The sequence below is a fragment of the Mauremys mutica genome, chromosome 1 (genome assembly GCF_020497125.1).
Source record: "Mauremys mutica isolate MM-2020 ecotype Southern chromosome 1, ASM2049712v1, whole genome shotgun sequence".
Classification (NCBI taxonomy): Eukaryota; Metazoa; Chordata; order Testudines; family Geoemydidae; genus Mauremys; species Mauremys mutica.
In genome coordinates, this window is record NC_059072.1 from 84,704,692 (window position 1) to 84,958,826 (window position 254,135).

A 254,135-nucleotide genomic window follows, 5' to 3' on the forward strand; every position below is an offset into this window, starting at 1 on the left:
CCAGTGGTATATATGCTTGGTGCTTTAAAAGGGCCAATTTCACAAATCTGAAAACACTTATGAGCCATATTAGATGGAGGGAGGAATTTAATCAGAAAAATGTGAAAAATAATTGGGAACTGTTTCAGAACACTTAACCAGATTTCCAAAGAGCCATACTCCCACAATCGAGGAAGAAGACTGTATTGGTTAAAATAAGATCTGGTTTAGAGGAGAAGTAAAGGTAGCTAAAAAAATAAATATATATATAACAAATGGAAGAAAAGGGAAGTTGATAGTAATGAATATAAATCAGAAGCTAGGAATGTAGAAAACTGATAAGGGAAGCAAAGGGACACTAGGAGAAATCTATGTCCAGCAGGGTTAAGGACAATAAGATGGAGTTTTTAACATATATTAGGAACAAACAGAATCCTAACAACAGTCCATTACTAGATGAAAATGGTAGAATTATGAAGAATAATGCAGAAAAGACAGAATATTCTGTGTTTGGAGAAATACAGATGATATATCATATGATAACACTCTTCAATCCACTTGTATCTTGGTAAAAAGGATAAACAACAGCTACTAAAATTAGACACTTTTAAATCAGCAAGTCTGGATAACTTGCATCCAAGAGTTTTAAAACAGCTGGCTGGGGAGCTTGCTGGACCATTAGTGTTGATTTTCTATAAGTCTTGGAACACTAGGGAAGTTCCAGAAGACTTTGAGAAAGCTAGTGCTGTGCCAATATTTAAAAAGAGTAAACAGGATGACCCAGGTAATTATAGATTTGTCAGTCTGACATCAATCCTGGGCAAGATAATGGAGCAGCTGATTTGGGACTTGATTAATAAAGAATTATAGAAGGATAATATAATTAAAGCCAATCAAAATAGGTTTATGGAAAAACAGATCATGTCAAGCAAACTTGATTTTTTTTATGAGATTATAAATTTGGTTGATAAAGTTAATAGGGTTGATCTAATATCATTGGCCTTCTGCAAGGCATTTCACTTGGTACTGCATGACATTTTGATTTAAAAAATTACAATGATATAAAATTAACGTGGCACACATTAAATGGATTAAAAGCTGGCTAATGGATAGATCTCAAAATGTAATTGTAAATGGGGAATCATCATTGAATGGGTGTTTTTCTAGTGGGGTCCCACAGGGATCCGTTTTTGGCCCTACACTATTTAACATTTTAGGAACAAAGAATCTAGGCTATACTTACATGATGGGGGACTCTATCCTGGGAAGTAGTGACTAAAATATGTGGAGGTCATGGTGAATAATCTGCTGAGAATGACCTCCCCATGTGATGCTGTGGCCAAAAGAGCTAATGCGATCATTGGATGCATAAACGCGAATCTTGAGAAGGAGGAGAGAGGTTATTTTACCTCTACATTTTGCACTGGTGCAACTGCTGTTGAATACTCTGTCCAGTTCTGGTGTCCACAATTTGAGAAGGATGTTGATAAATTGGAGTGGGTTCAGAGAAGAGCCACAAGTATGATTAAAGGATTAGAAAACATGCCTTATAGTGATAGACTCAATGAGCTCAATCTATTTAGCTTAACAAAGAAAAGGTTAAGGGATGATTTGATTACAGTCTATAAATACCTACTTGGGGAACAAATATTTAATAATGGGCTCTTCAATCTAACAGAGAAAGGTATAACTTGATCCAGGGGCTGGAAATTGAAGCGAGACAAAATTTACACCTTATTTACACCTTATTAACAGAGTAATTAACCACTAGAATAATTTACCAAGGGCCGTGATGGATTCTCCATCACTGACAATTTTTAAATCAAGTTGAAATGTTTTTCTAAAAGATATGCTCTAGGAACTATTTTGGGGAAGTTCTATGCCCTATGTTATGCATGAGGTCAGACTAGATGATCACAATTGTCCCTTCTGGCCTTGGAATGTATGAATCTATTTACATTCTGACAATATATAAAATTAGTTAAATTAAATGTTTCTTCGTTACATTCTTTGCTGACACTGACAGAGCTCTCAGTTTACACAAGGTCCCTTTTAGTGGTAGGGATCTAAGAATTTGTCAGTCCACCAACATATTGATAAAAAACAATTATTTGCCTCCTGGGGTTTTCTCGTATGTAATGGGAAAAGTTCCTTCTGCTGCATTGCACTCCCCACAGCTTCAGGATCTGTTGCCAATTGTTTAGCATACAGCATTCCAGGAGTGAAAAATAACTTGGGAGAGTTTCAACAGCATTTCACTCAGATTATGGCTCCCCTATAATTTTTTATACCTGGAGGAAAGTAGTATCGTAAGGGAATAATTACTTAGGCTTCATTAAAGTTATTTCTCCTGTACATGCTGTGCAGTGTTTTTAATTATTTGTAGCAATAGTATGGGATACTTCTGATTATTTTTAATTGTATCTATGACAAATGGAAGTAGCATGCTTGAAGGTATGTATAGTTTTCGGGAAACGTTGACCTAAAGGAATCCATATAAATTGGTATTTGGTAAGAAATGTTTGCTTTCATTTGGTTGTATGAAATTAAAATATTATCTCAAGGAGGTCTCCATCCTATTTATTCTTCCTCATCAAAGATCATACAGGAGATTATAAATACTATAGAATATAAAACACTATTTTATGTCACAGAATAAAAGTACTTATTGCAGATAAGCAGTGGACTGATGAAAATTATTCTATACAAAACTGCTTTAGCTGTTGACACCAAACTTCCAAGTAACACATTGGGCTACATACTAATTATGCACATCTATGTCTTCATGTTATTTTTTTTTGAGAAATGTATATGTGACACTGAGCCAGCAATGGTTAAGCAACCAGCAGGCTGGTTGAACTGAAAGCAGCCTTTAGGGACATATTCAAAAAGTATTGAAATGGTAAACAGGGCCATTCCTTGTAGATAGTTAGCAAAGCCATGTTACATAGACTAGAGTTCTTGAAATGTAGGCCTGTATTGTTAGAGAATCCGAAGAAGATACTAATTTTATTTGTCTATGTTTACCCTAATGTTGTTAGTAGTTTAACAATGTGATCTATTAGCTTGTAGATGCTAAACTTCTTTTCCTGTCTATAATACTTCATTACTATATTATATTGATTCAGAGATCAAAAGGTGATATCAACATTTAGATGGAACATATGTAGTAATATCATTGTCTTTATTTCTCCTATGAAGTGCTTGAATGGTTAATTGCTTTAATCTAATGAATGCAACTAGTTATCGGTGTATGCCTAAAAAAATAGAGATTTACTTCAAAGCATCAATGTACATTACCTATTCTTCATCTAATGAATGCCTGCTGTGATCATTTGCTGCCAAGAGGCTTATGAGATGAAATTCAGCTATAAAGGAACTTTAAGGCCTAATCCTTACTATTTCAGATCTGCTTTTGTCAGGGAAAGTCTAAATTGCAAGACTGAGGTCTCCAGGTTTGTTCTGGATTAACCCTGTAATTTCTCATGGAAGAATTTGAACAAACTCTACACATGGACTGGTTATTGGACTATAACTTTTAAAATTAATTCCAGAAGGATTTTTACAAATCAGCAGCCTCACCATCTCAGCTATGAAACTGACCTAAAAACTTTATTCATATCTGTATATATAATGACCTTTTAACCACAGTAACTCTTTTTCTTTTCTTTTTTTAATAAATCTTAAATTTAGTTAATAAGAATTGGTTGTAAGCATGTATTTGGGTAGGATATGAAATATTCATTGACCGGTAGATAATGTGTCTGATCTCTTGGGATTGATAGAACTTTATATAGGGTGAATAAGGTTAAGTAACCCTCATCATATAGGCTTGGCTGTCTGGGTGGGAGGAAAAGGCTGGGTTGCTTTAAGGGAACTGTATTTTGGTTTCTTGGCAATCAGTAAGGCATTACAGAAGCTGTTTGATTACTGGCTTGGTGAAATCTAATCATAGAATAAACCACCAGTTTTAAGAATCATGTGCCCTATTCTTTGGAGTTTGCCCTGACTGAGCATTCTCAGTGTCATTCCCCCCCGCCCCCCAACCATGGTCACAGTATGTAAAATGTATTTAAAATCCACATGCACTCAAAAAACCTCTCTTCTACAGTACTACAGTCAAGCACTTCTTATCTTAACTTACAGGGCCCTTTCCAACTCTGACCTTCTTACTTACTAACCCAAAACATCTTTGCCTCCCCCTAAACCTGGGGTTAGATGCCCACATCTAAGTTTTGTCTCATGTACCTGTCCCAATCTGGTAGCTCTGCTCAGAGCCCACCTACCAGATCATGTCCATTCAAACTCCAGCCACAGGAAGAGGAGGTGATAGTTCCCACCTTATAACGTTTAACGCAGTGGTCAGAGCACTCACATGGGATGTGGGAGACTCAGGTTCAATGTTGTCCTTTCTGCCAGAGGGGTAGAAAGGATTTGAACAAGGGTCTCTCACCTTTCAGGAGCATGCTCTAAATACTAAGCTATGGGGTATTCTGATGTGGGGCTCTGTTGAAGCTGTTTCACTGTGGATAAATAAAGAGTCATTAGAGCAGGAGGATTGCACTCTGGGCTTCCCATATAGGGCCCTACCCATTCCCATGCTCTTTCTCTGGTCCATCGACTTTTCCTCTGTGAATAAATACATAATTAGTTATTGGGCCTGTGACAGAGTGCTGGGATCAACCACTGATGCAGCACTCTGGTCTCTGCAATTACAAAGTAGTTGCTCTGGAGTAGTCCTGATTAGGAAGAGCTGTGCTTAATTAGTAGATTAGTATGGGCTGAGGAGAGCCTAGAAGGCTAATTAGTCCATTACCCAAGAGACAGACAAGGCACAGGAAAGAAGTAATCAGGGGGAAGAGAGAGAGGCTGGCAGGCTTTTTGGAGCAGGAACAGGAGCCATCTCTATCTCTCAGGGAGAAAATACCTTGTATACCCTCCCCTTAGCCAAATGAGCAAAGGATTGTATGATATTAGAATCCTTATATAGGCAGTAGGGAAACCTTTCATAGGTTTGTATAGGTAGTGGAGAGAACACAGTGAAGTAAATGATGAGGTGTTTGACCAGAGAAAGGCCTCTGAGTGGTCTGTTGCTTGAAAAGAGACAGGGGTGGGACCCCACTCTGTCATGAGACCAGAGAGAGTGACTGATCAGGCTCCCTTTAACCACCACCCACCCTCACTGAGACTTAGCACATGGCCCAGCAGCCCATTTACACACATATACACACACTCTTTCTCACTCTTCTATTTGTGAATTGCTAAATGGAGATAGGCACCTCCCTGAAGCCTGGACCTATCTCAGAGAGGAACAGGTATTGCACACACCCGACTCATCACCAGCTCTCATTGGCTAGCTTAGGTGGCTCCTAGCCTAGTGTGCTTGCTTTTGTGGATCCACTGCAAGGTGCCTATTTCTTCCCATTCACTGTATAGAAAGTCTAGGCATCTAACTCAAGCTTTGCAGATCGCAGTGTTGTTCCTGTGATTTTATAGGCAACTAGAAGTTAGTTGTTGCAACCCCGAACTTTGCTGGAATGTTCCCCTCAAGTGATCCATAATGTTACTACTGTGATGGAATAGGAGCTGCTCTGTAATAATTTATTAATATTGTATTTTGACCTGATTATTGGGAGTTTTATTGCATAAATATATTGGTTTAGTTTAATATGGGGCTGTAAGGAAAAACACGACAGGAAGAAGGATGTCTTTTCAGCAAACATTTGAGAGCTGTTAAGAGATAATGCCAGGATAGAAAAAGGCTTGGGAAACAGAAGATCAAAAGAATTGTAGCAGGTTTAAACAAGAAGAGTGTGAAGGTAGTTGTTCAGGGAAATGAAGCAGAGGCACTCCCGGGGGTGTCAGAAAAAGTTAGGCCTTCCTCAGTTACCTGGATGGTAACCCTTTAGGTAAGACAGATGTGCATGTAGACAGTTTGGGGTTTCTTAAATTCTTTTTCTCTAAATGCTTTGTTCCTACTGTTAGAATACAGATGCTCCCCAACTTTCGCAAGCATTCTGTTCTGGAAGAAGGGCAGAACTGTAGGCATCCAAACTCTGTTGGACCTGCAGGGTAAGCACGATTGATATACAAGGTACAGTAGCCCAGGGCCCTTGTCTGAGAGTGGGAAAACTGCAGAATTCCACACCAGGAGAGATAAAGGTACAATGGATGAATTCAGAGAAACCAGGGAGGGGAGAGAATCCAGCTAGCCTTGTAACTAAGACAACTGCTTTCTTCTCCTTCAAATGCTTTCTTAAGATACATTTTGCTATAAGGCCTACGATAAACCAGCCAATGTTTAAACAGCTATGATGTGTGGGAGTTATGTAAAGTCAACCTTCATTTATTTATTTGTGGATGCAATTACAAAGTTCCATAATGTAAGTAAAAACTGAAGATATCACATTGTCTTGCTCTCTTGCATTGTGGTAGGGTGTGCAAATCCCACACTGAAGAGAAATGGGTCAAGGAGCTGCTTTTGGCTCCATCCTTCCCTACACAGCCTGAACAGGCTGGAGGAGGAGGTTAAAAAGGAGAGCAGAGTAGCTCAATGGCATGTAGCTAATGGAGGTGAGCTAATCTACACTCTGAAGTCCTGGGAAGGAACACCACAGGAGCTCTTGGTGCCTGAGGCCTGGTGAGAATGACCTGATTAAGCCTGCAAAGAAGGACTGGTGACTCTTTATAGGTCAGAGACAATCTTTGTGTTTAGTTCTTTACTTTACCCTGTGGGAGGAGATGGGACTGGTAGGAAGTGATCCTGGGAGGCAGCCACATAACTCCTGAGGGTGCAGGACTTATCTGCCTACCATTGCACCCTGGATCAAAGCCCGGTGGAGAGGGTGGGCCTGGGCTCCCCTACCAACCCTTAAAGAGGAACAACTATGGAAGTCTATCCCTTGGCAGGCAACCTAATTTGGAATTAATTTACCTTCCTCGAACACACAGATTAGTGAGAAGTTCAGTTAGATGCTGAAGAAATTCATAGCATCAGAACATCACTGTGACCAGTTATTTCCACTGCTGTTATTTGCCATCAGAGAGGCTCTGCAAGCGTCTATGGCACTCTCTCCATTTGAGCTGCTATATGGGAAGACAACCTTGTGGGACTTTAGACCTCCTCCAAGAAACATGGGAGGAACAAGGCCCAAAGACAACATATGTGGCACAGTACATACTCCAACTGTGAGAAGAGCGTAAGACTCTAGGGGACTTTCTTGGTTTTGTTGGGCCTTCAATAAATGGCCTATAATAAAGGAGCCCATCTACAAGAATTTAGATCCATTGACCAGGTACTATTATTGCTGCTGGGTTAGGAATCAAATTGGCCTAGTGGCAGGGGCCATTTGAGATACAAAGAGGCTAATTGACTAATTGAAAGAGGCTAAATTCAACAGCTTGAGAAGAAAAAAGGAAACACAACTGTACCACATTAACCTTTTGGAGGCTTGTAATGATCAAGAAGGACTCCTCATAACACCTATCCACCTGAACCTGAACTAGGACCTCAAGCACTCAAGAGCCCCAATCCATGCCGATTGGAGAAGAGCATCAACCAGAACAGAAAGCCCAAATACCATAGTTGATTGAATCTTTCCCCGCAGTATTTTCGACCTTACCAGAGCAGGCTCACCTGGCCTACCATCACATAGACAGAACCAGGACACCAGATCTGTGAGAACCCACACCTGCTCCCCTGGAAGATGCGGGATACTGTCTGAAAGGTAAATGCAATAATGAAGTTTGATGCCTATCCTATGCCCAAAGATGGATGAGTTGATAGAAAAGCTGGAAGCTACCAAGTACATCTCCATCCTAGACCACACAAAAGGGTACTGGCAGATCCCGCTGACCTCTGAGTAGAAAACTGTTCCCCCGGGAGATGGCATACTCAGTGATTGGAAAACAAGCCTTGGTCATGAAATAGGTTGTGGATGCTCTATGATACTATTTGTGGAAATCCCTTTCTCACCCATAATGGATCACACCCCTCTCTGCTGGTTGAACACCATGAAGGGTGCCAACCCAAGAATTATATGGTGGTGCCTATCCTTACAACTATACAGTTTTCAGATACTACCCCAAGATGAGAAGGCTCACAAAATATGGATTTTTTTCTCTCAAAAGGGTGGGGAACTCAATGCTGATTACAAGATCCCGGATCCTGTTTGGAGGGGGAGGGTATGTGATGGTGTACACAAACTCCACACTGGAGAGGACTGGGTTAAGGAACTGCTCTGGGCCCAGACAGCCCCACCCTACTGGAAGTGTAAAGCCTGAATAGGCTGAAGGAGGAGCTTACAAAGGGGAGCAGAGTAGTTCAGTAGCAGGCAGATGGTGGAGGTGAGCTAATTTAGCTCCTGGGAAGGAACACTGCAGGGGCTCTTGCTACCTTGGGCCTGGTGAGAGTGACCTGATCAAGCTTGCAAAGAAGGACTGGTGACTCTTTATAGGTCAGAGACAATCTTTGTGTTTAGTTCTTTACTTTACCCTGTGGGAAGGAAGGGGACTGGTAGGAAGTGATCCAGGAAAGCAGCCACATAGCACCTGAGGGTGTAGTACTTATCTGCCTACCATTGTACCCTGGATCAGAGCCTGGTGGAGAAGGTGGGCCTGGGCTCCCCTACCAACCGCTAAAGAGGGACAACTACAGAAGTCTATCCCTTGGCAGGCAATCTAAATGGGAGAAGACACTGAAGATACATGGATCCAGACCACAAAACTCCGACCCAAGTGGGAAGCCCAGAATCTCTTACTTAATCCTGAAGACTTCTCCCATTATTGGACTCTTTGTGTATATACCAAAAGGGGTAGACTTGAAAAAGTGACCTGCCAGAGAGCGGAATCACTGAAAGGACAGACCACAGCAGTAGTAAGAAAGGGGAACACCTGGGATGAAGTCAACCTGCCACACCCTCAATTGACCACTAGGAAGCACTGGGGGGTGAGTGTTCCCCCTTACTTCCACCCTTGTTATGATGCTCATTTTCTTATATTGTGAGCTCCTGGGTCCAGGGTTCATATCTACCTCTAGGGGTTTGTACAGTAATTAACACAATGAGGGACCTCGTCCTGATTGGGATTTCTGTGTGCTCTGCACTGCCATAATATGTCACTTATTGTCGAAGTTCAGGCACAGCCTAAAGGCCATAATGTGCCCTCATTTTACACATGCAGCTCTGAATTGTAGGCATGTTCTGATCAAGTGTTCTGATGGGCATGCCATATTACAAAGACTCATTATTTGGTACAGATAAGCCAGCTCTCTTCTTGGCTCGCTGTAATTTTTACAGTTTCAGCCTCCCCCCCACTTTTACCTTGTCAGACAATCTTAGCTCATATTGAGAACGGAGAGAAATGGGGAGCCTCTGGAACATATTGCAACTGCCTGAAGCACTTAGCAACAGCGAGAGTGTGGGATGCTGTGACAGCAGCATGTGTGCAGAATCTAGTGAGCTCAAGAAGGCAATTTGGGAAAGAAGAGCTTTTAGTTTGTTTCTCTTTTTGTAAATTGTGAAGAGGTTTTGGAGTGTGAGCTCACTAAGGACTGAAGTTACTATCTCTGTGAAAACACTATTCTTGATGTGACTGTGTCTCAACCTCATGTGGTAACAGTTACTCAAGGGTATTGAATTTATTCTGAATTTTCCTTCCATACCTCTTGTTTTTCTGAAACCCTTTTGTTGTATGGGATGTAAGGTTAAGTTACTTTTTTTTGTCTATGTCCTGTAGCACAAACTAATAGGATAGGTTTTTTTTTTAATATAAAGAGATGCAATATACACAGTATTAAGATATGCAACTAACATTATTCTCTTTGAGAATACAGGGAAAACACAATAGGTGGGCAGGGTAACCACATGTACACTTAAGGGTGTTTTACCAAAGATTCCTACCACTGCTACCACAACTTCAGATGCACAGGTGGAAACCTTTGTGTAGGGGTCTGGTATTTTTATCACTACATCAGTTAAATGTGAGTAAGAGCACTGGTGGGAATTTTGTGCTACCATGCCCAAGTATAGCTAAGGCTAGTCTGACCTTTCAAGTATGACATTTTGGGGGACAAGAGAGAATAATTCTATTTAGGTCATCTCTTGAACATGAAATATGTAAAAAGCAGCCTTACACTATGGTGACAAGGACTTCAAAATGTAATTATCACCAGCAGTATTTTATAAAATGGCATTATAAAAATCACAGAGTTTGAAGAGTGGATGGGATTCTTTCTATAGGTCTTCACTGGGAGACAACTGCAGTGGTTGAGACCCTCCTTAGACAACTGAAAACCGAAGTCCATTTGCAAATCGATATAGTGAAGAAAGTTGTCCACTTAACAGCTGAAGGATAAAAACCGGGATTAGAATTTATTAGCTCATTGTACAAAAATGTGAAGAGCCATTTTATAATAGCAATAGCACACTTCAAATAGTACAATTTTATTTATACTCATACTAATCCGCTGATTGAAGATACTTGAGTCTTTGGACTCTTGCTTCACAGAAAACCTAAATCATGCAATTCTTCAGAATCACTGACTTCGGGTTTTTTTTGGGGGGGGGCCTATGCTTACTTCTATACTCGTATTCATTTATTGATTATATGCTCATGCTGTATCTAGATATAGATGCACATAAATGGGTTTATACACAAACTTGTTCCACTAAATTGGAAAATGAGTGAGAATTTAGTCCCCATTCTGCTCTTAGTACCTCTCTCTCTCTCTCTGAGTCAGGATCCAAATTCAGTCCTTTCTTGGAGTTTGCTTTTATTATTCATTTACCAACAAAACAGAACTCTCAGCCTAAACTTTCACCTCCATTTGGCTTGTTCATAGGGTATTTCTCTTCAGAAAACTCTGCCTCAATAAGATGCTTAAATACTTTTTGTACTCATGGGGTGAAGTTAATAGGACTCACCTAGTTTGGTGAGTCAGGAGAAATAAATCTACATTTCTGTACAGGGTCCTAGTGCCTAACAATCTTTTATCATAAATCAGATATTAGGAATGGCAATATACAAAAACCTGTAGGAGAACACTTCAACCTCCCTGGCCACACAATAGCAGATCTTAAGGTGGCCATCCTGCAGCAAAAAAACTTCAGGACCAGACTTCAAAGAGAAACTGCTGAGCTTCAGTTCATCTGCAAATTTGACACCATCAGCTCAGGATTAAACAAAGACTGTGAATGGCTTGCCAACTACAAAACCAGTTTCTCCTCTCTTGGTTTTCACACCTCAGCTTCTAGAAGAGGGCCTCATCCTTCCTGATTGAACCAACCTCGTTATCTCTAGCCTGCTTCTTGCTTGCTTATATATACCTGCCCCTGGAAATTTCCACTACATGCATCCGAATTTCCACTACATGTATTCCCCCACGAAAGCTCATGCTCCCAAACGTCTGTTAGTCTATAAGGTGCCACAAGACTCTTTGCTGCTTTAACAATCTTTTGTAACAATAAAATTGCATCAGTGGCAGTTCATAACAGGTGAGGCACAAATCTCAAAATAGTTATTTCCACTCATGGCAAATGTATAACTATTAAAAGTGTGCCTTATTTATAGTGAAGAAGTAGCCAGTACATGGGGGAGCTGGTGCCACCACTGCTGGTGCTGCTGCTACCTAGACCAGCACAGGGGTGGAGCATGAGGCAGGCCCAGGGCTTGGGAGTGGTTTCTTGTACACGTGCATGGGGCGTCACTTGGGACTGTCACCTGATGTGCTGGAATTACCTATAAGCCCATTTTCCCTGACAGTCTGGGACTCCAGAACCCTGCCTTGTTGAGCCAGACACACTAGCCTGCTGAAACACAGACCCAGGTCTGGTCCATGCCCCCGAAACTGCAGACTTTAACCAAAAACTGCTCAGCAGGTCATCTATCTCCAGCACCCGGACACCCAGTTCCCAATGGGATCCAAACCCCAAATAAATCCATTTGACTCTGTAGAAAGCTTATACAGGGTAAAACTCATAAATTGTCTGCCCTCTATATCACTGATAGAGAGATATGCACAGCTGTTTGCTCCCCCAGGTATTAATCACTTACTCTGAGTTTACTAATAAACAAGAGTGATTTTATTAAGTATAAAAAGTAGGATTTAAGTGGTTTCAAGTAATAAGAGATAGAACAAAGTAAGTCACCAAGAAAAATAAAGCAAAAACACGCAAGTCTAAGCCTAATACATTAAGAAACTGATTACAGGTAATATCTCACCCTCCGAGATGTTCCAATAAGCTTCTTTCACAGACTAGACTTCTTCCTAGTCTGGGCCCAATCCTTTCCCTGGTACAGTCCTTGTTAGTTCCAGCAGACATCTCAGTTGGTAAGCAGAGGTTTTCTCATGACTGGCAGCCCCTTTTGTCCTGTTCCATCCCCTTTTATAGCTTTGGCACAAGGCGGGAATCTTTTGTGTGTGCTTGTCCCCACCCCCCACCTCATCAATGGAAAAGTACAAAGATTAAGATGGATTCCAGTATCATGTGACATGGTCACATGTCACTGTCAGACCCCGTAGTCTCCATTCTTCTTGGGAATCTTTTTTGTCTCTCTGGGTCCCCACCCCTCCTTCTAAATGGAAAAGCACCAGATGTAAGATGGATTCCAGTTCAGGAGACATGATCACATGTCACTGTAAGGCCTCCTTCTTCATCACCTAGGAGCTGGCCAACAGGTACACAGGAAGGCTTGCAGGTAAACAAACCCATTCACAGTTCATTGATTCTGAAGCACCCTTAAATGATTTCCATTTAATATGTTTACATCAGTAATACAAGTTTATATCTTATTCTAACTCCTGACATAGAAATAATATATGCAAACAAATAGGATGAACACACTCAGTAGATCATAAGCTTTGTAATGATACCTTACAAGAGACCTTTTGCATGAAGCATATTCCAGTCAGCGGCGGCTCCAGGCTCCAGTGCTCCAAGCATGTGCCTGAGGTGGCAAGCCGCAAGGGGCACCCTGCCAGTCCCTGTGAGGGTGGCAATCAGGGAGCCTTCAGCGGCTTGCCTGTGGGAGGTCCGCTGGTCCCGCAGATTTGGCGGCAATTTGGCAGCAAGTACGTGGAAGCCGCGGGACTGGCGGACCTCCCATAGGCAAGCCGCCAAATCCGTGGGACCGGGGACCTCCCACAGGCACGTCACCAAAGGCAGCCTGCCTGCCATGCTTGGGGCGGCAAAAAAAACTAGAGCCGCCCCTGATTCCAGTTACATAGTATTTACACTCATAAGCATGTTTCCATAAAACATTATGGAGTGCAATGTCACAGCCCTTATAAACTGACTCCTGGGCATGGTAAATTGCCATGGTAACGAGGCAGCTTCTTGAGGCACTAATTGTCATACCAAGATTTGAGCCTCCCGCAGCGCTACATTCTTCAAACTTTTGGGTGTTTCATTTTGCTACCGGAAAGAGTGAGGTGTAACATTTAAATCAAATCATAGTTAGTACTTAAATCTGTATATATTTATCAACTAAATAAAGAATATTCAAAATGTATTTTGTAGCTTTTTGGAATTTTTGGTGCGGCTGTGCTTCCCTTGCTTGGGCTGATGAGCTGCCCCTGGATTGCATTCTTTCCTACTCATCTCAAGGGCAGTATCTCTAAGATAGTTAATCTATGATATTTTACAATTTATTAACAAGATGTCAGAGTAAAACAGAGGTTTTGAAACTGTGGGGTGCACTGCCCCAGGAGGGCACAGAGGAACATTTGGGGGGTGAGTGGCGATAGCAGGTGGCTCGGGCCAGTCTCCCCACTTGGGGTTAGGGAGGAAGCACCACCTCCACCTCCGACTCTTTTTTTTGTCTTGGTTGAGGGGGTACGATCAAAAATTGTAACTCAAAGTGGGGGCTCAGCTCAAAGTTTGAATATCACTGGAGTAGAAGAACGGGCATTAGAAGCATTCACTACCTCCCACACATCCCCCAGGAAAGAAAGTGTGATTCATCCCTGAGCCTTAGTGTTCTGAGCCTGATGACTCACACGGGCTAATTACCTGCAAGTCCTAAGGGTCCAACCAATCCACAAGCAAGGGTCTAAGCGGGTGATCCCAAGGCAAGTATATAGACTCCTAATGAAAGCAGCTACTCCAGTCTGGTCAACATTATTAGCTTGTTAGGGATACTCCTAGCTACCTGGTAGTTCTGACAGACTGCTCCAGCTCCAGTCTGTGCCTGCCATGGCTGCTAACCTAGCCGTCCTGAAAGCTAGAAAGAGAAATTCAACAAAATTATACTCTTCTGGTAGAATAAAATTAGATGAAAAAGAACTGTAGCAAAGGGAACTAGCACAGGAAAGGAAAAGGATATGTGTCAGCCTTCTGAAATGCATCGTATCAAGCAATGGAAACACAGTGTCATTTGCTGCATTAGTTTTGCACAGTGTATCAGACACTAAAAATAGTATTTGGTTAAAAAATGGGCTCAGCACACGTTGCATGAAGAATCTGGATGGTGGTGTTTTTCTTCAAAAACAGAAGTGGAAAGAATGTTATGCCACTTTCAGGACAAAGCATAAAGAAAGGCTTGCTTCAGCTATAGTTCTCAGATAACATTGGGGTTTAGAAAAAAGCTTGCCTCCACTATCTTAATGGCCAACCAGGTAACAAGACTACACAAAATCTCCCTCACAAGCTCAGTTTCTGGAGGCAGCAGGCTCATATATCAGGCACCTCAAGCAATCATCAGCTTGTTACAAAAAAGGGCTGTCAGCATTCCTGTGGGGGAACACCTGCACATCCGCCCATCCTTATTAAAAGTTGGCAGTTGAGTAGGGGTTTTAATCTCCTTCATGCTAGAAACTACCTTTCCTTCCTTCATGCCATTGCACTGCTTGATAATGGTCTCTTATTACATATATTGTAACAAAATAGACCATAATATATATAAATAATATACATACACAGAGAAAAGACTGTCCATGCGTAATGTAAGTGTGTGTGTGTGTGTGTGTGTATATCTATATATTTATCTATATAAGGGCTATCAAGTGATTAAAATTTGTGATTAATTGAGCAATTAAAAAAAGTATTAGTGATTAATGGTGTGATTAATCGTGCTATTAAACAATAATAGAATACCATTTGTTTAAATATTTTTGGATGTTTTCTACATTTTCAAATACAACACACAATACCACATGTACAGTGCTCACTTTGTATTTATTTTTATTACAAATATTTGTACTGCAAAAAACAAAAAGAATAGTTATTTTTCAATCCACTTAAGTACTGTAGTGCAATATCTTTATCATGAAAGTTGAACTTAAATGTAGAATTATGTACAGAAAATAACTGCATTCAAATCAAAATATGTAAAACTTGAGCCTACAAATCTACTCAGTCCTACTTCTTGTTCAGCCAATTGCTCAAATAAACTTGTTTACAGTGTCATGTGAAAGTGAGAACAGGTGTTTGCATGGCATTGTTATAGCTGGCATTGCAAGATATTTACATGCCAAATGTGCTAAAGATTCATATGTCCCTTCATGCTTCAATTACCATTCCAGAAAACATGCATCGATGCTGATGATGGGTTCTGCTCAATAATGATCCAAAGCTGTGCGGATGGACGCGTGTTCATTTTCATCATCCGAGTCAGATGCCACCAACCGAAGGCTGATTTTCTTTTTTGGTGGTTCAGGTTCTGTAGTTTCTGCATCGGAGTATTGCTCTTTTAAGACTTCTGAAAACATGCTCCACACCTCGTCCCTCTCAGATTTTGGAAACCTTGGGTTGAGTGCTATAGCTATCTTTAGAAATCTCACATTGGTACCTTCTTTGCGTTTTGTCAAATCTGCAGTGAAAGTGTTCTTTAAAGGAACAACATGTTCTGGGTAATCATCTGAGACTGCTATAACATGAAATATATGGCAGAATGTGGCTACAACAGAGCAGGAGACATACAATTCTCCCCCAGAGAATTGAGTCACAAATTTAACTAACATATTTTTAACAAGCATCATCAGCATGGAAGCATGTCCTCTGGAATGGTGGCTGAAGCATGAAAGGGCATATGAATGTTTAGCATATCTGGCAAGTAAATACCTTGCAGTGCTGGCTACAAAAGTCCCATGTCAATGACTGTTCTCACTTTCATGTGACATTGTAAATAAGAAACAGGCAGCATTATCTCCCATAAATGTAAACAAACTTGTTTGTCTTACCAATTGGCTTAACAAGAAGTAGATCTGAGTGGACTTGTAGGCTCTAAAGTTTTACATTGTTTGGTTTTTCAGTGCAGATATGTAACAAAAAACCTCTAAACTTGTAAGTTGAACTTTCATGATAAAGATATTGCACTACAGTATTTGTATCAGGTTAATTGCATGAGTGCAAATATTTGTAATAAAAATAATATAAAGTGAGCACTGTACACTTTGATTCTGTGTTGTAATTGAAATCAATATATTTGAAAATGTAGAAAAACATCCAAAAATATTTAATAAATTTCCATTGGTATTCTATTGTTTAACAGTGCGATTAAAACTGAGGTTAATAGTGATTAATTTTTTTCATTACAATTAATTTTTTGTTAATTGCATGAGTTAACTGCAATTAATCAACAGTGAGAGAGAGAGAGAGAGAGAGAGCTGTCCATAAATAAAGAGTGAAAATGTTATCCTTCAACATCAAATGGTATGAAAAGATGCAGAATTTATTATTTTTATTTGCACTGTGATAGTACCTACATTGTCCAGCTCCATTGTGCTAGGCACCACACACACATATGAACAGAATGTTAATCTACCATTATAAAAATATTCTAAAAAGGGCAGATAAAGCTCATACTGCTACAGATACAAACGATCAGAAAGAATGGCCCTGAAAATATAGTTAATCATACTAATGAGAAATCTATTATTAAAAATTATGAACTCACAAAATAAATGCTTGCAGATGAGGATGCTTAAACTTCTGTTCATGAAAAAGGCTCAGTAAAGCTACAAATATCTGTGGGTCCCAAGAGCAGCTTCTATGCCTGCAGTATAAAATGATGCAAGGATTCCTAGTCCAAGGTCAGGCTATTGCCCGAAACTATTTCCATCAGCTGCCGGAACAAACTTCAGTCTACAGATACCTTGACCTTGAAGTGAAGCATTCTGGCAAATGGGTGATAGAGTAATATTAAAGAAAAATAAAAGATGTTGCCATTTTTTTTTCAAAATTCAGAGTGTGAAAACAATCAAAAATAGTCTGAACTAAATTCATTAAACTAAAAATATTGCAGGTCATGAGCAATTTATTTTAGTTTTCTCTTTCCCTGCTGCCAATGATTAATTCATAGAGTCTATTTTGACTTTGTCATTGTCCCAAACCAAATGCATAATAGAGAAAGTGTTATGATGAAGATGCATTTGGATATGCAAAAGTTGTTTATACAAACATACTGATGGTTCATGCAAAAAAACCTTCGACTACCTACATTAAAAATATGATAGTTAATTCTCTGAAACATTTGGAATCTACAGTAATATGTAAGTAGCTGAACAGAATTATTTTATAGTGACAAAAGCTCTCTTGGAGAATTTGGACAAAATTGCACTGACATCTTTGGTAGCTGAGAGAAGACTTTAAGAAAGTCTCCAGGACTAATTTATTTCTAGAAATATGCTATGTTTTCCTGGGCTGAAAGTTTCTCTTTGAGTTCTTCATCAAATGAAGAAATTGCATGAATCCAACATTCATAACATTTTTCTGGTTGAGCAAAATATTTTGATCTAAACACTTGTTCTGGTTTTGACTTTTTTATTTTACATAGTATTATAATAAAATGAAAAAATAAAAAAGTTTAGAAACTAAGTAATTTCAAAATCAAAACACTAAAGTTTTAATTCCAAAGGTGTCAGAACAGGCAATTTTAACATTGTTGGAGCTTTTTTTCTAGTTCTCATCCACAATGAAATTTTGGCAAAATTGACCTGATTTTGTTATGTGTTTAGATTTTGACAGAATATTGTTCCCTCGCAGTTTCTCTGACCAGCTCTGTGTATAAAGTACCTTCACGGGGAGAAAATGCAGTGTATTAAAGACTTTAGTCTAAAGTGGCCTTTAATTTAATGGAGAAAGGCATAACCAGAACCAATGGCTGGGAGTTAAAGCCAGGTAAATGCAAATTAGAAATTAGGCACAGAAATCCTGGTGGAACAAACCACCAAGGGCAGTGATGGATGTGCCACCTCCGTCTGTCTTCAGCTCCATGCTGGCTGCCTTGTGGAGGACCTGCTGAACCAACCCCAGATGGCTGGGCTCAATGCAGGGCTGGCAATTGGCAGGGGTGCTGGAACAATTTGTACTGTGGGGGTTGAAGAGCCATTGAACCAAACTATAAACAAGGGGTTCTCAAACTGGGTATCGAGGCGCCTCAGGGGGTTGTGAGGTTATTACATGGGGGGCTATGAGCTGTCAACCTCCACCCCTGTCAGGGTTCCCTCCCCACTTTGAACTCTGGGGTACCGATGTGGGGATCCGCATGAAAGACCCCCTAAACTTATTTCTACCAGCTTAGGTTCCCCAAGGCACAAATCCTTTCCTTGTCCTTGGACAGTACTGCTGCCATCACCAGTGATTTAGATAAAAATTCAGGAAACGGACCACTTGGAGTCCCTATTTCTCCAAAATATTCCCCCAAGCCCCTTCACTCCCTTTCCTGGGAAGGCGTGAGAATAATATACTAACCAATTGGTTAGTATATGTGAGCACAAACCAAACCCCTTGGTTTTTAGGACACTGACAAGCGTCCTAAAGGCAGGAAGCGGCGCGAACCGGGGGATGTTCTGGCCGCGGCTTCCTGCCTCCCGCATTGGCCTGGGACCGCTTACCCTGGCGAGCCGCGAGCCACCGGTTGCCAACCCCTGGTCTATAAGGTGCCACAAGACTCTTTGCTGCCCCTGTAGCTAATGGAAACCACTTCAAGCCAGAGGGTGTTCAGCACCCCTAGTTCCAGCCCCTTCGGCCATTGGCCAAGGTCACACTGGCCGGGCTGGTCATCCCACCTGGCCGTATATTCTCCCCTCGGGCCAGTGGGGCTGTTTAAAACCCAGCTGAGCGCTCCCCGCTCCCTGCCAGGACGCGCTGGGCGCAAACACCAGCCAGAGCAGCAGCCTGCACACGCCGCCCCCGCCCCTTGATCCGGTTGCTAAGCAACCGCCGGTGTGTACAGGGCAGCGGGATGATGGCGCAGGCCGGGTCCCAGCCGCCGCCTCCCCGCCCGGGGCTGCAGCCGCCGCCGGCTACTTTCTTCGGGGCCCTGGAGCCGGGGAACCCGGTGATCGACAGCTTCGAGTCGGAGCTGCGGGACTTCCTGGGCTTCATGCGCCGGCTGCGGAGCGTGGGGGCGGCCGCGCCGCGGGGGCAGGAGCTGCACAGACGCGGGTACAGGCAGAGCGCGGGCGGGGCGGGGGCCGGTAAGGTGCTGCCGGGGGCGCCGCCTGCTCCGGGTGTCAGGCCCGGCCACTGGGGGCACTTCCCGCGACACATCGCCCCGGCACCCTCCACCCTCATCCGGACCCGGACCCTGCAGCCCCCCTGCACCATAACCCTCATCCGGATCCAGCCCCCCTGCACCAGGACCCTGCACCTCCCCAACCCATATCCAGACCCTGCCCCCCCACCCGCACTCTGCAGCCCCCCCACAATGTAACCCTCATTTGAACCCTGCCACCCAATCTCAGGGACCCTGCAGCAGCCCCCCCATAACCTCTATCCCCCGCATGCACCTTAACCCTCATTTGGACTCTGCCACCCCACCACGGGGACCCTGCAGCACCCCTGTAACTCCTATCCAGCCCCTGTCCCCAGCCTCTTGCACCGTAACCCTCTCTGATCCAGAGCCTGCCCCCCTGCACCTGGACCCTGCAGCACCCCTGCACCATAACTTATCTGGACCCAGGCCCCCATCCCACCCTGGGGATCATGCAGCCACCTTTCCTTTCCCCTCCTCCTCCCCCCCCCCGTTACTCTAATCCAGACCCTGCCCACCTTATCCCGCTCCTGGGATGCTGCAGCTTCCCTGCCCCCTGTAACCCCTATCTGGACCCTGCCCCCCATGCCGGGGACTCTGCAGCTGCCACCCTGTAACCACACAGTGTGCAGCAGCAGTCAAAAAAGCAAACAGGATGTTAGGAATCATTCAAAAAGGGATAGAGAATAAGACGGAGAATATCTTATTGCCCTTATATAAATCCATGGTAGGCCCACATTTTGAATACTGCATACAGATGTGGTCTCCTCATCTCAAAAAATATATACTGGCATTAGAAAAAGTTCAGAAAAGGGCAACTAAAATGATTAGGGGTTTGGAACGGGTCCCATATGAGGAGAGATTAAAGAGGCTAGGACTTCTCAGTTTGGAAAAGAGACTAAGGGGGATATGATAGAGATATATAAAATCATGAGTGGTGTGGAGAAAGTGAATAAGGAAAAGTTATTTACTTGTTCCCATAATATAAGAACTAGGGGCCACCAAATGAAATTAATGGGCAGCAGGTTTAAAACAAATAAAAGGAAAGTCTTCACACAGCGCACAGTCAACCTGTGGAAATCTTTGCCTGAGGAGGTTGTAAAGGCTAGGACTATAACAGGGTTTAAAAGAGAACTAGATACATTCATGGAGGTTAAGTCCATTAATGGCTATTAGCCAGGATGGGTAAGGAATGGTGTCCCTAGCCTCTGTTTGTCAGAGAGTGGAGATGGATGGCAGGAGAGAGATCACTTGATCATTACCTGTTAGGTTCACTCCCTTTGGGGCACCTGCATTAGCCACTGTCAGTAGACAGGATACTGGGCTGGACAGACCTTTGGTCTGACCCAGTATGGCTGTTCTTATATTCTTATGTTTTTAACCTCCATCCAGATCCTGCCCCTCCCCCCGGGGACCCTGCAGATCCCCTGTAGCCCTCACACTGGGGACTTTGTAGCCCCCCTCCCATAACTCCCATCCAGACCCTGCTCATCCTGTCCCGCCCCAGGGACCCCACAGGCCCTCTGTAACTCCCATCTGGACCCTGCTGTCTCTCCCATGTCCAGCCCTGGGGACCCTGTAGCTCCCCCCAACAAGCCCCATCTGAACCCTCCTCCCCACCACTTCCTGCAGTCCCACATTCGTACCCTGTGCCCTCCAACAGCCATCCAGCTCTTGCTCCCTCAACCTCCCACTGCTACCTGCAGACCTCCATCCGGACCTTGCTGCCTCCCTGTGTAACCCTCATCTGGATTCTGTCCCCACCTCCTTCCGCAACAGCCATCTGGACTCTGCCCCTCTACTGCCCCCTGTAACCACCATCTAGACTTTGCCCCCCATCCCCACTTTCCCCTGCAACAGCCATCTGGACCCTGACCCCCTGCAATCCCTCTCTGGCTCCTGATCCCACATATCTTCCTCCACAACAGTCCTCTTCCAACCACTGCTCCTCATCCCTCCCACTGTAATCCTCATCCAGCCCCTTGCCTCCCTCCTGCAATCCCCTTGAATCTACTGTCTCTTCCTGCTGCCCCCTTCCCTGGCAGTCTCCTCCAGCCACTGCCTCTTTCTGCTGGGTCTTCCTGAATTACCCTGTCAATTCCCATCCAGTTACTGTCAGCCCCTGCAGGCTCCCTTATCTGCTCTTTGTAGCTCTCATCCATCATGCCTCCCCCCCACTCTAATCTTCCTGTCCCCCAACCATCTACTCAGATTTTCTCTTCGGCTCAAATTTGGCACCCTCCTTTCCACTATGCTGGATTTCCATCTAGTGTCACATGCACTTTACAGTGTTCCCAATTCCAGGTGTTTAAAAACAAAAACCGAAATTTGCTTAAAAATTGAGATTTAAAAAAAAAATCTTACTTGTTGGGTTCTTATTTGCCTTCTGTTTTTTCAGCTGTTAGGGTTTGTGTTTTTCAGCTTTTCTGCACAATCATGAAGTCTAGAAACTTATGTTGAGTCTCATGTAGTCACATGACTTCAGATAATTGGGTGAGGGGGTTAAGAAAAACACTAGATATTGTGATAGTTGCAACCCTGCACTTGGCCACCTGGGAGTTGCCCTTGCTTTTCATTATGAAAATCAGGTCACCCTGCCCATGACAGTGACAAATCAGCAGTGAGTGGGTATGAATTAGAGGTCTGCTCGGGCCTAATTTTAAAAGCTGCCCGAATTCGAGGTGAGCACAGCTGACCCAAACCTGATGCAAGAATGTTGAATTGTTTTCAGAACTGACTGGATCCAAACCTGACACTTCCTCCTGAAATTGCATGAGCGCTGGTGCCTCCTCCTTGGGGCTTGGCCTGGTGGGGACTTTCTGCTCCCCATGCCTGCGATCTGTCTCTGGCTGCTTCCTGCTCATGGGGTCAGTGTGGCGGTGGCTGCGTGCCCCGCTTCTGCCTGCTGTCATTGCCTCACTGTCTGTGCTGTGAGTGCTGCAGAGTGCAAGGTACTGCAACTTAGCACACTCACTCCACAGTACACACAGAGCACAACAAGGTGGTGGTACCTGACAGGTTGGGGGCATGCAGCCACTGCCATGCAGACCCCACTGGCAGGAGGAGGTGATCAGAGATGACATGACCCAAGCCTAAGAAGGTCCGGTTGTTCTCACACCTGAACCCGACACTTCTAGTCCGGTCCTGTCAGGGTCAGGTTGCAAGGCTGTAGTGGGAATAACTTGGACACCTACACAGGTACACAAATGTAGACACATGTATCTGTCCATGTCTATTTACACACACAGTTTTATGCACATGGATGTAAGCATATCATATAGCTATGCATATTCATATGTATTTGTGCACCTTTATGTGTGTATATATGTGTGGGTGCACTTATGTGTGTGGATGCACAATCTCTAAAATTTTATAATGTACTGTGTATGCAGCAGCCAGGAAAAAAAATCTGATTCATGCTGTGCATTTGTGGGTGTCTGTCTCTTTATATGTGCTTATAATATATATTTGCATGGTGACCATCACTATAATATCTAGACTTTATGATATACACTTACTTTTTCCTTCAAGGAAAACAGGTAGTTCTGAAAAATACCACCTGAGCAGAAAGTATCAGGCGGTAGCATGTTAGTCTGTATCCACATGTAACCCTTCTGGCCATCTGAGTTGGCGCAACACGGGCCGGGTTCAATATCTAGGGGTTCCGTTTCAATAACGCAATGCAAAACTGGCTCGAGCCCCCACCCAGTGACCTGGGACAATTACATACCATCCCCCTGGGCACCTCTAAGAGGCAATACTTCCCCTCTTGCAAGCACGGAGTCTGAGTGTAGCAAAATCCTTTTAATAAAGGAGGGAAACAATGCAGCATATGTTGGGGAAACACCACAAACAGGATTCATAGCACAAGCCATGAGCAAAAGACCTGCCCCCAAGTAAGTTTGGCAGTATCCTTTTCCCCTCAGGGTCTTAAGTCCAGCAACCCAAAAGATCACCCAAAAGTCCAAAAACCCAAAAGTCTCTGTCCCTGGTCAGTGCAGCCCTAGAGTTCAAAAGTTTATCTGCAGAGTTTTACCTTCCAGCCCCGGGGGGAGGGCACAGCAATGTTAAGGGGCACCTTACGTGGTCTGAGGCTGACTGCCCCGCCTCTCCTGGGGGTTCTGCCGCAGTCTTCACCACAAGCCACTCCACCAGCCGCTCCGCTCCAGCCATTCCACGAACTGCTCTGCTCTGCCAGCTGCTCCGCTCCACCAGCTATCCCACAAGCTGCTCCACTCCGCCAGCCACTCAGCAACATAGCTTCAGGCCCCCCACCCAGCACTCAGTGATTTCAGCTCTTAGTGATTTTAGCTTGTAGTAGGGGAGCCTCAATGCTGGTGCACCATTAGCCCAACGTGAATTCAGCTCAGCAGCCTGTAACTAGACTCCTAATAGAATTAAAATTAGCTCTGATATTCTATATTAGAGAGAGTAGAAGGTACAATTGGCATTTCAAGCCCTTAAGAGGGGCCCACCCCATCAGGTACAAATACCTGTCCCCAACCTCTCTTAATTCACTAGGTTTTGGAACCCATGTCCCTTGTCTAGCGAGTGCTACTTAGTTGATGGCAAGTCCCTTTGGCATAAAACAGTTTCGTTGTCCTTATTCACATAATCAGGGTAACAACACTTTATTCTTCCTGCCCCAATAACAGAGAAACTAGGGATCCCACAGCAGCCAAAGTGACATTTGGGCTGCTGTGGGTTCATGCTAGGCGGAGTGGGTGTACCTATGCAAACAAGATTAGACCCTGAAGTTCTTTTCCACAACTCGCCACAATTCACCACCAGATGTCAGGATAGAGCTCATCCTGACTCTGCTTACACACAAAAACAACAAGGAGTCTGGTGGCACGTTAAAGACTAACATTTATTTGGGCATAAGCTTTTGTGGAAAAGTTTATGCCCAAATAAATCTGTTAGTCTTTAAGGTGCCACCGGACTCCTTGTTGTTCACCTGAGCAGAGTGGAACTTCCCAAGCCGTCAGCATTTTTCATCCCTCTGGACAGTGGTGGTGGTTTGTGTCATGAACCAACTTCCTATCACCCAACTCTAACTCTTGGAACTTTTCAGTTAACTGAAGCAATGAGCAGTTGAACCTTTCCATCTGGCACTCTGACTTTGCAACCCAGCAGTGATCAGCTTTGGGTGTCCGTTTCTGTTGTAGACCTTCCCAGTTTCTAATCAGCTAAGGTCATTTTTTTTGGTTTTTAATTGATACACTTGTTTTTCCATAATTCTTTCATCCAGGATGACTGTTAGGCTCAGGCGTACTATCAGGGTGCATCAGTTTCCAGGGGGTTGGGGATGTTCAGGTATATGACCAAGCTTTTATTTCGGCTTCTAGGTGCTTTGGCATCTTCACTTGGTGTTTTGGACTTTTTCCCTTGCGGAGTTCATAGATTCCAAGACCAGAAGGGACCATTGTGATCATCTAATCTGACTTCCTGTAGCAGGCCCTAGAACAGGTGTTGGCAACCTTTGGCACATGGCTTACCAGGGTAAGCACCCTGGCAGGCCGGGCCGGTTTGTTTACCTGCCGCGTTGGCAGGTTCGGGTGATCGCGGCTGCCACTGGCCGTGGTTTGCCCCTCCAGGTCAATGGGGGCTGCGGGAAGCAGTGTGGGATGTGCTGGCCGCCGCTTCCCGCCACTCCCATTGGGCTAGAGAGGCGAACCACGGCCAGTGGGAGTCGCGATCGGCCGAACTTGCAGACGCGGCAGGTAAACAAACCGGCCCAGCCCGCCAGAGTGCTTACCCTGGCAAGCTGCGCGCCAAAGGTTGCCTTTCCCTGCCCTAGAACTTCCCCAAAATAATTCTTAGAGCATATCTTCTAGGAAATACATCCGATCTTGATTTAAGAATCGTCAGTGATGGAGAACCCACCGTGACCCTTAGTAAATTGTTCCAATGTTTAATTACTCTCATAGTTAAAAAATTGTGCCTTATTTCCAGTCTGACTTTGTCTAGCTTCAATTTCCAGCCATAGGATCATGTTATATCTTTGGTGTCTCTGTTTGTAGAGCTTCATCATCTTTCACTTTGGTGCTTTGATATTTTTTAAGCCTTCATTTGTTGCCTCAGAAATTCATTCTTTCTTTCCTTTGGCTGTTCTTTATTCTTTTTTAAAATGTCAGTCTCCACCTAGACTCCTCAGAGGAAGGAAGACCACTCAGCAACTTCAAACATTGTTCCGCAGAAAAATGTGTACTGGATCTGATCTGCAAATGTCATCCCAAGTACTCAGTGATGAGGGGAATGCGTCAAAGGCATTCTTGAGGCACCCTTCTGCAATACCAGAAAGTCCAGCACTTCAGAATACTTTGAAGGAGAAATCCTTGAAGTGAAAACCTAAATCAGCTCTTCTGCTAAGAACTGGGATTCTGCAGGTGCTGCCTATATAAGCACAGACTCAGCTCACTTCAAGGCCCAGCAGGGCAGTTTCACATCCCAATTATTCTGCCCTGTCCACCTTGAAGCTAGGAACTGATGCCCTCTTAGTCTTTATCCTTGAAGTAAGTAGTACTGAGCAGTTCATCTGACATTTATCATCTCCAAATAAGAAATATCAGCAAGAAATGCAGGGAGAGAGAGCACTCACTTCCAAACTTCCAGCTCCAGGCAGCATTGCATGAAAACTTTCAGCATCCTCCCTTCAGATTCAGTATAGGAAGATGGAGGTAGGAATTCTGAGTGGCAATTTGTATTCAGGTACCTCACCAGATCACAGATATTCATCTCTGAGGTTGCTTAGAAAGCTGCTGTATTGCTTTCCTCTTTCCTTGTATCAGGCGTTGTTGGAACTCTCAACACAGTTGGACCATTTTTTGTGTTTGAAACACCAGTCCTGGCAAAGGTACTCCTGGTTTCTCTTGTAGTGAGGATCACAGCACCGTCAGTGTCAGTGCCTTCTAATGCATTTGTATATACTCGAGAATCCATTATAATTTTGTCAGTCCAGCTTTTTGTGAGGGTGTGGATTGATGTTCTGAGTGACAATAGTTACTATTTGAATTTAGAGAAGGATGAATACTCTTCTAACTCCAAATATATTTACACTGCAGAAGAGAAGTAAACTTCTCCATTACAAGTGCCAGGAAGTTGGAAAACTAGTGTATAAAGCTGTGAACTCGGTTTTGCATTAGTGCAGGGAGCCTTTGCATCTGATAGTTAAGTACTGAAACCTTAGATCAGTTATATTACAAATTTCTGGGTTCTAATGTAAGAACATAAGAACATAAGAATGGCCGTACCGGGTCAGACCAAGGTCCATCTAGCCCAGTATCTGTCTACCGACAGTGGCCAATGCCAGGTGCCCCAGAGGGAGTGAACCTAACAGGCAATGATCAAGTGATCTCTCTCCTACCATCCATCTCCATCCTCTGCCGAACAGAGGCTAGGGACACCATTCTTTACCCATCCTGGCTAATAGCCATTTATGGACTTAGCCACCATGAATTTATCCACTTCCCTTTTAAGGTCCAATAGAAGGCTGAGGGCCTACATTACACCAAGGTCACTCTTTTCCCCTTGGAATTTGAAGGTGATTTATACCTTTCTTCTTTGATATTTGTATTTTTGTATCTGAGCAGATTATTTCTTTTTCATGTGATTGGCCAATTTCTGTTTTGAGGAGCCTTCATTTCCTGCTAAAATCAGGGACTGACTGGAAGGTTACAAAGGTGGCTTTATGGGTCCCAAATGTCATTTGACCAATAGAGGAGGTGACTTGCACTGCAACCCACTCCTGCTGCCCTTGTAAGGGCCTTGGAGACTTCCATTTGTTTCATATTAGGGAGCACAAGACCCAGGAATAAGAATCCTGTGAAAAGGATGTCTTCAAAGTGTAGCTCCTCTGTCTCCTCTCTTCTTCCTTATTTATAAGTTGTTACTTCTGAGTAGCTCTGTTATGATTGCTTAGGGGATTACCTGCAAAAACAGATGTTTGGCATTGTGAAGATTCATAACTTAATTCTTTAATGGAGTCCTCCTCTGAAAACCCCCTGTGCTTGTTAGTATGAACCTGGTTTCCAACCAGCTATCCTGTCCCCATTTGAATGTGGCTTTCTCAATTAAGTACAAAGAGAAAGGTGGTCTGAGACAGCAAAGTCATATCTATTTAGAGTTTTAAAGAGAAGGACCCCATTATTCAATTACAGCCAGTATAGGAGTCAGAGTAGTGGCATGAAGTAGCCAGTCCACTCTACTTAGCTGGCAGGCTGCCCTTGAGGATCAATTACAGTTTACTGGAGACCTGTTGGATTAATCAGAGATGGAGTTTGTTACACGAAATCATCCTTGGTGATAGCAGTATAGATAATTGTAGTCTGGTCTGTGACTGAAACATAAGAGAGTAGTAACCTGGCACAGCAGAAGGTGACATTTTTGGCCACTGGTGATATCTGATTATGCCGGAGGTATGTCTACAAAGCAATTAAACACTCACGGCTGGCCCACGTCAGCTGACTTGGGCTCTTGGGATTCAGGCTATGGGGCTGTTTAACTGCAGTGTAGATGTTCAGGCTCGGGCTCCTGAATGTCTGCACCACAATTAAACAGCCTGCAGCCTGAATTCCACAAGCGCAAGTCAGCTGACATGGGCCAGCTGTGGGTGTTTAACTGCAGTGTATACCCTTAGAATACTTCTTTAGTAAGGCAGTTTTTCTTTTGCTTTTTCTCTCCCACCCCCAGTACATATGTCCTTATCTATTCCAACTATTGTAATTTTCTTGTACATTTCATGCTAGATCCATCTCATGCCAGAGGCTGTCTAGTCAGTTCTCTTCTTATTCCTGTGATATATGCCATAGTATGAAAAATATCTGTTTTTATTTCAGGATCCAGTAATTACTTAGTTTACGACTGCCTGACATGCTTTATTACTTTTGACATTTTTCTTTTCTGTCCTTTTCATTCATTTGTTCTAATCTAATGATTTTTCCACATTGTAATCCATTGAGTTTATTTAAAATACCAAATAGTTTTTTAAGACTGAACATCTTTCAACATCCAGTGATTTTCAACATTTTTCATATTAGCTGGAAAGTGGGACACATTTTACACCTCTTATGACCCTGTCAGAATACTTCAAAGGAATTCGTATGTTAGAACATTTTGATAAGTACTTATGTAGGAGGTAATTCATCCTAATGTAAATCCATTGTGATAAAAGCTTGAAACTTGATGGTTGACTTGTTTGCTCAAATCAATATTAATAATTACTTGGTTTTTAAATTCATAATGTTCATATTGTTTCAGGTGCATTTGAAAGAAAGAGCTCTTTAATGGCTAATGTAACTGGAATTTTTATTATTCATTTACTTGGTATAGCAGGTCTGTTGCCAGCTTTTAATGTGTAACTTTTGTCTCCTGCTGTTTGTTTAGAGCAAACACTTTGTTTAATATTTGGATCAAGTATAAGCCTCAACTGCCAGATTGGTATTACAGTGAAAAACTTCTGAAAGTTGGTGACCTCCTTATTCAGATCAAAGTAAGTCATATTAAATAGAAAAGATTCAACTCCCAAGTCTGTGTTTCATTGTGTGTTTCTATGTTGGGGTAATATTTAATTATACTTTACTGGAAGCTGTTTTGAATATGAGATAAATTAATAAAAATAACTCTAATTGCAGTTGGTGCATTGTGGCCACAGCTTATTACACTGAGCATAATTGTTTCACTGTTGCATTGTGCTCCCCCGTCTGTTTCTTGTGTCCACCTGTTGTCTTAAACATAAGATGCGAGACTAAAAACTCTTTAAGGCAGGGCCCATCTTTTCATTATGTATGTATAATGCTAGCACGGTGTGGCTGCAGTCTCTGACTGGGGCCTCTAGGCACTTTTTCAAAACAAATTAATAATAGTAAAAATAATGGACCTGTGTTAGTGAGTACATGTCTTTTGATGTCTGCTGAACAGGACCTCAAACCTTACCACATCCTTCCCCATGGGTGTCCTTAAGAGGAGGCCCTGCCAACCCAGTTTATTGCCTGGGATTTTGAGGGTTAATTCCTAGCCAAGTTTCAGAGACGGTTCAAGAATGACTACTTACTCCTGGGGGAATTCTGCACCACTGCGTGCATGCATAATTAATGTGCCACGTATAATCTTTTCCCACAGAAAATAACTTCTGCTGGAAAGTTGCTGCAGTTCCACCTTTTGCCCACCAGGGGCCACTGTGGCACTAAACTAGAGCAGCTGCTCCCAGGTGGGAGCAGCCCCAGCTGCCAATAGGGAAGGGAAGAGATTGCCTATCTGGTAGTGCTGTCCCTGTGGGGCCAGGTCAGGAAACAGGGGATATGGGGGGACAGAGAGTGTGGGGCTGGGGGGATGTCACAGACTGGGTTTCCTAAGGGCTATTGGGGAAGGACCGACTGGGGCAAGGGCTGAATGGGAGTGGAGGTGCTTGGCCACATGGGGACAGGGAAGGGGGTGCAGGGTCATATGTGGGAAGGGGAATGGCTGAGGGGGCACAGAGACACATGACAAAAACATTTTCTGAATCTTTTTCATTGTCTGTATTGTTACAGACATACTTGCTGACAGGTATTTTGAAATACATTACCAAAATAATTGATACTGGTGTGATTATAGTGTGTTTATGTTGAGAAATAATATATGCAGAATTTTAAAATATTGTGTGCAGATTTTTTAAATTTTTTGGTGCAGAATTCCCCCAGGAGTAAGGCTGGAAGGTAATTACTTGCAACTGAACTTATATAGGACTAGAGGGTTTCACACTTCCGAGGCTGAGCTTCTTGCACATACTTTGCCTCCTTGCATCCCTCCAGAACCTCTCACAAGCTCCCTGCATGCCATCCCCTCTATTTCAAGGACTCCCTGCAACTTCCCCAATCTCCCCCTGACAGGGGTTTTGTGTATTCCCTATTCCCCACTCCTCCCATACCCGGGTCTCCCATTCCAGCAGCTCTGTGTGCACCCCTGTTTTCACATCCCCCACATGCCCTCCATTCTTCTCTAATCCCCATGGAAAGGGCTTAGTGTGTACCCCATTCTGCCCTTCTTCCCATGGCAGTGGCTATGTGTGCCTCATGCGAGATTCCCCCATTCTCTCCCTCCAGTGGTTCTGCGTTCCCAATTTCTCCCTCCCACCTGTTCCAGGGTCTCTCTTTTTCTCCCCCATGGCAGAAGTTCTATCTATATCCATTGCCCCCAATTTTCCCTCCTCCCATAGCAGGATTCCCCATTTCCCCACCCCCCCATGCTAGGGAGTCTGTGTGAACCTTCATTACCACCCCTCCAGGGTTGATTAATCAAAGCAGTTTAAATAACTGATTTTAATCATGATTAAAATCAGCAAGCAAGAAACCTGGATTTAAATAATTATTTTTAATTATGTTTAGCATTTATACTTTAGTTATTTTCCTCAAGAAAGGTTGATATTAGTTGATTGGTAACTATTAAAATATGTTAACTTACAACAAATTTAACCTTTGCACTAAATGTGGTGCTTTTTTTGACTAACCAAGAGGATACACTGTATCTACATACATTTATTTAAATAATTATATAGCTTAACATACCTTTATTCAGATGCTTAATATTTACATTTTTGCTAAATTAGAAAATGGTGAATGATACATTTCTTATTAACTAGATGATGAGTAATTTTTTTTACTTGCAGTTTGTGCACAGCTCTGTTCAGCTGGAAATTCAATTTAAAATGCACAAAAGCAGCCTTTTAAAAATCGAATAAAACTACTTTATATGTTCTGGGTAAATAAGAAAATGTTTATCAAAACATGTCTTGCTTTTAAAACTAACTGATTTAATAAACAAAGGAAGTATTATCTGTAGTTAGTGAATTTAACTGATTGGGTCTGCTCACTATGTCCTTCAAGATTTTAGAACTAGTAGCATATATTCTCACATGTAGTTTTTATTCATAGATTGGAAAAGGGAAACAAGCTTTACTGCATTTTCAGTGCCTAATTGGTTTCTTAACTTTGAATGAACTAGTCATTGAACTGAACTAGTTGAATAAGCTGAAATTAAGAAAATATTAACAAGAAGCAACTACTGGCAAAAGCTGGTTTAGCACTTTAATAAACTCTTGTTCCATGTGCTTAGCCAGTGACTCAAAACACTTACCTGATGGAACTTTCTTTAAAACTTGGCAACAAACATGTAGAATGTAATATTTTTTGCATTTAAGTTGCATATTAAGTTTTAATAGAGTATAATAAGTTTAGACTTCAACATAGATTGGATTATAAATAGGTTTAATTTTAAAACGTAAACTTGTATTTAATTTAAATTTTAAAAAAATCTGATTTTTAATTTGTTTTTAAATTATTGATTTTAATCAACCCTGCCCTATTCCCCACCACCCATGCCAGGGGCTCTGTAGGCCACCTTTCCCACCATCCCCCCATGCTGGGGCTCTGTTCCCCGTTTCCCCCTCCTGCCATATGAGGTTCCCCCGATTTTCCCCATCATAACAGAGTCCTCTATTTTCTCCCCCATGCCAGGGGGCCAGCCATGCAGGTCAGCTGTGGATGCATCTCACTGGTCAAGAGAAGGAGCATTGCCATGAAATTGGCCCATGTCTATATTGTGGTGGATTTGGCCTCAACCTATTCAATAAGAATGCGGACACTTTATCTCCTCATCGGCCTTACTAATGTCCCATCAATCTCCAGCAAGGACCAAGATCCTGTTTGGGTGATTTACACCCTATTGGAACCAGAGCTCATGACTATTCTAACTATCTTGTGATGCCTTTTAGTCTTTCAAGAACACTAACCACTCTTCAGCATTTTGTTAAAGACGTTTTTAGGGACACTTCAGATCAATTCCTCTGTGACCAAAACATTTGCCTAGTGCTGAAACATCTCTGTGAGCATGGGTTATATGCAAAATTAGAAAAATGTGAGTTTGACCAGGAATTTCTAGGTTATATAGTCTCTCCAAGTGACACCAACATAGACTGTCAGAGTACTTGCAATCACGAACTGGGCAACCCCAAGAAATGTGCATGAAGTTCAACGTTTCCTTGGATTTTCAAATTTGTACTGATGTTTTATTAAGGATTTTGCAGAATTGGTGGTCCACTATGACTGCATTGCTCTGGGAGAATGTCTGATTTGCCTGGACACGGGAAGCTAAGTCTGTCTTTGACCTTTTAAAGGAGGCATTTATGTCAGCGTCTATTCTTTTGCACTCAGATCCTGCAAAACCTTGTATAGTTGAGGTGGACACACCAATGTGGCAGTTAGAGCAGTACTATCACCATGCCATGGACCCTGGAATCTACTCCATCCATGTGCATATTACTACCATAACTCACACTCGCATAGCAGAATTATGAGATGTGCAATACAAAGCTATTCACCAATAAAGCTGCCTTTGAAGATTGGCACCACCATCTCAAGGGCATGCAATTTACAGTCCTACAATTTACAGATCATAAAAATTTGGAATATCTGCAGACCACAAAAAACCTGATCCAATGCTCTTTTTTCATCTCCAGATTTAACTTCATTTTGACGTACTATCCGGGCATCGAGAACAGCAAGCCCAATAAACTCTCATAAGGGGGAATAACTAGGGGTATGTCTACACTACAAGAGTAGTTCGATTTAACTTAGGTCGAATTTGTGGATTCGACCTGATGAATTCGAATTTGTGTATCCACACTAAGGACACTAATTCGACTTTGTGAGTCCACACTAACGGGGCAAGCGTCGACATTGGAAGCGGTGCATTTTGGGCAGCTATCCCACAGTTCCCGCAGTCCCCGCTTCCCATTGGAATGCTGGGTAGAGCCCCCAATGCCTGCTGGGGGAAAAATGTGTCAAGGGTGGTTTTGGGTAACTGTCGTCATTCAACCGTCACTCCCGCCCTCTCTCCCTGAAAGCGCCGGCGGGAACTCTGTTCGCGCACTTTTCTGGTCAGTGACAGCGCGGACGCCACAGCACTGCGAGCATGGAGCCCGCTGCGATCATCGCTGCACTTATGGCCGTTGTCAACTCCTCGCACCTTATCGAACACCTCTTCCACAGTCAGCTGCTGAGAAATCGGGCGAGGAGGCTCCGGCAGCGCGGTGAGGACATGAAGTGTGAGAGTGGCACAGACCTCTCACAAAGCACGGGATCCCGCGCCGCGGAGATCATGGTGGCAATGGGTCACGTTCATGCTATGGGACGGCGATTCTGGGCCCGGGAAACAAGCACGGACTGGTGGGACCGCATAGTGCTGCAGGTCTGGGATGAATCACAGTGGCTGCGAAACTTCAGGATGCGTAAGGGCACTTTCCTTGAACTGTGTGACTTGCTGGCCCCTGCCCTGAAGCGCCAGGACACCCGGATGCGAGCAGCCCTGAGTGTGCAGAAGCGAGTGGCCATAGCCCTCTGGAAACTTGCAACGCCAGACAGCTACCGGTCAGTACTGAACCACTTTGGCGTGGGCAAATCTACCGTGGGGGTTGCTGTGATGCAAGTAGCCCACGCAATCGTTGACCTACTGCTCTCAAAGGTAGTGACCCTGGGAAACGTCCAGGTCGTCATAGATGGCTTCGCCGCGATGGGATTCCCAAACTGCGGTGGGGCTATAGATGGCACTCACATCCCTATCCTGGGACCGGCCCACCAGGCCAGCCAGTATATTAACCGAAAGGGCTACTTTTCAATGGTGCTGCAAGCACTGGTGGACCATAGGGGACGTTTTACCAACATCTACGTCGGGTGGCCGGGCAAGGTTCATGACGCGCGTGTGTTCAGGAACTCTGGTCTGTTTAGACGCCTGCAGGAAGGTAGTTTCTTCCCGGACCACAAAGTAAGTGTTGGGGATGTGGAGATGCCTACAGTGATCCTCGGGGACCCAGCCTACCCGCTAATGCCCTGGCTCATGAAGCCCTATACAGGCGCCCTGGACAGTGACAAGGAGCTCTTCAACTACCGGCTGAGCAAGTGCAGAATGGTGGTGGAGTGTGCTTTCGGACGTCTCAAGGGGAGATGGAGGAGCTTACTCACTCGCTCGGATCTCAGCGAAACCAATATCCCCATTGTTATTGCAGCTTGCTGTGTGCTCCACAATCTCTGTGAGAGCAAGGGGGAGACCTTTATGGTGGGATGGGAGGTTGAGGCAAATCGCCTGGCTGCTGATTACGCTCAGCCAGACACCCGTGCGATTAGAAGAGCCCAGCGGGAAGCGCTGTGCATCCGGGAGGCTTTGAAAGCTAGGTTCCTCAGAGAGCAGGGTAACCTGTGACTGTCCAGTCTCTTTACAGAGAAGCTGAACCTGCCGCTGTTTCAGTTACTATTGACTTTTTTCAGCGGTTACATACCCCATTCACCAGGTTTCCCCCCTTCCAACAGACGTTTAAAAATAAAGTTATTGGGACATTTTTAATTAACAAAGTTTTCTTTACTAACGAATTCTCGTTCAAGGGTTCCAACAGGGACGCAGACTGTGGTGGGTACGGTGTGCAGTGATGTACAGACCGCTTCTACACTCGAGGACTGACAGGCTCCTGCTCCTACAGCGGTCTCTGGGGGGAGGACGGTTACCGGAGGGTGTGCAGGAAGGGGTGGGTTTGCAGGAAGGGGTGAGGGGTGTGTGGGAAGGTTGAGTAGGTGTGGGGGGATGATGGCTCTGGCTGGGGCTCAGGGCATCGGAGAGGTTCATGGCTAGGGTGGAAGGGCATGGTAAGGGCAGCCTGCCTTGCCATTTGTGGATGCCAGGCGCTCGGACCCTGGGGCAACATACACCTCCCAGACTGACCTGGGGCAGCAGACACCTCGCAGAGTGACCCGGGTGCCTAGTGACTGCACTCTGTGTGTGACCTGCTGTTGATCCTGTCCCCATGTCTGTACCCTGTTAATGGTGGCTGTCCTATGCAATTAACAAACCCCTCCCCCTCTTCACACAAAGTCTTCTGCAAAGAAACATGACGGAAACAGTAATGAACAGCAAACTATTTTTAATACTCAACTACACAGTTGGGGGATGAAACTGGGATTTGGGATCGGGTGAACCAGGAAGGCAAGCAATTCTCATACTTTAGGGAATGAGAGCTGTTTGGTACATGAGCGCTTTGCTGGGGTGGAGTGACAGTTTTCACGGCCCCTAGCGCCCCTCCTTCTTGTGATTTTGGGTGAGGGGGGGGACAGGACTTTGTGGCGGTGTGACGGAGCGATTCTGGCGGGACCCAACTGAGAGTGCCAAATCAGGACCAATTGCTCAAACAGGGCAGTCACAGCCCTAGGCTGGGGTTTTTCCACCTCTAAGGCCAACCAAACCAGCCAGACAAAAAGGACTTTGGTCTCACCCCACTGGCTAACCACAAGTCACACAAGCAATTTCCTTAGACACTCCAGTCTCCCAGCATCACCACCAGTGCACTCGTCCTGGGGATGAATGGTTATGAAAACCAACACCCCAATAAAAGAAAACAGTTCCCTCGATCCCAAAGGATCAAGCCCCAGACCCAGGTCAATATACACATCAGATCTTACCCACAAATCACGCTGTTGCCAATCCTTTAGAATCTAAAATCTAAAGGTTTATTTACAAAGGGAAAAAGGTGGAAATGAGAGGTAGAATTGGTTAAATGGAATCAATTACATACAGTAATGGCAAAGTTCTTAGTTCAGGCTTGCAGCAGTGCTGGAGTAAACTGCAGGTTCAAATTGAGTCTCTGGAATGCATCCCCCACTGGGATGGGTCGTTCAGTCCCTTGTGTAAAGCTTCAGTTTGTAGCAAAGTCCTTCCAGAGGTCAGAAGCAGGATTGAAGACAAGATGGAGATGAAGCATCAGCCTTATATAGACTTTTCCAGGTGTAAGAACCTCTTTGTCTTCACTGTGGAAATTTACAGCAAAATGGAGCCTGGAGTCACATGGGCCAGTCCCTGCATACTTTGCTGAGTCACAAGGCGTGTCTGCCTTCTCTCCATGGGTCCATTGTGTAGCTGACGGTCCTTAATGGGCCATCAAACAGGCTAGGCAGAGCTAACACCAGCTTGTCTGGGAGGCTTCCCCCAGAAGCACAGCACAAACTTGAAATACAGACAGCATAGAGCCAACATTCATAACTTCAACTAAAAATGATACAGACATATAGACAGCATAATTATAATCAGCAACCCAGAACCTGGTCTTAGACACCTTATATGACCCCCTTTACTTAGGATTTGGAGCCACTACAGGACCTTGGTTGCAACCCATGTTCTATATGGTCCCCATTTATATCAATAACGTCACAGGCGGGGGAGGGCGGTTGCAGATACTGTTCAGGGGGGCTCTCTGCTCCTGCCTGCGGTCCTGCAGAACATCCACAAGGCGCCGGAGCGTGTCCGTTTGCTCCCTCATTAGTCCAAGCAGCGTTTGAGTCGTCTGCTGGTCTTCCTGCCGCCACCTGTCCTCCCGTTCACTGTGTGAGCGCTGCTGCTGAGAGAGGGTCTCCCTCCACTGGCTCTGCTGGGCCGCCTCGGCTCTGGAGCAGGCCATCAGTTCAGCGAACATCTCGTCCCGAGTCTTTTTCTTTCGCCGCCTAATCTGTGCCAGCCTCTGTGAGGGGGATGCCGGGGCAGTTCGGGAAAGAGCCGCAGCTGTGTGATGTGAAAAAGGAAGTGATTTCCTTGCAAAGATACATGTTTGCGAACACTGAACACAGTCTACTCAGTTTCTGTGAACAAGACCATACAGGGCACCTAATCTCATGTGCTCTCAGGACAAGTTCGAATTTTCGGCATTCGCTTTCATTGCCTGGGGTCTTGCACTGGAGATCGGACAAGCGGGGCAGGACAGCAGAATCCGTGTAGCAGCCAGGCCTGGTAAGCCGTAAACTTTAGGCTGCTTAACAGTTAATGGATAGCAGTGCCCTCCTGCTGCAGGCAATCTGGAAAGCATAAAGTCTGACCCTGTTCCAGCCCCTCGTGGCTGTCCCCGGGAAAGATCCATGTATGCTTTTCCTCTGCAGCCTCCAACACGTGGCTGTTAAACGACGGTCATTGTTATGCAAAGGAAAAGTCAAGCATTCACAATAGTAACATTAAAGTAATTCCCCTAATTAGATGCAGCAGTCGCCGAGCGAGATCACCCTGAGGCGGGTCTCCAGGAGAAACAGAGAGCGCATGCTGCGTGAATCCCTGCACAGACCAGGGCCCTATGCTGCCATGCTGGTCGAGGCAATGCTCCCACTATACCTCAGGATGGCCTGGCGCGGAAGAGTGTGCTTCCACGGAGCACCCAATAAGGCACCTCTCCCCAGGAACCTCCTGCGGAGGCTTTTCGAGTACCTCTCCGACAGCTTCGTGGAACTGTCCCAAGAGGATTTCTGTTCGATCCCTATATGCATTGACCTTCTTTTTATATAGTTTTTATTCCTGTTTTGTTAAAAAATAAATGTTTACATGTTTATAGCACTTACCGACTGATCCTTCCCCTGATTCGGAGTCCGGGTTAACGGCCGGGGAGGGTTGGTAGGGGATCTCTGTGAGGGTGATGAAGAGATCCTGGCTGTCGGGGAAAGCAGTATTGTAACCGCTGTCGCCTGCCTCGTCCTCCACAAACCCTTCCTCATCTTCCCCATCGGCGAACATCGCCGAGGAACTGCCCGTCAACACTATCCCATCCTCAGAGTCCACGGTCACTGGTGGGGCAGTGGTGGCATACCCACCGAGAATGGCATGCAGTGCCTCGTAGAAGCGGCATGTCTGGGGCTGGGCTCCGGAGCGTCCGTTTGCCGCTTTGATTTTTTGGTAGCCTTGTCTCAGGTCCTTGATTTTCACGTGGCACTGCGTTGCATCCCGGCTGTATCCTCTGAGTGCCATGGCTTTGGAGACCTTCTCGTAGGTCTTTGCATTCCGTTTTTTGGAGCGCAGCTCCGAAAGCACAGACTCATCGCCCCACACAGCGATCAGATCCAAGACTTCCCGGTCAGTCCATGCTGTGGCCCTCTTTCTACTCTGAGATTGCATGGACTCCTCTGCTGGAGAGCTCTGCATCACTGCCAGTGCTGCTGAGCTCGCCACGATGTCCAACCAGGAATTGAGATTCCAACTGGCCAGACAGGAAAAGGAATTCAAATTTTCCCGGGGCTTTTCCTGTATGGCTGATCAGAACAGCTGAGCTCGGACTGCTGTCCAGAGCGTCAACACAGTGGTGCACTGTGGGATAGCTCCCGGAGCTACTAAGTTCGATTTGCATCCACACCTAGCCTAATTCGACATAGCCATGTCGAATTTAGCGCTACTCCCCTCATCGGGGTGGAGTACCGAATTCGAACTAAAGAGCCCTGTAGGTCGAATTAAATGGCTTCCTGGTGTAGACGGGTGCGCGGTTAATTTGAATTAACACTGCTAAATTCGAATTAAAGTCCTAGTGTAGACCAGGCCTAGGAGAAAGAGCTTGTAATTTTGCCAACATCTTAATACATGGGGATTTGCTGTCCCTCATTTGATTCTCATTATCTATTGACCCATTTGCAGCAGTCATGGTGACTCAGAATGCTGCCAGTGACCACCATCTAACTCCAACTTCCTGATCAAAGATGAGATCCTTTATTTTAAGGGCTGTATCTATGGCCACCCATGGCTTTAAGTACTTAAACTTTGTCATGATTCTCCTCTGGCTGGCTACTTTGGTGACTTTGAAACATGAGGACTAGTTTCTTAACATTTTTGGTGGCCGAAGATGCAGCCCTTCATCATAAGAACGTAAGAATGGCCATGCCGGGTCAGACCAGTGGTCCATCTAAGCAAGTATCCTGTCTTCCCACAGTGGCCAGCTCCAGATGTTTCAGAGGGAATGTAGAGAACAGGGCAATTATCAAGTGATTTATCCACTATCATCCATCCCACAAACACCTTCTTTTCCTTTGCCTCCCCTCCCAGTTGCTGCCAACTCCCCATCCTAGACAAGCACCAATGCCTTCCCCTACCTTTATCATCTTCAAACCCTCATGCTATCCTTTTCCTCACAAATGCATGTTCTTGACTCTTTTCCATTGTCATCCACTGTGCTGCCACCAATAAACAAGTTCCAGTCTCTTAGCAGACACCTTGATTCCAGGTGTCATCTATTCAGAAATTACGTAGCATTCTTATTAAGAGTTAGGCATCTGGAATGAGACCACTGCTCATAATGCTGACCAGTATTGTCTCATTGTTTTCTTATGCTCTTTCTGTCTATATTTTAAATCCAGTGTCAGGTATTTGTCATGTTTCTGAATAAAAAAAACCCTGACTCATATTTGATTACTCCAAAGATTCTAATGCTTTCTGTGGATGACTTTATCATTGTAAACTACATTACAAAATGTTTTCCTGACTTTTCAGCATAGGCCTGAGTGAGTCTACTTCACCTCCAGTTATTGTTTTACATTGCCATTTGTTAAATGAGTGTAAAAAAGTATAATATACATTTTATAATTGCACAGAAAAATAAAATGCAAAATCTATGAATAACATATTCTTCACATTCCAGGAATATAAGCTAGCACTTTTACAGTGCTATGGACGGTATCTTCAGCAGTCCAGTTCAATAAACCTTGATGAGGTAATAGCAGATGTGAATCAATTTAAGTCCGTGTTTTTTCCAAATGGTTTTGGTGATAAAAGTGCTGCACTTACGGTAGGTATAAACAAGAAAGAGTTTTAACAAAAATGTTAATGATTTCAAAATAAGAGGCCTTTATTAAGCTTCAACAAATGTATATCAGAATGTTGCACTAACGAGAGGTAGATTTACTAATACCTGGAGTTCTTTAATCGGTCACATATCCAGAATAGGAAATAACACACATGTCTGCAGAGCTCCTTGCCACAAGATGTCATTGAGGTTAAAAAAGGATTCACAATTATATGAATGCTGAGAATATCCAGAGTTATATAATTAATGATTTAAAAAAAGTTTTGGAAGGGATATAACCCCTCATGCTTCAAGGCATAATCCAACCTCTAACTAATTGAGGTTAGGTAGACAATTTTCCTGTGGGCAGGTTATTCCATGACCAGGGTTTCTCCTCCAGAACAGCTGGTATAAACTACTGTCAAAGACAGGATATAGACCAAAGTTGATGACTGGTCGCTGATTGATTGTGTCAATTTTTGTGTTCCTACCTTATATGAAAACAAGGCAGTCAACACAATTAGAACTTTGTATTGTAATTTGTGCAGTATTTCTGTGTAAAAATACTACACATAAGCTGCTTGATGACAAAGCAGCATCACACTACTATCAATATATTATTTTCTGGGTATTAAATAAAATAGACTGATTAATAGATTTACATGGTCATTAGTTTCATCTGTAAATCATGAAAATTTGTAGGAAAGCCAAATGACCTCAGGGAAGGTGTAAACATTCCTTTGTGTTATCGCTACAAGAGACCAAGGGCTTGTGATAGGTCCTTTGGTATGAGTAAGGCAGGGCAAGGTGAGAGGAAGGCATCACAAAAATAATGCATTCTGTCCCAGCAGTGCCTCTGCTGCACCAGACACTAATGTGGGTATTTGAATTTCTCCCTGAGCTAGGATAACTGGGAAAGCACTTGTGATGATCAGGTACAGCTGACCTTAGTTATGGGTAAAGCCTTAAAAAGAGCCTTAGATTTTTTTTTTCTGGGAAGAGATGGAATGAGGTGATTTGCTTAGAATCCAGGACAGGGAGCTCTGGAAATATGAGAGCTATTGTTTGTTTTGGTATTTAAAGACTGTTCAGCCTCAAGAAGGGAATGTGGTCAGAGATTTCATTAGTCTGTTTTATTTTGCTTTTTCGAGATAATTTTTAAAATAAGTCTAAAGTTCCAGAAATGGTTTCCTTTACTTAACTTGCTACGTGTTGAGTTTGTCCATCATCATGGACCTTGGAAATGCCACAGGATCTAATTTCAAAATGGAAGGTGCCTAAATTAGAATGCTTAGTCCATATAATATTGATGTATACAGAATTAGACCTTAGGCACTAATCTACTTTTGTCCCAAGTCCCAGTCCAGTGCCTTATTTATCCTCCCTTCCTACCATTCTGTCTCGCAGGAGAATAGTGTATTAAACTTATTCTCTGCATGTGGATCTAATGGAAGCCATCTGCACAGCTTAATAACCCCTTCTCTATTCTCTAAGTCACTATCCCTGTAACTGTTATGGTATAACTCTGATATATGCTTTACTTTCGCATGTTTAATATTTTGTCGTGCTTTGCTAATGTGAAAACTGATAAATATAAATATTTTAAAAGACAGTATTTCTTATTTTACTTCTGTTCCCATACACCTTAGTTCCATGCTTTGCAAGGAAGGAATATTTGCATTTACCAGATGGTATGCATCAGTGATAGAAATCTCCAGAATCAAGAATCTCTGCAGATGTGTTTCAATATCTTGTCCTCCTTACGACTCATTATGCAGGTGGCTCTACCTCAGGAGCATTTGTGTTGGCTTATCTATAATGGTACGTTACATATTTCATTTATATTTTTCTGTCAAAGTATGCCTTGTAAAGGAAATCTCATACTTGTTCAGTAATGACAACAAAAAGACTGTGAGTGAAATTCTAGTTTCCTTTCAATCATAAGTATTTTTTCAACAATTAAATAATGATATTTTGAAATTCACAATGACTTTCAGTTTTCATTTTTCTACATGGTATTACTTTTTTGTGTTGGACATCTGTAAAAGAAATAACTTATTCATAGACCACAGTTGAGCAGTGTTTTGAGTGTACTCATATAATGAATTCTGACAGATCATAATGAAAGCATTTTTTAAATTAAATGCTGATATACGAACAAACTATAGAATTTTGTAGCTATAAAATGTACTTACAAATAGGGATTTTTTGTACAAAGAGAATTACATTTCTGAAGTGTAGGAAATAGGAAATAAACTTATGACTGTTTGAAACATAAAAACTTTGTGCTTTTAAAAAAAATAATATTCTGCAGCATTGGATTTAATGATAAAAATTCCTTTTAAAAATGGAAACTATTTTAGATTAAGAATTTGATTCCATCTGTATCTGATTAATATTGTCCACCATGTAAGTGTGTTGTTCATACTTGGCTTAATTTAGATCAGATGAACTGACTTGGGTATATAAAAAGAGACGTATCAAGAATTCTTAAAAGGTCATTCTGTTTTTTTCTCCCACCCAAAAGCATGGATTATTATTCTATGCGACTAGTGTAAGTTATTGTAATATAATATTGCATATGAGAGAAAAGGCGCTTTTGAATTGGCGGTGAAGTGCTGGTATTTTCTTTCCTGTTTAGAGCTTTAATGGGGCTGGAGATTCCAACCACTCTTATCTGCTGAGACCACTCTTGGTCTCACCTCTCCCTTTCTGCCAAAGAAACACAATAAAATAATTAAATTAAAATATACTAATTTTCCATTCTGGGATCCCATTGCCAGTTCTGTGGACCAAATCCCTGTCTTGAGCATGGTTTTGGCCAGCATTAGCTCCTTCCAACTGGCTGAAATGAGGTTAGGGTAGAATCGTAGAATCATAGACTTTAAGGTCAGAAGGGACGATTATGATCACCTAGTCTGACCTCCTGCACAATGCAGGCCACAGAATCTCACCCACCCACTCCTGTATCAAACCTGTGTCTGAGCCATTGAAGTCCTCAAATCATGGTTTAAAGACTTCAAGGTGCAGAGAACCTTCTGGCAAGTGACCCATGCCCTACGCTGCAGAAGAAGGCGAAAAACCCCCAGGGCGTCTGCCAATCTGCCCTGGAGGAAAATTCCTTCCCAACCCCAAATATGGCGATCAGCTAAACCCTGAGCATGTGGGCAAGACTCACCAGCCAGACACCCAGGAAAGAATTCTCTGTAGTAACTCAGATCCCACCCCATCTAACATCCCATCAGAAGCCATTGGGCATATTTACCGTTAGTAGTCAAAGACTAATTAATTGCCAAAATTAGGCTATCCCACTCTGGCATTTCTCCTCCCAGGACTCTGCCCCTTCTTCTGGGTAGAACATCTTTCTGTAGCTCCCTCAGCAACAGGAGGTTTGTGGCTCACTACACATCCGAGGCATATACCAATACCCTATTAATGGATGCTGTGGGGTGGCTTGTTGATAAAATGTCCTTCTAGTTGTGTTGATTGGCGTTTTGCTGCCTCTTTGCACTACAGGTGTCCTTTTCTACACAGAATATACACCCTGGAGTGTTTTATTGCTTGTCTAGCTTTTTGTGTACTCAGAACTTTGTTACATGTTACACTTCCACGGTGGGATTTTCAAAAGTACTTTAGTGATTGAAGAGCACAAGTCCCATGAATTTTCCCATGAAAATTCTATCTCTAATAGTCACATCCCTTGATTTGACCTGTAATATTAAATATTTCTATTGGACATTTAAGACTTCAGTAATATATAATTTTTATGAGGCTGTTTTTCTACTTATTTTACAATGGACATTAACATTACACAAGAATTTGAATGGCTTCAACTTCTCTCATTAAAAAATAATTATGTTAGAAGTTTTTTAATTTTTAAAACTATATTTTCAGTTGTTTTTCATCTTGAAATAAGAGACTTATTAACAATCCAAATACTAACAACAACATTTCAGTTAACTAGCATAACAGATCTGAAGTAGAAATGTTGGACTCATATCCATTTTTGTATAGATTTTAATGTATTTTTATTCTTCTAGGTACAATTTATATATACACCATATGCAGACGTTTGATGAGCCTAGGTCAGTCTGCTAAGGTATGGCAAGATAAACTGGAAGGTTTTTTATATTTGGTATTTCTAATATATTGTACAGCTATTAAGAATACTTTTAGCTTTACAGCAAACAGAATTTTACTGAAAAGAAGGAAATGCATTTGTATTTTGTCACATTGGGTAAATCTTATCTGACCAACTCCACTCTCCCTGGCAGTAGTAATGCTGACCATCCTGGACAGTGGGGTAAAAGAGTTTGGTGTCCAGAGAGGCTTGTGTAGAAGGGCAGGAAAACATGAGTTCCCCCCAGCCTTCATGGACCTCTGTGGCATTCAACTGTGAGCATATGTCCCCACCATACCAGGCTGCTGGTCTTTGGGATTAGTCAGGCCTCTGTCGAGTGTTGCAGTAAGAGTCATCCAAGCCCCTTGAAGTTGTATTTAGTTCATTTTTAATTTAATAAACTATTTATTTCAAAAGCGAAGCACACTTTAACTGCACAACATTTTAATGATTTATCACGCCAATTCTTGGCTCCTAATATCTCGACACAAGGCAGTGATTCTAAAGTAGTCAATTATCAAAAAAGGGCGGCACAAGATTTTTATACTGTCTTTGTGAGGAAGGCAGACGGTAGAGCTTAGGGTTCTCAAGTCCTTAATAAGATATCCCTGATGGATATATCATTATTGCTCCATTGAAGTCTGTTACATTGATTTACACCAGCTGAGAATGTGGCCTTTTGACTTCATTTTGATAAATAATCTTTTAAAAATATCCATCATATAATACTGCTTACTTGTAAATTTGAATAAAACAGAATGCTTTAGACAAATGTTTGTATCCACATGAGACAAATACTACACTGTAACTCTGTCATCACTATAAATGCTTAAGTAAAGCAATGACTCTTAATGGCAAGCTGTTGTTAACTGAGATTAGGATAATTTATTATACGTTGTTATAGTTCCACTATTTAAAATAGAGTATAAATCAGCAAGCTGAGACATATTGGGCTGTTTGTTTATATGAATGGAATTATCCTTTTGCTGGTTTTTTTTAGAGCTGTAGTGACACCCTGTGGCTGGGTTTTTTTAATCATGAAAGTTTCTTTCATGTGAGTATCTCAGCTGGTATGCCCTGGACTTTATTTTTGTCACTTATCTAGATTTGAATTGGATTTCAATTTTTCCCCCACCTGGAGTAAACAGACACTGGACAATCCTAGATCCAATATTTTTTGTTGTTGACAGATGGTTATTTCAAAAAAATAACAGGAGTACTTGTGGCACCTTAGAGACTAACAAATTTATTTGAGCATAAGCTTTCATGGGTTACAGCCCACTTCATCGGACGTGAAAGCTTACGCTCAAATAAATTTGTTAGTCTCTAAGGTGTCACAAGTACTCCTGTTATTTTTGCGGTTACAGACTAACATGGCTGCTACTCTGAAACCTATGGTTATTTCAAGAGCAAGTGTATCCCTGTCAGGGACTGGAGAGTTTCAAAGGAAATTTTCCATTTTAACATCTTAGCACTGAAACTGGAAGTGACTTTGTATCTTTTTTCTATATGCCAGTGTAGCTCATATTATTATACATATAATGTGCTTCATGGTTTCTGGAGGAAGCACTGTCAGCTACATTCAGGACATGTATTTTCAGTTCAGTAATTTACAGAAGGCCTGAATTTGTAAACTGACTTCATTTGGAAATGAGAGTGCTCAGCATCTCATAGAGCATCAGGCCCAAAGACAGTAAGAGAGGAAAATGCTGTTCAGTAGGGTGAAGTGTTGTTGTTCTGTAGAAATCAAGCTAGACCTGTCTTTTTAGCAAGGCTAATTATATCCAGAGGTCTTTGCTGTGAAGAGTAGGTTTGGAGAAGAGGATGAATTTCCCCAAACTGAAGGCCTGAACCTTCTACACCCACTGAGGACAGTGAAAGTAGAGTGTGCTCAGCACGTTATAAGAAGTGCTCAATGCTTTGCGGAATCAGAGCCTAAAGGGCTTGATCTTGCATCTTTCAAGTGAATAGGAGTTTTTCAATTGACTTGAATGAGAGCAGGATCAAGCCCCAAATGAGGAAACAATTCAGTAGTGAACTGGGATTGTTTTGATATCTCAGGTCATAAAATGTCAGGTGAAGATGAAGAGAGACAAGGTGGGTGATGTAATACCTTTTATTGGATTAACTTCTGTTGATGAAAGAGACAAGCTTTTGAACTATGTAGAGTTCTTCTTCAGGTCTACAGATGAAAATGAACACAATTCTAGGTGGAAAAATTCATAAATGACTGAAAGTAAAATGAATGAAATATTAACTCTCTTTCTGTGATTTCTTGTTCTAATTTGCTCCATTATGTAAGTCCATGTTTTTATGTGTATCTTTGAGCAATAGGAAATGCATGTCAATGCTTAATAATTTTCTCAGCCAACTGTTTCAAGTTTATACTGTTAATACATTTTGAGCAGTTCTTTATAATGTTTTGTTTATAATTGGTTTTTCCCATCACAGGTGCTGGAATACCTATTGTGGGCCAGCATATGTATGGAATCATCAGTCCCACTTTTAGCTGTACACTATTTGACATGGAGAACCACCCTTTACACTGCAGTTTGTTATTGTTATTATGATTGCCAAGCCAGCATCCATGGAGAGGTAGCCTTATGTATCACTCTTATAATTTTATTTGTAACAATAAATGGCAAGCTGCATATTTATTTAAATATTACATTTTATTATTATATTTGCTTTTTATCTGGATTCAGAAATGTAGTTAGGCTACTACAGTATGTGTCTCTGTATAAATTGAACTAATTAATTCAAATTAAAGCACAGTAATACATTTTTAATATGTACATAAACATTCTAAGTGTTCAGGGCTCGACTGTGGCCAGCCCCTCAGCGGTTGCACAAAAGGAGAGAGAGCAAGGAGTTTCTCTCCCCTTGCATCTGTTGTACAGGAGCTGGCTATGATCCAAGTCTTTATTGTTCTCTGAACACAAAGATGAGGAGGTGGTGTGGCTATTATACTCTCCCTCTCATAGCAAGCAAAGCACAGAACCATAATATCAAGATAGATAAATCAACTCTTTATCCAATTTTTATGCTATATAGGTATTCGCTCGCCGTGGTCTGAGTAAAATTGATGAACTAAAGCAATTGGAAAGCATGAGTTCTTCACCTCAAAATTCAGAAACAAAAAAAGTTTTTAGAGAGGCCACTATAAAGGTATAAACATGTCACAATTTATAAAAATTACAATACATACAGCAGAACAAGCAGAATACAGAATACAGTTTTTAATCACATGCTTCTCTTTGAGTCAGATGGCAGTAATGGTTTTCAAGAGAGCAGTATATGAATCCAGAAGAAAGCCCAAAGGATTTTTTCGACCAAAATTAAGGGTTAATCTTAAGGAAGCACAAAATGTAAGTTTAGAATTTTGTGTAAATCTTTTTCTTTTTGATCTGTTTATTATTTATTTTTAGTAACGATATGACATAGCTTTGCTTAGCACACATCTTATGTGGGCATACAGCATTATCTGCAAACAGAATGATTTGTTTTCCCTTTCCAGCCTTATAAATAACATATTCACTTTACCATTAAGACTCGGAACCAACTTAAGGGAGTAATTTTAATAGGCAATATGGTCTATATTAGATCATTCAGGGTTCGTTTTCTTTAGTGGCTGTGTGTTATTTGTGCAGGATAAATGTTCTTGGCTGTACACTGAAAATAGCCACAACTCTACATTATTTAAAGATAATATAATTTTAAAAAATCTTGTTCAAATTCATCCCTGGTGTATGGCCCCTTGAATTTTCCCTACTGTGTTTAATTACATTAAAGATTCAGGGCCAGCTTCAACAAATTTTCGGTGGATTTTTGTGTTGCAGTACTCATCTCAAACCTTGAAAGATATATTTTTCAGAGATTCCTCACTCCCTCTTAGGATTCTGTGACCTATATAAATGAGTGCAAAGTACAAAATAGCCTTTGATGGAAATAATTATTTTCCCCAACTCACATTCTATTGCCAACAATCTTAGCTGCCACAGCCAAGTGTTCTATTGGGAGAGGCCTTATACATTAGTATAGAGAAACATTTCATAATATTAAATATTTTTGCATACTTGCTTTCTTTGGACAACTTCCAGACCTACTTTATTAGCTTTAATAGCTGCATTTATTTTTATACTATTATGTGTATTCATAATAGTTCCCCCATATACCTCAGAGAGTATCACTCTTCCTTCTGAGTCAGGTTTAAAGTCATTGGGTTCAAGACCTTTCCTAGAGACAAGATTCATACATTCATAGATTCTAAGACCAGAAGGGATCCTGTGATCATGAAGTCTGACCCCCTGCATAACACAGGCTATAGAACTTCCACTAACGCTGGTGCAGGGAGGTGTGATTTACAGTTCCTGGAGCTAGAGAAGCCCTTTACACACGAGGGGTGATTCACCCCCAGAAAGGCAGATAGTAATTCTGCTTTTTCCCTTTTGGTTTCATCGGGAGTTGGGGCAACTTTAATTCTTGCTAGGGCTACATAGCCTCTCTGCCAAATGGGGGAGAGGCTTTAACCAGCACATTCTCCAGCTACTCTCTCTTGCTGGTCAGTACTTTCCACTTATTGGTCTGCACTGGCACCACACAGCCCTCACTCAGGTAGGAAGAAGGTTGCAGTCACTTTGTATCATTGCAGCCTCCGCTGCTGGAAGGCTTTATGCTGTGGACCTGCGTCAGAGTTTTTGGTGGGGTAAACCCTGTGGTTAATCTGGTCCTATGATTTCCATTCTTACTCATTACAAATATAGCAGTACCAAGAGGCGTAGGTAAGTGCTACACCATCATCCTCTGGGTGAGATGAGAGACAAGAGGTCTTTTCTGTCTGGGTTGAGAGGCTATCAAGGCAGAAGTTAGAAATCCTCTTGCATAACTCCCATTTCTGTCTCATCATTTATTCTGTCACTGTGTGAATTGTTGATGAGCTTTATTTACTTGCACAATCATTATCTAACTTATATATTCATAAAATACTTTTGAGATAGCCTGAGAATGAAAGCATTATATTTGGTAAACCCCAGTCATATTCAAAATCAGAAGAATGTAATTTTTGCTGGAAAATAATATGCTATTAAATATTAATATCATTTGTACATACTATGTTATTGTTTCTTTACTAATAGAAAAAAGTATGTTTATTAATCATTATTGGGGAAAACAGGTGTATAAATAAGTTCCATCAGAGATAACATTATGAATTCATGGGATTTCTCAACTGATATTGCTTATAGTTAAGGTTATGATTATGTCACGGAGGTCAAAGGGTCATGGATTGTGTGACTTCCTTTGACATCTGTGACATTTTCTGCCCGGGGCTGGAGCTCCCTGCCCTCACAGCTCTGAGCCCCCACTCTGGTGGGGGGACCCTGCAGCTGCCCAGCCCAGGGGAGCAGCGGGGGAACCCCCACAGCTGCCCAGCTGCAGGGGACCCTCCCCCCTGCAACTATCTAGACATGGTTGGCAGTAGGGGTCTTCCCGAAGCTGCCCAGCCATGGCAGGGGGACCCTGCAGCTGTCCAGCAGCATCAGTGTCCACTCCATAGCTCCCAGACACCTTGGAGGGAAGGAGACCTCGCAGCAGTCAACCCTTGTGAGCAGGGGGACCCCAGAGCTCCGACTCCCCAGAGCAGTAGGGACCCAGGAGCCCCAGCAAGAGTGGGTGCTGAACCCACCTCCCCATTTTTTCAGGGATATTTTTAGTCAGAGACAGAGACAGGTCACAGGCCTCTGTGAATTTTTATTTATTGCCAGTGACCTTTCCATGACTTTTTTTCAAAAAATATCCATGACAAAAACTTAGCCTTACTGTAGTTAATAGCAAAACTATAACATCATCATCCTGCCACATTTCAGATGTGACCTGATTGCCCTGATCAAACTTTGTATGATACATTGGTATAAAAGAGTATCAAGGGCTTCAGTATCAGGTCATATGTGATTTCAGTCATGTATACACCTCTACCTCGATATAACGCTGTCCTTGGGAGCCAAAAAATCTCACCTCCATATAGGTGAAACTGCATTATATCGAACTTGATTTGATCCGCAGGAGCGTGCAGCCCCGTTCCCCCGGAGTGCTGCTTTACTGTGTTATATCTGAATTCGTGTTATATCAGGTGGCATTATAATGGGGTAGAGGTGTACTTTCATATTAAACTTCTGAGTATATAGCACAATCCAGTTGATCCAAACCTCACTTATCTGAAACCTCAGGTTGTATAAAACCAGGTCATGCTACAATTTTTTTTCAGGAGGGTATGGTTTGCATGTGTAAAGACTACCAGATTTCTCAAAGATTTGGCTCAGTAAAACTTAGCTGGTTTTAGGTGATGTCCTTCAGCAGGACTTGGGGAAGCAGGTTTACAGTTCTAATGTGGGTGTTGTTTCTGCAGACTTTGAAGTCTATGGTACGGGTCAGGAAATAATTCAGTTTACAATGTAATTCCCAAAGATTTCACATAACACTGTATCAGTTTCTGACTTTACTTAATGCCTGGTTTTAGAAGTGACTGATTGTTAGGAAATAATTTCTTAATAATTGTTTTAAAATGTGATATTTTTGTCCACTACTTGCCATGCCTGTTTTCTTGGCCTTAGCAAACAGAGGTATTGAATTTTCATGTTGTTTGTTTTTACATGCTTTTATAGTTTGATTTTTTTTTCAATGTTGTGAACCCTAAATGTGATATCAGTGCCAAAAATATTTCTGCACATTTTGTAGATTTACTAATGTTCAGATAAATGGGAAAAATCTATAGGACTATATTTGCCTGCACTGGTTCACTTTTAAAGCCATTTTTGTGACATTTTAATATTATAAAACATGTACAGTGTAGTATTCATAGTATGATAAGACAGAGAGCTTGTATTCATAGTATGATAAGACTGCGCTCATGGCAAACTGGGGTGTAAATCTACCCTGCACTAGTATGCCCTGCACTCAGTGTCAGTGTGAACCCTGCTGCCATGAACTAAAAGTTTTCTAGTGCCCTTTGATTTATCCAGCTTTGAAACAGCCATAGATCAGAGTGCACTAGGGAACTTTTAGTGCGCAGCAGCAGGGTCCACATGGACACTTAAGTGCACGGCAGGCTTTTGCAGGTAGTTTTATACCTCAGCTTGCGCGAATGAAACATTTGTGTAGAAAAGCCAGAATGTAGGAATATTTAGACTGGAATGCCTGATAAGAGTTTGATCCTGCAAGGTGCTGAGTGATCTGGTCCTGATCCAGCAAAGTATATAAGCACATGCTTAACTTTTAGTATGTGTGTAGTTCCATGTACTTTTGCCTCTTAATTTAACTTGGAAAATGAAAATAGACTGGCTCATTTTCAGTAATTTTCATTTTCTCCTTCACCCCTACAATGCTTAATTGGATTGCAAACACCACAGGGAACAGTTTACAGCTAAAACAGTATTGCTATCACTGCTGTGTATAGTTACCTTCCTCACCTCAGGCATTTATTTATTTAAATAAAACCTGTGTTTTGTGCATAAACTGTCAAGGGCTATACATGGGGGCAGGGTTCTGTTGCATAGAGCCAGTTGCAGGTTTGGGACTGTAATTATTTCCCCCATGTTGTGGAAAGAAAGATTGGGGATATAATAACTTAGCAACAAATGTTGGGTTTTTAAAATCCAATATAGTGTACTTGGGAAATTTTAAACCTGCATATATAATTATAAGGAATTGTTTAAAAATATTTCCTGTCTTTGGTTTGGAATGAGGTTGCCAGTAACATGTGGATTTACCCTCCTCCCTATAGAAATGGTTGCTCTTTCTTTTGAAAAGATAAGTAGCTACCTCTAAAGAGGTGGCCTGTTTGAAAAGATGGGTGTATAATTTATTTTACAATAAAAATACAATCCATCAGCATATAAATAGCTGAAATGCTGCCAGATATGGCACAAATTATTCCCTTTTTATCGGGTATACATCTTAGCTTACTTGAATTAAAGTGCCTAATTTGAAAATTAAAATAAAGGATGTGGCTCCACCAATGCAGGAAGGAAATTCCCCAATATTAGAATGGTTAGATGGTCCTGGAAACCTCACTGAAAGCTTTTTATTTGATAAAATGTCAAATAAATTATTGTAACTGGAGTGATGATGAGATGGAGCAGTTGACCATTAAATACTGGGTCTCCACTTCAGTGTTCCATACCTGGTAATGATTTTGACAAGGAAAGAACAGTTATGTAAACAAAGCAACATTTGATCAGTTTTATTATTTTATTTTATAGATTTATCATTATTTAGCAGCCAACATAGTGCATATGGTTTTGTGTGTGTTGTCTTATGTTTTACATTATGTTGGTTGGAAAATGTACAGACCAAAGGAGCAACCTAATGGACTATAGCTTTAATCCTGTGGGGTGCTGATCACCGTCAATATTCACTGACTTCCTGTGAAGTGCTGAGAGTCCTCAGCGCCCAGTGATCAAGCCCATGTGATTACAGGACAAGATCTGGATAGCTTTGAACTACATGGACTTAATATATTGTTTTCCTTTCACAATTTTCATTGTGTTGTTTTCTAACTAGAATGGTGTGCAGCAGTGTATGTGGTTATTGTGAAATTCATGCCTTCCTTAGGTACCTTACAAATTTGGCCTGATACTTTGCTATACATCTGGATCATAGAATTCACAACCACGATGTATACTGCAGTGTTATTTCTTGTACTTGCACTCACTTTTTCACAGAGAACTGTTTTGAAAAAACTGTTGCTTTATTGTAACACATTTGAAATATTACAAAACCTTACAAAGATTTATCTCTTGTTTAGTTGCCATGGCCTCGTACTGTTACAGAACGGCTGCTGACAGAGATGTTTGATGGCACTGCAGCCCATTTCCTTGCCATCCTAGAAGCTCTTTCTGATAGTAATAGACAAGTGTTGCGCCCTGCCCCACCTGTTCCTGATGAAACTGAGATTCGTGATGTGGTTTCAGAGCTTTTTTTTGCAGGCATGGATATCCTGGCAGGTAATGGCATAAAAATGAAAATATATTGGTAAAGAACCTCAATGTTTCTTATGCCCATAAAAGAAAAAACTCACCTGCAGAAGTATGTGTTTCAGTTATAACCATAGCACTGATAAAATCAAACTTAATTTTATTTTTAATTTTGCCATCACAATATTTGATGTAAGTAAGTTTAAACTTTTGGCCAGATTCAGCTCTCAGTTTTACCAGTGTATATCTGGAGTAACTCCTTGTGCTTCACAGAAAGTCTGCACCTTTTCTGAATAGGTCACCATGGAAGAGGTCTTTGTGATGACCCAGGGTAGGACCCACTTGATATATGCTTGTTTGTATCTAGTCATTCCAGCATAGGGGATATGGAGAGCGACTGTGGTCGCTATTTTAGCACATGGGCTGGAATGCTGGCTTCCAATGGGCTGTGATGCAGTCCTATAGCCAGCCTGTATGTTGTGATGGTGGATTCCGTCCCTTGACATCCACTTCATTCCCTGAACAAAGTACATTTAATCAAGCTTTGTGTGGGGAGGAGTGAATTTCACCCTGAATGAATATGTTTTATTGCTGGTAAAACCATTTAAATAGCCTCTGTTTAAAAAAACATGCACAAATCAACTAATCATGTAATTAAAATCACAGCTGATGGCTGCACATTTCTCTTGGGATGTGCTGACAAGTCTCTTTTGTGCAAACTTCATGTGACAGTATGTCTTTGACAGCCAAATGCTTAGTTGCTCATTATTATGTGTATGCCTAGAATGTTTCAAATTATTAAACAAAGGTCTCTATTTCTTAGATTTTCCCTGGCACTGCTTAAAGCATTTTTAATCTCATGTGTTTGGGTATATAGAGCAGGTCATTTTCTGTCCTAAGTCACACCCATGCATCCCCACTAACTTTAATTTCAGTTGCATGAGTGTAATTTCGGAGAGAATCTATCTAATCCAGTTTATTTACCACGTAAAATAGTTGTTCAGAAGGACACTTCAGGAGCCAAATTTTGCACTGATTTTCACCCCAGGCCTCTCCATTTAAGTCAGTAGAGTTCTATGGAGGTATAAATAAAGACAGAATTAGAACCATGGAGTGGAAGATTTTTTGGTAATAAAATACATATATAAAGTAAATACATTTAATAATTGTATTTTACTTCCAAGATCATTATGACTAGAGCTGGTCAGAAGTTTTCTAACAAAATATTTTTCTGTCAGAAAATGCTGATAATCAAAATAAAAATATTGTGTGGGAATGTGTTGGCTTTATTGAATCTTCCAACAGAAACCAGGCAGGCTTCCTGACAGCTTGTCTGCCGGTATTGTGGGCTGCCACAGAGCTGGGATCCTGGAAGCTCTGGAAGCCCCGGTTTGAGCCAGAGTTGTGAGGGCTTCCTAGCTTCTGGGTAGTTAAATCCTAGTGAGGAAAATAAAAGGGAGCATAAACTCTGGCAAGGGAAGTGTAAAAATATAATTAGGAAGGCCAAAAAAGAATGTGAAGAACAGCTAGCCAAAGACTCAAAAGTAATAGCAATTTTTTTTAAATACATCAGAAGCAGGAAGCCTGCTTAACAACGGTGGGGCCACTGGACGATCAAGATACTAAAGGAGCATTCAAGAGTGATAAAGCCATTGCAGAGAAACTAAATACATTCTCTGCATCGGTCTTCATGGCTGAGGATTTGAAGGAGATTCCCCAATCTGAGCCATTCTTTTTAGGTGACAAATATGAGGAACCAACTGTCCCAGACTTGGATATCATTAGATGAGGTTTTGGAACAGATCGATAAACTAAACATTAATAAGTCACCAGGACCAGATGGTATTAACCTAAGAGTTCTGAAGGAACTCAAATGTGAAATTGCAGAACAACTAACTGTGGTTTGTAGCTTATCATTTAAATCAGCTTCTGTACCAAATGTCCGGAGGATTGCTAATGTGACACCAATTTTTAAAAAGGGTTCCACAGGTGATCCCAGCAATTACAGGCCAGTAAGCCTGACTCCAGTACCAGGCAAACTGGTTGAAACTATAGTAAAAAAACAGAATTGTCAGACACATAGATGAACACAGTCTGTTGGGGAAGAGTCTACATGGTTTTTGTAAAGGGAAATCATGCCTCACCAATCTACTGTAATTCTTTGAGTGGGTCAACAAGGGGGATCCAGTGGATATAGTGTACTTAGATTTTCAGAAACCCTTTGACAAAGTCCCTCACCAAAGGCTTTTAAGCAGAGTAATCTGTCATGGGATAAGAGGGAAGGTCCTCTCATGGATTTATATCTGGTTTAAAGATAGGAAACAAAGGGAAGGAATAAATGGTCAGTTTTCAGAATGGAGAGAGTGGTGTCCCACATGGGTTTGTACTGGGACTGGTACTATTCAAAATATTCATAAATGATCTGGAAAAAGGGATAAACATTGAGGTGGCAAAATTTGCGGATGATATAAAACTACTCAAGATAGTGAAGTCCCAAGCAGACCTCAAAGAGCTACAGAGGGATCTCTCACTCTCAAAACAGGGTGATTGGACAACAAAATGGCAGAAATTCAATGTTGATTAAATGCAAAGTAATGCACATTGGAAAACATAATCCTAACTCTACATATGAAATGATGGGGTCTAAATTAGCTGTTACCACTCAAGAGAGAGATCTTGGAGTCATTGCAGATAGTTCTCTGAAAACATCCACTCAATGTGCAGTGGCAGTCAAAAAAGCTAACAGAATGTTGGGAATCATTAGGAAACGAATAGAGAAGATAGAGGCAATATGATATTTTCTTTATAAATCCATGATATGCCCACATCTTGAATACTGCTTTCAGATGTGGTTGCCCCATCTCAAAAAAGATATATTGGAATTGGAAAAGGTTCTGAAAGAAATGATATGGGGTATGGAATGGATTCTGTATGAGGAGAGATTAATAAGACTGGGACTTTTCATCTTGGAAAAGTGACAACTAAGGGGAGATATGATAGAGGTCTATAAAATCATGAATGCTGTGGAGAAAGTAAATAAGGAAGTGTTATTTAATGCTTCTCATAACACAAGAACTAGGGGTCACCAAATGAAATTAATAGGCAGCATGTTTGAAACAAACAAAAGGAAGTATTTTCTTCACACAATGCACAGTCAAGCTGTGGAACTCTTTGCCAGAGGATGTTGTGAAGGTCAAGACTATAGCAGGGTTCAAAATAGAACTATATAAATTCATGGAGTATAGGTTCATCAATGGCTATTAGTCATAATGGACAGGGCTGGTGACCCTAGCCTCTGTTTGCCAGAAGCTGGGAATTGGGGACAGGGGATGGATCACTTGATGATTACCTGTTCTGTTCATTCTCTCTGGGGCACCTGGCATTGGCCACTGTTGGAAGACAGGATAGTGGGCTAGATGGAACTTTTGGCTCACGCAGCATGACTGTTCTTAAGTTCTTATGTTCTTATGTAGTCCAGAAAGTGGTCTCCCTGAGCTCTGGGCAGCTTGGGGAGACTCATTAATTTGTTGAGAAAAAGTCAAAACAGAACATTTTTTTTGATTTTTCATAACAAAAATTTTGGACTCCCTTTGTTCCATGTGAATTTTGAAGTTGCGAGTTTTCATTATGATGATTTTTTTTAATTTTAAAATTTCCTGCACAACAGGAGTTCTGGTTTCTGAGCAGTTCTGATTATGACTAAATAAAATATAACATCAAACAAATTGTATGATTATCTAATGAGTTACTTTTGTTATAGGTGGTGGCAGCTTTGCTAGTACACAAGGAAGTTATTGTATTGAGTCTTCTGGTGTAATAAGTGCATCATCGACACTTCTGCAGCTTATATTAACAGGTAAATTAGTTTGGATTTTCAAAGCATTTTGAATCTAGTCATGCAAACTCTCAGCATGCAAATTCTCAGCATGCCGAACTCCAATGGTAGTTCTATGCCTACAAAGTTTGCAAGATCCTACCTTCTATTAGTATTCACGCAATGAGAACTAATAATTAAATATTGTTTCCATTTTAATTACAAAGCTATTACAAGCTTTACTGAAGTAGCAAGTTGTAAACATACAGGTGTCATAATAAAATGCTACTACTTTGAACATACATAACACAGTTGGTCCAGAGATCTTCAAGTGCTTTACAAATATCAAAGGCTAACTTCTGATGTTATAATTGTGAAATGTGCTTAGGGAGGCGAGAGGGGTGGACGTGGCTGAGCAGAGGGTCCTAGAGTCATCGTTTCCGTGCAGAGCAGGATGACATGGCGTTGAAGCAGTGCTTAGTGCTCATTCAAAAAGATACCTGCTGCCAAACATTAATCTAACCCTCTTCCCAGCACCTTCAACCAAAGGAATACCCTTTGGAGCTCACTCACTAGAACACTGCCTTGGGACTGTGGAACACTGCTGAATGTACTACCTGGGGCCCTGGCCTATGGTAGAAAGGAGCAGGAGACTCCCTATTCTGTCCTGCACCTATCTGAATTGACTTGAAAGGGTAGGGAGAAGAGGCTCCCCAGTATGTATATGTATATTTGCAGATATAGCAATGAGAACTATTCAGCCATCTTTGCACAAGTTTTTCACATTCCTAAAAGTAATAATTGGAGGGAGGGACATATGTGGGGACTGTGGTTGCAACCATTCTGAGGTTATTTCTGGAGGCATGTAGAATTAGGTCCATGACTTCATCAAAAAGACTCATTAATGCAGCAGCAACATGGACTTTTGGAATTAACATGACAATGCAGGTATGTCAGTCCAGTCTTATAAACACTGAAAAATATCCAGCAATATAATACAAAAAGTCTATTTTGTGGAGTTATTGAGAAATCCCTCAAGATTGTTCAATGTTTGCAGAATTCTTTTGTGGAATTTTAGCTTTGTATTACACAGATGCTAAAAATAGCTTTAATTTTACTGAATGTTGTATTTTTAAAAATAATTGTATTTTTATTTACCATTGTTGTAGGGAAAAATGGTGTTTCTGGAGAAGCTGCTATGAAGTTTATAAAGTTAGCTTTCAGCTATGAAGAGTGGGATGTATTTGATTCTGCTATTGGACTGATTGCTAATTTTCTTCAGGTAATCCAAATTTACTGTACGGTATACATGAGGGTATTAAAACAGACTTAGGTTCATAAATTATTAAGGCAAATTTCCATTACCTATTTCTGTTTAAACTATTAGAATCAAGATGATCCAATATGGAAGAAAGCAGAAATGGAACTCAAGCTTATTATTGCGATGCAGCCTCTAGTGTCTACAAGAAGATCTAAACATGGCCTCTCTGTCCAGGAAAATATTTTCAAGGAAGCCACGATATCTCGCAGTTCTGGAAGAAGAACAACAGCACTTCAAGGTGTGTTGTAGACAGTTACAGCTATGAGTTGAAATAATTACATTTCAAATGTAATTTTTTCAGCAAGAAGTTTTATTTGTTATGAAGAAGTTCTTTAAAATACAGTATAAAATTTTCTGCCACTGTAACTAACAGTTGAGAAATTATGACCTCCTGAACTGTGTCTTATTTACTTTCACTTGTCAAAACATGACTTAATGACTTTCTAATAAATGGGAGACAATTCTAACTTCTGTTTTCAGACAGTTTTCCAGAAAAAAAAATGAGCCTGGGATGGAACAGACTTGTATGATTTTATTTTGCACTTTTTTATGGTTCATATATCTGAGATTTCTTTTAATTTAAAAAAGAAGAACTTGTTAAAGTGTGCTGTCATTTAAATCTGTATTCTGTCATCCACAAAATTACGTGCATTTTGAAAACATTTCCATGTACCAAAATGGTAATGTTCATTCTTCACAGAAGTGGGGAATGTGTAAAATGGGGAATGTGCTTCTCCTTCGTATTTACTATTTCCTGAACCATATTGCAGCTGGTGCAAGTTGGAGTAGCTGCATTGAAATTAGGCTGACCAGACAGCAAGTACGAAAAATCGGGACAAGGGGTGGGGGGTAATAGGAGCCTATATAAGAAAAAGACCCAAAAATAGGGACTGTCCCTATAAAATCGGGACATCTGGTCACCCTAATTGAAATGATCATGTTTTTATGAAATTTGTATGAGGAAATAATATCTTGATTTTACTTTTTCCTCCTTTATCAATTGTGACTCTAGAAGGATCCCTAAAGCCTGGAGACCCTTCTGATGATCTTGTCACTTTGGCAACCACAGTGTTTTCCTGCATATGTACATCTAAGCAGGTATAAAAGAATTATGCACATTTCTTCTATGCAGTACTTGCTATTGTATCTGTCAAATGACTAGGACTTGGGCAGTCTTGCCTAGTGATTGGAGCAGGAGTCAGGCCCAGTGATCAGAGTAGGCAGGGCCGGCTCCAGACCCCAGCGCGCCAAGCAGGCGCGTGGGACGGCATTGTCCTGGCAGGGCGGCATTTGGCTCCGGCGGACCTTCCGCAGTCATGCCTGCGGGAGGTCCAGCGGAACCCCGGGAGGAGCGGACCTGCCGCAGGCATGACTGCGGAGGGTCCCCTCTTCCCGTAGCTCCGCTTGAGCTCCCGCAGGCATGACTGCGGCGGGTGCGCTGGTCCCGCGGCTCGGACGGAGCTCCTGCAGGCATGCCTGCGGATGCTCCACCGGAGCCGCGGGACCACGGGACCGTCCACAGGCACTTCTGCCCCGGCTGCGGGACCGGGGAAGGGCGGCGCAAGCAGCGCGGTGCGCCGCCCTGCTTGTGGCGGCGGAATTTCTAGAGCCGCCTCTGAGAGTAGGAGTCATGCCTAGCAGTTAGAACAGGAGTTCGGGTAGCCAGGAGTCAGAATCCAGGGTCAGGGCTGGAGTCAAAGGCCAGGTGCCAGAGCCAAGAATCAGAGCCGAAGTCAGAGAGTCAGGAATCAGAGTCCAGGGTCAGAACTGGGTTATCTGGAGAGAACAAAGGCAGGAGCAGAAGCTAATAGAGGTGTTAGGAAGTGCTTTGAGCAGCCTATGAACTGCTGCAGGGCCTCAGAGACTCCTCCAACCAATTAGTTGGCACAGCCAATCAGGCAGCCTACTATAGGTCAGCTGCACTCATTAGGTTTCCTGGAGACTGGCTCTGCAGCAGGCTCTGATTCTTGACAGTACCGTTATATGTAATTCAAGGTCAGGGGAAGTTATGCATGGTTGACAAGCTTTACACATTACAACAAAAATGAAATTAATTAATGCATAAGAAATGTGATTGATTGCGATTTATTGTATTTGTTTTAATTTACTTTTTATTATGATTGGTCCTATGTAATTAAACTAGTTTCGTAAAATTATTAAAGCCATTTTAAAAAGCTACCAGGCTAACTGCAGCTTTCTAATAATCAAGGAAGGAGACCAAATTCCTTTTTGCTGTGTTGCACTCAGGGAAGCAAGTAAGTTCAAATATGGTGGAATGTATCTAGAGCCTTAGGGGGTATAGGCTAAAGCTCCAGTTAGCACAGCTTGTCGGCTGCTTACATGACCACTCTGTAGTGTAGATGCAGGTTAAATGCTGCTAGTTCTTCACTGCCTTCCCACAATTCCTCCTGTGTGCCCAGAAGGGATAGACAAGTTCTCCTACAATTCACTGGGAAAGAATTCATAGTCTGGTTGAGCTTACTGCAGTGCTAAGACTCCTGGGGTACAACTCCAGAAGTGTTAGGATCACACACAAGTGAGTGCAACACCACCATTGCAGTTCAAGTGTTATTTCTCAGTATGGCTGCTCTCATTCAACGTAAGCTAACTTCAGAGAAGTAACTCCATTGTAGATAACTTTATTTAACACTGCAATGAAGACATACCCATGTTTTATTTATATACTAACACATTTTTTAAACAGCAGTTAACTTAGACAGTTTTTAACACCTTTACAAATATGGGTGTAACCAGAGAAAATGTATTTCAAGGTGTTAAAATGCATCATTACTAGGAGATAATATGCTTTTAAACAACTCTTAATTAAGATGTGTTCGCTGGCATATTTCCCTAGTCTCCATAAGGCCATAATGATAGCACATAATGTTTGTGGCAAACTGGGAGCTTATACTGTACTGCAGCAATTCTAAGCAGAAAAGGAGAAAAGACACTTTCAACTTAAAAATCACACTTACATTTTTTACTTACTGTTGCTCAAGCAACTCCTAAGGTTAATATAACTAGTAAGCCGTATTATTTTTCATGTTTTTCCAGTTTGTTTACTTGTTGCAGCACTTTTCATATAGTCCATTTGCTGTTTCCCTGTGTAGTTACTTACTCTACCCTTTTCTTTGTGTGAATCTTTCACATAGCAACAAGAGAAAAGAAATTAATAAAAAATGATTATATTCCACACCCCTCCCCCCCAAATTGGCAGGTGGGGGCAGGGGACAGATTATATACCTGAAACGACTTTTAACTCTTCTTAAAAAAAATATTGGCTAGATTTCATGTTGATGGCATCCCTTATACGAACACTAAATGTGGCAAAGTATAAATTGGCTACTTTCTGTACTAAAAACTAATTTGTTTATGCAGCTAAGGTAACATCTTTTTTTTTCTCCAGACTCTCCAACCAGATAAAGAAATACTTGTTGATATAGTAATGTTTCTGTGGCAGAAGTGCAAAGTGGGAGTTCAGCGGATCCAAATGAGTGGAAGTGCCTGCTTAAAATATATCTACAAATTCAAAGCTTACAAAGTACTCCTTTTTTCTTATTCTATTTCCATTCACATGAATGCATTCTCTGATGGCTAACCCAAGTTAAAATTTAGGTCTCAAATCGCAGAATTCCAAACTGGTACATATACATTGTAAAGTATTAAAAATGCACTAATTTTAATGATAGTGTTTTTCATTTCTCCACTATTTTCTTCACATGTATACACATATTCTTAGTAATGTAATTATTGGGATGAGAACAACCCTCCTTCACTCCCACCTGAAAGCGCCTTGGAAAAAAAAAAGAGAGAGACAAGGCACACAACAGATCTCTGTTCCATTTCTTTGTGAAGTCCAGTCTGTTACTGGGGGATAATCAGATAAAATGAAAATAACAGATTGTTCAAGGTGGTTGGGTACACAGTGTTAGGGGAAACACTTCCCATACAAAGAACAGGAGTACTTGTGGCACCTTAAAGACTAACAAATTTATTTTAGCATGAGCTTTCGTGAGCTACAGCTCACTTCTTCGGATGCATAGAATGGAACATACAGACAGGAGATATTTATACATACAGAGAACATGAAAAGGTGGAAGTACGCATAACAACAGGAAAAGTCTAATCAATTGAGATGAGCTATCATCAGCAGGAGGAAAAAATATTCTTGTTATTATTGAAAGGAAGAAACATATGCTTCAAGGAAATCCCCCAAATACTGTGGGGTGAGGTTTTGTGATGTGCCTCTGCACAAAAATAACAATGTCTACACTTCAAAAAAAACCAAACCCAACCTCACAGCAGTGAGTCTCCGAGCCTAGGTCAGCTGACTTGGGCTTGCACTATGGGGCTAAAAATAGCAGTGTAGATGTTTCTGCTTGGACTGGAGCTTGCATTCTAAGACAAACCCATCTTGCTGATTTCCTGAGCCCTGGCTTCAGCCTGAGCAGGATTGTCTACACTGCTATTTTTAGCCCCATAGCACAAGCCCAAGTCAGCTGACCCAGGCTCGGAGACTTGCCGCTGTGGGTTTATTGTTTTTTTGCAGAGTAGATGTACCCTCTTGGTGCAGCAGAGAACTTGTAGCTCAAGAGAAAGGAGGTTGTGGAAAGGTGGGAGGGCAGAGATGGCTTTGAGCCAGCTTGATCTTGGGCTGCTCGAAAGGTTGAAGAGGCCCCTGCTGTAATTAAACACAGACTCCTGGGAGCCTTTATGTGTTATGACAGCTTCCTGGGGCTGACCTGTGGAGAGCAACACTGCCAAGAATATGTATAGCCTGTGACCCTGCCCCAGGCACCCTTCTCTCCCAGGTACATCAGGGCTTCAAAGGGGATCTTTGGACGGCAGCTTTATGGCTGTCGTTTTCTGTGCCCAGGCCAGGAGTATTGGGGTATTTAGAACCCCTTTATGCTACTTCATCCCTTTTACCTAGCATAAAGGAACTGGAGTGGGGTTAAGGATCTCATCCTATCTAAGGATCACTGTAGCGCACAAACAACATTGGATCATATGCTTCCATAGCTTCCATGCCTAAAAGGTGACAACCACTGTTTTCCTTACGACTGCTTCCAATTTCTATGCACCTGATGAAATCTGCTATGGGATTTGGCATCCTGTCATACCAACATATAGTACAATAGGTGTCCCATCCAGAACACCTGCAAAGTAAAAAAACAAAAGAAAACAAACAAACAAAAGAACTTGTGATCTGAAGGAATGTTGGAGGAATCATGGAGAAGTGAAAGTAATAAGTATCGTAACTTGGAAAAACAAAGCAAGTTACTACACATAACTGATAAATTAATGTTCCTATGAGGACTATTAAGGCCTATATTTTGCCTAACTCTTGTGCAGGTACATAGGGCTGGGGGAGATGCAAGGAATTTCCTCTCCCCTTTGTGCCCTTTTTTCACAAGGGCCGAGTACTATTATATTTCATGTGTTATAATCAATTTACAAGTGTCTCTAAACAATTTGGAGTGCAAAAAATCATCAGTGTTTGGAATACATAAATATGAATTTTTTTTATTCAGTTTTTCGAACAGCTTTAAGATTCTTGCTTTATATATTTTTCTTCTAGTGGGTTCACATACTTTGGATAATAAATGAAGTAATTCACAGCAGTAACATAGTAGATACTAATGTGGTAGTACTTGCAGAGGTCACATTACGTCTGACTGCAATATTGGAGAACATAGCTGACTGTGCAGATAAATCAGCAAAAACAGGTAAAATGTTCAACAAGGTAATAGGAGTGTTATTGGAAGTAGGTATGGAAGGAATATCTAAATATAATATATAATTTGCTAATCAGTTTTCTTTTTTGTTGGCCATTTTCTGAATTGAAGTTGAGAGAGGTTTTCAAATATGTTTATTTGTTTTGGTTGGTTGTTGATTTTATTTTAAGTAAATGCTATAAAATATAAATGTTTTAGTCCTAAGTTGGTGAGTGTAACAGATGCCCTTCATTCAGGATAAATGGAAGAAGCATTTAAGCTTCTTTAAGGAGTAAGATAGCTGGAGACAATATGAGCCACCACCCAAAACACAGGCCATATGCAAGGCCAGTCAGAAACTGAGCTATGTGGGCAGAAGAGTTTCTCTGGGTTTTGCTGGAGGGAGGTATGTCTGTTTGTGAGACAAAGCTCTGAGAAGTAGCCAGAGAATAGCCAGTGAGAAGGGGACAGAAAGCCAAAAAGATAGCCATTTCCCGCAGCTCCTATTGGCCGGGAACGGTAAACCGCGGCCACTGGGAGCTCTAGGGGGCCATGCTTGCAGATGGTCAATGTAAACAAAATGTGTCGCGGCCCACCAGAGGATTACCCTGATGGACTGCGTGCTGAAGGTTGCCGACCCCTGTTTAGAGCATTAAAAATGTGCAATAATCAAAACAATATGATTAATCTCACAGTCAAATGCTAGAAAACTACTATTTCCAAGGTCTTCAGTTATTAATAGAACTAGTCAATTATTATTAGTGTTATAAATTCAGTGCAGTTGATTTTCATTTTCATTTTACTTTTTTTTTTTATCCAGCAGGAGAAAGAAGTGAATCAGTATTACCTTCACAAACTCATATCTGTGACATTCCTGAAATACTGAAGGTAATATAAAATTCTTTGCCACTTGCATAACATTTTCAGAAAGCATAGCGCATGTCCCTTTCTAAAGATTTTAAAGTTAGAAACATTCCTATCAAATGTAGTATTTAATTTTCTGAAGTTGAAACATTTTGCACAGATATGCTAGAGCAGAGAAAAATTGTAGATACTTCAAATCTTCATCATGTAAACCCAGAGAAGTTATTTTTTTCTGACCTTGTACAGTCCTTTGTGATCTGAAAAATATTTTGTGCTAAAGCTCATTCTTTCTTTATACCATGTCCATACTTCTTTCCATTGTATTCTCTCTGTTGTGCTGCAGTCAGAGCAGGCCTTAGCATGTGGAATGGACTTGTGAAACAATTTCTCAGGTGCTCCTCCAAACATAGCTGCACATAGTGGTGTGTCAGGTGGGGATTCCCAGTGTTGGGATAGGGGTCCCAGGTCCCAACCACATATCTTTGCACAAAAATCAACCCTCTCTCCCAGGAGGTCAGAGTTAGCAAGCAATTAACAATAGAGCAACACTGTTATCTAACCCAGGCAGAGCCAGGAACAGACCCAGGCCAGGATCTTTAACAGGGGCTACACAGACTTCCTTGGTATAGCATACAGCAAAATGGTCCCCAGCCACACACAGACTCTGTCTCATGCCAACTACAAACCGGCCCCCATCAATACAACCTGCGTTAACACCTCTGTTGTGAGCGCAAACTGATTGGTCTTTTGGTGTGGTCTCAGCTATCCTGTCAGCTCCAGGCTGCATGTCTGTAAGATTCCCCTTCTGCAAACAGCTGGTTCCTCTCCTAGCAGCTCCTAGTTGTGACTCTGCACCCCAGCATTCTGGGGTTTCTCAGTCTCTGCCCCAGCTCAGTGCTGCTGCTTCTCCTTTGCCTACGGTTGGCAACTTTCTCATTGCTGAAAACTGGACATCCCTGACCTTCCTCTGTCCTGCCTCTTCCCATGAGGCCCCACCCCCACTCGCATAGGCGGCAGGTTTGTATAATTTTTGGTGGGGCCCAAAATGGTGGTGCCCCCCCGCTCCCGCCCTGTAAGCCGATATAAAATGAAGCTACAACGCGTCAGCGCCACAAGATTACAAGGGTCAATTAAAAGTGGAAAGTCAGAAGCAGCACTTGCCTACTTCAATATACAGTATTATATTTTGTTGTACCTGTTGTGATGAAGTGGGAATGTTCTTAATATTTTCTCTGAATACTGTGTGGGTGCCTCAGTTTCCCCTGCAAGATGCCAACTGAAGGTGTTGGGGACAAAGAGATCAGGTGGCCTCCTTGTCCGGAAGAGACACAGAGGCCAGAGGAGGGAGTGTCAGTTTGGAGCTGGCTGGGGAAATGGGGAGAGACTCAGAACTTGGTTCTGGGCTCCCCACCCCGCAAGATGGACCTGACCGAGGGGTTCTGTTTTCTGTACCAACAAGCTCTGTTTAAACTGTGTTCCCATCATCTAATAAACCTTCTGTTTTACAGTCTGGCTAAGAGTCACATCTGACTGCCGAGTTGGGGTGCAGGGACCTCTGGCTGCCCCAGGACCCCGCCTGGGCGGACTCACTGCGGAAAGTGCATGGTGTGGAAGGGCATGCTGAATGCTCTGAGGTCAGACCCAGGAAGGTGTAAGCTTCTTGCCCTGGAGACAGTCTGCTCAGAGAGGAGGCTCCCCCAGAGTCCTGACTGGCTTTGAAGGAGTGGTTCTAGAGCATCCCAGCATCACCTTCCACCCCATGCACTTCTCAGAAGTCCACACAGGCACTAACACTCCCTCCTCTGGCCTTTGTCAAGAAGGCTAAGATCATTTTGGGCTGTATAAGTAGGGGTATTGCCAGCAGATCGAGGGACATGATCATTCTCCTCTATTCAACACTGGTGAGGCCTCATCTAGAGTACTACGTGCAGTTTTGGGCCCCACATTGCAAGAAGGATGTGGAAAAATTGGAAAATCCAGTGGAGGGCAACAAAAATGATTAGGGGGCTGGAGCACATGACTTCTGAGGAGAGGCTGAGGGAACTGGGATGGTTTAGTCTGCAGAAGAGAAGAATAAGGGAGGATTTGATAGCTGCTTTCAACTACCTGATAGGGGGTTACAAAGCGGATGGATCTAGACTGTTCTCAGTGGTAGCAGACGACAGAACAAGGAGTAATGATCTCAAGTTGCAGTGGGGGAGGTTTAGGTTGGATATTAAGAGAAACTTTTTCACTAGGAGGGTGGTGAAACACTGGAATGGGTTACCTAGAGAGGTGGTGGAATCTCCTTCCTTAGAGGTTTTTAAGGCCCGGCTTGACAAAGCCCTGGCTGGGATGATTTAGTTGGGAATTGGTCCTGCTTTGAGCATGAGGTTGGACCTTATGACCTCCTGAGGCCCCTTCCGACCCTGATATTCTATGATACTCTAAACTGACCACCAAATTTAAGTTGCGTGTTTTTCCGGTCAGGTGAGGACTCTGGGGCAGGGCTGGGGATAAGGAACTTGGGGTGCAGACAGGCTGCCCCAGGGCTAGGGCCAAAGAGGACTCCCCTCCACCCTCCCTGGCAGCAGCAAGCTCCAGGGGAGGGACCCCTCCTCTCCCCCGCAGTTCACTGCACATGCTCCTAGGGTCCCTCTCAGGTCCAGAAAGCCCACTCGGCTCCCCTATGGTGGGTACCGAGGGGGGAGGCTGCCATCACGTATGGCCTCCCCTGCTGCCACCCCTCACCATAGCCTCACTGGGGATGGGGCTGCCCCTTGCCCAGCATGGTGCAGGAGTGGGGACTGCAGGGTGGTAGCTGGGAAGGGGCACAGTATCACAAAATTCACCTAAGCCCCAGCTGCACAGGTCTAGGAAGCTCCCCTCCCCAGTGGTGTAGCCAGGTTCTAACATCAGGGGGAGCAAACATATCCAATTACTAAAAAAGATGCCAGCCAACATATCCAATTACTAATCAGGTAGTTCTATAACAGGCTGCCCTGACCCCATCACCCCCTGAAGCACAAGGTAGGGGTAGGCACCACCATGTTGTGCAACAAACACTTGACAAAATTACTGGACTTAGTGACGGACAATGCAGGCAGGTGGGTATTATGTCATTCAATCATTCAACCCATAAAATTGCACACATTTTGCCTCAGTGAAATTAAATATCCAGAGAATTACTGGGCCTGTGATGATGATGATGACCAGGGCTTGCTCACCTGTGGCTCCCCCTCCCTGTGCTGTGGAGGCACAGCCAGGCAGGTCTACATCTGCAGGCAGGCACCCTGCCTCAGGTGCAGCTCCCATGGGCCCTGCTAGCTACTAGACTGGGAGCCTCCCGGCCAATGGAATGGGCTGGGCTGGGCTGGGGGGCGGAAGGCAAAGGGGGAGATTGTAGGGAGCTTTGGAGGAGGGGAGGCAGTGGGGGAGGGGAGTGGGCTGGCACAAAGGGGAGGGCTCTTTGGAGAGGAGTGACAGGGGCACAGGGGTCATTGGGAGTCTCTCGAGGGGGCAGAGGGTTGTGTGGGTCTCTGTGGGGCACGGGGCTGTGATGGGCGGAGCCAGCTGCAACCTGGGTCTGCTCTGCGGGGGGTGTTGCTATAGTCCCCTCAGGAACCCCCCACTCCCATCCTGTGTATTTTATACCAGCCCCGGGGTGCCCATTGCTGCTCCTTTCCCCACCCACGGCTCCATCTGTCTGTCCCCACAACTCCCCCAGCTGTGTCCGTCTGTCTGTCCCACAACCCCCTGGATGTGTCCTTGTGTCAGTCTGTCCCACAACCCCCGGCTGTGTGTGTCTGGCTGCCCCCACCACCCCCGGCTGTGTGTGTCTGTCCCCCTTCCCTCCCGCTGTGTGTGTCTGTCCCACAACCCCCTGGCTGTGTCCTTGTGTCTGTCTGTCCCACAACCCCCGGCTGTGTCTGTCTGTCTGGCTGCCCCCCACTGTGTGTGTCTGTCCCACAACCCCCAACCCCCTGGCTGTGTCTGTTTCTCCCCACCAACCCCCCCGGCTGTGTCTGTCTGTCTGTCTGACCCCCGCTGTGTGTGTCTGTCCCACAACCCCCAAGCTGTGGGAGTTTGTCCCCACCAACCCCCCCCTCCCCGGCTGTGTGTGTGTGTCTGGCTGCCCCCACAGCTCACAGGCTGTGTCTGTCTGTCCATCCCCCCCCCTGTGTGTGTCTGTCCCACAACCCCCTGGCTGTGTGTGTTTGTCCCCACCAACCCCCCCTCCCCGGCTGTGTGTGTGTGTCTGGCTGCCCCCACAGCTCACAGGCTGTGTCTGTCTGTCTGTCGTGTGTGTCTGTCCCACAACCCCCTGGCTGTGTGTGTTTGTCCCCACCAACCCCCCCCTCCCCGGCTGTGTGTGTGTGTCTGGCTGCCCCCGCAGCTCACAGGCTGTGTCTGTCTGTCCGTCCCCCCCTCCTGTGTGTGTCTGTCCCACAACCCCCTGGCTGTGTGTGTTTGTCCCCACCAACCCCTCCTCCCCGGCTGTGTGTGTCTGGCTGCCCACAGCTCACCGTCTGTGTCTGTCTGCTGCTCACAATGCCCAGGGCTCAGCCGCTGCCTGTGGCTCGCTCCCCCTCCCTGCTGTGGAGGTGCGGCCAGGCAGCTCCGGCACCGCCCCCGGCAGCTCCCATTGGCTGGGGTTCCCAGCCAATGGGCTGGGAGTCCAGTCGCTCCTGAGGCCCCTCCCGGGAGCTGCCGCTGCCGCTGCGGTGAGTGAGAGCGCCGGGTGTTACAACGCGGGGACCCCCAGCACAGGGCCTGGGGCCCAAACATTGGTGGGGCTGAGCCCAGCTCCTGGATTATTGGTGGGGCCTGGGCCCCACGGGCCCATATAACTCGCCGCCCCTGCCCACTCGCTCCTCTCCCCCACACTGTTGCTTGCTCTCCCCCACTCCGTAGCTTGCTCCCCCCACCCCTGGGACTCACCTGCCACCTGCAGAGCTAGGCTGGGAGGAACTGACGTGGAGTCTGCCTGCCCAATCGGGCTACAGCAGCAGGGCTCTGGCTCAGAGAAGGATCGAGGGGCTGGGGGCAATTGGGGCACGGGAGGGTGGACAGGGAGCAGTCCCCGGAGCGAGGGGCTGAGGTGGGGGCAATCAGAGCACAAGCTGAGGGGGGATGCAGAAGGGGAGGTGGACAGGATCTCCCCCGGTGGTGGCAGTGGCACTGCGCTAGTAACTACCTCTCTGCTGGAGCTGGAGCTGGAGCTGAAGCTAGCGGGCCGGGAGCCAGTTCTCTCCATCAGCAGCTGAGCAGCTCCTCCAGGCAACAGCAGCTGCTCTTCCCCCTCCCCCCCCTCAGCAGGGATGCTGATTGCAGTTAGTCCAGTAACTGGGTTTTTAATGTCCAGTCAGTACTGCAGTACTGACGGGACACTGCAAGGTCCCCTTTTTGACCATACTTTCTGGTCAAAAACTGGACACCTAGCAAACCTACCTCTGCCCTTTCTTTTGTTCTCTCTTTGAACCTTCTCAGGCTTGGTCCCTGTCCTGCCCTCCTGTCTGCTCATTGGCTCAAACCAACCCACGTGGGCCATAGTTAATTCTGTGTCCCTGTTTCGGAGTGGCACTGCTCCCTAGCCTCTTTCCCGTCCCACACCCGCCACCATATAAACACACCTGTCCCCATGTAGCATCCACAGCCTGTGGCTTGACACCCTCAGAACTGCTGTAACAGTCAGATGGGGGGCCCCTATTTGTTTTTTTAAAACATCAGGGTACTCCTTCCTCATTGCTCTTTTCTCCCCCCCACCCCCAACCACCCCAGGGACAGACTTGGGTGCCTCCTCCTTGGGTTCTCCTACTTCCCTGTTCTCTTCCCTTCCCCTGCCATGGGGCCAGAAATGCACACAAGCACAAGGATTACCCCAGGAACTGTGTACAATAGAAACCTCTCAGAGATAGCACTACACAATGGCTGAACCTGTGGACGTGGCAGGTAAACAAACCAGCCTGCTCGCCAGGGTGCTTACCCTGGCGAGCTGCGTGCCAAAGGTTGCCGATCCTTGTTCTAGGAGCTGACTGCAGCTGACTTGCAGCATGCCTGGGCCACTTTAATGGGGATGGCATCTCTAAGTCTAGTACTTCATGGTCAGGGCTTCCAATACATGGTCATCCAGTACTTCTGGTTCTGGTGTTGTCAGCAGTCTGGACAGGGCATCAGCAATGGTGTGTCTGGCCAGACCAGAATTCCAGAGAAATTGTAGTTGGCCAGTCTTAAAATCCAGCATTGTTCTAGTGCTCCCATCTTGACAAAGCCGATGTGTTCCAGTGGATTGTTATCCATGTATGTAGTGAAGCAGGTCACTACCAGGTAGCCCTTAAACTTTTTGGTGATTGCCCAGACCAGAGCCAGGAATTCTAATTTGAAGGAGCTGTAATTTTGCTCTTCCAATCTGATTGTTTTAATGCTTGACTGGCATATGTTTTCACCGTCTCCCACCTCTCCTGGTCCTGGAAGAGTACAGCCCCTAGTTGCTGGCATCTGTATACAGTTTGTAGTTCAGATAGACCAAGTGAGTGGATGGACGATACCAAGTGCGTCAACAAGTTTTTGGCCTGCTCTTTACCCATCCAGTCCTGATACATTGGTGGTCACAGCTGCTAATGAGAGGTCCCATGAGTCCCACCCTAAGGCCACTCCCAAGGATAAGGAATTTACGAGGCAGGGTTTATATGGCAGAAAGAATTTATTCCACCACCACTCTTCCAATAAGAGTGTCTCATTATCAGACTCTTTTGTCAAAATATAATTTTATTCATTTCTCTGCAATTTCTAAATTTGCTGACAAGTTGCCAGAGTAACATAAATAACAGTTTTTAGCTTTGGTTTCTGAGGGACATCTCACGGTTCATACATCCCTTCAGGCAGCAGTAAACACCAGTGATATGGCCTCACATTCTGTAGCCACTGCAGTCTCCATGCAGTGTTATTTGTGGCTATAGGCTACTGGTATTCTAAGGTAGCTGCAGAACACAATAGAGTACTTATCTTTTGAGAGTTCTAAACTGTTTTCTGCTAACCAGATGATGCTATTCACACACTGAAGGACTCTCATGCAACACTTCATTCATTAGGAGCATATATGCTGGTTACAAAGAGGAGTCAGTTTAGGCTGCAATCTTACTCCAGACCCTCATTCCAACAGAGGTCTAAGTGAAAGCCAAGACCTCTTTGATTTGCCAGTCTTCTCCATTGGGCAAGGAGGGTGGTGGGGTGGGGTCTTTCTCACCAAGCAGCTGCAGTTTCCAAGCAATCATTTTGACTTCTTGGTCAGACAGCACACCAACTATATCTCCTCTCTTTGGATCATGTCTGTCCCTTTTTCACTGTGCTTGGGAAAGCATCACGTCAGATAGGTGAGTGCTCAGCAGAGTAAAGGAGGGATATGTTATCCAATTTACTTCCCTCTCTTTTTTCAATCAGACTTCCCCATCCCTTTCAGGGACCTTTCTCATGAGTGTGTATTACTTCAAGAACTATGGTCTCTTCTAGAATTGGGAGGAAGGAAGAAGTTCCTTACCAACACAGAGGAAAAGGCTTCTGTTCCCAGTATTTCCTGGTCCCAAAAAAATCTGGTGGCCTCTGCCCCATTCTAGATCTAAGAATGCTGAACTATTTCATCAAGAAAATCAAGTTCAGGATTTTCGCCCTTGTTTCTATTATCCCTTCCCTAGATCTGGGAAATTGGTATGCTGTCTTTTGTTTACAGGATGCATACTTCCACATGGTGATACATTCTTGGCACAGGAAGTACCTTCAATTCATAGCAGCACCAACTGTTATTGGTACACAATGCTTCCCTTCAGATTGTCATCAGCCCCAACAGTCTTCACCAATTGCATGGCAATAATGATAGCCCATCACTGCTGTTTGGCCATTCAAATATTTCCTTACCTGGATGATTGGCTAGTTTGTGGAGCATCAAGTGACTAGGTGCAAAACAGCATCCTAGTCATAAGACAACTGTTCTCCCAGCTGGGCCTGAAACTAAATTTGGACAAATCACAATTACAACCAACACAGTGCATAACCTTCGTCGGTGCAGACCTCATTGCCAGGACCACCATAACTTACCTTCTAAAGGGTAGGTATCAGTTATAGCTTTCCTTTCTGGAAGCCTCAAGTCCAACCTTAAGACAACAGTGCATGTTAGCTTTCAGCTCTTGGGTTACATGCCAAACCTCAACTCCACTGTCTATAGGTCTGGATCTATTAGGTATGTTGTCTGTCCAACCACTCTTTGGACTTGTGGATTTGTGTTTCTGCATGAATGCTTCAGTCTCTTGATTTTGTGTCTGGATCCCCATTATGTGTGCCAAAAAGTTATGTTTTTGTCCCCAAAACTGAATATAACTCTGATAACAGATGCATACACCAAAGTTTGGGGAGCCCATTTTGGTCAACTCCAGAAACAAACTATTTGATCACGCCAGGGAGTTTCACTCTGTATGAATGTGCTAGAGGTCTGAGCTGTTCTTCAGGCCAGCAAGATGTTTGTCTACCATCGAGAACTATGTGATACAAATTCTTACAGTCAACACCTCCGCCATGTTTTATCTTAACAAGCAGAGAGGTGCAAGATCACCTCAGCTGTGCCAGGAGGCAACTGTCATGTGGAATTTGTTCATTCATTATGTTTCCCTGAAGGCTTTTCACCTTCCAGGAGTGAAAAACACACTTGCAGATTCCATCAGCAGGGTTTTTGTACATCAACATGAGTGTTCAATCAGGAAGGACATTCTCCTTCAGAACTCCCACCACTTAGGTAACCCTGCAATAGACTGGTTTGTGACCAACTTGAACAACAAGTGCACGAGATTTTGCTTAAGGCAGGCCACAGTCTGAGTTCCATCACGGATACCTTTCTTCTTCCATGATCCAGTCATCTCCTACATGCATTCCCTCCAGTTCCTCTCATTCTGTAGGGAAGTCAGGAAGCTGAAAAGAAACAGAAACATTGATTTTTATTGCATGGGTGTGGCTAAGACAATATTGGGTCCTGGCCCTACATCAGCCTTCTGTCCAGTTGCCAATAATTTTACCACTAGTTGAGGATCTTCTGTCCCAGAACCAAGGCAAGTCTCTACATCATAACCTCCAATCTCTCTATTTTATGCATGGATGATCTGTGGTTGAATTCTCCGGAGAAATTGTGCTCCCAAGTGGTTCAGACTATCTTGATGAGCAGCAGAAAAGAATACACTAGAGCCACGTATGTAGCAAAGTGGAAGAGTTTTTTGATTTGGACACAACCTCAACATTTATCGCTCTATCACATGAAAGTTATGTATATGCTAGACTGTATGTTGGCACCTGAAATCACCAGACCTTTCAGTTAGTTTTGTGAGATGTCACCTGGCTTCCATTTCTGTGTTACATCTGCAAGTAGATGGATTTTCCATTTTCTCTTACCCTCTCATTTCACAATTCTTGAAAGATTAACGATTACCATCCTGTATCTGGTCCTGTACCTATATGGGATCTTAGTGTAATCCTCACCAAACTCATAGGAACCACCCTGCCCTTCAAGCCTATGGCTACAACCTCACTATTGTTGTTTATGAAAACAGCTTTTCAGGTGGCAATCAATTCTGCTATGCGGGTTTCAGAACTTCATGCTCTCTTCGGTGATACTCCTTTCATAATTTTTGACAAAGACAAGATTTCCCTTAGGCTATCCCTTAAGTTTATGCCTAAGGTAGTGCCAGATTTCCAAATGAATCAAACTATTAATTTGCCAATGGTTTTTTTCTGAAACCTCATTTTTCTAAAGCTGAAGAAACACTTCATACCTTGGATGTTCATGGAGATTTGGCATTCTACTTGACTGCACTAGATCCTTCAGGACTTCTCCCAGGCTCTATGTAGTGTCAACTCAGTGAATCTCGCATTGGATTTCTGATTGCATTAAGCTCTACTACAATCTTGCTCAAGTTTCTCCTCCACTGAGCATAATGGTTCACTCCACCAGGGCTCAGTCAACTTCATCAGCCTTTCTGAGCAATGTTCCCATAGCTGATATCTGCAAGTCAGCAACATGGTTATCTGTACCTACTTTTTTAGCTCATTATGCCATCACTCAAACCTCTTGTAACAATGCCAATTTTGGCAAATTGGCATTACAATCTCTGATCAGATTATCCAAAGGCCCTCTACCTCTAAGGGGCTGATGAGTCACCTGTAGTGGAATGTATAGGTGCACAATGACTTAAAGGAGAAAAAATAATTACTTATTCATATAGTAACTGTTGTTCTTAGAGATGTGTAGTGCACCTATACATTCCACAATCCTTTCATCTTTCCCGCTACCTTGGACATGACATACAGTGGTGCAAAGGAAAAGAGAGGGAGGTGGCAGCCACACCCTTTTTCTGCCCTTGCCTGAGAGTGTGAGGAGAGATGGGGTACATGTGTCACTTAGTGTTACTGCTGGCAAAAGTCTCTGACTTGAGTGCCCTAGGTACACAAACACCATCAGCAGCGGAATACATATGTGCACAACAGCAGGTAAATAACCATTTTTTCCCTACCTGGGCAATGCTCCACCAGCTGCTGGAATGTTCCTGGGGTGTTGCAGAGGCTAAATGGCCTGTGCATGAATTCAGAGTCCTATGGGGGTAATGAAGGCCATTTTTTCCTGGTCCTCTGATGTCATTGATACCTGCCAATACCCACAAGCTAGCTCAATGGTGGAGAATAGGGAGGCATATTTAAGGGCAGTCAATGCTTCTACTGTGTAGGGGAGTGGTCCTTATACATAACTTGGTTGAGTTTCCATTAGTCCACACAGAAGTGGAGTTTCCCTCTCTTTTTTTTTCTTTACCAGAACAATGGGGGCAGCCCATGGACTGAAGCTTTCTCTGATAATACCTGCTTCCTTCATTTCATTGAGCATCTCTTTTATTGGTTGATATAAGGCAAGTGGGACCATCTGGAACCTCTCTCGGATCAGGGAGTGGTTTGTGGCAATCAGATGCTGGATATGAGTCTGTCACAGGGTGCTCTACTCACTGTGGAGCGCCTCCTTCTGGCCATGTTTGGGCATTAGCTCTGCCAGGCTGACATCCCTCCTGTAGTTGCTCCTTCTGTCAGTCTCACTGTCTTCAGACTTGACTACTTCTGGTCACTGTAGTCCATCCCTTCCAGGGTATCAAAGTTTCTTGGGACCCGCTGTTCCAGGTAGTCTTTCCCCTTACTGCCCCTTAATGACACCACTGCCCAGTGGCTGGTAGGGGAACCCAGGCCCGCCTTCTGCACTGGGTTCCAGCCCAGAGACCCTACCATATGCAGTCAAGGTCTGCACGGCCTTGAACCTTACTGCTGTATACCTGGGCTACTTCCTATCTTTCCTTCTCTCACCCTGAGAGTGACTGCAGCCTCTTTCTCTCTGCAGCTCCCTTCTAGTCCCAGCTGATGGGCTTTATACAGGCTCCTTGTGTTTCTATCCAGCTGAATTTTATCTCTAATTAATCCTTGTTCCCTGGCTCCTCTTCCAGGTGCAGCCTATGGAGTTAATTGGCCCACCTAGCCACCTAAACCCCTTAAGGCCTTGTGTAGGGTGGACAGCCCATCACAGGGTCACACACTCAAAGTTGGCCAGTGGCAGAATGTTTCCAAGTCAGATGCTTCCTCTGTTCTGTGGTAATCTCCTCATTGCCCATATCTATCTCCTGGAGCCAGACCTCCTGAACCTTCGCTAATGCTACCCTGCAAGGCAATAGGCACACTCCCAGCCTCTGGTGTCTTGTTGGGAATTGCCACAGCTGCCCAGTCAAGGCAGAGAACCGGTGCAATGACCTAATTCAGGTTCAGGACTCTCCTGGCAGCACCCCTTTCTTGACAGTGGCCAAGCTACAGGCCACCATGATCAGGTTTGCACTGGTGTCGGGGTAGGGCTCCACTGAGGTGGTATAATCTTTGCCTCTTCATCAGTCTTTGTCTTACACAGGAGGACGGTCTTGGTGCCTGGTCCTATTCTCAGAAGGCAAGTGTCCTGGATCTTAGCCTTTCCATGCATGTTGGGGAAGCATTGGTACTTCTGTATTTCTTTATTGGTGTTCTACCACACCCTTTTCCCTGCAGAGTATCCAGGGTTAATGACCCTGCAGTGCCTTTAGAAGTTCATTATAGCAGTAATGGAGCAGGTTCATGCATAGAACAACAGGGGTCAGGGTGTGGTTATGAGTTTCACTTACAGTGATCCCCTGTTGGCAAAAGCCCCATTCAGTGAGACCTTCTAAGGAGACTGTTGTTTTGTAAGTTGTGTGTGAATGAAACATAACTTAACTGAAGCCCTTATCTTGTTCAGAGTGCACCCTTGTGCAGTTCAGGGCATTGCAGTGCTGTCCAGGCAAATACTTCCAGATTATGGCATTTGTTCTTTTAAAGAAATCTAGGAAATTTCATATTAAAAAAAACCCTCTGTATCAAGAGACCATACAAGTTCTATTACTAAGCCCTATAGGACAAAAAGCTATATGGTATTATATTGTATTATTTGAGATATAATATGTCATTAGGTAATTTAAGGACCATGGGCCAGATTTTAAAAGGTATTTAGGCATGTAGTAGGCATTTTGATAAGCACCTAGGTGCCTAACATTCATTTAAATCAATGACTTTAGGCACATAGATGCTTTTGAAAATCCAAGTAAATGCCTAAATAAATTTATAAATCTGGCTCTATATCTTAATGCATACGCACAGGGAGCATCCTTAACACTGGAATATCGTAACTTTAGAATGCTTGCTTCTGAACCTTATTTTTTTTACAGTTTTTTAATAGAATATTGTAAAACTGCTGCTAGAGAATATTAAATTTATGGTTGAGATTTCACCTCTGTTGTAAACATATTTTGAGAAATTTGCCTTTGCGGATTTGAATGTTGTTTTAGAAAGTTTCAGGAGACTCTGTCCGTGTGTGTGTTTAGTTATATGTGAATGAGAATATACATATTTACCACTAACTGATAAATGGCTGAACTTTAAAATTTCAAAATTAGCATGTGAAACCAATGGGAATATTGTCTGTCTAAAGAGAATATGATTGGACCTTAATAGCAACAACAAAAAATGATTGCACTTTGCTTTCCATAGTATATAATGTAACTGTTAGCGCTACTCTCAGTTGATTTGTATGTGAATTTATTTCAGAAAAGCCCTGCAGAACAGTTACATTTTGCTTATGAAAATCTTGAAAAAGCAATTAATGGAATGAACACATCTCGCTTAATGACCATTTTACCAGATGGAAAATCAGTACTTGACACCTATTGTACAAAGGTAAAGTATTACAGACCAGTCAGCTTAACTTCTGTACCCAGAAAGATAATGGAGCAAATAATTAAGCAATCAGTTTGCAAACATCTAGAAGACAATAAGGTGATAAGTAACAGTCAACATGGATTTGTCAAAAACAAATAATGTCAAATCAACCTGATAGTTTTCTTTGACAGGGTAACAAGCCTTGTGGATTGGGGGAAGTGGTAGACATGGTATATCTTGACTCCAGTAAAGCTTTTGATACTGTCTCACATAACCTTCTCATAAACTAGGGAAATGCATCCTAGATGGAGCTACTATAAGGTAGGTGAAAAACTGGTTGGAAAACAGTTCCCAGAAATAGTTATCAGTGGTTCACAGTCATGCTGGAAGCGCATAATGAGTGGGGTCCCCCAGGGATCAGTTCTGGGTCTGGTTCTTTTCAATATCTTCATCGATGATTTAGATAATGGCATAGAGAGTACACTTTTAAAGTTTGCGGACGATACCAAGCTGAGAGGGGTTACAAGTGGTTTGGAGGACAGGATTAAACTTCAAAATGATCTGGACAAACCGGAGAAATGGTCTGAAGTAAATAGGATGAAATTCAATAAGGACAAATACAAAGTATTCCATTTAGGAACGAACAATCAGTTGCACACATACAAAATGAGAAATGACTGCCTAGGAAGGAGTACTGTGGAAAGGAGGGTCATAGTGGGCCACAAGCTAAATATGAGTCAGCAGCATAACACCATTGCAAAAAAAGCAAACAACATTCTGGGACGTATTAGCAGTAGTGTTGTAAGCAAGACACGAGAAGTAATTCTTCTGCACTACGCTGCGCTGATTAGGCCTCAGCTGGAGTATTGTATCCAGTTCTGGGCACCACATTTCAGGAAGGATGTGGACAAATCGCAGAGAGTTCAGAGAATAGTGAGAAAAATGATTAAAGGTCTAGAACACATGAACTATGAGGGAAGATTGAAAAAATTGGGTTTGCTTAGTCTGGAAAAGAGAAGACTGAGAGGAGACATAACAGTTTTCAAGTATGTAAAAGGTTGTTGCAGGGAGAAGGGAGAAATTCCCACCCTCCCCCCCGCAACCTTTGAGGATAGGACGAGAAGCAGTGGGCTTATACTGAAGCAAGGGAGGTTTAGGTTGGACATTAGGAAAAACTTCCTAACTGTCAGGGTGGTTAAACACTGTAATAAATTTCCTAGGGAGGTTGTGGAATCTCCATCATTGAAGATTTTTAAGAGCAGGTTAGACAAACACTTGTCAGGGATGGTCTAGATAATACTTAGTCCTGTCACGAGTGCAGGGAACTGGACTAGATGACCTCTCAAGGTCCCTTCTAGTTCTATGATTCTATTCAAAAAGACAAATTAGAACAAGATTTGTAGATAATATAATGGGGTTTGGTTAAATTAGAAACCCAGGCTGTGTTTACACTTGGAAATTGTGGCACCCATTTCACAGATTCATAGATTCCAAGGCCAGAAGGAACCATTGTGATCATCTAGTCCAGTGGTGGGCAACCTGCGGCCAGTCAGGGTAATCTGCTGGTGGGCTACGAGACAGTTTGTTTACATTGACGATCCGCAGGCATGGCCACCTACGGCTCCCAGTGGCCGTGGTTTGCCGTTCCTGGCCAATGGGAGCTGTGGGCAGTGGCGCAGGCCGCAGGGAAGTGCTGGCTGCCGCTTCCTGCAGCTTCCATTGGCCAGGAACGGCGAACCGCGACCACTGGGAGATGCAGACGGCCATGCCTGCAGATGGTCAATGTAAACAAACTGTCTTGTGGCCTGCCAAGAGATTACCCTGACAGGTCATGGGCCGCAGTTTGCCCAGCACTGGACTAGTCTGACCTCCTGTATAAAACAGACCATAGAACATCCCCAAAATAATTCCTACAGCAGATCTTTTAGAAGGACATCCCATTTTGATTTAAAAATTGTCAGTGATGGAGAATCTATCATGACCCTTGGTAAATTGTTCCAATGGTTAATTAATGGTTAATCCACAGTTAAAAAATTACACCTTATTTCCAGTCTAATGTGTCTTTAACTTCCAGCTATTGGATCATGTTATACCTTTCTCTGCTAGATTGAAGAGCCCATTATTAAATATTTGTTCCCCTATAGTGACTTATAGACTGTAATCAAGTCACCCCTTAACCTTCTCTTTGTTAAGATAAATAGATTGAGCTCCTTGAGTAAGGCATGTTTTCTAATCCTTTAATCATTCTTGTGGGCTCTTCTCTGAACCCCCTCTCCAATTTATCAACATCCTTTTTGAATTGTGGACACCAGAACTTGACACAGTATTCCAGATGTAGTCCTACCAGTGCCAAATATAGAGGTACAATTACCTCTCTACTCCTGTTTGAGTTTCCACTGTTTATGAATCCCTGGATCGCATTAGCTCTTCTAGTCACATTATCACATTAGGAGCTTATGTTCAGATGATTATCCACCACAATCCCCCGTTTTTTTTCAGAGACACTGCTTCCCGGGGTAGAGTCCCCCATTGTATAAGTATGGCCTACATGCTTTGTTCCTAGATGTATATATTTACATTTGGGCATATTAAAACTCATATTGTTTGCTTGTGCCCAGTTTACCAAGTGATGCACATTGCTCTGAATCAGGGACCTGTCTTCTTCATTATTTATCACTCCCCCCAATTTTTGTGTCATCTGCAAACTTTAACAGTGATGATTTTATGTTTTCTTCCAGATCATTGATAAAATGTTTTAAATAGCATAGGGCTAAGAACCAATCCCTGCAGGACCCCACTAGAAACACAAGCTCGATGATGATTCACCGTTTACAATTACATTTTGAGACCTATTAGTTAGCCAGTTTTTAATCCAATTAATGTGTGTCATGTTAATTTTATATCGTTTTAGTTTTTTAATCAAAATTTTGTATAGTACCAAATCAAACACCTTACAGAAGTCTATTATGTCAATATTATTACTTTTCTCAACCAAATCTCATCAAAAAGATATCTAGTTTGACAGGATCTGTTTTCCATAAACCCATGCTGATTTGCATTAATTATTTTTTTATTAATCAAGTCCTGTATCAGCCATTCCATTATCTTGCCTGGGATCCTTTTCAGGCTGACAGACCTATAATTACCCAGAGCATCCCATTTACCTTTTTTAAAAATTGGCACAACATTAGCTTTCTTCCATTCTTCTGGAACCTCTCTAGTGCTCCAAGACTTATTGAAAATCAATGTTAATGGTAGGGTGACCAGATGTCCGAATTGTATAGGGACAGTCCCGATTTTGGGGTCTTTTTCTTATATAGGCTCCTATTACCACCCATCCCTGTCCTGATTTTTCACACTTGCTGTCTGGTCACCCTAGTCCAGCGAGCTCCTCAGCCAGCTCTTTTAAAACTCTTGGATACAATTTATTTGGACCTGCTGATTTTAAAATGTTTGACTTTAGAAGCTTCTGCTTAACATCCTCCAGAGATACTAGTGGAATGGAAAGAGTGTTATCATCACCTTATGTAGAAACTATATAATCTGTTTCCCCCAAATTCAGAACAGAAATACCTATCAAACACTCTGCCTTTTCTGCATTATTATTGATTATTGTACCATTTCCATCTAGTAATGAATCAATACCATTGTTAGGATTCTTTTAATTCCTAATACATTTTAAAAAAATCCTGTTGTCCTTAACTCTGCTGGCCACATATTTCTCCTTATGTCTCTTTGCTTCCCTTAACAATTTTCCACAGTTCTTACCTTCTGATTCGTATTCATTACTATCCACTTCCCCCTTCCTCCATTTGTTTATATTTATTTATTTATTTATGTATTTATTTATTTAAAGCTGCCTTCACTTCTACTCTAAACCAGGTCAGTTTTTGTTAACCAGCATTGCATTCTTCCTCAGTTCTGGCTTTCTGGGCTTCTAGTAAGTTCTTAAATGATTCCAAATTATCATTCACGTTTTTCTGGTTAAATTTTTCCTCCAGCAGATTTGGCTCATACACATTGTAAAACTCATCATCTCCACCCATCTTACATAAAAGACATGTTGAAAACGATTATTTCCCTGATGTGAACAGCATCTATTATTTCCATAACCTATTGTGGGGTAGTTGACAACAGATACACTATTTCGTTTTTAATGTAGGTAGTTCATTTGAGTGTACTTTTGTGACTTCTGATTGTAAGATTCAGAAATCCTTGTTATATTTCTTACCTGTTTCTGTGTATTATACTTTACTATTGATTTTGCTTTTGACTATTGCAAAGAGAATGAATTTCTGAATATTTGTGATCTATATAGTTATGGCAAATTGCTGAAACTTCCTCAACATACTGAATTAGTAATTTTCTTATTAGTAATTTCAAAATAAATATATTAAAATAGTTTATTTTAAATCAGTATTTGCTTAATTAATGCTTCCTTTTAATCAGAAGAATTCAAATGGCCAAAATCTGAATGCTTCTTCAGCATATGGTGATGATAAGCCAGCCCCAGGAAACAATTTTGTGATGGATTTACACTTGGAGCTTATTCAGGCTCAACACAGAGTTGCTGTGAAACTTCTTAACATGAAGCAAGGTAAGGTTTAATAAAGCTAAGTAACTTTCACAGTTGGATTAATCTGTGCGTTAGTATATTTTTGTAATGTTATTTAAGTAATAAAAGCTTATCAATGCTTGTAAAATGCAGCAAATTTGGGGCAGTTTATATTTCACACACAATCAGAAATAACATGTTGAGATTCATGTCTGTTTATCAAACAATATCCTGCAGTCTTTAATCTGTACTCAGTTACATCAGTGGGAATTAAACCTTAACAAGGACTCCAGGATTTGGCTCCTAGACAGTGAGTTACATGATTTCAATTGTATTGCAAATTGCTGTAATGTCATTAAAAAGAAGGAAGAAGCTCTGTAGATGGATCATCTGTAGTATACACACACACTCTCTCTCTCTCTAGAAAAGTGGATTTGAATAATTTATTTTATACTATTTGTAGTCTCAATTTCTATGCTACCAATTTATCCTTATCTGCTCGATGTTAGCAAGCAATCTGCTCTCCCACTCTGGTATAGAAGGCCCCAAAGAACCACTTTGCTTGGTCCATTTTTTATATTTAAAAGCCACTATAAATCTTGCACTTCAGAATTTCTCATGAAATCCTAGTGTGGTAGGGTACCTCCTTCACCTTGTCGACCTCAGTGTTTCTCCCTTGGACAGTGTAGGGGCCTGGAGTAAATCAGTCTGACTTTGGAGGGGTTTTCTGTTCACTGTGGTTTATTTTTCCTTATTTACATGGTTGGCCGCAGGCTAGGCCCAAGAAGTTCTCTTAAGCAAAATGAGAACAAACCCAAACTCCCAACACAAACAGAAATATTTTCCCCTTTCCCTTCTCTGGGCTGTTACCGTAGGACACTGGCTCCTCTCTTTCACCAGAAGAGGGTTTTTTAAAGGTCACTAGCAGCCCTTAATTGGCCTCAGGTATCTCTAGTTAATCTGAGTCTCTCACACTTATATATATATACACAAACACACACATTCTCATGGGTCACAGTCCCCCAATACAGATTGTCCCCCCACCACACACACAGTCTCACACTCCCCAACACACACTCTGTCACACAGTCCCCCAACACTTAGTTTCTCTCTCTCTCTCTCTCACACACACACACACACACACACACACACACACACACACACACACACACACACACACACACACACACACACTTGTATTATTGTTGTTGTTATTACTTCTTGGTACTTCCTGTCAAAATGCTTGTGGTGAGCCAGGAGTGGCTAGGGGATGCAGGAGGGCCGTGGGCTCTGGCAAGGTGCAGCCCTCATGTGACAGCGCGAAGCCTGCCTTGAGCCACTGCCACTGTCACACATGAAGCTTGGTGTATGTCAGCAATCGGGAGGTTCTGGGGGTCCAGTAGTGGGAGTGGTGGCTGTGCCCCCTCAACACACTGGGGTCAGCAGCGCTGGCTGGGGACTGCCTTCAGTGGAATATAGGGCATCAGTTTAATAATACTGTGTAGGGCCTCATAAATCCTAAAGATGGCCCTGACCACACTCTTATATCTTTCAGGACTGACTTTGTCACACTAGATAACATAAGATCCCTCTTTCCCCATGAGCTAGCAGTGCTCCTAAGGATGGCAGGGATAGGAGGATGGAATATTTTTGCTTGTCAGCTCACTCCAAGAAATGTTGATGATCCAAACAAAAGAACAGAGAGGAGCAGCTATTGTCAGAGTAGGAATTCAGATACAGAACTACCTATAAACCCTCTTACAGTACTCTTCAATAGGGACAACATAATGAGCAAGATGATGAAGTGTTTTCTTTCCATATAGGTGTTCAAATGGATGGCAAAAATCTCAAGTCTACTAAGTCTCCTGGGAAAGATGTAAATTGCCTTCATCTCTTCACAGGTAATAACTATTAATGTATTGATTAAAAAGCTTAATGTATTATTGCTATAAAATATGTAAATATTTAAGAATTCTTATTATATCACTTGTTTAACAATATATTTGTTTTATAGAATCAGATATAATGAATAAAATCAAAAAGAATAAGTTATCCAAAGCTATCTTCCTGATGCAAAAGGCTGTATTGATGTTCCCTAAAGGCTCAGCCAGTTCTTCCCAAAAGCACCTCCTTGAGGTAATATAAATTAACTTTATTGTGAAATTTCTAAAGTACCCTTTAAAATATCAGTTTTTCACATTCCATGTAACTGAGGACTGGATTATTTCTTCTTGCAAAAACACCCAAAAGGAAGGGATCTGGGGAACTTGAAGTCCACATGAAAACCCTGTTGCAGAATTTTCCCTGAAGCATTCCATGAGGTGGGATGGAGGGAGGAATAGAAGGAAAGGGAAAGAAGTGTTTTTGACTCTTGTGGAATGGGCATTTGTTTCATCCCTAAATATCATGGATTGTCTGGAGTACAAGCCCTCCAGGCACAAATCTTGCAGTTCTGAGCCAGCTCTGCAGATCTCCCCAAATCCTTCTTGTCCCAAATGTAGGATTTTCTCCTAAAACTACATTGGATGGAGACTCAAGATGGGATATGTTCAGTCCTGGCCTAGATCAATGACAGGTGTACGTCTTGGTATTTTTCAACTCATGGGGGTGAGTGCATTGCATGCCTGATCCAGAGCCCATTGAAGTCATTGGGAATCTTTCCATTGACTGCAATGGCCTTTGCCCCAATTCCTATCCATTAGAATCCTCTCTTTGTCAGTGAAATAAAGTACTTGTTTCTATCCCTGGAGCAGGAAGATATTGGACTCTAAAACTTGTGACTATACAGTATTAGAAAATATATTTTCTGTCATTTTTAGAAGTTTCTAAAATGTTAGTTATTTTTCTCATCCTTTCAGTCCCAGACAGTTGGATCATGGTAACAAAAACACCTGGCTTTACAGATAAAAGAATACAAAAAGTGGTCCTAATAAGATTTTTAAAACACTCTAGAAATATTTTAAACTATTTTTTCTGTAAAATATGTGGTATATGGCAGAATACAAAATGGGGTGCGGTGATATGAAGATTTACCAGCAATTTGGCCATGAGGACCTATAGTTCCACTACTTTTGAGTAACATGGCCATCCCAAACAAATGCTGGTAAAGAGTTTATTTGGTACCACGCTATTGTATATTCTTTTCTCTTCCTGTGTATCTATCACACACCAAAAAGGTAGGTAAAAAGAATGTTACTTAGATTTGCAAGTTAGGTACTCAAGACTTAGGAATGCAAGAATTAAGTTTGCCTGTGCAATCTCCTAGCTAGCAGAAGGAGAAAGCTAGTGCATGTGGGTGGGTGAGGAAGTGGGCTGGCTGCTGGGGTGTAACAGGGCTATCTATTTCCTGAGCACCCACTCATGGCCAGAGGTGACTGTTTCCCTGCACTCAGTCCAAATGTAATTAAATTACTACCTTTCTAGGGATCCAATGTATTTAGTCTTCTGGGTACACATTGGTCATCCAGGCCCCAACCCCATTCAAAGTCTGTCTTCTCTTAAGTAGGGATTCCCAACCCTCCTTCCCAGAGCTGGGTCCTACCACAGTCACAGGCTTTATTTGGCTGGAGTTCATCCTTCTGGTTCTTACTACTCCACTTTTCTGGTATCAGGGTCTTCCCTGCAGGAGCCTTTCTCACTCCTTTCAGCTTCCTGAACTTTGCCTCTTCACTGTAGCTTTCAGCTGCTCTTTATAGGGGAAACACTAGATCGCTCTCAGGTTGGGCTCATCCTGTAATTAGGGTTGTTTTAGCCTCAGGCTCTCTGGCTCATGGGAAAAGCCACCCTGTTATATGGGGCCATGTGCTGAGATTGGGGGTGGTGGAAGGGAGACTGATCCCTCTCTCTCTCTCATCTTCCTCCTGCCAGTATGGGGTTTACCACAGTGCCACTGGCGCCATGGTGCTGGGCCCACACTCCAAAGGGGCCCCGGTCCAGCCCACTCTTCTCCGCCCCCCGCTCTCTCCTGCGGGGACAGCAGGCAGAAGCTTGGTCCTGCCAGCTCCTGCTGCAGGGCAGGCTTGGCCAGCAGCCAGGTCCCCACTCCCCCGCCTCTTCCCCGGAGCATACCACGTTCTTGCCCCTCCCCCTCCCAGCACTTCTCCCGCCACCGAACAGCTATTTGCCGGTGCAAGGGAGGGGGAAGAGTGGGGCCACAGCATGCTTGCCTCTCAGGGAGGAGGCAGAGAAGAGGCGGGGGCAGGGCCTTGGGGAAGGTGGAATTGGGGCATACCCCCCAGGTCGCTGCCATGACCCGCTCAGGGCAGGGGGCTAGGAGCACCCCCAGCCCTCTGCCCTGACTCCTGCACCCCCCTCACATACACACACACACACACGACCCCAGCCCTGACTCCTGCATCCCCCCCATCCCAACCCCCACCATGAGCACCAAACAGGAGCTCCTGAACACACACCCACATTCCCACCTGCAACTCTTGCACCAAACAGGAGCTACCCCAGGTAAGCGCTCCACACCCCAACCTCCTGCCCCAACCCTGAGGCTCCCTCACCCTAACTCTTGGCCAGACCCTGCACCCCTGTCAGCCATTCTCTGTGCAGACAGCATCACACCTGCCCAGGGCACTGCAACAATCACACACCCTTATCCCACTCCTAGATACTTAAGAAATGCATAGGGGAAACTGAGGCACCCACACAGTATTCAGAGAAAACATTAAGAACATTCCCACTTGTCACAATGGAGGAGGGGCAGCTCAGTGCAGAGAGAGACGAAGAAAATGGGCTAGAACCAGGGAAAAGGTAGGTATGTGCTCTATGTGGGCAGGGGTGGGGGGGATCCTGTTTACCCCCTCCCCAGCCCTGCTGCGCTTGCAGTTTACCCCAGCCCCTCCCTTGCTCCAGGGACCAACCCTAGCTCCCTCCCAGCTGTGCTTTTGCCCCCGGCCCCTGCCTTGTTCCAGTCAGCAGGGACTAATCCTCCCCCCATGCCCCACTGTGCTCATCTTGCCCCTGGCCCCTGCCTCGCTCCAGCTGGGGGACCAATCCTTCCCCCCCACCCCACCATGCCCCACTGTCAGGGTGGATAAAAATCAATGATTTAAAAAAAATCAAAAAATCGTTTTTCTATTTAAATCCGATTTTTTTGTTAAAATGCTTTTTGAGGAAAAAAGCTATCTAAAGATAGTTTTAATTAAGATACATTATATCTCATCATGGAATAGGGATTAAAAAATCTGATTCTATAGTATAAGACAATATATTCATGTAATGTTTAAGAAAAGTTTTGTAAATGAGTTCCAATAGTTCATGGATTAGGGACCCAATCTTATGGGGTTCCACAGGCTTCTCTATAGATTATTTAGGTTAATCTTTCTATTTACCCAATGGGACTCAGTGCTCAGTCTAGAAGATACCATCAGAGATGCTTAGTTTTGCAGTTCTCAAACTGTGGATTTGTGTCTCCAGAAGTAACATGCTTGTTAAAAGCAAAAATGTTTTTAAATAAATAAATAATGTTTAGAGGTGAGAAATAACAGACCTCAACTCTATTGTCCCTCTGCAAATTTGTGTACACAGAGTCAATCCTTTACCTCTCTAGAAGTGCAAAGTTTCAAAAAGTTCAATGAATAGAAGATTGTTGGGGGTGGAATAGATCTGGACAAGGAGAAGAAGTCTGGAGATAAATGTGAGAAGCGAGGGACATATGTTTTTTTGTTAAAATATTATGTTTGCTATTGAAGAAAAAAAATCCAGAATACGTAACATTGTTGTTTTAGTTAAATAAAACAATTTAAATGTCTGTCTGGTGATGTTCTCCTCCTAATACAGCATGGCAAGAAAATCCTTCAAATATTAATGATTAACCTGTTGAATTGGAGATAGTTCACCTCCCAATGACATCCTAAATATCTGCTCAATTACCTTTGGTAAATGAAATAACCAAAAATAATTCATTTTCTGATATAGCTGTAAAACTCACCTGAAAAGTTTTCAAAATAAATCACTGTTTAAAAATGTATAGTGTGTACCTTCTAAAAATGAAACCTACATCTATCTGTGAGTTGTGAAGAATATATATTAAGGTTATAACAACCAACAAGAATGCACTTTTATGTAGAAAACCATGATTAAATCGAGTCTTCCTGACTAGGAATTCTTCATGATTTAAATCAAATCCACCCTGCCCGCTGTGCTCTTTCCCCTGGTCCCTTCATTCCCCAGGGGGGCCCACAAATGTGTTTGGTGCCAGGCCCACAAAAAATTAATCCAGCAGCAATGTGGTCCTCGATGCACACATTTGCTGCTCATTACACTATAACCCAGCATGCTAAAGATGGTGCAGCCTTCAGCAGAGCAGTGCTCCAGTCTGTCATTCCATAACTCCAGCCCCACCTCCAAGGCAGGACTTGGTATTCACCTATCTGGAATCAATATGAGCAAGCACGCGAAGAAGAAAATATGGTTACTCACCTTCTCGTAGCTGTTGTTTCTTCTTCGAGTGATTGCTCCTATGCATTCAATTTAGGTGTGCGCGCCGCGCATGCACGGCTCTCCGGAACATTTTTACCCTAGCAACTCCGGCGGGCCGGCTGGGCGCCCCCTGGAGTGGCGCCGCTATGACGCTGGATATATACCCCAGCCGGCCCGTCCGCTCCTCAGTTCCTTCTTACCGCCCGTGACGGCCAGTTGGAACAGTGGAGTGCTCCCTTACCTCCACAGCCCTAGCGTTTCTCCATCTCTTCTTTTGTATATAGTTCATTACTTAGTTAGTGTAGTTGTATAGTTAGTCAAGTTTAGTAGTTATTAGTGTAAGTAGGGAATTAGAGGGGTTAGCCCTCTTCTTCCACTCCCGGTGCGGGCTTATGCCCGGGGCACCGGGATTCAAGCCCTGCGCGGCTTGCCAGCGGCACATGCCGGTGAGTGATCCACACGACTCCTGCCTTCGCTGCCTCGGGGAGTCACACAGGACTGACAAGTGCCCGATCTGCGTGGCCTTCAAGCCCCGAACAAGGAAGGAGCGGGACTCTCGCCTCAAGCAACTGCTAATGGAGGCTTCGCTCCAGCCTCCGGCGCCAACTCCACCGGCGCCGAAGCCTTCCTCGGCGAGCAGCGCACCGGCAGCACCGAGCCGCTCCGGTGCCGAAGCCCCTTGACACCCGGCACCGACGTCCTGGCACCGCTCCCTCTCCCCAGGAAGGAAGCATAAGGCACCGAAGACGGCCTCTGCAAAGCGTCCGCAGAGACTGTTAGCCCAGCCGCCTCCGACAAAAACGGTTCAGGCTGAGGCAGTGCACGGACAGTGCACGGTGCCGTCGACTCCGGCGCCGCAAGGGCCGTCGAGTCCGGCACCACCCAGCTCCCCGGTACCCACCGAGGATGAGCTGCGGATCCCGTCCACGCCTGAGGCGTTTGCGACGGCGAGGGAGCTAATCGAGCTCGCGGAAGCTCAAAGCCTCCGGCCCCCGGCACCGCTGGTGCGGGCCCTTAAGTCAGTGGGCAAACCGCTGATGATGCGGCCTCCTTCCCCTGACGAGCGAGACGGTCGGCGTTCCAGGATTCGGTCTCGATCCCGGTCCCACTCTCGGACACGGTCACTGCCGCGCCGATCCTGATCCGGAAGATGATCGACCTCGCGACGCTGTTCCCCGTCTCAGCACCGGTCGCAGTCCCGGCACCGCTCTCAATCGCGATACCGGTCGTACTCCCGGCAACGGTCCCGCTCCCGGTCACCCAGTCACCGGCACCGCAAGAGGTCCAGTTCCAAAGACTGCTTTCGGCACCGAGACTCCCGGAGCCACTCCCGACGCCGCCGCTCGCGGTCGAGGTCGAGCTCCAGGCACCGTCGATCGACCTCCCGGCACCGCCGGTCGACCTCCCGGCACCGCCGGTCGAGCTCCCGACGCCGCCGGTCGAGCTCCCGGTGCCGTCGGTCGAGCTCCCGGCACCACGCCACACGCAGGTCCCGCTCCCCGATTAGGTCACGCGATGACCGACACCGACCTTCGACACCGGCTAGACACTTGACGCCGGCATCGGTCGCACACCCGGGGATCGCCTCAGCTCCTCCCTGGCCCTCTCGTGAGCCCTCCATCGCTTCCCCTGAGGGCAGTGCAGTGGACTTCAGGGCAGAGTCGCAAGGTCGGGACCATGGACCCCAACACTGGGGATATTGGGTTCCCTGGGCCCAACATGAATGAGGGCCCCCCCTTCCGCCGAGGCAGGCGGGTACGGAGCGTTCGGTGCCGGAGGCCACAGTCAGCAGGCCCCCCCCCGTCTCCAACGGGAAAGACCAACTCGCCTCAAGGCCTGGCGGTGGGGCAGGAGGCCGTGGCGGCTGATCGCCCAAGGGCAGAGCAGACATCTGACGAGGTGCTGCCAGGCCACTCCTCGTCCTCCTCACCCGATGAGGCGGTGGCGGGGGCAACACCATCCGAACCCCCGCCTATTGACCTAAAGGCACACCAGGACCTTCTCCACCGTGTGGCAAAGGCTATTAACCTGCCCATTGAGGAGGTCAAAGCTCAAAGATGACCCAGTAACTGATGTCGTGGGAGCGGAGGCCCCCGTGAGAGTGGCACTGCCCTTTATCCGCACGATACAGCGGAATAATGCTACAATCTGGCAGTCGCCTTCCTCAGTCCCCCCCACGGCGCGAGGGGTGGAGAGGAAATATTCCGTCCCGCCCAAAGGGTACGAGTACTTGTACGTGCACCCAACCCCGGACTCTCTGGTGGTCCAATCGGTGAACGACCGGGAGAGGCACGGACAGCCGGCCGCTGCGCCAAAATCTAAGGAGTCGCGGCGCATGGACCTGTTGGGGCGAAAGATTTATTCAGCGGGTGGCCTTCAGCTCCGCATAGCGAATCAAATGGCGCTCCTTTCCCGGTACACTTTTAACATCTTGGGGTGCCTCGGTAAATTTTCAGAGCTGACCCCGCAAGACTCCCGCAGGGAATTCTCGGCGCTCCTGGACGAGGGCAGGACGGCCTCCCGGACCTTAATTCGAGCAGCCTTGGACTCCGCTGACTCAGGAGCCAGAACTATGGCTTCCAGGATAACCATGCGGCGCATTGCGTGGCTGCAATCCTCCACCTTGCCGCCGGAGGTACAATACACCCTCCAGGACCTCCCCTTTGATACACAGGGTCTCTTCTCAGAGAAGACGGACTCGAGAATTCAGACCCTGAAGGATGGGAGGATTGCTATTCGAACTTTGGGCATGCACACGCCGGCCACCCAGAGACGGCCGTTCGGGCAGCAGCCCTACCGACCCTTCACCTAAGCCAGGTCTAGGCCATTTAACAATCGCCGGACAGCCCCCTACCGCCGCAGGCCGTCGGGGGGTAGGCGTAACCAGAACCAAGGCCCCTCCAAAGCCCCTCAAGCCCCAAAACCGGCCTTTTGATGGGACGCCCGAGGACGGCCCGCCACTCTCCCCCCAGGATCCATCCCTATTATTTTCAAATCGCCTTTCCCGCTTCCTCCAGGCGTGGTGCTCTATAACATCGGACAGCTGGGTCCTCAACACGGTCCAGCACGGCTACCGCCTGCAGTTTGTTTCGTCCCCTCCCTCCCACCCACCTTCCCCGTCCCTCTTCAGGGACCCCTCTCACGAGCAAGTCCTCTTACAAGAGGTCCAGTCTCTGTTGAGCGTGGGTGCCATAGAGGAGGTGCCTCGCAGCAGGCGGAGCAGGGGATTCTATTCCAGATACTTTCTCATCCCCAAGACCAAAGGAGGCCTTCGTCCCATCTTAGACCTCCGGGAGCTCAACAGACACCTGTGCAAGCTCAGGTTTCGTATGGTGACCTTGGGGACCATTATTCCTTCCTTGGATCCGGGAGACTGGTTTGCCGCCCTCGACATGAAGGATGCATACTTTCATGTGGCGATTTACGCCCCCCACAGACGCTACCTGCGCTTCGTGGTCAACGAAGCTCACTACCAGTTTGCGGTACTACCCTTCGGCCTCTCCACCGCACCGAGAGTGTTCACCAAGTGTATGGCGGTCGTGGCCGCAGCCCTCCGCCGTCGTCGGATACATGTGTACCCGTATCTCGACGACTGGCTGATTCGCGGTCGGTCCCAAGAACTGGTGGCAGCTCAGGTGACCAAAATACTGTATCTCTTCCCTTCACTAGGCCTGCTCATCAATGCCGAGAAGTCCAGCTTAATTCCAGCACAAAGGGTGGAGTTCATAGGAGCGGTCCTCGACTCCAATTTAGCCAGAGCCTCCCTCCCTCGTCCTCGGCACGAGACGATGGTCTCGCTCATACGGGCACTGCAGGCCTTCCCTACAACGACGGTGCGATCCTGCCTGCGCCTACTGGGTCACATGGCAGCGTGCACGTTTGTGACCGCGCACGCAAGGCTGCGACTTCGCCCGTTCCAAATGGCATCGGTGTACCGCCCCCATCGCGACCCCATAGACATGGTGGTGACAGTTACAAAGCCCACTCTCCAGACGCTCACCTGGTGGCTGGATCCGGGGATTGTCTGCGCAGGGGTCCCGTTCCGCCCTCCTCGCCCGTCTGTCACCCTGACCACAGACGCCTCGGCGCTGGGATGGGGTGCTCACATAGGAGACCTGCATACCCAGGGTCTCTGGTCAGCTCGGGAGCTCTCCCTCCACATCAACGTCCGGGAGCTGAGAGCGATCCGCTTGGCGTGCCTCGCCTTTCGGGCCCACCTACAGGACCGCTGTGTAGCGGTGTACACAGACAACACCACAGCCATGTTCTATGTGAACAAGCAGGGCGGAGCCCGATCCTCCCCGCTTTGCAAGGAAGCGATGCTCCTATGGGATCTTTGCGTGACCCACTCGATTCGCCTAGAAGCGTTTTTTCTGCCGGGGGTGCAGAACACGTTGGCCGACCATCTCAGCAGGTCCTTCGCCTCCCACGAGTGGTCCCTTCGCCCAGATGTGGCTTACACAATCTTCCAGAGGTGGGGGTTTCCCCAGATAGACCTGTTTGCCTCCAGGGCCAACAGGAAGTGCCACAGGTTCTGCTCGTACCAGGGTCAAGCTCCGGGCTCCCTCTCAGATGCGTTCCTCCTGCCATGGACGGATCCCCTCCTCTACGCGTTCCCCCCATTTCCGCTCGTACACCGGGTGTTACTCAAGCTTCGGAGGGACAGGGCCCGCGTAATACTCGTCGCTCCGGCCTGGCCGAGGCAGCACTGGTACACCCTGCTGCTCGAGTTGTCAGTTCGGGATCCCATTCCCCTTCCCTTATGGCCGGACCTCATCACTCAGGACCTCGGCAGGCTTTGTCACCCGAACCTGCAGTCGCTGCATCTTACAGCTTGGTTCCTGAGTGGTTGACCAACGCAGAAAGGGGTTGTTCGTTGCCGGTGCAACAAGTACTGCTCGAAAGTAGGAAGCCTTCGACGCGGTCTACCTACCTCGCGAAGTGGAAACGCTTCGCGATTTGGTGTGACCAACGAGGTCTTAATCCATTCTTGGTCCCCATCCCGACCATCCTCGACTACCTTTGGTACCTGAAAGGTCAAGGTCTCGCGATCTCTTCCCTGAAGGTGCACCTGGCGGCTCTGGCGGCCTTTCGGCCCGCCATAGGCGGCCGGTCCGTCTTCTCTAACCCGATGGTTGCCCGCTTCCTTAAAGGTCTAGACCGTCTGTACCCGCCGGTACGTCATCCTACTCCAACTTGGGATTTGAACCTGGTTCTGGCTCAGATGATGAGACCACCCTTCGAGCCCCTGGCCACGTGCTCTCTGCTTCATCTCACCTGGAAGACGGCCTTCCTCGTGGCGATCACATCCGCCAGACGAGTCTCGGAACTCCGCACCCTGACGGCCGGTCCCCCGTATACCGTCTTCCATGGGGACAAGGTGCAGCTTCGACCGCACCCGGCCTTCCTCCCCAAGGTGGTGTCGGCCTTCCACCTCAACCAAGAGATCTTCCTCCCGGTCTTCTTCCCGAAGCCGCACGCCTCACCTCGTGAGCAGCAGCTCCACACTCTGGACGTCCGCAGGGCCCTCGCTTTTTACATCGACCGGACGAAGCCCTTCCGGCATTCGACCCAGCTATTTGTGGCGATTGCCGATCGCATGAAAGGCGAGCCAGTCTCCTCGCAGCGGATTTCATCCTGGGTGACGTCATGTATACGAACGTGCTACGAGCTTGCTCGCGTCCCCCCATGCCGACTCACCGCACACTCGACGAGGGCACATGCCTCGTTGGCCGCCTTCCTGGCCCATGTCCCCATCCAGGACATCTGTAGAGCGGCCACCTGGTCTTCTGTACACACCTTCGCTTCCCACTACGCGTTGGTGCAGCAGTCTCGAGACGATGCAGCCTTCGGCTCAGCAGTCCTACACTCGGCCACGTCTCACTCCGACCCCACCGCCTAGGTAAGGCTTGGGAATCACCTAAATGGAATGCATAGGAGCAATCACTCGAAGAAGAAAAGATGGTTACTCACCGTAGTAACTGTTGTTCTTCGAGATGTGTTGCTCCTATCCATTCCAGACCCGCCCTCCTTCCCCACTGTCGGAGTAGCCGGCAAGAAGGAACTGAGGAGCGGACGGGCCGGCTGGGGTATATATCCAGCGCCATAGCGGCGCCACTCCAGGGGGCGCCCAGCCGGCCCGCCGGAGTTGCTAGGGTAAAAATGTTCCGGAGAGCCGTGCACGCGCGGCGCGCACACCTAAATGGAATGGATAGGAGCAACACATCTCGAAGAACAACAGTTACTACGGTGAGTAACCGTCTTTTTTCGAGCTGTGTTGCTCATATCCATTCCAAACCCACCCACCTTCCCCTCTGTTGGAGTAGCTGGCAAGAAGGAACTGAGGAGATGCAGGGTTGGCAGGGTCATATTTGAGCGCCATGAAGGCGTGACTCCATGGGGCTTCACAGCTGACCCGACGGGTGCTGCTAGGGGAAAAAATTTCCGATGACTTTGTACACGATGCACGCACACCTAACTGGAATGGATATGAGCAACACATCTCGAAGAACAACAGTTACGAGAAGGTGAGTAACCATTTAAAAAAACACAACCCTACTATTGAATTTCCAAGACCTACTCCTTTTATCCTAACTGTGCCTCCATGTTGCTGTAAGGAAGATGAAAAATCCCACAGCACATCTGCCACTTTGGCCCAATGGGAAAAAATCCTTCCTAATCCCCAAACAGGCGCTAGGTTAGACCTGCAACATCCTTAAAACACAGCTTCTGTATTACATCTACAGGGAGGGAGGGTGAAGCAGCGAAAGTGGACAAAAGGCCCCCAAAACCCAAGAAGAGGTTTAAATTAATGGAGAAAAAGGGAAAGCAGGGCAGTCAGCTCTCAACCACCCTCCCTCCCCACTTCCTGGCCAATGGGAAGCAGAGGACCCATGGAAGAGGAGGAGGGGCTCAGTCCTGCATTCTCATGCATGTTCTCTTCCACTCTCTCATCTTTTTTCTGAGCTATTTCACTGCCAGTCCTATCAGTATCCCACTCAGGGAGATAAAGTGAGGAACAGGGGGCAACAACCTAAGCTTCCTTTCCAACCATGGCTGTTCCTAAAGTTTCCCTCCAGAAGCTTCTCCGAGTTAGCTCTCCACTTCTCTCAGAGAGCAGGACTTTGATCCCTTTTATGTCTTGACCGGAGCTAACAAGAGTTGCCTACCAGCATTAATTTTAATCAGCACCAATAGTAATTACTCACATCTTTCTCTACTGTTATAACACCTGAGTTTGGGTGATCCATCAAAGAGCCCTGCATTCCTGTTGTTGTATATTGTGAAATTCAGTTTAGCACAGAGGGTTTACACAATGTCCCATTCACCACTTACAGCTCTCTAATCCTAAACCCAGGTTATAACGAATGCATGGGGCACTATGCGGGGCCTCAGCATTGTGGAGCACTTTATCATACTATAATATTCATTTTGGAGATATTTTGCAAATATAAAATGTGTTTTGATTTTTCTTTTCTGTTTGGTTTTTCACCTTGATTTTCTCTTCTATTCATATTTTTCATCATAGGAAACATTAGCTTTAATTCAGAAGGTTGAAGCCGAACAAAATGCATTGTGCTCCAATCTGAAACAAGCTATGACTAGCAAGAAAAACAGAATCCCCCCTCCTCCTCTATTGCTTTCCAGATCACATTGCTCCATGACATTTAAACCAGCCCCATTCACCTCAGATGTTCAGGTAATACTCTTCATAATGACTCCATAAGAAAGATGTGAAACTATAAGTGGCAGTGAAGAAAGTTGCTTCAGCAATACCATATTTATCGCAGTGCTCTTTATCGTTCTTAGGTAGATTATGTTGTTTTAACTGAATACATTCTAAATTCTCATCCTTGTGAGTCACTGGTGACTCACTGTTGTGACCTTCACATTTACCTGCAACATTTCTTTTCCTGTGGTCTGTTCTCTTCTGTTACTGCTATATATCATCCGTTTATGCTACCTGTCAAAGACTAATCCTTCTGCTAAACAGACACTATGCACACTTCAATTTGGTGTACAAAATAGCCACTATCTGTAGTTTTCTCAAGAGATGAATTTTAATAGTAAATCTTTTCAAACATGTTCATGTTGTATATAGAAATGGTGAAGACTCAATTTCTGTTCAGAGTTATAAACAAAATTCTGGAAATAGTGTTTTCAGACTGTATAATTGACTGAATTGAAACCTTGAATTCACTATGGGACAATATCTTTCCATTTATGCCCTAAATAATATTTTTTAAAAGTTTTAAATCTAGTTAAAGTGTCCAATATTTAACATTTTGTAGTTGGTATGGGTATTTATTCCACTTTGTTTAATATATGGCATAGTAAATTTTTAACAGATCTTATAGGGTGTTCACCACTAGATGGTGCAATATGTTTATTTTTTTTTATCCTTTGTTCAAGAACAGATCTTTTCCAGGAGCCCTTTTTTCTCCCTGAAAGTACATGTATATGTTAAATTGACATCAGAGAGATTTTAAAAAAAATCTTTCTTAATTAAAATTACATACTCTCCTAAATTACATTTAAATAAAGGTGCATAAATTTCTTGCAGTGAAAGTCAAAACAACTCCAAATATATTCCCTTATTAATTAAAAAATGGTTTCATTCCATGAAAAAAACCCTGCCATATTTCACTATATATTTGTTTGTTTGAAAATGAACCGATTGTTTAATGATAATTAGTGAATTGTTAAGTCAAAAATACAAATTATAAGAACAGGTAAAATTATATCTATTGAGAATTTTAGTTTGGTGTGTTCAAGATTGTGCATATTTACAATGAAGATGTAGCCACTCATTTTGTTGGATTTTGTAAAGAAAGGTGCAACATAACCTAAAACAAAAGGTACATTCTTGTGTGAAACTTTAAAGGAAACTGTCACCAGTTGAATAAAGCTGTAATATTAAGAGACAGGTTCTGATACTCATGTCAAGTAGCATCTTACTTTACAAGTGGAATAATTGATTTCAGTGTGACCATGCATGAACTATTCAGCAGGAGTAAGGGTATCAGAATCTTGCCCTAAATTATTGTGAGTTTGACTATTTAGTACTGATATATTGAGTCATGTTCTTTCTTAAGTTCTATTATTTGTTTTTACAAAATAACATAGTGTCTCAAAATGTAGAGAAACAAAATAAGTCTGAGTCATGCCAATATAATTACATGATGTTTAGATTATGGATTTGAATTCGGTCTTATCTGTGGTCTATTCATAGGCCTACTGTATGTAAACTGAGGTGATCCATTTCTTAGTGGACAATGTCTTTATCCAGTAGAGCACTTAACCACAAGCTTAATTTTAAGGATGTAAATAACTGTATTGAAGTTAATGGGCCCATTTCAACCTCTGTTAAAGTCAATGTGAGTTTTTATATAGACTTCAGTGGGCTTTGGATAAGGTCCAGTCCTCACATGCTCACTTGTCTAAGTACTTTGCTGGGTCGGGGCCCAGGTGTCCACATATTAAAACCAACATCACAAATGGCACCTTTATTGGCAGTTTAATCAAAGGACTGAATGAGTGGGCATGAAAAGCTAACTCTTTGACCTATAGAGATGGTCCCCTTGGGTCATGTTTGAGCCTCATTGGAGATACAGTAGAGCAGCAGCGTACGTATTTTGCTATGTCTATACTTTGAGCTAAGGAGTCTGATTCCCCTGCTTGCATACACATACTCCTGTTAGCTCTTATCAAGCTAGCACGAATATAAATAACAGTACAGCCACAGTAGCATTGGAGTAGCAGCAGAGACACAGCTTAACCATGCCAAGTACATACCCATCGGTGTCAGGTGGGTTTGTATGTGGCACAGCTAAGTCAAGCCTCTGCTGTCACTGCCCATGCTGTTGCAGCTACACTACTAGTGCTTGCGCTAGCTCTCATTTAGCTAGTGCGAGTATGTGTGTATCAGCAGGGGAATCACACCACTTGCTTGTAGAGTAGACATAGCCTTAGTCACTGTGTCTTTTTGTACCTGCTTTCTGACTAAACTGTGGAATCATTTTCTAGTTCCATTAATCTAACAACTTTCATAATAACTACATTCACTTTAAAGCCCTTATTCTTATTCAGAAAATGTCATACATTCTTCATTAGACAATATTGCTTCTCACAGTAAATTTTAATAAATTTGAGATGATAGTAGATATCAAATATTTAAGTTGTCTTTTTCTCAAAAGGTTTCATGGTACAGTATTTTGGGCTGCGTAGCAGCAGGAAGCAATTTAAAAGTAAGATTAAATAATCATCATCTTCCAAATGCAGGAGAAGAGGTAAGACCAAGATAAAACCTGTGCAAGTCATTCTCCCTCACTGAATGACTCGCTGTAGAGCTTTCACTGGAGTATGTATCTATCACCTTCCCCCTTCCTCATCTATATCTAATCAGCTAGTTGGCCAAATCTTTGGTATACTTTTGATCTTTATTTCAAGTGTTTTAAGTTCTGCAGGTCTTAAGACACTCTACCTTCAACTCTTTTGGAATAATTAGTAGAATGCTTCCGAGATGGTTACATTAGAGTCCCTTTTTACTATAGTTGTTTTCTTAAAGGAAGTCTCTACAAAGTAAAGAATAAAACAGATGAAAGTGTAACATTTGTTTACAGTTTCTGCCACTAGCCGCTTACAAGAATATAGAAATAGAAAAAGAGAAATTTAAAACAGATTTGAGAAACTTTTATTAAGTAAAAATAGAGATGGAGCTATATTTCCATTTTTAAAGGATATTACCTTAGATTTATTTTCACCCCACTCTTGGAGATTTGAAGGTGTCATTCCTCTGTAGCTGTCACATTCAAACATGAAGGTCTCTATACTCTTTGGGAGAGAGAACTTGAACTCTTTTAGGCTGTATACTTAGCTCTTCTCTGTGTACTCAGCCACTCTCCAGAAGGGCCTAAGACTTTTTTCTTTCTGCTTTCAAGAAAGGAAGCTTGTAGATTATCTGCTTTACCAATCTCTCCAAGTACACTATCATAATCTGATCATAACATTCCGACACTTGCCTTGGAAATTTCACATATTTTATAGGCTAAGTACATTCCTTGATCAGTGAATTTGATGGGTTGTAACCTTGATTATATGAAAGAAGTGATTAATAAAGAAACAAAAGGTCTTACAATAAAGGTTTACTGTATTTTGTTTACTTTTTTGTTATATGCAATGCACATAATTAGAAATATTTTTGTTAACAGATACCAGCTGATGGAAAAAGCCTTTTGGAAATAAAAGGCTTAGATCCCAATGAAAAGTACATATTTGCAGTTGCAGCATATTCCTCGGATGGAAAGCTTATTGGTGATGCCATTGGGGAAACAACTAAACCAATCCTTGCTTATCCACCACTTTCTGCTACTACTGCTCGAGCATACCTGACTCAGGTAGATTGGATTTTTAATGAATAGATTAATGTTTTTAATTTGGTTCGAGATTTGTTTCTGTCCCTGTGAATGGTGGTTCCAAACATTATTTTAGACAGGTTCCAAGACAAAATTTCAGGACTTGCCTACAAACATAATTAGGACAAATCACAACTTTAAAACAACAAATGACAGACTTTAGCACTCTTACTAATTCTGACTTAAAAAATGATGTGGGACCATCTTAAGGAGGAAGATGTTTTTGGACTAGGTCTCTTGTCCTTTTCTTTCGTTTTTCTATGTCGGTCACTTCCTGTTTAATCTCTTTTTAGTCTCTTGTGTTTTTTTTCTTAGCATCCTCCTCTTTCCTTTTGCTTTTTGGGGTTCAGGCTTTTAGCAGGAGATCATCCTCATAGAGCTGGTGCAACCATTTAGGCGACCTAGGCGATTGCCTAGGGCACTAGGATTTGGGGGGCGGCATTTTTCTTCGGCATTTAGGCAGAGGGAGCTGGGGCAGGGGAGTGCAGGGAGGGCCGCCTGCAGCAAGTAAGGGGAGGGGCGGCACGCAGGGGAACTCCCCGCCCCAGCTCACCCCTGCCCCGCCTCCTCCCCGAGCATGCTGATTGGCGCCGCAAGCCTGGGAGGCAGGAGAAGTGAAGCAGCGACGGCGTGCTCGGGGTGCTCATGCTTCTGCGCGGAGCAGGGGTGAGCTGGGGCGGAGGGGCCTCAGGGCGGAGGGTGGGGGATGGGGAGCTGCCGCAGGGCGAGCGCCACAGGGCTGAAGGGGGGAGCTGCTGTGGGGGTGGGGAGGCGCCTCAGGGCGGAGGTTCGGGGACGGGGACGGCCCTGCATCCTCATGGGACTCTCTGAGGATTGGGGATTAAAGATTTGATTAAACTTTCCAGGAGCCAAATCCAACCCCTCCAAAGGAGAAACCAGCAATGGGTTTCAGGGTTTCAGGAAAACTCTGTGAGGCACCTTCGTTATACTTCTTATAAATTGTCTCATCAACAAGGAGGAATATGAGGGAGCTGTACATTGGACAAAGGGTGAAACCTTCCAGCCCTGTTGATTTTGGAAAGCTGTGAGAAAGATTACCCTAGATCTGTAGAGGCAGGCAAGAGCTGTGCACATGAATGGCTGCCCGTTTGTGTGGCTCCATTTGCATCCACTCATCCGTGGCAATGTGGCTGATGCAGTAGTAGCAATCGTAGAGGAAACCCAAAAGGAGTTAGTACAGCTACGCAAACTGTAGTAACACCTGGGATGATTTCCACACAGGGGAATGACCAAGGCCTTATTCCACCCTTTCTGATGCTAGTGCTGAAACTCAAGTCCTACAAATTCTAGCAGAATCAAATGGATGTTATATTTATTTTACTCAGATATGGTTCTGATAGTATTCTCACAAATGTTATAAACTTCCATGAAATGTAGGAAGGGGACAGCATTACAAGAGTTAAAACCTTCTTATTACTGTAGTCAGAATTGACTTGGTATGGCTATGTAAACAACAAGGAAAGTCAACAGCTTTATTTGAATGAACACGTTCATAACGATAATACTTGCTAACAACTTTTAGTATAAAAATCATGTTATTTCAAAACTATGCTTTTCTTATAGATTGCCTATCAGACAGATAACTATACATTAGCCAAAAAAGCATTTTCACCACTGTGGGACTATTTTGTCTTGCCTCCTTCAACACCATCTGCTGATCCAGCAGTTATTTCTGCAAGCAACAATTTGACTATATCTCAGAACAGGTAATTGGCAAAAATGATTTTTAAATAGCAGTCAGCTGTAAATGTGTACAATTTTATTTTGTAGAGTAACAAGCTGTGAAATTGTGCTGATATTCCTAGCATGAAAGATGCTCTAAAAATAAATCACGATTGTTAACTTTGTCATACAAAAATATATAGCATCATGAAATTAGCACAGAGTTTTCATCATAAATAGTATCTCTAGTATTTGCATGTTTTTCCTTTGTAAGGGTGTTTTCTCAGTCAAGACAGGTTAAATTTTTAGGAAATGTTCATTAATTTTGTTTGTCTCATTCTCTGATGCCAAGCACGAGGAACCTGGATCTAGACTTCTAGAGGTATGAATAAGGCTAAGATTTTGTCATGGATATTTTTAGTAAAAGTCAGGGGGCTTTATTGCCTGTGACCTGTCCATGACTTTTACTAAAAAATCCATGATAAAATGGGAAGGGGCTGGGCAGCTGCAGGAGTGGCTGGGAGCTCTGGGGCATCCAGCACCTGTGGGGGCTTAGAGATGCAGGGTCCCCCTGCCCTCTCCCTGGCAGCAAGGAGCTGCGGGGATCTCCCTCCCACCACTACGGTGGGAAGCTGCGGGGGTCCCCCTGCTCCTCGCAGTGGCTGGGGAGCTGTGGAGTATTCCTGCTGCCCACGGAGGCTTGGAGCTTGGGGGCCCGCCAGGGCTGAAGTCATGGAGGTCTTTGGAAGTCACCAATTCTGTGACCTCCATGACAAAATCGTAGCCTTAGGTATGAGCACCTACAATTCCAATTGAAATTAATGGGAGCAACAGGGGCTCAAGAAATGCTGAAAGCCAAGTCTCTGGTGTCAAATGGGGCACTCAAAATGAGTGGATATTTGCAAATTGTTTTTGATTAATTAAAAAATCTGCTAATATATTTTTAATGTACTAAGATATTTTAGAAGTAATCCTTTAAAAATTATGCTACCTAAAAATAAATAAAATTCCAACTATATAATTGTGATAAAGGAAAACACGGAAATAAGTATTTTAAGGTTTTCATAATTACAAAAGTTTTAACTCAACAGTCCATTAAAACACCATAGGTCACAAAAGCAAGCAAACCTGTAATGAAAAGATAAGCGGAAAAGACACGTTGCATTTTGATGTATAAAGTAATATACAAAAAAGAAATCAATATGCAATCAAATGTATGTTGACTGTTGATAGATGAACGAACATTTATCCAAAACATCTAGTATACATCCTCATCTTCTTTTAACTGAGCTTCTTTTTGACATTATTGCGTTAACTGGAAAACTTTGGCATCACTATTGAAATAAAATATTCATAAGTTTCAGTTTTGCCAGAAACAACCCAGAACATTAAAAGCCTAATGACAAGAATTCAGAGCATAGAGGTTATTAAGAAAAATAAAAATACCTTTTTCTAAAAACATATATTGCTCTTCCTTCTTCATACTGTAATCATAATACATTCCCACTTTCATAGCAAGACGAGAGTCACTGTACTATTGTAGTTGTTTCCTATAAAGGAGACAATGCTATAAATTAGGGAAATTAGAAAGGTATACAAAATATTATTTGAAAAAATAATTGGGGGTCACACATGGCAAGACTCCTTCCTTTCCAAAGATTCCAGAGTATCTAGTAGTCTCATATTAATACATATTATAAAGTCTTTCGTAAGCTTATTTTTGTGAAGTACAAAGCATTATTTAATTTAAATCCTTGTTACAGATTTTGGGACCTGAACAGGCCCATAGTGCTCTCATTTTGCACTGTTTTTTCATTATCTTTTTTCTAAATCTTACTTATTTTTTCCTAAACACTTAATGTTTTTTTGTTCCAAATCTAATAACTTTGGTGAAACTTTATCCAACTTTGAGTTATATGAATCAGCTGTAGAGTGTAGGTTTTGAATACCTGGTCAAATGCTTTCTAGATATTTGCTTCTCCCTCAGTTCCAGCTCCAGCTCCAATTTAAATTAATAGAAATTCACTCATTGATTTAAATGACTATAGGGTCCATCCCTTAAATCTTAAAGTCAGCCTGTTTCAATTTGTTTAGCCTTAGATCTCTGATTGGCTAATTCAACTATATTAAAAGCAGTAATGACTAGTGGAGACTGCAGAAGGGGCTGAAAGGAAAGAAAAACACCCAAGCCTTGCACCATTAATTCCCGTTGACATCAGGTAAAGTCAGCTATGTGAACAAGTCTACAGACCCTTCTTTTCTTTATTTTCATCCTTCTTATAGGGCAGTGGTTCTAAACCTTTCCAGACTACTGTATCCCTTTCAGGAGTCTGATTTGTCTTGTGTACCCCCAAGTTTCACCTCACTTAAAAACTGCTTGCTTACAAAATCAGACATAAAAATACAGACGTGTTACAGCGCACTGTTACTGAAAAAGTGCTTATGTTCTCATCTTTACCATATAATTATAAAATGAATCAAGTGGACTATAAATATTGTACTGTATAGGATATAGAGCAGCATAAACAAGTCATTGTCTGTATGAAATTTTAGTTTGTGTTGAATCTGCTAGGGCTTTTTATGTAGCCTGTTGTAAAACTTAGCAAATATCCAGATGAGTTGATGTACCCCCTGAAAGACCCGTGTGTACCCCTAGGGGTACACATACCCCTGGTTTAGAACCACTGTTATAGGAGACATAATCAGTGAAGGAAAGCATAGAATTTACTCTTTACAGCATAAAAATGCCGGTTAGAAGCTATCAGGCTAAGGATTTAAAAAAGAAGAAATCCTCTGGAAAAAACACAAAAATACCGTATTGAGAATTTTGCCCCAAAACATCAACAAGAAAAAGGAAAATACTCAATTAACTCTTTCGTGTAGGAACAGTGGTTTCATTGTGCATGTATGTACAATGGCTAGCACAGTGGGCCCCAATCCCTGAATAGAGCCTTTAGGCAAGGGGTGGGCAGACTATGGCCCACGGGCCACATCCAGCCCACCAGCCAATTTAATCTGGCCCTCAAACTCCTGCTGGTGAGTGGGGTCTGGCTTGCCCCACTCCTGCACTCCAGCATGGAGCACCCTCCTACACCCAATTCCTCATCCCCAGCCCCACCTCAGAGCCTGCACCTCCAGTCAGAGCCCTCTCCCCCTGCACTCCAACCCCCTTCCCCAGCCCAGAGCCGCCTCCTGACCCTGAACTCCTCTTTTCTGGCTCCACCCCATAGCCCGCACCCCCAACCAGAGCTCTCAGCCCCAATTTTGTGAGCATTCATGGCCTGCCATACAATTTCCATACCCAGATGTGGCCTTCGGACCAAAAAGTTTGCCCACTCCTGCTTTAGGCGCTACCACAACACAAAATAATAATAATAAACAGCCGTAGAATAAGAAACCAATTAAAAAGTAAATAGCCTGTTACATCCTTGAAATAACATCCAAGTTGTCAAAAGATGACAATACAGTAGGAGACTTTTCTCTCCTAGTCCAATGCTGACATCCCTGGTCAGCGTTAAGTGAAATTAATCTCCATTTGCATCATCATCAGCTGTATTAATCCTTTTGATTTATGATGTTATAATTAGAATTTGTATTTTCACAAATTATGCAGTTTATACACCTCTACCTCGATATAATGCTGTCCTCGGGAGCCAAAAAAATCTTACCGCGTTATAGGTGAAACCGAGTTATATTGAACTTGCTTTGATCCGCCAGAGCGCGCAGCCCGCCCACCCCAGAGTGCTGCTTTACTGCATTATATCTGGATTCGTATTATATCAGGTCGCATTATATCGGGGTAGAGGTGTACGTGGTATGTCTATATCGTAATTATGTACTTTTAACATTATTTTGCCTTTTTTCTATTTCGTAGATTATGTCTTGATGCTGTATCTCAGACTTCTCCAATCCTCTTGCACCTCTTTCTTAGGAGCATTTTTATTATTAATGAGATTAATGTTAAGGAAGGAGCCCTCTTCTGTGATTCCATTTGTTCCAAAGAGATACTGTACAATGGACAAGTATGTTTGGCTTAAAACTAATGTTGGGTTTGAGCTTACCTTTTTGATTTGACCAGTTGCATCTCAAAATTCCCCGGGTATATTTTACAATGTATTAACTGTAACTGTAGTGTATCTCATTCTTCATTAGCATGGTATCCATCAAAGTACAATCTTCTGTGTTTTTAAGGTCTGTTAACATTTGCTGATATTTTTGTATCTTTGGTAAAAGGGCTGTTTCTAGATCAATTATTCTGTCATTTAGGGGCAAAGCACATTGAAGCCAATGGAAGGACTTCCATTGACTGCAGTGGGGTCTGGATCAAGTCCTAAAAAAGAGGCAAAAATCATTTTTAATTTTGTGCTACTTTGATGTCGCTAGAATTTTTTCTTTATAAATGTTTTTGTGACTTGACCTGTATTTTTTCTTTAATATTAAACTTGTAATAGGATACCTTTGGCATACTAGCCTGAGTTCTTTCTTGCCTCTCTTACTCCCAAAAAGAGTGATATCATATTTCTTGAAGATAGCAATGCAAAGATATATCAACTCAACTTTCACTCCATTTCTGTGCCAGGTCCCATTGCACTTCTTTTGTCTAAGGACCCAATCCTGTAGCTCCTACTCATGGGAGGCATATCAACAGAGGTGAAAGTAACTTAAAGGACTTACTGGTACGCCAGAGTCCTGAGCAAGGGGTGGGGCCTCAACCGGAAGAAGCGGGGCCTTTAAATCCCAGGCCCTTTAAATTGAGATTTAAAGGGCCCAGGGCTCTGGCTGTGGTAGCAGCTGCTGGGAGCCATGGGCCCTTTAAATCACCGCTGGAGCACCATGGTAGTGGTAGCTGTGGAGGCGGCCGGAAGCTCCAGGGCTCGGGCGGCAATTTAAAGGGCCCGTGGCTCCTCTGAGGTAGCTCAGGCAGCAGGGGTTGGACTTTGGGCCCTTTAAATCACTGACAGAGCCCCGGGGCTCTGGCAGCAATTTAAAGGGTCTGGGGCTCCAGCCGTCGCTACCGCAGCAGAGCCCCGGGCCCTTTAAATCCCCGACGAAGCCCCAGGGGCTCCCAGCTGCTGTTGCTCCGGCAGCAGGGCTCTGGTGGTGATTTAAAGGGCCCGGGGCTCTGGCCACTGCCAGGAGTCCCAGGCCCTTTAAATTGCTGGCCTGGGGAAGCTGCCCCCTGCCGGTATGGTCGGTGGTGTACTGGCTCTTCCCGGTATGCCGTACCGTACCGGCTTACTTTCACCTCTGCATATCAATGACTTCACTGGACCTGCACACACAAGCAAGAACTGCAGAACTGGGACCTAAAATGTCAGGTCAAGAAATGACTTGATACCTTCCCATCAATTAAATGTGAGAGATTAGCATGTGAAATTTCTGCTTTGCTAAGTTTTTTTTGCTTTTTGGTGCCATAGCCTCTTTCCTTGCTCAGTAAAAAAGCAACTGAGGTTGAGTCCCAAGCTTTGTAGGCTTATAGTCAAAGGATACAATTAGTTCAAAATCACAGTCTGTCTTTGGAGTCATGAACAATGCTACTTTCCCTTATATACTTCTAGCAGGGATCACTGTAATGCTTATTCCAAATTCAGACATCTAGCAATTATACTGCTGCTTAAGACACAAAATATCTTTCTTCTTCCATCCTCTGAGATAAGTAATTTAAATAACAGAATTTACATCTGAATAAAAATGTTTGTTCATTTACAGGTTGCTAGACTAGCTGAATGTGAGAGAATGGTAGTGGCGATTGAACTCAGTAATTGGTTAAATGACGCAAATTATGCCCTGCAATCTGTTGTTCAATGTTATGGTCTCCTTGCTCCAATCATCTATCACAAGATTGCTTCAGTGCCAGTAGTTCAGGTAAGAATATTTAAAAGAGACGCAGCTTGCATACAAATCTTCTGAATTTAAAAATTAATATATAATGAAGTAGACAGAAGGTGAACCAAACTTGTTGGATGTGTTTTCTTAGGAGCTTATTGAGAGCAAAATTTGTAATGCTTTTGATAACTTCACAACAAACAAGGTATTTATTCTGTGCATGTCAAATACTGTCAGGCTTAAAATCCATGAATCTAGATTCTTTTCTCAGATATTCTAGTGTAAATTCAGAGTAATTCCATTGAGCTCATTGGGTACTATGGTGGATTTAAACCACTGGGCCATAACCTCTAACTATATTCCATTTACAAACAGTAGTGTTGAGGGAAACAAGAGAGTATTTGCCAGTTTTTTGAGTGCTTGACTCTGATATCCTAGTCATCATCTCTCTTTAAGCTAGAACTTTGTCCCATGGTGTCTTGATAATTCACTTTCTGTTTTCAATGGAGAGAGGTTTTCTTTTAAAAACAAAGCTCCTTTCTAAAAGTAAGCATCTTCCAAATGAAAACTGAATGACTACTTGAGCCCCTTACCTCCATTTCTGTGTTTGGCATAAAACTATTTAGTTTTCTCAAGGATTCAGTTAAACATATTGTTGGCAGCAAAGACTCTCTAACTCGTGATCAAGAAATAAAAGCAAAACTAGATTCCAGTTTATGGTTAGACTGAGCTAAATAACTTAAAACAGCTAGCATAATTGTTGTGTTAAAACCAGAGCGGGGATGAGAGCCACTGGGAAAAGGCAGAGGGATTCTGTTCACATACTGTATCTGTCTAATGATAATGTCTCAGTTGGGTAGTCATTGGCAGTGATATCATACAAAATGCACAACCAGCCTATTGAAACATGGCTTCCATGTTCAGATCCTTATTCTAATGGACAGCAATTTAGTAATATGCACTTTTCATATCTGTTAAACAAGGGCGGGGGGAATCCATCTCTTATGTTTAGAGCTGACTGGAAAACAAAAATAATTACGTGAAAATTTGTTTTTCCTTTAAATTTCTGACCAGCTCAAAACAATTTGCTACAGATCTATCTCTGAGTATGTTATCTCATACTACATCATAAATTATTTTATTTCTGACTAATTAAAACAGCAAAAATACCTATAATGTATCTATAACTTTTATATCTATTACCTTAGGCAGAGTTTGAGTGAAAGTTTGGTCACATTTACTATTGGTTTCAATGGGGCTAGGATCTCTGTATTCAGTAAACTATTTTTAAGTTTTACAGTCAAGTATAACAAGATGATATGTTGCTAGGCACTGACCCTGGAAAATCTTTTCAGATTTAGGGCTTCATATTGTAATCCTTGTACTTTCAGATCCTCATCAAGTGTCTAACAGTCCTGCAAGAAGTCCCAAGTTCTACCTTACAGAGGAAACAGACAGGTTGTTATGAGAGTATTCAGCATATGATAGCTTGCTCCTCCTTTTATACAGCACAGGTATTTACTTTATTGTGTTTAGGACTGTAGACTTAAGGCTCAGTAGATAACATGAAAAAATTAGACAAACCTTCATCTTACTAATCTGACCTTAAGAAAAGTTTGGCACACTTGAATAAAAGCCTAAAGTGAGAAATAGTGGTATAAAAACCATTTACGGGCACATTTTCTAAATACTGTTCATTGTGGTTTAAGTTTTAAAAATCAGAAACTTCATTAAGTAGTTTGTTCAGGGCATAGATTATTATTTATTTGTTACTTACTGGATGAAATCAGTGACCTCATTTTCATTTGTACTTTGCGATACGTAGATTTCACAAACTTTACATTTTATTCTTTATTGAACTATGTATTAGAAATAAAAAAATCTTAGTTGTGGTACAATAGGTCATAAAATGGAGTGTTTATTTTTATAGTGTGAAGTATCCCTATCTAGTCTAACAGAGATGACTTTTAGTGCCTTACTACTAACAGAAACATAGTTTTAGAGTGGTAGCCATGTTAGTCAGTATCAGCAAAAAGAATGAAGAGTACTTGTGGCACCTTAGAGACTAACAAATTTAATTGAGCATAAGCTTTTGTGGGCTAAAACCCACTTCATCAGATGCATGCAGTGGAAAATACAGTAGGAAGATATATAGACACAGAGAACATGAAAAAATAGGGGTTGCCATACCAACTCTAACGAGACTAATCAATTAAGATGGACTATTATCAGCAGAAGAAAAAAAATGTTTGTAGTGATAATCAGGATGCCTCATTTCAAGCAGTTGACAAGAAGGTGTGAGTAACAGTAAGGGAAAAACTAGCAAGGGGAAATAGTTTTTAGTTTGTGTAGTGACCCATTCACTCACCGTCTTTATTCAAGCCTAATTTAATGGTGTCCAGTTTGCATATTAATTCCAGATCTGCAGCTTCTCGTTGGAGTCTGTTTTTGAAGGTTTTTTTTTGTTGAAGAATTGCGACTTTTAGGTCTGTAATTGAGTGTCCAGGGAGATTGAAGTGTTCTCTGGCTGGTTTTTGAATGTTATAATTCTTGATGTCCCATTTGTGTCCATTTATTCTTTTGCATAGAGACTGTCCGGTTTGGCCAATGTACATTGCTGGCACATGATGGCATATATCACATTGGTAGATGTGCAGATGAACGAGCCCCTGATGGTGTGGCTGATGTGATTAGGTCCTATGATGGTGTCCCTTGAATAGATATGTGGTTAGAGTTGGCATCGGGCTTTGTTGCAAGGATAGGTTCCTGCATTAGTGTGTTTGTTGTGTGGTGTGTGGTTGCTGATGAGTATTTGCTTCAGGTTGGGGGGCTGTCTGTAAGCGAGGACTGGCCTGTCTCCCAAGATCTGTGAAAGTGAGGGATCGTCCTTCAGGATATGTTGTAGATCCTTGGTGATGCACTGGGGAGGTTTTAGTTGGGGGCTGAAGGTGACAGCTAGTGGCGTTCTGTTACTTTCTTTATTGGGCCTGTCCTGTAGTAGGTGACTTCTGGGTACCCTTCTTGCTCTGTCAATCTGTTTCTTCACTTCAGCAGGTAGGTATTATAGTTTTAAGAATGCTTGATAGAGATCTTATAGGTGTTCATTTCTGTCTGAGAGATTGGAGCAAATGTGGTTGTATCTTAGAGCTTGGCTGTAGTCAGTGGATCGTGTGATGTGGTCTGGATGAAAGCTGGAGGCATGTAGGTAAGTATAGCGGTCAGTAGGTTTCCGGTATAGGGTGGTGTTTATGTGACCGCTTATTAGCACTGTAGTGTCCAGGAAGTGGATCTCTTATGTGGATATATGCCATCATGTGCCAGCAATGCCCCTCTGCTATGTACATTGGCCAAACCAGACAGTCTCTATGCAAAAGAATAAATGGACACAAATCAGACGTCAAGAATTATAACGTTCAAAAACCAGTTGGAGAATATTTCAACCTCCCTGGACACTCAATTACAGACCTAAAAGTTGCAATTCTTCAACAAAAAAGCTTCAAAAAAGACTCCAATGAGAAATTGCAGAACTGGAATTAATTTGCAAAGTGGACACCATTAAATTAGGCTTGAATAAAGACTGGGAGTGGATGGTTCATTACACAAACTAAAAACTATTTCCCCTTGCTAATTTTTCCCCTACTATTACTCACATCTTCTTGTCAACTGTTTGAAATGGGTCATCCTGATTATCACTACAAACATTTTTTTCTTCTGCTGATAATAACCCACCTTAATTGATTAGTCTCATTAGAGTTGTTATGGCAACTCCCATTTTTTCATATTCTGTGTGTGTGTATATATATATATATATCTTCCTACTGTATTTTCCAGTGAATGCATCTGATGAAGTGGGCTTTAGCCCACGAAAGCTTATGCCTAAATACATTTTAGTCTTTAAGGTGCCACAAGTACTCCTCATTCTTTTAGAAAACTTAGTGTGGAAATTGCCACTAGTCTACCTTCTGGTCCCACTATGATGAAAGGTAAACAGTTTTACATACAAATAGCCCCCCGGGTGAATAAGTCATTTCTGACATTAAGTCTAACTCACCTTATTTTCTAATAAATCATAGCCCAGAATTTACAAATGTAAGAGCTTCCGGTCATTCACCTACATCCATATTCAGGAACATAAATAAGTGGCCTATTTTCAGAGTTGCTGTGCACCTGAAGTTCTTTATTTACTTCAGTGGAGCTGCAGCTGCTCAGCACATTTGAATATTAGGCCACTTACTTTATTTAGATTCCTATATAAGAGTTTAGGAGCCTAACTTTAGGTACCCTAGTTTGAAAGTGTTGGTTTAGTAAATAGAAACTGGAACTATGGCTGGAATTTTTAATGCATTTTATATGCCTTAATAGGGACAGAGGAGCCTAATTAAATCTTGAGGTGGAACATAGGCATACAACGAATTGTCAACATTTGATTCAAAGTGCCTGCAAGGCTGTTGAACATTTAGGGTGGATGGGTGATGCACCTCGTATTTTGAATTATGGGCCTGGTCAAGAGGTTAAGTGCACAGTAGAGTATTTTTAAAGTAGGTGGGAATGCACCTAGCCAGAGCACGTTGCTGAAAAGTTAGACTAATTCAGGGCATACCTAAGTTGTTAGGTACTTGTGAAGAAGAGACTGTCTCTGGGGAATGCAGACAACACCTGGTAATGGAAGAAAAGGGTTAGTGTGTAAATATCAAATCAGATTTTCAAAGTAGCAATGTGCCTACTACAGCTTTGAAAATCTACATGCAAAGGAGGGTGTATAAACTGAGATTCATAACTACAGATTTAGGCACTTGGACAGGAAGATTTGAAAATTCCAATCTAAACTATTCAAGCTTACAATTGCTCATCAATAAACTTTGATATTATTGCACTATACTTTATAATTACTTGCGGACTTTTAGTCATTGGCTAATATCGGTATAATATTCATATATTTCCCAGTTATAAACAATGAAGGAAAAATATAAATGTTATGTAAAAGAAAAAATTAATTAATAGATATTTAACAGGTACTGCGTTCATGGAAAGAATATGAACTAGCATTAATTATTATTAACTATGGGAAAAAGTTGTTGGATTCTTCACAAACATCCCATGGACAGTCTAAATTCAATAGTATTGAAGAAATGCAAGTTGACACAGAAACAGAAGATGAGGTAATCTTTTTTCATTTTCCCTTTCTTTTCTATAAGTAGGATGTTGCATAATAGCACCCTATCAAAACATTGCTGATATGAGATAGTGTAAGAAATTTAAAGACATGCAACATTCTTTAACATATCAGAGATCACACAGAAGATCACTTACATCCATGGAAAGTTGAAATTAATTTTAATCAAACAATTTTCCTAGTTGAATACTGCACTTCATATCATGTCTTCAGAAACACTATAAATGACAGAGAAATAAATAACTGGTGAAACTGCCGAGCTAAAGAAACTCTGAAAAAGTAGTATCCCAAGTATATTGAACTGGAGAAACTTAGCTTTCTCATTGCTGCTGCTGCACATCTTCAGAGGTGCTGTTAATGGCATCTTCCTTCCCCACAGACCACCTCATCCCTCTCAGGCTTGAGTGCATTTCTGCCTGGGGCTGCAAGAGGATAACACAGGAATTGGCTCTGGATATGTCCTCCCTTGAGGTTATCATGCAGTCTCGGTACTTCATAGGATCTGGAAGACTGGAGTGAGCCTTGCAATCATCAGTCATGTTCATGGTCCTCTGGAGGGGTGGGCTCCTATCAGCCTTCCTTAAAGAGACATAAAATATACCATTGTTCCTCCCTTTGTCTCTCACTCCTGAAGGTCATGATTTAAAGCCCTTCTCAGGAGGGAAGAAGATGGTGTCACAGTTAAATGGCTAGTTGCACCTATGTCCCATTTTTGGTCTCTCGGAGAGCACCTCTCAAGTCTTAGGCCTTGTGCCTTCATCTATTCCAGGGTGGGGAATTTTGCAATTCCACTTTCCCACTGGGCCCTTGGCTACAGTACCCTGTATATCAATCATGCTTACCCTACGGGACTGACTGAGTTTAGGTACTTGTTTTGCTCCCCTTCAGGAGTCTGTGACCAGACAGTACTTCGGATTTTAAAAATCTGTTTATTTATCAGTAGAAACAAAGGATTTAGAGAAAAGGATTTTAAAACAACAGTCTACATACGTCTTTCTTACCTACAGGCTTACTACCTCTGATAGTAGTGTAGGAAGGTCAAGCATCTTCAGAGATTCCAGTGGGTGCTTTTGTCTCTGCCTGGTTCCTGCAAACAGCTGCCCCCCGTTAAAGAGCATTCCGTTTGAAATCTGCCAGAAGTCTTTTGATCTCCTGTGTTTGAAGGCTTATTTTGCCCTGATACAAACCATTTTATAGCTGACTAAATAGGTGGCAAAATCTTCCAAGTTAATAATCCTGGCATTGCTCTTTAACAGCCCTCAATTGTTTGTGGAAAGGTGGCCTATTCTGAGCCATTCTTTCCCTTCCTGACAGCCTCATGTTGTATTAAACCATTATAGTCCTATAGAACTCCTCCCTGACAAGTAAGCATGTCAACATAGAGTATTCATAAGTTATGACAAAGCATCTCCAGGTCAGTCACAGATGGTATGAAAAGTGCTGACTCAAATCTGCGGACCACAGCTCTCTACCCTTGGACTGTGATATTTAAGAGCTAAGGAGAGAGGGCTTTTTGATTTTTATACTTACTGCCCACTGAAAAAAATCCTACTGAACGTAACAGCAGTTGGTACCATAAATGTTCAGGTCAGCCCGAATTAGCCTCTGCAATTGATGCTTCCTATTTGAGGGATATTCCCTCATTTTTAGCTACATCCTGTTAGTAGTAGTAGTATTGTAGAGCCTGGGGATCCCAGCAAAGATTATGCTTGGCACTGTACGAACATAGAATAAGAGACAGTCCCAGCTCTGAAGAGCTTACAACCTAAATAGAGAAGATAGTCAAAAGGTTGGAGGGAACAGATGCAATATAGAGGCAACTGTTCTGTTAGTTCCACAACTTTTTGTTTGTTTCTCTTTTATTTTTTTCCTGTTTAGTTTGGTGGTGGTGGTGGTGGGTGGGAAGAGGATTAGCTGAAAAGAGAGATAAGGAAAGTAGATGGGACATTAAAAGGAGGGGGAAGAATGAGGGTTATGGAGGGCAGGTGAAGTCAGGCTGAAATAAAGAGCCTGAAGGAGGAGGTTGGTGGAAGTGGGGGCAAACAGCCAGTCAGCATAGGGAGAAGAATGTCCAGAGAGAAAGCTGTACAAACCATTTGGACAAGGATGACATCAGAGTCACCAGGTCCTGATTCAGCTTTTTTCCCCCTGTGCTATTGCTGACTGAGTTTCTGGCAGGCTTCTCCCAGCAGTCCTCCCTTCCCCCCCACCAAGCATACAAAATGTATCCAGTTTCTGAAGATAATTAAGATTTTTTTGGTCAAAAAAATCAAATGTCCAGAATCCTAAAAGGTTCTGATTTTTGTCCAAAAAACAAAATATTATGTCTAAAATCTGAAGTATTTCTATTCAAATATAGTGTTGTGGTGCTTTGTGAGTTATAGTTTAATTGCCTTAGGTCCCCATTCTCCTCACTGGGCTCCCTAGCAGGACTACAGTTTCCATGATGCTCTGCAAACACAGACCTCTCTAATGCTCTGCCTCCCCTCACCAAGTGGTGAGTGCAAGGCATTTCATGGGAGATGTAATCTGACTAATATTTAGATTTCTCCCTTACTGGGAGTGGAGCAGTTAGCTCATTCCACCCAAATGAAATATGTCAATCAATCTTCTGGCCATGATACTGTGAGAATCATAGAACATGTCAGTTAGCCGCTTCAGTGCCCTAATTAAGGGAATAAGTTATTCCCGAGGTGACTGATTCAGACAGGAAAGAAACACACAACTCAAAGCAACTATTTTCTAATTGAGCTCTGAAGTGGATCTGTTAGCTAAGGAGAGAACTGGGGACAGCTAGTTCCAAAGGTCACACTCTCAGCCTTATAAAAACACTTCTCAGAAGTGGCAAAAGCCCATCTTCACAAACTATAGGGAACCACCTTGTAGCTGCAACAGACACATTGTAAGCAGCCTGCCACCCCCAGCAGAACTGACAGATGGGCAGAAAATTCTTTCTTGTTCACCCAAGTTGCCAAACAAATACAAACCAGTTATCTCCCCATGCAAATAAGTCACACTTTAGCCTTTAGACAGTAGTAATTGGTGCAGGATATATCCCCCCAATAGGTGAGGAAAATTAGAGGCCCATGAGAGAGCTCATCAGGGTTTGCAAGGGACAGGAAGCCACAAATATTTTTAAGTGGATTTCCCCCTAAATATGTTTTAAAAAATTACAGTTCTGGCAAGATCCTAAGCCATTTTAACTTTCTCTTTTGATTTCGTTTCATTATATCCAAATAATTCAATATACAGTAAGTTGATATCTGTAAATCACAATTTACGTGGAGTTTATTTCATATCTGAAGTTGTCACTGGAAAAAATTACATTAAAAACATAAATAACAAATATTGATTAGGACACCAAACAGGGAATTAAGAGACTTGGGATTTATTCCTGACTCTGCCATTGACCTGCTGTCTACAGCTACATAAATTTTCTAAGTATTAATAATTTATAACTTGATATTCTTAGAGTCCTTACAGTAAAAAGAAGTCACAAGCAGCTGCAGTTGAAAAAGCAGCTGAGAACCTAGCAGCTCTGGAATCAAACCTGCTCAAACTGACAAGACCAGGTAGATGTTTTAGCAAAGTATTTTTTACCTTCTTTCTCTACTGTTTCTCATGGTTTGCGTTCAAGAATGGTTTTGCCAAATAAGTACTCATGCGTTCTTTGGCCCTTTTTAAGAGGGAAAATGAGGCACACAATATAACCAGCCAAATATATGATTTCTGTTGCTTCATTTAGGTTGGCAGTACCATATGGCATTGTTTTCACCAAGTCTTTCCTTTCTTTCAATGGTAATATCTCATTCCTCATTAACAACCACGATTGCTGCATTCAAGCAAACACACTAACAAGCTTAAAAGCTCTATCAGTTGTATTGGGGCTCTATGCTATATCCTACCTCCTCAAGCTGTTCAGACTGCCTATATGATTTTTTTTCAGAGCAATCTAGTTTGAGAAGCCAATGATTTATGGCCATTCTGAGCTTAAGGTTCCTGCAGGAGTGCCTGCAGCAGTAAGTTTTAGTAAATATAATTGACCCAACCCATAAAAATACTAAATTTTAAAAGTCTAGTCTTTCAGAGTCTATTAGTCTACAGTCACTAATTATTAGTCACATGTGACTCTTTGGTCATTGTCTTTTTTTCTGTGTTTGTATATCACCTAGCAGAGTGGAGCCATACAAATACATAAATAATTCATAATAATAACAACTGAAATATTTAGCTGCTCCTTATGTTGGATCAGATAAGGAAGGGTTATTTGTCCGGCTATGCTGAAAGAAGGACAGGAGATATTTGACATGGGTTTAATCAGGCCGCAACTGTATTATTAGATGTCTGGGACTTCCCGGCAGATAAAAGTGTACAGTGCAGGTAACCCTATGTTTATTCTGTAATTACCAGAGGGACTTCTACCAGATCCCCCTCTTTTTCTAGCCAGGTCCCGCCAGCAAATCCATTGCCAGGACCTTACCATCCACCCTCCTTGTTACAGGGTTAAGGTGGACTATAAAAATAGGGGGTTGGCTCCCTGCTGTACCAATCATAGAAGTTCCCAACCGCCCCCCGTTTGTTCCTTTTAATGAACCGTCATTTTAAGTCCTTTTCTAAGCCATTTTCCTGGTCACTGTATACCTTTCCTATGGAGTACCTGCACTGGACATCCACCACAAGGAGGTGCCAGCAATTAGCTTGGCTGCCTCCCCCGCAGCCCAAACCCATCTCTTAGTGCCCCAGCCAAAACAAATGGGCTCCAACTTCATCTTTCCTGTATAATGTGGTGCCCTCAGAATGTCCAAAGTGGTGAGCTTTTTATGAACCCAAGGAATTTGACCAACCCTCTGTTCGTATCTGTCATGCCTTGTCCACAAGGTGGCGCCCTGTGCTCCCAGTCAGACCCTGTGTTAATGCATGTTCGCAACACAGGTCTGCATCAAGTCCCTTCTTGTTCTGGGCAGTAATTGAACCCCTTTACACATTCCCAAATAATGTTTTCCAAGGTGTGCCACATCATGTTGGTGACTGCTGATGGGCCCCTATGGCGCACAGCAGTGGTAGCTGGCCCAATAACATGCTTCTCCTTCCATGCCAATGTAGGCTCGCCCTGTCACTGGATCCTGGTCTGCCTATGTGCTTAAAAAAAACCCAAAAAACTGCCAATCCTGTGCCCACAGATCCACACCACTGCCTCCATGGCCGGTCTTCCAACATCTGGAATGAAATCACAACACGTTAATATCGACTCACCACCCAAAGTTGCACACACGTATTGTATGTGTCTGAATGCCAACGCCCAACTGCCAGAATTGCCTGTGTCTCCATACCCAGCTGTACCACTGCTGGGAAGAACCAAGCTTACAGCTTTTCTGGAAGATAACAGATGTTCCCCAGCCTTCTTGATCAGTTGTTGACCATCGCAAGTTTAATATTCCTGCTTGTACCTGACAGTGTACATCACACAATTCCAAGCCCCTCCTTCCCTCTCCCCCCGCAGTGCCCTACAGAACCCAGGGATTAGATCGCTGATCCCAAAAGCACCAAAATTGCTATTAAGAATGCTGCTTTGAGCAAGGCCGCTTAGATTCCTCAGAACGTTAACTGTTATGTACCTCAGCATGCTCTGGGTAAAGAGGAGGATTTAGGCACAGAGCTGCCCCTTTTAAACCCTTCATTCCCACGGGATGTATCAGTGACCACGCTCACCCTTTTTGCAGCAGTTTTCCTCTTCCCTCCCCCGCCAATCAAAGCAGAATTCTCTTCATTCGGCCAGCCAGCCAAATACCCACCCACCCACCCTGCTTAAAGGTGCGATGCGGTCATTCTCTTTCACAATCCTCAAATAGAATACATATTTCAGGCTTATTTGAAGATTTCTTTCTTCATCTCTCAATCCTTTTCTGTCGTTATGAATTCTAATGAGGTATGCAAGTTAAATTCAAATTAAATAGCTCATTTAATAAAATACTGTACAACATTACAGAAGACAACATTTTGATCAACAATTCGATGTGCAGTACTCACTAGCCAAAGTGCTACTAAAATGTGGTGCTTGATTATGCAGGTGTATCTGCAAAATTTAAATGAATAAACACAAAATCTAAATCTGAAATGTTTAAGATAAAGGAACATTTACAAATCTTTGGTTAGGAAAAAGGATATTCAGAATAAAAGACATAATACAAAGCAAAAGACAAGTCTCCTGTTGACTGCATTTATAACAAATGCTAGATGCCAGCTAACAGCTAGCCTAATGAATACAGTTAGATCATCTAGCACAGTGTGCTCTATGCTAGAGCACATTATTAACAAATATGGTAACAAAAACCACTCTGAGGGAAATTCTTGTAAGTGGATCTACACTGTGAAGCATCCCACTGATGACAATCTAAGAGGGAAATTGGGAAAAGAACTGAATGCGCCTTTTTCACTAGAAACCTGGAAACCATCTGCCTCAACACAAAGGGCAATTCAGGCTCTCCCTCTCTTGAAGATTTTCTCAAATTAAAATTTTAAGCAGACACTATTGGACCCCAAAATGCTTATTTAAAGCTGATCATGTCAAACACACCAAAGGGAAGCGGAGACAAGAGAGCGCCAGTTTTTCCTATGCCACTTTCTAAAACTACATAGTATATTACTGAAGCAGTATATTTAAAGCACTTTCATCAGTGCTGGGTATTAACGCTCCACGTTCACTCAGGTTGTGTGTATTGATTGTATTAGAAGAGATAGTGCTCATAATCAACATCAAGAAATTGTTGCATCCTCTTTTCTAATGTCTAAAAGGATCTTTTCCAGATGATTAAAATAGATGCTGCTGCCTCCTCGGCTGGCTTAAAGCAAGAAACTAACTTGAACTAACAGGAACAAATAGAAAAGATATAATATCTGATCTGATCTGAATGAAAGACATACATGCCATAGTAATTATGGCATCTAGGTCTTATGCCAGTTCTTTTCCCCACATTTGTATCTCTGTTTTATTTAATTTTTATCCGTTTTATCTCTAGGAAAGGGGTTGCCTTGTAGATCCTTTCTGGGTTTAGGTACATAATATATTCATGTAGACTACTGTCAAATGTGCGTACCTCAATAAGACAGAAAGTAGTCTATAGGTATTGGCAAGATATGTCTGAAAAATTGCACTCAGTCTTGCTATATAGCTATCTGCTTGTATTTGTGTATGGAAAATACAGGCAAAGTTTTAAAAAAAGAAAAGCAAAAATCTTCATTAATGCAATATGTAAAAAAAAAGAAGCCTGAAATATAACTTTGAATTATTGACCTGGGTATCTTAAATCAGCTAAGCATAAAATAAATAGATCTGAAAACTATTTACCTGAATCATGCTATTATAACAGCAAATTGCATAGCATAATCATTAATATAGTTGTATATAGGAGAGGAAGGATGTCCAGTGGTGGAGCACTGGCCTGGGAGTTTGGAGACCCATGTTCAGTTCCTTGCTCTGCTACAGACTTCCTGTGTGACCTTGGTCAAGTCACTTACTCTCTTTGTGCCTCAGGTCATCATTTATAAAGTGGGAATAATAGCACTGCTCTGCCTCACAAAAGTATTATGAAGATAAGTACATTGAAGATTGTGAGGTGCTCAGAGGTATTGCAATGGTGGCTACATAAGTACCTAAAATAGGTATTGTTGCTCATTTGGCTTGAGATGTTAGTACCTGTTCCATTAGGAGGAAAAATTGATGATACAAGCCAGGTATAGGCTTTGATGTATAATCCTGCTTTTCTGAACACAGTGAAAACAACAGCAGGGAGTTTCTTTTATCAAAACCCCCTCACAGTGCATCTCCCAGAAGCTTTGTCTTTCTGCTTCCCTTCAGGGTTCTTCTCGCAGCTGCTTCTCCAGCTTTCTGTGGACTTTCTGCTCTAACATACACACACACAAACAGACTACAAACACAAACTCTTAGCCCCTGTTTCTTCAATCCACAAACTCCTCAGCCCATACTCTCAACCCTGATCAGGTCTTGCTTGAGGTCTGGTGTTGCTCAACTGGGGTTGCTTTTGTCTAAGATGTTATTGAGGTGAAGTGGGGGGACCCCATCCAGTGCGGGGTGAGTTCATCCCGTCCTTTGGGTTACCCTCTGTCTCTGGACAGTGAGTCCTAGGGGTCAAAGTCAATAGAGTTGCCCTGATCCACAGGGCTGTAAGGCCTCCTGGCCAAAGTCTATATAATCACCCTTATCCACAGGGTAATAGGGCCTCATGCTGATTCAGTGAAGTAGCCCTTCTTCGCAGGGCAGTGAGGCCTAAGAGCTGGAGTCCATAGAGTTTCCCTGGTTCACAGGACAGTGAGGCCTATTGGCCAGTGTCACTAGAACTACTCTGGGCTGACAGGGCAGTGAGGCCTTGCGGCCAGAGTTAGAGATACCTTGGGTTCACAGGACAGGGAGGCCTAGCAACTAAAGTCAATAAAGATATCCTGAGTTTGCCTCCAGGTGGGGCTGTGTGGCCTCCTGGCCAATTGGGGTGTGTGGGCCACCATCCTCCATCTGTCAGTGGCAAGTGTGTCCACCGCTGCGTCAGCAGGGATCCATCCGCAACACGCTGACCATCATTGAGACAATGGCTAGTTCCTACCATGATATTTGTGGTGGTGGTGGTCTGTGCATTTTCAGGGTCTCTGGGTTCCTTGGCCAATGCAGCTCCCTGTAGCTCAGATCTCCCTGGGGTGTCCACAGGTAGCTGGACATCTGCTTGGGTCTCGGCACCTCTGGCTTCCACGGTCTGGGACTGCAGTTGTTCGTGGGCAGGAGCCAGCAAGGAGCATCCTTCCTCTCCAGCAGTCAGCCCAGACTGAGCTGCACTGCTCCTTCTTATACTGGTGCTACACTTGGAGTTTACCCAGTAGGCATGTGACCTCCACCCACAGTGAGGCGTTAACCCTTCCCCGTCCAGTGCGGGGTGAGTTCACCCTGTCATAGTGATATATAAAAGAGTTACAGTTGTTTGCCTTTATGAACTACCATGGGGTAACTCTCATATTCAAGAAATGTGACCAGTGTTGATCATTGAAAGACATTGCCTTCAAAATATTTAGCCTGTTTCATCTGTTTGTAGATAACTTCCCTTGCTTTTCCTGAAAAGGTTAGAAGAACAAGAATTCTAAAAGTAGTGATAGTAGTGAGAAATCTTTATAGCATACAGCAGATGTGGGCAAACTACGGCCCACCGGCCACATCCGGCCTGCGGGAACCGTCCTGCCTGGCCCCTGAGATCCCGGCTGGGGAGCCTAGTCCCCAGCCACTTCCCCGCTGTCCCCCTTCCCCTGCAGCCATGCCGCCGTGCAGGCCGCACTCTGGCCCGCCACTCCCGCTGGGCAGCTTGGGGAGTGCAGCTGGCTCTGGCCAGGTGTTGTGGCTGCGAGCTTCTGCTGCTGGTAAGGGGGTGGGGAGCGGGGTGGTTGGGTAAGGGAGCGGGGAGTCCTTGGGGACAGTCAGGGAGGAGGGGGCGGTTGGATGGGGTGGAAGTTCGGGGGGGGCGGTCAGGGAATGGGGAACAGGGAGGGTTGGGAGTAGGAGTCCTGGGGGGCCTGTCAGGGAGCGAGGATGTGGATATAGGTTGGGAGGGCAGTCAGGGGACAGGGAGCGGCGAGAGGGGGGTTGGATAAGGGGATGAGATCCTGGGTGGCAGTTAGGGGTGGGGGGTCCTGGGAGGTGGTGGTCAGGGGACAAGGAACAGAGGGCGGTTGGATAGGGGGTGGGAGTCCCGGAGGGGCTGTCAAGGGGCGGGGGTGTGGATAGGGGTCGAGGCAGTCAGGAGACATTGAGCAGGGGGATTGGATAGGAAGCAGGGGTCCTGGGGGTCAGGGGACAAGGAGTGGGGGGGTGGATGGGTCAGGGATTCTGAGGGGGACAGTCAGGGGCCAGGAAGTGGGAGGGGCGGATAGGGAACGGGGGGCAGGCTGTTTGGGGAGGAACAGCCTTCCCTACTTGGCCCTGCATACAGTTGCGCAACCCCAATGTGGCCCTTGGGCCAAAAAGTTTGCCCACCCCTGGCATACAGTATGGGCTAAAGGAGGGTGTTTTCTGGTCTTCAACTGCAGTTCAAGAAAAAATCATACCATTCTTGTGTTATTAGTTGTCCTATGGATTTTATTTAACTTGATCATCAATCTAGGTACTGGACCAGAGATTACAGGACAAGAAGATCCTTTTTTTCTCTACCCTATAATTTCATGTTGGACAACAAAGAATGCCTACAGGGAAGGTAGGAAAACTGGATTTTGCTTTTGTTGTCAATGTTTCTTTTCTTTAAAATCCAATACTGATAAAATAATAGGTATAATTAAGAAGTTATTTTTATTCTTCATTGTTTGTAATAAGCACTTTAAACTTGAAAACATTTTTTCCATTTTTATCCTTTTATCATTTGTAAGCAATATAGTTATTAATGTTTCTTATGGAGATGCATTTATATGTGCATGTAATATTTGTAACAAATTATGACTTTACAGAAAATGTGATGTTTTTTCACATTGGCTGATTTACTTGAAAATGGGCCTATTTTGAAAAAAGAAGTGCAATGTTTTGTTAATTTTTCTATAAAAAGCAATGCCATTTCTGCAATGGGAAACTCCTTTTTAACAAAGAGGAGTTTAAAATTTGAAGTTCAAGTTTGCTCATGTTTTCAAAGCAAAATATGAGGTATATGAAATCTGGTCTGTGCCTCCTCTTATTCTTAAAGCAATAGAATCCAAAATATCAATGGAGATAAAACTGTAAAACATAATTCACCATAATCTTAACACTGACTAAACTGGGACTAAAGGTATTTTTAATTTCTTGGTGACAAAGATGAGAGGGGCATGGCCAGATAGCACAGCGTGTAAACTAGAAATAATTAAAACAAATCTAGAATTGGCAAAATAAGACTTATATCCTGCAGCAAGAACTGTGTTTTACCTTTACTAACATGGTTTTCATTGCAGGATTGGAACCTAAATGATAGTAAAATGTTTTATGGATTATATTCTGTATACCATTGAACTATCTGATTTTAATATTAGCATATTGCTTGCCTTTGTCTATGTGGAACATAATATTAATATGCCTTGAAAAATCATCTAATAAAAAGTAGTAATATAAAGCAGAATTCAGAAAACAATTGAATATTAATACAAGAAAGCACATGATAATTCCATATTATTTTATTTTTAACATAGTAATGAAATTCAGGAAGAAACCTCGTTTCCTTGAGTTCTTTGTTCAAGTTTTGCACAAAGCACTGAATGAAGAGAAATTTCAACGACTAGTGGAATGGACAGGCAGTGTGAAAGATTTCTTAAGAAGGTAACTTGAAATTACAGTAGTACCAGAACCCAAAAAATAATTTTGGTTCCTGTCTTCAGAATTCCAGATACAGCAAAGGCTGTAAAGTATAAGGGCTCCATCCAAGGTAACACTGCTTCCATGGCTACTGGCCTGCTAAAGTTCCATGGACCTCGAAAGCTATACAGCCTCAGAGACTACGCACTATTGGGAGGGGATATTTCTCCCTTCCTAAGTCTGTGTAAAGACCATTTCTGTCATGAATAGCTGCCCAAGCCTCTCTTTTACAGGCTCTACTCAGCAATATGGCCATTGGGTGTGTCGCAGTGACATCAGGAGGATAGAGTTTTCCCTGGATCACTAGTATTAGCGAGCGACCAGCCCTGCTGATAATTAGGCTGGAGAGAGTGGCCTAAGATTTTTTAGTTAATGCAACTGGAAGAACAAAAATAATGTTTGACGTAATTAAGCTATCTAGAAAGCTTTATATATACTGTAGAGTCTGCAAAGACTTGTAAAGAATAATAACATTTAAGAAATTAGGACAAGGCTCCTGTGAGATTCTGAACACCCACAATTCTCATTGAAGTCCATAGGAATTCCAGGTACCCTAGCTCTTCCCGCAGACAGGTCCTTAATTATTATATTACTAACATTTAATGTTGTTGCTTGTTTTTTAGGAGGAATAACCACTTTCTTGGTATCAAGGGAACTTTGGCAAAGGAAGTAAGTGAGCTCAGTGTATCTGAAGATGCAAAGCGGCACACAACAGCAGTAGTGGAGTTCCAAAAAGTGAGTTGTATTTTTATTTAAAGCTGTATATCATTACCATATAGCAACAATATAAGCGCAATAATACAAACAAAATTAAATATCAGGAATGGAAACAGGCATAATTCCTAGTCTTTGGGATGGAAATTCCAAACCTCAATATGCCCCGGTCTAAAAGTCCAGGAAAAGAGATGGGCATTGCAGTATTCCCTAAAGGCCAACGGATATAAGCTATTTCAGACAAGGAAGGGTAATGTATTACAAAATTCATAGAGAATACCTTCTCAGCAGCTCCCTTTGAAACTTATGGGACTTTAGCATGAGTGCCTCCACTGATTACAACTGTGTTACCATCGCACTCGAAGAGAGGTGATGTCTCAAATAGACAGGTCTCAAGACATTTAGGGCTTTATGGATCAGTAACATCACTTTAGCCTCCACTTTCTTAGCTTTAGTTGTTGCAAGTCATCTGTAACCCGTGGTGACATGTAATGATGGAGCTGGAGAAAAAGATTACTAAGGGCCACTTTATTGATAGTTGAGAACAAAAGAAAATTATACAGTTCTATCAAACTATTGATAGAATAGTCTATTGGTGGAACAGTGTTCTCCCTCAGAGCCTTCTGGACATGCTTGGGTTCTATTAGATTCTGAAGGGAGATAATTGAAACAGGTTACTGGCACTGCTGAAAGAGATGTGCTCCTGCACAAAAATCAAGAGGTAATAATCAATCCATGAGATGTGTAAGATTGCCAGGGAATTACTTTAAAAAAAAAAAGAAATATATTAAAGCAAAATTAAAGCCTTTATCCTGCATTTTTTCAAGCAATTTGTGAAATATTTCTGTAGGGAGATTTTAAAGAAGTGCCCATGTACTAATATGTATAAAAAATTAAAACAAAAGTCTGTAATACCATTATCTTCTTGGAATTTGTAAAGGATAACAAAATTTCTCATTTGATAGCTTTCATACAACTCCTAAAATTCCTGCTTCTGTTGCATAATTAGTATCTCCTGGCATCTTTATTAGTGATTTATGTGATTGATTCTTTAGAAATGTCTTATCCCAGTACAGCTTCACTGAATCCAGCTAATAATAGTTCTCAGTGTAGTTCTGTTTTCATTCACTACAATTTATAATATATGGAAATAAGTCCAGTGATTTTGCAGTATCAGAATTTCTTTTAAAATGACAGGAAAAGAACTGTGATGATTCAGAGTTGAAAAATATTGATAAGTGAAATAGAATTATTCTGGATCCTGACCAGTACCCCAATTTGAAACATCTGAAGTATTCTCTCTTTTTGCAAAAAGAGTTTTCTGGGATAACCTTCTGGAATGCATAATATTTCCTTCAATGCCATATTTTGACATAATTCTGAAATTCCATATTTTCTCTTATTTCTCCATTTACATTTATACAGAAGTGAACTACAACATATTTTGAATGCAAATAGTGATGTAGATGCAATTAATGTGCCTAAAGAGCTAGATATGAAATATTTAATTAGTTTGTGACGTAGCAAATATTTTTTAAGTCCGTAGAGACATCAACTTTGAAGAAACCAAGAAAAGAAGTAATGTCCCCCTTTAGAGGAAGAGAGAGTCTTAGACAATATTTCCTGAGACACCCAAGTCTGGGGAAATCTCCAGAAGCACAAAGGTAAATTTACAGGGTTAGAATTCACTATTTATACTCACTATAAAAGTAGAATTAACTTTATTGGAAATTTACTTTATACCGATGTCTGTTTTATTTCTGAATTTATGCTAAAGGGAATGACCTCCAGGAGGGATTGATCATAACAGCAGGATCACAGATCACCCTCTTCTGTGCAACACTTTGGCATGGTATAACATGTGCTTCAAACCATGGTCACAAAATCTATCTCATAAGTAATCTAATTCAGGATCCTTTCAACCATGTCATAGTTTTCAGACACCATCTAGTAAAAGCTCTCTAAGGCCCTGTCTTGACGGGCCAGAGGGTTCTGTTTATCAATTGAGTTAGATCACTTGAGTTGGCTTACCACAATTGAAAAGCCCCTTCATGGAGGGAAAATACTGGGCATTAAAGGGCTCATTAATCTAGAGGACAAAGGAATAACAAGAACCAAAGGCTGGAAGCTGAAGCCAGGCGAATTCAAATTAGAAATAAAGTACAAATTTTTAACAGTGAGGGTGATTAACCACTGGAACAATCTACCAAGGGAAGTGGTGGATTCTCCATCTCTTGAGGTCTTCAAATAAAAAATGCATGCCTTTCTCGGAGGAATGTTTTAGTCACATATGTTATTAGGCACCATATAGAGCTAACAGTGTGAAATGTAATGGCCAGCAATATACAGGAGCTCAGACTAGATGATCTAATGGCTTTTTCTGGCCCTAAAACATATGAATTCATGAATCAGTAAGACGAATGTAAACCTTAGTACCTCTGACCAGGAGGTATCACTAGAGGACCACATAGACTTCATGGCATCCTGGATGTCCTTCCTCCATGTCCCAATAAGATACTGATATCAATGGTTCCTCTGTTTTGCTTTGGATGGTAGATGCTTCCAGTTCATATCAATAAGCTCCCAGAATATTGATCAAACTAGTGGTGATATCATCTTCAAACTAAGAAATGGGACATTCAAATACATTACTATTTGAACAGCCTACTGTAAAAAGCTCACTTGGAAAGGGAAACAACCTTCCATATTCTTCTAGTAATGAGATTTTTATATAAAAATACCTAAATAAATAAACAAACATGATCAGTTGGAGGAAGAGCTCTTTTAATCAATCCTAGTAGATCATTCATGTGGAAATTTAGAAGAAGATTTCCTACTCTGGGACCAATTTCAGAAGATTAGATTCTTGGTTCTTCTAGTGTTTCAGGCCCAACAAGTGTTGGGCTCTGAAGACCTTCACCTTTGGGTAATGGTGGTTGCCTGTGCAGATGCAATGTATTGAGTCAGTTGTGTATTTCAGATGCAAAATCAGTCAAGGAAATATGGGTTGAGAAAAATTTCATTCCAGCATACATATTCTGTAGTTTTAAAAAAATTTCTGCAAATATCAGTGCATGAATACTAAATAAAAAATTAGTTTCCTTTTTATTACTTCCCCAGCCCATTGATGAGAATTCCTGCAGTGAGTTTCAGCCTTGTATTTTGAAACTGCTATAGAAACTTATCCAGTTGTGATTTTTTTTGGTGTGGTGGATTCAACAAGTGGCAATAGAAGGCTAAATATTGTTTTATCAGATATAAAGGCTATAGAGTACCTTCTAGTGTCACATTTCATATAGTACTTGCTGCAATGTCCTATTTAAATGACAGAGTACAACACAGAGCCTAATTCTTCAGTCATTATTCAGAGAACACTCCCTTGGAAGTCAGTAATAAAAGAGAGAGTATCAGGATTTGACCTGCATGTTGTAGAATCTCTCTAAAATTAAATATATTTGAAAAAGAAAAATACATCCTGTCCTGGTTCAGTAAAATCACAGCTGTAGATGTCCTTTTTATAGAAATGTATAATGTGCTTATGAGCTAGTAGAAGTCTGTTGATGTATAATGGGATTATTCTGTTGTGTGCTCTTTATCATTCTTCCTCCATCATAGCTTTGGAAAGCACAACATCTGTTCTGCTAATGTACAAAATCATTAAAATGTTTTTGTTTAGGAAACAGCGAGATGATATAGAAAAAGTAGCTTTTCACACTCTGGTGGTACTGCTGAATCCAATTGTTAGTAATTACTTACAACGAAAAAGGTTCCATCAGGTGTGTCTTGAGGAGATGCCCTGGAGGTCTCAGATGAACATTTATCTGGCAATTAGTCACTTCAATTTGTTTAAAAAGAGGCTGGAAGAGCAATATAATATTGGAGTTTGCAGTTTACAACATTTGAACAGGTATGATGTACTGTAATACTTAAAACATTGAATTTATTATTAATGCTAATGCTTACATTTTTAATTAAAATCCCATTGGTCAATTTGGTTATATGACTAGCTCCCTTCATGAAGTTGCATGAAAAAATTTATAACTCCTATGCACAAGGGTAAAGCAAATCTTACATCGTACAACAGTTACCCTGTACTGTTTTGGGTGATGATTATAGTATTTTTGTTTTGTTAAGCCAGGAAAGCACTATTCCTGAGTCTACTGAATGTTTTGGAATTGTGCTATAGAGTATTCTTTTTGTCTTATTTTTTTCAGAATTTAAAACTTCTGATCATTATTTACGACTTATAAAAGTAATCAAAGAATAATCAAAATTCAGTGATGGTAGAATGAATATTATGAATGTGTTTTGAAGTCTTTTTTAATACAATATCTAGTTTTTGAATTATTTTTTTATTTCTTTCCCCCCTCCAGTTATGATGTTCTGGACCCTGAAATATTCTCATTAAATAATTCTGGCATCATAGTCGTGAGAGGAGGAACAGATGACAACATAGGAACCCTGAGTCACTTGCCGATTAAAGGAACACAATCAGGAAGTAGCAGAAAAATAACTGGTAATGGTTATGAATGTGTGAACAGACTAAATCTATTTAACCTAGCTTTCTCCATTACCTTATTTAACATTCTCAGAATTATGAACCACCTCTTACAGGCAAAACGCTGTAGGAGATGGTGAGGTTAGATTAGGACTGGGAATCAGGAGACCCCTTGATTCTACTCCCAGCTCCATCACTGGTTCATTTCGTGACCTTGGGCAAGTCATTTATACCTCCATTTGGGGAAGATTGGAAAAGGTCCCCTGGCTTTCCTAGATCCCAAAGGTCTCCTCTGTGTTTTCCTTCCCCTCACATACTACAAAAGGAGACTCATCTTGATATTGGGTGTTTATAGCAGCTGAGGCCAGTATTATCTTTTTTATAGCTTTCCTTAGGGGCTGTTGTTGCTATGGAGAGTTTTTAGTGGTGACCTTGACAGAAAAATGAGAGGGGAATACATAAGTACATAGCGATTGCCATACTGGCTAACACCAGATGTTTTGGGGAAGATGCAAGAAGCCCCACAGGGGCAGATGTAAGATAATATTCCCCTCAAGAAGGTCTCATCTTAAATACTCATAGTTAAAGATTGGCTTAAGCCCTGAAGCTGGAGGTCTTATCTGCCTTCTGATATTCTTTTTGCTACTTTGACTGTTACAACTTTGGATATCCTTGCTATACATTTACATGCCCTGTCCCTTTTGAATTGCTATATTTTTGGCTTTAGTGGCATCATGTTGACAGTGAGTTCCATAGTCTAATTATGTATTGTGTGAAGAAATGTTTCCTTTTATCATAGACCTGAAATCCAAAATGTGGCTTACATTTATTTTCTTTATTATGGGCGGGCTGAGTCCCACACTCCTGCACAAACTCCCTCTTAAATTCCTTAATATATATTATTACTGTCACCCACTAGCTTTCTTTTCAATGCTGCTTGAGTGGCGCTGTCTTTGAACTAGTGATGATTGTAAATTAAGTGATTCAAAAGGTTTGGTTAGTTAAAGGTACATGTTAAAAGTTTCAGTATATAAAGGTTAGGAGGGTAGATATGTTTCAGATAAAGAGCCTCTCTTTTCCAGTCCTCAGATAAGCTTCCAGTTTACTCCCTAGAAGTTAAACTACTTCTTCCAAACAGTTCTAGCTTCCTTGTCTTTGCAGATCCATTTCCAGGGTCTTTGGCTGAGGGCCAAGCACATGATCATTTCACTTGTCCCCTCAAGTAACATATACTGTCCATGTTAAGGAGAAGTAGTAACTAGATGCCAGCCCTCCCTGGGTTTCTCTGCAGCAGCTAACTTGAAACTAAGGCCTTGTCTACACTACAAGACTATTTCGAATCTACTTAAGTCGAATTTGTGGATTCGACCTTATGAAGTTGAATTTGTGTATCCACAGTAAATACACTAATTCGAATTTCTGAGTCCACAGTAACGGGGCTGGCGTCGACTTTGGAAGCGGTGCACTGTGGGAAGCTATCCCACAGTTCCCGCAGTCCCCGCTGCCCATTGGAATGCTGGGTAGAGCTCCCAATGCCTCCTGGGGGAAAAATGTGTCAAGGGTGCTTTTGGGTAACTGTTGTCATTGAACCGTCAATCACGCCCTCCCTCCCTGAAAGCTCCGGCAGGAAATCTGTTCACGCCCTTCTCTGGTCGGTTACAGCGCGGACGCCACAGCACTGCGAGCATGGAGCCCGCTGCGATCATCGCTGCACTTATGGCCTTTGTCAACTCCTCGCACCTTATCGTCCACCTCTTCCATAGTCAGCTGCTGAGAAATCGGGCGAGGAGGCTCCGGCAGCGCGGTGAGGACAGGAATTCACAGAGTGGCGCAGACCTCTCACAAAGCAGGGTACGCCGCGCCGTGGAGATCATGGTGGCAATGGGTCAAGTTCATGGTGTGGAACGGCGATTCTGGGCCCGGGAAACAAGCACGGACTGGTGGGACCGCATAGTGCTGCAGGTCTGGGATGAATCACAGTGGCTGCGAAACTTCAGGATGCGTAAGGGCACTTTCCTTGAACTCTGTGACTTGCTGTCCCCTGCCCTGAAGCGCCAGGACACCCGGATGCGAGCAGCCCTGAGTGTGCAGAAGCGAGTGGCCATAGCCCTCTGGAAACTTGCAACGCCAGACAGCTACCGGTCAGTAGCGAACCACTTTGGCGTGGGCAAATCTACCGTGGGGGTTGCTGTGATTGAAGTAGCCCACGCAATCGTTGAGCAACTTCTCTCAAAGGTAGTGACTCTCGGAAACGTCCAGGACATCATAGATGGCTTCGCCGCGATGGGATTCCCAAACTGCGGTGGGGCTATAGATGGGACTCACATCCCTATCCTGGCACCAGCCCACCAGGCCAGCGAGTACATTAACCGAAAGGGCTACTTTTCAATGGTGCTGCAAGCACTGGTAGACCATAGGGGACGTTTTACCAACATCTTCGTTGGGTGGGCGGGCAAGGTTCATGACGCGCGTGTGTTCAGGAACTCTGGTCTGTTTAAACGCCTCCAGGCAGGTACTTTCTTCCCGGACCACAAAATAACGGTTGGGGATGTGCAGATGCCTACAGTGATCCTCGGGGACCCAGCCTACCCGCTAATGCCCTGGCTCATGAAGCCCTATACAGGCGCCTTGGACAGAGAGAAGGAACTCTTCAACTACCGGCTGAGCAAGTGCAGAATGGTGGTGGAGTGTGCTTTCGGACGTCTCAAGGGGAGATGGTGGAGCTTACTGACTCGCTCGGACATCAGCGAAAAGAATATCCCCGTAGTTATTGCTGCTTGCTGTGTGCTACACAATCTCTGTGAGAGCAAGGGCGAGACCTTTTTGTCCGGATGGGAGGTTGAGGCAAATCGCCTGGCTGCAGTTTACGCTCAGCCAGACACCCGTGCCGATAGAAGATCCCAGCGGGAAGCGCTGTGTATCCGGGAGGCTTTTGAAAGCAAGTTTCCTCGGAGAGCAGGGTAACCTATGACTCTCCACTTGCTTTCAAGAGAAACTGACCCTGGGCCTGTGTCTGTATGTGTCGATTTCGATCTGCGGTTACATACCCCGTTCTCCAAGTTTCCCCCACTTCCAAAGCACGTTTTAAAGCAAATTAATTGTTACACTCATTATTAATAAATCTTTGTTTTACTTTGCATTTCTGTTCAGGTGTTGAAACATGGACGCATACTGTGCTGGGCACGGTGTGCACTGATGTACAGACCGCTTGTTCCATAGAGGAATGACATCCTCCTGCTCCTACATAGGTCTCTGGGGTGGGGGACGGTTGCAAGTGGTTGTGCATGAAGGGGAGGGATTGCAGGAAGGGGTGGGTTTGCAGGAAGGGGCGAGTGGTGCCTTCTTTGGATAGGGGTTTGGATGACGGCAGTGGGCTGCGGGTTTGGGCATAGGAAGGGGTGAGGGGTGTGGGGGAAGGGTGAGTATCTGTCCGTGGATGAGGGCTCTTGTTGGGGCTCAGGGCAGCGGAGAGGCTCGTTGCTACGGTGGAAGTGCATGGTAAGGGCAGCGTGCCTTAACATTAAGGGGGTGGCAGGCGCTAGGACTCTGGACAAGCATACACATCACAGAATGACCCGGGGCAGCATACACCACACAGAGTGACCCTGGTGCCTACTGACTGCAGTGTGTGTGTGCCCTGCAGTTGATCATGGCCCCAAGTCTGTACCCTGGTAATATAGGCTATACTGTGCAATTATAAATCCCCCCCCCCCATACACAAAAAAATCCTCTGACACGAAAGACGTGACTGAAACAGTGAATAACAGCAAACAGCTTTTAATAATCTAATACACAGTGGGGGGATGAAACTTGGATTTGGGACTGGGTGAGCCTGTAAGGGAAGCACTTCTACAAATTTATAGCGTGAGAGGTGTGTGGTACATTAGCGCTATGCAGTGGTGCAGTGACAGTTCTCACGGCCCCTACCGCCCCTCCGTCTTGTACTTTTGGGTGAGGGGGGGGCAGGACTTCTTGGCGGGGAAGGGCGGTTGCAGATACACTGCAGGGGGGCTCTGTCCTCCTGCCTGCGGTCCTGCAGAACATCAACAAGGCGCCGGAGCGTGTCCGTTTGCTCCCTCATTAGCCCAAGCAGCGTTTGAGTCGCCTGCTGGTCTTCCTGCCGCCACCTGTCCTCCCGTTCGATGTGTGTGCGATGCTGTTGACATAGGGTCTCCCTCCACTGTCTCTGCTCTGCCGCCTCGGCTCTGGAGCAGGCCATCAGTTCCGCGAACATCTCGTCCCTAGTCTTTTTCTTTCGCCGCCTAATCTGCGCCAGCCTCTGCGAGGGGGATGCCGGGGCAGTCCGGGAAAGAGCCGAAGCTGTGTGATGGGAAAAGTAACTGATTTCCTTGAACAGATACATGTTTGCGAACAGTGAACACAGTCTAGTCAGTTTCTCTGAACAAGACCATACAGGGCAACAAGTCTCACGAGATCTCAGGACAAGTTCGAGATTTCGGAATACGCTCTCATTGGCTGCGGCATTGCACAGGAGAGCGGACAAGTGGGGAGAGACAGCTGAATCCGTCTAGCAGACAGTCCTGGTAAGCCTTACAGTACATTCTGCTTATCAGTTAATGGATAGCTGTGCCCTCCCGCTAAAGGCAATCTGGAAATCATATACTCTGACCCTTTTCCAGCCACTCCCGCCAGTGCACGGGAAAGATCAATGTATGCTTTTCCTATGTGGCCTACAACACGTGGCTGTTAAGCGAGGGTCATTGTTATGCAAAGTAAAAGTCAACCATTCACAACAGTAACAATACACTAATTGCCCTAATTAGATGCAGCATTTCATGAACGAGATCACCCTGATGCGGGTCCCTCGGAGTCACAAAGAGCGGATGCTAAGGGAAGCCCTGCAGAGACCAGGACCATATGCGGCCATGCTTGTCGAGGCGATGATTCCCATCTACATAAGGATGTCCTGGCACGGAAGAGTGTGCTTCCACGGAGCACCCAACAAGGCACCTCTCCCCAGGAACCTCCTGCGGAGGCTTTTCGAGGACCTAAATGAGACCTTTCTTGAATTGTCCCTGGAGGATTATTGTTCAATCTCTATATGTGTGGACCTACTTTTCATATAGTTTTTCATTGAAAATTTTATATATAGTATTTCTATTTTTTTATACCTGTTTTATAAAAAATAAATGTTTACATGTTTCTAGCACTTACCGCCTGATCCTTCCCCTGATTCAGAGTCCGGGTTAACGGCCGGGGAGGGTTGGTAGGGGATCTCTGTGAGGGTGATGAAGAGATCCTGGCTGTCAGGGAAAGCGGTATTGTGTTCGCTGTCGCCTGTGCCGTCCTCCACAGACCCTTCCTCATCTTCCCCATCGGCGAACATCGAGGAGGAACTGTCCAGGTTCACTATGCCATCCACTGAGTCCACGGTCACTGGTGGGCAGTGGTGGCAGACCCACCTAGAATGGCATGCAGTGCCTCGTAGAAGCGGCATGTCTGGGGCAGGGCTCCGGAGCGTCCGTTTGCCGCTCTGACTTTTTGGTAGCCTTGTCTCAGGTCCTTGATTTTCACGCGGCACTGCATTGCATCCCAGCTGTATCCTTTCTCTATCATTGCTTTGGAGACCTTCTCGAAGGTCTTTGCATTCCGCTTGCTGGAGCGCAGCTCCAACAGCACAGACTCCTCGCCCCACACACCGATCAGATCCAGGACTTCCCGGTCTGTCCATGCTGGGGACCTCTTTCTATTCTTGGATTGGCCGGACTCCTCTGCTGGAGAGCTCTGCATCGTTGCAGGTGCTGCGGAGCTCGCCCCGATGTCCAGCCAGGATGTCAGATTCAAAGTGCCCAGACAGGAAAATGAATTCAAATTTTCCCGGGTCATTTCCTGTGTGGCTGGTCAGAGAATCCAAGCTCCGACTGCTGTCCAGAGCGTCAACAGAGTGGTGCACTGTGGGATAGCTCCCGGAGCTACTAAGTTCGATTTGCATCCACACCTAGCCTAATTCGAGCTAGCCATGTCGAATTTAGCGTTACTCCACCTGTCGGGGTGGAGTACCGAATTCGAACTAAAGAGCCCTCTAGTTCGAATTAAATGGCTTCCTGGTGTGGACGGTTGAGCGGTTAGTTCGAATTAATGCTGCTAAATTCGAATTAAAGTCCTAGTGTAGACCAGGCCTAAGCAAGTCTTTCTTGTTATTTACAACTCAGAGCTCATTGTGAATTTATGAAACCCTAGAGCCATTTATATTTCTGTGTTCTAGAATTCTGGAAGTACATATTATTTTCTAGGGCTCAAGTACTAGAGAAGCTTCACTTCAACCTGAACGAAGCATTTGCAGTAAGACTTATCTGTAACTCAAAGGCTACTAGATTTTGTAATTCCCTGTGAAGGAGACCTACCACTAAAGAGCTAATTGCAGTGATGTTGTAGCCATGTAGGTCCCAGGATATTAGAATGACAAGGTGGGTGAGGTAATATCCTTTATTGGACCAACTTCTACAGGTGAAAGAGGTAAGCTTTTGAGCTTTCACAGAGCTCTTCTTAAAGACTTGGAAAGGTACCTGAAAAAGAGCAGGTCTAAAAAGATCTCTGTGTAAGCTGGTCTCTTTCAGAAACAGAAGTTGGTCCCATAAAAGATATTTCATCACTCACCTTGTCTCATTATAGAGCTAAGTAATTTTCACCATCAACAAACATTGTCACAAAAAGAGAGTGTGATTCATTTCTCCCACCACTTTCCCTCCAAAGAGGGCTTTGCCACCAGCGGGATTTTGGGGAACTTGCTGAATGGCCACTTCCCCTAAAAATTGAATGGCTTCAGGGAGGAAGACTCCTTAATAGAAAAGAGGTTCTGGTTTAGTTTGGAGGATGGACAAAATATTAGGCACACTATTTTGGTTCAACCAATTTTCCCATCACTACTTTGACCTCCACTTCACTAAAAATATATTATGATATTATAAATATAACTTATTTATAAAAATAATTGTTTATAAAATAATTATAAATTATAATGTTAGCTTTGGCATTTCCTGACTTTTGAATATTTAAGTGCAGGTTTAAAATCTTAAGTCAAGTGGTGTGATTTTTCTTATGTTTTTTGAGAATGTTAACTTAGTTTAACCAATTATCTTTTCATTTTAAGATCCTGATAAATCTTCGGAGCACAGCACTAAATTCAGTGAAGCAGATACTCCTCGATCTCAAATGACAAATGATACAGAGTTATCCATTACTCTTTCCGCCAGAGAGCATGAACGGGCTATGTCTAATGCCATCCTGTTAGAGCATTTCACAAAAACCTTTCTGCATTTAAGAAGAGCAGTGGTAACGTGCACTTTTGAATTAAGATATTTACTACTGCTTTATATTTAGTTTTTTTTAAATACTACACTACCTCAAAAAACTTTTAAATGGGAGAAAACTAGTGATTTTTCATCCTGAGGAAAATGTTCAAACACTGTATATCATATATATACACTTTTTTGTACTTGACATAACTACTTCATCTTTCACTTTTTTCATAATTTTTCCTTACCATATTTTCTAAATCCTTCCTTAAAGTATTGCAAAACTTATTTGTTTATAGTGTTTATTTGTTTATATCCTTTGTTAGAAAAGTTGAAGGCCATGGTGAATAAGTGATCAATCTTGATGTTTTAAAAACTATTTTATTTGTAGCTCTTTTGGGACCCCCTCTGTTCCTCCCAGCTCACATAAATTCTCACTTTTAAAAAAAAGTGACATAAAGTGAAGTAATATATAGCTCTGAATATTATTAACATACAAAGCCTTTGCAAACAGTTAAAAAATGTTTTAAGAGCCTTCGTCATTTTAGAATGTGTAGACCTAGCACTGTAACTATGGGTACATTTCAAAATATAATACTGTTTCAAATTTCTTCTTTCTTTATTTGCCAAGTCTTAAATTCATGAGGATTTATTTTTTCTACGGCAACATTTGATAATGTAACAAACATCTAAAACATCTATAACAATACTTAATAAAACCTTTAATGTTCACCTGAAAAATATCTGCGTATGGTATTATCTATCTGTAAACACTGAAAAATAAAAATACACAGATTAAATCTTCCTCCTGAAAATGGGGTTATATTCTGAAAGTGGCATTGTGGGCTTTCTATATTTATTGTATCGCAGTGATTACCATATCAAATTTACTCAATTTATAATTTTATTTCCTTTGTCAGCCCTGCAATTTAAACCAGTGATCAGAAAGTTCAAGGCATGTTCTTTCTGAATCAGATATCACAAAAAATAAAGACTGAAACATATTTGCAAATGGAATTTAGTTAATAATTTTTTGCGTATGGCAAAATAAAGTCCCAGCACACTCTCATGGTGCTGTATAGACTCTCCAAAACTAAGTGTAAAAAAAAAAACAGTAAAAATTATTTTTGTAGCTCTGTAAAAAGTTCTTACTTGGAATGTCTCAATACTTGTAAGAGAAACACAAAACTAATGTCCTGGCAGATAAAGAATTTCTGTTTGTTCAAATCTAGCCCACTTTGGACTCAGTCCTACTACAGCTGAAGTCAATGTAAGTTTTGTAATAAACATCATTGGGAGGAGGATCAAATCCTTTGACAGTGATGAAATCATTACCTTCTAGTTTCTGTTTGCCTATATGAAATGAGATGCTTGTCTCAGGGCTTGTCTACACAGGGATACTCACAGAAGTTAAGAGAAATTAACTGAAGCTATGAAGACAATGCACATAAAAATAGTTCTAGATGGATAAAAGCTACAGCAAAATAAAGCCACTTTACCTCTGAATGAGAGCATCCATATATAAGTTTGTGTTTTGACTTATTCACATTGGACAGCTTTAATAGGTTTGTCTTAATATTCCTGAGAGTCCCCATGTAGACAAGCCCTCTGGGTGGACAAATGTAAACATGACATGGAAATCTTCATAATTTTAAAGGATTATTTCTATCTAAGTTTTGAGATAGACGAATGAATCTTTGTTCAAAACTATACTTTGAAAATATAACAACATTTTGAAAAAAATTATATATAGGTTCTCGCTCACCGTGGTGGCCACTGGACATTGCTTCAAAATACCTGCCGGGAGCTTTGGAACTATAGTCAAGAAGTGCTGTCAATTGCCAAGCATTCACATTTGCTTCAAGGATTATTTCCTATTACCAGAAATTTTCTTATCAGCACCATCTGGTTGCCATTCTATTTGGCATCAGATACAATCCTTGATATGATAATTGAACTACAAACTAGTAATTCCCTTAAGGTAAACATGTATTTTTATTCATATGTCTATTTTAGTTAGTTCTTTGAATTGTATGGAAAAATGGAGAAAGGAATCGGGGAAATTATTTTCTTGCACTGATCATTGATTTTGGTAACTTCAAACTACTGCTTATAATACAGCCTGTACAGAAGAACAGTATTTCTTAAGTTGTAGAATTATAACTTGCCTTCTAAAAACTTGGTTTTCCCCTCCCATGAGAATTTTCAAGATTTTGAAAAATTTCCCATCTCAAATCAGGATGCAAAGTCGAAATCTTGAAAATTTTGCAAACCAAATATCTGAAATTTGTTTTGAATTGAGTCAATCTAAAAGTTCTGTTTAGAAATTTTTGAAATACTTTCTTTTGATTCCAACCTTTTAAATTTAGTTTTACTATAAATTAACTTTAATATTGAAATAAAAATTGGAATGAAATTTGAAAATGAAAATTTAAAATGAAAACCAAAAAATGTAACTTTTTGACAATTTTGAAACGTTTTCATCAAAAATGTTCAAAATGGGAAACTGATTGTGAACAGTTTTGGTTTCAACAAATTCGCATTTTCTGACAAAAAAATGTTTTTCAAAAACTTCCCAACTAGCTCTAGTGCCTGTTACAAAGTATGTGGAGTGCCTTCCAAACCATTGATTAAAACAAAATGGAGCCCAATGACCAAGGGGGGAGAGGGGAAGTCTATATGGCGAACAAAAGGAAATGGGCAAAAAGAAAAGCAATCTAGAAAGAATTACATTAAAACTGTGTAATTGTTCATTGCAATACAGTTAATTGCATCAACTTTTGAAACTGTTCATTATAATGTATTATGTTCTACTCATAGATTTTTGATCCCGAAGGAGATTTCTGTGTTCCAAGTTGTGTAGGAGGAATTGCGGATGAGGACGGGGGTTCTAATCTTACTTTTTGCTGCCCTCTTGATGATATCAATGTGGTTGACTTGAGATGGATATGTGGTCTGGTACTTAGAACTATAGAGCTTTTATACCAAATGAAGAAATGGGAAGCACTGGTACATATAGCCATGCATTTTAACACAATTACACAGTAAGTAACACTTAAGGGCGTATGGAAAGGAAAAAGCTAGATTATTCATTTAAAACATAAGTAATTTTGATTTGTAATATTACTCGGCCTTTTCCAGTGAAAGATATGCAGAACAAGTGACTCCACTGCTGGTATATGCACAAAGACAACTTCTGGAGAGAATACAGCAATTCGGAGGCCCAGATAGTTCTCAGCCTCATTTCATAAAATACCAGGGTGATAATGCAAACAAGGTGAACTATTTATTTAATTATGTAGGTACTGAATCTCACTGTGAACTAAATCCTGAAGAATGTTTTAATTTATTGTGTTTTTAACAGATTAATAAGATTTCTCATAATGTTGTGAAACAGGAATCTTTAAGATTAAATTCATGAACAATACAGATCAAAGTTTATGCAACGATACCATATTATGCATATGTGACAGGGTACTCTGCCTCTTAATGGCAGTACTGCTTAATGATTGGTCCACCCTGCCATCTAGATTGACCCTTTAAGACTCTGAAAGGTCTGATTATAGATACCAGGGCCTGGAAAATATTGGGAGAGAGGGAGCCGTCCCGGGAGTCAGATGTGTACAGGAGGAAATCCCATTGCTGTTTCTTTAAGGGGCTGAGGCCAGGAGCCTTACAGAGAGGTTGCAGAGCAAGGCTTCCCTCTCTTCCAACCAAATGGGTATGAGCTGGCAGAAGGGGACCAGCATAAATGCAGCCTCCTCCCACATAGCAGGTCAGATAATAGGAGACATCAGCCAGGAAAGACTGGCCTGCTGAGATCCCTGAAGCTTGAGGGCTAATAAAGGAAAAGAGGCCAGCTGAAGAAGAATCTAGCAAAGGCTCTACACCTGGTTAACCTACAACTCCTCTCCAAAGAGGAGGGCTCCTGCTTAAGAAGGAATGGGAATATAATTAATAAACCCCAGCTCCAGGGGGGAGAGCTAGGAGACTCCTTTTAAGGACGGTCTGAAAAGGAGTAATTCAGAGAAGAACTGGGAAGGGTTCCTTAAACGGACGTTTCTCAGAGCAGGGTAGAAGAAAGAAACCAGAGACCACTAGTTGGACTGAGCCAGACAGGATGAATGCCCTGTGTATAGCTGAGTAAGGTCTTAACTTATGTTGATGACTATTGTTAATCAATGAGACTCCTGGAAAGGGGAGTGTTCTTTGATAAAGATGTTTGTCTGGACTTGTTTATAACTTGGGGGAAGGAAAACAGATGCAGGGCCTATGTGGTGTGCCAGGCCTCACTGAAACGGGGTACACTGGGTACCTCCATGCCATCACTTGGTCAGAATCTAAATTTGAGGCCTAAAATGCTTGACAGTATCCCTTTTAACTGAGAATATATATCTGGGTGCCATATACACTTCTTGATTAATTAAACTGTGCCCCTTGAGGTACTGCTTTGTTGCTATGTACTTGAGTACTTAACCCATAAAAAGGTCAGAATTACTCATATTGAGTAAGCCTGAATACTTAAAAAGCCAATGAAGAAGAACATGAGAAGCCTGCACTAGGAATTCATACATTCAGAGTTTTCTACCACTCAAAGCCATGATTCTGTATATTTCGCAAACTTAAAGACAGACAGCAAATGCCGTTGTAAGACACCAATGGCAGCAAAAAATTTTTTTTAAAGTTAAGATTTTTTTAAATAAGATTGAAGTACTTAAAATCAAGTGTACAGTAATCTGTGCAATATGTTACAATAAGGTAGTATAAAAATGGCAAATGGCATAATAAATGGCATAATAATGGCATTATAAAATGGCATAATAAAAACTAATTTTAAATAATCATATTTAATATATTAGTTCAAAGACACCTAACATAAGAATGGCCATACTGGGTCAGACCAAAGGTCCATCCAGCCCAGTATCCTGACTACTGACAGTGGCCAATGCCAGGTGTTCCCGAGGGAGTGAACCTAACAGGTAATGATCAAGTGATCTCTCTCCTGCCATCCATCTCCACCCTCTGACAAACAGAGGCTAGGGACACCATTCCTTACCCATCCTGGCTAATAGCCATTAATGGACTTAACCTCCATGAATTTATCTGCTTCTCTTTTAAACCCTGTTATAGTCCTAGCCTTCACAACCTCCTCAGGCAAGGAGTTCCACGGGTTGCCTGTGCGCTGTGTGAAGAACTACTTCCTTTTATTTGTTTTAATCCTGCTGCCCATTAATTTCATTTGGTGGCCCCTAGTTCTTATATTATGGGAACAAGTAAATAACTTTTCCTTATTCACTTTCTCCACACCACTCATGATTTTATATACCTCTATCATATCCCTCCTTTAGTCTCCTCTTTTCCAAGCTGAAAAGTCCTCGCCTCTTCAATCTCTCCTCATATGGGACCTGTTCCAAACCCCTAATCATTTTAGTTGCCCTTCTCTGAACCTTTTCTAATGCCAGTATATCTTTTTTGAGACGAGGAGACCACATCTGTACGCAGTATTCAAGATATGGGTGTACCATGGATTTATATAAGTGCAATAAGATATTCTCCATCTTATTCTCTATCCCTTTTTGAATGATTCCTAACATCCTGTTTGCTTTTTTGACTGCCGCTGCACACTGCATGGACATCTTCAGAGAACTATCCACTATGACTCCAGGATCTCTTTCCTGATTAGCTGTAGCTAAATTAGCCCCCATCATATTGTATGTATAGTTTCCAATGTGCATTACTTTACATTTATCCACATTAAACTTCATTTGCCATTTTGTTGCCCAATCACTTAGTTTTGTGAGATCTTTTTGAAGTTCTTCACAGTCTGCTTTGGTCTGAACTATCTTGAGCAGTTTAGTATCATCTGAAAACTTTGCCACCTCACTGTTTACCCATTTCTCCAGATCATTTATCCTCAGACAGTTTTGAGAGGCAGGATGCTACGCTCTTACAGACATATATTGGTCCAGATCCTCAGCTGGTGTGAATTGCCATAGTTTCATTGAAGTTAATGTAACTCTACCAGTTTATACCAGTTCTGGATATATAGCCCACTAAAAAATAATGGACTTTTTAATTGTCTAAAGGAGCATACCATGATTCTTACTCATTTGTCCTAATAATACAATAATATTTATGAGAAACATGACAGATTGAAAGCTCTGATATGTAATAGTGTATTGCATGTCATTGTATGGTTCGTAATTCTGGCAAGCAAGAAATGAGGTATAGTTTTAAGTATGTAGATGTCTTGGCCCTAAATTTCCAAACTTGAATGCCTGAAGTTAGGCATGTGATTTTACATCTAGATTCTTAAATAAGAGGCCTGATTTTCAGAGGTGCAGAACATCTGAAGCTCTTGTTGATTTATACAGCAATTGCAGGTGCTTAGTATTTTTGAAAATCAGACCTCTTTTATTTAGCCATCTAAATATGGATTTAGGTGCCTAACTTGGGGAACTCACATTACAAAATATTGGCCGTTTTAAGTATAAACGAGTGACTAAGTGGAAAACCTTCTTTTTTAGATAAATTGCAGAAACTTCATTGGAAAACAGTTGCGTATTGCCAGCACATTTAATGAAGTGACAGTTTCTGGACACCATTTTGTTCCTGAGATGCCTGATATTTATACAGGTCAGAACGCATTCCAATATAATCCAGTCCTTTCTTTCTCCAAAAAGTTTTGTTTTGCATTAATTTTTGCCCTACCTCAGAATATCTCTTTCATACAGATTTAGAAGCTGATTTTCAACTCCATGTGTCCCACTAAGTTCTCTTATCTTGCAGTGTAAGCCTCCTTTCTCTTCATGTTGTCTTCTGTATCTTTACATTGTTTGCTTATCCAGCTGTTTCTCTTTGCTTTCTGTTTTATCTTTCTGTTTTTACAAATGTATGAGTGCTTCAGAAATATTGTTTTGAAAGGGACTAGATAGGTGCATTGTAATGGTAAGAAGAGCTTTTCAAATCTATCCAAATTGGATAATAGTGAAAAGTTTAAAGCCTTGACAGGTCCTTCAGAAGGAAAAAGAAGACATGGTTCTAAATATCACATGTGTGTCAAGGTTTCATGTACAAGAAAGGGTGTGGGGGTTGAATTAGGGACGTTGGGTAAAATCACTGAACAATAGATGACATTGAGAGTATAATAAAGACAGTATCCTTGCTCTCACTTCTGGTTCCCAATGCTCCATCTATTACTTACAACAATAGAACATATTTGAAAAGTTTAAAAGTAGTGTTATCGACTGTCTGTTAATGCTTTAGATTTATGTTCATAAAACAATTGGAAATCTAATCAACCCAGTGTATTAAATTTATTTTGTCTAATAGTTGAACAATTTCTCAACTATGTCTATGCTCTTATATTTTCACTGTAAAATATAAAAATTGTTCTTAATTACTATTTCCTTTTAGATGGCAGTCAAGCACAAGCCCTAGTTTGTGTCCCTCTTGATGTGACAGACACACTGAAATGTTTCAGAGAAACCCTAGAAAAATCTAAATACCACAGCAGAGCACTTAGACACAGCAGAAAATTGCTTTCACTATTTCTTGCTCACACACAAGGTAAGGTATTTGTTATGGTGTCCCTTAATTATCAAATGTGCGTAGTTCCACACCATCCCTATAACAAGTGACTGCACCTGGTACATATTTTTAGTAGCTAATATTGGAAAATCAGTTTTTAAAATCCAGTGATAGTTGTTGAGAGTAAGTTAATAATCACTTTTATTTAAAGAAAAATTCTGAATTCTTGTGAGGCCAAAATGTAACCAAGCATTTTTCTCTTTAAGAACATAAGAATGGCCATAGTCATAAAAAAAAAAAAGGAAATATTTTTTTCACACAACGCAGAGTCAACCTGTGTAACTCTTTGCCAGAGGATGTTGTGAAGGCCAAGACTATAACAGGGTTCAATAAAGAACTAGATAAATTCATGGAGGATAGGTCCATCAATGGCTATTAGCCAGGATGAGCAGGGATGGTGTCCCTAGCCTCTGTTTGTCAGAAGCTGGGAATGGGCAACAGGGAATGGATCACTTGTTGATTACCTGTTCATTCCCTCTGGGGCACCTGGCATTGGCCACTGTCAGAAGACAGGATACTGGGCTAGATGTAGGGTGACCAGATAGCAACTGTGAAAAAACGAGATGGGGGTGGAGGATAATAGGCGCCTATATAAGAAAAAGTCCTAAAAATGGGACTGTCCCTTTAAAAACAGAACATCTGATCACCCTAGCTAGATGGAACTTTGGTCTGACCCAGTATGGCCATTCTTATGTTCTTCATTACAGCTTCATTCATTCATTACAGCTTTCATTATCCATTTAATTCTTGTTGCCCTTTTTTGGCCTGAGTTGTTAGCCAGTATTTGGGCATCTTGATGAGTTATTTTCATGAGGAGGAGAAGTTGAAGATAGAGTTAGGAATTTCTCTAATGCAGTCCTGTTTGTTTTTTTTACAAGGATTGTATATAGCAGGGGTCGGCAACCTTTCAGAAGTGGTGTGCCGAGTCTTCTTTTATTCACTCTAAATTAAGGATTACGTGTGCCAGTAATACATTTTAATGTTTTTAGAAGGTCTCTTTCTATAAGTATATAATATATAACTAAACTGTTGTTGTATGAAAAGTAAATAAGGTTTTAAAAATGTTTAAGAAGCTTCATTTAAAATTAAATTAAAATGCAGAGTCCCCCGGACTGGTGGCCAGGACCCGGGCAGTGTGAGTGTCATTGAAAATCAGCTTGTGTGCCGCCTTCGGCACCCGTGGCATAGGTTGCCTACCCCTGGTATATAGAGTTCTGTTTCCCTGAACATAATAGAAACAAAGAACAGCAGTCAGTTTCTTTTCTCAGAAATCCAGGTCTGCCTTTACAGTGAGTACTGTGCCTCAGAAAAGCTTCTGTCCCTAGGTTTCCTCGCAGTGCCACATGCATGACTGCTTCTCATGTTTCTGCTGACTTTCTTCTGAATTCACACTCAGACATACATCTGTAACCAATATCTTAGCCTTTGCATTTGCAAATAGTTTCAGTTAACCCCCTCTTATTTTCCCTGGGTTAGTTCTTGTTCAGGCCTTGTCCTGCACCCAAGTGCCTTGAGATGTGGCTTCCTATTACTGCAATTGCTACATAAAGGAACATTTGATTGCTCCCCCTATTTAGCCTGAAAGAAGAGCACTTAGGACAGTGAGGCCTTTGATTATCTATAGGTCAAAGACCCTCATGATGGCAGCCGTTAACATCTTCCAGCATCACAACATTTATTTTTCAAGACACAATGAATCACAACTTTTAAAAAAATAAATGCAAGAAGATCAGCATTTATGAACATATCTGCAATATGGTCAAATGTAGTCTCCTGAGTTTAAAACTGACTATATTGCATTGCGGTATGCAATGTTATTGCAGCTTTGTTAGTCCCAGGATATTAGAGAGACAAGTGGGTGAGGTAATATCTTCTGTTGAACCAACTTCTCTTGGTGAGAGAGGCAAGCTTTTGAGCTCCAGGAGCTGAAGAAGAGCTCTGGGTAAACTTGAAAGTTTGTCTCTCTGACCAACAGAAATTGATGCAATAAAACATATTACCTCACTGTCACAGTCCAGTATGTAGTCCAAACCAGTGAGGGATTGTGTCACCACCTGCCCTGCACTCTTGGGTGCCTCACAGTGCTTTGCTGTTGTAGCTCCCAAGCCGTGCCACTCACAAACAACCTGCCAGTGTGCAGTTCACACCTTGAGTGTCTGTGTATAGCTGTAATTATGCTCCAGCAGCTCTGACCCCAGCAGCCTGTCAGCAACACTCCAGTCACACTCTGGCTTCCACCAGCTGTGGTTACTACCTGCAGGGTGACTCCAACATATCCCAGTCCCAATTTTTCCCCAAAACATGTGTTCTGCACCCTCCAAGCCTCTCCTGGACAGTTCAGTTATTAGAGGTCTGTTGCCCCTGTAAAGGATCAATCAATATTCAACAGTCTGCTACTTTAACTGGATTTACCAAACAGTTCAGTTTAAACACAGCACTGGATTGGTTTAGATTAAAAAACAGTTTATTAACAAAAGAAGATAGGATTTTAAGTGAACTCAAATATCAGGTTTTAAAGTCAAATGGTTACAAGAACAATAAAGATAAAATGCTTTCTAGTAGGTAAAACTTAACAAGCTAGACTTGGTTCAAGGTAAAATCCTTACCACATGTTCACAGCAACAGGGCTAACCAAATTCTCAAGTCCTTCCCAAAGTTCAAAGGCTGGGTCCTTTGTTTTAGGTGAAAGAGAGAGTGGTAGCTTGGGCTTTTCTGACCCTTTCCTTTATAGTCCAATTAACCTTTAAAGTGAGTTCTTCTGAGGGTTACCCTTCAAAGTAAAGTTTATTCAAAGAGGGCAACATAGAGTCTGGTGGTGAAGGAGGCTCCATGCTCTTTGCTTGTCTTCTCCTATCTCCTCTCCTTGCTGTTTCAAGGACCCTGTTTACTTATGTGAGGTAAACTTTTTTTTCATTCAGAATACTTCTGTCTGGGCAGGGCTGTGTGGTTTCAAACATATGCTAAGAACACATACAGGGAGATTTCATAACTTTATATATAATGTTGCTACATACTTTTCACCATGATATTATTGACCAGGGAGTTATTAGTATTCAAACCATAGAATCTCAGGGTTAGAAGGGACCTCAGGAGGTCATCTAGTCCAACCCCCTTGGGCTTAGTTATTTTTTAATTTTTTTAATAGCTGGAGATATACCAATCTCCTAGAACTGGAAGGGACCTTGAAAGGTCATCGAGTCCAGCCCCCTGCCTTCACTAGCGGGACCAAATTTTGCCTCAAATCCCTAACTGGCCTCCTCAAGGATTGAACTCACAACCCTGGGTTTAGTAGGCCAATGCACAAACCACTGAGCTATCCCTCACATGATACCTCACAAGACACATTTTGTACAAAGATTATTACAGTAGTGTGTAGGGTGTGAATACAGGGATGCTCTAGGTCACACTCACGAACCTTGTCTCATCTTGCACTGTGGTGATGCCGGTTAATGATGTGTATATAAGATACCTATTGTGCCTTGGTAAAGGGCACATTCCTGAGAAATGTACAATTTTCAGGTCCTTCCCTAAGAGAATGCAAAAGAGGCTTGCCAAAAACACTTTTTAGTGGCGAGGCTAATGCACTCCTCTTCAGATCCTGGAGTGGCTGAGACTGATAAAGCATGAGCAAACCTCTTCAAGAAGTGTTCCAGTGAGCTCAGGATCAGCTTACAGCTCTGGGACTTAGGTCTCAAAGAAACCTTCCTTCTGAGACCAAAAAAAACCCATCTATGATCAGGGGGAGGAAGGAGTATTACCTCTCTGTCACATTCTGAGGTGCAGTCCAGATTGGTGAGGGGCTTTGTCACCCTTCCCAGCAACCTTGGGTGTCTTACAATACCTTGCCAAAGTGAGCCATTCACAAACAGTCTGATGGCATGCAAGCCACAACCTGAGTGTCTGTGTGTAACTGCAGCCTCCTAGCCACACATGGGTTACACTCTTGGTATACTTGGTTATACTGCCTTGGTTATACTGCAGGATGACCCAAACACACCCCCAATCTTAGATTTCACCCCAGAAATGAATGTCTTGTGATGCCCAGCCCTCTTCTGGACAATACAAGTTATATTAAGGCTGTTATTTCTTTAAAATAATAATATGCACACAATTTGTCAGCCCAAATGGAATTTCCCAGACACTTCAATTTAAACACACTGGAATAAATAAAATAATAAAATCAGTTTATTAACTGCAAAGAGAGAGATTTTAAGTGAGTACAAGAAATGAGGCATAAAAATCAAATGGTTACAAGAAAAATAGATAAGACATTTACTATTACCTAACTTAACAAACTATATTAGATGCAAGCAAAGTTTCTCACCACATGCTTTCTGCAGTCTTACTGACCAAACCCTACGGGTCAGGACCCTTTCTCCCAGAGTCCAACAAATACCTCCTTTGTTGCTTCAGATGCAGTGAATGTGATGGGCAGGGTGCCTGAGGCTAGTTGTCTCCCCTTTTTATAGTTTCAGTTCCCCTCTTGAAAAACATTTCCAGCTGGTCACCAGGAGACAAAAAGTCTATGTGGAAGGAGGCTCACTGCTGTGTTTTTCTCACCTGTTTGAGCATCCTTTGTTTCTCTTCCTGGTTGATGACTCTGTTTACTGCTTAAATGTAAATTAAACAGCGCACACATTCCTTTGTTTAGGAACCTTTGCCAACCTCATTTTGGGCAAGGCTGTGGGGTTTGAAACATACATTAATAACATCATACCGGGAAATCTTACAATGTCGCCACACACACATTTTATCAGGACAGTACTGACCAGCAAATTATGAGTTTTCAAATGATACCTTACAAGCCATACTTTGTACAGAGATTATTACAATAGTATGTACACTATGAATACTGGGATGTATTCTGTCACAGAGATCTTCTTGGCTACTGTCATCTAGCATACTTAAAGAAGTGCAAACAACAATAGAAGATCTGCTGTTTGATGGATACAATTGATTTAATGCTAAAACTAATTAGTAGAACTGGTCAAAAAAAATTGACCAAACATTTTTACAATGGAAACCAAAACCTTTTGCAGAAATGTAGCTGTTTTTATGAAAATGTCATTGGGAAAGTTTCTCAGGTCTATGATGGAATGTCAACGAGGAGTAGGAGGAGCAAGAGACCCATGCTCCAAAATAGCTAAGCACTTGGCTGGGATATGGGAGACCCAGCTTCAAGTCCCTGCTCTGTCTGATTCAGAGCAGGGACTTAAACCTGGGTCTTCCACATCTCAGATGAGTGCCCTAACATGATGCTATTGGCTTTTCTGAGGGAGGGGTCTCTCTTTCTCTCTCTTCCCCCCACCCTAAAAAATCAATTCTGAACCTTAGAAACCTTCTCATTGAAAGTTTCATTGAAACATACATGAAAAGTTTTGGTCCAATAAAAAAAATTAGTTGACAATATTCCAAACCAGCTCTAGTTACTATACTCAGAAGGTTCAGATGGCCTTAAAAAGAGAAAAAGATACCAGAGGAGGAAATCATCCCCCTTCATTATCTGTTCACCTTGCAATGTCATCATCAAGGCAGCTAATTTGAGTCCTTGTTCGGGAGCCATGTACATTTTCTGGAGTATCTTTTCCCTCCCTGCTGCTTTTCAGAACCATTTGTTTTATTTTTGTGGGGCCTGGTACCTCACCACTACAGACCAGTGGGTCTAGAGTTCACAGAGATGGGGTATTCTATAGAAATCCAGACCTCCCCACCTACCAGCCCAATCCCCAATCCCTTTTCAGAGACCCCTTTCACAAGTGTCTTACATCAAGAAGAGGAGTCCCTTCTGAGTCTTGGTGCAGTGGAAGAAGTGCCTCTATAATACAAAGGGAAGGGGTTTTATTCCTAATTGTTTCCAATAATGAAGGAAAAAAGGGGTCTGGTGCCCATTTTTAGACTTGACATAGCTAACCATCTTCAGCTGCAGGTTCAAGTTCTAGGTGGTAAAACTACCCTCTGTAATTTTTTTCATTAAGGCGCAAAACTGGTATGCAGCTCTCAACCTCTAAGATGCTTATTTTCACATAGTAATTAATCCTGCTCATCCTCCTGTGGTTCTGAGTGGGTATTTTCCACTATCTACAGAATGTTCTGCCATTTGGTCTATGGACATCACTGAGGGTCTTCACGGAGGGCCCTTGTTATGTGAGAAAACGAGTCCAGATGTATCCATACCCCGATGATTGGCTCATTTGAGGGAAATCTCCACAACATGTGACCAACTTGACATGTTGCTTTTTGTAGTTTATACAGATAGGGTAAGAGATCAAGCTACTTAGACCCAGATATTATTCAGCTAGATTTCTACTTGCATTAAGCTATACTATGAATATGCGCATTTAGACCCACCATTCAACATTATAGCTTACTTCATGATGGCTCAGGCAGCTACCACAGCTTCTTTGAGAAGTGTTCCAATCTGAAAAATTTGAATGGCAACAACATAGGATTCAGTACATACATTTACACAAAATTACTCCTTAGTAGAGACATGAAAATCTGATGCCCACTTTGGCAAAACTGTCTTGTAGTTGCTATTCAGGTAGACTCTGAGCATCCACCTCTATGATTTAGTTTACTGCTTGTTAGTCACCAGGAGTGGAATAATATCGACAAGCACTTGGGGAAGAAGAAACAGTTACTTACTTTATAGTACTTGTGATTCCTCTAGAGGTGTATGTGACAGGTTGGATCACAGAAAACCGCCTCGGGAACTGCCAACTCATGTGCTGAGACTACCTCTGAGACCATTTTCTCTGGCAGCTTGGGACTTCAGTGCCCAGCCTGGTTTGAGCCAGACACACTAACCTGCTACAAACGCAGACCCAGGTCTGAACCATGTCCCCCAACAGCTGCAGGTTTAACTGAAAACAGCTTAAGAACTGTTCCTGTCTCTAACACTCAGATGCCCAGCTCCCAGTGGGATCCAAACCACAAATAAATCCATTTTACCCTGTATAAAGCTTAGACAGGATAAACTCATAAATTGTTTGCCCTCTGTAACACTGATAGAGATATGCACAGTTCCCCCCCAACACACAGGTATTAATACATACTCTGGGTTAATTAATAAGTAAAAAGTGATTTTATTAAATACAAAAAGTAGAATTTAAGTGGTTCCAAGTAATAACAGACAGAACAAAGTGAATTACCAAGCAAAATAAAATAAAACATGCAAGTCTAAGCCTAATACCGTAGGAAAGTGATTACAGATCAAATCTAACCCTCAGAGATGTTCCAGTAAGCTTCTTTCACAGACTGGATGCCTTCCTAGTCTGGGCACAATCCTTTCCCTTGGTACAGCCCTTGTTCCAGCTCAGGTGGTAGCTAGGGGATTTTTCATGACTGCCACCCCTTTGTTCTGTTCCACCCCCTTATATACCTTTTGCACAAGGTGGGAATCCTTTGTCCCTCTTGGGGTTCCCACCCCTCCTTCTAAATGGAAAAGCACCAGGTTAAAGATGAATTCCAGTTCAGGTGACATGATCACATGTCACTGTAAGACTTCAAGCCTTCATTCCTCCCAGCCTGATTCACAAGAAGGCCTGCAAGCAAACAGAGCCATCTACAGTCAGTTGTCCTGGTTGATGGGAGCCATCAAGATTTCAAACTACCATTAATGGCCCAAACTTTGCATAACTACAATAGGACCTTAGAGTTATATTTCATATTTCTAATTTCAGATACAAGAATAATACATTCATACAAATAGGATGATCACACTCAGTAAATTATAAGCTTTGTAATGATACCTTACAGGAGACCTTTTGCATGAAGCATATTCCAGTTATATTATATTCACACTCATTAGCATATTTTCATAAAATCATATAGAGTGCAACACAGTGTATTCTGCAACCCATGCTTCTTTGGCACAGCTACAGAATCCTATAACACCTGGATTCTATACTGGCAAAGGAACTGAGGGACACTTGGGGTCACCCCAACTTTTATGCCATATGGTATATGAGGACAACCTCAGCGCATATGGACAACACATCTTGAAGAACCACAGTTATAGAACATCGTGTCTGCAATGATTCCAGCATCCATCACTGTGTAAAATAGAAGTCCAAAGAATACTTCTGAATTTGCTGTAGATCTCTGGATTGACATTGTGTTGAGTTGCTGACTGAGTTTCTGGTCCTGGAAAATTTCTCCTTGAAAGCTATATGAGACAAATAGGAACATTTTAAAACTTACTTGTTTAGCATGCTTTCAGACTAAATCCAGAGTATAAGTAATGCTCAGTGTATCACAGTTCATTTATTCAGAGCAAATTAATATATACTACAGGGAAAGAAAATGTTTCTGAAAAATGCAGCCTGATTTTCTGCTCCCATGTTTATTCACTTTTAGTCACAAGTTACCTATTCCTTCTGTTTCCTTCTAACCTGCTATTATAAAGACCAGAAATGCCATGTAGAAATCATACACTGAAAATATTTTCTTTGGGTGATATGATGTAGAAGCATTTATGTGAAGGAAATATGGCTGTAACCTATATTTAGTAAATAAATTATATTTCTGATCTAGAAACTGTTGGAAGAGTACCCAATCAGATCTTTTCAAATGGAAAAGTGGAATTTAGTGTGGGAGCTGAACTGACATTTCTACCAAAACCACCTGACCTTTCCCAAGAAAAATTTAATTTCCCCAGTATGGTCGAAAGCAGACCATTACCTGAGTCACAGCTCTCAGTAGTTGTCTCTTCATATGAAAAAACTATTGGTAAGATATTTACATATTTTTGTTTACAGCTAATACAAACAACTCTGTATACCTATGTTCATGTTCCTCTTCATGCAGTTTTATTCTCTGTCCCTTTCATGTCAGACAGTCTTCACAGCAGGTATTCCTCATCCCCATAGTGTTTATGGGACAGCCCCTGCCCTCCCTCACTTTCTCAATAAAAAATAATTTTCCCAGTATGATCCAAAACAAGCCAATACCTCAGTCACAATTTTCAGTAGTTATCTCTTCATATGAAAAATGTTACTTCAGTGGAGCTTCACTGATTTACACCAGTTGAGAATCTGGCTCATGATTTTATCATCTGACAGTGTTCCTTTACTTCTTTTTACAGATCTTTCCCAGGAAACCATTTGACAGCTAAGGGGGTTTATGATTGTTTTAAACTGCTGTATGCAACATGTAGAAATCAGAGAATTGCATTTTTATCATGAATGCTTATTTTCAAACAGGTTCTGTCCATTTAGTAGGTCTGAAACAGATTCACATGTATGTCCTGCTCTTGCTCCAGTTGGAGATAGTGGGACTAGGATTGGGTCCGTAGTTACACATTTGAAATTAAAATATCCCCAAATCCTCAGAAACCTTTACATAAAATATTCATAATCTTATTTACTATTTCCTGTGTGCAAATTTATTTCTGTTGCAAAGTTGTTCAAGATACAGTAATGGTTTTAATGTTATAATGGATTTTTTCTTATTGATGAAAAACAGAAATTCTTCAAATAAATAACCAGCGAGACCTCAAGGTGCAGGCTCTGCATGAACTTGGAAATCTTCACTTTTATGCAGGAAAGAAGAGGTACATAGTCTCTGGATGAACAGTATACATACAAAAATGATACAGTTTTTATTTTTGTAATTTTATCAGTAATATTCCTGACTTTCAGCTCTTCTACAAGTTAATCTGCTGTCTTCATTTCCGTGTTGTTCTCCCATCCATTTTCTCTAACTGTATTAAACAATGGCTTTCTTTGGAACCAATATATATGTGTCTTTATAAAATAACTGTGTCATTTACCATACAGCTATTTTTTCTTAGTAATATATTGTCTAGTGAGATGATCAAAAATTCTATTTTTTGTCTTACAAATTAGATTCCAGTTTTCTGTTTGAATAAGAATTATTTGTAGCTGATAGAAAGCAGCATAAAACTCCTTCTGCTACAAAAAATGTCAGCAATATGATGGATGCATTTTTGTATGTTACAGATCTGCTTTTAAATATTGGTGTCAAGCCCTTGATGAAACACTCAACATAGCTGATGTACTTAACAACTGGCAAGAGTTAGATGGCTTTTCAAAAAATGTTCCTGACGACTTTACGGATGGAAGTTCTAAACATTTTAGTGAGAAATGTATTTATCAAGCTGGAATTTGGGGGTGCTTGCATGCAGCAGTTTTAGCAGCTAAGATAGCTCAGTAAGTATTTTATTTTTAATGTATTTCTTTAGATTTTAGAACTCCACACCAACAAATGCCAATCCAAGGCCTTGAGTGCCCCGACATAAATTTAAAAACATATTAAAGAGGAGTTATAAAATAAAATCAGTCAAAGCAGCTGCACTTCTCCTATTACCCTTATGATGTCTCTTGCTAATTAACAGTGAGCATGCCCAATACAGTATAACTGTAAATTCCCACACTGCATCACTGTTTTTCCTTAAAACAAAAATTAATCCCCCAGCTTTCTCAGCTTTCTTCCAATTCCCACGCAAGCACCATGAACTTTGTTGCATACCCAGAAGGTTAACAGATTTGAGCTATTTTAGATCAGCATGTGGAGAGTATTCTAAAGGCAAGTGGTCCTCCTTGAGAACACTCTGTGGACAGCCCCCTCTCTCAAGCACTGCCCTCTGATTTTAACTGCAGCCGTATGGCATAGGTAGGGATCATAGGAATAGAATAATAATATATGTATAAAATGTAAAAATCTAATAAATGATTGACAAATTGTAGCCAAAAGGACTTTACATCCTTATTAATTTTCAATAGAAACATCAACATTTTCAAGTTAGTGCTCTTAATGAATATTAATATATTGGGGCAAATTTAATGGGGAAAATAGTAATTTTTCTGATTAGTGTTAGATCAGATGAAGTTTGATCTGTTGTGTGCAGGATTACCACAAATAACTACATCAGCCAAGCTATCGTATGCATACTATTAAAAGACCATAGTTAAGATTCTGTTTTGTGCCTCTAAGAGGCACAGCACCTGTATTCCCCCTCCGTGGTCCACCAAGGGCACCCATGTCAGCAGCCGTCACCTCTGTTGGGTAGCAACCCTCGTCTGGCTGCCTACACTGATATTTTCCCCTGCCTACACTGATATTCCCAGCAAGCCAGACTGCCTAAACAGGGTACCATCTCCTGTTTGCTTTCTCTTCAAAGGCTATGGACAGCCTAATGGCCTACAGCTATGAATTACAATATAGCTCTTTATCAGTGAACACATTTATTCTGAAGCTAAGAGTATTACCGAGAAAACATATTAAAACAATAAAAGAATCTACACGCATGCTGAAAAGCTTACAACAGGTCACCCCAACTCCAGTCTCTGGCTCTGATAAGTATCACTCCATCAAAACTCACAACTGTGTTTTCCCTGTGGTTACAAGTTCATGATTATCTCAGATTCAGAACCGGAACAATCAGGAATAGTTCAGCCTTTTCTTTTCTATAGCACGGGCCTTTGATCTTGGTCTCATGTAATAGGTGATCAGCAGACAGTGACCCCTCCTCAGGGTATATTTTCAAAAGGCTGGGTTTCTGCATTCCTCAGAGATGTGGAATTTGCATTCAGCTCCCCCAACATACTCCCCAGGAAAACCACTTAACACTTTTTGTTCCACAAGTCCATTCTTATCTGGCACATTGTTCAATATAGTCCTTTGATCCTCCAGGTCTCACATATGTAACATATCCCCACACTGGAGGTAACATACAACACTGGCCCACAATTATACATAACCCATTCATTTAATACAATGGACCCCAAAGATACTTAAATTTAATTCAGTTAGGTCTCCCAAGGATGTTGCAGGAAATTGCCATATCTGTCAAAGCTAGGGCTTGTGAGGGAGTCCTGGGAAAGCAGCCTTACAGCTATCTTCCTCAATTCCTGCACTGGGGGAATCCTTTTCCATCAATGTCCAGGTCTTTTAGAGCCCATTTATGCTGCTCTGGCCCTTTTACCCAAAGTAATGGGTCTGGAGCAGAGGTAAGGATTTTGCCCCATAAAATGCAAAAGATTAAAGCACCTTGCACATATTATACACAGAATAGTGGCCAATAGTCATGAAATCTCTGGTGAGATATTATGAGGGAGGATATAACCATATATCTATTTGTTTCTCTTTTTTCTATATAGGTTCTTATACTGCCCTCATCACCATAATATTGAGAACCTTCCAGTAGTTCATTAAGCCATGTGACTTAACATTTTCAGATTTGGAAAACTGCTAGAGTTCATTATTAATAATAATAATGATAGTAGGGAAAACAAGCTTTGTTAATTAACGTAAATTAATGAACACATTCAAATGTCTGCTTATATTTTATACTTACTCAGGTACATATTGACATCAAATGTGAGACTAAGAACTAAATGCTGCATTTTGTCTGCTATACTCTTTAAGGTAAGGATATATTTTCATTTAGAATTTATTCAGTAGTTGGCATATTGTTTTCAAGGTATAAAGCTCAATAAATGACAAATGATATGAAAATATTCCTGTATCAAATTATGTAGAGTCAAGATTGAAGGCAGATGCCAATGTATGCATATTAAGTTGTGTTCATTATGGGGTTTTTAACATTATTTCTGTATTTTAGTCTCAAAAATTATCATTTCAATACGAAGTTAGTCTCCCAGAGAAGAAATAAAATATTGAAATGTGAAGATGGCTAAATCATTTGCCAGTCAAATATATCTTTTTTCCTCTTGAAGTAGATACCATCAATATCAGCAGGGTGCTTCTTGTCACAGATGACTACAGAGTCTTCATAGATTGTCATAAATTTTTAACTAGGTAACTGGGAGTATAGAAACTTTACAAACATTCACTGCAGAATGTTTCTTCTGGTAATGCAAAATATTGACTATTCTTGCTAAAATTTCAACCGTGTTAGAAGTTTCTTCTAAAAGGTATGGCAGTACATTCAAATGAATAAAAATTTCACTTACAAAGAAAATAAGATCCTTAAATTAAGAATGCAACCTTTTGGAAACAAAGCCAGGAGTAAAGATGTTTCTATATACTCTGGGAATGGAGATTTGAGGCATTTCTAAAAACAGGGATCCTGAAAGAGGGATCACAAATATCCTGTCAACTGGACTTCTTATAGGTACAGGGGTCTATGTTAATAGATACCAAGGCGCATCAGAAACTTAATCAACTTCATCCAAAAAAATTGAGAATAGAAAATTTGTAGAATTATTTTAATCACATGCATCATTGGATCCTTATTCTGCCACCTAATCCATGAGGATAGAACCTATTCAGACTGAAGCCCTGTTAACTTCACCAAGAATAGAAACCAAATCCTAACACTTGAGCAAAAGGAGAATTTCCATTATCTATTAGCGCTATAGCGCCTGTGATACAAAGCTGAAAAATGTTGATTCCATGCATCAGAGAGCAATAGTATTAGCCAGATCATCACAATATTATCCTATTGGAAATACTTGTGCATGACTGGAGTAGGACCTCTCCTAGTTCATTCAGATGGCTGTAGCTTGGTGGAAGAGTGTGCTGCAAAATGTGATCAGTCCACTGTCATGGTACCTGACAAGGGTAAAGTCCCATAACTTATTGTTTGATTTGGAAGGTTGTTTTATAACACGGTTTCCTCTTTCTGGTATAGTCTTTAATCTAGTTATTGGCCCAGATTTATGCTAGCTATTTTGTGTTTCACATTGCTGTATGAATATATAAACAGTAAGGCCATGTCTGCACTAGTGCTCTTACAGTGGCACAGCTATACTGATGCAGCTGCGCCACTGAAGATCACTCATGTAGATGTTCTATGCCAATGGGAAAGAGCTCTCCCATCGACATAATAGAACCACCTCCATGAGTGGCAGTGGCTATGTTGACAGGAGAGGCTCTCCCACTGACATAGCGCTGTGCACACTTACCACTTGTGCCGGTGAAACGTATAAAGAACAGGAGTACTTGTGGCACCTTAAAGACTAACAAATTTATTTTAGCATGAGCTTTCGTGAGCTGCAGCTCACTTCTTCGGATGCATAGAATGGAACACACAGACAGGGGATATTTATACATACAGAGAACATGAAAAGGTGGAAGTATGCATACCAACAGCCAGAGTCTAATCAATTGAGATGAGCTATCGTCAGCAGGAGGAAAAAAAAAAAACTTTTTGAAGTGATAATTAAGATGGCCCATAGAAGGTGTGAGGAGAACTTAACATAGGGAAATAGATTCAATTGGTGTAATGACCCAACCATTCCCAGTCTTTGTTTAGGCCACAGTTAATAGTATCTAGTTTGCATATTAATTCAAGTTCAGCAGTTTCTCTTTGGAGTCTGTTTTTGAAGTTTTTTTGTTGCAAAATTGCCACCTTCAAGTCTGTCACTGAGTGGTTAGAGAGGTTGAAGTGTTCTCCCACTGGTTTTTGAATGTTATGATTCCTGATGTCAGATTTGTGTCCATTTATTCTTTTGCGTAGAGACTGTCCGGTTTGGCCAATGTACATGGCAGAGGGGCATTGCTGGCACATGATGGCATATATCACGTTGGTAGATGTGCAGGTGTACGAGCCCCTGATGGTGTGTCTGATGTGATTAGGTCCTATGATGGTGACACTTGAATGGATATGTGGACAGAGCTGGCATTGGGCTTTGTTGCAAGGATAGGTTCCTGGGTTAGTGTTTATGTTGTATGGTGTGCGGTTGCTGGTGAGTATTTGCTTCAGGTTGGGAGGCTATCTATAAGCGAGGACTGGCCTGTCTCCCAAGATCTGTGAGAGTGAGGGATCATCTTTAAGGATAGGTTGTAAATCTTTGATGATGCGCTGGAGAGGTTTTAGTTGGGGGCTGTAGGTGATGGCTAGTGGTGTTCTGTTATTTTCTTTTTTAGGCCTGTCCTGTAGTAGGTGGCTTCTGGGTACTCTTCTGGCTCTGTCAATCTGTTTTTTCACTTCAGCAGGTGGGTATTGTAGGTTTAAGAATGCTTGATAGAGATCTTGTAGGTGTTTATCTCTGTCTGAGGGATTGGAGCAAATGTGGTTGTATCTTAGAGCTTGGCTGTAGACAATGGATCGTGTGGTGTGTCCGGGATGGAAGCTGGAGGCATGTAAGTAAGTATAGCGGTCAGTGGGTTTCCGGTATAGGGTGGTATTTATGTGACCATCGTTTATTAGCACAGTAGTGTCTAGGAAATGGACCGCTTGTGTGGATTGGTCTAGGCTGAGGTTGATGGTGGGATGGAAATTGTTAAAATCACGGTGGAATTCCTCGAGGGCTTCTTTTCCATGAGTTCAGATGATGAAGATGTCATCAATGTAGCGCAAGTAGAGTAGGGGCGTTAGGGAACGAGAGTTAAGGAAGCGTTGTTCTAAGTCAGCCATAAAGATGTTGGCATACTGAGGGGCCATGCGGGTACCCATAGCAGTGCCACTGACTTGAAGATATATATTGTCCCCAAATGTGAAATAGTTGTGGGTGAGGACAAAATCACAAAGTTCAGCCACCAGGTTAGCCGTGATATTATCGGGGATACTGTTCCTGATGGCTTGTAGTCCATCTTTGTGTGGAATGTTAGTGTAGAGGGCTTCCACATCCAGAGTGGCCAGAATGGTGAAACGTATGTCGCTCAGGGGTGTGTTTTTTCACATCCCTGAGCGACATAGCTTTTGCTGATGTAAGTGGTAGTGTAGACATGGCAAGTCTCTAGGCAATAAGTGCTAATTGTGATGTCATAGACTCTGTATAGGAGGAATTTTCAATTTCAGAGGCAACATTTCTATCTTGTACAATACTCGCCCTTCTACAAATTTAGCCCCTTAAAATCCATTTAAGATGGATCAACTTTAGTAAAGAATGCAAAGAAAACACATTTTCCCTATTTAACTTACTGTCCATGTGTCATAAACAGTACTATTCTGTGGCTTGGTCTAGGATAGCAAAGATGCTAGCAGGCAGGATGATGGCCATCACTATCCAGGATGTTCCCACTCTCTAGGGTTCTCTCCAGGGGTTACCTGACACATTTTCAAGAGGCTCTCTGGAGATTTACTATTATATTTCTTCCACTCTTTCTAAAGTCTTGTTTGGATGAGCTCTGACTTGGAGAGCTGAGCCCTAAACCCCATTAGGAAAGTTTCTTAGCAGGAAGTGGAATATTTGCTGAGGCTTCTTTTGCGGTAATTTTGTTTATTGGGATGGATGTGTGTGTATGTGTATATGTGTGTGTTTGTTTATTGCAGACTTCCTTCCCAGTCCTGAGTCAACAAATTACTAAGACTACTAGCATCTTTCCCTTTGCCACGCAACTGGTTGTTATAAATCTGCTCAGGGACTGCCAGGGCCGGCTCCAGAGCCCAGCGGGGCAAGCACCCGCCTGGGGCGGCCCTTTCCCGGGGGGGGCGGCAGGCTGGGCCGGCGGACCTGCCACAGTCATGCCTGCGGGAGGTCCACCGGAGCCCCGGGAGCAGCGGACCTGCCGCAGGCATGACTGCGGAGGGGGCGCTCGTCCCGCGGCTCCAGTGGACCTCCCGCAGGCATGACTGTGGACGGTTCGCTGGTCCCGCGGCTCGGCTCGACCTCCCGCAGGCATGCCTGCGGCAGCTCAACCGGAGCCGCCGAACCAGCGAACCGCCCGCAGCTGCGGGAGGTCCAGCCGAGCCACGCGACCAGCGGACCCTCCGCCGTCATGCCCGCGGGAGGTCTGCTGCTCCCGCGGCTCGGGGGCGCCTCCCGGGCATGACTGCTTGGGGCGGCCAAATTTGTAGAGCCGCCCCTGGGGACTGCATAGGTTCCCAGAAAATTCTGAAGGCGGAGAGGAGAGAATTAGAGAGCAGGAAATACTTGAGGATGATGATAGTCATCCTGCCTGTCAGAGCAAGTGATGAGACAAGAAGAACACAGAGAAAGCCACTGGAAGCAAATTAGCAGTAATTTTGAATTTAATTTACCTTGAATATAATTTACTTGTCCAGACAGACAGACATTCTTTGTGGCTTTCCTGGACCTAGATCTGCTTCTGTGCTTTGCTCAGTGTCATCTGATGCTCTCTTCTATCCATCTACAGCTGGATCTCTTACTCTATCAAGGTTCAGACATGAAAACATTAATCATTCCTCTACAAATGTGCATGGTTTCATTTGAAGCCAGGTGAAATATAGAAGTTGACTGAATTTCATTTTGAGTTTTGGGAATTGTTCCTCCTTTTTTATGCTTCACAGCTGCATATATACTTACAAATATGTCATTTTTATTATTTTCAGACACTGTTTAAAGTCTCTATTCCACATCCCACAGCTGATTGTGACTTTGCACAATATGAAATACACAAGCTTATTCCTGGCATTGATTTGTTCTCTGATCGCTACAGAGCTGATGTCTCCACTGTAGTTGCAAGTCTGAGTTTCCTTATATTTGAATTGCATTGTGCAAAGCAAAATCTAATAGTAAGTACTATTCAAAAACATATATGAATGAACTGTAAGTCATCATATTTAATAGAAAATTATTATGCTTAATCTGTTGTGGGTACCTTGCATGTTTTGGAGAGAGCCCTTGTTATCTTTGTTGGCTGATGGTCTGGGGGCTGTTGCAACAGGGTCATGGCACAGAGTTCTGCATTTTTTAATCCCTTAGGGCAGAGATTCTCAAACCAGGGTGTGTGTATGCCCCAGGAAGCAGGGTGCCCCTCGGGGCATCATGGAATGTATTTGGGGGGGACGGGCCGTGAGAAGCTTTAGGGGAAAAAAGTTTTCTGCACAAATTGAGAGCTGGGCAGCTAAAGACTGGCGGCTGCTGGCCAAGCGCCCAGCTCTGAAGGCAGAGCCACCAGCAGCAGCAGAGAAGTAAGAGTGGCAATACCATACCATGCCACTCATCATATTTCTGCTATGCTGCGGCGGTGGTGCTGCTTTCAGAGGTGGACACCTCGGCAGCAGCCACCGCTCTCTGCTTTGCCTTCAGAGCTGTGTGGCCAGAGAGTGACGGCTGCTGGCTGGGTGCCTGGGCCTGGGAGTGCATAAACTACTACAGACAGAAAGAAGGGGGGCATGATCAAATAAGTTTGAGAATGACTGCCTTAGGGTCTGTACATTTTGGGTGTGTAAGGTCAGCAATACTGATGTATTATTTCATGCCATGATGTTAAAAGAAGTGTTGATGGAATATTGTAATGGTCTCTCTCTCTGTCTCATTTATTTCCTCCCTCCTTGAAAGTGTCAGTACTAGTCAATGAGTAGAGCTAAGCTCAGGCATAGAAGTGCTTCTCACATGAAGCCAGATGCAGGGATAAACTAGGATTTTATCCAGTTTACAAATGGAATTGGCTGCAGAGCTAAACAACTACTGTGCTTATGTTGTGTCCTCCTAAGTAGATGCAGCTGCTGGCTTTTCTACCGCTCATGGTGTGTCCAGGTTGTCAGTGGATTACAATTTGTTAGCATAGATAGGGCACTTGTACATGACATGAAGCTGAAAATGCATTGTGTGTCTACTGTTCCTAAGCACTCTGGAGGAAAACACATAATATATGTGATTTCAAAAGCCGCTGTACTCCAAGAGTGAGTGTAAATGCAATATATTCAAAGCACATTAGAGAACTTTAATTATAGATTCAGTAAGTAAGTTACTGTAGTTTTGTTTTCCCCACTCCCATTTTCTCTTCCTTCTCTTAAAGATCTGTCTTCACTACTTCCCTCCCTTATTGATTATCTTTACTAGAGCCCTGCGTGGGACTGTTTCTTTACTTCTGCTTCTGTCGTGCCCTGCAATACCCACTCCCAGCTGCTCCCACATTGTTTCTTGCATTTTTATTCCATTCCTCCTGACAAAAACCTTAGAACCCACAAATCCTGCAAGAGAATCAGATTCTCCTATGCTATTTTTTTAAAGTTGCTTAATATAGATACAAATGGAATTCAGACACAATTTTTATCACTAAAAGAATAAAACAAATCTTGTTTAAACTATGTAAGAAATACTTTAACTCCTGTTATAATAGACAGCAAATTTCTTTCTATCCCTCGCTTAAGTATTGAAACCTTTATTTAACAAAAAAAGAAAAACTTGCTTTATTTTGCCACAGTCTCTTTTCTTTTCGTCCACCAATCGCATCCGCAACAAAGTACATTTTACCTTCTTCCACTGTTATGGCAGCAGGTCCTGCTGCAAGACTCTGGTCTGTACCCCTGCCTTCCACCAAGTTCCTTCCCATTTTCCACTCTAATTTTGTCCCCTCCTAGCCTCCAGGTTAATTTTTATTCTATACAGATTGCTTCTTTCTCTCCTACTTTAATGAAACACACACTCTCACCTGCTTATCTGTCTCAGAGAGCAGATTGCTAGTTGAAGAAGTACTTCACACACCTCTTTATGGACATTTATAGACACATTGCTCCTGTATCAGGTAGAGTAGCTAATCAGCCATAGATCAGAGGCACTGCAACAGCAGTACCAGCAGGGCAAGAGCTACATTACCACCTACATTGTACAGTGTAATCAGTTGTGGGACTGTTTTGGACAATCGACACCATTAAAACACACTTAAAGTGAGGTCAAATTTGGCTCCAGATTTTGGTTTGATAAAATAATATTTTACAGAATATATTTTTTTAGAAATATTTTAAATTTGCAGAGAAAACATTTTAAGAACAAAATAAGATTCCCTTGAGGACTCTGTAATACAGACACAGCACTATTAAACTAGTTCATGAGAACCGTACAGTGACATTGACAAGAAAATAACTATAAACCAAAGTAACACTGCCTAGTTTGTTTTCGTTGTCTACACTGAAAGAAAATTAAAAAGAAAACAAACAGTATGAGTGGAGAACAGTAAAGCATATTACAAAAATTCTTTCAATGTTAATCCAAATATGATTTTTAACCCGAGTATATTTTAATCTGTAAAATAGCAAACAAAGTTTATTTATTATTGAAGGACTGGGTCCTAGTACATTATACTTTTTTGTGAGAGTTACCCTTAGATCAGCAGTTGAATTGAAATTAATGGGTCTGTTTGGATAGTTAAATATTAATCACATACGTAAAGATTATAGGATCAAGCATTTACCTTTTATTAACTTTGTCTAATAAAAATAATTTAGATCAAGAGACACATTCACTGTTGGATAAGCAGGTCCAACTCAACTGAGCCTTGTCAGGATTCAATTTGTATTCTAATCTAAATAGTTTAAATTAGAAAATTATTATATTTGACTAGGTATTTAATATTTTATAATGTCATAGGTATATTTTTATCCTTTTAGTTATTGCTTTAGAAAATTTTTGGCATCAGAGTGTAGACTCTTTGAGCAACCCTGTGTACTAAATTCTTTCAAGTAGATGTACTCTCTTATGGTACATCAAACACCCCTGAGCTAAGAGGACAATTTTGAGGAAACTTTAAATTCTGTTGTATTGATCAGATGAAAGACAGTGCTCTTAAGAATAGTAGGATTGGCTTTAGCCATTTACAGAATTTTGTAAAGTATCCATTCGTCATAGAACACAAGAGAAGCAGAAGGATGGCAATGGAAGTACTAGCACTATAAATTAGGCTACTTTCATGTGTTTTCTTTAATGTACAGACTTTGCAGTACTGTATTTTTGTATTGGCAGACTTTCTGGCTTTTATGTCTAGACCGCCTAACATTTTTTTCTGCAGGTTTTGCCACTGTTTACGTTGTACCAATACTTTGTTTCTGAAGTTTGTCGGGACCCGGTTAAATGTATTGAAGGAAGAATCCTCAAGGTAATGTAATAAACTTTCTAGCTGCTACAACATATTACATTTTTAATAAACTTTTCATTTAACTTTATTACTAAATGTAATTGATTTACTGTTGCTTGGTATATAACATTGTGCCATGAACTGTAAAAGAAATACTTTATACTTGAGTTCTTGTTCAATATTTCTTCTCTCGATGAGCATCTTGATGGAATGAGAGTCCTTTGTGATTGAAATCACTATTATTTTTTATTGTCTTTACTAATCAAGACTCCTACAATAGTAAAAAATATGAACATAACATATTGCCTTCTGAGTCTGGCCTTTTTCTTTGGCAAACATTAATTCTTTGAGTGGTGTCCCTGTATGTGCTCCACTCTAGGTGTCGGTGCATCCCTGCACCAGAGATCGGAGATTTTTTGCAGCAGTACTCGGTTGGGGGAAGGGCACGCACAGGAGCAGTCTTGTGAAGCCGTTGGTGTCTCCTGTAGCGCGCGCACCCCCGACCGTCCCCTCAGTTCCTTCTCAACCATCCTTGCTGCAGACCGAGCTCTCCTTGATACTTTCTGGCAGTGCTCTCCTTGATACTTTCTGGGAAAAAAAAAGTTACATAGGAACTTCTTATTAGTCTATACTTAGTTACATAGTTTTGTTAGTTCCTCTTAGAGGTTTTTCTTCAATAAAAAAAAATTCTTTACTTAGTTCTCTGTTTACAAATAGCTCCATGGTTTACCACTTCAATTAACTCCCACCCTCATCTATCGGGAAGGGGGGGAAGAGGCTTACTGAAGTCATGCTGGGCTCAACGGGGTTTAAAAGTGTGACTCCTGCCGTGAACCAGTGCCGGTCTCTGACGGCCACACATCCTGCATCCGCTGTCTGGGAGAAACTCAGATCTCCCAGAAATGCATACACTGCAGCAACTTAAGTCAAGAGCAAGTCACTATAGGGATCTCTGTTTGAAAATGCTTCTGATGGAGAAATCCCTCCAACTTCAGCAAGAGATGTCCTCCAGGGAGTTTCATAAACCTAGATCCCTAAGCAATGATAAGGCTCTGACTTCCAAAACTATCAGGAAGCGAGCCTCGACCTCTCCCCAAGAGACTCTCACAAAAAGAGAGCTTCCCTAGCGAGGTCTTTACCCTCAGTGCTCCACTCATCCAGAGAGAGCACTTATGAGGAACCGGGCTCCTCCGTCCTTGTCCCTCAGTGGACCTCTGCCGAGCCCCAATGTGCGGCACTGGAGTCAAGATGTCTCCTGCTCTTTTTAATTTTTTTTTAAGTATGGAGTGTACATGAATGTGGCTGTCCTTATTCACTTCCTTACTCACTGTCAACACCAATAATGTCATCAAGAACATTGTCATAACCTTTGGAATAGGTTTGTCACTTCATTTGTACTCCTGTTAAAGTTCTTTAAATCTTAGTGTGAGAGCATTTTTACAAATAGCATAACTTGTAAGTGAAAGTGTTCAATTATAGAGTTTGGATAACTCAAGGAAATTATGAGGATTATGGAGAGGGGTGAGTACATTGATTTGGATAACATAGGAACTGACTTGAACTATAACTATAAAGTTCTAAGCAAACCTGAACCCTAATTGAATTTTTTTCAGTTTTGGAGAAAGTTTATTTTATTGTTGTTACAGGAGATCTTCAGCTTTTGGGTTCATTTATTCAGTACAAGATATACAGGATAGCTGTCTAGCAGAGAACATTCTCCATTAAATTGTGTCCATTTTAAATGGTCAAACTTTGGGTCAAAATTACTTGACAATTTCCCTTTTAATATAATGTATTGTAAGGAAATGGAATGACTAAGAAAAGGCACTAAAACTAAATCTCAGTTTCTTATTTCTTTAAAGATTAAAGTACTTACAGATTTAGGATTTTTTGCGGAGGCTTTCTATGAACTGTGTCTGCTCAATCACGGCGAAAAAATTCCCTGGAAAGTACCTGCAGGCTACAGACTTACTGGGAAAATGATGGTAAAATATGCATGCTTGAATTATATTTATACCCTTACTTGGTTCTCCTTCATAGAATTATAAAGATCCAAAACCTTTACAAGCAGTAGAGCCATTACTAGTTCCTGAAATTACGAGTACTCCAGCATCATGCAATAAGTAGTTTAGGTGACATGCACTGAATGAGGGAGAAAACCATTTATTGAACAGTGAAGACAAAAATAATTTTTGAATACCTTCCTTGTTCACTGTGTGTCATCCAGCCTGTACAATGAGTAAGGCAGGCATCTTGCAGGAAAATAGTATGTGAACATGTAGTTTAAGGCTATAGGTGAAATCCTAGCCTTATTTCAGTCTATGGCACAATTCCCACTGACTTCAGTGATGCCAGGATTTCACCCTTTCTTATAATGCATATGCACAAAGGGACAGAGTTCAGGATGTATGTACTTGGGTATCTCTTGATCTTGAAACATTTTATTTTGCAACTTTAACATTCCTTTCATGTAAAAAGAACAGGAGTACTTCTGGTACCTTAGAGACTAACAAATTTATTTGAGCATAAGCTTTTGTGGGCTACAGCCCACTTCTTTGGATGCATAGAATGGAACATATAGTGAGGAGATATATATACACATACAGAGAGCATGAAAAGGTGGGAGTTGCCTTACCAACTCTGAGAGGCCAATTAAGTAAGAGAAAAAACTTTTGAAGTGATAATCAAGATAGCCCAGTACAGACAGTTTGATAAGAAGTGTGAGAATACTTACATGGGGAGATAGATTCAATGTTTGTAATGGCTCAGCCATTCCCAGTCTCTATTCAAGCCTAAGTTGATTGTATCTAATTTGCATATCAATTTGAGTTCAGCAGTTTCTCATTGGAGTCTGTTTTTGAAGCTTTTCTGTTGCAAAATTGCCACCCTCAGGTCTGTTATTGAGTGACCAGACAGGTTAAAGTATTCTCCTACTGGTTTTTGAATGTTATGATTCCTGATGTTAGGATGGGGCCTTTGGGGAAGGGGTTGGAATGGGGGCAGGGCAGAGGTGGGGGCAGGGTGGGGCTGGAGGCGGGGGGGTGGGGTGTCGAGCACCCACAGGCGGGAGCAGAAGTCGGCACCTATGCCACCAGTGTTGTTGAGACCAGAATCGGGACTAAGGAAAACTGATTACAAAGAAGCTGAAAATATACAAAATGTCAAAAACACAAATAATCTAAAATAAAGGAGAAAAAAATCTTCCTTTCCCCATTTTAATGTGTAGTAATCTTAGGTTTCATATGAAACGTTGCTTAAATGAAAAGTGTTCGCACATAAAGATGATCTTATTTAAAATTGCCAGCATTTCTTTCAAACAAATGCCATAGGAAGACACTTCATGGGTTAAGAAGCTGAAAGTCTTGCAAGAGTAAGATACCAGTGTTGTTTCCTAAAGAGAGTGAACATATTGTACCCCCACTAGATTGGGCCTTAGAGGACACCAGTACCATTAGTGGTATTTTCTTCGGCCGTCTGGGAACCTTCATTATTCAGAGCAGCACTTAAACATGTGCTCAGCCACACTGAAGTCAATTGCATTAGAACACATGCTTAAATCCGTTTCTGAACTGAGGCTTATATGACAATATAGCATGTGACACTGTACCGCTACATGGGTTTCCCCCAAGTTCCTTGTAAGATCATCAGCAACTCATTCATCATTCATTGTTACATTTATAATTACAGTCTTTTCAGAAATTCAACTCATCAAAACCCCTCCTGTTGAACGCAAACTTACAGGTAAGAAAACAACTTTGTCTCATAGAACTAAAATATTAGTGCAGAGGATGACTTTTCACCTGCATAGTACCTCTTAGAGTCAATAGGAATTATGTGACCTGGAGAATATACCTATTTCTGTGCTTTCTATACAACTTTGTATTGTCCATTATATGCCTCTGTAAATGTTTCCTTTTATTATTATTATTATTATTATTAATAATAATACTATTAATTTTATGTTAATAACACTCTTTAGCACTTCATAAACATTAAATTTCACAACAGGCCTCTTTGGATAGAGGTTAGTGTCACTCTGCCTCAGTGGGTCATAACTGAGAATACCAAATTCAGGACAAATGCTAAGAAATAGGGCAGACACACTGCAAAACTGGTGGTTATTCTTCCATGAGAAATACCAAACAAGCATCAAAAGTAAATTTCTGTCTTACTACACTGGCTAACAAGAAGTCAGAAATGCAGCCTCCTTAGGTATTGCAGTCCTTGTTTCAACTCCCAGGCACTAGACTTAATGATGAGTGGTTATTTAAAACCAATTTCATCAACCACAGGGCTCTTCTGATTCCAAAGGACCAGCCACATGCCCAGGTCAATATATAACTTGGATCTTACCCTATAATCATGCTGTTACCAGTCCTTTAGTATCTAATATCTAAAAGTTTATTTATAAGAGAAAAGAAGAGAGAGTTAAAATTGGTTAAAGGAATCAAATACATACAATAATTACAAAGTTCTTGCATCAGGCTTGAAGCAGTGATGAAAAAAACTGCTGGCTTGTTAAGTCTCTGGTTGCTTCCAAATGATTGGAAGGTCTTCAGTCCTTTGGTTAGAATGCTCCCATTAGTATAGGTTCATAGTCCAGAGATCAGAGCAGGAAAGAGGCCAAAATGGAGATGTTTCCTGGGCCTTTTATACTTTCTGCCATATGTTGGGAACTTCATTGTCGCAAACAAAGCCCTCTGCACAGTTGTGGAAAAGTACAGCCACGATATGTAGTCCAGAGTCACATGAGCTGGTCACATGCCCTTGCATGCTTCGATGAGTCATAGCAGGGGCCATTACCTATATTCTGAGTGGAACATCCACAGGAAAGTCCATCAGGTGGGAATAAGCTTCTTCTATGGCCCATTGTGTTTGTTGATGGGCTATCAACTTGAATATTCCATTCACAATGGTCTGGCTAGATTGGATGTAAACCACCTTGTGGGTGTTACCCAGGAGCAAACACATTTGAAATACAGGTACATAGTCAATATTCATAACTTCATGAATACATGCATGATACATATGATACATGCATACTGTAATGGGGCGACGACTCACTGGCACGGCGTCTCCTGCTGGTTGTCCAGGGAATTAGCTCTTTTCCAGCTCGGAGCTCCCTCTGCAGGCCGGTTGATGTCTCACCTGCCCCTGGCCCCCATGTCCCTCCCGGACCCCGGTGCTCTTTACCCAGGGGTTCTCCCCACTGTAGCAACCCCCAATCTGGGTTTCCCCACTCAGGGGAACCCCTAACTACTATCTCCACCTCAGTATAAGGCTACTGCCAGTCACCATCTAGCCCTCGTTCACTGGGACAGACTGCCGTTTACAAGCCAATCATCACAGGCAAGGGGGGTTTGGACCTGCTGCCTTGGCCTACCCCTGGGCTGCCCTCTGCAACCCTCAGTACCCTTCTGGGCCTTTAACAAGGCCTGCAGCCTGGGGGGTTTCCAGGCCAGAGCTCCCCATCTCCTCTGGCCTTCCCCCAGCCCTGCTCCACACTAGGCCCTCTGTTCAGCTCCCAGGCAGCCAGGCCCATCCCTCTCAACAGCTAGAGAGAGACTGTCTCTGCTTCTGGCCCACTGCACTCTTATAAGGGCCAGCTGGGCCCTGATTAAGCTGACTGCAGTTGTGGCTGCTTTCTCAATCAGCCCAGCCTTTCCCCTGTCACAGCCCTCTCCCAGGGCTGTTTTAAGCCCTTCAGGGCAGGAGCGGAGTAACCATCCCACTACACATATACATAGGATAATCATATTCAACAAATCATAACTTTTCCATTGACACCTTACATGACATACTTTGCACAAGATTTGTTGCGATTGTATAACAGTGGTACCAACAATAATATACATGGTCATATTTTAATCATATAACATTACAGTTAGTATTATTATTGCCAGTTTATCAAATGAGAAAACTGACAGAGATTTGACATGACCAAAGCAGGAGAATCTCCACAGGATCACTGTGGCTCTATTTTAAGATTTGATGTAGTTAATTCTTCTATTTATACTTCAAGGTACTATATTCAGAACCTCTTCTAGCTTTGTTATTCCTTTCAGTGCTGTCTTATATGTTTTTCTAATGGCAGGGTGGATATCTGAAATCTATATATAGAAAAATATGGGAGGACACAGAATCCATAGACTACATAATGAATTGCCCATTCCTAATTTTAGTGAAAGTTGCATGGTAGCTATTTACTTATCTTTTAGTTTCCAGAGTTTTAACATTTTCTCTCCCTAGTGTTGTGTACAAGAGCCAGAGGGAAACAGCCAGTTGAATATGCAGGAGAAACAGTGAAACTGACGCTACACAAAGTTCTGTCGATGCACTATGTAAATAAGTAAACTTTAATGTACAGTAAGTTTACATATCACTTGTAACAACAGTAGGTTCGTAGACAGAAGCGAGATTTTTTAATTGACGGCGTCTCTTTTGTTAACTCAATTTATTCAAACTTTTGTCTGAGTAATGGTTTGAAAGTACATGTCCCATCTTGGTCTACTGGTTAGAGCACAGAGCCAATATTTTTGGTTTCTATAGTTGGGTCTTGCCTTTAGTTTCTGTGTGATCTTGGGGAACCATTTATCCTTCCTGTTTCTAAGTTTACCCATCTAAAATGAGGATATTAAAAGTCAATCTTCTTGAAGAATGATTAAAGGATATTTGTAAAGTGTATTGGGATTGTCTGATGGAGGGCTGTGTAAGTACCAGAAATATATTTTCATGTTTTCCTTTCTCAACAGCATGGGTGAAATCCTAGGCCCAGTAAAGTAAGTGGAGTTTTGCCATTGACATCAGTGAAACCATGTAGTCACACCCTGGTCTGGAAAATCTGATGATATTCAAAATTAATGTATTATACAGAAGTGCTGATTAAATTGTTATGGCAAGGGTCACCAGATGGTGCTGTTACATACAGTGTTATACATTCTTTTGGATACTATGAAAACAGTGTTCAGTTTTAATACCAAGAGAGATAAATATCAGAACTGATTAACTCAGTTCTAAGATGGAGCCTCCATGATTCTATGGGCATTCTTCTGCTTTGGTCAAGTCACATCTGTATGTGTCAGGTTTCCTATCTAAAAAATGGTGATAATAGTACTTACTTCTCTCTTCAGAGGTCTGATACGAAATTTATGAAGTGCTAAAAAGTTATAATTATTATTAGTAATAATTAAGGAAGCATTTACAGAGAGTAGAGTGGAAAATACAAAGTTGTGTAGCAAGTACAAAGTATTGTTAGTTTTGTGATGCAGGGTTTTTTTTTCCTGAGGGGTTGCAAATAATGTGAGTTTGCTCCCTGCCTTAATCTCTCTAACAAGAATCAAGACTTGGAGCAGAGTTGGGATTTTGGCTGGGATTTTGGGGGAGGGATAGCTCAGTGGTTTGAGCATTGGCCTGCTAAACCCAGGGTTGTGAGTTCAATCCTTGAGGGGGCCACTTAGGGATCTGGGGCAAAAATTGGTCCTGCTAGTGAAGGCAGGGGGCTGGACTCAATGACCTTTCAAGGTCCCTTCCAGTTCTAGGAGATTGGTATATCTCCAATTATTACCTATTACTGATATAGAGGTTTACCTGTATACTATTTGTGACTTCTTCTGTTCAAGGCCAGGTATATACTTTGTAAATAAAACAAATTAAGAAAGTATTTGGACTGTCTGTCACTGACTTTCTCCTTCAGCGGGAAAACTTACTTGCCAGGCCCTAACATGTGCGATCACTTGGCAGAAAGACATTATATTAGGGAAGAAAAACACCCATTCCTCCATGGTGACAAATATTATATTATCTAGTATGAGTCATATCTATTTGTATTTTCATGAATGTCATTAATAGACGTGGAGTACACATTTCTGTTATTGAATTCAAATATGGTGTTTAGCATGTAGTTGCATATTAATTCGAATTATTAACTTTGCTTGTAGGTACTGGAAGATGTATTTAATTGGAGTCTACCTCCAGCTGTGGTTTCAATGTGTGATCAACAAATCATGAATAAATTAACTTTGGCCAAAATGCATTTTATCATTTGTCTTTCGGCAACAATAAATAGTATTCCTGAAAAAGTGATGAAAACAATTTATTCTATGGATAACACTAGCTTAAAAAAGCCAAGCAGAATCGTGGAGTCAAGCATAAAAAGTAATTATTATTGTTGTGGAAAAGTCTGATCATCATCTGATTTTATTCTCCAGCTTGTTTCATGTATAACTCTATCATTTTTAACACGTGTACACATTATACTGATGCATTTTAAAGAATATTCATATTATGTCTTGCTGAAAATGTAAATGTTTATTTTTATTTTAGAAAGTTTGAATATATAAGTTTTCAATTTTTTATAGTTAAAATTTCATATTTAAATTTTATTTAGAATTTCCTTTCATTCTTACTTGTTTTTATAGATACATTATTGTTGGTGGATCCTATGGGTTTTTGGGCTTTGTACTGTTTTAACATTTCCTGATCACTGTCTTCCAAATGAGTATCTATTTTTTCATCTTGGGAGATGAATGACTGGCTTTCTTTGATTTTCTTTGTAGTAAATTACCCACCAGAAGATACTCTTCAGATCACATTGTGGTCACTTACTTATTTTCCCTTTATAGTCAGAATGCTTCACTTATTACTATTAATTATATATATTGTGGAACCTCCCAAGATATGTTGGGGCCTTCTCCAAACATAAGAGATAGTCCAGGTCCCAAAGATCTTACAGTGTAAAATATTGATGACAGAGAAGTAGATACGGGAACAAACAAAATGGTCAGAATGAGGAGAAATATATGTTTTTTTTGTTCCAAGGATTGTTGGATTTAGTTTGTTATATATAAACTATGCTTAACTGCTATATTCCTCCTCATTGGCAGCTGCAGGCTGAGGCCTTTTCTTCATGGGGCTAGCTCTGGTGGGATTGGAGGCTTTTCCACATTCTCCCTCTTCCCCCCAAAAATAATCCCCCAATCTCTAAACGGAGAGCCCTGTAGCTGCAACTGAGATGTGTGAAGTGTAAAAAGTTTGGCAGGATGGTAGAACAAGTGTAAATAAGAAATATGTTTGAGAAAAATCATGAATATTAAGTGAATAGAAAAATAAGATAAATTCTTCAAATTATTGGGAATTATTTGGTCAACTCTGCTCCTTTGTAACTTGAAGTCTTTCTTGGAATTTAATTGCTATCCTTTGCTTTTAAAATTTTTTATTTGCCAGTTAATGCAGAAGTTACAAGACACCAGGAACAAAGCAGCATTATTATGCAACTGGTCAGATGCAAAGACGAATTAAATATGGCTATGCTAAAGGTAATTTTGTTGTTTAGGAAACTAAACTTAGGAAACAGTTCACTGTTCATCAAATGATATATTTCCTACATAGCAGAAATAATACTGTGGGGACTAGATGATGTAGGGAACTGGAAATGAGTTAAAGAGTATCTACTTTCTAGGTCACTGGTTCTAATGTGACCCAAGCAGTTAGTGGCTATAGGTAGGGTCCTTCCAATTTCATGGCCATGAAAAACATGTCATAGACTGTGAAATCAGCACTCCCCCATGAAATCTGATCTCTCCTGCTGCTGGGAGCCCATGGCTCCTCGCTGCTATTCCGGCTGTGCTGGGGAGGGACAGGAATTGTCCTTCTCTGCACGGCCGCTGTTGGTGGGGAGATCAGACCCACCTACAGAGGCAGTGCAGAAATGAGGGTGGTACACCCTTACTTCCATGGAGCAGCAGACCATGAGCTGGGCTCCAGGTTTCCATTCCACACCCCACACCCCCGGCGGCTTCTGCCTCAGCACCAGGCACCAAGCTCGGGGCTTCCTCCTGGAGTGGCTCTTGCCAGGCTGGGGGATTTCCCTTCCAGCGGCTACAGCTGGGGCAGCCTGGGCTCTGGGCTTCTGCTCCCACTAGAGTTGCTAACTTTGTACTCACACAAAACCGAACACCCTTGCCCCACCCCTGCCCCACGCCTCTTCCAAGGCCAAGCCCATGCCCCACCCCTTCTCCAAGGCCCCACCCCTGCTCACTCCATCCCTACCCGTCACTCGCTCTCCTCACCCTCACTCACATGCTCATTTTCACCAGGCTGGCTCAGGGGGCTTGGGTATAGGAGGTGGTGAGGGTTCTGGCTGAGGGTGCAGGCTCTGGGGTGGGGCCCAGGATGAGGGGTTTGGGGTGCAGGAGGAGGCTCTGGGCTGGGGGGTAGGTCCGAGGGGTTCGGAGTATGGGAGTGGGCTCCGGGCTGAGGCAGGGGGTTGGGGCATGATGTGGGGTGATAGCTCTGGCTGAGGGTACAGACTCTGGGATGGGGCTGGGGATGAGGGGCTTGGGGGGTAGGAGGGTGCTCCAGGCTGGGACCAAGGGGTTTGGAGTATGGGAGGGGCTCTGGGCTGAGACAGGGGGGTTGGGGTGTGGGGGGAGGTATGGGCTCTGGGCTGGAGGTGCGGATTCTGGGATGGGACCAGAAATGAGGGGTTCAGGATGCAGGAGGGGGCTCCGGGCTAGGGCAGGCAGTTGGGTGGGGGGTGAGGGCTCTGGCTGGGGATGTGGGCTCTCATGTGGGGCCAGGGATGAGGTATTTGGGGTACAGGAGAGGTCTGAGGGGTTCAGAGTGTTAGAGGGGGCTTGCAGGATGTGTGTGAGGGCTCTGGCTGGGGGTGCAGACTCTGGGGTGGGGCTGGGGATGAGCGGTTTGGGGTGTTGGAGGGTGCTGCAAAATTGCCACCTTCAAGTCTGTCACTGAGTGGTTAGAGAGGTTGAAGTGTTCTCCCACTGGTTTTTGAATGTTATGATTCTTGTTGTCAGATTTGTGTCCATTTATTCTAACCACTCAGTGACAGACTTGAAGGTGACAATTTTGCAACAAAAAAACTTCAAAAACAGACTCCAAAGAGAGACTGCTGAACTTGAATTAATATGCAAATTAGATACAATTAACTCAGGCTTAAACAGAGACTGGGAATGGTTGGGTCATTACACTAATTGACTCTATTTCCCTATGTTAAGTTCTCTTCACACCTTCTATGAGTCATCTTAATTATCACTTCAAAAGGTTTTTTTTCTCCTGCTGATGATAGCTCATCTCAATTGATTAGACTCTTCCTGTTAGTATGCATACTTCCACCTTTTCATGTTCTCTGTATGTATAAATATCTCCTGTCTCTGTGTTCCATTCTGTGCATCCGAAGAAGTGAGCTGTAGCTCACGAAAGCTCATGCTGAAATAAATTTGTTAGTCTCTAAGGTGCCACAAGTACTCCTGTTCTTTTTGAGAGCGAGTAGTCATTCTAGTGTCAGTCGACTGTTCTCTCCTTGCAAATTAATCATCCTCTACCCATGACCCTTTACCCTGGAAATCAGGCTATTGCTTATTACCTTATCTAATTGTTTATTGCTTATCTTAGATATTAAGCCTCATGATCATGGTTTATCCCAATCTCTAACCATTCAGAGGTGGGAGGGCAAATTATCCCTCATTTGCTCACTGCAGGGTTCTTACACCTACCTCTGACACGACTGGCCACTATCAGAGACAGACTAATGGTCCAGATGAACTTTGGGTCTAATTCAGTAGGGCAATTCCTATGTTGCTTAGTTGGCAACTGGAAAGTAATACTATGCTGCTCCATACTTGAAAACATGCCACATATAATTTTTAAACAAGTTGGAAGAGTGCTTTTCTTTTAAAGACTGCAAATCACTTGAGAGGCATAATATAGGTTTGACACTTCTGATGTTTCCTTTGAGCCCTATCATATCATGGATTTTTAAGAGAAACCTTTTGAGGTCATTGTGGAGTTCTGCTTAAAAACGGATGGCATGACATGTTCCTATGACTTTTAACTAAACTCTTCCTTGAGTCCTGAGGTTGACAAGTTTTAGTTTAAAGTGAAATTTCTTTCTGATCTGGTTTTTCCAAGGTCTCCTGCAGCTTTACTTAATGTGAATCTGAGGGCCTGCAAACTACTCAGGGGCTTTCAGTATATATACTGTACTCATTAATTATAATGAGGTTATATTTAGAAAATAATAGGTTTCTTTCGATATGAACAAATGCTCTTTTATTATTTTATTTACAGTTGAAAATTACTGAATCCTGAACTGTAACTATGATATAAAGATAGTAATGAAAAATGTTTAATTGAATTATTTCTAGTTGTATTTTATTAAGATACACAGTACTATATCTTCTTGTGTACTGTGCTTAGAGTCATAAATTACAATATTACCAGTTTAGTATGCAGTGCTACTTCCTGTTCTTCGAGTTTAAAACCAAATTAAAATAATAATCTTGCTTACAGAAATAGTGCCTTGTATTCATGTTGGCCTATTTCAAAGTATGGGAAGTCCTGGACAATAACAGAGAACTTTTTAAGCAACTTTCTATTATTTGTATTATTTCCTGAAATTACATGATGTTGTGATGTTCTTCTCTTAGGGGATTTTATTGACAGAAACTGAAGAAAGGCTTAACTCTCTTGTAGCCAACATACAGAATGAATATGATGGGAAGATTTCTCACTGTTCTGCTGTAGAATTGGAGACTGTTATTGAGGCCAAGTTTCAGCTTGCAGTTATTTCTCAGCAGAGACATCAAACTGCTTTCAGGTAAATACCATCATAGCCAGAATACATTGCAGCTTGCTGAATGTAAGATTAAAAAAACAAACAAAAAAAACCCAAATAAACCCTACAATCCTCTTTGGTTTCAAAGATACTCATATATTTCAAACCTTAAAAGCTACCCGAAGTAACAACAATAATTGCCTGTCTATACCGAAAGAAGGACAGGAGACACTTGATATGATTTTAATTAGGCTGCAACTTTATTATTAGATGTTTGGAATTACCTGGCAGATAAAAGTGTACAGTGCAGGTAACTCCATGATCATCTCAATATCTACCTGGGGGCTTCCTGCAAGTCTACCCCCATTTTTTCCATCCAGCCCCCCCCAGCCAACCCATTGCTGGGAGCTTATCACTCCCCAAGAAGTTGGGGCTTTTGCCTTTTAAGTTATAGTAGCCTGGAAATACTTTGCATCGTTCGGAGGATATGTTTATGTGCAATATCACAGAAAAGCAATAAGATTTCAGAAATGTGGTGAAAGATGGGAAGGCTGGAAAAATACATTTAACTCATATGGTGTAACGACACGTGTGACACTGTTGCTTGGAACTCTGATTCAGTAGAAAGTTGGAGACAGCTGTTACAAGGAGCACATTCTCTGGAGGATGGGCCCTATGTTTGGCTCAAGAGCTTTTGTTAGAAAAGATTTTCCCACTAGATCAGTTTCCCAAACATTTTTCTGTCCTGAAAATACCTTCATTCTTTTGACAAAATGTGGGATTTCCATCTATATCTGCAATTATTGGAGATTCGTTTTCAGTCATAAAATATCAGTGTAGCTGGTAAGTCCTCTCTTTTTCAAAGAAGCACTGTTTAATTAGAGTGTTGACAACACTCATATTTTTTCCTAATGCCCTAACTGCTAGAACAAGAGGTTGCGCAAGAATCCCAGTTTTTATGTTTTTTAAAAATGAAGTTTATTGCCCTTGTGGTTGCAAAGAAAATCTTGAAAATGTAACCCAAGTGCACCCTACAGTCTCAGAAACCAGAAGGCAAAGAAAAAAAGCCCATCATTTATTATTTTCAACCCAATCTCATGATGTCGGGATGGGGTGGGAGTGGGGATGGCTGACTGATGATTTTTGAACGCTTAGTGTTCACAGTACTGTGGTTAATAGAACACTGGGCCTTGGGTTGCATGTATGTGCTTCTCAGTGTGCCTGTTATAGCCCCTTTATATTAAAGGACAACTTCCAAATACCATGTGATTGCTTACTGGAGACCAGGGCCGCCCAGAGGGGGGGCAAAGGGGGCAATTTGCCCCGGGCCTCGGGCTCCGCAGGGGCCCCCAAGAGAAGAGCGGAGGCTCCCGCCTCCGCCCCTCTCCTGGAGCCTCAGCGCATCAAGCGCCGAGTCTCCGGCCGAGCCCCTGAGCCCCGCCCCGATCCGAGCCGCGTGGTGAGGGGGCGGGGCTGGGAGCTCCAACGGGGCCTGACCCCCGCCCCGCTCAAAGCGGCGTGGGGAGGGGGCAGGGCAGCTGCCTCCGCTCGGCGTGGAGCTCACAGCCCCGCCCCCTCACCACGCGGCTCTGAGCGGGACGGAGCTCAGGCCCCGCCGGAGACGCGCTCGGGTAAGGGGGGGGGGAAGCGGGACCCGCCGCCGCCGCCGCCGCAGCGCAGCCCGGTCTTCGGCGGCGGGGGGCCCCTTCTGTTCCGGGACCCGCCGCTGAAGTGCCCCGAAGGCCCGCGGCGGGGACCCCCCCCCGCCACCGAATTACCGCCGAAGACCGGGCTGCGCTTCGGCGGCGGGTCCCGCTTCGGCGGTAATTTGGCGGCGGGGGGCTCCCGCCGCGGGTCTTCGGGGCACTTTGGCGGCGGGTCCCGGAACGGAAGGGCCCCCCCACCGCCGAAGACCCCGGGCCCCCGGAATCCTCTGGGCAGCCCTGCTGGAGACTATGTAACGGAAGTCTCTTGATTCAATCTTGGAAAGAGAGAAGCCTCTCCACAGGGACTTGGCAAAAGCGTGATGTATAGTTACAAAGGGGTACCAAGGAAGAAGGGTGTGTCCTCTCCTTTCCTAGCATGCTGAAAGTGGTACAGCCTCTATTAACAGGTTTTTCTTACTTTAAATCTTTTTGCATATGCTGTTTGTTTATAAAATTGACCCTGAGGAAAGAGATGTGAAACTGAACTTTAGAGTTTGGGTTTTATTTTAACTAACTTGGTTGGTGACTCTGCCCATTGGCTTACACACTCTTATGTTTCTTTGTAGTGGGTTGTGTCTCTTTGTAGAAATACTCTTCAGTATTCCCTCCCATTTAATTGCATCTCCTGTAAATTCAGTATCAGAGGGGTAGCCGTGTTAGTCTGTATCCTCAAAAACAACAAGGAGTCCGGAGGCACCTTAAAGACTAACAGGTTTATTTGGGCATAAGCTTTCTTGGGTAAAAACCCACTCCTGCATCTGAAGAAGTGGGTTTTTTACCCACAGAAGCTTATGCCCAAATAAATCTGTTAGTCTGTAAGGTGCCACCGGACTCCTTGTTGTTTTTGTACATTCAATATATGCTATAGATACACTTTTTTGTATTAATTAAGCAAAATCTAGTCTATAACTGCTGGTTCACAATCCAAAATGGTCTAGACATCAGAAAGATTACATGAAAGCATAAAATGGTACATAATTTTTGTTGTTTAACAATATGTTCCCTATTAGTGCTGCTTTAGCTTTCTCTGCAATTCGACTTCTTCAGGATGCAAACATTTTCAGGAAGAATGTTCCACATATTCAGCTAAATATGCAGCAAACAAAGCATCAAGTATGTACTGATACAGATTCTACTTTTTAAATTATTGTTTGCTTATATGTAAAGTCTTGCATCAAAATGTCAAATTAAGCACGCTGCTGAACCTCTTTTAGAAATGCTAGTGCGGTGATCGCCACTAATGCATTTATCTACAGCTATTAAGCAGTGGTATCTGAGGTATTAAATTTACTTTTAGTCTTAGTATAAGAGAGGTCTGGTATATCTGCTAACTCTGTATGGTTACTGTTGTTAAATGTTGACTTTTAATTGCCATCATAGAAGTTAATATGCTGTGGGAGTATTATAAATGCAATTATAAATGCAAGAGTATAAAAATCCAGGATTTTCTTTTATACTGTAAAATATAGATTTGAACTTCAAACCTCTTCACACACTTTTGGATGCTATATAATAAATACGTGATTGACTTTACTATACGTAAATTGTCTGAGCAAATGTATTGAGTGAGAGCATTTCACTATAAAGCCTGACAGAGAAGTACACATCACCACTGACATCTAAAATTAGTAAAGTGTCTGATCAGTTCTCCTAATTCTCAATACTTGTCTAAGGATTGACAGAACTTTGACTGAGGTCTTTTATTATCTTGACAGTCCAACATATTGTAGCTCCAGCAATGACAATTAAAATGTATGATGGACTGCAGTAATTGTTAAGGCTCTCAACATAAAATATCTTTAAAGGAGACTGATTTCTAAGGTCAGAATCCAGCCTTGTAGCTAATTTTCATCATTGGTTGCAAACATGCAAGCCATTTATTTTGAATGGTTGTTACTAAAAGCAGAATGTGAGCTGAAGTATATAATTGTGATACTGGCTAAACGACAAACTCTGGCCATGCTCATCTCTTGTGTTCTGATGGCACAAGCTATTGATATCTGGGCTGCAGAACCGTGTCTCAGAAAAGCTACTTGTAATGGATTGGAGGTGGTATAGAAGGTTCGCTTGGGAACCTGAACTCTCTGTGGTAGGTTTTGTTTGAAGACAACTGCTTGAGGTGCCTTAGACATTTGAAATGTTAGAATTAGTCTCAGTGGAGTAGTGGGCAGAGTGCAGATGAGGTGATCAAAAGTATATAACAAATGCTCTTTATCACATGGTCCTTGAATTTATCATGTGCTCATCACCGGCACATATTCTACACATATTACGTATTTATTTGTTCTCACATTACTACAGTTTAATTTTCATTGTAGATTTCATTATTTCATCGGGTTTTAACTTAATAAATCATAAATTGACATCTGTAATAAAAATGATTGAGCCAAACTGAATAAACTTTTAAGTATAACTATGCTATTTTTTAAATATTTGTATTATTTTGATTTATATTATACTAACAAATACCTAAACTTAACACTGCATTGTTTGTATTAAAGTAGTTTATTCACAGAATAACTTTTTTATTGATTTTGGAAATATGACCAGGATTCTTATGTAGACAGTACTCAGCTGCCTTGCAATGTAATAGCACGAGAACATATGAACATACGTCTGTGGCTGAGATGTCGCATGGCATTAGTGACTGCACTAACAGCACAGATCCGTGGCATTGGTGATATGAAAGGTACTGTTGTCTTTGCTTTAGTGTTTTAGATTGTAAGCTCTTTAGGAAGGGACCATATGTTCTTGGGTGTCTGTATAGTGCCCAGCATAATGGTCCTCTTATCCCAATCTCTACTACAGTACAAATAATAAAAACATTAATGTTAGAACTATCAATAAACAACTGTTTATACTGAATTCAGACAATACAGCCAAGAAAATATTATATTGCTGAATTTGGTCTTTCCCTGTAGTTTATAAAGTATAAGCCATTAAATCAAAGAAGGCTCATTTAATGCTCATTACCTTCTGAAAAATCAAGTACATAATAAAAAAATTGATGTGCTTTAAAGCAATTAAGTTAAATAGTCACACTTAATTTTTAAAATTTATTACTGCTACATATCTCTATTTTGAACAAACCTCAAATACTCCTCTGCTGTGCTGACTTTATAAATCTCCCATAAATGGAAATGTTCTGTTCCCGTTTCTTTTATTTCCAAGCATTTGAGCATGACAGTATAAAAATACTTTATGCCACTAATTGCACAAAATTGCTAGGGAATTTTTTTTGTACATAAGATTGTTAGTTAATATTTCATCAGTTACACAATTATGTACTGGTGTTAACTATATTGCATTGTGTATAAATGTACAAATTAAAATATGTGTTAAAATTATGTATTTATAATTTATATATAATTATGTGTTCTACTTCCACTCTGAAAGGTGACTGTAAAACAGGAACATTTATTGTGTCTCATTGATTCCAGACTGAATTTTTTTGTTGTAAACTGAGCTGATGTTTTTCCTACTTGAAGTCCTACAAGCTTAACAAGGGCTCTGAAGCTGTGGTCTTTCTGGCGTGAGTATCATCTCTACTCACATAGACTGGCAGGCCAACTCTGCTCTAAATTGCACCTGTGCAGCCCCTATGAAGGTTAACTGAGTTTCAAAGTTGTAACTGACAGAAGATTTTGAAGACAATAGTGGAGTTGAGCAATTACAATAGTGTAATTGGAGAGTATCCTCAGGCTTGCAGAATCTTCATTACTTGTATTGATGCCTCAGAAGAAAAGAACCCAATTTCTGTGTGTTGGCAATGCTGACAATTTGAAAACAAACCATTTTTTCTTGGAAATTGAACATATTTGATATAGAAATCATTGAAACACAATAAACATGGAAGCCCATTCTATCACTTTTATAGTCATTTTTCAGAGTATATGCGACCTTTAAGTGTGTAAGAGAAAGGTATTGTAAAATCATTTTTAATCTTATTTTTATTATTAATCCCCTTCTTTCTTTTAGAAAATGACATGACTGATTGTTCAAGTCTAATAAATGAAGTAATAATAGAAGCAGAGGCCTTCAGTGACATTGAGACACAGGCTGAAGTGATGGTGCAAGCGGTTATACTGGAGCTGCAAGAAAGGCGCCCTATGACTGGCATTAAGCTTCTTCTGCAGGTTTGAATGCAAACAAAGAACAGTTGTTAATTTTTTTGGTTTTTTGCCAAATAAAACTGCTGCCAGGACAAAATAATCCTGAAATAGTTAATACCTCTTAGATAATGTGAATATAAACATACTTTTTCATTTTATCTGTGTCTTTATAAACAAACAATGACATTGGTTAAATTGGTTTATTTTATCTGTGTTTAAATAGGATATAATCAATTTACTTCAAGAAAAGCCATTTATTTCCCCTATGGCTTCTTTAACACTAGTGAAAAGTATGCTTCTGCTGGCAGACATATTGACAACACAAACAGATGAGGACACAGAGCATCACTCTTCTGCAATCGAACGATTATACTTGTTAATTCTGGCTCACAAATTTACTATTAAACAGGTGAGGATAGGTTGGTGATTTATGTTAGTTTCATGCAATTTGCAAACTCCTCATACTCTTCTCATTTGTGACATACTCCGGAAGCTATTTTAGCAACTCATTGGAAAGAAAGGGGACATATAATCCAATTTCCCTCAGATTATACAATGTACAGAATTTGCCCTTTTTACCAAATTCCTAGAGATTCATCAAGGGTTAGATGCAGACGTAGATAATCTGTACTTTGAATACTATCCAGTATCATTTTGAAATGGATAAGCACTTAAGCACCCAAATCCTTATTTAGGTACTGAAATAAATGGCCTGATTTTCAAGGATGTTGAGCACCCACAGCTCCCACTGAAGTCAAAGAGTGCTCCACACCTCTAAAAATCTGGCCATCTCATTAGATACCTAATTACAGATTTAGGTGCCTAACTTTTAGCACCCCAGTTTGAGAATTTTAGCCTTAGTTCTTAATTTGAGAATCACTCAAACCAGAAATCAAGTATAAAATAGTAATAGTTAGTATTTATAGATATTCACAAAAATAAACTGTGAAGTGGTGTAAATAAAGTGATTTTACATAAGAGTTTAAGCATAAATACAGTTAAAATTCATCTAAAGGCATAAGACTTGTAAAAGAAGTTTATAGCAATATGCTATTTCCTTCTTTATTTGGAAGTAGACATGCCCTTCTTCATTTTCTGCCCACTCCTGATACTGGCTCACAAAAGAAGCTTTCAGATTAAATTCTCTCCTTCCTTGAGCGTAGACATGCAGAGTCTTAAACTATTAAATTGTTATGTCCCCAAACCTAGATGATCAAGAATGAAATGGACCATGTCCTCTTAGAATTCCACCTGTGGAACTTGCTAACCTGAATAGTTTTACAGCCTGCATAACTGCAGTTCCCAATTGCCTTGTCTCCCCCATGTCAGTGCTTGCAGTTTTGGCACATGAATTTATATTATTGTGAGACAGTCTCTCATTGGCTTCAAGATCTTTTCTCAAATCTGACAGTAACAGCATTCCATCTCCAGAACTAAGATGTCAGAGGTTCTGTTTTTTGATGACTTTCTGGTGTGAGGGAATTTTTCTTCTGGAACCCTTATCCTGAGACTTGTAAACCAGATCATGAGCTCGTTGACCTTGTGTCTGTCCCATCTGGGATACAATTTGAAGTCCCAACTTAGAGGAACTTTCTTCTCAATGGAGAAGATGCTCGGTGTTAATTCAGCAGTTCAGGAATATTAAGCCCTTTTCCAGTGCTCTTTCATAAGACATAACAAAGTCAGTCAGTGGGGCTTTGGATCTGTGAGGGCAGACCCTTGTATACATTCAAAGGGCAGAATTGCAGCCTAGATGTATATAAAATGGATCATATGGATTGTATTGTTGTGTATAATTATCTTTGTAAAATAAATTTCTACTAGATTTTTGCCCTTGGAGAACCAATCGAACAGCACACAGAAGACCCTGCATTGACAAGTCCAGTGGTTCCTTTAAAAAATAATTACTTGCCAGCTATCAATTTACTGGCAAAAGTCAAAATGAGAATTGGTAAGAAAAATCAAGTACATTGTTGCAGTAATGTGTCTGATGAATAGTTGAAAACTAATATCAGATTAACTGAAATAGTACCAGAGGTGTATGAATTACATCAATTTTTCATTAAGTAATGGTAAAAATGTAAGGAAAATTTTTCCTTCTGAAATCTTCAGTAGATGGGATACAGTCATTGCAAATACCAAAACAACTATACAGACAAGGTACAACTATTACAACAAGCATAAACATTTTAAAAGTATGATTTTTACATAAACATTATAGTTTTATATAATGCATGTTACTATATTCCATATAATTTGCATTCACGTATCCATTTATTTTGCTTTTCAGAGTGTTATGTATATAGGGTGACTAGATGTCCCAATTTTATAGGGACAGTCCTGATTTTTCGGTCTTTTTCTTATATAAGCTCCTATTACCCCCCACTGCCGTCCCAATTTTTCACATTTGCTGTCTGGTCACCCTATATATATACAACTGCCACGTGCAATGTGTAGTTTTAAATTAATAACTTTCATTCTTTCCAAGTAGAAGTTAACAATACCATGCTCAGTGCCACACACAGCATTTATTCTCTGATAATTGCCCATATATATTCCAACTCCCTAATGTATGGATCCCCATGGGGAGTCATCTCAGAGAACAGTTGTTATGGTAACTAAACATTTTTTTAAAAGAATAGGAGATAATCCGGGCCAATAGTCCTTCTCTCAATAAAATAAGTTATAATGTTTAATGCTGTGTATGAGCTGTTAATGAACAAATAAACTCTGCTCCATTTGTCCAGTGTAAAAAGCAGTGCATGATATTTTTTGGCAAATTACTTGGAAATGTACTGAATATTCTCAGAAAAAAAGCTTTAAACTCGGTTTGAGGTTTAAATTAAGTTAAATCATTACTGGACCTTTGTCAGTAAAAAGTCAAATGTTTAAAAAGTGAGGACATTCATAGCTAAAGTTACACAAACAATATGAACCTTGTCTGCATATTCCCTCCTGCCAATTGTCTTTTGATGTTGCCCACCACTGGTGTAGTATCTGAAGCATGTCTCACAAAGATGGCTATGATATAGTTAGAGTCCCACCAAATTCACAGTCCATTTTGGTCAATTTCACGGTTATAGGATTTTAAAAATTTCATGATTTCAGATATTTAAATCTGAAATTTCACAGTGTTGTAACTGTAGGGGTCCTGACTCAAAAGGGGGATGTGGGGTAGTTGCAAGGTTATTATAGGAGGGTTGCATTATTGCCACCCTTACTTTTGCATGGCTACTGATGGCAGTGCTGTCTTCAGAGCTGGGTAGCCAGAGAGTGGTGGCTTCTGGCCAAGAGCCCAGCTCTGAAGGCAGTACTGCTGCCAGCAGCAGCACAGAAGTAAGGATGGCATGGTATGGTATTGCCACCCTTACTTCTGTGCTGCTGCTGTCAGAGTTGGGTGGCTGGAGAGTGGTGGTTTCTGGCCAAGGGCCCAGGTCTGAAGGCAGCACAGAAGTACGGTGGCAATACTGTGACCCCCCCCTACAATAACCATGGGGTGAGGGAAAAGATGCAATGTCATGTTTCAAATGGTATTTGATCGTTCAGCTGCCCATATGTGATGTGGGACATTGTATGTAGATCTGACTCTACAGTATGGTAATTACAGTGTGAACTGGAACCAAGATCGTGTAACTTTAATAATGATGTAATCCCAGTAGCTCCAATTCTTTTCTTTCTCTTCATAAAAGTTGTATTCCCAAAGGTGCTTATACAAATGTTTAAAATATACAAAAATAAAGAGAAGAGTTCCAAATACAGTGACTTACCATCCATATAATTCCAGTTCACACAATATAAATCACCCAGGAAAATAATGACTCAATTTGGTCCGTTTTTACCTTTCAATCTAAACTTTTAGGAAAAGCCTAGGAGAATGGATAAGCTTTGCAGAGTTCCATGGAAAATTTCAAAGAAGCCTCTAGATCTGAAGGGTGCAAAAGTTGCTTTGACATTTGGAGATTCCTGGCAATGTTGGTTTTGTATAGAATCTGAAAGTTCAAGTGAAACTAAGGAATGATTCACTGCCAGTCCTTCCAAATGTCCTCTGCAAGGTCTGGTTCTTCTTCGAGTGCTTGCTCATATCGATTCCAATTAGGTGTGCGCGCGCTGCGTGCACGTTCGTCAGAAGATTTTTGCCCTAGCAACACTCGGTGGGTCGGCTGGGCGCCCCCTAGAGTGGCACCGCCATGGCGCCGGATATATATCCCTGCCTACCCAACTGCCCCTCAGTTCCTTCTTACCGTCCGTGTCGGTCGTTGGAACAGTGGAGTGCGGTTTTACTGACCTCCACCTCCCTAGCTACACGTAGTTCTCTAGTATTTTGTTGTGTATATAGTTCAAACATTTTATAGTTATAGTGTAGTTAACATTGTTCATAGTTAGTTTATAGTTAAGAGGGGTTCGGGGTTCAGCCCGTTCCCCGTACCCGGTGCTGGGGCCTCTGCCCGGTTCACTGGGTTTCAAACCATGCTCAGCCTGCCGCAAGCCGATGCTGACAGGAGATCCCCACGACTCCTGTCTTAAGTGCCTCAGGGAATCGCACCTGACAGATAAGTGTCGCATTTGCAAGGCCTTTAAGCCTAGAACAAAAAAGGAGCGGGACTCTAGGCTAAAATAGCTCCTCATGGAGGCGGCTCTTACCCCCCCATCATCGGCACCGAGTGCTGGACAATCGGCGGGCAGAAGCGCCTCCTTGGTACCAGACCACCCCGGTACTTCCAAGACCTCTCGGCACCGGCTGTCGCCGGCACCGAAGTTGACTAGACACCGCTCCCTCTCCCCGAGGTCGAGAAAGCCTAAGACTCCTGCTGCTTCCGTGCCACCTGCACCGCAGCCAGAGAGCTCGTCTAAGTCGGATCGCCAGGCACCGACACCTACCGCGGCACCGACGACATCGGCACCGTCGATTCTGGTCCCACAAGGGCCGTTGAGTCCGGTCCCTGTCAGCTCCCCGGCACGACCCATGGTTGAGCTTACTATTCCATCCGTGCCGGAGACATTCTCAATGGCGCGGGACCTGATTGCAATGACAGAGTCAACTCTGCCTCGTCCCCCGGCACCGCCTGTGCGGGTAATTCAGTCTATCGGCAAGCCGGCCATGATACAGCCATCTTCTGTTGGCACACCAGAGTGGCACCGTTCCCGGTCACGGTCCCGCGGACGTTCTCGGTCCCGCTGGCGCTCCCGCTCCCGACGCTGCTCGCAGTCCCGGCACCATTCCCCTCACCGGTACCGATCGCACTCGTGGCGTCGTTCAGTATCCCGTTTGCCGGCCCGCCACTCTCGGCACCGCTCCAGCTCCCGGCACCGCTCCAGGCACCGTGACTCCCGTAGCCGCTCCCGACGCCGAGCCTCAAGATCTCAGTCGACCTCCCGGCACCGCTCCAGTCACAGGTCCCGATCTCGTTCCCGGTACTGGTATGCCTCCCGGTACCAGTCCCCAATGCCGAGTGGAGCAAGGTCTGCTACAGACAGAGGCTCTGCCCAGGGCTTCTCAGCTCCTCCATGGCCGTCCAGACACGCATCAGGGTCTTCCCACGCGGACAGCTCTTATGCGCAGGACCATGACTCTGATGTACCCACCAGAGTCTTCCAAGAGACCCACGCTCAGGACCAAGGGCCCCAGCAGTGGTCATTTTGGACACACTGGGCTTACCACCAGGCCCAGGGCGTACCAGTAGTGCCATCCCGCTCTGTTCCATCGGAGCACAGAGTGCCAGGGGCGACGGTCAGCCGTCCCCCTCCGACTGCTACGGAGGACACCCCAGTTCACCCACCAGACTCCCAGGTTCCACTGGAGCAGGAGCTTGCCCAAGAGCAAGAGGCCGCACAGGACCCGCTCGTCCCTGGCATCTCCTCTTCCTCTTCTCAAGATGAGGCAGTGGCAGGAACATCCTCCTCGGGCCCTCCTCCAATAGACGTGAGAGCCCATCAGGACCTCCTCAGGAGGGTAGCGCTCAATATGAACCTCCAGGTGGAGGAGGTCCCAGAGGTAGAGGACCCAGTAGTGGACATACTGTTGGCGGATGCCCCCACTAGAGTGGCCTTACCGTTTATTAGAACCATCCAGGCCAATGCGGACACTATATGGCAGTCTCCAGCCTCTATCCCTCCTGCGGCCAGGGGAGTCGAGCGTAAATATATGGTGCCCTCTAAAGGGTATGAATACTTGTATATCCATCCTCCTCCCTGCTCACTGGTCGTCCAGTCTGTTAATGAGAGGGAACCCCATGGTCAGCAGGCGCCAGCCCCGAAATCGAAGGAGGCTAGGCGGATGGACTTACTCGGCCGCAAAGTTTACTCTGCAGGTGCCCTACAGCTCCAGGTGGCAAATCAACAAGCCCTGCTTAGCCGCTATAATTATAATACCTGGGCGTGTGTGGGTAAGTTTACGGAGCTTCTCCCTCAAGACTCCCGCCAAGAGTTCGCTGCCCTCTTGGAGGAAGGGAAAAAGGTGGCCAGAACTTCCCTCCAGGCTTCGTTGGACACCGCCGACTCAGCAGCCAGGACTCTGGCCTCGGGTGTTGCCATGAGGCGCATCTCATGGCTTCAGGCTTCAAGCCTCCCACCGGAGCTGCAGTATACCATCCAGGACTTGCCATTTGATGGTAAAGGCCTTTTTTCGGAAAAGACTGACCCCAGGCTGCAAAGGACTCAACCAATTTATGATAAAGTTGAAGTTCCGCATGGTATCCCTGGGGACCATTATCCCATCCTTGGATCCTGGAGACTGGTATGCTGCCCTCGATATGAAGGACGCGTACTTTCACATCACCATTTTTCCTCCGTACAGGAAATTCCTTCGCTTCGTAGCCAACCGTCAGCACTTCCAGTTTACGGTACTGCCGTTTGGCCTTTCTACAGCCCCAAAGGTATTTACAAAGTGTATGGCCGTAGTCGCCGCCTACCTCCGCCGTCGTCAGATACACGTTTTTCTGTATCTGGACGATTTGCTCATCTGAGGGCCCTCCGAGACACTAGTCACTCAGCATGTGGGCATCGTCAAGGACCTATTCATCCGCCTAGGCCTGATGATCAATGTGGAAAAATCCACTCTGGTTCCCACGCAGAGGTTAGAATTCATAGGAGCTATCCTGGACCCCAATCTAGCCAGAGCCTGCTTGCCACAACCATGCTTTCAGGCGATGGCAACAATCATCCGAGGTCTACAGAATTTCCCAATGACCTCAGCTCGCACTTGTCTCGGTTTCCTGGGTCATATGGCTGCCTGCACGTTTGTAACCAAATACGCCAGGCTCCGCCTCCGCCCTCTCCAAGTTTGGCTCAACTCGGTATACCGCCCGGGCAGGGACCCAATAGACACGATAGTCATAATTCCCCCGAGCACCCTATGCTCCCTGGACTGGTGGCTAACTCCCTCCTTGGTGTGTGCAGGGCTGCCGTTCCATCTGCCCCAGCCCTTAATGTCCCTGACGACGGACACGTCGTCTCTCGGCTGGGGTGCTCACCTCGGACACATTCGTACTCAAGGCCTCTGGTCACCTCAGGAGCTGACATTACACATAAATGTCTGAGAACTGAGAGCAGTCCGCCTGGCATGCCAGGCGTTCCAACATCACTTACAGGGCCATTGTGTCTCAGTGTTTACAGACAACACAACGGCCATGTACTACATAAACAAACAGGGAGGGACACGATACTCCCCCCTTTGTCAGGAGGCCATCCAACTCTGGGACTTTTGCATAGCCCGCTTGATAGACCTGGTAGCGTCCTTTCTCCCGGGGGTTTGGAAACTCTGGCAGATCGGCTCAGCAGGTCCTTCCTGTCTCACGAATGGTCCAGACGTGATTCATTCTGTTTTCCAGAACTGGGGATTTCCCCACGTAGACCTGTTCGCTTCCTGCGCGAACAGGAAATGCCAGATGTTCTGCTCCTTCCAAGGTCTCTCCCCCGGATCGATCTCAGACGCTTTCCTGATGCCATGGAAGGGCCAGCTCCTTTATGCCTTCCCACCGTTCCCGCTGGTTCACAGGGTCCTGCTAAAACTCTGCAAGGACAGAGCGCGCCTAATCATGATCGCTCAAGCGTGGCCCAGGCAGCACTGGTTCACCACATTGCTCGACCTCTCGATAGCTGACCCAATTACCCTGCCACTCCACCCAGACCTCATAACTCAGGACCATGGCAGACTTCGCCACCCGGACCTGCAGGCCCTTCACCTCACGGCGTGGCTGCTGCGTGGCTAAACCAGTCAGAGTTGCATTGCTCTGCATCAGTACGACAAGTTCTGGGTAGCAGAAAACTTTCCACCCCGTCAACGTATCTGGCCAAGTGGAAGCGTTTCTCCTGCTGGTGCGAAACGCATAATCTTACTCCCACTGAGGTCTCGATCCCCTCTATTTTGGACTACCTCTGGTCTCTCAAACAGCAGGGCCTAGCAGTATCATCACTGAGGGTACACCTGGCAGCCATCTCTACCTTCTACCCAGGGGAAGGTGGCCGTTCCATGTTTTCACACCCTATTGTTTCGAGGTTCCTCAAGGGCTTGGAGCGCTTATACCCCCAAGTACGCCGCCCAGCCCCGACCTGAGACCTCAACCTGGTCTTAACCAGACTTATGTCTCCCCCATTCGAGCCGTTAGCAACCTGCTCGCTACTCTACCTGTCTTGGAAGACAGCTTTCCTTGTAGCCATTACATCGGCCAGACGAGTCTCCGAGCTTAGGGCTCTTACGGTAGACCCGCAGTACACTGTGTTCCACAAGGACAAGGTGCAGTTGCGACCACACCCGGCATTCCTCCCTAAGGTGGTTTCAGCCTTTCATGTTAACCAGGACATCTTTCTCCCGGTCTTCTTCCCGAAGCCACACTCAACGCGATGGGAGCAGCAATTGCACTCCCTGGACGTCCGTAGAGCACTCGCTTTTTATATCGAGCGGACAAAATCCTTTCGGAAAACGCCCCAACTCTTTGTCGTGATAGCAGACCGAATGAAAGGCCTACCTGTTTCCTCTCAGAGGATCTCATCTTGGGTGACGGCGTGCATCCGCACTTGCTATGATTCGGCTCATATTCCTCCAAGCCACATCACCGCGCATTCTACCAGGGCTCAGGCTTCATCTGCCGCCTTCCTGGCTCGTGTACCTATCCAGGAGATATGTCGCGCAGCTACCTGGTCTTCGGTCCACACCTTTACCTCACATTATGCTCTTGTTCAACAGTCCAGAGATGATGCAACCTTCGGCTCAGCAGTTTTACATTCTGCAACATCTCACTCCGACCCCACCGCCTAGGTAAGGCTTGGGAATCACCTAATTGGAATTGATATGAGCAAGCACTCGAAGAAAAAAAGACGGTTACTCACCTTTGTAACTGTTGTTCTTCGAGATGTGTTGTTCATATCCATTCCAAACCCGCCCTCCTTCCCCACTGTCGGAGTAACCAGCAAGAAGGAACTGAGGGGCAGTTGGGACGGCAGGGGTATATATCTGGCGCCATGGTGGTGCCACTCCAGGGGGCGCCCAGCCGACCCACCGAGTGTTGCTAAGGTAAAAATCTTCTGACGAACGTGCACGCGGCGCGCGCACACCTAATTGGAATGGATATGAGCAACACATCTCGAAGAACAACAGTTACAAAGGTGAGTAATCGTCTTTTTCTGTGGCCCACGTGAACCGAGCCACGCAGGATGGTTTGTTTACATCATATTGTGTTGAAACATCTTCACGATCTCTCGGCTCCATAGTACAACACTGAAAATATTTGCACCATTTCGATTTTTGGAGTTTAGTACTGTAAAATAATTCTCGTTGCCAGGAAGTTATTTCCTTTTTACAGTATTTGTGTTTTTTGATAATTTACCAAAGCCTGCCTAAAATGTTTTCTTTTCAGCACATGCATTAGCGCAAGAAGTAGCTTCCACATCTAAAAGAGAGAACCCATTAGAATGGATACCTGCTCTCAGTCACTTAGAAACAGCATTGGACCTTTGTAGAACATCCGCAACCAGAGAATTAGATTTGGAAGCGGAAATTCTTTTTCAGAAAGGTAAGCAAAATCTTGGTTGTGTGACATGACTATCTTTCCAACATATTCTTATACCTGCAGGATGCCTTAAAAGGGATACATGTTCCTGACATTTCCCACATTGACAGACTGACTAAAAGTATCTCTACTGCATTTAATTATACTTGAATATATTTAACAAGAGTACAGTATATAATGACATTTCAGAAATACAAGAGGAGTTTCATAGACTCATAGAACTGGAAGGGACCTCAAGATGTCTTCTAGTCCAGTCCCCTGCACTAAGGCAGGATTAAATATTATCTAGACAATCCCTGACAGATGTTTGTCTAACCTGTTATTAAAAACCTTCAAATATGGAGATTCTACAACCTTTCTGGGCAATATATTCCAGTGCTTAAGTACCATGACAGGAAGTTTTTCCTGATGTCCAACCTAAACTTCCTTTGCTGCAATTTAAGCCCATTGTTTCTTGTCCTGTCCTCAAAGGTTAACAAGAACAATTTTTCTCCCTCCTTCTTGTAACAACCTTTTATGTACTTGAAAACTCTTATCATATCCCCCCTCGGCTTTCTCTTTTCCAGACTAAACAAATCCAATTTTTTCAATCTTTCCTCATTGGTCATATTTTCTAAGCCTTTAATCACTTTTGTTGCTCTTTACTTTCTCCAATTTGTCCATATCTTTCTTGAAATGTGGCACCCAGAACTGGACACAATATTTCAGTTGAGGCTTTATCAGTGAAGTGGAAGAATTATTTCTGGTGTCTTCTTGCAGCACTCCTGTTAATACATCCCAGAATGATGTTTGCTTTTTTTTTTTGCAACAGTGTTATACTGTTCACTCATATGTAGTTTCTGATCCACTATGAGCCCCAGATCTCTTATCACAGTACTTCTTCCTAAGCAGTCATTTCTCATTTCGTATGTGTGCGATTGATTGTTCCTTCCTAATCAGAGTACTTCTCATTTGTCCTTATTGAATTTCATCCTATTTACTTCTGACTATTCTCCATTTTGCCCAGATTGTTTTGAATTTTAATCCTATCCTCCAATGAATTTGCAATTCCTCCCAGCTTGGTGTTGTCCGCAAACTTTATACGCATTCTCTCTATGCCATTATCTAAATAGCAGCAAAGAGTCCTGTGGCACATTATAGACTAACAGACATATTGGAGCATGAGCTTTCGTGGGTGAATACCCACTTCGTCGGATGTACTCTTTGCCGCTTTTACAGATCCAGAGTAACACGGCTACCCCTCTGATATTATCTAAATAGTTGATGAAGATATTGAACAGAACTGGACCCAGGACCAATCCCTTCGAGACCCTACTCAATATGCCCTTCCAGCTTGACTGTGAACTACTGATAACTACTCTCTAGAAATGGTTTTGCAACCAGTTATTCACCCACTTTATAGTAGCTCCATCTAGGTTGTATTTCCCTAGTTTGTTTATGAGAAAGTTATGTGAGACAATGTCAAAAGCCTTACTAAAGTCAAGATATATCACATCAACTGCTTCGCCTCTATCCACAAGGCTTGTTACCCTGTCACAGAAACCTATTAGGTTGGCTTGATACATTTGTTTTTGACAGATCCATGCTGATTATTACTTATCACCTTATTATCTTCTAGGTGTTTGCAAATTGATCTCTTAATTGTTTGCTCCATTATCTTTCCACATACTGAAGTTAAGCTGACAGGTCTGTAATTCCCTGGATTGTCCTTATTTCCCTTTTTATAGATTGGCACTATATTTGCCATTTTTGCAGTCCTCTGGAATCTCTCCTATCTTCCATGATTTTTTGAAGATAATCGTTTGTTCACCTATCTAGTTTATCAGAGAGTAAGGGGAACAATCAAGAAGGGTAAAGATATTGCAGAGATGCTAAATGACTTCTTTGCATCAGTCTACAGTAAAGAAAATAAGAGGATTGTGACAAATTTCAAAATGCTATGGAATTAAATAACTGTGTCCCATTAAATTCATTGCAGTAGGGTTCAAAGTCATATATATTGGAAAGAGCAATCTGAAATATTGACATGCATTATTGGATTCTAATGACATCTAGGTGTCACTGTATTTCCAAAGTTGATTACTGTAACTATTCAACGTATTTCAATACAGGGTAATACTTCAGTTCGGAATAACTTGTCATACTGATATCATACATTATATTTAAAAGCAAACTGAAAAAAAAACCTGAATACGTGCCCATTACTTGTTTATCAGCAGGAGAAAAGGAAAGGCAACGTGTTATCTGCATTTCCTGCAGGAAAAAGCAATTTGGGTCTTGCAGAGAAAAGAATAAAATCATGCAAAACTGCTTTGTGTTTCTTTCTTAGGTAAGGTAGAGCGCCAGATTATTGAAGCAGGTAACAATAAGTCACCACGAGCTGCTGAAACCCTGTTGGAAGCCATAAAAGTGAGCCAGCGAAATGATCAAAACTTTGGGTAAGGAACTGTGAATATAAGTTTTCAAAATACTTTCTCACTTTAGGTACATGCCACTATGTAGTATTTGTCTTTATTCTGGGACTTTGTGTGAGGCTTCTTTTATAAAGGACAGGCTTCTTTCCCTCTTTGTGGAGAGATTTTGTCTATTCCAAGATAAAAGAAATATTGATATAGTTTCTTATGTAATGTAAATGTTGCTGGGGTTTAAATATACATTTCCATACACACTGAAATAACCAACACATAAGTATTACATTAGATAAAAGTTAGAGCTTTCAGTTCTGTTTTGGAACATGTACCCTCTGTTTCAGCTCCAGGAACAAAAAGTGCTAAGTTTAAGTTGATGGTTTTATTTCATTTTAAAAAACATGAATTGCAGTCCACATCCAAAGGATAGAAAACTAGCAACTGTAGCAGGCAGTGCAGCTGGCCACTCAGCAACAACAGCAGGACTAGTGACTCGACAGTGAATGTTAGAAGTCAACCAACATCAATATGAGCAGCAACAGGAAGAGCAGAGGAAGAATGGGGTGGCCAGGAGCTTCTCCTGAAATGGCTGAAGGAGGGGTCCAGTGCCAGTGTCAGAACTGACTGAGGCTGCATGAACCAACTCAGACCTCAGACTGGCCAAATCAGGCCCAGATGGTGACTTTGCAGACTATTTGATTACAATAGAGAGAGTAACAGTGGCAGCAGAGTGGATATGAACATCTAGGGGGAGCTCAGGCCACCTACCAAGGTCTCAGTGAGGATGCCTGACATCATAGCATAGTAAAGACTATTGTCTTGAGCTATCACCGTTGCTCCTGATCTGAACCCTATTATTGCCCAAGGGATCCTCCTCAAGCACCTGGAAGCCCAATCCAGAGCTTGGAAGTCCTAAAGAACTTTCCAGACCATGACTTCAAGAGCAGCTTGGCCTGAATATGTGGAAAAGAGCAGCTGTATGAGGGATCCCAGGGGGAGTAGGTGAGGAGTAGGTGCCTGTAGCCTGGTAAGCTAAAAGAGCTAGCAGACAGAAACAATTGAAAGGACAGATGGAGCTGGAGAAGGGCAAATGTGCCTTGGAACAGAAATGAGAACAGTGTTCCTTGGTGTTAGTTACCAGCAAAAAGCAGGCAATAGACTGGAAGGATCTAGAGGCCTGAATCGATTCAGGCAGTGAGGACCAGGATGAGCGTCTCTGGAATACTGGACATCAAGACTGTTAGTTTCTATTCCTGACTCAGGGAGCAGATTGTGGTCTCCTGATTACATACAGTACAGCCAAATATAGCAATGCCCCTGATTGGGTTCTCTGTGGGAACAAAACTGGGGTCCTCTGCATGTAAAAACATGATCCTCTACCACTTGAGCCAAAGAATCAGAACTCTGAGCACAGAAGCAGCAGCAGAGTCATAAACCTTTATATGTGGCTTACCTTCTAGAGCAGGGGCAGGCAAACATTTTGGCCTCAGGGCTGCATCGGGTTTCCAAAATTGTATGAAGGGCCGGTTAGCTAAGGCTGTGCCTCCCCAAACAGCCAGACATGGCCCGGCCCTGCCCCCTATGCGACTCCTCCTGCTTCTCGCTCCCTGACGGCCCCCACCCCAGGACCCTGCCCCATCCAACCACCCCTTCTCCCTGTCCCCTGACTGCCCCCAGAACCCCCACCCTTGACTGCCCCCTGCCACCCCATTCAACCCCTCCTCTCATTCCTGACTGCCCCCACCCAGGACCCCAACCCACCTGTCCCATCCAACCACCCCTTCTCCCTTACCACCCCCAGAACTCCTGCCCCTGACTGCCCCCCACCATCCCATCCAACCCCCTCTCATTCCTGACTGCTCCCCTGAGACCCTGCCCCCATTCAACCCCCAGTTTCCCGTTCTCTGACAGCCCCAACCCCTATCCACACCCCCGCCCCCTGACCACCACCCCGAACTCCCCTGGCTTCTATCCAACCCCCCTTGCTCCCTGCCCCCTTAGTGCACTGCCTGGAGCACCAGTGGCTGGCGGCGCTACAGCTGCGCCACCCAGAGCACCAGGACAGGCAGCCGCGCTGCCCGGCTGGAGCCAGCCATGCCACCGCACAGCACAGAGCACCGGGTCAGGCTGGGATCTGCAGCTGCGCTGCCCCAGGAGCTCGCCACCCCGCTGCCCAGAGCATTGTGCCGGCGTCGGAGTGAGCTGAGGCTGCGGGGGAGAGGGAACAGCGGGGGAGGGGCTGGGGGCTAGCCTCCCAGGGCAGGAGCTCAGGGCCAGGCAGGAGGGTCCTGCAGGCCGGATGTGGCCCATGAGCCGTAGTTTGCACACCTCTGTTCTAGATGGTGACACAGTGCCATACTCTGTTAGTGTAGGTTTCACAAGCATCTAATGTGCCATGTTCCTTCTGAAAGAATGTGTGGTGAAGTAGACGAGACATAGTTCTGTATTAGAGACCTGGGTTCTGTTCTGGATTGTACCTGAAGTGACCTTGTGCAAGCTCTTAGTTATCTTATTTGTGAAACTGGTTAATGAGAGGTATTCCCCACAATGTAAAATGGTGGCTCAGAATAAGAGCTGTGATGTTCACAGAATTATTGACAACAGTTTTGAAGAGCTGGGTCTAGAACTCATGATCTTTAGTTTTGTTGTTTAGTGCACCTTTCCTTAGTCTACACCGCAATGTCTCTCTCTCTCTCGTTTTGCTTCACAAGAATCATGTCCCTGCTGGAACTTATCACAATGAATCTGTGAATTGGCAACAGTTCAGCATGTGACTGTGTTTGGAAAGAGGACTGCATAGTCAGGAGACTGTTTCACATAGGAAGAGTCCTGAGTGGCAGGAGGACCTGGAGAGAGCCAAATAGGAAGCCTGGAAAAATTACAGAGACCTACAGGGAGCAGCAATATTAAGGAATCTCTCCAACCATAGAGTCTTGGCCCAAGATTATAAAGATATGTAGGAAATGGCCTAGAGACAAAGTGAAGAGGATACCTTGCTTGAAAGTTCAGGGTCTCAGGGTCAGATCTGAGTTGAGGGAGGGATTATGTTTCCCTGTACCTCAGCTGAGCCTTGTGCGGAGCTTAAGAGGCTATTTTGCTTTGTCTGGGCATGTTTTGTTTATTCCTGGAAGAGGAAGGACCTTTGTATAGGTTTGGCTGGAGAGCTATACCCCAAATCAACCATCCACAAGAGAGAAAAACTGAGGCAGTGGACATGTGACCTAACATTGAAGCATTAGACTGTGCTTATAGGAACATATACACATTGTGTACATAGAACCAGATCAGTTTGACAAAAACAGCTTTTGTTTACCAAGTGCTTGTTTGCATGTTACACACAATACGTTTTGCATGTTCCTAAATAGTTATGCCATTTGTTAGGTTTTCTTGCTTGGTATGGTATGCCTTTCTTACTTGAAGTCTTTATATCAGGACTGGATATTTTTCTAAAAGATCTGCTATAGCTCAAATAGGAATTATGGGCTGGATATGGAATCACTGGAGTTCTACACCCTGTATTATGCAAAAGTTCAGACTGAATAATCATAATAGTCCCTTCTGGCCTTAAAATCAATACATCTGTGTGTTCATTTTTGCAGGATGATAAGGAAATCCTACCTGGAGATAGCACTGTTATATTTCCATTTGGCTACATATAAGGAAGAGGCTTCACAAACTGTTAAGATAGAGGCATCCAAAACAAAGGTACATCCTCCTTTTTTTAGATCATAACCTCCTCAGAGAATGGACCATGTCTTCTTTTAGCATATTGTAGACACTACCACAATATATATTACAAATAAATAATACTAACATAAAATACAGCAGTAGGATTCTAATTTGGTTTATTCTATTTTTTGCAATGTTAATGTATGTAAAAATGGTTTAAAATAAACAGGAAAACATTGAGGTCAGAAGAATAACCCCAAAATTGTGGCTTAGTTTCAGATTCTGTACTAGTGAATTTGTGGTTCTCAGTATCATTATAAACTGAACTTCAAACATTTTTCAGACTGTCGTTACTCAGTATATTGTTATTTGTGGAGTGTTTTACAACTGGAGATGAGGGGCAACACTGCAGACACAAAAAAGTAGTGTACTGCAAGGTACAGTTACAAGCACTAGACCATCAGGGAAATACAGGTCAATAGGTAAGGAAAAAAGAGGTAGTACAAAGGTGTCGCTTAAAACTCAAGACAATGTTTACTGACAAAAATGGAAAAAGCTGTATACAAGAACTATGTGAAAGAGAGGGATCATGATGTGCCTTCAAAAATACAAAATTATAGTGGAGACCCATTTATATAATTAGGGTGGTTTTAAAAATAGATCTGTGACTTCTCACAAATGTTACTGATTTCTGTAACTTAACTACCATGACTCCTCCAGGACCTGCTCCCCACCAACTATGTATTTCCTTGACAAACCTACCAACCTAATTATTAACTGTTGCTAAATTTTAGCCTACTCCTAAAGAACACTTGGCTTCTACTGAGAAAATCCCCCATGTAAATGAAGTGTACAGAGCACAGGCCTGGATTGCAGTCAGAGCAGCTACACAGGTTGGTGTGATATTTGGGGGAGATTTTTTGTGCTTGATTCTATCTTTGGGTATGACTACACAGCAAAAAAAAAATAAAAAAATCCTGTGGCAGTGAGTCTCAGACCCTGGGTCAGTTGACTCAGGCTCTGTGATAAATGAAGAGGGGTGAGTAGCTCCCTTTTATGGACACCCAGCCAACCAATAGCTATAAAATCCCTCTTAGTAGCTGATCTCTAATTGCTCTACCTATAAAGGGTTAAAAAGTCTCACTGCTATGCATAGGTAAAAGGAAGTGAGTGGGCACCTGGCCAAAAGAGCCAATGGGAAGACTAGAACTTTTAAAAATTGAAACAATCCCCTTTTGTCTGTCTGTGGTTGTTCTCCCGAAGAGAAGGAACAGAGCAACTATGCTGTAAGAAACTTGAGCCAGGTAGGAAAAATCCTCAGTATCATACCTAGAAACTACTCATTTGAAACCCCAGATATGTAAGTAGATCAGGAAATGTTTAGGAGATGCAATTAGGTTTATCTCTGGATTCCTCTGTGCTAACCCCAGGTGCTTTTTGTTTTGCTTGTAACCTTTAAGCTGGACCTCAGGAAAGCTATTCTTGATGCTTAATCCTTGTAGCTGTTTTTTTTTAAATCTAGCAAATGCCTAAGTTCCCAGATGTATTTTCTTTCTTTTTTTTATTAATAATAATTACCTTTTTTAAAGAACAGAATTGAATTTGTGTGTCTTGAGAAGTTTGTGCACATGTTGTTTAATTAGCTGGTGATGACAGCTGATTTCTTTTTTTTCTTTCTTTCTCAGCTCTTCCCTGGGGGAGGTGGGAGGGGTGAGTGGAAAGGGCTTGAGGGTACCCCACAGGAATGAATTCCCAAGTGCGCCTTCCTGGGTTCTCAAAGGGGTTCTGCACTTGGGTGGTGGCAGCATCTACCCATCCAAGGTCAGAGAGAAGCTGTAACCTTGGGAGTTTAATACAAGCCTGGAGTGGCCAGTATTAATTTTAGAATCCTTGTGGGCCCCCATCTTCTGCACTTGAAGTGCCAGAGTGGGGAATCAGCCTTGAAAGGCTTGCATTGCTGGACTAAAAATAGCAGTGTAGGTGTTCAGACTCAGGCTAGAGCCTGGACTCTGAGGCCCACCCTGTTGCCAGGTTTCAAAGCTCGGACTCCAGCCTGAGCCCAAACATCTACACTGCTATAGCCTCACAGCTCAAATCCCGTGAGCCCAAGTCAGTTGACAGGAGCTCTGAGACTCGCTGCCTCAGGGTTTTTTTTTGCTGTGTAAACATACCCTATATTCTACTCCTACCAGCTGTGAAGACAACACAAGGCAGGAGGGACAAGAATTAAAATTCATTGGGACTTCTGCCAGGCATGTTATTTGGAATACTTAAAATTAAAAGCATTGCTCATACAGCGTTCATCTCTCCTGGCCATGTCTGACACAGGTTGCTTTTACTTTGATACAATGCACATCTAGGAATTAAAGGCCTTATATGTATGCATACACATTTGACATGTGGGGAGACATCAGTGGCATCCAGGTGAGGATGTCTGATTTGAAATCACTTGTGTAATAATTAAGTTGTCAACAGTAATTATCTATTTAAGTGAGATATGTATTGTATGTCAGAGAGAAATGGAAGATTTCCCCAGTCACCTCTCATGTTGGGTGCTTAATTTTTTGTAGTCTGTTTTCTTGTCTCAATATATGTATACATATTACAGTGACCTGATTCTGACTAAATTAAATGTTAATTTTAGGTCAGTGAAGCTATGCTTGCTTCTCAGCTATTAATTGGAAAGAAGGGTGTTAAAGGCCACCAAGTGAAAGCCATAAGAGAACAGAACATCCCAGAATTTGCTTCTATGGACCTTCTTGCTTCATACAAAGATTTTTTGTCTGGTATTATTTTATATCTAACAATTGTAGAACATTTAATAATCAATGGAAAATATCCATCACATGTAATATAACAGTGAATTTAATATGTAAATTCACTATTATATTACAAAGTCAGATCATCTTGTTTGCCTTGGTATTAGGTTCAATCACTTGTGGTTTTTTGGCAGTAAAGAAACATGAAAGCTTTCTTATTAGTTTTTCATGCTTGCAATACATTTTATTTGTAATACATGTAAGATAAAGACAAAATCCTTCCTGGCCTTGCAAAGAAGTACAAGCAGGGCCGGCTCCAGGCACCAGCTTAGCAAGCAGGTGCTTGGGGCGGCCACTCCGAAGAGGGGCGGCAGGTCCAGCTATTCGGCGGCAATTCGGTGGAGGGTCCCTCACTCCCGGTCGGAGCAAAGGACCTCCCGCTGAATTGCCGCAGATCGCGATCGTGGTTTTTTTTTTGGGGGGGGGGGGGGAGAGGGGCTGCTTGGGGCGGCAAAACCCCTGGAGCCGGCCTTGAGTACAAGACTTAAAGAAGAGGGAACATCTGCCACTTCCCCAGTATACCCTTACAGGAGCAGGGCAAATTACACTCCTAATAGTTATAGTGCCAGCTAGCTCACTTGCCAGCAGTTCATATCACCAAGGGAGCATGGCCAACTGTTATTAGGGCTGCAGATTAGTCATGGCATTTTTTATAAAAAATCCTAGAGCACAAATGGTAAATTCAGTAAAAGTCATGAGTGACTGCATTTATTGTGACTGCTCCCTGATTTTTTTTATTTAAAAAAAATACCTTCCTCCTTGCCCCACCCCACCTGCAGTAGCCCCAGCACTGCAACCCTAATCCCACTCTGCGAGGAAAGGAGAGGGGACTAAAGAAGAAGCCTGCCTCGCACTCACCCTGGGCAGTGGCAGCTCCTGCAGTGCCTGTCCTGCAGGACTGTGCCTGGTGCCCCATGCTCAGTCTGCAGCAGAGGTTCCTGCAGCTGCTGTTCCACAGGGTTGGGCCCAGTGCCCCACTCCAGCTGTTGCGTTACTGCTCAGGTTTGACCACCCCATATCTCCCCCATTATGATGGAGGGGCATGTGAGCCAAACCTGAGAGGTGCTGTGACCCCACATGCTAGGTCATAATGCAACTTAATGAAGTTTGGCCCACCTATCCTCCCCCTGCTCTGCATGCTCTGGTGAATGCAGAGCAGGCTCACTTCCAGTCTCCTCATATCTCTTCACTGGACTGAGGTAGGTTCACTCTCCAGCTCCTACCTCCCACTGTTCCCTGGGCCTCCGCTATGCACTGAGCCAGTGACCCAGCCTTTGGGAAAGTCACACAGACAGGCAGAAAAGTCACAGGCAGACAGAAAAATCACAGTGACAAACCTGCAGCCCTAATTATAATCTATTATATCTATTAATCAACCACTATCCAACACTATCTTTCCAGTCCAGTAAATAAAAAAAATATATTCAGTAGATTTTATGTAAGACCCAGCCAAAAATAATGTTTTGTGATCTTGCATTGGTTGATTCATAACAAACCCTGTTCCTAGAGCTACACAGAGATCAGTCTCATAGTAAAAGTAAACAAAAAAGATTTCCTTAAAAATCAAGCTCCATTTGAGAAACAAGTTAAAAAATTATCCATGTTTACTGAATAATAAAAGATAAAATTAACAAAGGGAGATTTTTCTCCAATTTCTAAAATTATTCTGCAAACAATGGAGCTCATTAAAATGATGAAATGGCAGTTTTTATTTAAGAAATAATTTCAGTGAAATAAAGTGTTGCTGTGGAACAATGATTTTGAAATGCTATGTAAATACCAAGGCAAAACAGAGATGTTTATATTTTTTGAAACAGAAAACCTTGATGCTGTGATAACATTCTGTTCCAATGACTTAATTTCAGTTATTCCAAATGACTACTGTAGATGGAATTATTTTGTCTGATACATGTTGGTGAAGTGGAGCAATGACTGCTTACTACACCACTGTTAAATAGATGTGTTGTGATGGGTTTATAAAAACAGATGGGTTGTGTGCTACAGCCTTCCATTAATTTAATTGTCTGGCATGAGTTCCATTTGCTGACAATTGCTTATCATTTTTCTTTTAGCAAATGTTGCAGGTGTTTGTCCTGGTTGTTTTGAGAGGGAATACAAAGGAGAATGGAGGATGTAGAAAGGAAGTAATAAGCCATAATATGAAAAGGAGAATTGAAATGAAAATGAGCAACACAGCATGTAAAATATTAGATTTAGAGGCACTAATGAGGGAAATTGTTAAAATTTCACTTATATACAGTGTGGGCATTTTAAATTCTGTTTTTACAATTAACAATGAAATGATCTTTAACAATGAAAATGGAGGGCTTACTTATTTTTCTATATGCACACATAATTAGCATAAACTGTTGTTTGGGAGATTGTCACTGGGAATTAATGCCAAAGGTTTTTTTGAATGGTTGTAAGAGACAGACAAGAATGTAGAGGTAGATTTTGTAGGCTTTGAAAACAGCAAGGAATTGGAAAAGAGACTGAATCAGGCATAGTTCAAATAGTGTTGCCAGGCCTGCAGATGCAAGGATTCCCTGTGTTGTGTGCTGAAATAGAAGTGTTAATACTCTGAGTATTCACTACCCCATCTCTACTGTTGCATTGTGCGGATTACATTCTCTTTTGTGCTGAGAGCTTTGTGCTAACAATAGCTTCTTTAAAGATAGCATCTGTGCATGATTCTCACTTCTGGATCTTAGTTCCTTAGCTCAAGACTGGCAAAACTGTTGAAACTTCCCTAGCTCTTAGAGTTTTTCTTACCCTGGAGGGCAGCAGTAGCAGGGTAGAGTGTAGGCCTCACTGATCATTCTGCTCCACTCCCTGCTGAGTATAGATTGTGCCCCCTGAACTTTACAGTCAGTTATTTCCTTTTTGAAGTTGGCAAAGGAGTTTCATGCAGGAGACTGTCTCACCAGCTATCACTCCTAAGGGTTGAAATAACAAAAAAGGAGCTTGGTCTTGCAAGTATTCTGGGAGAAGGATGCCCAACTGGTTTCACGGAGTTCAATATTCAGTGCACTTGCAAAATCAGGATAAAGTTCTATAAGGAGGGTCAGAGACTCATACATTGTACAAGTAACCTGGCCTTTAAACGGTTTCATTAAAAGAAAGAAATAAGATTGGCCAATGTGCTTTTTGAGTTTGTCATGGATTAAGTAAAACAAGAGATCTTAAACAAAAGATCAAAAATCAGAAATAACTGGAACAGAGTGATTTTTATTATAATGGTCTTATTAGGTTGGGTTTAGAACCTACTGCACAGTGAAAATGAAAAGTCAAAGTCTGATCCTGCAGTGGATTGCACATGCTGTACGCAGATCAAATCCTATTGAGATCAGTAGTGTTCTACACCCACCTAGCAGTCTGCCTGTGCACTATCAATGGGACGATCAGAGACACTAAAGGCAAAAGCCAAAACATGGAAATGTGGAATGGCCTAATATGACATAATGGAAGAATCATATCGAAAACTATATGCACTCTGGAGCTAATTCACATCTGTTAGGCACAGCCCAGAGTAAGAGAAGTCACACTGTCTTATAGGGCCCAGAGAGGAGTCATTACTTTCAGGAGTTTTCTAGCTCAAGGACAGTGTACCTACTGCCTACCCCCCATCCTTTATTGGGTACAGCCTGCTCCCCAGGCTGGTGCAGAAAAGGGTGGGAACATATTCCTCCTCCTCCTTCCCAAACTGTTTGTGTCTTCAGTCTCCATGTCCTCAGGGGACTGTGCTCCCCTGAGCACAGGAACTGCAGTTTTGCCTGCCCCTCATGTGGGCCACACAAAGAGGTTGAAGGTGCTATGTGCCTCTCCTCCTGCCTCCCACCCCAGCTTGAATTCACATAAGGACCAGGCAGAATCTGGCTCCTGATGTTAAAATATTGAATGTTAAAAACATTTTCTCCTGACTGGTAAACAAATACGAAAGCAGGCTGGAAAGGGCTTTATAGTCACTTCCCTTGTATAGCCACATTGCTGGGGTCACAAATGGCATTTCAGCTGCAGAAGATAAAGTTCAGCGCAAGACTCAGAAATAGCATTGAAAATAAAATTCCCTTTTGGTGTGCATTTTAGTTTCCTTCTGCTGTGAAGTACACCTTAGCTTTTAAACTTGCAAATTGGGAGGTTGAATAAAATGGGTGCGAGTTAGATTTAATTGTTTTTGCATTTGCAGATGGATATGAGGTTCGCTATAAAAACCTTATGGCCTCTTCTATCAAAAATGAAGAAATCATACAAAGTGAAAAGGACCAAATAGAAAGTGAAGGAACAGAATATAATATCTCCAAGGACATCCAGAGGAAACAAACTATAACATGGGTCCATTTAATCCGCTACCATAATTACTTAATAAGACATAACATGAGCCCTCTCTTTGGTATGAACTGTCAATTTTGCTTTTTTTTTTTTCTTGATGCCAGGGGAATTAGGGGAATTATTCTCTGAGACTAACTCCAAATACCTGATACTGAGCCTGATTCTGAGCTCTTTTGCACTGTGTAAATCAGGAGAAACGTCACTGAAGTCAATGGGGTTATGCTAGTGTAAAACCACTGTAAATGAATGTAGACTCAGACTACCATATTATGTCTCTTTTGCATCACTAAATGGGTCTCTTGAAATTGATTTCTCATTTTTATTTCAGTAAGCTATTTCATTTTCAAACTGTTTGTTTTTAATTACAGAGGCCTAAGTAAATATTCGATTGTCAAGGTGATAGTGAGAGTTGCACTTAAAAACATTACATCCCAAGCTCCAGGGGTGGTTTTGTTCCGCCTCAGCTGTTGTCTCAGGGTAAGCCCTAACTGAGCTCCTGGGGGAGATGGATTCTTCCTTCCACTGAGCAACTCTTAAAATAATCACCTCAGAAAGTGTTTCTTTCTGCAAGCACCAACTGGGAGGTAGATGCTCTAGTCTGTCACAGAATTGTATGGATTCTTAAGCTACTTTTGTTATGTTTGTTCAGCTACAGACAGCCCTGGTCCATAACTGTGGCTTCGAAGGTGCTACAACAATTCAAATAAACAATAACAATTAAGAACCATCAATTTAGGAATTCTGCAAACAAAATTTACAGATTCATTGCTGAATTTATTTAAATTTATTATATGTTTTGGATTTATAAATGCCAAGCAGTCATAGAAAGTCTATATTTCTAATTAGCAAATGGTAAATTAATGAAGATTTTCTCTTTCCAAAGCTGTCTCCAAATCAACACCTGGATCATTTTCTATGGAAGATGCACTGTTCACTTCTGTTTTTGATACAGGAATTGTTCTACGTTTAGCAGAAATGCATTTTTTCCTTAAAAAACATCTGTATATTTATTCAACATGTTGTCTTGAAGATTTTCCAAAACAGCTGCAGTTTTTAGAAAAACCAGGTGCTAGTCTGGCTGCTGTTCCTGTAAAGGTATGTTTTAAAAATTATTTCCCTGTCACGCTTGCATGACATGCCTTGCACTCATCATTCAAGGAGAGCTTCGTGGACTCTCCAAATATTCTGTTTCTTACCAGCTTTTCTACAAGGGTGAAATTCACACCAGTGCACAGGGCTAGCACAAAGCCCATGCAACACTTAAGTCCTATTCAAGATTTATTTTAAGGAATTAATTTTTGCACCGGCTTTTGTGCTGATCCTCTGCACAGAAGTGAATTACATCCAATGTACATTGTGTCTATAGCATGAAAAATAGTAGCAATTAAACAATGTTATTTTAAATGAAAATTTTCATAAAAAGCTAAAGAAAATGTCAGTGTTATTTGATAGAAGACCAATACTTTTGCCTTATCCCTTGGTCAAATCCCCATGCGTCACACCAAAAATACCACATATTCAGATTGTAAAAACCTTCTATCCTGTCAGAATTGTATGTTTTGTATATATTTTATGTGTTACATACAATATTATGAAACATTTTCTTCAAAAAATTAATTCTATTTATTTGTCTAAAGAGGACACTGCAGAGTTGTTTAGCTCCAGATTTAACTTATTTTTAAAGGTGTGTTACAATTGTAAATATGCATATTAGACCAGCTGAGTTGGTAGTTTTAGAGTCAGTCCATTCAGGACTGAAAGGTGGCAAACAAACATGGCAATTAGTCCACTCCAGATCTCACAGTCATAGAGTTTAAGGTCAGAAGTGACCATCAGATCATCTACTCTGATCTCCTGCATATCAGAGGCCATCAACACAAACCCAGTACCCATACACTAAATCCAAAGTATTACATTCCACAGGAGCCTAAACTATTATGTGAAACAGGCAGAGCATGGGAGGGACTGACGTATACCAATGCCCAAGGTCCTTGCAATGGAAGAGAATTGATAAGTGAAATATACACAGATTATCTCAGTGTGTGAGCTGCGCAAAATGCTGCAGAGAAAGGAGAAAAAAAACCCAAAGTCACTGCCAGTCTAATCTAGGGGAAAATTCCTTCCCAACCCCACGTACAGTGATCAGTTAGACTCTGAGCATGTGAGCAAGAATCAGCCAGCCAAGCATCTGAGAGAGAGAATGCTCAATGCCTCTTTGGAGCCCTGGCCCGCCCATCAGTATCTCATCTCACATGACTATCTCTGATGCTTTAGAGGAAGTAGACCAAACAAAACCATCCAAGAATACATTGCGGGGGTGAGAGGTGTCCTTTCTTGAACCCTACAGGAAGCCAGCAGAAGCCCTGAAACATAAACTTTTAACAGGTTTCAGAGTAGCAGCCGTGTTAGTCTGTATCCGCAAAAAGAACAGGAGTACTTGTGGCACCTTCAAGACTAACAAATTTATTTTAGCATGAGCTTTCATGAGCTGCAGCTCACTTCTTCGGATGCATACTTTTAAGAACATAATATATGAATTGGAAGAGACCCCCCCCCACCATCACAAACAACCCCATCATACAATCCCACTCATCCATCTCTCTCTTTAAACTAATCTAGTTTTTTCTCCCCACAACTCCTATTGTGAGGATATTCCAGAACCTCACTCCTTTGATGATTAGTAACTTTCTGATTTCCAGTCTGAATTTGTTTATGGCCAGTTTATATCATTTTGGTCTTGTGTCAACATTGTCCTGTAGCTTAAATAGCCCTCCCCGGTGTTTATTCCCCACCCCCACCCCCTGATGAGAGCAATCATATACTCTCTCTAAGCCTTCTTTTTTCTAGTTTAAATAAGCCAAGCTCTTCCAGGAGAAACAAAAATAGGTCTTGAACTAGGTTCCATGATTGCAAAAGAAACTTTAATAAAATAAGGGAATTAGGGAAGTTGACTGAACTGAAGAACTCAAGCATCTGAATATGAAGAAACTTGAAATTACTGTAAGTCAAAGTTGCAGAAACTATCTGAAGCCTGCATCCAAAGCAAGGGGAAGAAACTCATAGGGAAGTGTTGCAGACCAAACTGGATGAACAAGCATCTCAACAGATTGTTAAGAGAAAACAGAACGCCTACAAGGAATGGAAGAAGGGATGGATCAGCAAGGAAAGCTAACTCTTGGAAATCAGAAAGTGTGGGATAAAGTGAGAAATACCAAAAGCTAAGCAGAACTGGACATTGCAAAGGAAATTAAAACCAATAGTACAAGGTTCTGTACAAAGTACCAATAGTACAAGCTATATAAATAAAAAGAAAACAAGTAAAGAAGTGGGACCACTAAACACTGAGGATGGGGTAGAGATTAAAGATAATTTAGGTATGGGTCAACACCTAAACAAATACTTTGCCTTGATTTTTAATAAGGGGCAATGGCAGGGTGTCTGATGGGAGCAAGAGTGTGGAAGTAGAAATTACCACATCCAAGGTGAAAGCTGAAGCAAAACCTGAACAACTTAATGGGACAAAATCAGGGGGCCCAGATAATCTCCATCCAAGAATATTAAAGGCACTGGCACATGAAATTGTAAGACCAAGAGCAAGGATTTTTCATGAATCCATAAACTTGGGGAACATATCCCAGGATTGGAGAATTGCAAATATAATACCTATATTTAAGAAAGGGGGGGAAAAGGTGATCTGGAAAATGATAGGCCTGCTAGTTTGACCTCAGTTGTATGCAAGGTCTTAGAACAAATTTTGAAAGACAGTAATTAAAGACATAGAGGTAGTTGGGATAAAATACAACATAGTTTTACAAAAGATAGATCATGCCAGACCAACCTGATTTCTTTCTCTGAGAAGATAAGATTTTCTAGACAAAGGAAATGCAGTAAATCTAATTTACCTGGATTTCAGTAAAGCATTTAATACAGTTCCACATAGGAAATTGTTAGTTAAATTGGAGAAGATGGGGATTAATATGACAACTGAAAGGTGGGGAAGGAACTCGTTAGGAGACCTTAACCTGTCATACTGAAAGGTGAACAGTCAGGTTGGCAGGTGGTTACTACTGGAGTTCCCCAAGGATTGATTTTGGGACCAGTCTTATTTAACATTTTCATTAATGACCTTGGCACAAAGTGTAGGAGTGTGCTAATAAAATTTGTGGATGGCACAAAGTTGGGAGGTATTGCCAATATGGAGGAGGACCAGAATATCATACAAGAAGATTTGGAGGACCTTGAAAACTGGAGTAACAGAAATGGGATGATATTTAATAGTCATGTGACAGGTTGGATCACAGAAACCCCCTCTGGGACTGCCACCTGATGTGCCGAGACTACCTCTGAGCCCGTTTTTCCCCGACTTCAGTGCCCTGCCTGGTTTGAGACAGACATGCTAGCCTGCTACAAACACAGACCCAGGTCTGAACAACATTCTCCAAAGGCTGCAGGCTTAACTGAAAACAGGTTAAGAAATGTTCCTGTTTCCAACACTCAGATGCCCAGCTCCCAATGGGGTCCAAACCCCAAATAAATCCATTTTACCCTGTATAAAGTTTATACAGGATAAACTCATAAATTGTTTGCCCTCTATAACACTGATAGAGAGCTATGCACAGCTGTTTGCCCCCCCACAGGTATTAATACATACTCTGGGTTAATTAATGAGTAAAAAGTGATTTTATGAAATACAAAAAGTAGGATTTAAGTGGTTACAAATAATAACAGACAGAACAAAGTGAATTACCAAGCAAAATAAAATAAAACAGAACACACAAGTCTAAGCCTAGTATAGTACGAAAACTGAATACAGATAAAACCTCACCTCAGATGTTTCAATAAGCTTCCATCACAGACGGGACGCCTCCTAGTCTGGGCACAATCCTTTCCCCTGGTACAGTCCTTGTTCCAGTTCAGGTGGTAGCTAGGGGATTTCTCATGATTGCAACCACTTTTGTTCTGTTCCAGCCCCTTATATAGCTTTGGCACAAGGTGGGAATCTTTTGTCTCTCTGGGTCCCCACCCCTCCTTCTAAATGGAAAAGCCCCAGGTTTAAGATGGATTTCAATACCAGATGACATGATCACATGTCACTGTAAGACTTCAAGCCTTCATTCCTCCCAGCCTGACACACAGGAAGGCCTGCAAGCAAACAGAGTCATCCACAGTCAATTTTCATGGTTGATGGGAGCCATCAAGATTCCAAACCACCATTAATGGCCCACACTTTGCATAATTACAATAGGCCCTCAGAGTTATAGTTCATATTTCTAGTTTCAGATACAAGAATGATACATACAAATATGATGACCACACTCAGTAGATTATAAGCTTTGTAATGATACTTTACAAGAGATCTTTTGCATAAATCATATTCCAGTTACATTATATTCACACTCATTAGCATATTTTCATAAAATCATATAGAGTGCAACAACACAAATTATAACCATGCACTTTGAACGTAGGGACTAACAAGATTTTCTGCTATAAACTGGGAATGTATCAGTTAGAAGTGACAGATGAAGAGAAAGTATCAAAGAGGTAGCTGTGTTAGTCTGGATCTGTAAAAGCAGCAAAGAATCCTGTGGCACCTTATAGACTAACAGACGTTTGGGAGCATGAGCTTTCGTGGATGAATACCCACTTCGTCGGATGCAAGTGTCCGACGAAGTGGGTTTCACCCACGAAAGCTCATGCTCCCAAACGTCTGTTAGTCTATAAGGTGCCACAGGATTCTTTGCTGCTTTTACAGAGGAAGAGAAAGACGGGTGTATTGGTCAACCACAGGGCAACTATGAGCCGTCAATGTGATGCAGCTGTAATAAAGGCCAGTGCAACCATAGGATACATCAGGTGAAATATTTTCAGTAGAGACAGAGAAGAGTTATTACTATTATACAAGGCACTGGTGAGACCTCATCTGGAATACTGAGTGCAATTCTGGTCTCCCATGTTTAATAAAGATGAACTCGGACTAGAACAGGTTGAGAGAAGGGCTACTAGGATGCTCAGAGGAATGGAAAACTTACCTTATGAGAGGAGACTTAAGGAGCGTGGCTTGTTTAGCCTAACCAAAAGAAGGCTGAGGGAAGATATGATTGCTGTCAGGGAGGGAGAGGAATGATTTAAGTTAAGGGCCAATGTTAGCACAAGAACAAATGGATAGAAACTGCCCATTAACATGTTTAGGCTTGAAATTAGACAAAGATTTCTAACCAACATAGGAGTGAAGCTCAGGAACAGCCTCCCAAGGAGAGTATTGGGGGCAAAAAACCTAACTTGTTTCAAGACTGAGCTTGATATGTTTATGGAGGAGATGGTATGATGAAGTTGCCTTTAATGGCATATGCGACTGCTATCAGCAATATCTCCATGCTGGCCAGAGATTGGACACTAGATGTGCAGGGCTCTGAGTTACTACAGAGAATTCTTTTCCAGAAAAAAGGGTCTCTGGCTGCTGGGTCTTGCCCACATGCTCAGGTTCTAACTGATCGATATATTTGGGATTGAGAAAGAATTTCCCCCAGGTCAGATTGGCAGAGATCGGGAGGAGGGGGAGGTGCTCATCTTCCTCTGCAGCATGGGGCATGGTCACTTGCCGGTTTGAACTAGCCTAAATGGTGAATTCTCTGTAACTTTAAATCTTTAAATCAAGATTTGAGCACTTCAGTAGCTCAGCCAGAGATATGGGTCTATTTCAGGAAAGGGTGGGTGAGGGTCTGTGGCCTGTGATGTGCAGGAGGTCAGACTAGATAATCACAATGGTTCCTTCTGGCCTTAAAATCTATGAATCTCCTCTCATAAGATAGTCCCTCCATGCCCCCAGTCATCCTAGTATCTCTTCTCTGCACCTGACCAGAATTTTTACACTGTATTCCACATGAGATCTAATCAGTGTCTTGTACAGTGGCATTCTCTATCTCTTCTGGAAATGCCTCCTCTAATACATCCTAGGATTCCATTTGTCTTTTTCAGAGCCTTGTAACACTCGTGGCTTATAGTCATCCTGTGATGGATCAACATATCTCTCTCCATCTCTGTCACTTCCAAACGATGAACCCCAGCTTGTAGCAGAAATTCTTATTATTAGACTCTAAGTCCATGACTTTGCACTTTGTAATATTGAATTTCCTCCCTTTAAGGTCATCAGGATTTTCCCATATAATATTCTGATCATCTTCTGCCTTGGTGATGCCTCTCAACTTAATATCATAAGCAAATTTAGCACAGTTATATTTGTGCCAAGGCCAGTAATGAAAAATATTGAATAAAATTGGTCCCAAGACTGATCTTGAGGAGCTTCACTAGTAATCTCCCTCTTCACCTTTCAGCACAACCTGTTGCCTTCTCCACTTTAGCCAGTTCCTTATCCACCTTACACCTTCTTGTACTAATCCCCATCTTCTCCAATTTAGCTAGTAATTTCCCATGTAGTAGTGTGTCAGATGTTTTACTTCAGTCCAAGTATATTAGATCTACTGCATTTCCCTTATCTAATAAATCAGTTATTTTCTCAAAGGGTATGTCTACACTACCAGAGTAGTTCGATTTAACTTAACTCGAATTTGTGGAATCGACCTTACAAAGTCGAACGTGTGTATCCACACTAAGGACAGTAATTCGACTTTGTGAGTCCACACTAATGGGGCAAGCGTCGACATTGGAAGCGGTGCACTGTGGGCAGCTATCCCACAGTTCCCGCAATCCCCGCTGCCCATTGGAATTCTGGGGCGAGCCCCCAATGCCTGCTGGGGGGAAAAATGTGTCGAGGGTGGTTTTGGGTAACTGTCGTCATTCAACCGTCACTCCCGCCCTCCCTCCCTGAAAGCGCTGGCGGGAAATCTGTTCGCGCACTTTTATGGTCAGTGACAGCGCGGACGCCACAGCACTGCGAGCATGGAGCCCGCTGTGATCATCGCTGCACTTATGGTCGTTGTCAACTCCTCGCACCTTATCGTCCACCTCTTCCACTGTCAGATGCTGAGAAATCGGGTGAGGAGGCTCCAGCAGCGCGGTGAGGACATGAAGTGTGAGAGTGGCACAGACCTCTCACAGAGCACGGGACCCCGCGCCGTGGACATCATGGTGGCAATGGGTCATGTTCATGCTGTGGAACGGCGATTCTGGGCCCGGGAAACAAGCACGGACTGGTGGGAGTGCATAGTGCTGCAGGTCTGGGATGAATCACAGTGGCTGCGAAACTTTCGCATGCGTAAGGGCACTTTCCTTGAACTCTGTGAGTTGCTGTCCCCTGCCCTGAAGCGCAAGGACACCCAGATGCGAGCAGCCCTGACTGTGCAGAAGCGAGTGGCCATAGCCCTCTGGAAACTTGCAATGCCAGACAGCTACCGGTCAGTAGCGAACCACTTTGGCATGGGCAAATCTACCGTGGGGGTTGCTGTGATGCAAGTAGCCCATGCAATCGTTGAGCTACTGCTCTCAAAGGTAGTGACCCTGGGAAACGTCCAGGTCATCATAGATGGCTTCGCTGCGATGGGATTCCCAAACTGCAGTGGGGCTATAAATGGAACTCACATCCCTATCCTGGGACCGGCCCACCAGGCCAGCCAGTATATTAACCGAAAGGGCTACTTTTCAATGGTGCTGCAAGCACTGGTGGACCATAGGGAACGCTTTACCAACATCAACGTCGGGTGGCCAGGCAAGGTTCATGATGCGCGTGTTTTCAGGACCTCTGGTCTGTTTAGACGCCTGCAGGAAGGTAGTTTCTTCCCGGACCACAAAATAACTGTTGGGGATGTGCAGATGCCTATAGTGATCCTCGGGGACCCAGCCTACCCGCTAATGCCCTGGCTCATGAAGCCCTATACAGGCGCCTTGGTCAGTGACAAGGAACTCTTCAACTACTGGCTGAGCAAGTGCAGAATGGTGGTGGAGTGTGCTTTCGGGCGTCTCAAGGGGAGATGGAGAAGCTTACTGACTCGCTCGGATCTCAGCGAAACCAATATCCCCGTTGTTATTGCAGCTTGCTGTGTGCTCCACAATCTCTGTGAGAGCAAGGGGGAGACCTTTATGGCGGGATGGGAGGTTGAGGCAAATCGCCTGGCTGCTGATTATGCTCAGCCAGACAGCCGTGTGATTAGAAGAGCCCAGCGGGAAGCGCTGTGCATCCGGGAGGCTTTGAAAGCTAGGATCCTCAGCGAGCAGCGTGACCTGTGACTGTTCAGTTTCTTTACAGAGAAGCTGAACCTGCCCCTGTTTCTTTACCCAGTTACTGTTGACTATCCTCTGCAGTTACATACCCCGTTCACCCCGTTTCCCCCCTTCCAACACACGTTTAAAAATAAAATACATGGAACATTGTTAATTAACAACGTTTTCTCTATTAATGACTTCGCGTTAAAGGGTTGAAACTGGGACGCAGACTGTGGTGGGTAGGGTGTGTAGTGATGTAAAGACTGCTTCTAAACTCGAGGAATGACAGGCTCCTGCTCCTAGAGCGGTCTGCAGTGCCAGACTGGTTGTTTCAACGGAGCCTGCCATCCATCCTTTTCGGGACTCTGTGTGTGGGGGCTATGTGACCTTTTGGCAGGGGAGGACAGTTACAGATTCCCCTGCTGCGTGGCTCTGTGGTCCAGGACAAGGACCGCTGCATAAGATCTGTAACCGCCCTCCCCCGCCACAAAGTCGCGTACCCCCCACCCACCCACACAGAACATGAAAACCACCTCCCAGACTGACCAGGGTGCCTACTGACTGCACTGTGTGTGTGACCTGCTGCTGATCCTGCCCCCGTGTCTGAACCCTGGTAAAGGTGATTGTCCTATGCAATTACCAACCCCCTTCCCCCCCTCTTCAAACACAGTCTTCTGTACAAGAACATGACAGAAACAGTAATTAACAGCAAAGTATTTTTAATAATCAACTAGACAGTTAGGGGATGAAACTGGGATGGGGGCTTGGGTGAGGCAGGAAGGAAAGGACTTCTCAAAATTTAGGGAATGAGAGCCTTCCTGTAATTGAGCACTCTGCAGGGGTGGAGTGACAGTTTTCACGGCCCCTGGCGCCCCTCCTGCTTGTTACTTTGGGTGAGGGGGGTATGGGACTTTGTGGCAGGGGAGGGCGGTTGCAGATACACTGCAGGGGGGCTCTGTCCTCCTGCCTGCGGTCCTGCAGAACATCCACAAGGCGCCGGAGCGTGTCCGTTTGCTCCCTCATTAGTCCAAGCCCCGTTTGAGTCGCCTGCTGGTCCTCTTGACGCCACCTATCCTCCTGTTCGCTGTGTGAGTGCTGGTACTGAGACATGTTCTCCCTCCACTGGCTCTGTTGGGCCGCCTCGGCTCGGGAGCAGCCCATAAGTTCAGCGAACATCTCATCCCGTGTCCTTTTCTTTCGCCGCCTAATCTGCGCGGGCAGGTCAGGAGACAGTCGGGGCTCTGCATTCCATTCTCGGTGGGTCTGCCACCACTGCCCCACCAGTGTGCGTGGACTCTGACGATGGGATAGTGTCGATGGCCGGTTCCTCGGCGATGTTTGCGGACGGGGAAGATGAGGAAGGAGATGAGGAGGACGAGGCAGTCGACAGCGCTTACAACGCTGATTTCCCCGACAGCAAGGGAAAAGGGGAGTGAATTCCTTACAAAGATACATTTTTGCGAACAATGAACATTTTTGCGAACAATGAACATAGTCTAGTCTAGTCTGCCTCTGTGAACAAGACCATGCACAGCACCTATCTTATGCGCACTCAGGACAAGTTCGAATTTTCGGCCTTCGCATTCATTGCCTGGGGCCTTGCACTGGAGATCAGACAAGCGGGGCAGGACAGCAGAATCCGTGGAGCAGGCAGGCGTGGTAAGCCGTAGACTTTTGGCTGCTTAAAACTTAATGTATAGCAGTGCCCTCCTGCTGCAGGCAATCCGGAAAGCATGAACTCTGCCCCTGTTCCACCCCCTCGCGGCTGTCCCCGGGAAAGATCCCTGTATGCTGCCGCTCTGCAGCCTCCACCACGTGGCTGTAAACCGACGCTTATTGTTATGCAAAGGAACAGTGAAGCATTCCCAATACTAACATTACCCTAATTCAATGCAGGAGTCGCCGAGCGAGATCACCCTGAGGAGAATCACTGACAGCGCATGCTGCGTGAAAGCCAGCACAAACCAGGGGCCTATGCTGCCATGCTCATGGAGGCAATGCTCCCAGAGTACCTGATGATAGCCTGGCGCGGAAAAGTGTCCTACCACGGAGCACCCGATAAGGCAGCTCTCCCCAGGAACCTCATGCGTAGGCTTTTCGATTACCTCCAGGAGAGCTTTGTGGAGATCTCCCAAGAGGATTTCTGTTCTATCCCCATATATATTGACCTTCTTTTCACATAGTTCAGATTCCTGTTCCATTAAAAATAAATGTTTACATGTTTAAAGCACTTACCGACTGATCCTTCCCCTGATTCAGGGTCCGGGTTAATGGCCGGGGAGGGTTGGTAGGGGATCTCCGTGAGGGTGATGAAGAGATCCTTGCTGTCGGGGAAATCAGCGTTGTAAGCGCTGTCGACTGCCTCGTCCTCCTCATCTCCTTCCTCATCTTCCCCGTCCGCGAACATCGCCGAGGAACCGGCCGTCGACACTATCCCATCGTCAGAGTCCACGCACACTGGTGGGGCAGTGGTGGCAGACCCACCGAGAATGGAATGCAGTGCCTCGTAGAAGCGACATGTCTGGGGCTGGGATCCGGAGCGTCCGTTTGCCGCTTTGATTTTTTGGTAGCCTTGTCTCAGATCCTTGATTTTCACGCAGCACTGCGTTGTATCCTGGCTGTATCCTGTGAGTGCCATGGCTTTGGAGACCTTCTCGTAGGTCTTTGCATTCCGTTTTTTGGAGCGCAGCTCCGAAAGCACAGACTCATCGCCCCACACAGCGATCAGATCCAAGACTTCCCGGTCAGTCCATGCTGAGGCCCTCTTTCTATTCTGAGATTGCATGGACTCCTCTGCTGGAGAGCTCTGCATCGCTGCCAGTGCTGCTGAGCTCGCCACGATGTCCAAACAGGAAATGAGATTCAAACTGGCCAGACAGGAAAAGGAATTCAAATTTTTCCGGGGTTTTCCTGTGTGGCTGGTCAGAGCATCCGAGCTCGGACTGCTGTCCAGAGCGTCAACAGAGTGGTGCACTGTGGGATAGCTCCCGGAGCTATTAGCGTCGAATTCCATCCACACCTAGCCTAATTCGACATGGCCATGTCGAATTTAGCGCTACTCCCCTCGTCGGGGAGGAGTACAGAAATCGAACTAAAGAGATCTCTATGTCGAACTAAATAGCTTCGTTGTGTGGACGGGTGCAGGGTTAATTCGAATTAACGCTGCTAAATTCGACATAAACTCCTAGTGTAGACCAGGCCAAAGAAGGAAGTCAGGTTAGCCTGGCATAATTTACCTTTTGTAAACCCATGTTGCATTACATCCCCATTACCATTTACCTCCATGAACTTCATTATTCTTTCCTTCACAATTTGCTCTAAACCTTGCATACTACTGAGGTCCGACTAACAGGTCTGTAATTGCCCAGATCACTTATCCCCTCCCCCCTTTCTTAAATATAAGTACAGTGTTAGTTATTGTCCATATGGTATTGCCCACAAATAGATAGATTTATTAAATATCCTTGCTACTGGACTAGCAATTTCATGTGCCAATTCCTTCAGTATTCTGGGATGGAAATGATACAGTCCACCCCCAATTTGAGCACATTAAGCTCTTTAAATTTTCCTTCCAAGTCACATGTGGTAATTTCCATTTCTATATACTCATTTTCATCAGCTGTGTTGTATTCATGCCTATGTTCCATATTATCATCTTTATTGAAAACAAAGGCAACACATTCATTTAGATTTTGGGCTATACCTAGATTATGTATAATTCCCTTCCTATCCACACTGCATAGAGTCCCAACCTCATCCTTCCTTATTTTCTTTGTATTTATATAACTGAAAATCCTCTTGTTATTTACTTTCCTTGACATGAGCTAATTCAGCTTGACTTTTAGCTACTGTCATTTTATTTCTACATTTTTTAAACCTCCAAAATGTAGCTTTCTTTGCTGGTCAATCCCTTCTTCCATTCACTGTAGGTCTTTTGCTTACTCCTAATAAACTCTTTGAGGTGGTTATTCATCAAGCTGGGTCTGGAGCTTTTCCCTACAAGTTTTTCCCCTTGTTTGAGATGCAAATTGGAGATTGTTTTTGTATAGTTGATTAAAAAAAATTCCAAGCCTCAAACCTAAATAAAGCTATTGTGACAGACCCAGACCAGTGAGGTACAGGAGTCTGGTAGAAGGAAAATATACTGGTCACTGGATGAACAATTTTCTGTTCCCTGAGTGACCAGAGCAGGGGCTGTCATAGAGCAATCAGGAACCTGCTAGAACCAATTAAGACAGACAAGCTAATCAAGACACCTGGAGCCAATTAAGAACTTTCTAGAATCAATTAAGGCAGGCAGGCTAATCAGGACACCTGGTTTAAAAAGGACCTCCCATCAGTTAGTAAGGGATGGGGGCATGCAAGGAGCAGGGAGTGAGTGAGTGAGTAGATGGGCTGCTGGAGGAGTGAAGAGTTCAAGCATGATCAGGCTTCAGGAGGAAGATCCTGTTGTGAGGATAAAAACGGTGCTGGGGGAAGGCCCTGGGGAAGTAGCCCAGGGAGTTGTAGCTGTCACACAGCTGATACAGGGAACATTGTAGACAGCTGCTATCCACAGGGCCCTGGGCTGGAACCCGGTGTAGAGGGTGGACCCGGGTTCCCCCCATCCCCTGATCAGACACAGGAGGAGTTGATCTCGTCTGTGAGAAACACCAGAAGGGAAGGTCTAAATTGAAAGGGATCTCGCCTGTCCCCAATCCACTAGGTGGAACACAGAGACTGTGGGAATTGTTCTCTGTTTTCCCCATGCTAGCCAGTGATGAGGTTAGCTGAGTGGACGGAGGTTTGAGCCACTAGGAAAAGTGGCCAAACTGAGGGCTTCAGTGAATCTCTGAGGCAAGCAAATCTGCCTCTAAGCACCGGACCCACCAAGGCAGAGGAGGAACTTTGTCACACTATATACTCACATTATATCATTCACAACAAGCTTCAACAGTTGGAAGTGTAGAGTCTACAGTAGCGATGCCATATATACACAAAAAGAACAGGAGTACTTTTGGCACCTTAGAGACTAACAAATTTATTTCAGCATAAGCTTTCGTGGGCTACAGCTCACTTCTTCAGATGTTAGTCTCTAAGGTGCCACAAGTACTCCTGTTCTTTTTGCGGATACAGACTAACACGGCTGCTACTCTGAAAGATGCCATATATATTGATTTTAGTCTCTGAAGGTTCAATTTAAAGTTAAACATTATTTTCTTCCCATCCTACTCCTCACCTGAACAGGAATAACAATTACCATTTTAACATTAAAACAACAGGTTATTCTTTATGGTTAATTTTACTGTCCATTCTTCAGTGTTTTCATATAAGCCTGCAAAAATGTGTTCTCTTACCCATCTGACTTAAACTGCTTTTATGAAAGTAGCTCTTTAGAGTTGGTGAACTTTGTGTAATGTAAGATGGCATATCATTACTGAGTTCCCAGCAATGAAGAGCTAATTGTGCCACTGAATAAACTACACCTCTACCCCGATATAACACGGTCGGGGGGAGCCAAAAATCCCTACCACGTTATAGGTGAAACACCGTTATATTGGGGTAGCAGTGGCAGGGCTGCAGCGGTGATTTAAAGAGCCCGGGGCTCCAGCCGCAGGGAGCCCCAGGCCCTTTAAATCACCGGCGGAGCCCCGCTGCTGCATCCCCGGGGTGGTGGCAGCAGGGCTCCGGCAGTGATTTAAAGGGCCCGGGCTCCCCGCAACAGCTGGAGCCCTGGACCCTTTAAAGCACCGCCGGAGCCCCGCTGCTACTGCACTCATAGGCGGCAGGTTATATCTGTATGCGGTGCTCGGGCTCCAGGAATATTCAGGGCCGGGTGCCCTGCTCCAGCAATAGTTGGAGCTGGGTCTCTCCCCCAGCCCTACCTGGATCGGGCCCCGGCCCCCGCAGGTCTCCCCCCCCCCGCCCCGCCCCTGCCTGGAGCAGGTCCCAGCCCCCGCCTGCCACCACCACCCCCCACGCGTGTCCCCCCCCCGCCGTGCCACATTGCGTCCCTGCCTGACAGAAAGCAGCGCGCCTCTCCCCTGCCTGCTCTGTGCTGCGGCAGGGCTCCCAGCAGAACTGCTGTCTGCTGCCGTAGGGTCCTAGCGTCTGCCATTCACTAATGGCAAGGCAGGCTGCTCTTACCCTGAGCCTCTCCAACGCCCCAAACCCTCAGCCCCAGCCAGAGCCCTCGTCCCCCCGCACCCTAATCCTCAGCCCCAGCCAGAGCCCTCATCCCCCCACACCCTAATCCTCAGCACCAGCCCTGAGCCCCCCCGCATCATGAACCCTTCATCCCCCAGCCCCAGCCAGAACCCTCATCCCCTCGCACCTTAATCCTCTGCCCCAGCCCTGAGCCCCCCCACAGCATGAACCCCTCATGCCCCCCGCACCCTAATCCTCAGCCCCAGCCCTGAGCGCCCCCACATCATGAACCCCTCATCCCCCTGCACCCTAATCCTCAGCCCCAGCCAGAGCCCTCATCCCCTGCACCCTAATCCTCAGTCCCAGCCCTGAGCGCCCCCACATCATGAACCCCTCATCACCCTGCACCCTAATCCTCAGCCCCGAGCCCCCTGCAGCATGAACCCCTCATCCTCAGCCCCAACCCTCATCCCTCTGCACCCTAATCCTCTGCCCCAGTCCTGAGCCTCCCCCACAGCATGAACCCCTCATCCCCAGCCAGAACCCTCATCCCCCCACACCCTAATCCTCTGCTCCAGCCCTGAGCCCCCCCACATCATGAACCCCTCATCCTCAGCCCCACAGCCCTCACCCCACCTCCCAAACCTCTGCCCTAGCCCTGAGCCCCCTCCTGCATCATGAACCCCTCATCCCCCAGCCAGAGCCCTCATCCCCCCACACCCTAATCCTCTGCCCCAGCCCTGAGCCCCCCCGCAGCATGAACCTCTCATCCACAGCCCTCACCCCACAGCCCAACCCTCTTCCCTAGCCCTGAGCCCCCTCCTGCATCATGAACCCCTCATCCTCAGCCCCACAGCCCTCACCCTGCACTCCCTCCTATCCCCAAACACCCTCCCCAGAAGGTGCACCCCCTCCCCTTCCCACACACCCCTTCCCAACCCCAAACTCCGTCCCAAAGCCTGCACCCTTCACCCCCATCTGCACACCCACCCCCTGCCCCAGCCCAGAGCCTGCACCCAGCACCCAAACTCCATCCCAAAGCCTGCACCCTGCACCCTAATCCCCAGCCCAGGATCTGCACCCCAGACCTCCCCCGCCGAGCCCCCTCCCAGAGCCTTAGGCAGGTGGGGGCAGAGTTTGGGGGGGCGGAGTTGGGAGGCGGGTTCTGGGCACCACCAAAATTTTTACAAACTTGCCACCCATGACCGCACTATATGCGAACCCGTGTTATATCGGGTCGTGTTATAATGGGGTAGAGGTGTATAACTATATGGTATGTGACATTTATATCAGCCATCATGTATCAAAAATTATTTTACTCAGTCTCCTCTTCTTTTGATATAATTAGTATTACACTGTCCTAAAATAATCAGCTCCAGAGATCACTGTTATGTTCATGATGGGTGCAAGCAGCATAATCATGTATTAGTTTCACTGTTGTAGACAGCTAACAAGCATAAAATTGTTTGATTTATTATCAGCTCAAAGCTTCATTGATTTTTATAACGTTTTAGAAGATTTAATCATTCAGTAGGTTATATGCATTATTTTAAAAAAAACTGTTCCTGTAATTTGATACTTAAACCTCAGTGTTTTTTTCACTACAAATAGGTAGATGACTTATTGAAAGGATCATTATTATATTCAGGATCTCATCACTTATGCATGTCTGTATAACTTTTTTAATCTATTGAAGCTTTTTTCTCCTCTGTTGAACAAAGAATCCAAACAAATTACGTCAAAATTTTAAAAAATGCTCTAATAAAATTGTGTACCTTTTTTGAATTGTTCATGCTTACATTTTATATCACTCTGTAACAGTATGTAGGACAGGAAGTATGTAAGACAGTAGTTTGTTGTTTACAGGATTTTGGAGAAAGTTGAGTTGATAAATACCAATGTCTGTAGTCCAGCAACCCTCCAGTTTGACAGGTAGAGCTGTGTCATTGTTCTTCTGAAAGGTTCAATGTGATGTAAACAACAACAGACGATGTTGTACAATTAAAAACAAAATATGCCACACAGTCCTGTGTGGTACATTAGAAATATAGACTATAAAAAGAAATTTCTATAAATCCTTAATTAAACTGTACAACATAGACCAGATCTTGCAAAATCATAAAGATATCAAAAACTAAATCCCTATTCCCAGGCCCATATTAGAATGTTCTTGTAAGTTTGTTGCATCTCCATGTTAACACGTGTATAAAGGTTTAATCAGGCATTGAGGGCTCAAAAGTGTCTCAATCAGAGCCTTGTACTGTGGATGGTGATGAGTTCATGGACACAGCCAGAGCACCAAGAGATACTGAGGAACCATGTATAGTGTGGGGGTACCCACAGGGACAAAGTCTGCTTTATTTTGCCAAGAGAACATTGTGGGTATGTCATGGGTGCTTATTGTCTCAGGGTGTTTTTATCCTTTGGATCTGCATGGCCAAGGACCCACTGACCATATCAGACCATTTTTTGTGGCCAAGCGGTGAAGTCACTACTGTAGTTGTTAACATATATGGAAGCGGGTTGAGTATCTCAGCATTGGATTTTCACATGATCAGCATGTCAAATAATTTTTAGCAAGAAGGACAAACCATCAGGAGCTTGGAAGTACAGATTTTAATTACCTACTTCACTTTTAAAAACTCTTCAGTTTATTCATGACAAAAAAATCTCACCATATGAAGTCTTAAAAAAGCTCAACTGAGCAAAATGGGCGTGACTTCTTTTAAAGCTGCATATTTACTTTTATAACTATATAAAAGTAGTATATTTATACAGCAGTGGATGTTATAATGGGACTAAAAAGACAGTGTAGATTGTAGACAGTGTTGCAGTGGTTTTCAATCTTTTTACATTTGTGGACCCTTAAAAAATTTCGAATGATGGTGTGGACCCCTTTGGAAATCTTAAACATAGTCTGGGGACCCCCGGGGTCCACACACTCCAGATGGAAAACCACTGGTCTAAAACTAACTGCTAGCCAAGTTCATTTTATATTGGAAAAAAATGATAAATCTTTATTTTGGTTTACATTTGTTTTTCAGATGTCTCTAGAAATTCTCGGAGCCCCACATAAGATGTCCACAGTGAGAATAGCCTCCACTGTTTCTTTTTGCACAGACACAGACATTCAGCTAGACAACAAGGCAACGATTGCTCCAAACAAGGAACTTTGCATTCAGTGGTACATTCCATCTCTGGAGAAATCAACAAAAGATATGGAGACTATGGTATAATTACAAAATGAAAGAGTTGGATTGGAACTTTTTATTAAAAATAACAAAGTGCATTTAAGTGCAGTACCTGAAACTTGTATAAATCATATATACATACAGTGCATGATGCCACAAACCTGTAATTGCCTGTGTATGCAACAAAAATCTTCATCTATTGCTAAGAAATAGATTATCAACTACAAAAGAAAATTAATGTGGTTAGGATTAAGGTTCACCTCCTAACTCATCTTGTTGGTATTACTCGATAGATTGGGTGATTGTGCTTGCTATATGGACCATAATACTTCGATATAATAAAATGACTGACACACACACCAGGGCAGAGAAGAAGCTTCAATAGTATCATGTCCCCTAATCCACATTCAATAGAAGCCCTCTGTTCAGTCTGCATGAGGCGAAGACTTCATGGGTTTTGGAATGTGTGGTTGAATGGGGTCAGTAAGTGGGGGTGCATTCAGGGTGGTCATGCCCTGTGACATAATCTTTCAGACCCACAGAAATTATTTACTTAATGGTAAAACCTACAATAATCTGGATGCTGTACAAATAAATATATAGAAAGAAACAACTCCTGCCCCCAAAGAGTTGACAATCTAAGGTCCTGATTCTGCAAACACTTTTTCCATAGGGGCTTAACTTTATTCACATGAATACTCCCACTGAAGTCAACAGAGATGATAGTTCGTATATTGTTATTGAAATATTTTATGTCTGAAATACTAGTACTGCCTTATTCCTTACATATTCCCATTTCTTTACAGGTTTTGCTGCTTTATGCTTACAATACAAAGTATGTCAAGATTGTCAGCATCAAGACTTTCAATTCAGCCAATGTGTTTTCTGGTCACTTGTGGATTCCACTGACTAGGTAATTAATCACAGACCTTGTTATATTACTACATGCTATATCATGTGTGTAATATCTACTGTATGCATAATTTGTGTCTTAATCAAATGACTGCTCAGAAATATAGCTTAATATTTGAAGGCTCTAATACTAAGGACGGAAATCAGTTGTGTAGGGTGCTACAAGGGGGAATAGCTAGGAGTAATGAGATAAAATTAGGTAAAATAAATTTTAGGCTGAATATCAGTAAACTTTGAGATATATCAGAGTGTGGATAGACTCCCAAGGAAAGTAATAGAAGCAGTATTGTTTGAGCAATGCAGAATTGGACTGGAGGAAGCACTGGAGAACATTGTGAAGGGAATAGTCTTGTAGATAAAAGGTATCACTGCCCGTCAAAATTCCGGAACTTCCTAATTTTGTTATACAAACTATAGCAATATTTTATGTATTATTTCAAATCCAACCCAGATCATCAAATTGTTAAACTTAACTGGTGTGTTTTGGCATACAAAACACACAACATAGCAACAAAGGCAACAGAATGACAATGGCACAAAGGATAAAATATTATTTTTGAAGTGTGTTTCCTCTTACCATTTCTATTGTGGTTCTTTTAAATCACAAAGTGCCTAATACTGCATTCCTTCACATCTCATATTTCCATTGTCTTCAGTGAAAGTTTGGTTTGTGCAAAACTGCAGGATCAGGCTTGAAATAAAAGAAACCATCATAGTAAAACTGTGAGAAACAACTCATGTCAATTTGTTTATGTATGGAAATAAAAGTACCATTAAAGCATTGCCAAATGTATAGCTGCATTTTGTAACAGATACAACATTATTCTTTTTTAGAATTATTTCCTTACATGAGAAATTGTCCAATGTGAAACAGCAAATTGAAATTTTGGTGCAGTCATCTACAAGTTTTCCTTTACAAGAACAAAGTGAAAGACAGAAACGAGTGCCTTCAACAAAGTCCAAAATTAATCTTGCAAAGATGCAACTTGATGAAAAAATAGAAGTAAGTGAGGATAAATTATGCTCAGGATTCTAAATACATCTGATAGTGTGATGTCTTAGATGTTTATTTTGGAGGAAATGGGAAAATTGGAAGAAAAGACAAAAACAGAGACCTCCTTCAACTACTTCAATGAAGGTTGAAACATTTTCACCCACCTCACCTAATCTTTAAGTTTGTAACTTTTTTCCTTTCTTGTCAGGTGTGCCTGGCACTTTAAAACCATAAAATATGCTCAGCTTCCCTGAAAATAAAGGCCACATTCTCAGATGTCTAAATACGACTGTAAGCACCTAACTTTTTTAGTGATCTGTATTTGAAAATGTTGGCCATGGTATTATACTAATATGAAGATCAATACAAAAGCTCTTTTGACAAAATAGCTTATACATTTTCAGTGCAGAATGGGCAGTGTTTGGATTCTAAAAAGAGAACCTTCCAATAACTGAGTAGGGCTAAAACTGGCAAGGAATTTCTTTTCATTTTCTCTATCCCACCATGCTCTCTCTTTTTATTAGCAAGGCTGAATATGTCTCTGTGACAGAAATAAATAAATAAATAAATACAAAAGAGGCAATTTCAGAATTTCCATGTGGTCTCTTTGAGATAATGTCAATGGAATAGAATATTGCTGCAGTGTAACTGCTGCTTGATAAATGCCGAGTAAAAGTAGGCGTTTATTTTCAAAGTGGGAGACATTTATCATGTGACAGTGTTCTCTCTGTATCTATTATATGAAATGATTAATGATGTAGATGCTGTCATTTTGCTTGATGAGTGCTGTGAAGCAGTGACAATTGCTCACTGTGCCATTATTGAAAAGCTGTATTCTGACTGGCTTGGAGAACAAATGATGTTTCAGCCAATCGCGGAATACAGTGTTTTTAGAAGGTAGACAGAGCTGTCCTTTAGTGACTGTTTCTGATTAGCTGAAGGTTTTTGTTCAAACTTTCATTAGTAAATAAGTCAGTGATCTGAAGACCACAGTCTGGAACGCTAATTGGTTGTGGCATTTCTTTTGTATGTTGCATGTACACAAATATCTTTTTGCCTATCTGCTTAACTCTGTCTTCCATAAATGTGTGGCAGAAGTACATTTACTGGGGGCTCATTCCCAGAGCTGTCCCATCCATAGGATGGACAGGGACAACCGCCCTGTGCTTTGTGGGGCCCTGTGCTTTGGGATGCGGGGTCCAGGGTGGCCTGGGGGGTTAGCAGAGGGCCTGGCGCCAGCAGCAATGAGCAACCTGTCCCCAGCCTGCCCCGTTCCGCTCCACCTCCCAGCGTTGCTTGGGGGAGGGAGCGGAAGCCGGAAAGAGGCAGGGCAGGGGCTTGGGGAAGGAGTGGAATGGGGGCGGTGAGGGGATGTGTGGAGGTGTTGTCCCGGGCCCCGCACTCCCCTAGGGACGGCTCATTCCTGAAGTCAATTGGTGTTTTGCCTGAGTAAGGACTGCAGGATTGGGCCCTTAAGTTGCTATAGAAAAGACCAGCATGAATTTATTGTAGATACTATAAGTCTGGTACTTTATAAATTTAAGGATGTCTGAACATCACTTCTCTGCAGTATTAAAAAATGGAACATAAACATTCCCACACTTGGAATTCTGTCAAAACAATAAATAACCCCATAATTGTTAGGCATCGAAAAATAATTTTTAAAATTCCTATCTAATAATTCATAGCAGAAAACGTAAAATACAGCATTGATTTTTTCCTATTTTGTTATCATTAGGAAATGCTTAAACAATGTTTGTCTGAAGTAAAAGCTTTGCTGTGTGTTGTTCCAGATCTGTCCTCTCCATTAACTGAGGTATGATATTCTGATTTTAAAAAAACCCTCTTTTTCTTCAAGGCTAAAATTCTTTGATGAAACTAAAATAGAGATAATATCAATTAGTGTCTTTCTTTCTTTCCTACATTATTGGTTTTTAATAGAGATTTGTACAAGTAAAAGAGCATTTGATGTACACAATTGTTACCTGCTCAATTTAGAGCACCCCGCCTATACCCTACCCAGGGCTCACGGGTTGACTCAATCAATTTAGGCACTCCCACCCTTTTCTTCCAAGAGCTCAGGGTGTAGGATACCTATCCTTACCCACAGGGCTCAGGAAGAAACCTGGTCAATTTAAGTACCCGCTCCTACTCACGGGGCTCAGGGCTCTATGAGTCTGTTAAGGCTCTTTCACTGGGAAAAGCTTTTAACAGCTGTGCTCTAAACACCTATTTATTAGCAACACACAGAGAATATGTATACCAAGCAAATCTCTTATGCTCACCACTCCCAATACATAGACAAATTTCACCCAATGGCCATTGAGGATCCACTAATCTGGGGGTTCCCAGCGATGCCTCTGCACGTCACGGTCATATAGAGGGGTCAGAGTTCTGGGAGCTTGATGTTTAACTGCAGTCTGGAAATGGTACCCAAAGAGCATTGTTTTTCATTTACATTATATAGGTGAAACTAGCTACCTCCTTTACATTTACTAAACCTATCACATTATCCCACACTCCTAAATAACAAAAATTTAACCAATTACACACTGGTGTCTGTGTCCTCCTTCCTGCTCAAGTTTTTACATTTACAATTTAGGCATGAAAGATAAATTTACTTGTGACCTCTCTGTTTATGCAGATGGTCAGCATTAAAACACTAGTCAGAGCTTATCTTACCATTTATTCAGTCTCTTTCTGTATCCTCCCTAATTTCTCAGCGTCTTTACAACCTTGGTAGTTATAACTTTCATTAGGGACATTCCTGAGGTGGGCGTGCTTTATCAGCAGCAGAACATTCTTCTTTTTTTTGGTCTTCAGTGTTAGAGGTGAACTCCCTGAGTTTCACCCACGGCTGGTTTAATATGGGACGGGGAGGCAGGTGTTTCATCAGGTCTCAGGCCTACACAATAGCATGATTATAAACTTTATATCTTCATTGTTTGGGCTACAAACACTTCCTTCCACATACAACAGAAAACTAAAAATTCAAACAGTAGATTTGTCTAATTTTTTTCTTCACCTTTGCCAAGAGCTACATCCTTTGCATAGGCTCCACCAGATTCCCTGCACTTTTTAATGTAATGACTAATGTATCCCTACATCTAGCTTTGGACCCTCCAGTCACTTGGGCTTTCCTTCTGTCCTTTTTGGCTCTTACTTTCAACTTTTTTGGGAGCTGGATTGGTACATTTTTTTTGGTTCATGACATTGTACTCAAGTTGTTGCTCCACTTGTGATCAGAATTCAGTTTCTCTTGGATGCATCCAAAGAGTGATTGTGACCTCACTATCAGTTTCCAAGTCCGTAGAAAGACTGTCTTAAATAAAAACAAGGGTGGTGAGGTAATATATTTTATTGGACCAGCTTCTGTAAGTGAGAGAGACAAACTTTTGAGCTTATACCAAGCTCTTCATTAGATCTGGGAAATGTACTCAAAAGGTACATCTATACTGCAATTAGACACCCACACCTGGCCCATGCCAGCTGACTCAGGCTAAGGGGCTGTTTAACTGCAGTGTACACGTTCGGGCTTGGGCTGCAGCCCAAGCTCTGGGACCCTCCCCCATTACAGGTATATATCCTGGACTTTCTACTTGGAGTATGTTCTGTGGTATCTGAGTTCCTAGCTGTAGATAACAGATTTCTTGGTGTGTTCACTGGATCTGTGAAGGTAGGTGTAGTGATCTGTGGGTTTCTTGTATGTAGTTGTCTGTAGGGTTCCACTGCTGAAGCTGATTGTGGAGTCCAGGATGTTGACCAGACTCTGTCAGAACAACTGATACAAAACCTGTAGGCATATCTCCACTGCTACAATGATCAACACTCCCCATAACACACCTTTCAAGATCCAGGGGTTCTACACATGCCTAACACAACATGTTGTGAATCTCATTCAGTGCACTATATATCCCAATAACCAGTGATGAGCTGCCAAAAAATTAACAACCGGTTCCCTCCTCCTCACTCCAGGAGGGGGTCATGCCCCCCCCAGAACTGCCCCATTCAACCCCACACATTCCTTGCCCCCCCGGGACTCCTGCCCCATCCACCTCCCTTCCCTGTCCCCTGACTGCCCCCTGCTGCCCCATCCAACCCCTCCTCTCATTCCTGATGCCCCCCCAGGACCCCTGCCCCATCCAACCACCCCTTCTCTCTGTCCCCTGACTGCCCCGGAATCCCTACCCCTGACTGCCCCCCACCGCCCCATCCAACCCCTGCTCCTTCCTGATTGCCCCCCTGGGACCGTTGCCCCCATTCAATCCCCCTGTTCCCTGCCCTCTGACCGCCCCAAACTCCCCTGCCTTCTTCCAACACCCCCTTCCTGCTCCCTGCCCCCTTACTGTGCTGGAGGCCAGGCTGGAGGCTGGGCCGGAGCCAGGGAGCTGGAGCTTTACCAGTTGTTAAATTTAAAAGCCCTTTTAGAACCGGTTGTCCCGTGCGGGACAACCGGTTCTAAAAGGGCTTCTAAATTTAACAACCGGTTCCTGCGAACTGGTGCGAACCAGCTCCAGCTCACCACTGCCAATAACAACTATGTGGGTGAAACCAGACAATCACTATGCTCCCGAATGAACTCTCACATAAAAATGATAAAAGACAAAAATACCAAATCACCTATGAGTGAACGCTTTTCACAAAGCCATCATTCTATATCTGACCTCTCGGTCTTCATCTCAAAGGAAACCTGCAGAATACCTTCAAAAGATGAGCTTGGGAGCTAAAATTGATAACTTTGCTGGACACTAAAAATGATGGACTGAACAGAGACACTGGATTCATGGCTTATTACAACAATCTGTAACCCACTAAACCCCTGACCCCCAGCTTTTTGTTTCCCCTATGACTGGAGAGATGTTGACAGACCACGTGACCTTGAATGGTCCCTTGAAATATCTGTTAACTACTTATGCTATACAATCTTTTCCACCTTGTACTTAGCTGTGACACCCCGAGTATGTTTCCCAGACCTGACGAAGAGCTCTTTGTAGCTTGAAAGCTTGTCTGTCTCACCAACAGAAGTTGGTCCAATAAAAGATATTGCCTAACCCACTTTGTCTCTCTAATATTCTGGGACCAACATGGCTACACCAACACTGCATTAAATAAAAACAGATATAGCATACCATGTTAAAAAAATCTGTTGGTCGGTCAGACTCAGTATGACAATTCAACCACTGGCCCTCTAGGGATTTCCTGCCTCTCTTCATTTTTTTCAGGTTATTTGTAAACCTTGGTGTTCTGTGAGGAGAAGCTGGCCTGGGTGCAACTAGTTTGATAGTAGATGCCAAAACATTAGTATAAAGTCTCATCAACTGTTGATAGACTGATGAGGACAATTTTTTTCCTCAAGTCTGCCTGATGGAAGCTTAATGGTTCTTCTTTGAGTGATATACCTATGGGTGCTCCAGGTGTAGGCGTGGCAGCATCCCCTGCACTTGGGATCGGAGATCTTCATTAGCAGTGCCGTTGGACCACACATGTACACCTTCCCCGTCTCACAGGATGTATATATAGTGCTGTGCTGTGCTGTCCAACTGCCCCCAGTTCCTTCTCTGCAGCCTTTGGTCTGGGATGGAATCTGCAAGAGCCTGCTTATCCTGTTCCCTCAGTAGATAGTGCCTTACCTGTTAGTTGTAGCGTAGTTAGTATTTTCTTCTTTTCCTTCTCTTTTCCTCTATCTAAAAATGTTTACAAAATTGTTTTAACTTTACCTTTACAGTTATTTCATAGTTTAGGTTTTCGTTTCTCCACTTCCCGCCCAGGAAACTTTTTTCCCCCTCATAGTTATGTCCAGATCACCCAGGTTTAAGAGGTGTGTTTCTTGCATGGTTGCCTTCCCAGTACCAGACAGCCACCTGCAGTGCATTCACTGTCTGGGAGAGGGACTCGTCCCACAAAAGTGTTCCCACTGCCCCAGCCTGATAGTCAGAGCCAGAAAAGACTGGGAAATTCAGTTAAAATTTCTCCTCATGGAGAAATCACTACAACCGGCATTGGACCTGGGCCCAGACTTCACTCCTGTGAGGCCCTCATGCTCTGCCAGATCATCTGCCAATCCTCATTCCCTGCGTCCCTTGGAGAGAAAGTCATCACTTTCTTGCTTGGATGAAAAGAAATGGGCTCCCTCCTCACACTTTGAGGCACAGTCTGCCAGAACACCATCCCCTGAGAGGTCAGTTGCCTCAATATCATCTGACAGGGGACATAGCTCCAGGGCCTGTCCAAGTACCTCTCCTACCAAAATGAAGAAATCGTCTCACAACTCTGGAGCCCGAGACAGGCCATTGAAACTGTTGGCACTGGCAAAATCATCAGCACTGGCAAAGTCATTGGCACCAGCCAAATTGGCACTGCCCAAGTCATTGACACTGACCAAGCCTCTTGCTCCATCTACTGACTCTTCAGGGGAGCACATCCCTCCTTCAGCATTGAGTCGCACGTCGGCACCGATGATGCTTTTCCCCCCTTCACAAGATTTCAAATATCCTAAAAACCTACTGGTATCTAACATTCCTGAGTCCCCTCTCCTTAGGGGACCTTGTTGGTCTCTCACCTTCCGGAGGCTGAGCCTCTGCCAGTACTGGCTGAGGAAGAACAGGAGGAGAAACAGAAGAAGGAAGCCACACCAACATTACATTTCTCTTCCTCTTCCCTGGACGAGGCTATCATGCCTCCACCTTCTACAACTGCTGACAACTTCAGACATTTTTAAGTTATTCCACAGGATTTCAGACTCTCTTCAGATTCCATTGGAGGAAGTCAGCGCCCAGCAGCATAAGCTACTTGATAGTCTGAACACATCCTCTTCTTTCGAGATCGCAGTACCAATAAATGAGGCTTTTCTCGACACCACGAAAGTGCTCTGGCAGACCCCAGCATCCATCATCCCTCTGATTTGCAAACATGACAACAAAAATACTATGTTCCATCAAAAAATGCAGAATTTCTATTCTTGCACCCCACCCCTAATTCTCTGGTAGACAGTGTGGTGCAAGAGAAAGACCGTCAATACCAATCCTGGTCTAGCCATCCAGACAGAGTTTGGAAATGCTTAGACTTATTTGAATGCAAGACACGTTCATCAGCCATGCTCCAATTTTGAATTTTATACTACGAGCTCTGATGGCTAAATAGAGTGACAGTAGAACCTCAGAGTTATGAACACCTCAGGAATGGAGGTTGTTCATAATTCTGATATGTTCTTAACTCTGAACAAAACATTATAGTTGTTCTTTCAAAAGTTTACAACTGGACATTGACTTAATACAGCTTTGAAACTTTACTATGCAGAAGAAAAATGCTGCTTTCCCTTCTTTTTAGTAGTTTTTTAGTAGTTTATGTTTAACACCGTACTGTACTGTACTGTACTGTATTTGCTTTTTTTCTTTTGGGTCTCTGCAGCTGCCTGTTCCAAATGAGGTGTGTGGTCAGTTCATAACTCTGGTATCCGTAACTCTGAGATTCTACTGTACTTAAATTATTCCAAGTTGGAGGAACTCTGTTGTGATCTTCCAGAGGTCAAGAAAGAGCAATTTCAGACTCTAATATCTGAGAGATGCTTCCTAGCACATACAAACCTACAAGCCACATTAGACTGCAGATACTGCCGCCCGCTCCATCGCAAGTGGTGTGATCGTGAGGCATTCTTCATGGCTCCACCTCTCGGGCTTTCCTAAGGAGGTACAAACCTCTGTGGAAGACTTATCTTTAAGGGCTAAAAAGTATTCATAGTGCACACAGATGATTCCCTGCACTCCCTTAAAGACTCCTCTCCAGTCTTTCAGTATCTACATACCAGTGCCGAAAAGACACCTGGGGAAGTATCATTTCCCCCCCATGATCCCGATCACTGCAGTATACTCCTCAACGGCACTTTTATGACATCCAGCACTGAAAACAAAGATCTCCCTCCAAACGTAGACAGCACTCCTCAGTGGGCTACCTCTCACGCACACCCACCAAAGCAACAGTTTTGAAGGTGTGGTCAAGGCCCTGAGAAGTCTCCCAGTCATTTCCACCTTCTTTGACATCCCACCAGTTTGGCGACCGACTAACTCTGTTTTTCCTACCATGGAGACTAATCATGTTGGGCAAGTGGGTTCTAAAGATAGTCAAGGAAGGATACTCCATCCCCTTCCTAAACTGCCCTGCCACCTCCCCACCCCTGTCCCTCTTCAGAGACCCCTCTCACAAACTCCACAATAGACAGCCCCTACTGCAATTAGAGCACATTCCACATGTCCACTATCCATCTCGATAGCTTTTCTCAATAATGTCCCCATTGCTGACATTTGCAAAGCTGCCACATGGGCATCAACAGACACTTTTTCCCATCACTATGCTATCATGCATGATGCCACAGCGGACACTCTCCTAGGACATGCTGTCTCATCAGCAGCAGTAAATGTCACTCTGAAACCCCAGCCGTCCAATCAGGGGCACTGCTTTCTTGTCACCTATAAGTGGAGCACCTGTAGTGACATCACTCTAAGAAGAAGAGAAGATTACTCACCCTGTGCAGTAATTGAGGTTCTTTGAGATATGTGTCCCTATGTGTGCTCCACTACCTACCCTCCTGCCCTCTGCTTCAGAGCCGAAAACACAAGATCTGTGGCAGAGACTAAACTGGCAGCGGTCAGACTGCACAGCACTATATATAGGGCCCGCTCACAGCGCAAGAGTGGGAGGTGCGCATGTGCAGTCTGATGGGCACTGCTGATAAAGATCTCCGATCCCAGGTGCAGGGTGTGCTGCCGCACCTACAAGTGGAGAACCCGCAGTTACTGCACAGGATAAGTAATCTTCTCTTCAATCAGCATGAAAGCTTTCCAGTATGGGTCACTATTACTCAACTTTCTCGACTACCTTAAGGTGGCCATGAAAGTGCTGCAGTGGCTGCAGCTGGATGTTCAAGTAAGAATCCCTAGGGTAAGTGTCAAAGTCCATCCTAACCAGTGACCCCTCCACTAATCCCCAAATACCTTTACCCTACAGCTGCCCACAGCATAATGATGAATACACAAGGCATCCCCCTCATTCACCCTTTATAAATAATTAAACCGTGGATCTCTCATCTCCACTCCCCCTTCCCAATCAAATTATCTCCTCCGCCTCATTACTAAATACAGTACTCCCTGGTACTCATAGAGCAGTCCTGCCTATAGGAGTGAGATTGTCCAAAGGACTGACTCTTACGGATCCTGGCCCAACTAATAATGGGGAAAAGGTCCATGGTATCTGGCAGTTCTGCAGTCCCATCTTGGCTGATCAACATTCACCAGCACAAATGCAGAGCTCCTCAAAACCCTTTTGTACATATCACCTTCCCCTTTCCCACCAACCCAGATATCCCCATTGAGAAATAAATCTTCCTCCTCCCAAAGGACCCTATCCCTCCACATTACTCAGTTCATGGCCCATATCTAAATGCAGTTATTTCTGCAGAAATCAGACTTCCAACAATCCTGCCCAAACATCTTCCCTGGAATTAGAAGTTGGGCCAGGTGAATAGGAAGAGGAGCCATTCTTCCTTACAGTCCTGGTGGGCTGTGTCAGTGGGGCCTGTTTTAAAATTCTTCTGAACTTCTTCTCATTGTGGTGAATCTGGTTGTAGGTACAAAGAAGGTCCAGCCAAGTTCCCTCATAGCCACACAATGGCATTAACCTTTTAATTTGATATAGTTTTATGCCAAAAACAAACTCATATGTTTCCACAGGCAAAAAAATTGACTTTTCAATCCAACATGTTGAATAGAGGCTTCAGGCCAAATCCTCTCACGTAAAACTTTCATGGGAGATTTGGTTAAGGAAGGATTTAGGGCCTGATCCTGCAAAGGGCTGAGTATCTTCAAATCTCACTGAAGCCAATGGAAGTTAAGGATGCTCAGCACCTTCCTCTTTAAAATATATTTCAGAGCAATATTTCCAGCACTTTCAGTAAATTTTATAAAACATCTTTGGTTAGATGGTGCACATAACACACAACCATTTGTTGGAGTCGGGGGAAGCTCAGTGAGAGATTGTGCATCAGGAGGTATAATCCCTCACCCATGTTTTCCAGCCTGCAGGAGGAGTTCACACACAACTTCCTTTAGGATGATGTAGCACGTTCCCCTTTTGGTGATCACCGAGCCCCACCCCTACCTGTCCCCTGAAGCCAGGATGCGTTGCCAAAACACTCCTTGCCTTACTTTGAGCACAGGGACTGCAGTTGTTCTTGCCTTTGTATGGGGTATGTAAGCAGAAGAGGCTTCTTGTGCACCCTTGCCTCACAGCAGGGCCAGGGAAAACCTAGTCCATTAAAGAAACCTTTTACAGTTGGGTTTTTTTTGCCTCCTTTTTGTCTTTTCCTGAGCTAATTGAATTAAATCAGTTTAAAATTTTGCGTAAAGTCTTTTAAAATTATCTTTCTTATCCTGTCACACTTAGCAGCCCATTGTATTTTCCTGTCTTTTTTTTCTTTTGTTGAAGTATCTACCTGTACTTTTGCTTCATCATTGAATTAACTGGTTAATTAGAACAAAAAGCCATTTTCATTGACTCATTCATTTTAGTGTGTATTAGTGTTCAGGTTTTGAGAATAGAAGGTGGATCATCTGTTTAAAAATAATATACTCAGTACTGTCAGATGCCCCAGTGAAATTTTAAAGAATAATGCTAGGGAAAGTCCATTTTACATTTCAAAAGTAATTTCTAAATAAAATCCCTTATGGCTGAATGCAATTAAACAATAACTTGAAACTGATCTAGTTCATATAGACCAGGTGGTCTCACATTAATTGGTGTCAGGGCTAGGGGGACTGGCATCACCTTCTTACAAGATCCACTGAGATTAACTTGGAACTGTAACATAACCTGGGACACTCTTTCTTTCCCTTTAGAGCAGTGCTGGGCAACCTGCGGCCCACAGGTTGCCCACTACTGCTTTAGAGCCCTCTCATTGTGTGTGTGTGTGTGTGGGGGGGGTGATTGGTAATAATTGTAGCTAGTGGGATTCCTTGGCACCAGGGGCGGCTCTAGCCATTTCGCCGCCCCAAGCACAGCGGCACGCTGCGGGGGGCGCTCTGCCGGTCGCCGGTCCCGCGGCTCCGGTGGACCTCCCGCAGGCGTGCCTGCGGATGCTCCACTGAAGCTGCGGGACCAGCGGACCTTCCACAGGCACGCCTGCGGGAGGTCCACCGGAGCCGCCTGCCGCCATCCCGGTGACCGGCAGAGCGCCCCCTGCGGCATGCTGCCCCAAGCACGCGCTTGGCGTGCTGGGGCCTGGAGCCGTCCCTGCTTGGCACCATGGCTCCATTGGAGCCACACTACTGAGTGGTGGGAGGAAGGAACCAGAGTTCAAGAGCAGAACAAAAACATGACTGGGGCAGATGGTCCTGGTGCCCTGGCATCCAGTGGATATACCAAAGTCCCCAGGTTTGAGGGGCACAGAGTGATCAAAGAGAAACTCTGTGAAGGGATCTTGCTGAGGTTTCCTCCCCCTTAACCGGTTTCCATGGGGTTTTATGTAAGAAGAGGTCATTTTGGGCTCAAACTTATTTAGGTGCATATTTGCAATTTATTCTTCCATTGTGGTTGGGAAACCTGTTTTTTGACAATTTAAGAGGTCTCAGTTTATTCCTACTGTAATATTAAAGAGCTGTTTACTTAAGAAATATTGTCTTTATCTTTGCCAGGTCCCATTTGACGTTACTTTGCAGTCAATACAAAATTTGGAGAAAATGTTTGATCCTGCTAATGGATGTGTGATAGCTGGAGGAAGCCTTTTCAACTGGGTTGTATCTCTGCTCCCTTGAATTTTCATTCTGTAGTAATTTAATCAAATACTGAATTGCACAGTTTTAAAGGTCAAATTGTGTTCCTACTTAAGCCAGTGGGAATTTTGCCATTGATTTTAATGGGACCGAGATCTGGCCCCTATTGATTTATGTAGTTTTTAGTTACATTTTGGAAAATGTCACTTTTTATTTTTTATTAAATAAGTTAACTTGCCTTCTTCCTTATGTTTCTTAAATGAAATAATGTCTTTTTCAGGAATTAATGTTCTTACAGGAACTTTTTGTAGTAAAAAGATTTAAAATGTGAGTTATTCAGTCCTAAATAAGTGAGTCTGTATTTTGCTGGGGTTTCTCCTTTTCAAAAACCTCATGTTGATTAAAAAATGTGAATAGGCCAAAAAGACTGTTTGCCCTTGAGATACTGCAGGCCTTGTAGCCTCCTAATATTCAAATATAAACTATAGATTTTTCTATAAAACATGTATTATATGCTAAACTTTACCCTACCAGCACACATTTAACTGCTTTTGCAGTTAGTCACAGGTGCTTCTATTGATGAGCTTCACTGAGAAACAACTACCTAAAACCACTGCACTGGACTCCTTTCACAATTTCACTGCTTTTAAATTACAATTTCAGACTCCTCTGTCTTTGTTAAAGGAAGAAAAACTCTTACATACTGCTGACAGTGAAACTGATTTGTTCGAAAGCGGTGTATTTAGATATTGCCATATAATTCTGAAGAGAGAATCTGTAAAGAGGCAAATTTAAAAACTACAAAAGTATAGTACAAAGATATTGTATCTTTCATACAATATTCTAAAATGCTTAACAAAATAACATTGAAAATATGTATAAATGCTAAGTATTATTATTGTTTGAAAATTTGGACAAACATTAACTAAAGTTAGGGTGACCAGATGAGAGACATGAAATATCGGGACTAGGGGGGTGCCGGCAGAGCAACAAAAAAAACAACAAAAAAACCCTCAAGACCCGGTGGTGGAGGGGGCGGGGAACAAGAGCCACCGGAGCATAGGAAAAATTCCTGGGGGCTGAGCACCCACCGGCAGCTCCACGCCCTGCCCCCCCCCACCAGCTCGCCTTCACTCTCCCTCCACCTCCCCTGAGCTGGTTGCCACGTCCTGCTTCTCCACCGTCCCTCCAGTGCTTGCGCCACCATACAGCTGATTAGCGCAAGCCTGGGAGGGAGGGGTGAGGAGGAGGAATGCGGTGTGCTTGGGGAAGAGGCGGGGCCAGGGTGGGGATTTGGGGAGGGATCCAATGGGGGAGGGAGAGGTGGAGTCGGGATGGGGCCGGGGTGGAGTTGGGGCGGGGGGGGGGCACGAGCCCCCTCCGCCTGTGCGCTGGAGGGCAAAATATCGGGACGCAGGACAAACAAGTAAATATCGGGACAGTCCCAATAAAATCGGGACGTCTGGTCACCCTAACTAAAGTATCATAAAAACATTCCTCTGAGGAAGGAAGTGTTGTTATCCCAGCTTTACAAAGGGGAAGATAGACACAGAAAAATGAAGTTGCTTGACCAAGACCACATAATAAGTCACTGTGAGATCCAAGATTAGAATTTGGGAGTTTCTGGTCCCTAGCCATTGCTCAAGTTATACGATCATTTTGCCTCAAAACCATTGTTAACTACAATAATTCAGGCAACAAGCAATAAAACTAACAGAAAGGATCAGAGGGAAGTCTGGGGGAATTAGCTGAGTTGTACCTGGTGATTAGAGTTTGAGACTGGGAGTCAGAAATCCTGGGTTCTGTTCTACCTTCTGTGTGTGACTGTAAACACTTAATGGTGAAATCCTGGCCCCACTGAATGGCAAAACTCTCACGGACTTCACTGAGGCACTGTATCTCTGTGCCTCAGTTAACCAAATGATAAAATAGATATAATGATTCTTAAAGGTGATCGGTAAAGGAAAAAAGAGAGTTGTGCTCTTTTTTGCTTTATTATATATAAAGGATGACGGAAAGTATTTTTGTTATGTGTTGCTTGTATTATAAGAGATGTGTGTGGTGGGGTGTTTATTTTTACATTATTCAGATGTTTTCGATGTTTTTCCTATAACACTATGGATAAGAGGAGTACTACTAGGATTATCACATCAGAGGAATCAAGAAAGTGGAACTTGAGTAACTAATTAGGGAATGTATTTTTAGTGAGATTGTTTAAAACTCTCTTATAACTCATATTTAACTAAAATGGAGAAAAGATTCACAGCCACTACCCCTTCAATTAAAGGCTGAGAATGCTCCATCTACAGTTCCACCATCCTCCAAGAAGACCCCCAACTCTTACAGGAAAGATGAAAAATTTACATTCCTCATATTTCTTTTATAAAAGAAGTAGAAAAACAGCATATTTGGAAAAACCTTTCCAGCCTTCATAAAAACCAAAAAAGGGCACGTACCTCATTTTTTCTTTTCTTTTTTAAATTCTTTTTGAAGGTTACCTTGAAGTATATCAGGGGGTTTTCATGAGGCTTAATTAATATTTGTAAGGCACTTTGAGACCATCAGATGAAAAGTGCTGTATAAGTAAAAAGTTTTTTATTACAGAGGAGATAACTCTTCAGTGCTGTCAATCTGGACCCTGCCACCACTATTACATTTATTTTTAAAAGAGAAATGTTCAATAGAATTCTTTTCACATTCATATTTAAATATTTTATGCTTTTAAAGATATTTTTGTTGAAATAAGAATTTTGTCCTACCGTCTCTGCTTAGCACTTCAGTAAAATGGTAATGCTGAAATTTTGACATCACTGTATCCATAGCAGCAAATTTTACTTTCATAAACACAGGATTAAGAATTCATTGAAGGTCTCAGAAGGTAGCATTGGAGATGACATATTTCTTTAGCATATAATTAAATTCTTTAGTTAACAATCTGCTTGTAATGAAGAAAGCTCATATTTAAACACATTTTCAACAATTGCATAGAGTAAAACATAAAATTAATTGCAAAGTAAATTGCTTCTTGTTTTCTGTAGCATAGGAATTCGGATGAGTTTTTCGTCCCCTACCATTGAATGAAGACTAGGGTTTACAGTCTGTTAGACTCAGATAAGTCTCTGTTAGCACCATTACTCAAATCTCTGCAATATGCTCTCCCTCAGTCCTCCTAAAATATTATGGGTGGAGGTGACCATGTCTTGTTTGATTCCACAGTTCGAAGACTAACTGATGGGACCAGCATCCCCAGGCCTTTTGTAGTGAGGGTCCAATCCATGCAAGGATCATCCTTCTCCTGCAGTGCAGGGGTAGAATTAGTTACTTCTATGACAGCTCTGAAAAACCTGCCCATCTCAAGTTGGACACCCAGACATTGAGGCTCCAACAATTAATGGACAGTGGCCAAATTTTGGCCAAAATATTTCTGTGCCTCAATTCCCCATCTGTAAAATGGGGTTAATAATACTTCCCTATCTCACAGGGGTTTTGTGAGGATAAATTCATTATTATTGTAAATTCATTATTATTGTGAGAGGCAATAGTGAGGAAATAAAATACTCCAATACAATTACAGCATATGCATGACTAAAGTCAATAATATGCTGATTGTGAGAATGTGACTGAACCAATCTCACCGCTCAACATAGAGTTGTTTCAAAAATTTTGAAATCAATTTATAATTGTAAAAAACATGCACCGTATGTTTCTCCTCCTGACTGTCAGGAATCAGGGTCTTCAGCAGAGCAAGCCTCCGGACAACCTAACAAGTGCAGCTGGCCTGTAAGAGGGGTTTCTGATTGATTACACTGCTTGATTGGCAAGAAGAGTCAGCAGGCCAGCTCTTAAGCCCAGAAGCAGTTTGGCAGCTGCTCAGAGAATTTGCCCGTGGCTGCAATAGTTCCTGCTCCTGCCTTATTCCTGCCCTGATCCTGTTTCAAACCCAGGCCTGCTCCTGCCTTGCTTTTATCCAAGTAACCTGGGTCTGACCTTCAGTTCCTGTTCTGGACTTCTGACTCTGGATAAGACTAGGCAGGCCACTTATATTAAACCAGACAGTCCTGCTTTTCTAGGGTTTGTCCCCTGTCTGGAGTCAGACAAAACTGGACGTGATTTCGTCGGGTATCAGATAGGAGATGCCACATCAAAAACGGTGCTGCTCTGCCTCTGCAGGCATCACCTCGCACGCAAGGTCATACTGGCGGGGACAGAGCAGTGCGCTCTTAGACCTGGTGTCTCCCTCCACAAGCAGTGTGACCTTGCACGCACAGTGTGTGCAACATCATGCAGCATGGGGGTGCCATTCTGCCCCATGCAGCATGACCTCACGTGCATTGTGCATCCGAGGTCACGCTAGCGTAAGTGGGGTCACGTTGGCAGGGGCAGGCTCACACTGTTCCCAGAAATCTTGGAATGTCCAGTATTCCAGGAATGCATGACTTAGGGTTGCCACCGATCTGGTTTTCACCTGGAAAGTCTGGCTTTTGGTTTGTGTGTCCGGGTGCCATTTGACAAGCCCTGATGTCCTTTTTTTTTTTAAATCTGTGGAAACAATTCACTGCCGATTTTAATTTAATCCACTGAGAGACACTTACCCAGCAAATGCTTGCCACCCTTATGAAGAGCGGGACAGAGCCTAGCCAATCACAGCCTGGCGCCTTGCCTGCCCAGCCAATCACAGCTCTCCCTGCCCCGTCCACTCCTGACCACCCAACTGGGGAAAGTTTGGAAAGTTCCTCAGCCTAGAATTTGGCAGGTGATGGGAACTAGGCAGGTGTGCAACAAATGTGTGTGGGGAGGGGCTTCATTCGTCTCCCCTCTCTGCCTTCTCTCTCACGTACTAGAGCAAATAAGGGGAGTGTCTCCCCCCAATCTGGGCATCCATGTAAATGTAGGGGGAGTCCTCCCTTTCACCCCAACTGTATGTTCAAAAGGGGGAACTCGGGGGATTTACCCAGGTTGAGTGTGCTAATGATGCAAACCTATCCCACTCTGTGTGTGTGTGTGTGGAGAATTTCAAATAAGTGTTTGTAATATGCACAACCTCTTAGGACACAAAAACCCAATCCTGGTCTTAAAAAAGGTAAATGTTATTAAAAACAAAAAGAAAGAAAATACATTTGGAACTTAGGCTATTGCTAGATTTAAAAAGAGCAAATATAATAATAAGCATCAAGAATGGTTTTCTTGAGGTCCAGTTTAATGATTACAAGCAAAATAAAAGCATTTGGGGGTTAGCACAGGGGAGTCCAAAAGCCAATAAGAAATAAAAGAAATAAATCTAATCACGTCTTCCTAGACATTTCCTGATATACTTACATATCCAGGGTTTCAAACTGAGGAGCTTCTAGGTATGATTTGATGATTTTTTCATACCTGGCACAAGCTTCTTACAGCATTGCTGCTCTATGTCTCCTCTCTCCGGAGAACAACAGACAGACAAAAGGGGAGTCTTATTTCAATTTTTAAAAGTTCTAGCCTTCCCATTGGCTCTTTTTGCCAGGAGCCCACTCACTTCCTTTTACCTATGCATGCAGTCAGACTTTTTAACCCTTTACAGGTAAAGCAAGTAGAGAACAGCTACCAAGAGGGATTTTGTAGCTAACTGGCTGGCTGGGTGTCCATAAAAGGGAGCTACCCCCCTTCATTTATCACAGCATCTCTTGGAAGCAAAGTGGAAAACCTGTCTTGTAGGATGCACAGCAGTATAAAACTGGTAAAATCCCTGAGTAAGAAACTAAAATAAAAAAAGCCTCAGGCAATAGCTGAGGAAAATAAAGGCTTTGCATTCTGTGTAGTAGACAATAGGAGTACAGCAAAGATAAACAAGACAGTTGAGAAGCACATTAAGACAAAAAGGTAGAGATATTTATTATTGGACTGCCTAGGGCTTTTTGAAATCCCTGTAAATGAGACAGAAACGGACTCTTTGGGGGAGGGAGACTTGGAGAAATTTCTGTCATAGCTCATGAGCTTGATTCTCCTTTCACATGGCTTTTACATCTGTGTAACTTCATTGACTTTAAAGGAGATACTAATTTACACACATGTGAGAGGAGACTCAGACTCTTTAAGCCAACAAGAAGAAAAAGAGTTCTGACTAATGCTACAGGAGTCCCTTGAGAAAAGCTATTGGTACAGGAGATAAAACATGAACAATGATTGTGTGATGATGATGAATGTAAGGAATAAAGACACAATGCTAAAGGCTGTCAGGAAAACGAAAAGTAATGGCATTTTGTATAATGGTAACATAATTTTGTTTTTTTCTTGACCTTAGTTCACTTACATAGACCAGGACAAATGAAGTGAACCAGACAAATTAACATTTCATCAACAATGGAGTTGACATGGGCATTTTATACCTAACAACGTTGAGATCATTTATAAGGGAAAGACTCATTAGGAAGGAAGGACAATACCAAGAAAGCTAGGGGCTGAAGGAATCTGCACTGTACCATTTTCTTTTGCTGCTTTTGTGTTTAATAGCCCTTTAGTAATAGTCTTTATTAAAGAATATACCACTTAGAGCGAGAGAGCAAAGACAATGTGAAACACCAACACTGGCTGTGAGGAACTGATGGTTGTCGCTTTAACAGATCAAACAATGTTTATCTTGTTGTAAAGCTCAAAGAAGCTGGAGTAACAACTCATATTCACAGTTAGGGTATACATGCCAAGAAATGCTGTTGCATGATTGATTATTAAAAATAAATGAGGACCAGGGTTAGAAAGTTGTAGTCCTATAAATAAATTATACCGTGCCCTAAGCTGAAAAGTTCAGTGCAAGAACTGAACCTTCTCCAAGTTGGCGTTGGTTTTATTTACAGCAGCACTTAGAAGCCAGTCATGATCAGAAGCCCCACTGTGCTAGGTGGTGTACAAATATAATGAAGAATGGGCACTGGCACATGCAAGAGACAGGATTAGGCTTTGACCTATTATGATGCTACGGGCCAGTCCTTTTGGATCTAGATCCAAATTTCCTCAATGTTTTGGCAATGGGCTAAGCTCATCCCCATTACACATGTATGCACTAATGACTGAAACTATCAACTTCACTGCTCCACACTGGCACCTGCAGCTTGGTGCACGTCTCTTCCTATGCCCTTCAAGCACCATTCTCCTAGGATCCAGCTGGGGCAGGGCAGGACCAGTGTTAGCACTCGCTGTCACCCGGCCACAGTACTGGCCGGGCTGTGCATGTGCAGGCCACGTGGGAGGGAGGCAGATCAGACCAGCTGCGTCTGTGTGTGCATGTCTGCCTGCTGCACACGTGTCTGTCCATCTGTCTGGGCATGTCTGCCTGTCCGTCTGCACATGTGATCTTGTCTGTCCCTGCCCGTCTGCACCCCATGTCTGTCTGTGTGTCTGTCTGCACCCGGGTCTGTCCACCTGTTCACGCATCTGTCAGTGCACACCTATGCAGAGGCGGGAGTTAGGGCCCGGAGTGGCAGGGCCCAGAGCCCCCACAGCTGACGCGACTCCCCCGTTTCCCTGCCCCTTATACTAGAGCCGGTGTAGTAAATTGCTCTGCGTAGTAATGTGCTACTTACGGTGTACTGAGCATGCTGCCCTTCAGCCTGCCCTTATTAGCCATAAAATTCTGCTGACTGCTATTTACAGGGATTAAAAAGGGGCAAAGGGGGCAAATCGGAGCAGGGGGATGGCCAGGGTCTGAGCAGGGGGTGGAAATTTACTGGTCAGGGGGGGTCAAGCAGCTGAAGGCAGGATTAGGAGAGGGGCTAAAGGGCAAAATCAGGGCGGGGGGAGAGGAGCAGGAGTTAAGCTCGGGGTGAGATGCTGGCAGAGGGTGCCAGAGAGCAAAACCTGGCATAGGCAGGGTCACAGGGGATAACAGTTACCCCAGTGGGACTGAGGCATCAGTGTTTGCAAAAATGGTGGGGGGCAAAGGGGCTTTTTTATTTCCCCTCTCACAGACAGCACCTCTCAGCATCGGCTTCCCAGGGCTGGGGTCTTAAAGGCACAGGCATCCCAATGCCTAGTCAATGCAGCTCCTCTTTGTCTGATCTAACCTACTGAGGCTATGTCTACACTACAGAGTTCAAAGTGCTGCTGCAGGTGCCAGTGCTCCTGGTAATCCACCTCGATGAGGGGATTAGCTCCAAGCACTGGGAGCCGAGCCTGTCCACACTAGTGCTTTAAAGCGCTCAAATTTGCTGTGCTTGGGGGGGAGGGCATGATTTTTCACACCCCTGAGCCAGCAAGTTAGGGCACTTTAACTTGCCAGTGTAGATAATCTCTGAGACTTAATTCAGTGAAACATTTTACATATATCCCCTCAGAAACAAAGAATTCCTTATCGCTGTATCTGATTGCATAGAGTCTCCGAGCAGTTTCCCAAGTTGTCTTATCTGCTGCTGGGATTCCCTGAATTTCCTGAATTTTTTATTCTAATGTTTTCTTCTCATTTTTAGAGCAGATGTTTATTCTGTTGGATCATCTGACTGAATTTCTGGCCTAGTGTCAAAACTTTGTTTTGAGTCAATCCACCAATGGGGATTGCATTTTTGCAACTGTTTTTTTGCCTCTCAGTCTAGCCCTTAGTGTTTTTCCATATGCCATAGTGTACAACTTGATTCTCAAATATTCAATGAAGGCAGTATAGTATCTCCCATAATGTCTTTCTCCCTGCAAAAAAATGTATGGTAATTTTTGCAGAAAATTAGAACTGCCATCGTGGGTCAGACCAATAGTCCACCTAATCTAGTATCCTGTCTTGTGACAGTGGCCAGTACCAGGTACTTCTAAGGCAGTGATTTCCCTACACACACACACACACACCCTGATTTCCCCAACACCCTCGTCAGTTTTGTGAACTAGTTACATGCCAATTTAGTGACTGTTTGGAAATTTGAATTGAAATGGAAACATTACTACACACTTTAAAAGCATATACAGTGTATGATAAAATACATGTATCTGAAAAAGTATAATAGATTTGAAAAGTATGAACATAGACTAGCTTCCTTATACAGCTGTTGTTTTTTATGACAATGTCAGTGCATTCATTTCGGTGATGTTGGCTAACCTAATAATTTCAAATGATGATTTGTAAGCCAAGTCTAAATAAGCTCTCCCTGACTGCTAGTGATGAGCTGGGCTGGGGGGAAAGGCTTCAGGACCAGATTGTATTTACATTCACACCTAATCTACCTAGGTAGCCAGCGAACAGCTGTGTTGCCCAAATGATAGATTTTGGCTGGGGTTGGGTAACAAATCACTTGAATGCAGGGGTGGGGGAGGGGCGGGAATGAAATGTTGTTGTTCTTATTGAATGAGTAAAGGGCAGTAGAACTGTACTTAGCCTGTGCTGATTGAGGGCATCAAGAGACAGGGTGGGGACCTGTCCCTCTCCACTGTTTAAAGACAGCTGATTAGGCTCCACAGATAGTCTTTTGTTCTGTTAAGTGACCACTGCAGCTGAAATCACTGATAATCAGGTCTAAGTGCTTAGTCCTGCTGTGGGGACAGTGTTTCTGTGGAAGAGACAGCCCAGACTGTTGGTCTCTTGAGGTTCCCCCACTGAGAGCTCAGCTGAAATCACTGAGAGCTGGTGGAACCTCAAGAGACCAACTCGCAGAGGTCACAGTGGCAAGTGGCAGCAGAAGGTGACTGCGCAGGGCCATTGGCAACAGAGTGGTGGAGTGAACGGTGGCACAACGAACAGCAGTGGCCAGAGCAAACAGTGAGCAACTGGAGGAACGAGCAAGGTGCCTTCTTGCCCCGCACCTGGGAGGTGTACTTGTGTGAGAGCACCTCTGAACTCTGAGTCTTCACTGACCCAGGACAACACCGGTGAATGGGGTGCAGTGGAGGGAAAAGTGAGGGGCACGTTAAATAAACATTTGTTTGTTGGACTATATTTTAGTGACTTTGCTCCAGAATGCTAGATTTGTGACTGGGAATGGAAACTTATATAAATATGTTTCCTAGTAGGCCAAGATTTTTAAAATGCAGTATTTGCCAAGGTTGTTATCTCACATTGTTGCTATCTTGAGAGGTCATTATGTTGGGGAGTTTCTGTACTGAACATTTTTATTATTATAATTAATTTTTACATAAGAATGGTCATACTGGGTCAGACCAATGGTCCATATAGCCCAGTATCCTGTTTTCCGACAGTGGTCAAGGCCAGGTTCTTCAGAGGGAATTAACAGAACAGGTAATCATCAAGTGATCCATCCTGTTGCCCATTCCCAGCTTCTGGCAAACAGGCTAGGGACACTCAGAGCATGGTGTTGCATCCCTTCCCATTCTGGCTAATAGCTACTGATGGACCTATTCTCCAGGAATTTATCTAGTTCTTTTTTTAATCCTGTTATAGTTTTGGACAGCATCCCCTGGCAAAGAGTTCCATGGGTTAACTTTATGTTGTGTGAAGAAGTACTTCCTTTTGTTTTTTTAAAACCTGCTGCCTATTAATTTCATTGAGTGACTGCTAGTTCTTGTCTTATGTGACGGATTAAATAACAAAAAAACAATACAACAATTTTTCCACTCAAAGGCCTCACTAACCATGCTGAAGAACACATCAAGAACCAAGAATATATGAACATGTCATCTGAAGGTTCAAGTGGTATATCTACATCCGACCAGCCTGAAGCACAAATACAACTACGTACTAAAGAAACAGTGTCTCCAAAACCTAAAAGCAGTTCCCGATGTTTGTCAGTCAAAGTGTTCCCATTTATTGAAGTTACAAAAGATGGCTACTGGTGCACCTCTTGCAAAAAAACTTACGAAGAAGGAAAGCTTCCCAATGCTATAATTGGTAAAAGTGGAGGAGCTTGATTTGTCAGACCGATCAGCAAAGCCAATGCTGACAAACTACGTGAAAAGGCTGCAAAACACCAGGCCTCTGGAGTGCATCAACATGCAGAAAGCCTTATAAGCCCACTTTCAAAGCCAATTTTAGAAGTACTTAATGAGGCTGTTAAGAATGCTGGAGACACAACACAGTTCATGCGAACAAACATGGCTGTGGCATCCTACTTTCTATTTAAGCAAGAGATACCACACACTACAAACTGGAGGCCAATGTTAAGTGCATTGCCACTTGTTCATCCTGAAGTTGAACACTGGTTCCGAACAAGACCAGCAAATGCTCACTATCTTTCTGCAAGAAACTCAACTGACTGGCTAGAGGTGTGCGGTGCAACAGTGAAAGACTCAACAGTTGAAAAAGTGAAGAACTCTCTCACCACATTCAAAAAATTTGCATACATGGCTGATGAATGCACCGTTGCAAATGGCCATCAAGTATTAAGTGATTGTGTACGTTATCTTGATGTCAGGGGTACGCCAGGAGATGCATTTCTAGATGTTCAAGTTTATAAAAGACACATCGGCTGCATCTGTGACAGCCCGCATCTTAGAAGAGTTAAATGCTTGTCAATTGGACCGCAAACAGATGGCTGCTTGTGCATTTGATGGAGCTGCAAACTTCTCTGGAAGACATGGTGGAGTACAAGCTTTGCTCAGAGAAAAGTGTAACCCTAATCTCTCCTATACACACTGTAGAGGCCATCTATTCCAACTAGCACTAGTACGAGCTGCAGAATCTTCAAAAGACATTTAAAAAGCTATAAATTTAATGTCTTCGTTATATTCTTTTTTCAGCAAGAGTCCAAAAAGACTGAATATCTTGGAAAATATAGAAGATACACTGGGACTGAAGTTCAAATTAGTCCAACCTGGGAAAACTTGCTGGCTTTCTCATGTGCGATCCTTGGCTGTTGTCTTAAAATTACTCCAGTCGTTGTTACTGGCTTTGGAAAGTATCTACCAAGATGGGATGGATCTAAGTAGTGAGGCTGGTGGATTACTTTTGCTACTAGGTTCAGAGAAGACTATTGCCATTCTCTCTTTCGTAAGTCTACTGTTGAAACCACTTGGGTCATTAAACAATGCCATCCAGGCATCTGCTACAATAGTAGTAGATCTTTGTCCAGCAATAGAAGCTACATTTGGATCAATCAGAGAGCTATCCATTGAAAAAGTACTGGAAGAAGCAAAGACTTCAGTCCAGAAGTTGACCAATGAAGACATTTATATTGAATCCTTAAGTGAAGAAGACAAGAAGTGTTTCTTAAGACAACTGAAAAAGTACACAGACTTGATTCTTAAAAATCTACAACAGTGACTTCTAGATTCTACTCAACCTCTATGTAGCTTTTACAGATGGCTGTCCTATAAAACACCAACTGTTGAGTGGAGTGAGGAGGCACTACCAGCAATGAGGCTGCCATGTGATCAGGACAGAATAGAGAATTTGAACACAGAGTGGAATATCATACGATGAATGAATGAAGATTTGACTTCAACTTCTTTTTTTATCATCACTAGTGGCTTGACCCAATCTTTGTGTTATCTTTCCTGGGATGAAAGAAGTAGGAATTCATCTCTTGCCTACTCCCAGTCACAACAGCTACAGCTGAGCGCTCTTTTTCATCATTGAATAGAATTTTGTGTTCTGAAAGAAGTCGCCTTCTGCCTGATCATGTGAATGAACTAATGACCATATCATAGAAGATTAGGGTTGGAAGGGACCTCAGGAGGTCATCTAGTCCAACCCTCTGCTCAAAGCAGGACCAATCCCCAGACATATTTTTACCCCAGTTCCCTAAATGGCCCCCTCAAGGATTGAACTCACAACCCTGGGTTTAGCAGGCCAATGCTCAAACCTCTGAGCTATCCCTGCCTCCCTCCCTTCCAATATCAATTGAAGGAATGGAAGTACTGGACACATGAGAAGCCCCAAAGATGAACACATTGCATTCAAGAAGTTCATTAACAGAGTTGTGCAAAATTATAACAAGAAACCAAAAAGGATGTCTACGTAGTGCTTCATAGAAGGCTTGAGTAACCAACTTTAATTTGTGTGATGATTTTAAAACATGAGTTAAATCTAATAAAATGGTCATGAAACATTTTTCAGTTTTTACTATGGTGCCATACAGCCCACCTTCATCCTCAGAGTCTCACCCCTCATTGGCCCTGACACCCCCCGCCACTGTAAATTCGAGCACCCTCCCTAATTTCAATTCCTGGGGAAACCACTGTTCTAAGGGAACAATCAGACCAGGCAGTGACTCAGTGAACCACCCCATTGTCCACTCCCAGCATCTGCCAGTCGAAGGACGGTTTAGGGACATGCAGCGCATGGGCCTGCATCCCTGATTATCTTGGCTAATAGCCAAGGTACTTATCCTGAGGGACTGAGCTAATTCTTTGTTCAACCCATTCATAGTTTTGCCTTTCAAAATATAATGAACACACATCTACAACCCCAAGATACCTTTACAACCACAAGAATTCTAAAATCATGAGTTATACACCCTTGAGTCAAGACATTTTAATAAATAAATGATTTTTTTATGTGCCTCTTTGTTCCTGAGCCTGTAGGGTGCAGTAAGGCCAGTTCCAATGCCTTGAGGCTAAACACCTGAATGAATCTTAGTCTACCCTCATACTGTTCCTGTTACCTCTCCCAAACATTTCATGCACCTAAGGCCATATCTACACTTTAAGTGTGGGTTATCTCAAGTTATGTCAGCATAGAGTCACTACGGTTACTATGTCACTTGTGTGCATGCCTCCTCGACTCCTTGTCTCAGCAGTCAGGGTACTCACCAGAAGCACTTGTATAGATTCAAAGTGAGGTGCACCATGAATAGATATCCCACTGCCCACCCACTGTATTTTGGGAAGCTTTGGTTTGGCAGTGTATGCTGGGTACCAAACTGGTCAGACAGGGGTGGTTGTGGCCATGGGATCCAACTTCCTATAACGCATTGTTAACCATCCACTAATTTTATATGTATCCCATACATAAACGTATAATGTTTACACCTTTTTTTTCTAAACCTACAAACCTGCCTGGCTCTCCTCACTGTCTACCATCTCACACAGAATTATCGAGCTTGCATAGCTCTGCCTATTGTCATGAGCATTTCAACCCAAAGGTGCATGCTCCTTTACTATTTGCAGATCAGCAAACATGCATGTGGGGTGTGACATTATACTCTATATTCTTTATGAAAATATGCTTATGATATGGATATGACATAGCTAATATGTACTTTATGCAAGAGGCTGATGTGGGGTATCATTGCAAAACTTAAGACCTATTGACTGTATTTATCCAATCTGTATGCATGTAACGTTTGTATCTGAGGCTAGAAATATTGACCATGTCTCTGTATTTCAAATGTGCTCTGTTGGATGAGGCCAGACAACGTTAGTGGCTTATTGAAGGAATGCACAAACACATAAAGATTACCCCAGGAATCTACAGGTTGCAAATTGCTAGAGATAGCAGTCTCACATCCCTCTGGTGTGAGACACTGCTATCTGTAGGAATTAACTTAATCAGACAGCAGTGTTACAGGTAGCACATCCCTACAGTTTGCAATTTCTTACACATATATCTGTGTGAAAATGCTATCTGTAGGACTGTGCTACCTGCAGCAGCAACCAGGGCTGGCTCCAGACCCCAGCGCGCCAAGCGCGTGCTTGGGGCGGCATGCTGCGGGGGGCGCTCTGCCGGTTGCCGGGAGGGTCCGCCGGTCCTGCGGCTCTGGTAGGGCATCCGCAGGCACGCCTGCGGGAGGTCCACCGGAGCCGCGGCACCGGCCAGCGGCAGAGCGCTCCCCGCGGCGTGCCGCCATGCTTGGGGCGGTGAAATTGCTAGAGCCGGCTCTGGCAGCAACAGGTCCTACTTTGCTAAAAAAGGCCATCTGGTGTAGCTAATTCAAGCAGCCTCACATGTAAAACCAACCTGATAGTTTTGTTTAACAATGTAACAAGCCTTGTGGATGGGGGGAATGCCTTTAGTAAGACTTTTGATACTGTCTCCCATGACTTTCTTATAACCAAACTATGGAAATGCAACCTAGATGGAGCTAAAATAAGATGGGTGCAAAACTAGTTGGAAAACAGTTCCGACAGTAGTTATCAATGATTCACAGGCTCAGAGGGCTGAGTCATGCTGAAAGGGCATAACGAGTGGGGTTCTCCAGGGATCAGTTCTGGATATGTTTCTATTCAAAA

The 254,135-nt window shown here is 42.9% G+C and overlaps 1 protein-coding gene and 1 long non-coding RNA gene across 3 annotated transcripts; one reads left to right on the forward strand and one right to left on the reverse strand.

Annotated features, from left to right (window-relative positions):
* Positions 1 to 19,198: 19,198 nt before the first annotated feature.
* On the forward strand, positions 19,199 to 240,042 carry CFAP54 (cilia and flagella associated protein 54). 2 transcript variants are annotated; one of them, XM_045000813.1, is made up of 69 exons: positions 19,199 to 19,364; positions 28,837 to 28,942; positions 39,902 to 40,048; positions 41,695 to 41,866; positions 44,086 to 44,144; positions 46,617 to 46,760; positions 47,220 to 47,333; positions 47,432 to 47,533; positions 52,966 to 53,164; positions 56,895 to 56,990; positions 58,118 to 58,230; positions 58,336 to 58,507; positions 59,282 to 59,367; positions 61,676 to 61,810; positions 63,851 to 63,998; positions 64,807 to 64,874; positions 78,000 to 78,128; positions 82,563 to 82,707; positions 84,489 to 84,566; positions 84,680 to 84,801; positions 96,623 to 96,793; positions 99,291 to 99,383; positions 100,305 to 100,490; positions 102,093 to 102,235; positions 106,066 to 106,213; positions 107,901 to 108,056; positions 109,409 to 109,531; positions 113,030 to 113,176; positions 116,663 to 116,762; positions 123,345 to 123,434; positions 124,390 to 124,516; positions 125,176 to 125,287; positions 126,806 to 126,930; positions 128,943 to 129,173; positions 129,640 to 129,782; positions 136,876 to 137,057; positions 138,774 to 139,001; positions 139,841 to 140,064; positions 140,162 to 140,297; positions 143,548 to 143,656; positions 144,437 to 144,589; positions 153,146 to 153,340; positions 154,076 to 154,163; positions 154,573 to 154,782; positions 156,934 to 157,000; positions 161,835 to 162,017; positions 165,236 to 165,322; positions 167,164 to 167,286; positions 168,989 to 169,042; positions 173,239 to 173,455; positions 174,524 to 174,615; positions 177,748 to 177,917; positions 180,592 to 180,694; positions 182,132 to 182,270; positions 183,560 to 183,717; positions 183,917 to 184,102; positions 185,518 to 185,644; positions 193,545 to 193,700; positions 196,027 to 196,135; positions 199,705 to 199,810; positions 200,569 to 200,667; positions 202,419 to 202,560; positions 206,780 to 206,983; positions 207,806 to 208,017; positions 225,252 to 225,437; positions 226,205 to 226,311; positions 227,145 to 227,313; positions 229,043 to 229,120; positions 238,986 to 240,042. In XM_045000813.1, exons 1-69 carry the CDS (start codon positions 19,303 to 19,305, stop codon positions 239,103 to 239,105), a joined length of 9,411 nt encoding a protein of 3,136 aa, XP_044856748.1. In that variant the 5' UTR covers positions 19,199 to 19,302; the 3' UTR covers positions 239,106 to 240,042. The 2 variants fall into 2 exon arrangements, with proteins under 2 accessions (XP_044856748.1, XP_044856751.1); XM_045000816.1 differs by having other exon boundaries at positions 59,285 to 59,367; positions 82,560 to 82,707.
* On the reverse strand, positions 103,315 to 106,516 carry LOC123357954. The gene is made up of 3 exons (XR_006575625.1): positions 106,253 to 106,516; positions 103,638 to 103,741; positions 103,315 to 103,525 (listed from the first exon to the last, which is right to left on the reverse strand). It is a non-coding gene; the product is annotated as an uncharacterized LOC123357954 (long non-coding RNA).
* Positions 240,043 to 254,135: the final 14,093 nt, after the last annotated feature.

What these genes read in the sequence shown, in the direction of transcription:
- CFAP54 (XM_045000813.1), top strand. Translation starts at nt 19,303, where the DNA reads ATGCGCCGGCTGCGGAGCGTGGGGGCGGCCGCGCCGCGGGGGCAGGAG. An exon ending in TAGAGGCATCCAAAACAAAG is followed by an intron (nt 199,811 to 200,568) that starts GTACATCCTCCT and finishes GCTAAATTTTAG; the next exon opens with CCTACTCCTAAAGAACACTT. An exon ending in AACTTGATGAAAAAATAGAA is followed by an intron (nt 227,314 to 229,042) that starts GTAAGTGAGGAT and finishes TGTTATCATTAG; the next exon opens with GAAATGCTTAAACAATGTTT.